Source organism: Coturnix japonica, chromosome 23 (assembly GCF_054131305.1).
Source record: "Coturnix japonica strain WE chromosome 23, WE-NBRP24, whole genome shotgun sequence".
NCBI classification, from domain to species: domain Eukaryota; kingdom Metazoa; phylum Chordata; class Aves; order Galliformes; family Phasianidae; genus Coturnix; species Coturnix japonica.
The window spans coordinates 2,202,268-2,452,182 of record NC_140685.1 but is presented as its reverse complement, the minus strand read 5'-3'; the positions used below and the strand labels follow the sequence as shown (position 1 = coordinate 2,452,182).

Genomic DNA, 249,915 nt, shown 5'->3' with positions numbered 1-249,915 from the left:
TCCCTTCCCTTCCCTTCCCTTCCTTTCCCTTCCCTTCCCCATCAAAGGTTTGATCACGGTTCCACAGGAGCTGCAATGCACAGCAGGGTCAGTGCAAAGCTGGAGCTTCTGGGGTTTCCTGGGCAGGATGCAGCTCTCTGGTAACCAAGAGAAGCCCAAAGCCCTTTCCCAAGAGCTCTATGCTGGGTCAGTTCTTTCCATTGGCTTTGAAATCCCTTCTGGTGGCAGGCAGGTGGCACTTCACTGAGCTCATCAGAGATCTGGACAGAGATGGGATAGTGGAGGGATCACTGAATGCCCTTCAGAGGGCAGAGGAGGAGGAGCAGGATCCCAATGCAGACAGAGCCCAGGGACAACCATGGAAGGATGCATGTATCTCTACTGTGGTCATAGCTGCAGCAGGGGAGCAGAGCTGAGCTGTGTGAAGCGCCCCTGGGGATGCTCAAAGCAATGAGGTTGATGGGATGGGTGACACGTAGGGCTGCTGAATCACACCAGCTAAACACAGATGTGCAGGGCAGGGTATTTCAGTAAGCCACCAGGCTCCCTCGCTGCTCCCAGCTGCTGAGGAGGGCACATTTTTGTGTGCAGCATTTTTCTGAGTGCTGACAAAGCAAGCAACACGATCAGCCAGCAAAGCCATTCCCACTGTATTGCCTCACCCTTGGTTGCAGAGCAATGGTCTGATGCCATCCCAGCATGCCAGACACAGAGCCAGGGGATACAGAGGTGATGTGGAAGCTACGTGCAGCCTGGGATCCCCTCTGGGAAGGGGATGCTGAGGGTCTGATACCCACCAGCAGGCTGTGCTCATCCCACAGGGCTGTGCAATTGTGCTGATCCCCAGCAGCCTCCCCAGGCCATCCCTGCAGCCAGGCTGGCTGGGTTCTGATGGATGTGTTAAGCTGCCATAATCCGGCTGTGATGCAGCGGGTCCCCTCGCCCTCAGCTGCTCATTCCCAGCCCTTCACACCCCCGTGCTGGCAGAAGTGCTGGGTAGCCCTGACCTGGAACCATCTGCCTGGAAAACATAGTGGCAGGAAGGACAGAGCAGCTCAGGAGGCTGTTAGCACATGCATGGGTGGAAGCTTGTGCCCAGCAGTGGGGAAGTGCTTGGAGAGGGGCAGGAGGTGACTCATGTCCCACTGGCCATGCTGATGCCTCCAGCATGGAGATCTTCCCAAGCAGGGATGATGTTGGGATCCCCTTGAGCACTTTGGACACATCTAGCAGCCCAGTGCTCTGATGCACAGCATCACAGCTTCCCTTCTTCCTTGCCACCAGCCCTGCAACATGAGGGCATGAGGCTCATCTGGTGTGAATGGATCATGTTAGCATGTAGAAACCATTTAATAATTCACCTTGATTTGGTCCAGCATCACTGTGATGATGGGTTTATAGTCCCTCTCCTTATTTCTGGCCAGGTTTGCTGCTCTCCACCTTGTCATCTCCACTGAAGCATCCCCTTGACCTCATAAAATGGACACTCCCCATACATCTATGTCTTCATTCACTCATCCTCTACTCCTCTGGTCTATCTTCTCTCCTCCCCTCTCATTAGCTATCTGGTCACGTCTGGATGTCTATGAAGCTTATAGCTAAAAAAGGAAACCACCGAACTCTTCTGTATTCCCTGCATCCTCCCCTGTTAGTTCCTCTTCCCCACTGAGCAGCGAGCTGAAGCTCTTCTTCATCTTCCTCCCTGCAGGTGATCTTCCTTCTGCCTGCACAGCCTCTGCAAGCAGCAGCCTCTGCTCTTCCACCCCCATCCCACTCCCTCATGCCATCCCTTCAGGGTCAGATTTGCTTGTGTGTAGTTCTTCTGAGGGTTCATCCAGCCCTCCTGCCCTCACATTTCAGCTGAAACCCGCCCTTTAACTTTTCCTTTCTCATCCTTTGCCTGAAGCTGAAAACTATGAGTGAAAAGCTCTGACTGAAACGTGGCACCTTTGTGTTTTCTGCCCAGATCAGCCCCATCCATCCATCCTGCCTCCCCCTCCGTGCTGTGCAGAGGACATAGGAAAGCTGAGTGCATCCAGCTGCTCACCACAGAGCCAGAAAAATGAGGAGGTGATGCCATCCCCAGGCTCTGGGAAAAATAGCAGGAGTGTTGGAGCAGCAAGGAGGTGGGCACCAAGGGACATCAGCAGCACATGGTCCCTGGGTGTCTGCCCCTGGGGCAGAGAGGGAAGCTGTGCAAGTCATGGGTAGCTCCATGTAGTCCCATCTGTTGCATCAGGGTATGAGCTGATGTTGCAGAGCTGTCCCAGGCTCTGTGCTTTGTGCTCCATGCTGAGCTCCAGCAGCCTCAGTGCTGGGGTCTCACAGGGCTGTGAGGATGCTGAGCCCTTGCTGGCGGCTGCCTCTACATTTCAGATCTCTGCACTCGACAAATAAATCAAGGGCCACTCTGGAAGCCAACACCAGGCCCTCAGCCAGGGGCTCCCCACAACTCCCAGCTCCTGCCCTCCTCAGCCACGCTCTGCTGGGATGGACGTGCCGGGGAGATGCTAGTACTTGAAATCCTGCCCAAAAACAGAGTGTTTCCCATGCTAGGGAGCCAGAAGAGATGACACAGCCAGTGCTGAATGCTGATCCTCAGCCTGATAGAAAGGGCAAGGTTGGGAGAACCCATCCTGCTCAGCACTCCGGTACCCAGTCCATGCCCAGCACCACATCCCATAGGCACATCCTCGCAGCTCATTGCTGTGAGCAGCACTATGGGCACCAGCACTGGAAGTTCTGTGCTGCCTGGAGAAGCCTCAGGGAGCAAAAAGGAGGAGCTGTCCCACAGAGTTTGGCACATCCTGATTCACAGCAAGGAAATGCAAACTATGCACAGGGTAGAAGAGTTCAGAACAAGCTCAAGTCTCCAGCCAGTCATAAAAGTCTGGCCAGGATGAAGCATGAGGAGCTGTGTGCTGCTCAACGCTGCTCCAGGATGGGCTGAGGCCAAGGGAAGAGCTGGGGCCTGACCCTGCTCTGCAGAGCTCTGTAGGAGCCAGACACAGAGGTGCAGCCAGCATTTCCCTTCCAGCTTTTGCCAGGAGCAGGGCAAGTGAGGAGCCCTGGACTGATGCTGCCTGGAAGATGCATATGATTCCAGTCCATGGAGATGCTGGAAGGGCTATAGGGCACTTAGACCTGGCACACTCTGATCTTAGCAAAGGCTCTCAGGAGGAGCAAGAGGTGATGCAAAGAAGTTAGCAGACCACTGTTTTCAAGCTGAGGAGCAGAGCACCAAGGTTCAGCAACCCAGTGTGCAATACCCCCAGCCCCCTGAATCCTTAAAGCAAGCTACAAAGCTGGTCAGGAAGGAACTTGCCTAGGAACAAAGTGCAGATGAGCATGGTTCATGTCTCACCCTGCCTTTAAATGGAGAAGCAAGACCTGCCTGGTGCTGCAGAGCAGCCTTTGGCCACCCTGGGAGGCTGTGCACACACCAGGGTGGGACTTTTGCAAGCAGAGAGGCTGAAGGAAAGCACGCCAACCCATGCTGCCAGGGCCTGTCCAGGAGGTCAGGGGCAGAAGGCGGCCAGGAATTCAAGAGAAGAATGTGTTTGCTGTTTGCTTTTTTGGTAATATGTTCTAGGCTATGGCTTAAATCTGATTCCAAAGTGCTGAGCCTGTTGTGAGAGCTGGGAGTGACCCATGGATGGAAGCAGTCACCTCCATAGCAAAAGCCTGAAGAGCTGTGAAGCCTCTGTTTAGGAAGAGGATTGTTTAAAGTGCTCATCCCAACCATGAACATGACGTGGCTGATGCACCCTGCTTGGTGGCTTTCTTCCAGCAGATGTCCCTTGGCCATTGCGGGATGGAACAGCATCAGTACAACCCCTACTAACCATACTCATGCTGGAGCAACCACAGGCACATGCATGGCACCTCATGCCCCTCAGTGGTGTCCCATTGGGACAGCTGGATGCAGTAGGTCAGCCCTGAGGTTCCCACACCACCCATCCCCACCTTCCCATCCCATAGAAATGTGTCTGAGGAAGGGGCTCACAGAGCAGCCACTTCCTAAAATGCAGCTCATGGCTGGTCTCCCTGCTTGCCTCGAGCTGCCAAACCTCTTGCAATAAATCAGAGGCTTTTCCCAGCACAGCACTCTCACTGCCAGACCTCAGCTTGAGCCTTTGTCTCTCCCTCCCGACCCCCTCCCTCCTGCTCACTTTGCCTTCGCTCTGGAGTTGACCCCCCCTTTGTGTTAGGAGGGCTCTGGCAGAGCCCTGACCCATCACGACGTGTTTGTTTGCATGGCCTTGGGTGGGAAATGAAGGTGGAGGCCAAATCCGTGCCCACCAGCATGGAGAGCTGGCTCTGAGCTGGCTCCAGCAACAGTGGCTAAATTGTCCAGTTTTGGCTTCCATCCCCTTGAATTTTTCACCTCCTTTGAATTTAAGGCATTTTAGGGTATCCTCTGTGTCCAGCATGGTGTGTCAGGGGAGGGTGCTGAGTGCCTCCTCCTGCTGCAAGGGCAGATGGATGGACAGACAAACAGCAGGGAGGGGTGGGGACCACAGAGGCTGTCCCACATCTTGGGTGGTAGAAGTGAATTAGGGTGCAATCCTGAAGACAAAGGAGCATCTGATCAGGGTTTGCAATTCCAACTGCCCAGCACAACCCCACATCAGTCCTGGAGCCAGTGGTGTCACCATGGATGGAAGGACCCGATGGTGGGGATGTCACCTGGGATAGGAAGGGAAAGAGACAGGCCTGCATCTCTGCCCAGGCCCCTGGTGCCCTGCAGAGACAGAGGAACTGGGATCTGGGGTATAGAATGAAGGGCAAGTTTCTCTGAGCTCAACCATGGCTTGAAACACCCCACACATCTCCTGTGGCACTGCTGAAGGGGTTCCCTGCTCTCAGTACCTGTCCCTGTACCCTCCTGGGGTCCAGGCATGGAGCAACGTGGTAGACATGTCCATCAAGGACACACCAGCCTCTCCTCAGCTGAGTGGTTAAATAGGACTCATGGTGCTGCACAGGGTGAGATGGCATTCCTGCTCCAAGGAGTAGGGAGTGAATTTCCATGATGGCAGGGAGTTCATCATGAAAGTAGAAATCAGGTAGAAATTCTCCCTGGGTTCCATGCTCAGAACTTGCCCCAGCATTGCAGTGCATGAACCACCAGAGGAAATATTTGCTCCTGGCACAGTGAGTTGTGGAAAGTTGTCACGGGTTAGTTAGATTTACCTATGCCCGTGACAGGGGAAGCCATATATATATATGTATATATTAACCATGATGTAATAATGTAGAATAAGGGGTGGAATGTCATGGTTTTGTAATTTTGTAATTTTGCTATCAGTATTCCACATCATAACATCATGTCAAGTATGGATACTTCTGTTGAATGTTCAGTCCACAGAAGAAGACTACATATCCCAGAGAACAACAGGAGTAACAATAAGTCACGGGACCAGGACGCTGTATAATCTCGTTCCCAGGCTGGAGTGCCCTCCTTCTTCTCTCGAACTGCTCGGAGAGTGGGAAGCGTTCCAGCCGTGTCGCCTAGAGTTCACAGTAGGCCTCTCGGTTTTCGGAGACTCTCTCTCTCTGTTTCGTTCGATTTGTTAGCCTTAATTATATTATATTGTGTTATCTTGTATTTCGATATCATATTTAGTAAAATAAGTTTTTCCTCCTTAGATTGTCGCTGTTTTATCCCACTCCCCTTTTCCCCCTCCTTTCCGGGCCCCGGGGGGGGGGGCGTGGGGTGGCTTCCCCTGTCACGGGCATAGGTAAATCTAACTAACCCGTGACAAAAGTGCACAGGTCAGCCCTGCGAGGTCATGCCCAGACACAGCCTGCTGCAGGGCTTCATAAATGGGAGAGGATCCAGAGCCATCCCATCCCATTCCACCCCACCCCACCCCATCCCATCCCATCCCATCCCATCCCATCCCATCCCATCCCATCCCATTCCACCCCACCCCATCCCATCCCATCCCATCCCATCCCATCCCATCCCATCCCATCCCATCCCATCCCATCCTATCCCATCCCATCCCATTCCACCCCATTCCACCCCATCCCATCCCATTCCACCCCATTCCACCCCATCCCATCCCATCCCATCCCACCCCATCCCATCCCATTCCATCCCATTCCACCCCATCCCATCCCATCCCATCCCATCCCATCCCATCCCAACCTATTCCATCTCTTTCCATCCCACCCTATCTCATTGCACTCAATCACATCCCCTCTCCTTCCCTCCCATCCCATTCCATCCCATTCCCAGCCGATCCCATCCCATCCCATCCCCTCTCATCCCCTCCTATCCCAACCGATCCCAAACCATCCCATCCCATCTCATCCCAGAAGGGCTCTGCTTTGCTGCAGCTCTGCAATTTGCACAAAGAGGCCTTGGGAAGAGGCAACGTGAGGGGCTCACGTGATGAGTTGGGTGGAGGAGGTGGTGAAAACCTTTAGCAGAGGGGAAAATCCATCACAGGCTCCAAAACTGCTTCAGACTCCTGGAACGCTGGCAGAATGGGGAAGGAACAGGAGCAAAAGGAAAGCTCTGGGTTTTTTTGCTATTAAACTGCAAAGCAAAGCAGAGCAGTCAGTGTTTCCACTCCACTTGGAGTCCTGATCATTTGGCACTGCAAACTGGGATGAAAATAGGACATTTTTGCTGCAAGGCTTCTCAAATGTTTCTCCTCAGAGAAAATTGATGATATTGCACCGTTTAAAAGCAAACCTCTCCAGTGCCCTTCCTCAGAGGAGATGGCTTCTGTGTGGCCTGTGCTATGGTCCCATCCCTGTGCCCTGCACTCCTGTGGTCCCCATGAGGCTCCATGCATGTCACTGAGGAAGACTGGAGAGCAGCAAGGTCCTCGTTCTGGTTCTGAGACTGGAGAACTGGTTGAATCTGTTCATGTGACTCATTGGGAAGGAAAGGAGCAGCTCCCAGGAACCCCGTTTAGCACAGCCTGTCCTCAGTTTCCCAATAGCACTGAATTGTGCCTGTACAGCCTCCTGGTGTCTGCTGCATCCAGGCTTGCTCAGACAAAGAAAAGAAGTTATCACCCAGCCATGTCCGCAAGTTGTCCTCAGACAGCAGAGGAGCCAAACCTGACCACTGTCTGCTTCCTAACCAGTTCTGAACTAAAAGAGACATCAACAGCAGACTCCAGGGGTCCAGCAGGAAGGAAAAATCAGAGACTCAACAGGGGTGGGCAGTGAGCAGAGCTGCATCCTCCCATCCTGCCCCCACCTGGGCTGTCCCTGCCTCCCTGCAGAGCACCACATCCTGCACAGCCCCATCCCAGCACTGGGCCCAGCTTCGCCCCTGGACCTGCCTGCAGATGGACACCAACCCCACAGGGCTGGGCCCACAGGGACCCACTCACATCCCATATGCTGGAGGTCTGCCACCGCCTCGGGCTGCAGAACTGAAGCCCAGATGCACAGCTTCGTGCTGGGAACCACTTTTAACCAGCAAATGGCTGTTTGCAGATGAAGAGAGACAGGAAACATCTGGATTGTCATGGCTGGCGGGTTCTCCATAAACACAGGATCCATTCATTAAACAGCCCGTTTCCCTTCCCTGCCTGCGGTGGGTGCTGGCAGCCCTTGCTCAGGTGCAATGAGCCCCAGCACGAGCTCCACCCCAGCACTGCACATCTCCCTGGTCACAGCTCAGGTCTGTCAGTGCTGGAGCTTGGGGTGCCTCCAATGCTCCAAAACTCAGCCCCAGGATCTGGCTCTTGGGCTCTCAGAAATCATCTTCCAGAGGGGACAAAGCAAAGCCACAGCACACGTTAAGCACAGTGCTTTGGTACCACCACCTGGCATCCTCTGGGCTGGGTTTCCCCATGGCAGATTCCTCTTCGTGCTCCCTGAGGATGCTCCGGATGCACCCACAGCCTGGGGGAAAAACAGCAGAGGAGTGGCTGCCTGATGTGTGCAATTCACCTTCTTTGGCCACAAATGGAGGATTCCTGACGCCTCTAAATTAACCTTGAAAAATTCACATCACAACCGACTGCAGCAATTAGCTGCTTTTAATGAGCTGCTTCACCCAGGTTGATGCGAGGCGGCCCAGGAGGAAATCAGCATCATCAGCTGCACTTGTCCCACTGATGGGTGGCTGATAGGAACCGGCAGCCCCTCCTGCCTCCCCACCAGGAATTCCTGCATCTCAGCACTGCTCGCAGCTTTCCAACCCCAAGCACTGAGATGAGGGCGTTGCTGGCGTGTCCTTTCTTTGTGAGGGAATGGGGAAGACAGATGTTAGGGAAGGATAAAGCAGAACGGCACTTCTGTCAGCTACAGCTGTGAGAATGGAACAGTCTCCAGGGATTCCTTTGAATGCGGTGTAAAGCAAATCCTAATAAATCTGATAGGGATCTCTTTTAAGTGTAACCTCACCCGCTGCCTGCCCTCCGCTTAACACTAAGCCTCCTCATTTTCTCTTTCGAAAGCTCTAACCCCATCAAATACCTTCCGTACCAAAAATTCACAGCAGATAAATATTTACTCATTGACCGCTGGAAGAACACCAGTGTTTTTCTTGCTCGGTGCATTGAAGCCCGTGCTCAGCGCTTGTACTTAGGACAGTAGGTACAAAAAGATCTGGAACTCACCCCAAAGTCATGCAGCAGATTTCACTGCCTGCCAGGACTGAAGAAATAGAGGGGATGTGTGTGAGTTCAGCTGCAGAAGAAAGCTTTACACTATGGAGATCACTGCAGTCCATGGGCAAAAGGACCGAGTTCTGGAGGGAGCTCCTTTCTAAAGCCAGCGGGCTGTCACTTAATAAACTTGGCTGTCACTTAATGAACTTGGAAGCAATGGCATCAAAACCAGCATGGGGCAAACCTGGCTATAACTGAGCCTTGGCATCTGCTGCAGTGGCAAACGGTGGTGGCAGAAGTGTTTGGAGAGCCGTGCTGGGATGTTGTGGGGTTTTTCTGTGAGTCAGCAATGCTGCAGGAAACAAATCCGTGCAACAAGTCGAGGTTCAGCAAGCCAAGATCCAACACGCTGGTTTTGCAAAAGCTTTCTCATTTCCTGGATGGTGTCATCAGACAGGGACTGAAGCATTCAAGACTCACTCTGAGTGTAGAGGATGTTGCAATGCGTCCCACACTTCTGTCTAAGAATGTGTGTGCTTTGCAGCAGAGCGCTCTGAACAAGTTTGGCACTGTTTGTTCAGACCCACTGAGCACAACCTGGGACCCCACGTCCCATCCCCACATGGACCATCACAACCCTGGACTTGGAAGGGACACTTAAAGGCCACCTGGTCCCACCCCATGCACTGAGCAGGGACACACAGAGCTCCATCACTGCTCAGAGCCCCATCCCCTCTCCTGGCTTCATGGCTGCCTGTTTTTCTCTTGGTGGTACCGTAGGGCTCTCTCCTTTCCCAGGTTTTCTTGCCAGAATAAAACACTTTTGACATTTTAATATCTCTGTTAAGACCAGAAGGAAGTGGTCAGGATATTCCAGCTGATAGGACAGCAAACAGGCGGGCAGAAAGGCAGCAGAACAGCTTCGTATCTTCAGCCTCTTGATAAGAGCCATTACAAATATTCCCAAGGCACTTCTCCATTGCTCAAGTTCTTTTTCTGGATTATATGTCTTATTGCAAGGAAATAACAGCCTTTTGGGGGTTGTTTCTATTTATTTTCTTTCATTTCCATGTTAAAAAACCCAGGATTTTTTCCAGTTTAACTCACCTTCCCCCTCACACGGCCAGAGCCCCTTCCTAATCTTACCAGTTTCTTCCTGCTAACAATGATTAACAGCAAGTGACAGAAACAGCCTTTCCTGTGTGATCTGGGGGAGGAAGTACTTCGAAATTGCTCGCATTGTCAAAACCAGACTAATTGAACCCAAATGGAAGTGAGACGTAACTGCGGTGAGGAAAGTCCTACAGGAATCAGATAAAAGATGAGCTCTGCTTTCAAGGCCAGGTTTGCAGCCCCCACGTGCGCCCCAAAGGATCAGTGATGGTGTTGGTGTGTGACCGCCTGCAGCAGATTTGTGCAGCCCCCTCGTTCCTGGGGTCCCCTCCACATCCAAACCCTCTTGTTTGACCTCCTGCACACTCTGCACACTTTGGTTTAGGTCCACTACCCCTTTGGGATGGGGCATCTGCCCCTCCTCTGGTCAGCACTGAGTGGCTTTGGCCACCAAATCCCATGTTTTGAGGCATCTGCCAGGGCTTCAGCTCTGCCCCACGACCTGGGGACAGGCCATGCACCGAAGCATCCTCCGTGGGCTCCTCATTAGCAAGGCATTGCGTGCTCTCAGCAGGGCCAGCCCAGCAAGAAGTATGAGGAGCATCCTGCTGGGATGGGAGCAGCCCCATTGGGTGGGCGTCTGCTGCCTTGCAACACCTCCACTGGTACAACCAAGAAGACAAAATGTGAATTCCTCCCATAGCACATTTGCACTGAGATGGAGACCTGCTGGCTCCATCCCGCTGGAGTGGCTCCCTCCTAAGCAGATTCCTCTTGCTTCACCCCAGGCTCTCCCACCCATGTTCAGGTTGGAGTAGCCCTCACCCAGGCACCTGAGGACATCTACCAGTATATATACAAAGACACAAGGACCTCATCTGCTTGGTGTGTCCAGTCCAGATCCCACTTTCCAGAGTGGGTTCCTACTCTGCTCATATCACTACAGAGAGTAGAGCTGTGGGGAGTGGGATGGGATGGGATGGGATGGCACAGGAGGAAACCTGTAAGATCAGCAAGGGACTCTGGCTGTGTGAGGGAGAGGAGAGGAGAGGAGAGGAGAGGAGAGGAGAGGAGAGGAGAGGAGAGGAGAGGAGAGGAGAGGAGAGGAGAGGAGAGGAGAGGAGAGGAGAGGAGAGGAGAGGAGAGGAGAGGAGAGGAGAGGAGAGGAGAGGAGAGGAGAGGAGAGGAGAGGAGAGGAGAGGAGAGGAGAGGAGAGGAGAGGAGAGGAGAGGAGAGGAGAGGAGAGGAGAGGAGAGGAGAGGAGAGGAGAGGACCCAAGCTCTTTTACGCACTCTGCATGGCTCTCTGGTTGGGTTATTTATAAGGTCTGAGGTCAGGATCTCTGGATCAGGATGCATTCATTTCTGCTGCATGTGCTAAGGGCTCTACATCTCCAGAGCTCTGAGATAAGCTTCCAAATACAGCCCGCTCCCTGCAGTCACCAAGCCACCCTGCCAGCCCTGCTTGCATCCCACTGCTCCCCAGTTTATACAGGAGAGGCAGGTGTGGGGTGAGGTGAAGCAGAGCACAAACAAGCCCTGATGCTGACTGGTGCTAATAAGAAGCTGATGTTGCACAGCCTGGACAGCAAACATTGCTGGGGATCTGTGGGAAAAATGGGAGCTGCACCACAACTCACGCTCCAGCTGCTGCCTTATCTGCTGGAAACATTATCTCGTGCAAACTGGAGCTGGAGCTATTTTATGTTCAGCTGAGTAAAAATGTGTCAGTTTTACATTTATATATTGAGGCTGCAATCTCATGGGAAGTCAATTTGCTCAACGGCAGAAATTCTGTCATCGTGGACATCAGTCAGTCTGGGAATGGGGATCTCCAGACCAGGCCCTGAAACTGGGGGAACAGCTTACAATAAAAACCATGGGAGAATGCAGGGCTGTGAGCAGATGATGAGTTCCTTCCCAAATCTAAGTGCATTCAGGGGATGCTTTGTCCCCATGCCACTTTGTTTGCCCACAGCAAAGAGGGAACCTCCCCAGGGATGCCCTTGGTTGCACATCTCTGGGCACACCCCTGCAGGACAGCATACAACAGCCATGCAACTTCAATTGCTCTCTCCATCCACCTCTTCCCATTTCACCCATCCCTAAATCCAAAATACTCTCCCAGGGGTACAACCTATCCCACCCTTCCTCAGGGCTCCAAGTCTCAGCCCAGTCAGGTCTGAGAGCTGCCGGGATCAGCTGGTGAATAGCAATGGGATCCCTTCCCTTTGGATGCCTTTGCTGCCTTGCACCACTTTATGCTTTGCAAATAAATGGCATTTCTTGCTTCCAACCCACAGCCTTTAAGCCTGCAAACGTTACTGGAAGTTTTTCTCCTTCCCACCCTGCTCTGACCCACAAAATGAGAATGTATTTACAGCCCTCCCCACCGTTGGGCAGAGCACACGGGCTGGGCTCGGGCACTATCATCTTGCCAGTTCATAACGTAACCAAATCCCTGAGGTTTAATGAATAAATCCGGGCTGTTTTCTCAGGGAGACACTCCCACCATTGAAAGTACCCGAAGTGAGTTGGCGGCAGCCTGATTTACAGCCAAAAACACCACGGCCACGCCAAGTGCCGCTTCTTCCTTCGTGTTGGCTTTTTGTTTGTCTGTTTTATTTGACGAGGGTAAACTATACTGGGGGGTTGGCACACAGGGAGATGCTCCTGCAAATAACGGGGCTCGGGTAGGCTCAGAAGTTCCAGTTTCACACGGTAAAGGGAGAGATGCAGCAGTGAGATCCTGAGCAGCTCCAAGGCTGACGTAAGAGCAGCCCCAGAGCTGGCTTGCTCACCACATACCTAATTTTCCCATATAAGGCCAAGGAGAGCAATAAGTCTCCTGGCAAGCAGATCAATAAAAACAGATGGTGGGCTTACAATTAGAGATTAAGCACATACCAATCCAGAACAAACAGGCCATAAATCATACGTGAAGGAGAGTATTTATAGTTTAGATCACATTCCTTAATTAATTCAAAATGGCCCAGAAAAAGAAAAGAAAAATAATACAAAACTGCTCTTTTCTGCTTTGTTCTCTCCTTGGTTTTGCTAAGCTGCATTCTTGTCTTGGTAGGGGGGAACAGGGCCAGGGCAGCAGTGGGAGGAACACTGTCTGATGGGGCTATTCCCATTTGTGGGGGCTGCCATGGGTCACTGTGATGTGAACAATAGCTTTGCAGATTGGGCTGGCACCAAGATATGTGCTTTCATGCCATAGCTCTGCATTCCCTTGGTTCTGTGGGGGTTGTGGATCAAGAGGTGTGATCCCAACCATGGCGTAGCTGTGATAGTCATCGCCCAGGCACTGGCTGACAAGCGTGCTTAATCAGCATGCAGAGCAGCTTGTTAGCTGCTTGCTATCAGAACCAACCTGTTGACAGGCAGGGCTGGTGTCATAAATCAGGACTTCAGATCAGGAGATTGAGACAGGGCCCTGCTTGTGGGCTGTGCATTCCCAGACCTGTGGGACACAGAGGGCTGGGGGACAGGTGTCATTATGGCCCATTGGAGCTGACACTTTTTGGTCATGCAGCTTGCAGTGCAGGTACGCTCCATCATGGAGCATCACTGCAGCCATGAAGACAAGGAGCAGGATCTTCACCAGTGGTTGATTAATTTACCAGCCATCAGAGAATCACAGAATACCCCAAGCTGGGAGGGTCCCATGTGGATCATGTTTTAACAGAGTCTGAAACTGACCCAGGTCTGCAAAGAGCCAACAGAAACCTTCAGCCCATAGCATCCAGCAGGGGTGGTAGCCAACACAGCTTCTGATATACAGAGGATGCTCTCAGTAGTGCCTTAGTCCTACAGCAGATAGAGACAGCTTATACTGAGGCAAATCCACACTACGGTGGGGAAACCAGGTGTCCAGAGCTGTTGTTTTTCCCTTTAACTCCTGCCATTTCACTCATCCCATAGGCACACAATGTCCATGAGACCTCAGTACATCCACAGCCCCAGCAGTGAGATCCATTCTTTCCCGGGGAGCAGCAGCTCCTATCTGGCTGCTTTCATCTGCTATTAGATCACTCCAGGAATCCTCCTTCAGCAGTTAGGCAGCCTTCTCTTCCCTCCTGGAAAACAAACAGGCAAAAAAAAAGAGCTGTTTTGTCAGTAAATGTGATAAAAATCTCCCCTTCATCTAGATTCAAGGAGAAGCTCATCACAATATTTGCACAATCCTCACGATACTGCACTCGTCAGGGCTTTTGTGGTGTCCTGGTTGTAGCAGGTTGAACATCATCCCAGCCCAGAGGAGAAGATGGGATGGGTGCTGCAGGTCCTGGAGCCCAGAGGCATCTCCTATTGTCCCTGTGGCCAAGTCCCCAGACTGTCAAGCAGCTCCAACCCCTGCCCATCCACATGTGCAGGGCTGGGGACTGTGTTCACTGGCCTATCTTGCTGAGTAATGAAAAGAAAGGAATTCTGATGTCTGCCATTCTGCAGTGTCTCAGGTGAACCCCAGCCATGGACTCCCCAGTCCCATGCTGCCCATCCAGCTGTGGGACAGCTCTTGCACATCCCTCACTCTGCTGAGCCCATCTTGCTCAGGGCATGTGGGTACCAGTAGCCAGCACTGCCTGGGTGCGTGTTGCAATGGTGAATTGCAGCATCCCTTGGGTTGGTGCCTGGGTGTTTCTTCCCCCTCTGTTCACATGGTGAGATTCAGAGTGATGAAAAGAGGCACGTCTCGGCCAGTGCCAGTGGAAGTTGAGGTTCCCCCTGTCCCAGTTTGTGAACATGCTCATGTAGCAGACCCACAGCTGTAGCAAAGTCCAGATGAGCAAAACCTTGGCTCGCCTCTGTTTTGCAGCTCACATCCCTCCATGCCCCCAAAGCATCAGGATCTGGTACCGTCCACCAGCAGATGGATGCTGGTTTGTTTTTCTAGGTAGCACAAATAAATCCATGCTACTTTGCTCCTGCAGATAATGGCTCTATTTCTGGCACAAGCAACAAGCCCTCACATCCTCCCCTATCTATGGAGCCCAGTTTAAAACGTTTCAGCCCTTTATCTTCTCTTTTCTAGCCTGGAAGTGATACCATACATCCTTTACATTTATTTTTGCCTTATGAATCACAAACCTTTAAACAACACCCTGCTGGGTACAAAGAGCCCCTGCTCAACACCAGGGCCACACGGCCATGGCTCCCTGCTGTCCACATCCAGCAGTAGCTCTGGCACGCAGTCCATGTCCTGCTGGAGCCCAGACATGGCTTTTTGATCCCACAGAGAAGGATTAGTTTACTTTGCTCCCACACATCTTTATCAGATGCTTTGGAGGCACACTGGAAGCCTTCAGCCATCTCCTGTTGACAGCCCATTCGCAGATGGAAAGGGTTATTTTGCCGTCTTGCAGGGGCAGTTTGTCAGGGCAGCTTTCATTAATGCTTTCTGTAAATGAAGGTGGGAAATAGTTGTGCCAGTTTCTCCTCCTCGGCTGCTCCAGCAGCACATAGAGCTCTCGGTTCAGCCACAACAGGTATTGGTGTGCAGGGACTGGTGGAGAAAATAAAGGCAGTCTTGCTCTGACTTGCAAAAGACCTTTGGAGGTGTAAACAAGTTCAGGGAGAAATATTGTAACTATTTGTGCCAGACAGACCCTCTGGATGTGATCACGAGACATCCAGCTCCTACACCTGGCAGGGCAGAGAGCAGACGCTATAAAAGCCATTGGAAAGCCCTGCTGAGCCTGAGATGGCTGATGGGGGCGAGTGGCAAGGAATCAGTGGTCCATGTGTGGGCCCCTGGTCTCTGCTCTGCCCTTGTGAGGCCCCGTCTGGAGTAATGTGACCTGACACTTCAGGTCTGTAAAACAAGAGAGCAATTGGCAGAGAGGAGGCTGTTTGTAAAGCTGTCCCCATGATGGTACTGCGTCCCCATAGGGGAAGATGCTGTGGGAGACGTGTTGTTTTCAGTCTCTGCACCACAACTGAGAGCAAGAGCTAGTGTTGTGTCTGCTGGGAGCAACACACCTGGATGTTGTAGCATGGCAGGAGAGGCCCATCTCAAAGGTCAGATTCAGATGCCTCATTAAAGCAGCTCCTGCTTGTGCAGCTTCTGCTGGTAGGGTTTGGCAGCCCAAGAGCTGCTGTGCAAAGTGGGCTCAGAGAGCTCCATGACATTCCTTGGTACTGTGACCATACCTTGGGTATTTTCAGTGTCAGAGGGGTCACTCACTGCCAGGAATGACTCTTTTTCCTCCCCTGCACTTCCAGATGGTTTGTTTTACATCTGCCCAGTGGTTTCTCTCAGCACATTATTGCAGATGAGGGTGATGTTGGAAGCTCCCCTCTTTGCCTGTGCTCAGACTGTCTGTCTGGCATCTTTCTGTAGTTCCCTGCAGTTCATCAGCCAGACTGGGGGCAGGAGCACAGCTTGGCTGGGCCTGCTTATTGCCATTTGCATTGGTGGATGTAAGGTTTCTTGGGTGCAGAGGCACTGGGAATTCATCTGCAGTTCTCATCTGGGCTGCTGTGGTTTTGCTTTCTCCCACCACAGTGCTTGCACTTCCTATCCAGAGCTGGATGTGGACTGATACCTTTGCTGACCAGTCTGCTGTTATTTTGTATGCAGAACGTCTCTGTAAATAGCATTTCTCTTTTGAGCCATCTTTTCCCCTTGGAATTTCATGGAAGTGATCCTGGTTGCTTTCCTTGCTGGCCAAGTTACTTCTGCCATTGCTGTTCTGTTTTGAGATGGCATCTTCCTGAGCAACAGTCCTTAGCTTCTTTTTACTGCTTTCACAGCCTGCCTGGCTGAACCTGCAGTGCTGGGAGCTGAAATGTAGCTGGGAGCTACTGAACGCAGATGTTTGAACGGGTCACATACAGAACCAACAGTGTTCACACTTTGTCTCACCAGTTCAGATGGCTTGGGTTTCAATGCTTTCTGGCTGGCAGAGCCGGTGGTTTTGGGTCCATCTTTGAGCTATTGCTATCCTGACTGCTCCTGGCTTTTCTAGCTGGACTAAGAGGCAACCGTAACTGTAGGTTGGTATCTCCTAGCCCACCTCGGTGAAATCCCTTCACTTTAATTATAGTTATCCTCCGGTCATCCAGACTTCGGTAGCTGCAATGTGAAGTCATCAATGTGTTCCAGTCCATCATTTCATTACAGCTTTCTTTCTATGCTTTCGTGCCATATTTTCATTGATAGGAAGAGAAGAAGGACAGCTGGTGGATAGGCCACGAGGAGCTTGCGGGGGATGGATGCTTCCATCACTGTGCTCTACCATGGGTGCTGTCCTGCATGTATGTAGAGAGGGAATGTTCCAGTGCTTCCTTTTTTGGACACACTCTCCCTTTCTTAAAACAGCAACAACAAAGTAGAGTCTCATCTACAAACTTAATCATAGGCCTCAGACAACATTAAGAACTACCACCGTCTTATCCATTCCACTCTAAATTCCCAATGATCTACAAGTCCTTGAGGCTTCTTAATCCTGACCTGAGATTGCTCTGGGTGTCTGCCTAGCAAAAGAACAGTCAGTTTACATTTCCTTCCACGAAATACCAAGTTCAATACATGCTGTGAATCCCACTGAATCAGCATTGAATCCCTTCTGAGTCACCCTTGGGTGGTTGCCCCAGAGGTGCAGGTGTTCAAGGCCAGTTTGGATGGGGCCCTGGGCAGCCTGGTCCAGTATGAGATACGGAGGTTGGTGGCCCTGCGTGCAGGAGGGGGGTTGATGATCCTTAAGGTCCCTTCCAAACCAGGCCATTCTGCGAGTCTGTGATGCTATGAATTGTTCCTGCACAGCTGTGAGGATGAAACCAAACCTGTCGCTTGGCCCTGGCTCAGAGCTGGGCAGCGGAGCAAACACGTGTTGCTGGTTACCAGGCAGAGATCCACCTCCTGCAGGGACTTCGAGGCCAGAGGCAGAACCTGCTTGGCAGAATGCTGAACATACCTAAAACAGGAGGTAGTGGAGGGAAGGGGCAGGATAAGGGAGAGAGAGGAATTTATGGGCAGTGGTGGGGTAGGATGGCCAGGAAGTTGCAGAGCACAGGGAGATGGAGTGGAGAAAGACAAAAGCAGAGGGTGAAGAAGTTATGAGGTTTGACCCTCTGGTACTTGGCCATCCCCTGCTGAATGCTGCCTGTGCCTGGTGCCTTTCAAAGGAAGAAGTGCACCCAGGGATGCTTCTTCCCTGTGAGAATGGGGCTGCTCACCATTCATCCTGTGCTGCCTGTTTGAGGGAGAGTTCTGGCTCCTGGAAGACATGACTCTGTTCCTTCCCGAAGTATCACAGCCTGACAAGCTTGGACACAGTGCTCCAGATTTCCCCCCGGCAGCATTCAGCAAAAGCTGTGATTTATCACGTTCTGCATGTAGCACTTCCCCAGGCTGAGTGTCAGCCCCAAAACCATGCTGAAAATGTTCCTCCTGCCTGCTTCCTGACCTGAGTGTGACAGCAGGGGGGCACAGCAAGGATTGTATCCATTCAGGAGCCCTAAAGCCCTTTGTGAACATTCGTCATCTCCCCGAGGCACTGGAACACTGCTGCCACTTCAGAGAAGGAGAAAGTGAGTCAAGGATGATAAAGTGACTTCTGTGTGCTCGCATTGGAGTGGACCCTGGGCTGCCTCTATGAATTTGGGGTCCCCACTTCTGAAGCAGGAGATGAGTTCCCAAAGTTCTTGCAGTAACAGAACCCCCAGCAAAGGCACAGAGCAGTAATCCAGCTGTGTCTGCAAACCAGAGAGCTGTCAGATCCTGTAGTTGTTTCAGAGCTCCCACTATGCACCTACGATGCTCAGTGAATTGTGCTAATTACTAACCTGGATCTGGTTATGTTTAGGAGCATGAATTTGTGCTGCAGGGTCCTTTGCAAGTTGACTGTAACAACCTCAATTTATCCTTTATTTCCAGAGTCACAGGACAGTCATAGGATCATTAAGGTTGGAAAAGACCACTCAGATAATCAACTGCAACTGCTGACCATCACCACCGTGCCCACTAAGCCATGTTTGTAAATAGAATCACGGAATCATTAGAGTTGGAAAAATTCTCTAAGATCATCCAGTCCAACCATCAACCCATTGCCACCATGCAATGAAGTAGAGGAGAGCAGAAGTTGGGACTCTGGGCTCAGTTCCTGACTCTGTAGCTGTGTCACAGACCTGAGGCAGAGCTTGGCAGAATGCAGGCCTGATGGTGGAGGGATGAAACTGGGATTTAGGAGATCTGAAGGCAGATTCTTTCCAAGTTGCCATCCCAGTCCCAGGGCTAGCAGTGGTAGCAGATAAATACCTGCAGCATTTCCAGGATTGGAATGGCGTCTCCTTTGCATCCCTGGTGCAGAACTTAGGCCCTGCCAAGGAGCTCACTGATGAGTCCCCAGCACAGATCTCATTTGGTTGAACATCCCATGTCACAGCCATGGAAGCTGCTGGAGCTCTCTCAGTGTTAACAGAAGCAGGAGGGAATGTGTATTTATGGGTGCCTGTACAGCATGTTCCCAGTGACATGCAGTGATCGGGGCCGGTGAGAAAGTCTAAGCTATCTCCAGCTGCACTATTGTAGATCTGTATGTTCTCCCTCAATCCCAGCCCATGCTGGACCTACAGTGTGCAAGCAGATCAGCCAGCAGGCTCATCCCACATGAAAAGCTGCTGCAGGTAAAACTAGAAAATACAGTTGTCTTGCCAGCAACCAGCAAGGCAACAAGCAAACCCGCTGAGCGGGATGGAAACCGGTCAGGTAGCACCGCTCAGCCCAGGGAGGTTGGGCTGGGAGCAAGGAAACGCGAAAGTTCAGAAATCACTCACCAACCTCCTTCCAGATGTGTGTTTGCATGTCCAAAAAGTCAATTTGGAAGGCATTGGAGGAATGCGTGTGACCTCTCACTGCTGGTTCCATCAGAACTGCCTGTGGCTCCTGGGGACATGGAGTGCCTTTGGAGAGCTGATGGACGCAGTGGTTCCTCGGAGGATTGAGGGTGATGTAGGGGGGATCTCAGCTTATAGGGCTGCAGGATGAGGCTGAGAGGAATCAGAGAAGACTGGAAAAGACTAAGAGCACCAGAGCCAACCCCAACCCACCCACACTGTGCCATGAACTCATGTCCCTCAGTGCCACATCTCCATGGTTCTTGAACACCCCCAGGGACAGTGATTCCCCCACTCCCTGGGCAGCCTGTGTCAGTGCAGCACCACTCTTTCCAAGAAGAAATTGTTCCTAATATTCAACCTGAACCTCCTCTGGTGCAACTTAAGGCCATTACCTCTTGTCCTATCACTAGTTCCCTGGGAATCCCCTGCATTCTAGATGAGGACTGGGGCACATGCAGGAGCATTGGCATCACTTGTAGGGCTAGCTCAGGCTCTTCCCTTTCAGTGGGTGATGGCTCAGCTCCAGTTATTTCTTCCTTCAGCTCCTCTGGGGTGACTTCTGCAATAGGAGCTGTGCCTTTGGAGACATTCAGCCTGGATGGATGGTTCAGAGGCATGGAGAACTCAGAAATACTCCCAGAAATGGAGGGGGCCCAGGACATGTTGCATGCAGAAAGAATTCAGAGACTGGAAGAGTATTTAACTTAGTCCTCCCTGGTCATCTGTAGCTGCTATTCTATTGGATTTTACTTGGGGGTTAAGTATCATCTCCTCCAGCAACATGGAACTCTCCTCTTTCCTTCCTGAGGTATCCAGAAAGAGAAAATAATGTGACTATGGGAGTTGACAAAGGGAGGGAGAAGTCAAACTCTTAAACTAGGGGCATGGGGTGGGGGGATCCCTAGATAAGCTGCTCCCATGCTACGTACCACCCTGAGTGACTGCCTGGAGATGTGATGGCAGAGGGATGGGGATAAGTCCCAGTGTCAGGGGTTTCCTCCATGGGGAGTCCTACGAGGCACAGGAGTGTCCTATGGCACAGTGGGACCTCCAGCAGATCAGACATCAATGAGAAGGTGCAAAGATCTGCCTGAACCTCATCAAGAGCCTCTGAAGGAGCCCAGGCATGGATGGAGACAGGAGGTGGGCAAACTAGATATTTGATCTGAACTAACAGGAGGAAAAAGTCCTTCTGTGTCTTCATTTATATCAGCAAAATTGCATCTTGGACCTTCCTTCTCTCAGATAGAGGTGGTGGCAGGGACCTCAGGCAGGGAGTTGCGGCTCTGTCCAAATGGGGTTCCAAGCAGGATCTAAAATGCATTGGATAGGAGCTCTTTCATCCCTGATTTATTTTGCTGGTGCGTGACCACAGCTAATGGGAACCTCCCATGCAAGTCACTCCTCTTCCTTTTAATCATTTAGAGGGGCTCCTCAACAAGCTGCCTCGTGACCTGTAATGTATTGTAGCAAAAAACACATATCTGGACACAATCAGCCCCATGTGGCCATCAGGGCTGGGAGTGGGACCCTCTTCTCCCTGAGCCATGGGCAGGACAGCATGGGAGGACACGAGATGGCACTTACAGTGCTGGGCCAGGGGAAGGATGCACACAGACAAGGGGTGCAGGAGAGTTTCTGTTTCTCCTTGAGGGATAATTTCACATGGAGGTGTTTTATTTTCTATATAAAAATCTGAAACCTGAAACATTTCCTGTGAAAGGAACCAAAGGGAAGAAAAAAATACAGTTTGGGGGCAAAGCTGCTTCCAGTAGGAAAGGTTTGACTCTGCTCCTGCCTGGAGGAAATTGCAGACATCAGAAAGCATCATGATGGGGATCAACGGGGCTGCATCCAGCAGCAGTGTGTGTGTGGGAGGGGGGACATTTCCCATTCAAATCCTTTCCAAGCTACTGAGATATCAGGTTTAATAGAAGCAGAGAGCTGAAATTCTTGAGGTAGCTTTGGCAGTCCAATGAATATATATGTTCCATGCATTGGTATTAAGCCAGAGTTACAGGGCAGCTCGGATAGCAGCAGTCTGGAGTGAATAACGTTACAAGTTCATTGCTATTAACCTAAAACCAAATGTTATAAATCCAGGAAATTTGGAGCTGAGGTTAAGCGTCAGGGAATTCCAGGCATGCCAGGAATGCAGAGATCCGGCACACAGCACCTGTGGTGCACCCAGTGGGGAGGGGGGGGTTACAGCTGAGCAGCCCCAGTGAAAGCACCTCCATGCAGAGACATGGGGAGGAATAACAGCTGCATTTGCATGGGGCTCTGCGTGGCTCTGGGTGGCTGACCTGCCTGCACACGCTCAGCCCGCTACACGTGCAGGCTGTGGTTAGTCTTCAGCATAAATGAGAAGCAGAGCCACAGGGCTAACGTGAGGGGAAAAGGAGTTTTTGTGCCCATGGAGGGGGTGTTTGGAATGGGTGGTGGGGCTGGATATGCAGAGATCCAAACCGAACACGTGGCAGATCCATGCCCTTCCCGACAGCTTCCCACCAGGGTGGGTGTTCCTGCAGCAGGAGCATATCTGGCCACAGCAGCTCTGAAAGAGCAGCAACTGGCCCAGTAAACACCAATACGAACTGGGGGCAGCCTGCTGGGTTACAGCTCTGCCCAGCTCTGCCCTGTGCTTCTGCTGAGCATCATTAAAACACATGAAGACCCCAAAGTGATGCCTGCAGGGCTCAGGCCAGACTGAGGTGCTGGGGCACAGCAGTGTGTGATGGGGGGCTCTGATGGAGGGCACTGCCACTTCCCACTGTCAGTGATGATCTGCATGCAGCCCTGAACTGCACAGCATCCCGACTAATGCCTGCTGACAGCTTGCTGTGTGATGCAGCAGTGTTAACCCCTGCAGTGCTGGCAGCAGGAGGGCAGGGGTTAATTAGATTGGAATGCAGTTTAATCGCAGGTTCCCTGAGCTCCTCACTGCCTGCTCTTACAAAGCGATGGAATATGACAAATATTTATCCCCACTCTGGCTGCAGCCCTTTATCTTCCCACATCACCATCAGGCTTTTCCAGCCTGGCGTTCAGCAGGGAGCGTGTAAGCAGATACTATATAAGGGTAAAAGCTGGTTTGGGCAGCTGTCAGCTTTTGCATTCGCTGCATTCCTGGGAGGAGAGGTTAGGGGAGGAGGAGTGGGGCAGGGGTGCTCCCAGCACCCAGGTGCTGCTCGGGTAGTGGGGAGCACGATGCTCTTGGTGGGCACAATAAGGGCTTGTGGGCCCCCAGCCCCACAATGGGGATGGACCTGGTGCCAGGTGCTCCTCTGCAGCCTTATAGTTGCCTCCTTTGCAAGACTGGGCTGGGGGCTCTGTCCCATAAGGTCACTCTATTCCTTACTGATGTACCCGTGTCCCTGTGTGCAGTGTCTGTGCTTGCTGCTGAGATGTTTCCTTGCCTGCTGCATGGCTGAGATTCGTTGCTTTCTATCAGCCTGGAGCTCTGCAGGCCTTCGTGAGCTGTTCCATCCTCAGGCAGTGTTTGCACCACACAAAGCCACCACTTCTCAGTGGGTGCTATTTAAACACAGCACTGTGAAAGCGCTCTCCCTCTCGACTCATTTCCACGTGGTTTTACCCTAAAAAATCTCTTGACTCAGCCAAGCTGTCCTGGAGGCATCTGTGGAGGCTGAGCAGAGAACGATGCAAAAAAGGGGTAGTTTATTTTTCCCAGGATCAGGTTTAGTTTCTGCTCAGTGATGAGGTGTTGGTGCTGGAATAACCATATATGTATCAGCTTATAGCACAGTGCCTGATCTATGGCACCTGAGGGCTCTGCAGCTCTCCTATGACACATGGATACTCACTGGCAGAACACAGTAGGCTTCATCTTCCAGCAGGAGCAGCCCTTCCTGCAATGCCTTCAGCAAAGTCAAAGGAGACAAAGGTTATATCTGGGGTAATTAATAGCCTGCATGTTTGTTTTGCAAACAGCCTTTTCAGACGGTCAGACCAATCGCACCTATCTTGAACAGGCAAGAAAAGTCCAATTAAATATAAAATCATCCGATCATTTGCAAATCAGCCTTATCTTCTTCCCAGGGCTCTGCAAAGCACCGTCACTGTGGTGCATGGCCTTCATCTGCATGGCTGAGATGGGAGCAAGTTCTAAAGAATGCATGTTAGACCCTGGTTTCTTTGTGGCCTGTGGGCTGCATCCACATCACGGTGGGAAATGGGAATGGTACTTGTATGGGAGCACGATGGTGTCATGGGGATGGGGGGAAAGATCACAGGAATGAAGGGGTGGTCGTGGAGATGGGAAGAATGAGATTATCACAGGGATGGGAGATGGCCATGGGAGTGGGGTGATGATGGGAATGGGGCAATGATCAGAGGAATGGGATGACCGTGGGATGGTCAGAGGACTGAGGATATGGCTGTGGGAATGGGGAGACAGTGATGCTCACAGAAATGAAGCTGTATTGAGATGTCCATGAGAACGGGGTGATGCTGATAGGGACGGAGCATGGCCATGCTGAATGCACTCTGCCTCCTGGGAAGCTGTGCTCTTTGAGCCCCTGCTGCCATCCCATGGAGTGCTTCCACAGGGCTGGTGTTTCAGTCCCTCTGGGAGCCATTTGGTGGTACCCAAGTCCTTCCAGCCCTTCCCTGTGTCTGACTCCCTGTGCTCTATTTTCAGAGCTCACAACCTGGTGATGTGCTGAGGGTTGACTGCTCCCAGGTCTGCTCATCCTTGCCCCCAGGGAACTCGAAGCAGAGATTGATTTTCCCATCCCCTCTATCCAGCCCAGGGCTTGGCACACCAGCCAAACCCTTCCCAGGTCGATGACCGCTGATAGCTGAATATTGGCTTGCTAATTAAACGGGTAGGGTTCAGTCAGTCATTAAATGGGATTGAATTAAATTGAATTAGATCATGGCTGGGGGCTACATTGCAGGGTGAGCCTGGCTGCCAGGGCTGTGCTGGGAGCTCCCTGCACAGCAGACCCAACTGGCACACGTGGGCTGAGATTTGCTGCGATAGGTGACCCTGTGATGGAGGATTGCACCTGGCAGGAGCATCCCTGGATGCACTGCACTCATCAATGGGCTTCAGGGGAGGGGTTCTCAGCTGGCCTCAGCCAGCAGCAGGATGCTGGTGTCTGTGAGCTCCAGCTGTCCTGCTCTGAAGCCAAAGATAAAACAGAAGCAGAGGAGGATTATAAAGACCAGCTGTGTTGTACAGACCAGACCTGTGAGTGTGGTATGATAAAACATTGTGATAATGGAAAGAGACCTCCTTTTCCCCTTTTATCTTACCCCTTGCACACTGGTGAACTGGGTGATGACAGAGATCCTTCATGCCTGGAGGACCCAGAAGTGATGTCTCAGCACAAACAGAAAGGACTAGGCAGCAAAAGAGACATAACTCAAAGAAATGGGATTCCACTGAACACGGGAGATGCGGGTGGCTGGGATGTGCTCCTCTGCACTGTTCCGTGCTGATGGCACTGGGATGTGCCTGAGCTGGGGATACCTGGGGCCACCATCCCAGCTGGGTTGTTCCCAAGCACAGCCCCAGCCCTGTGCATGGCAGAGTCAGTGCCAAGCCTAGAAGCACTGAGGACAAGCACCTCCCAACTAGAATTTGGGTCTCCTGGTGGGTACCTGGACGCTGGCCCAGGGGCCAGAATTATTTATGTGGAGCCCAAAGAAAGGTCAGGGTGCCAGGATGCTCATGTGAGCAGGCAGCAGCATGGCTATAAAAAGCCCCATGATCACTTTCCAACTGGTGATTCAACAACAAATGCAAAAGTAATATTGAAGCTGCCTGCTGTGCCAACTGCTGGCTGTCGGCAGCAATAAAAATGCTGTAAATCAGCTCCAATTAAATTTAGGCTGTATGGAGCTGGGCAGGAGGCTCTGGCTGAAGATGGGAAACTCCCCGGCACAACGAGATCACCGTGGCAAACCCTGCACGCTGTTACTTGCCGCATGCAATGGGTGATGGTTGGTGCTGCAAGACTGTAGTTTGCTTTGGGTTTTATAGAGTTGGGAGAGTTGAAAGAGGTGGTGTCTGAGCACAAGGTGAGATTTGGGAATGGTTTTCTTTCTGGAGCTGGGATGTGCAGTGATGAATTCAGTTCCTAGTGCTGGTGCTGCCCTGCCACTGATTTTGTCCAGGGCTCCCCCTGCAGCTCAAGACAGACTGGCCCAAGTGTCCCTGCAGCTCTCAGCATCTCACCCTCTCACCATAAGCCCTGTACCTGTGTCCCAGCTTTGCTTCTCTGCTCGTGGACACAGCCAAGGTTATTGAGGGCATAGCGAGGCATTGCATATGGGAACTTTTGGATGTGATGCATCTCAAAACTGGGTTTGCCCAGCTATGAATGGGGCATTCATTTCAGATCAGAAAGTGTTGTGGCAGTGTGGGAAAGGGGCAGGAAGGACGGGGAGTGGATAACCAGGGGGCAGATAGGACCTACTGCTGGGGCAGCCAAGGTAGCTGCTGTACAGATACAAACATATCGGCCCTGCTCATGGCAATGGAGATGGCGCATGAGGGAGCACACTGCCAATGAATCCTGCATCTGAAAGAGGGCAATCTTTCACATCAGGTGAGGAAGGTGTGACAAGCTCATCCTGTTTGCATCCAGGCACATAATATGACAGGAGGATCTTGTTGGGGATCTGCCTGCTCCCATCTGGCCAGCAGAGCCCAGCAGCTCCCAGCCCTGCAGCGTGGAGCTTGGGGCCAATCTCAGACATGGTGAGCTGTGCAGGAGGAGAAAGATCTTACAGACACGTTCCTGCTTCCCGGGGAAAGGGAGGCTCAGGGTTCGGGTATTTTAACAGGCTTGTGAACAAGCCCTCCTTTTCCTTCAGGGAAGAGAAACGCATGCCAAGCCTTGTGCAGGGGGTGGAAGGCGAGGTGGTGAAAATCCTGTTCTACCTTCCCAACCTCTGCTCCTTGCCAGCGGGATGGATGCAAGAAAGGGGAAGGAAGAGAGGAAGCAAGGAGTGGGTGAGCACAGGTCCCCATTTGGGTCTTGCTCCCAACATGATTGCAGCAGGTTGACAGGAGCCAGTCTCATCCCACATGCTCCACGTCATCTGTTCTCCTCTGAAGGCACCAGTTGGAGTTCTGCAGAACACCCCGTGTCTTGCACAGGCTGTCATACATGGCCTCATGCTTGTTGGAGGCTCACTGGGACAGAACACCCATCCTCTGCCACTTGGGCCTTGCCTAAGTTGCTGCAGAGGTGGCTATTTTTGCTGATGTGACATCAGGTTCACAGCAGCCCGTCCCACAAACTCTTGTGCAATCCCCTTTGTGAGTAAGAAGCAGACTTTCCATTCCCTATTTAGTTAAGTTTTTCAACTCTCCAGGCCTCAAATATATGGTGGGTGAGACAATGAAGCTCATATTTGGTGCTGACCTGTTTCAGAACGTTTCCTATTGACATGTATGATAATAAAAACAGCATAGCCGGACAGGGCAGCGTGCCTGAAGAAATAAAGTGTAACCTCATCTTACTGTGCTTTGTTACATTGCGGGAAGCTTTGAATCTCAAGCTTTAAGCACAAGGCTTGAATTTCCAAGCTCCTGCCACAAACATGTTTAATATAAAGTCGTTTTACTATAGAATAGCTTTTATTTTATTGCTATAAACATACCTGCCTGGGTTTTGAAGCTGTGTAATAAAGCATTTCTGCCTTTTCCTTCTCTCTGAAGGTATCGAAGTGCGTTAGGCACGATGTGATCTCACCACTGAGATGGCTGAGAGCGAAACCTTGTTACTGCATGGAGACTGAAAGGGATGGAAAGAAACTGCATCAGCCACAGCGAGCCAGGGTTTGAATTAGAAACCAGATTCACAAGGATTTCATTGCCATGTCCCTTGTCAGCACAGATCCTGCATTAAATACTTAATTCTGGCTCGTTATTGTTCGGTACATGGAGTTCCCAAGGACAGTTTGACCCAGAAAGGTGCTGAGCTGTCCTGCTTAGCGGGGCTGGGGGATCCTGAGGGAGCTGTGGGCCCTGGGGGTGTGTCCTAACGCAGACACAAAGCAGGGCAGGGAAAGGCACAGGATGAGGCTGTTCTGCCTGCGGGATGCTGGATGTGACACCAACACACGGCTCTGCTTACCGTGTGTTATACTTACTGTATAGCGATGTGTTGCTGTGGTGTTACATTCCCGGCCCGGTCCCTCCTGAGGGGGGGGCGCGTTCCCGCCCCGCTCTGCGGCACCGCGCGCACCGCCCGCTGCAGCGCCGTGAACGCGCCGCGCCCCCCGCCGGGCCTGCTGCAGCGCGGGGCGAGGCTCGCCGTGACGGGCGTGGCGAGCGTCCAATGAGAAGAGAGTTTAAAACCGAGCGGCCAATGAGAGCAGCGGGGCGGGGCGAAGCGAGGAGGCGGGGTTTGGAGGGTAAGCGTGCGGAGGTTGCTATGGCCGTGGCCGCGGAGAGGCCGCGCGGCGGGCCAATGGGCGAGCGAGCGGCGGAAGACGGACGTGTGAGGGAACCAATGAGCGCGCGGCGTGCGGCGGCGGCGGGGGCGGGACTCGAGGCGGCGGCGAGAGGGGGGCGGAGGGCTCGGTGTGGCGCTAAAGGCGCGCGGCGGGCGGGGGGCGGAGCGGAGCGGGGCTGAGGAGCCGGCGGGCGGCGCGAGCTGCGGGGAGCGGCGCTGCACACACAGGTGGGGCGGGGGGCAGCGGCATCCACCGCTCCGTGGGGCGGCCGAGGGAGGTTGGTTGTGGAGGTGGGGGGGGATGGCGGCCGGGATCGGTGCGGCGGGAGGCGGCGCTGAGGCGCGGGTCCGGCACACAAAGACCCCTTGTGCGGGCCGGCCGCACCGCAACCAGGGGAGGTGGCCATTTTCTGCCGCTCCGCAGCCGGGCCCAGCCGGGGCCGCTGCCCTTTGTCCTTCGGGCCCTGCCGAGGGTCCCGCGGGCCGCCCGGCCCGGCCCCGACCCGCGCCCTTTTGTTCGGTGCCGGAGGGGGGGGGATCCCTCTGGATCCCTCGGTGATCGAGATCCCTTGTTATCCCTCCTCCCGTTGAGCAGCGCCGGATCCGTGCGTGGGAACCGCGTTCATTTGGGTATCCCATGTAAATGCCATTGTTCGCGGCGCGGCCCCGCGCGGGGCGAAGCGCGGGATCCTTTGTGTGGGCGCCGCGGGGCTGGGAGCGGCGCTGCGGGGCGGGGGGCGCGGGCCGAGACCGGCCGCGATTCATTTCGGTCCCCGCAGCGCAGTGAGGCCTTGGGGCGGTGCGGGCTCCCATCGCCTCGTGTCCGTCCTTGGCCGCTCGTTGCTTTTTCCTGGCTGTATCTATTGCACGCAGGGTCCTCTCGGTGTTTTCCTTTCTCCGCGGGGTTCTCCTCGCTGAGGTTCTAATGGAATACTTTAAACGTTGAGTCATCGCCTCTGGGGTTGAATTAGACGGTGTGTAGTCGGCGGTCTGATCCTGCACCGGGGGTTCGGTGCACTCACGTTGAGGTTTGTTCTCCTTGATGTGAGTGGAGGAGCGACCATTGTGCTTAACTGCACGTTGGATGCGTTGCAGAACTGCCAGCAGTGTGTGCATGCCTTGGTGTGATGACGAATGAGGTTTGCAAAGCCTTCCTTGCTTTCACAGCTCTCCTGCTGGGAGAGGTCACCATGTGCTCAGGTAGCGTTGCCCATCAGTAGTGGGACTGCACGATCAGGCAGCGTTACCCTGTGCCAGGTGACAGCCTTGACCTTGCTGCTCTTAGACCCACAGGCTTTGGATGTGGCAGCGTTGTTAACTGAGGGTGCTATGGCCTCCCTCCTAAACTGATGCCATTAGATACAATGAGCCTGCCGAAGCTCCTATCAGCAGCTTTTCATTCACCTTCAAATAATCTGTGAAGCTGCTGGATCAAACGTGACTCCTCAGCTCGCTGCCTTGTGCCTCAAGGTAAACTGGAGAGCTGAGGCATTCCTTATTTTTAATGTGGTAATGTCATTTTGTTCACAGTTGGCAACAGAAGTGAGCTGTGGAAATGTGGAGTCTTAAAGCTTTAGGATGACGATGAGCTTGAAGGCTTGTTGGAGCTTCTCAAGTTCTTGTTTGTAGTTGAAAGTCAACACTTTGTTAAAGTAAACGGCCTGGTGTCACTCATTCAGCTCTTTCTATGTGTAGAATGTTAGTTATTTATGATATTTGCTATAGTACAATGTAGTACAGTAATATCACCTCTCCTATTTTAACTACCAAGGTGCTTATTGTTCTTATGGTTCATGCCATTGCTGCAGTGTCTATAGCTGGTGTTCAACCACACTTGGTTTGTACTCTAGTGGGTCTGGATTGTGTGTGAAAGATCATTGAGTTTGGACAGTGATTTAATGATTCAGAGTGCTGCTGCAGATAGGGGCACCCACTTGTATAGCAGCTTAATGCTATGGAAAGCTTTCATGCTATGCCATCACCCAAGGGAAGATGCAGACATTGCAGGCAGCCCATTTAATTGGTGTCACAGCTCTGTTCATGGATTGTATGTTCAATATGTAACATGCTTCTTGCTTTTCTTTATCCCTTTGCGATGTGCAGGGTAACTGATAGAGGACACCTTCCCTTCCCACAATGGCACAGAGATCTGGGCAGGAAGATCCCGAGAGATACCTCTTTGTGGACAGGGCTGTCATCTACAACCCTGCCACCCAGGCTGATTGGACTGCCAAGAAGTTGGTGTGGATTCCTTCAGAGCGCCACGGTTTTGAGGCAGCCAGCATCAAGGAGGAGAAGGGGGATGAAGTGTTGGTTGAACTGGCAGAGAATGGAAAGAAAGCGCTAGTCAATAAAGATGACATTCAGAAGATGAATCCCCCCAAGTTCTCAAAGGTGGAAGACATGGCAGAATTAACCTGTTTAAATGAAGCCTCTGTGTTGCATAATTTAAAGGATCGCTATTACTCTGGGCTCATCTATGTAAGTACTAATTACTGGATTCATTACAGTTGCTCATTCAGCTAAAGTTTATCTGATTGCCATTCCATTCTTTATGTGAAATGGAGGAAGTGGGTCTTGGCTCTGATTTTTGGTAACGTAAATGCTTTGTGTCCTTTGGATCAGCCCCGTGTCTTTTTCCATGCCGTGTGCAGGTCAGGAACTCTGGTGTCATAAACCAAATAATAAAGATTTCTCCTATGGAAATAATTCTGCAAGCATCTTTCAAAAATAGAATGCTAAATGGCAGCTCCGGGTGCTTAGCTCATGCGGCTCATTAGAGCACTTGCCTCAGACATGCTTAACTGATACAGTGAATGGTATCAAATGGCTTGTTTGAACTGAGAGATTACAAAACCGAACTTTGCTGAATAACTGCTCTTTAATTGCTCGGATGAATAAACATGTATCTTGTTTTAACTCGCCATTTATTAAAAATGCTAATAAGAAGTGAATGAAAAGCTGGGAAGTGCTAGGAATGCAGGATGTCTAATATCAGCTCAGTGGGCCAGGAAAGTATGTGTTCAAGTGCTTACTATCAATAAGATCCAGCTTTCTTCTTCAGCACTCATTGAAAGATCTGGTTTATTGCCATCCTTCCTTTGAGTCAGGAATCATGAAGCCACTGGTGCTGTGTCTTCCTTGAGCAGCATTGAGTGCTGTCTGGCTCTCAGCTCAGAGGAGCCCCTTGTCTTGGTGGGCTCACTGCACAGTGCCTCGTAGCTCTTGGTGATAACTCGGGCTCAACAAACAGCCCTTCTGTCTCAAGTGACTGGAACATGTGCTTAAACACTTGGCTCATTTTAATAAGTGCTTGTTCTGAAGCTTAAATCCATTTTTATGTAGTTCTACTAGTTAGTTGGCTCACTTCTGTCTATCTAAGTGCCAGCAGACCCTTGGTAATGTATTGATTTAATAGGACTCTTCATACCTGTGCTTCTGCATTAACTTCTGTGTGGGTTTTTGCTTTTTGCTATTCCAAGGCCTTCCCCCAAGAGACTTAGAGCTGAGCTCAGCAAAAAAAATGCTTCTGGAATGCTTCCTTTAAGCTTATAAGTAAACTGAATGGATAATTAGTAAGGAGCGGATTGAGAATTAAAAGTAAACAAGCTGATAAGCCAAATATTGTGTGTGTATCAATCATAGTGCTGGTTATGGAAGTCATTACATCCTCTCTACTAATATTTCATTATAATGAGAGCTAAAAGGTGTAGACCTTAGATTGGTGCTTGCTTGGACTTCTAAGGGCTCCATACTTGAAATGAAACCACAGATGTTTCTGGAGGATGGTGCTGAGAGCCTCTCACTCTTCACATAGGCCAATGTGCTACTGTGTTACTTGGGATGAATGACAAACCAAAAGCCTCTCTGTCTTGCTCAGGGGGCAGCTTGTCCTATACTGGAGTTTGTAATATATTATGTGCAGCTCACCTATTTCTACCCCTCTCCTGCTTCCTAAAATGGTGCTTTCTGTTTTCATGTTTGAGCTGTGGAGGTGCAGGCTGTGGAACTTGGTTCCTTGGCACTGAGGGACTGCTGTCACATAGGAGGATTACTGCATCCGTATGTTAGTGCTGACCTCCCCCGCCCCCGTGCTGGAAGTTGGTTGGGATCAAGAAGCTAATGGATTTGTTGGCCTTAACTGAAGGTCTGAGCCACAGCAACATTGCTGGAGGATGCTGCCTTTACCAAGAATAGTGTGTATCTGGAATAATGGCTTATTTAAAGTTAAAACTCTGCTTACTTTGTGGAGGAGGGGGGAAACCGCAGTCAGAGGCTGAATATTGGCAAAGAGAATAGGAGCTTCAGCAGCACCTTGAGCTGATGGGATTTTTAGTGCAGTTCTGGTCTTCCTCAAGGATCCCTATGTTCCCTCAGCCTTGCACCTGCATCACTGCTTCTGACTGCACACCCAGCAGCCATTGCTATTGCCTGGTAACCTGCTGATGTGCATCTGGCATGAAAAACCAGAGTTAAGATGAAGTGATTTATAGGAAACCGACCATGGCAAGAATCAGTTCAAGTCATGTTTGAATTCCCAGTTGCTCTGATAATAACCAAACTGATGTTCATTTTGGTGCTGACCTTGAACAGCTGAGAATAGTGGTGGTGAATCTGATGTGCTTTCTATTAATTCCTAACTGGTAACATACAGAGTTGCCTTTCTAGGAAGAAGGTGAGACTGTCCACTGGTGTGGAGTCATTTCCTTTCAGTCCCTAGAAAGGAAACGAGCTGTTAAATCTGACTGGCAAGTCTAGTAATCTATCAGTTACCTCTTTAGAATGGAACTAGTGGAGGAGCAGGATGTGCTGACTAAATCCAGTAGGTGCCAAGTTGTGTGAGCTGAGCTCTGGTGCTTGTCTCATCGAGAAGAGATCCATGCAGCATCTAGGAGGGATGGTGGGGAGTCCTGGAACTTGTAGCATCTCTGGTATCTGTCCAGAGATAATCTTGACCTCTGAGTTGTGTCATTACTGTGTGGGTGGTGAGTATGAATGGAGAACTGGAGACTGATGGTTTGTGAAAGTGTGTTGTCTGTACTCAGTCCTGCCTTCATTTCTGATCTCTTCATGATGGCACAGAAGACAAAAGGTCGCAGGGTTTGTATGGGATATGCTGGGAAGAGTGGTTGGAGAATGAACTGTGGTAAGCCCAGCCTCCATCTTTAACATCAGCTGTTCTGCTGCTTGTTGTAAGGTTTGTTTTCAGCATGGCCAAAGAATATTACAATATCTTTCCTAAAGGAAGTCTATTATTTTTGCAAGTTATTCTGTATCATGCTGTATTCACACAAATGGGGCAAACCTGTCATTATGGCTTCTTGTACAAGGACTTTTCTCCTTAACCCAAGGACAGTTAAGCATGATCCCACACAATCTACAGGTGATCTGTGCTCATGCTGATTCTATGGTGAAAATCCATATCTTACGCTTTTCTAGGTATACCTGCATTTCTTCTGGTAGGGCTGCATCATGTGGATCTCTAGTACTGTAGACTGCCTGCTCTGCTCTGAAATGGCCAGTCTTAACCCTAGCCTCAATGGGTAATTAGTAGTCCCCTTCCTTGTTGTAGGTCAAGAGCTGGAGGCAGTTGATCATGAGGGAACCCAGGGGAATCCCCAAGGGCTGAGAGGCTTTTGGAATGGTTTGGATCAATAGGACTGGGCTCAGACTGGTTATATGCCAGTTCTTCAGCGTCCTTGTGCCTTTGGTCATGAGCTTTGGGTTTTTAGCTTGAGTGAGGGAACATCTTTGTTTGCAGTAGCATTTTTACATGCGTGTCTTTACAAGACTTCTAGCTACCAGCTCTGGATCATTGTTTCAAAGTCACATCAGGTAGATGTGATTTCAGAGGGCAGGCTGAGGGAAAGTCTTTGAATCAAATGCTAAAATAGAGGCATCCACTGGGAAGAACCACTTGTAAGGGTCTGTCAGCTTTGCCTTCATGAGGTTCTGGGTTCCCTTTGAGCAGCTTCTGACCTCCACACAGCCCAGCATGGTGTTTGAATGTAGGCATTTACTGTTTGCCTGTTGACCTGCTGTGCTGTGAGCTGGGGGGGTTCAGGAGTTGTGCTACTCGTGACTCAGACAGCTGTGGTGTCAGTTTGCTGCTTCAGAGCAGGGGCTGGAGCTGTGACTTTGGCTGTCAGAGCTGGAGCTGTCACCTTCCATTGTAGCCCTGGGACAAAGGGGATGTTTGAAATGGAAGTCTGGCTTGGTTGGGAGGGATGGGGCTGCCATGGGGGGATCACCAAGTAGGCAGAATTCAATCTGGAAGCAAAATGCAGGGGGAAGAGGTTCTGTGCTTGATAATATGGAGGGGAAAATACAGAGCTGCTTTGATGGAGAGCTACAAATAGTTCTCCAGAGGAGTTTCTGGTGTAGGAGGAAACATTTTCTCCATCTTCATCTGTGCTTCATTATCAGCAATGCATTAAAGATCACAATTCATAAAGATTATATATAGATTATACACAGTCACGTCAGCTATGTTTGAAATTAGGTTTCTGTGCAGAGCTTACTATCCAATTTGACTCATGGCTGATGAGAAGAAGAGAACTGTTGCCATATGTATGTGTGGTTTTTACTTCTATTTTTTACCATTTTCTGCTGTCTGTACTTAGAAAGAAGAGAGTTTCTGTAGGTGACTAATCTCACACTGCTGGGAGTCCTTCCATTTCAGAGCAAGGTTTTATTTTTCATGAGCTCTGAATTGAAGTGAATTTCAAGGTATGCTACATCACTTCAAGACCTGTGCAAAGCAGGTCAGGATTGTTCCTGGTCACTTGAAGTGTTTCAGTGCTTTGGTAGCCAGCAGTCTGGATGCAGCTTTTGTAGTATCTCGAATTTCTTAAGTCACTCTGAAGCATTTCAGTAAGTGCAAATGCAGCTGACCTCGGAGATCAGGAGTGTAAATACCTCCATTCTGCTGGGTGGAAGGTAAGTTGATTGCAATATTGCAGCATTGGCAGGAATTGGAAGGATCAAGCTGATGACTGTACTAGTCCTGAGACAGGAGTGGATGAAACTTACCAGCAATTTGAAGCTCTGCTTTTGTCTCAATGCTTCCTTGATGGAAAATAGAAGGGAAAAAGAGAACCTCTTGCCCAACTTACCTACATAGATTTTGTTAAAGCAAATGGACTCTTTCTAAATGAACAAGTGAACTTAAACAGGATGGATCCTGCACAGGTTTGTGTTTCCAGGAGAGAAGAAGGCTCATGTCTGAGTTGTGGGGCTGTATTTGGCTGAGGGAGGGGACGCTGATGTGGCTTACTGATATTCCACAAGCCATGGCAATAACTGCTTCCTGACCTTGTTTGGTCAGAAGGATTGAAGCCACTGTCTGAGAAACTGTTGGTTTTGTGCTTAACCCAGTTCTGCTGTTCCTGTGGAAGAACAGGGGGATGCTGAGGCACATTGAGGATCCAGCTCTGAAGTCTTTTGAACTCAAAATATGGATCATTTCACCACCCACCACTCAGTTTCATTTTAGCAAAGACTTTTCCAACAGGGTTGGAAGCTGTGCAACTCCAAAGGCTTCTGGAACCTTCCTGCTAACTACTGCTCTCTACATACACTTCTTTTTCCTACCAGCGAAGAAGAAAATGTGCTCATTATTATGGTTACAAACACTTTGCTTGATGTTTCTTATAAGTGTTACCTCCATAAATTGATCTGCAGCCCAATTTTTTTCCCCCCTCTGTACTTTCCATTTTATCGGTGCAGAAGAGGGGGGAGAACAATAAATGAGCTGCAGTCCCAGCTCCAGAACCTGCTTTGGGGAGCAGCTCTCAAGCTGTAACCTGTTTCTTCTTATGCCACTGTTCCTGTGAGGCCGGAGCATAACCTAGAGCAGTCAGTGTAATTATATAAGCTGCTGTGTTCTAATTGTTTTAATTTTTGCGCTGGTCCAGATGGGAGAACTTCAGATCACTTTGTTACACACTGCTAACAGCAGACCCTGCAGGAACCTTGGGTCTGTAGCTTTGCTTCAGCATGAACCAGTTGTGTGGGTTCTGCTACTCGATAACATGCACTGATGCTTTGGGTTTGAATTGATGGCTGCTTTGACCTCAGAAGTTGCTTTGAGGTGAACTCTGGTTTATGGAAGGTTCATAAATGTGATCAAGTTGAGTTTTGTGTAGCTTTACACTTTGTAAGAGAAATCCAAGATGTTTCTGGGAGGTGTATTAAAGTATCTTGTCTCTTGGCAAGAAGGGATACAAAGTTTGATAAATATAATGTGATTCCTTTAGTAGTGGTAGCACAGCAGCCTACAGAGGTGCAGTAGTTTGGTTTATGGACTGGTAAAACAGTACCTTCCTTCAGCTGACTGCTCACATCCAAGGGAGCCCTTTGAGCCCTGTGCCTGCAGCAGGCAGCCTGAGGTGAGCTGGGCGCTGCTGTACAGCCCTGCAGAGCCTGCCGAGGGGATATTAATACTATTCTGGCCCTGCTGTGAGCTGGGATCATGTTTTCCCCATCAGGCTCAGCGTGGTTGGGGCAGTCACGCTGTGCTCAGTGACGCTGCTGTCAGTCTGAGTGGGGAGCTCTGGGTGGGGCATAACCTGTGCTGCCAAGTTATATTATCTTTTTTTCCCCTCTTTTTAAACAGTCTGAGGCCTGTCAATGTGACAGTGTAATGCTAGTGAGCTCCCTGTCTGCAGTGCTGGCTGCAGAGCACATCTGTAGGCTGTGCTGTTCTCCAGTTTGGGCGGTGTTTTTGCTTTAATAGCTGTGTTCCCTGTGTCATCCCTGCAGAGATCTTGCCCTTCAGCTGCTGGGCTAGCAGTCAGGGCTGCTGTCCCTATCCAGCCCAGCTTCTGTCGGGCTGAGGCTTATGCTGCTCCATTGTGTCTGTCACCCTTTCCAGTGTCTCTGACCTCTACTTGCTGGATACCAGTAGGACTGAATTATTTGAGCTAGCAGTTTGTGCAGATATCTGTGTTAATTCAGGTTCCAGGCTGCCAACTACTCTGGCTGGGGGTGATGGTGCTGTGCCAGATGCTGGCTGGGCTGCAGCTGTGTCTGGTGGAGGATGTGTTCATCTCCAGGCCACAGCCTATGGCTTCTACCCCTCAGGGGGCTGAAGAGCTACATCCCATTCTGTACAGTGTGAATTTCAGGTTACCTGGCTGCATGGGGAGTAAGGCTGTATGTGAGAAACACACCCAGCACAGAGGCTTGAGTAAGGTTTGGAGAGTGGAAGGCAGCAGGTGCGCAACCTAAGGAGGTAAAACTGGACAGAGGAACTATGATGTGGTGTTGCAGCTTTCCTATGTGGAAATGGGAAATCATTTGCAAACATGTGATTCAGGTCTTGTTTTCTAGGCAAGGCACTACAATTAGCAGTAGGGGATACCCAGATGCTTATTTCAGATTAATTATTTACGTTGTAGTGGACTATGTCTATCACTTTCTGTATTTGAGGAACTGCAGATAAGCATTGAGCTTGGATACTGTAGTGAGGCAAACTGTTGCATTTCTCCCATTAGAGAACTGACCTGCATCTTGTTGATGTGCTCTGAAACCACTCTTTACAGAGGCCTTCTTCTGATGTCGGCACCAACCTAGCTATCATAACAGCATTTTCCTTGGTGGAAGAACTGCAAGGCTGGACTGTTAAGCTAGAGAGCTGTACAAAGGTTTGGACACTTGCCACTGTGAAGGTACATACACAGCGAAGTTTTGATGTGGCTTTGCACTTGGGAGCCTTTCCTGCTCTGAAGCACTGGTACCAATCAGTAGGAGTGATCCTGAAGGTGAAACTCAGTTCTTTTGTGTCTGAAGAGTTCAGATAAGGTGAGAGGTAACTCTTTCCTGTTACCAGTGTGGCACTGGTAAGCTGCACTTGAAGACCACAAACAGTGATGCTCAGTGCCTGACAGATACATGTGTCTGTCTCTTTCTCAGGTTGCTTACTGCTAGGAATATACCATAGCTTTCAAGCAGGCTGAGCTCTGCAGTCTGGGGTAGCATACCAAAATCTGAGTTAAGTATATATTACTGGCTTAAAGCTTGTAAGCATCTGGAAATATTCAAAGGCACAATTAGTGTCCTGAAGGAGAGTTTGTGCACTGTCAGAGCACTGCTTTACTATTTGTCTCTGGAGCTTTGCCTAGAGAGCATGCATTCCAGCAGGCAGTGTTGCTGTTGCTCAATATTGTCTATATCCTATTCCTGTGCGAAGCAGAAATGTATTTCAAGCAGCGAGCTAGTTTATAGCTGATTACACAGTCCTAAGGTGAGTAAGCATCTATACTCCAGCTTTTCAATGTACAGACCTGTACATACATATAGACCCTGTATGCTGAAACTTGAAGTCTGGTTCCTCATCCGGACTGGACAGTTGCTGTAGCTCTGCAGTGCTCAATTGGAACTAATTTGTGTCTTCTGGCAGAGTTTGGGCCCTGTGAAGCAGAGGAGGCTCAGGGTATCACTCTGCCTTGCCTGGATCTGAAAGCTTTGGGCACCTGCAGCAGCTGCTTGGGGATAATTATTGAGCAGGGTGTCTATTTGTAAGGCAGGTGTCAGTATAAATATATATATATATTCTCCTCCACCTGGTCACAAAGAACTTTTTCAGTGCATTTTAAACAATCTATTTATCTTGCCTTCAGTTTGTCTGTTTCCTTTCCTTTGGGGGATCTTGGTGCCATCTTTCCTCAAATAAATAACTCTGTAATGTAGCGGTGTTCTGAAAGAAGTGTGACTTCTGATTCTGCAGGGAAAGTACAGGAGAGTGAGTGGAGTGACAGGTATGCAGGGCATTGAGATGGTGGGGCTTGTGGTACTGCATGTAGGAAGGCTCTCCTATGGTGGTGATTTAGTGGTCAGTGATACAAATTTATTCTCCAGATGAATGAATCTCAGCATTGGTGAAGGTAGTGTACAGTTTGTTGCTTATTGGGGTCCTTCCAGGTTCTCTGATTCTTGTGATGATCACACTGGGAAGTGGTCTGGAAAGGCTTCCAGGTTAGATGTTATCAGTAGAGCTCAGGAACTTGTTAAGTTTCTTCCATAAGACATTAGTGAGGCAGCTGCATCCTTGGTAAGGTGTATCCCAGTGAGGTGAACCCAGGTCTGTGGAGCTGGATAGGTGACAAACTGTGAGCAGGGCCCCAGGTGGAGCTGGGTGAAAGGTTCCAGAATCACCCTGTATGAACAAGCTCCACTGGATTATGCCTAATTGACTGTCTGCGTGAACAGAGGATGAGCTGGGAGCTGACCTGGCTGTAGGAATTCTTTTCTCATGGGCAGATCTCATCTGCAGTCAGCACTAAGCTGGTCTTCACCATCCAAAGTGACCATAGCAGAGAGATCTGGCACAGCTGCTGCTTGCTGATTTGAAGCAGGTGGTTGCAGGATGGGTGGATAGATGTGTGCTTTGCTGCTTTCTATCATTGCTTGAATAGTGGAATGATAAAACAGATTTATGGTGATCTTTGAGTATCTTCATATCTTTGGTACTGCTTGTAGATGAGTGTGGGTGACCTCATTTGGCTCCTTGGTCAGCTGAACCATGCTATTAAAGTAACCGTCCTGCCTTCCCTTTCCATTATGATCTCAGTAGTGGCTATGAATGCATTTGGTCAGGGAACTCATTCTATTACTAAGAGTTCTTTTTGAAAGTTATCCTCCAAGAGGAATTGCCTGCTCATAGGTTCCTGCCAGGGCAGCAGTGCAGGCAGGAGGGGCAGTGGTAGGGCTGGATGGGAGGCCAGAGAGGGGCTGACCTCTTGCCAAAGGCCCTTTGCTTATGCTGAGTTAATAATATGTTGTTCGTTGTGCTTGGGTCAACTGGGCTGATAACATCTGTTTCCTTTCTTGTGAAATACATACATTATTACCAAAGATGTTTGGCTAGGTGAGGCGGTGCAGTTCTTATCATCCAGCACATCAGAACAAAGCAGAGATTCCTTTCCAGTCAGGACATCTGATGTAACACTAAGTTCTTTTCCTTCACTGATAGCTCCTGGCTCAGTTCAGAGGTTGCCTTCTGCCTGTACTTCCAGGATCCTTTGTATGTCCAGAAAGAACAAAGTTCCTCTTCTTTCAAGTAAAAAAGAGTTTTAAATTAAGAAGTGCTGTAAGATTCTTGTGTTGCCTGTTTAACACCACGTAGGCTCCCAGCAGCTGTCAGTGAAGTCTGGGCTAGCTATAGCTGTTCCCTCTCCTAACAGCCTGTAGAGGCAAGAAAGTCTTCCTGACTCAGAAAGATGCTGCTTCTGTCAGAAGACAGCTGGTCTCTCTTGCTAACGTTCCCATGGTGCTAAAGATGCTAATGGTGTTAATGGCTAAAATGTGCTTCCAAAACTTGATATAAAATCTCTCCAGTGATCTTCATTTCATAAGAAAACATCACTTGGGATGGGTTTAGAAAGGCTGGGAGCCATTCTTGTGCCTTGGATGCCTCAGTTCAGGGAGATGCTATGAGCTTTCATTTTGGCAGCGTACAAAGTTGTCTTCCTGTTACCTTGCCTTTGTTAGTGAAGCCCTTGCAGCCTGGCCTTGTTTGCCTGTTCTCCTTGCTGGGCAAAGGGAGGCTTGATTATCTTACATCTCTATGTATTAATATGTATAACTGCTGATATTTATGTATCATACTTGTGCGATAACTTCTGTAGAGCAGAGATTGATATTCCAAATTCATCTTGATAATTCATTCATATGGAAATACGGGTCTGTATGTATCACTTGCGACGTACACTCAATTTTAATTATAATACAAAAAAAAAGAAATAACAAGAGTGAATTCAAAGAGAAGTGTAAAAATTATACATGACTTTCTTGATATGATGGCAGTTCTGGTTATTTCTGTTCAGTATCAGCTGTAAGTGCAGGTAACAGATGCTGTCTGAAGGGCCTGGCTGCCCTGTGCCCAGGATGGGAGAATGGAAGGGGGGAGCATCTCCAGGAGGGATTGCTTTGGGCCATGGCATCATAGGAAAACAGTAGGATGGCAAGAATAGTGATTGGGAATAATAGTTTTTTTCCTTATCCAAGTTATATAACAGAATAATGATATATTAGCCTAAATGACTAGGGTTTGCTACTCGCACCAAGTCTCTGCTCTCCGTTCTTATCAACCGCTGTCAGTCCCAGATAAAGAATGTATGAAGAATGTGATGTCTTCTTTTTGCTTAAGTCTGCTCTTCCACAAGTGGTCCTTCAGTACAATGCATATTTCTGTATCAGGGCAATAACTCTGAAGGTATTTAGTAGTTGATTTATTTTTCCCCCCTGTGTTGTGTGATACATAAAATCCTTATCCTCTATTGAAAGCTCTTGGTCTTTCCTTTAAGAGTTCCTAGAAGATGATGACAGGGTAAATCAATATTCCAGGTCCTCCAAGTATAAAAAGGAAAAGGTGTGTTACTGAAAGAGCAGAACATCAAAAGGTGCCCGTAATTCTTTGACTTTATAAGTAGAAAAGAGACTTAAATATCTGTGGGAAGGAGATCAGATGTTCTGCTTCTATATTTATTTACGTTGATTATCTTTAAGTGACTTTTAATGCAGGTAATTAAAGAGCTTTTTAATAGAACTATAAACCAGCGGTCTGCGCATAGTGTGTACTTAAAGTTCTTTGACAAAAGGGCCTTAATTTTGCTCTATGAGAAATATGATACAGCCTGTGAAAAATGCCTTGCTCCTTATGTTTCTAATTCACTTCTGTGTTTATTAACGGGAACTTTTTTTTTGTTCTTTGCTTTTTTTAAGACCTATTCAGGGCTGTTCTGCGTAGTTATAAACCCTTACAAGAACCTCCCGATTTACTCAGAAAACATTATTGAGATGTACAGAGGGAAGAAGCGCCACGAAATGCCACCACACATTTATGCCATATCCGAGTCTGCGTACAGATGCATGCTGCAAGGTAAGGATGTTAATGTTATTACAGTCATTCAGTGAATCTCGACTCTTCAATGCACCTAAAACTTCCAGAGTTTTGGAAGTTCAGGAGTTCATTTTCCTGCTGTGTTGTAGTTCCTAACACAATCTCTATTTCCTCTTGTACTCAAAACAAAGGATGCTCTCTTACCTAGAGACTTCAGCTTTTAGACCAGAAGTAACTTGGAGCTTGACCCCTCACTGGTGTGTCTGTCTGCCTTACTGTGGTACAGAAGCAAATGGATGCCAATAGGAGGTATGCTGTGCCAGCTGGGGGCACTGGAAGTTGTAATGGAAATACTTACTTCTAAAAGCAAAAGAGATAAGATTGATGTCAAAAGTTGTAAGTGCCCCGGCTTTGAATGAAGTTAGAATGGGAGAGGAACTGAAAGGGGAAAGCTGAGGTGTAATGGCTTGGGTTTTTCTGCCAAACTCGCATGGGTTATGTCTATAGCAAAGTGGAGCAGATTTATGGTGGGCACTTTGAATTTTGGAAAATAAGAATAAAAATAAAAAAAAAACACCAGTCTTGTAAGTATGCTGAAAAAAGTAAAAGCATTAAACTTGTACAACTGCTCTTTTGACACAGCGTTAGGTGGTTCTGTCTGTACTGGGTCATGGCTTACACTGGGGTTACCTCAGTGATCCAGAAACACTGTGCCTAGGAGAGTGTGTGTAGCAAAGAGAGAGGCCTGAATATCTTCCAGTGTCCTGCTGTACGTTTGTATTGAAGAGAAGCTACAGCTCACAGTGCGCCTGCTTGGAAGACTGGCATAGGGTTGAGAGAGGTTTATTTGTAGGAATCTGTAGTGATTTCTGGATAAGACTCCCCAGTTTAAAAGCACAATGTCTTTTGGAATTGCAGATTCTTGAGACAGAGGTCATCTCATACAGTGTAAATCAACATCAGCAGTTCTTGAGCTGCAGATGCTCTCTATGTATCTGCTCACCAGTACCAGTTCTTATGTCTGGAGCTCTTGCTGGGCGTACAGATTTTGTACTGAATTTAGGAGACTAGTTTTAAAGAAAGAAAAGCTTACATATAACAGTATGTTTGGTTACAATCTTGTTTTCCTTTCATACTGATATATCTCTATTCACGTCTTTCAGTGCTTGCTTTTTGATAGCGTGAATTTTTCTCTCTTAAAAGAATGAGGGCGTGGATTAGAATAAAAATAGCTGAGAGCTGAGCAGCAGGATCTGTGTGTTACAGAATGATTTCTTCAAGGTTAGCTAAATCTGTGTTTCTAGTATCCTTCACCTGTATGGAACTGTTCCCTATTTATTTTAGCAAAAGATTGCAATCAGGCAGTGAAATTTCACTTGCTGGTTTGCCTTCACAATTGCTTTGCTGAAGGTAAGAAAGAGCTCAGGAATAGATATTGGTAGGCAAAGATTTTACTTAGCAAATTGTTCTTGCCTAATTGGGTTAGATCAGAAGAGACCTCCAGCAGAAGAGGAAAAGCAGCACTGCTTCTGATTTGGTGGTGTCCTCAGTGAATAGTTTACAGACGTTGGCTGTGCTGTGGGAGAAAGGTGGAGTACAGAGCTCTGGAGGTATTTGCCTGAAGTATGAGACATGACTATTTATATTGGTGATTTGCCTGGCTTCTCGTATTCTTGTAAAGCAGCGATGGGCTGTGATGAGATGTGATGAGAATGCCTGGTGAACACTTGTGTGAATTGGGATGAGTGGAAGGGAGGGGTGGCTCTGCTTCTGCTTTAGCGTTGGGCCTTGGCTTGCAGAGCCTCTGAATGGGACCTGCTAAACAAAGTAGTGCTTGGGGGAGCTCAGTTGGAGCCTACGAGTAACTTTAGCTGTTACAGTTGCGATTTATCTAATAATTCAGAGTATCAACTTGTACTTACCATGATAGTAGGTGACTGTAACTGTGTTCAGCTTATTTTTTTGGTTACCAGTTTGCAGCACAAGACCAAGTACAGAATGTGTCTGTTGTTTGGTGGGGACAGTTAGGTTTTTCTTCATAGCTCAGTTCATACAATTGACAGTTTCCTTAATCTATTTATTCCTTATACTTTCCTCTAGACTTGGCCATAAACTGATGGAACAGGAAGGTTGTACTGGAAGCTTTTAGCAAGTAGAAATATCTTTAACCAAGAGCTAGCTGTCTTCATTGCAGCGCTTCAGGTGAAGTCATCAGTGGTCTCCACTAATGGAGCCTTATTGAAGCACAGTCCTTGACATAGATGCTTCTTCTGAGCAGTTATTAATGTGGTTGTAAGATTGTTTCTGCAGTTCCCATCCCTGTTTGTGTATGTAATTATTCTGGAAGGTGTAGATAGGATGGTAAAGGGAGAGTGAACTTGGGGGTAGGGAGTTGTTAATCCAGCACTACTGCAAGTAATTGTTTTGCTACTGTAGCATCGTTAGTTTCTTTTGGTATAGATGACTACTGAGTCCAGTATTTGACTTCTGGAATTTAATTATTAGGATTCAAAACTGAGATTGAAGCCATTGGAATGCTGTTACGTTGGATAATATGGCCATAACCTTAGAGAATACCCTAACCATTAATTTAGGTCAATGAAAGTGGCTTGGCTGTACTTTCCTGGCCTGCTCAGTGGTATTTTGTGCAGTGTAATCTTGTTTACTTTTCTCATCATCATAGCTACTAATTTTCCAGGTGTTGGTGAGATGTGTTTACACTGATCACCAGGATACTTGGACTTGAGCTGCGTCTGAACGACCTGATTTCATCAAACACAGCTCCCATATGCTGGTAGTGAAGGGCAGCAAGTAAACTGCTACTCAGTAGTTGAGCCCTTTCATGCCTTTAGTTCAGAGCTCAGATGGTGAGAGATCAGCTCCACATTTCTGCTGAGCTGAGGGTTCCTATGTTCTTTGAGCCTTAATATTAAGGAAAATAAAGATTCAGGTTGTGAAAGCAAAGGGGTTTTTTTTTGGTTAACAGAAACAGAGCTGATGCCTGTGCATCTGAATAGGTTGTGTCTGAATAGGTGCTCATCGTTTTAGAGGCTGTTGAAGTGCTCCATTTTGTTAAGCTGGTGATATGCACTGGGCGTTGCACTTCACAGCACTCTTACAAAAAGGCTGTATATGGAGAGTGCTGCAAACTGCCAGCCATCGAGCTGCTGCACTGCTCATCCCCGTGAAGAATTTCCTGTTTGGGAGAGCCATCATCGCAGGTCAGCTCTCATCTTGCCCTCCAGTGGGAAGCAGAATGGGCTGGAATTCGGTTTGGTATTTGTTAATCGAGGAGGACAAAGGGGGAGGGAGGGGAAAGAGCAGGGGAAGCAGAATATGCTCAGAAAGCCCAGTCTCTCATTTCTGAGAGCAAATAGTAATCTGCAGAGTTATGTGATAGCTTACGCTAATTCAATACAAGAAAGAGGGAAGTGGAAAATCACTTTTAGGGCTGTGTTGCAGATGGCCAGTTCAGCTCTGGTGTGCAGCTGTGATGTGCTGAGGATTTGAGGCAAGCTTTGCAAAGAAAAAGCAAACCTCAGTGATTGCTTGATCTCATAAGCATTGACTTTGCTGCAAGCCTTGCAGTAAAGATGGAGTGCAGGCAGTCTGTTAATGCCAGGCGGGACTCAATTCGTTCTGATTATGACAGTCCGGATTTCTCTTCCGGAAAGCACTCATTACCTGCTGTCCTGACCTCAGAAGGTAATAAGGTGCAATTCTGCTTTACATGCTGGGTTTCCCCTCCACCTCCCCTACTAATTAATTTTCAAAGCAGTGTAGTGGTAGGCTAAGTGCTACTTCACAGGTGATTGAGTGGATTTCTCTTGTGCTTTCTCTTCATTTTCTTAATGTTATGTTGGAGCTGTCAGTACACATAACCCAGGGGCTCCTGGGCTTATTGAAGCTGTTTGGCCCTAGACAGAAATCCTATGCATTTATGCATAGGGCTGGGGTTGGCATGCTTCACAAAGGAATCCTAGACAGAGCTTTTCAAAGCTGCTGGACGGTTGACATGGTCATAAGGAATTGGTATCCTAATCCCTGTGACAACATTGACCTTAATTCTGTTTGGTAATACAATTTGTAAGACGTGCTGATGTCCCTCTGCACTGCTCAAACATGCAGGCACCGTGCTACAGAAGTTTGGACTGGGCCAGGATTTTCTTTAGGAAATGATGATAATTCCTCTATGACTATCTTTTTTTTTCCATCCTTTTTTAACAGCAGAGGCTTGACCTGGTTGTGCAGGCAGCAGTGACAGAACTTTTCTCTGGTGCTTTTGCCATATGAGGCTCCCTCCTCTCCTGCTGTACTTCTCATTGAAGCATGGCATTGTCTTCTTATGCCTCTTTATTCGCTGAATCTGAAAATATACATTGCAGGATGTATTAAGGCAAACTTGGTTTGCTTTTGGTTACTGAAGACCTGCTTGCCTGCCAATATTACTCTTGTATAATTATGCTTAGTCTCTCCTTTTTATCCCGTTTCCCTGAGGACGTCTTGGTGAGCACTAAATTAGCGCTGATATTTTCGGACTGCCTTTAATCCTGTTCCAGGGGAGCTTTATCAGCAGCTGTGCAATAGGTGAAGGGAGCGCTGGGTGCTGGTGGAGCTGGCAGTGCCTGCAGATGCAGTGCTGCTCACTGTAAAATAGCATTACTGACCTGTATCTTTAGTTAATTCCCATTGAAATACTTACTTCTGGGAACTGCTTTTCTCTTCTTATTGTATGAAATAATTCAGAATAAAATGTGGCAACTCTTCTTTGTAGGACCTCTACATATTTAGATGGCAGGTTGCTGTGAGAGTGAAAAGCCTGACTAGCATGCCCTGTTATGTGAACAGCACATAAAACCTCTTAAATGTGCAAGTAATATTCTTGATGTTTTTCACTGTGTATCTCTTGAGTTATCAGAAGATACCTCAGTGTTCTTTAGCTCATCGCAAGGTGCAGGATGGCAGGGACTGAGCAGAGCTGGCTGCGTGGCAAAGGATGTGATGTGAAAGAGATGGGAAGGATTTCTGTGTCTCCTTATTGTTGCACCATTTAGTGTTTTCATTTTATCCAGCCAGGTTGGTGTGCAGTGTGAATGCTTCTGTGACAGTGTGGAAGTGGGGATGGCTGGCTTTGAATCACAATAGGAATGTGATGTACAATGATTTTTAATGTCTGGAAGGAGGATTGGAGGATTGTAAAGGAAGAAATGAAGCAGAATAACTGAAATCCATCAAGCTGGAACAGTCTTCTGCCTCATTATTTCTGAATTTGAAGTGAAATGAGAAATGCTTCTGTCAGCTGAACCTATTGTGCAGTACTTCATCTCTCCTCACTCCTTTGTTCCTTGATATCAAATCTGCTTCAGCAACACTGAGGCTGTTCTGATGACTTTGTGCCCTATTAGTACATCTCTGAATGATGTCAATAGCAATAATTGAGTAATGATGCTGGTTGCTGGAATGAGGTTGTATGCTACCACGTGTTTATTTTCTCACCTTTGTTAGTGTTTGAAGTTCTTCAGTACTGCAGCACTTGGACAACAGTTCTTAGCCTTTGTCTTTTTTCTGTGTTGAAATGTGTTTGGATCTCTGCTCTAATTGATGCTCAACCTCAGGGTTACAGACTTAATTAGACATAATAGTATTTAGAGTGAACTACTGTTTTCTTAACTCTCAGTTCCTTAGAAGTGTTACTTGAAGTGGTTGACTGTTAATTTTTTTGGCCTAACTTCAAGAAGGAACTTTTGCACTCTCCCTTCTCCTGAGGCACCGTGTTGCACAGACCAGCCCTGATCCCTTTGGTCAATACTGCAACCAAATGATGATAGCTTTGAGATCTGCAGAGCTGAGCTCACGGCTCTTTGTGACTGTGCTCGCAGGCAGACAGGAATTCAAGAGCAAGTGCATCCAACTTATGAAATCATTCGTGAGATGATTCATTTGTACTTATTGCTCAGCCAGCACCTGCTTCTGGTAAAACTCTATTCCACTTTTTTAGTTTAGATCAAACTTTATTTCAGGGTGGTTGTGGAATAAAACACTGTTTTCTGCTTTACTTATTTGGTTTTATCCTTCAGATGCCACAAATGAAGGCACAACAAAAGCTTGAACCTTGAGAGCACTTTACATCCTAACAGCACTGCTGGTGATACATGCTTTGCACAGGCATTTTTTTGTCAGTCATATCTGCATTCCTCTGGAGTGCTGAACTAACAGTCCAGCCATGCTGGAACTGCCAGCAGTAGCAATTGCAGTAGCTCCTTTTTCATCCACTTTCCTATTTACTGAATGTCCTTTCTGTGTTCTGGCACAGAAACAAGAAGAAAGAGCAACTGTGAGTTCTTAGCTAGCAGAGAGGAGTGCTGAGTGTTCTTCTGTTCTTGGTTTCCAGCAAGCCAAGGCTCTCATCACCAGTATGATTATCAGTGCATCTCAGTGCAAGCTTTCAGTAGCTTCCTAGCTTCCTGACCAGGAGTGATGGTATCACCTAGCATCCATTCACTTGTCTGCCCTTGGTGCTTTGGGCTTTTTTGGAGTGGCGTTGAGGCCATCAGCTGATGTGTACAAGGAAACTCAGAAGAAGAAAAGGAAAGTGAGGCTACAGGAATCAGATTCCTGAGCATGGAGAAGGAATTCTTCTAGGCTGACACTTGGCTTACGGTGATTTATCTTTTTTAGGACAGCAAAAATAGGAGCCTAGTGTGAAGGACTGAGCAAACAGCATAGAAGCCACACATGAGGTGTACTATGAGGTTTAAACTGCTCTGGTAGTGCTGTAGCTCTCGCTGCTATGGCAGGAGGTAGTGGGGATGAAGCAGTTCTGTAGCAATCTAAATTCATTGTCCAGCAGCAGGTTAAAAATCAGAATGGAATCAAACTGGGAAACGCTTTACTGCCCTCAACTTAAAACTGCTGCCCCAAACTTGACATGACATTTGTACCTTTGTGCTGCTCCAGCCTTTCCCTTCATTGAGAGGAGAGGAAATAAGTCAGGAAAACATTTAGAGAACAGCTGAAGTTATCAAAACTGTATTCAGCATGGGAATGGTAATTGAGGTCAAACAGAACGAGTCTAAAAATGAAACAGCACAGGAGGGGGAATGGTGCTCACATCTCCCACCCATCTGTTCCTATGCAAGAACAAAGGGTCATTAATTGGCAATCACAAGTGACATGTGTAGAACAATGAGAGAGCATTTCTTAACGGTGCAGCTGAATGGTAGCAGGACATGTGTGGGGTGCTGGAGTTCTGTGCTTGTTGAAAAACTACTGTTAGAGTGTGATAAACCAGAGCCAGAGTCCTCCTGAGTGACTGAGGATGAAAACCCAACTGCTCAACTTTGTGTTACAGTCAGAAAGCCCAGCAAAATCCTCTGCTGGCGTTCTTGCTCTCTTTCCAAACCTGTGGAGTTCAGGCAGAATGGAATAACTCAGGAAGAGCCCACTTGGTTCGCAGCCAGTTCTCTTAAGTGGTTTGTGCCTGCTTAATTGTTTGGGAGGGAGAGGAGCAAAAGTGAATTAGTGAGCCTCGGTGGCAGATATTACTGTCCAAGGACCTCCTTGAGTTATTGTTTCAGTTGACAATGTAATCTTTGTCTAAACAAAATTGTGCTGCAAAGGAAGCAGAGCAACTTAAGCGGGGTTGCTGGAGATTAGAAACCACTGCTATGCTGAGCGCTCTGCAGTCCAAATAAACCCTTTTCAGCCTGTGGTTGCCAGCTACCGCTAATCTTAGGTTACTGTTAAGCAGTATGCAAATATCACTGAGAAGTAAGAGTAGGGATGGCCCCAGCAGAAGGTTTAGGAGTTGCTCGTTTCTGCTGGGAAAGCTCATTGAGAGCAATGACTTGCAAGGGCAGAGAGCAGCTTGTCTGTGTCATGTGGAGAGCCATGGGAAGAGCAAGTGAGGCCTGGCAGCTCCTGAACCTGGTGCCTGGTGGGGTGGGACGGCAGTGATCACACTGCTGTAGCTGTGAAGCAGAAAAAGGAGCTGCTGGAGGCTGGGGGCTCTGCACCATCCCAGCCTGCAGCCCTTGTGCACGCTGTGGCCCAGCCCTCATCCTGCAAGCTGTCCCTGGGCTGCCCTGCCTTGTCTCGTAATTCCTCTTCATGTATTTAGTACGTGCATTCTATCTTCTGAATTAAACATGCGAGAGATTCTCCTAATGGACATAAGTAAAACTGCTGGAAGACTGACTGTGCAAAATATTTTGAGCTGCTTCAGACTTGGTGAGGACTAGACAAAAAATTCTCTCAGATGTGTGATGGAGAAGCTGCCCACAGTCCCACCAAGTGGGCTGGATGCAATCTGGCAGATATTTGTTTTCTTCTTTTCTGCTGATAAAGCCCCAGCTAACGAGTCTGAAAGGCAGTTTCTATTTGGGAATTTGGGTGATTTCAAGCTAGCGTTGCAAATGCCTGACAACTCAGCTTCTGAAATGGTCTCAGTTCATAGCTTGGTTTGTTTTCCCAGGGCTGGGTGCTGTTAGATTGGCCACTTGCACTGTCTATGCTGGAGCTCTTGTGCAGCAGCCTGAGCTCTGGGATGAGTGACACGTGGTTGTGAACTCTGCTGCAGATGTGCAAGCAGTTTTTGTACCCAGCCAGCAACAGGGTAAGCCCTGCCTGGGGTTTGCCTCAGCTCTGCATTGCTTCATTTAATAATTAACTGAATGCATTAGGCAAGCAGAAGAGTGGCACTTGGGATTTATCTCAAATCTGGCACCTTTTGGAATAAGGTGCAGAACCACAGTTTTTCCTCTTTTGTTGTTTTATAAGCTTTACCAATTGCAGGAAGGTCCCCACAGTGCCTCAGTGAGTCAATGTGCTCACCCCCATAGTGCAGAGATCCTTTTTCAGCCCTTTGTGAAAGACTTGGAGGCATCTTGAGCACATATTGGAGTTCATTAAGGTTCATTAAGAAGTTCATATTGGCTGCATAAATTGAGGTGCCATAAGTTCACCTGCCAGCTTTATAGTGTTGGCAAATTATACGCTTTCTGAAACATTCACTTGCATGTTTAATGGGTTATTGGCAAAATGCTGTATTCCTATAAGCTGGTCTCTGTGAGGCTGCAGAAAGTACACTGATGAATGTGTGACTCAGCTGCATGGAAACTAGCATGACTGAAGGTAGAGGTGAAATGTAGGGTATGCAGTGATACAGCGGGAGTCTCACAGGAGAAGTATTGGGGTATATTTGGTCTGCAGTAAGATAGGTGCTCAGCAAACAAACTTGTGCCTGTCAGTCTTCCTGTGTTGTGCTTGTAGAGATGTTTGTTGCAAGTCACTTCATGGTGTAAAGCGTTTGATAGTTTATGGAGTATCTAGGCAACATTTTAGTGATAAACACAAAATATAAAGGCATGCTTCATCTTTGTAACCAGATCCTTCTCTGTGCTTAGCAGTCCAGTAGGACTTGGTTGTTTAAAGGTTATTCAAGGCTTGATGTCCAAGAATGGTGTATTATCAGACCACCTGTCTCCTTTATGACCCAATCCTATGAATACTCGGCAGCAAAATCCGTGCTGATGGAGGGTCGTTCTGCTTTAGACAGTGACCCATTTTCATAAAGCTCGTCAGGAATCCAGTTCTTAAATCTCTTGGAATCATCTGATATTTGAGCCTGCTACTCTACAGTAGAGGACAAATACCGACAGAGCTTCCAAACCCAACATCCACAACAAACATGGGAGTCAGCCAGGTAACCAAGCTTCAATTTGTATATGGACTGTGGCACCTGAATACAAAGCACTGTCTAAAGCTGAAATCCCTTTGTTTCCCAGTATCATACTCTGGAGAAATAAATAGGAAGGGTGCATTCAGACGGGTCAATGAGTCTGGATTTGGTGCTGAGGAGAGATGGCACTCAATGTGGCTGCAATGGAGAACAGTTCTGATAGCAGGAACTGCACCTGTGGGAGTGTTCTGAATGTGTGTGTATTTGTTATTACGATGGCTCAAAACCTGGCTTTCTAGTTGGGCAGTTCACTGCGGGGTGGCCTCGGATGGCTCTTCCTTTCTTGTGTATTGAGTTGGGATGGGAAAGGCAGATCTGGGCAGTTGCTGTACTTCAGTGTAGTGAAGGCCATTCACTTGCTCACAAGCTGTGCTCTGTAGTTTGGTTTCTGTCCTCCAGTGCTACTGCTTGTGAATATTTCTAGGAAACTTGAAGACAGATTCTTCCTTTTCTGCTTGATTATCTTCTACCACTTTATGAATGACCACAGTGTGAGCAAAGCAGAACTAAGGCATGCTTTTAAGAAAAGCTGCTCTGTTAAAATACAGTAATTCCTTTGTAGGCGGACTTCAGATTTGAGCAGTGGCTTTTCTGAACATCCTGCCTGAACCAATTACCCAACAAATGCGTTTAATGCACATCTGGAACCTTACCCGGAGTTAGCAGGGGTTTGTTAGGTCTGGTGTGTGGGGGGGAGGGAGGATAATCCTTTTATGACTTGGAGAGAGAAGGGAGGGAAGGAATAAAGCATTTCTCTATCCCAACTCTCAAACCTTTTGATTTTCTATATTTATGTAGTAAAAGTAGATCCCAATGTTTATATTGATAGATGTTTTCAAACAGGAAAATACTGCAGATGCTTGGCAGCCAAGCAGCAGCTTTGTTTGAGGAGCTGCCAGTTGTTGCCCTCATGCTCAGAGAGATGAGTGAAGTAAGTTTAGGGGGTCCTGGGGGTAATACAAGCTTTCAGAGCTGTAATTCTTCTTTTCATTGTATTCTGATGTTTCTCCTTTTACTTCAGAGTGTGATCTGTTCAGCACTGGACAGGGTGGTTCCTACCATGGCTGCAGCCTGAATCAGTCGCATGTTAAACACAGTGCGTGGTTCTTGTCTTGGGAGTGTGATTAAGCTTCTGGATGGGGGGGAAGAGACTCAATCATGATACCAGTGCTTCAGTGCCTGATGCCTCCAGACTAACCAGTTTGGTGTCTGCAACTGATGTAGCGACCAGCTGTTCCCAAAGGAAAAGACTGACTATACGTAGCCACATCTGTGTTGTGCTGTCTGCTCTCTTTCCCTTTTATGTATTTATTTTGGTAGGATGACTTGTCTGCTAGCACGAGCCCCTGGTCTGCAGTGCAGATATGCTTGGGTTGGAGGAGCTGATGGCACGAGGCCTCTGGCTGGGAGCAGCACAGCACCAGGCAGTGAGAGTGAGCTGTTGTGGCTGCTTTGGAGAGTACAGAACATGGGCTGCTGCTGGGTTGGGTGATTCTCTGCTTTTCTGTGCACTGATTGCAGCAGTGCTGTAGAACAGTGTGGTCAGGGTGCTGAGCTGCTTGAAAATGAAATTCCGTTGGCTCAGCTGCTTAACTAGCAGGACTTGTCAGTGCATTTTGTCACTGGTCCAAAGTGGAATGGACTGGGGGATGTGGGCAGGGGAAGCAGAGACATTGGCAGCAGCTCAGGTTACTCCAGCAGTAGGGGAACTTCAGCCTAAGGCTAATGTCAGACTGTATTGCCTTTGTGCTTCCTAATTCCCCCATTCAGAAGGACGTGTTATTCTGTACAAAGCTTACTGCACAGCAGATAATTAAATTTAGGTTTTTATTCTTAGGCTATATGTGATTTTGGAACTTGTTTGTCTGATTAAAAAAAGTGTAGTAAGCTTTCAGTGCAACTTGAATGTTACGACCTTCAGTGCTGTTGGGAGACCTTGAGATATATTTAATTCCAAGCTGCATCCCTCTGAAGTGAAGCGATAGATTCCCATGGGACCTCATTGTTTGTTTAATAACAAAGGGTTGGTCCTGTGATGTGGGTCAAACTGAGTTAACAGCTTGGTCTCTTGCTTCATCCCCTCGTGCTGCTTGCTTGTCCTTGTGCCTATATCCGAGTTGAACTGACTTCATGCTAAATGAATGCCTTTGGTTGGTGAGCCCACATGTCCACACCTGGGAGGGCAGGAGCTGAGCTGCTGTAGCAGGAGGGGAGGATCTTCAGAAGAAACCAGAAGTTATCAGATGCTGATAGAAGGAGATGTACATCCCTCTGTTCAAATTATCTGGTAAATGATGCACTCAAAATGCATTGTGCCTTTGTCTTGTATATCCATCATTCCAGACTGATGAAGCAGTGGAAACAACTGCCAGACTATTGATGAGACTGACTTGTTTGTATTCCCTGTCTCAGTTGCTTTAAAGGTTGGAGGTGATGATAGCCAAACTCGTTCTGCTCTTTGCTCCTGGAGTTTTGCCTGTATACCCCACGGGGTTTGTTGCATGAGTTTGCTCTTTGCATACTTCTGCAAGTCTCTGTCTCGTGGTGGTGTGAGATGTTATCTCACGAAGACCTTGCTGGAGAGATGATGGTTTTGGGCCTGTTTTTAAGAATCACAAGACTTAGATGGAAATTTGTTTTCACAACATTTCTAGGTTTCCATGAACAACCACTTCAGCTCTTAAAACAAACAAACAAGAGCAAAGCCTATTAAAAGCACTGCAACGGATGGTAGATCTCATATCCTTTGTCATAATAGTAATCTGTTCTGTGGGTTGGCTGCTGCACTTCATGTTGAAATTGAATCGCAGAAAGCAGCTCAGTCTTGTGAGGACATTTTCACATGTATGATATGAGAGAAGTGATGGTGCTTCCATGGCACGGGTGAGTTCCCAGCAGTGGTGGATGGCAGTTCAGTGCTGTCAAAGCACAGCCAAACTAGTCAGTGCTATAAGGGTGCTGTAGGAGCGGACCAGCTGCTTTGAAATCAAGACCCCAAGTAAACCTCTTTATTTGGGGAGGGGAAAATGAAACCAAACAAACTGTAAATAACTGTTTTTTCTTAGTCTCTTTGCTGTGTCCAGATGGACGCAGGAAAATGAATTTGGAGTAACATACTGCATTACTTGGCAGCTTACTTATAACATCTGTGCCTGTGCAGGTTCCTGGACATAGAAAATGGAAGAGGTTTTGTACACTTGCTGAGGTTTCTGGGTGGGATATCTACAACTGTCTGGACCTTTAGGTATTCTTCAGGGTGAATTGAATAGGAAAACTCATACTGTCTTGCTTGTTGTGAGCACGAGCTCTGTGTTGTAAACCCCAGGTAAGACATGGAAAGGTACAAAGCAGTAACACGTGCTCACTGCTTTCTGCCAAACTGGTTTTGTTCTCCAGGCAAACACTGTGTGTATTCCTGGCTGCTTACGAAGTGATAAACTTGAAGAGCTGTTGTTCAGAGGAATCTTTCTCAACGGACTGCAGTGACAGCATTGAGGAGAAGTTATTTTTGGGAAAACAGAAAGGGAAAAACCTAATTACCTCTTTAGGAAACATTAATAACATGCTAATGTTACAGCAGGGACATGTGACTTGTTCTCCTATTCAGAACTGTTTAAATACAAGTTGCTGTCTGCAGTGGGTAGGACAGACACTGGTATCTCTTGCTCCTTCTGAGCACAAAGGTATGGGAGGTTGATGTGCAAATCCTTGTGTGCTTTAGCGTTTTAATTAAGAAAACAGAAGTCCACCAGTTGCTGCTGGTGCAGTCCCAGGCCTCTGGTATAGCTGTAACACTGCAGCAGCATCTGCCTGCAGGAGTCCTTGAATCTGTGTCCTTCAAGTGTTCTATTCCTATACTAATTAAAATAGCAATACTGTACTGTAGTACTGTCAAATCTGGGAGAAGGGAACAAAACAGGTTAGCACCACAGCCTGCTGTAGCTGTCACCACACGGATCCCAACTGCTTGCTTTGTCCCCACAGCAGCAGCCCTGCAGCTCAGGTTTGTGCTGCTGGGCAATGGGATGCTGAACATGGACCTTTCCTGAATGCAGGCAGCTTCTGGGGGAAGCGTGGTTACCTGCTGGTCCTGAGTGCTGGCTAAGGCTGTAATTACGTGTCAACACCTGCTGTTTCACAACAGCATCCTGAGCTTGGCTCATCTCATAGGTAGGGTGCCTGGTTTCATGCTGGCTGCAAAATTGAGCAGTGCCTTACAGCTTGGTGTTAGAATACTTTCATAACAGGTCCAGAGAAACTATGTAAGATGGTTTACATGTTCACCAGAAATTGTCACAAACATTGAGGTTTGCTGGTTGTATATACAGATACAGATCTGTTTCAGATCAATCAGGCATGTGGGGATGGTGCCTCACAGCAATTGAGGCTGTGTGTGCTCCTTGTGTGGGACTGAAACCTGTGTCCTGGGGGGAACTGTGGTGGTTGTGCTGCTGGTTGTTCCCCTCCTGGAGCCCTTTCACAGCTCATGGTCAAGAATGGGGTCAGTGGGGAGCCCAGCTTGTAGCCTGAAGCTGTATGTCCAAAGAAAATAAGGCTTGACTTTGAGTTGTTGTAAAGTGGTGTGTTGTAAGTGACTGATAGAAGAGGGGAGGTGTGTTCAGGTCTGAGTCCTCAGGAGGCAATTGTGGTTTTTTTTGGAGTAAGTGACGAACATCTGAAGGTACAGAAGCAACAATAACTTTGTTGGAGATCTATGGGAAGAAACGTTGAGCTCACTGAGAAACTTGAGCACAAAGAGGCAGGAGAACATCCTTCAATGCAATGCTTTACTTTCTGCAGGTGTACTTGGATGTTTTGATTACAGAACTTTTTAATGTAGAGTGTGTGATGAAATCTATTCTGTAAAGACCCTGTAATTATGGAATACCTCTTGCAGGGTATAACCTGTCTTCGGGCATTCCTTCCAAAGGTCGTAAGCACAGCAGCGGGTGTCACAGGAGCTGCACCGTATTGTGGAGCTCAGCTGCGTTCAGTGTTTCCGTGGCTGTCCTTCTGACAAGCCTTTAGTGAATGAGCTGAATTATGGAAGCACTTTAGGCTCGCATGTTAATTAAAAAGAATGAAAAGCTAAAGGGGAAAGCTTCTCAAAGCTTCTCCTTGCTTGAGATGCCGGTACTGTTTCCAAGTAGTTATTTCTGGTCATCAACATTGTGTGCTTGAACTGTTTTGTTGCTTGATTTAATAGTTTGTATTTGAAATTCTTGATCCAAAGGTGCACACAGAACAAAAGGAGTCACGTCAGCTTTGTCTGAGAATGTTTTAAGGACATCCGCACTGTGTTTTATGACATTAACATGTTCATTTCATGACATCATAAACTCTGAATGACAAATGTGTTGTTTGCTGAGAGCCGTGTGAGAAGTAAATTATTAAAGGAATCTTATTAAAAATAGCTTGAAGGTTGTCCTTAAGAAATTTAAGCTGAAAAGTTGAATCATCTAAATATTCATTTAAATGAATCTGTTTTCCAAATGATGTTATAACAGCAGCAAAACTAACTATGGCCGTTCTTGTTTTTGCAGACCGTGAGGACCAATCCATTCTCTGCACGTAAGTGATCTCTGCTTTTCATTTGGGCACTTCTGGAAGGTTTGGTGACAAAGGGGAGGGTCTCAGGTCAGCGGTTTTGATTCACAGCTTGGTCCTTCTACCTTGACAGATAGTAAGTACTTGTTAAAGACAGGATGAAGTGGTGTTCTATGGAGGGAGATACTCTCATAATAATGTATTTCTCCTTATTGAGTTTTTACAGGGATGTGTGGCACTGAAGGATTGTAGTTTCAGAAATGTCAGTCAAGATACCTGAATCAGAGAGAATTCCTTGAGTATGTGCATCTGTCTGAAGTGCTGTATTACAGCTACTCAATATAGTGCCTTGGGGAGCATGAGTCAGTGTTGGGCTCGAAACCTGGCTGAGCAGCAGCAGCGCCTTTGACCTGCTTCAAACAAGGGAAATCTGGATGAGCTGATACTAAAATTTCCTTCTTTGTTTCTGTACGGATGCCTGAATTTGCCCCATGTGGGAGCAAGCTTCTGGCTCCAGTTTAAGTATCACAGGGATCTGGGGTGGCAGAGCGATACAAGTGCATGGTCTGGCTTATAGCTCCATTGAGTTGGTCTGTCCTTGGACTGCTGTTAGAAGGGGCGATCCAGTTTTACCTCCTTTCACACAGGCTGTGTTTGTGCTGCCTTTTAAGTTAGCACTGGGAGTTGGTGCTCCATCACAAGGCAGTTTAGGGAGGTAAGCTAGCAGAAAACCACCCTGACCACAGAATGCTGCTTTCCATCTGCTCACTTCTCTGGGCTAGCAGCGTGTGAAGGAGGGACGAACGTGAGCAAGGAAAGCAACAGGGAGATGCTGCAGTTGGTAGAAGTCAGCTAGTTAGACTGGTTTGTGTGTTGTGAAACCACACCATGGCTGTGCTGAAACTGCTTGCAATTAACTGTCTTGGATATAACTTGGATATACTCAATTATGTGAGTGGAGGAGGGAAGATGTGGTGGCAGCGTGCTCCTGCCTTGGCTTTGTGAGCAGTTGGCCATGTGTTGTGCCAGTGTGTAGCAGCTGCTCTGAGGCCATAGTTGGTGAGGGTGCCTGCTTCCTGAAATAGCTCAATGGTGAGATTAACTGCTGGGAAGGTTTTGTTTGACTGCCTGATTAACTGCTAGGTGCAGTTTGTTAACTGACATGAAGGAGTTCAGAGCTTCCACCTACTGCCTGTAAAAGAGTCTTAACTGCAAAATGAGAGGATCCATCTTCAGTCTCTCTGATAAAGCTGTGCTCTTTCAAACCATATATGTTGTAAATGCAAGATGCAAAAATACATTCTATTGCTAAGGTCAAGGCACAGTCAGCAATATAGGCTTGCCTAGTTCTCTTGTCCCTTCCCTTAGTAGGATTTGTTTTTGTGATAACTCCTTTGCATGCGGTGTACAAGACAGCCCTCAAAGCAGGAATAAGATCCTGGAGCACAAAAAGAAAGCTTTGTTCTCTGCCTGTTTGCGGGTGCTCCTTGTGGATGCTTCAACGTATGCTTGCCTCAGGTGAATTGTTTTGAAGTAGCTTTGTGGTTTGGGGCCTGTGCATGAACTTTGCACTCAATATGATCAGCTGTGACCACAGCGGTTAGAATGACAGTGCTGCAGGATTGACTGAATGTCTGATCTGTTCATCTATATGTTGAAAAGCCTTGAAGATCTAGTCTTCAATTTTGTTATTACCTCACCTGTAGGGTTGCCACAAGATTTTGATCCTTCTGAACTGAAAATGTGATTGAATCCTCTTTTATATCTGGTGCAGTGCACTTCCACATAGAATATGTGGGGCTTGTGTTATATTCCATGTCTTAGGTTCTAGGCCGTTGGTGAGCTGCTTAATGAGCAGCACCAGCAGAAGGAAGCTTCCTTCAGGAGGGTGAGGGTTGAGGTGGGAACATACATTACGATACTTAGAACTCAGGAGAGCATAATCACATCTACTTCTGCAGTCTAGAGCTGCTCTGAAAGCAGTCATAATACTGAGATCTTCAGAAATAACCCTTCTGGCTTATACCTCCAAAGTGACCAAATAGAATCCAGTTACGTCTTGCCTTTTGAGAATGGAGGGATGTGATCTACTGGTCACGAGGCTACAAGGATTCTGTGCTCTTGAGCATCGTTCTTCCACCACAGCCCAGGAGACTTTGCTAATGCTGTCCAACTATTAACACTGTCTGGATGCTGACTACAGAATAATATAGTAGGTGTTCCAGACTGCTGTGCAGGTTAACTTGAAATAATTTGGAGAACAACACCAAGACAAATTGGACACGGACATAAAAAGCAGCACATTAAAACCACATACATGCAAGGAAATATATCTTTTGAATAAGTAGTCTACAAGGAGAGCTGCTGACTACAGCACTGCTCCAGAGGTGGTTCTCCTATGGCCTTTAGCACAGAACTGTATTCTTTCATCAGGTTTGCATTTTAAGCTCATTACTTGACAACTGGTCAGGTGGGGTATTAAATGACCTCCAGCAAGACCATGGCAAACTTGTTTGTGTAGTTGACCAACAGGACGTCTAATACATTTTGCTCAAGGGTGGGTTAGTGTCCAGAACTTGTCTCTATTGCATTACTACTTCTACACTGAAAAGACAAACTGGGCATTTTCCTGCCATGCCACTGGTTTTACAGGTCTTCAGCTGAGGCAGGTATAAATACAGTGGAAGGAGTAACCGCACTGGAGGTGGTTTCAGAAACTCCTTTGGCAGTTCATGAAAGGCTTGATGTCTTCACATCCCAGACATGTCATCTCAGGACCTGATTCATCTGATTGACCCCAATCTTTAGTAAAGCTGAAAATCTTCACAATACTTTCTTTCTCCCCCCAGGAGTGACATATGCTAGTGAGAAAGGAAAGACCTTTTGCTCATGTAGATGGGTGGGGAGTTGTAGTGTGCCCATCGTTTTCCACTCTCTCATTGCTTTGACCCCAACTGTCTTTGTGTGCATCATGGAGATTGGTCTCCCCCAAGGCTTATTGCAGATCTGCCTGGTCAGCACCTTCACGTGTTGTCCCTGCCTCTAGGTGACCCAGTTTCCTATATTTTTTTTACCCTGGCTGTAAGGGTCAGCTCTCATTTAACACAGCTGGAGGTGCACTGCACCAAGTCTCACAGACTGCCAGGACCGGCATCCTTATCCTCTTGGCAGTCTGGAGTGCTCTGTTGGGATGTCTTTGCTTGTATGTCCAGATCTTTAGGAAACCCCAATGCGTTTGTGTGGGGAATCTCAGGGAACTGCAGTTATCTTCATGCAGGCAGTGTTGAAGTGAGTAACTCTTCACATCTACAGCTTAATGTAATTTCTAATGCAGTTAAGTCACTTACAGAATCATAGTATTACCCAGGTTGGAAAAGACCTTGAAGATCATCAAGTCCAACCACAGCCTAACCATAGTACCCTAACTCTAACAACCCTCTGCTAAATCATATCCCTGAGCATCACATCCAAAAGGCTCTTAAACACATCCAGGGTATTAACAATGTCTTAATCTTAGGTGATATGTAGATGTTTGAGGACTTGCTCACTGTTCTGGAGATAGCAGGGTTACGTGGAGGCTACCTGACTCAACCTGACCATCCACTGACATTGTATGAGGACTTTGTGGTCTGTCATCCCCAAAAGATGGGCTGTGCATAAACTAGTGGCATTTAATCTCTTCTCAAATTTGGATTCCACACCAGGAGTGGAAAAACACTGCTGCTTTCTCTGGATGCTTGTGTCAGCAGGACATTGTGTCCTTTGCCTAACATGGAGGCTGGGGAGCATTACTCACGTTGCCAACTGGTGTGGCTGTTGTTCAGTTCTCTAATCCAGACTTGCTGATGCAGATGAGTTTTTGGTCTTGGTGTAGAAGTATTAATTTAGAGTATAAAACTCTCTTTCTCATTGTTACTTCTCCCCCCTTTCTTCTTTTCACCCACTTGCCCATTCTCCATCTTTTAAGGAACCAAATGTAGGCAGTGCCAGCAGTTTGATGTTCCTTCTGGCTTAGTGGTACACTGTAGGCTCAGTGTCCATAAGAAGTCAATTACAGAAGAGCAGTACTTTATACTGTGTTTATACTGAAACTAAAACTCATACAGCAAGGTAAGATGTGAAATTGTGATCAGAAGCTGTGCAGGGTTTTCTGCCTTTGAGAAGCTACAGCTGCTGGAGTTTGGGGAAGTTCTATTGTTTTTCTTTGAATATTATTCTGTTAATGTTAAATAGAAGAGCCTGCCAGGCCGCTGGGGGCTGATGACCAAGATGAAGAAACTTCTTCTGTGGTATATTAGGAATACGAGAAATATTCCAACCTCTCCTGGATTTGTTGTCTTTAACTTCAAGGCAGCTTTTGGAAATTCAGACATGAAAATGTGCCCCATTGCACTTTTCTGAATCTAATAGATTCTAAATATGAGAATCTTACCACAAGCCAATGGTATTCTCAAAACTGAGACTAGGCTCGATAAACACTCATTTAGTGGATGCTTGCAGCCATACAAGGATATCTAATCTGAATTGGCTTCAGTAGGAGTGGTGGGGTGTGGAGGGAATAGAGGCTGCTTATTAAAGGACAACAGCAGCAAATACCAAGCATTTTTGTATACAACCTCTGGCCGGATTCCAGCTTGTAACATTCCCCAGACAACTGGTGTTGAGATGATGAGCAGCATCTAAAGGGGAATGGAGGAGCTGTAAAACAGCCTTGTAAACAGCAAGGCCTGTTAATGCCTCTTCTGTGCTAGTCCAAACTATCACTTACACCTCTTCATTACAGAGAATTAGTAGAGTGATTAAGGCATTCTTGTAATTGCAGGTCTCCACTGTAAATATCTGTTTGTTTATAACTGGCAGAAGATCTACTCGGTTGTGTCTGAGAATAAGTCTCTTTTGTTCTTTGCAGCCATTGTTGTGAGCACAAAAGCCTGTTGTTGGGCCTCTTACTTGCACAGTCACTTTTTGCCTGTGCTCCCATGCTTTGGTGCCTTGGGCCTCTTTGCATGAAGGGAAGTGTTGCTGCCTGCAGGACTGTTGAGCCGCAGGGCTTGTGAAATTGCCTGCTGAGGAGAACCACTGCTCCTTCTGCCAAGCATTCAGCCAGGAGCTCCTTCTGCTTCCAGATAACTGCCCATCCCAGGGCTCAGTGCTGAGCAGAACTGACAGACTGAAACCCTTTGGGCAAGAGAAGGTTTCGGTCCAGGTTCCCAGACTGCTGACCTCTTTGGTGCTTTGGAGAGATGACTGGTAATGGGATGCATTAGACACATCTGATCTCCCAAAGTACGTTTAAAACGCTTCATGGATGTGTTTGTTCAGCAGGAACTTAGCATAGGCAGCAAGACAAGGAGAAATCTCTGAATTTCAAGGCTATCTTGGTGTGTTTATATCCTTCTGCTGTGTGTGGTTGGTGGTGCTACATCTCACAGATGCTGCCTCACACCTGGTCTGCAGGTGGAACAGCTGGAGCTTCAGGATGAGATGCTGGCATGGTCCTGTGCTGCACCAATACCAGGTCAGGTGTAGCTGCTTCAAGCCTGCTGGGCAGGGAGATGAGCAGCTGCTTCAGTTTGATTTTCCATTAGAACAGTGCTTTCCCTTGGAGCAGGTCTCTCACAGCAGGTCGTTGTCCTGCTGGTATAACTGCTGCTGTTACAGGCTCTGTGGGAAGAGCTCACTGCTCTCCTGGGTGTCAGATCTCTGCTTCACTCCTGCATGCAGCCCCTTTGCTTTCTGACAAGCAGCTCATCTCTCACTGTGTTCCTTTGCCTGCCTTCACAGTGGCAATCTGTTTAGCCAGAAGAAATGCCTTTAGCCTAAATCTTGCATAGTAGAAGTTGTAGCTTTGGGAGTAGGGAGCTGGGGGGGTTGGGGAAGGAATAGATGGTTGAAAGTCAGTCACTGGTCACTAATTTTTTGCCAACCAAATTGTAGCTGAGATGAATTTGCCTGAAGAGCACTTCCCTTCTTGAAAACGACCCTGCAGGTTTACATCCAGTGACTTTAAAATCATGCAGAAGCTTTAAAGTGGTCAATGCTAACCAGTTTTTACCAATTTTTGCACACATGTTTAAAGCTTATTCGAAGCAAGAGCTTTGCTGTTTGTAGTGCTTTATCTCTAGGTACTGCATTAATTTTACTCTCAGACTTCTTAACCATCTCTATAATGTTTGCATGAAGGGAGAGCACCTTCAGTTAATTAATGGCCTAACATTACTCATCCTGCTGGAGGCCATTGCTAAAGATGGTCTGCTTGAATGATTCCACTTGATGTGCTTCTCAGCCCTGACTATGGAACATGCTGAGAATCAAATTCATCTCATAAAACCTTGTTTTTGCTCGTAATGGAATCAAGACAGAAATAAGAGGCAAAGTGGTGACCCTGCTGGACTCATTAGTGATGCTGCCATTGACTGAAGTAAGGCTAGGATCTCAGCCAAGGGCTTTCATTGTTTAATTTGTGGTAACATATTAATTGAGTTGTATTCAAACAAGGTTTTGAATAAAGTTAATCTTTAGCTTCGTGATATCACTTATCCCATAAATATTGAACATAGCGGTACTAAAAGTTTACCTTTTTTGGGCAGGTTGGTAGAGGTGGAAGGCTTTCATTTATATAATTTGTGTTTGACTTTCAGGGAAGGATCTAAAGTATGTAGATGTCCTGATTTCTATAAATTAAGAGGTCTTCATCCTAAATCTTCTAATTCTTACAGGGTACATGGCAGCAGAGCTATCTAACTTGGTATCCTGCAGGAAATATTTGGCATATTTGTAAGCTCCCAGGAGAGGAGAAGGAGGATGATAACATCCATCAGTATTGCTTTTTAAATAAGAACTTGCATAAAGATGTCTAAAAATTGCCATTAGATTTAAAGGCTTTTTAACAAAAGGAATGTATTGCAAGTTTTTGACCTTCCTATTGCTGTGTGTATGCCAGGAAAGTGATTAGTGTGCTCCTAAAGCTGCGTGCTGCCCTTCTGAAGGCTGACATCTGGCCTGTGCTTACTGTGCTGTTTTCTTTGCACTGGGTGTTTCAGATCTGGTTCATCTTTAGAATGTAATAAATTGCTTTTGTGATTTTAACAGGTTGTTAAGCTCTAAAAGTCCCAACTAACTGTGTGTTTCCAAGCTCTGAAGACAGTAAGAACAAATGGTATTGTTGTAAAGCATAAATGTATGTTTTGCTGTGCTTGTTTCCTTCTATTACCTGCTGGAATAATTTAACTGTATGTTAATACTCACTTTACAAATGCAGTTTTGTCTTTGAGCTACAGTCAGAAATGATATTAACCATCATAATTAAGGAGAAGCTAGAAATAAAGCAAAATGGAGAAGTAAGCATGGCTGTTTGAGGTTTACTTTTTCCTTATCAGTCTTCACAGTTATCTGTTACAGCTGTACAACTTTGTGACGTCTGGCCAGGTACAAATGGAGTTTTCCCTTTTTTCCAGTCCTTTAAATTAACAGAACCCCATGTATTTCCCCTTGCTGCAGTCCCAAGGTGTGCTCAGTTTCTGTGCCATGTATTGATGATCTCTTGGCAGGAAGGGAGCCTGGTTACCCATTAGCTAATTCTCAGAGCAGTCTTTGTAACCAGCTCTTCACATTATATATCCTAAGGTGGTTTCTTTTATATTCCATGCATCTAACACAGCTGGTTTATTCAGTGAGTTCTGATGCACCCCCCTAAGTCTTCTAAATGTAGCCCAGTGCTAGTGATTTCTACATGTTCTTACTGTGTTATTGTCCAATTACACTCATTTCCTCACCATGGAAGCCTGCAGCAGTGTGTTGGCAGGGGGAGGTGGCTGCCCCTGAGCTGCAGCTGCCACCACTGCAATCTGGTGTCCTGGTTGACCCTCAGCTGTGGCAGGCAGTGCTGGATGTCCCCTCACACGGACATTACCATTTCAGCTGCTGTAGTGTCCCATTTTTGTAGCTGTTGGGTGTAACATGAGGTAAGGTGCTACACAGCTGCCTACCTGATCCAGTTTGATGGTAATGAATACCAAGAGAAGGGCAGACTGGCCTCAAAACCAACATGTGCAGCTTGGTGTAGGTAGGGGTTCATGGAGGTTGCAGAAGGATACACTTGGATCCCCCCAGGAAATTAACAGCTTCCATTTAAAAACTTCAACTCAAAAACCTGCAGGCACCTAACGTGTATCCTTGTCATTCTTAGAGCTGGTTGATTTCTGAGTGTTGGGAACCACCATTCAATGGCAGAAGAACTTCAGCTCTTTCAGTGCAATGCCACGTAACAAAATGCTTTATAGTTTGCTATTCCTGAAATGCGAGTCCCTGTCACACTTGAAATGAGATCTCTTTGCAGTGATTGACAGCCAGTTGCATCAGTAAGTCAGACCTGGTAGTCTCTTTAAAATCATAAAAATCCATAGCATCATTTGTGTTTGCTGTGGTGAGGGCTTGGCCAGACCTCTGCCTGTACCATGCAGGCAGTGGAGTTTAGGATACCCCACATGGAAATCTTCCAGTGAATTCTGACATTCTGCTTTCAGTCTGTCTTAAGAATAATGGTACGTGTCAGTGCTCCCATCAATAAAGGTTGCTGTACCCCTCTACACCAATTCATTTCTTAACAAACGGATGTAACCCGTGGCTACAAGAGTGTTTGAAGCTGGCTCAGAGACTGAGAGGAGCTGTGCAGGGTCTGAATGCTTAAAGTGTGCCTTGCTGTATTATGGAACATTTGGAGATGTTGAGAGTTTCCATCAGCTCTGTAATTCTCATAACCAGGTCCGGGAATATGAGATACACTAAATGTTTAATAGTTTAAATGTATATATTTGCAGTCCGGAAAAAAATCTGTCTCTGGGCAAAGAACAGGTCTGTTTCTCATTACTTACGGTACCATAGGAATTCAGGCATCTGGTCAGAAGCTTTTAATCAAACAAATGTTACATATTGTATCAACATCCTAATGCTGAGGAGATCTTTAGGATGAAGGAGGTATTTTAAACAAATACTTTGCAGCTCCTTGCAGCTCCAGGATCTTGGTTTTAGATGGTTGCTGAAGTTCTGTTGTGTATTCTGAGCCTTAAATGGGGTAACTGGGGGGTTGTTGTTATTAAGGAATAAGACAGGCTGTTGATAAATCAGTTTTTGAGGAAAATGCTTTAATTTTTTGCAGAGGCGAATCTGGTGCCGGGAAGACTGAAAACACTAAGAAGGTTATTCAGTACCTTGCTCACGTTGCTTCCTCCCATAAAGGAAGAAAGGACCATAATATTCCTGTAAGTTGGGAAATCTTCTCTCTCTTTATTATTCTACCATTTTCAATTGAAAATAAAAAATGAGCTGTAATGTAATCCATGCAACTTTGATCAACTGTTTGCTCTTTAGTGGCTGAAACGAACAGCTAACAACAGCATTTCCATTTCATGTCAGTTGTTGAACTGTCATGAGATTATAGGCTTTATACAGGAGTTACAGTTAGAAATAGTATCAGAATTTTCTGATGCAGTGAATCTCAATTTTCTAGAGATACTTCATTAGCATGAACAGCTCCTGGTGGACTTGTTTCCCATCAGATACAGTCTGTAGTAGCAGCATATATGACCAGGCTTTACAGTATTATTGAATTTCCAACATCGGGAAAGTCCTCCGAGATCATCCAGTCCAGCCATCCACCCACCACCAATATTTCCCACTAACCCATGTCCCTCAGTTCAACATCTAAGTGGTTCTTCAACACCTCCAGGGATGGTGACTCCACCACCTCCCTGGGCAGCTGTGCCAGCACCTGACTGCTCTTCTGGAGAAGATAACATCCAATGTGAACCTCCCCTGCTGCCATGTGAAGCTATTCCATGTCATCCTATCACTAGTTACACGTGAATGGGCTTAAATATCTATTACTATGAGCACTCGGAGCTCTTTGCAGTGAAGTATTTATTTAACTGTGCTCTAAGGCAAGTGGAGAGCTGTCATCTGTGCTGGTGTGTGCATGCCTTTCTGCAGGAGAACCACAGGCATCTGTGGTGGTTGAAAGCTTTTAGGGTGCATTTTCTGGCTTCACAGCATCTCCTGCTACTTTCCTAGTGCTGGGCACCAAGCAGTAGGATGCTCAGAGCAATCAGGCTTCCCTTGTGTCAGGACTTAGATTTCTGGAGAATCAGATGTTGAGTTGGGATGAATTTATCAGGAAAAGAAAGCTACGGATTTGAAGGGAGAGGGGCAGAAAGAAGACTTGGCAGATAGATTTGGAGAAATCTAGTTGAAAGCAGGGGGAAACTTGAATCTTCCCTCTACTTGAAGGCAGATTACATGGCCCTATGTGTTACTGTTTATTCAAACTGTTGCTGGTTTACTGCACAGAGAAATTCAATGTTAGTCTTTCTCAGAGCATGCCATGCATTCTGAATGGGCTGCAGGTTGTCTCATCTGTCACAGGCCTTAACAGGAAGTCTTTGCAATGGAGCATCAGCAGTATTGGACAGGTGATCATGCATTACTTACTAGGGGTGTGTGGGTTTGCAGAAGGCTATTTTAGGATGTCTTCCATCAGACATGGTTTTCTACGTGGGTTCCGGCTTATGGATATTACTGGCTTTCTACTGCATAACCTTGAGCAGAACCCTCACCCTTTACTATTTCTACATGAGTAAAATTGCCCACATCTTTCTGGTTGTGAGTGAATTATGCAGCCTGGATTTGTAACAGCTACTCTTAAATATGCTGTGATAGCTTAGGGTGCCCCTGTTCAAAAGAGGCTTCTGGAAGCCTCTTGCCCGGCTGCTCTTCTGAATGGGTCACGCTTGTAAGTTAGATGAGGTTGCTCAAGACTCTGCTGAGCTGTTTTGGAAAGCTCAAGGGATGGGGATTTGCACAACCTCTATGGGACCCATTCCAGTGCCTGACCACTTGGAGCTTCATTTCTGATTGTATAAAGGAGATTTGATATTGGCCTCGTTTGTGCTGCGCTTCCACTTTGTGCCAGCTTATTTGCTAAAAGAAGCGCCCCCTTGTCAGCATAACAATTCCTGTGGCCACTCGCTGGATTGGAAACTGCTACAGGCTCAGGCTGTGCTCTTAATGTCAGCCTGGCATTAGCTGAGATGAATACTGGTATGAATTGAGGGGATAGAGGGAAAGGGGTAAGCTGAGGTGCAGCCTGTCAGTGAAGGGAAGGCTGAGTTGCCTTCTTTAATGCAGTGTTGGCAAATTCAGTTTAAACAACAGTTCAACCCGGAGTTTAATTTCCTGCTCCCCATGGGATCGTATGGGTTGGTGATGTTCATGCCCAGAGTTTTGAAGGTGACTGTTTGATTGGCTGCTTTGTGAACCATCATGGGCACGATGGAGTCTGGGAAGGCTTCTTACAAAGCGTAGTTTTGCCCCCCAAAAAAGCCTGGATCCTTCTCCTGGTGAGCTTGGTTGAGCTTCACAAAGGGCCCATGGGCTGCTGTGTTTGTGTGCAGCAAGGGGGGAACCTGGAATGTATTTGTTGACAGCTGAAAACTTACAGCTTCACATTCAACTGGTCTGACCTCTAAGGACTGTGGGAGAGGGGGATGTTAAGAACTCTGCAAGTAAATCTGATTCATGGTTTATTCAGTTGCTGTGCCACATGTGGAGCAGCCTTACAAAGAGTCACGGTGTTTTAACTCAGCTGTCTCAGCCTGGAGGTGACCCATGCTGTTACCTCCTGCTCTGGTCAGTTGCCCTTGGGCCATGTGTAGCACCTCCTTTGCTCTCAGTTATTTTTCAGGATGGTCAGAAGATGTGGAGACAGCATATTTGGAATGAGAAGAAGGAAACAAGGTTGGGTAACTGGTGAGAGTAGGATGGGAAACTCATGAGAGGGGATTTGAACAGATTGAGATAGAAGACATGGACAAAAATGAGAGCTCTGTTTAGCTCTGTGACTCATCACTCACCAACATACTGGGGGTAGGAATAAGAAGAAAGAACAGGATGTGTTAATGCATGTGTTACAGAGCTGCTTTACTGGGGTTGTGTAGTGAGCCCTAATTCCAACTCCTGCATTTTGCTTTGGTTTACAAACACCTTGGGTTTAGTTGCTGCATAGTACAGAAATTAAGTAAATTGCATGCCCAGCTTTCCAGAGGGATGAAAAAAATGTGCTGCTACTAACTTGCATGTACTGGAGGCTGTGTGGGGTTAGGGAATGCTGGCTGTATGTGGGCCTGGACCCTATTTGTGGTCAGATATTTGTAATCAGCAGATAATATAGTACCAGGGCTGAAAATAAGTAGCTGTATTCTATTAATGATATCCATCACTACTGACTCCACTTCTACTCATCTGAACCAGAGCTGGACAGTGCCAGGATGAAAGGAATGCCTGCTTTCTTTCTTCACCCTGTAACCAATACAAGACCTCTGTTTTCACTAAAATCCAGCTCTCATGCTGATACTGCTTTAAGCCTCAGAAACAGCTATGATTACTTAGTTACCTGCATTGGCATTTTGAAGGTGAAATGCAAAGTTGTTTAATTGACTTCAGGAGAGATGTAATTGGTTTTGGAGTACAGGACCATGGGTTGGCTGGCTCAGACAGGGGCTCCATGTGATTGAGGGTTTCCTATTCATGCTATAACTGCCCTAATTGAATGGGAGAAGAGAAATGACTGTGTGATGGTGCTCAGCCCTGTTCCTAGTGAGGCAATGAAGACCTGGAGAGAGCAGTGCAGTAAGCAGAATGCCTCTGAGATGTGCCTGTCCTTTCTCACTGTCTGAGGGCTGCTGGTCTTAGACTGCAACATTGAACCTTATTTTCAGATGCCAGAATTGTTTTCCAAGCAGGTATGATTCAGCTTTCTGAATTCACACTGCTTATCTAAATGAGGTGAACTTCTGGCAGCTGCTTTGATGATCTCTATCCAGATCTGTTCTCTTGCACTAAAGCAATTCCAGAGCTTTGAAATAACAGACAAACAGAGGATACCAAGTGTCTGACTTGGTGTGGAGGTCTGTGTTGTACAGTATTTCTCCCCCTCTGTGCATTGAAGCTTAAGTGTGGAGAACTTGCAGATGGAGCAATGAATATAATAACGAAACTGAAGAGGTGTGTTTCTGCAGGAGCTGTGCAGAGTTGAACTGTGAGGGTTTGTTTTCCATTCATACCCTCTTTCCTGATAGAACTTGTAGGTATTCCAGTTTCTTAAGATTTTGCTTCTTACGATGCTCCCTCCCGAGTGAAAGAAACAAAGCTGCTGTTGGTTGGAGGGTCTGCATTTGTTTAGCATTAGATGTGCAGCCCAGAAACAAAACCTCAGACTTCTTAAGGCTTGCTTTCCTCATAGGTTCTATCACAACCTGCTTCATCCTTTAAGAAATAATGACCATTTCATCCATACAAAACCATTTTGCAAGGACTGTGATCATGGAGAAATAGTTGCTGTGCACTATGGGTTTTTATTTGGCAGAACTGTGGAAAACAGTGCAAAACAAACGATGCTGTTGCCCTTTTCTCTTGCTGCTCAAGGTCCCTCTGTTGTCTTGTATTTGGAATTAGTTCTTTGCATAAGTTCTGTAGCATTTTGTGCATGCGATGGCAAGTGTATAAATCCCTTTCTAATACCAGATAGCTTGTATGAAGTGAGTATATGGTTAAACTAAACCTACTGACATGAATAATGTGGGATGTGACTTGCAGCTGGAATGCTTGCTTGCTAACATGTGCGTTTGTTTGTTTGCAACGAACAGCCCGAATCACCCAAACCCGTGAAACATCAGGCAAGTGTTTTTCTTTATGCTTTTAAAGTTATGTAGGTGACCTTTATCTCTATTCTCTGTTGATTTCCATTTATCTGCACAAGCTTTCCTCCATGTTCTATACAGCTGATAGTAACTATTTAAGGGCCTTTGTTGAGAGCATGGTGAGGAGCTTATAGGCTCCTGAGCATTGCAGAGCACTGCTCCTCACACTGTGGGTGTCCCTGTCCTGGGTAACCTTTTCCATGGTGCTTTGTGCACACTGAGTTCACGTGCCAGAAGGGAGGACAGCAGTTCTTCGTGCTGAATGAAGGATGGGGATCATTGGAGGTGGCAAAATACTTCTGGTTAATGTATGATTTTCCCCGAATGTTTTAATAGCTGCTCAGGTAACCTGGTCAAAACCATAGGTCTCAGGTATTGGGCTTGGTGTATCTGTTTGACTCCAGAGGCTGAGCATCCCCATGGCTCTCTAAGCTAGGTGGTGTAAGTGCAGTGATATCTGCCCAACTGATGTAGCACTGTGAGCCCCAGCTGCTCTCATCATGGGCTGCTTGGAGCTGCAAGCTCATGCTGCCCAGCCCTGTCCTTGGCCAGCAGTCACCCCACTCCAACTCAGCTTGCCCATGCTGTGCAGCATTGCTTCTGAGCATCAAGAGAATAAGATGGAAGCTGAGGGTAAGACTATGGGAAGAAGAGCTTGTTCCCACATATCATGCAAGGTCCATGCTCCAGTCTCTTAACCTGTGATGGTAAGTGATGCCTCTTTGTCACGGGCACAAGCTTTTTAAGTAAGGAGAATGCTTTTCAGGAGCTCGGTGTGATAGAGCTGAGGCCTGGTAACTCAAACTGCCATGAGTTAGGTTAGCTGGTTGCATTCTCCCCCCATTTTCTGAAAGCTGACCATAGTGCATCTTAACTCCCTGTGGGGAAGGGGGAGGGAGGGAGCTTTGGTTTATTGGAGGCAGCAGGAAGCCACACGGACAGCGGTGGTGCCTTTGCCAGTGTGTGGTAACTCCTTAAACCTCTGTAACCCAATCGTGTGTCGGAGCCCCGTGGTCTCATTTTCAGAAGTTACAGACATTCTTTGTATTTAACCTGATCCTTCCTCCATCCAAACCTCAGACAATTCAAAGTTGTGGGTTTTTTTTTCTTTCTACTGAAGAATTTCCTTCTTCTAAAAATAAAGCATTGAGTTTAACCCTCCCTTAGCTTAGAATCAGCATGCAGTCGAATTGAGTTATTTGTTGGCAGACATTTGAAATGTATCGGTGGAAACATGCTAATCCAGAAGTGTTGATATTGCATAAACCATCATCATTAACATCTCTGTTTCGATGTCATTTTGAACTACAGAGTGGACCCCTGTTGTATGTGAGTAGCATGTAGCTCCTGCTCCCCAGTCTTCACGACAACCCAAGCCACTGGGATGCTGGTGTTTCTGAAACTGAGACAACAATCTGTCCTTATCTTAATGTTGTCCTGCATGATGTATTGCATGACTTCACTTTTTCCACTATTTCAATACTGCTTTTTCCAAGTTCTGGTTAGATGCCTATGCTGGAGATACGCCTGTAGACCAAACTTAAACTCTTTCCAAAGCACTGAATGCCTCCTCAGAAATGTTTTTTGACTCTAAAGCAATCTGTCTAAAAATGAAACCCACTAAATCCAGTTTAAAACGTTCTACCACCATTCTTTTCAGCAGCTCTTTTGCACTGTGCAAGGTTTGCACATAGTAATGGCCATGGAATGTCCACGTGTGAAGGACAGCAAGCAGAGCTGGCCAGGCTGCAGTCACTGCTTCTCACCTCTCGGAGGGCACTGCTGAGTGATTCCTTCAAACCCTCTGAGATAACCATAACCATGCACTACAAAACATACTGCATTCCACTGGAGAACTCCAGTAGAGTGGTTTCATGTTGTGTTTCAGGGTTTCCCATGCACAAGGCTGAATTAGTGCTGTGCTGCACAGAAGCACTTAAAGCATGGACAAAGCATTCTGGAGTGCAGAGCTTACAGGCAGCACAGCAGTGCTCTGTAGAAAAGCCCAATTCTGAAGTCAGTGTGCTTTCTTTTCCAGAATAGATAGAATTTGAAATGTAAGCTGCGACATGCTTGCTGCGTTTAATATACGTAGTGTGGTTTGTTTCAAGCTGTGTGCAGCATGGTAAGCAAGCTTTTCCTTTTTATTTGGTGTCTGAACAGGAGCTGCAGTGTGGTTGGGAGAGGGGATGGGAGGAATGGTGTCAGCAAATGCTTTTTCCTCTGTCTGACACCTCTGTGTAGGAATCTCTTAGGACCATGAGCTGCTGATGTCCACACAGCAGCAGTAACCATGATCTTATTTCCTTCAAGCTGCACATTTTATTGATTTAAAAGTACTCCTAAGGGCTGTGATGTTGCCAGCCCCAGCTGTGGTTCATTGGCACTGTGGCCTGAGTGTGGTCAGGGCTGATGTGCGTGCATTTAGTTTTTCCTCAGTTCCTTTGGAGTTCATAGAATAAATAGATCCAAAGGAATGTTGGGACGTAACCCAAGTTCTGAGCAGGTAACATGAGTTCATGTTAGAAAGCAAACAGCCATTTGTTTCCAGAAGGACCTGAAATATAATTGAACATTAAAAATGAAAGTCTCAGGTGTTAATTTGTAAAATTCTCCCTTGGTGTGAGAATCTGCCTTGCAGAGGTCTGAAGGGTCTGAAGTTTCCATTCCAAATTGCTCAGACTCTATTCATCTCTTCTATAAGCAATTGGAAAAAGCAGGTTTACAAACACAAACTTGAGTTATTTGAGATTACATTCCAGAGAGATGCAGCTTCACTTCTAATTGTTGTTGTTGTTTTTTTTTATATACTATCTTTTAAAGCAGGAAAACAGTGTCATACTTTCCTGTGAGCATCCGTGCCTCTGGGGCTCGTGGAAGCAGCACAGACTTCTTTTGTTAGCAGAGCTCCTCGTGGGCAGCAATTGTAAAGGCTGTTGTGCAATTTCCTTAAGATAAGTGCTTCGATTTCCACATCCATTGGCTTGAGCTGAAGGAAGAACATAAAAATATGCATTAAAGATGCCTCATAATTTTGGCTGAATTGGGCAGTTTGGAAATGATCTTTGTATTCAGCGTTACTCAATTCCCATTGTGCCATTGTGACACACTTCTAGGTGCATTCAGGGCAGAGATGTTACAGTGACATGGATGTGTGACTGATGGGAAATGAGTATCTCACTGATTTCAAGTTCAATGTGGAAAATGAATATGCTGCCAGACAATTAAAGAGAGAATCCTCTCAGGCATTTCAAGTCTGTGCCTAGTTCCATCAGCCCTAGGTGTGAGTTTTTCTTTCCCATCTTCAATGTTTTGCCACATCCGTTGAGTCCTATTCAATCACCTCTGTGTGAATGTGTGTGTTTTAAACAAGCGAGCACAGAGCACATTCTGCACTTGGATGGAAGAGACTCTGCAGCAAGGGGGGGCTGATAACCTCCTCCTGAAGATGGTATCACTGCCACCAGCTGGGTAAAGTGACAGTCAGGAAGAAGCAGGGTGTAAGAAGCTTTCATCACGTGCACTGTGTTCATGTCTGTTTGCTGTTCTGTTTGTGTGGTTTTTAGGGGGAGCTGGAGCGTCAGCTTCTTCAGGCAAATCCCATTCTGGAATCCTTTGGGAACGCGAAGACGGTGAAAAACGACAACTCCTCTCGCTTTGTGAGTTATTCCCTTTTCTATCAGAGTGGCTGCTGATGAAGAAATTCCTCCTTAGAAGTTGAGCTGGTATCAAAAGGTTTCTTTACTCCTTCCTCGGTGACCTCAAGTTCTGTTCTGATGCCTTCTGAGTTGTGCCAGAGTCACAGAGGATGCATCTTCATTGGCTTTTGGCAAATCTTGGTTTAATTTTACTCAGTTTATAATGTTCACTATTCTTCAGCTGACAGTAGTGTAACAAATACATCTGTGCCACAGAGCTGAGCTGTGACTTGCACGCACAAAGAACTGCTGAATGGTGATACAGTATGAAGAGATGCAGCACCTCTGGGATTTGGCTGAGCATGTTGCCTTCCTGTTAGTAGCTCAAGCAAAGAAAAGGCACTAAACTTATATTCAGAAGCTGTTCTAAATTTCAGTGCCCTTCTGACTGCTTTACTGAGGGGCAGCATGACTTACATTTGAGAGCAGGGCACTCATAGCAGGTTGAGTTTGGATAGGTCAGTGCCATCTGCTTCACTGGTAGGCAACTTCTTCCCATGCGTTCCTTTGTTTTGAAGCCATTGGTGGAATTTGGGGGTGAAAAAGCTGTCTCCTGTTTTCAGGGAAAAATGGTTTATATTGCAACTTCAAAACAGCGTGGGAGGCATTAAATCTTCTCTCTTGCAAGAACTGAACTAAAATTTACAGAACAAATGAAAGATTTTTGGCTGCCTTGGCCTTTCAGCGGCTGCCTGGATTTATTTGGACAAAATCAGCTCAAGTGATAAGGGCTCAGAGTTGCACGACTGAATCCTTTTGTGTCGGCACTAAAGAAGGGAGAGCAGAGTACTATAGAAACGTAACTTTCTGATAACTTCATAGCCACGTTGCTTGCAGCACTGGCTGATGCTCATATATGTTGTGATAGGATTTATGATATCAACGGGGTTTCTCTGCACAGTGATTCTTTGTTCTGTTGCTTGAATCCATCAAACACTGCACTAACTTAACAAAGATACTTTTTTTTTTGTCATGGAAGACGTTCGCATCTGCTCTGTATTACGTTGAAGTCTGCACTGCCGTCGTGAACATAATTGCTCAGATGGCTCCAGCTCCCTTTTTATAAAGGAACGAGTTTAATGCAGTCCAGATGGTGTCGTCTTTATGTTTAAAAGAGGGGAAAAAAAAGCCACACAAAAATCTTTAGCAACAGGCATTTCAAAATCTGACTTGAAAAATGTGTCCTCCCACCAAGTGGGAACTGCTGTTGTTCAGCACACACGGGCCTGACCGCCTTAAGTCAGGCTGTTCCTGATAATCCAGATAATGCTGAAATGAGGCTCGTGTTGAGGCATTTTCTATTTCCCTTCTCCTCGACAAAATGCAGCGTTCTGATGTATTTCAGGGGATAAATCCCAAAGGTTGCAGTGGATGGAAAGTAGTGTTGCTGGGTTCATATTCCAGCACTGAATGCTGCTTTCCCCCTCATGTGGTTTTCAAGGAGCTGTGTACTTTAGTGCTATAACGACAGCGTAAACAGAATTCGGTTGTTAGAGACAGTAGTGGTGGCCATCCTGCTGATGGGTTTAAGGTTTCATAGCAGGATTTGCCAAAGCTACGGGCATATTAACATCTCACTTCACGGGAGATAAGCTGGAGAAGTGGCCCATCTAGTACGGACTTCAATGGAAGCTGAGGCTGAGAGTGTGTGGGTCTCCTCTGTGCTGTCTGCCTGCATTACCTCCCAGATAGTTTCATTCATGGAACCAGGGACTTGGCAGCAGAAGTTAAATAACCTCTAAGTGTGAAACGGAGTAAAGAAGTTGCTAATTATACCAGAATAAGCCACTGGCTAGACATGATGTAGTGCTTCGTGTTTGCTTTCACACGAGACAGGGTAAATTCAAGCTGTGCCCTTCGAAGAAGGGTTTGTGTCATCCATTATGTGTGTGGAGCTGTCAGCTGCCACTCCTGACACACTCACTGGTGCTGACACACGTTCCATCCAGCCAACAGGCTGAATTTCAGCAAAATGCCATTCCCCCATTGTAACAGGTAAAAACAGCCTTGTGAGCTGGTTACTGCACTAAAAAATGAGGTGCTTTACTTAAAATTTGAGCCAGGAGCCAATGGGGAGCTTTTGTGGCCAAGTGACAGACCAGCCTGGGGTATTGATGCTGCTTCAAACTGGTACGATTTGTTTGAACTTTGATACCTGGTATAATGCACTCCCTCACAACCACCTTCTTCCCAACATCCACTGTGTGGGATGTGTGATCTGTATCACAGAATCATTAAGGGTTGAAGAGATCTAGATCTCTAAGATCATCACATCCAACTGTCAGCCCACCACCATCATTCCATGTAAACCACATCCCTTAGTGCCATATCTACATGATTCTGGAGCACATCCAGGATGGTGACTGCACCACCTCCCCGGGCAGCTGTGCCAATGCCTGGCTGCTCCTTCAGAAACAGATGTTTACTAATATCCAACCTGAATCTCCGCTGGCACAAACTGAAGCCGTTTCTTCTCATCTTATCGCTCTTACCTGAGAGAAGAGGGTTCCTGCTGCACCACAACCTCCTGTCATGGAGATGTAAGGGAGCAATAAGGTCACACAGCCTTTGCCTCACCTGCTCACAGAAGGACATCACATTGCTCAGACAGGACCTGCCCTTCATGAACCCATTATGGCTTGTGTGCAGTGCATGTTTATCCAGTGTGCAAGTCGCATTGTTTTCATATAGTTGTCATAAAATCCCAAAGCCCTTAACAAAAATATCTTCTCTTTACAGGGCAAGTTCATTAGGATTAACTTTGATGTTACTGGTTATATCGTTGGGGCCAACATTGAGACGTGTATCCTACTTAATGTCATAACAGCATTTGAATGCATTGGAATGTAGTGGAAGGTTACCTTATTTTTATGTTCATTCCACTGTGTCCATCTCTTCCTTTGTTTCAAAACAACAGATCAAGTGTCATGTAGTCAGCGTGCTTCCTTATGCTTGGAAACCGGATATCCCAGCACTTAACGCTCTGTAATCTGCTGGTTTTTCTGGCCAGCCTTAAAAGCAGGGTATGTTAAATGAGTTGTTTCAAGTGTTCTCGCTCTATGGATGTTGTGGAGGTGAGGGGCTGAGGGAATGCATTGCTAATTGGAGCTGCTCTCAAGTGTTGTGCCTGGTGCTCACTGCCCTCAGCACTGCAGCGATCTGCCAGGCAGGAGGAGCTCAGCAGCAGGCGGTAGCACTGCAGGTGTCATTGTACCAGGTCACCTTCTGGTGTCCCAGCCTTCTGGATACCAGGCTAAGGCCCAGTAACACAAGACCTACAAGCAATTAATACCGAAGCCTGGTTCAGTTTTAGCTTTAAGGCCCGTTTTTATTTATGGCTGCATGAAAACAAGTGAGAACACTGACACTAAAAGCCTTTCTCAAGATGTTTTCTTAATGTTAAGAATGTGTATGTAAACTTTCTTAGTTTGTTTAGACTATTCTGGGGGAAATAGCAGCAGGATGGTCATAAAATTATGAAATCAAAAGCTTTGGTCAACAATACCTTGTGAGTATTATTCATAAACAGTGATACAACTCAGCTTTTATTCTGTGCCTACAAGTTCACTGCTTCATGAGAAGTGCAATGTGTGTTTGCTACCACTACAAAATATAATTACCCAGCAATGCTGTTAACCTACAGTTAATTATTCAAAATGCAGTTTAATGCTGATTGATTTTCTTTCTCAGTTCAATAGAATCATAGAATTACCCAGGTTGGAAAAGACCTGGAAGATCATCAAGTCCAACTGCAGCCTAACCATAGTACTCTAACTCTAAAAACCCTCTCCTAAATCATGTCCAATACTTAGCACAGCAATGGTGGCGGCTGTTCCTGGTATGAAAATGCAGGTAACTGTTCTGCCTGAAGCTCTATGAGGACAGGAGGACTTTGCTCTTAGGGAACTGTTCTCATGGCAGGATCTTGCCTTTGTGTCAGACATTTCAAGTAGGTATCCCTAATTTGTTTTACAATATGGAGCATCAGAACGTGAAGGGCAGCTTATTAGAAATTACCTGCTGCACAAGTTTGAATTTGAAAGGCATTTAAAGGCAGTGAAGAATATTACATAGCCTGCTTTGAAAGAGTTCTGTTTGTGCAGGATGTTTTTATTTACCAAACAATGTAGAAGATCCTTGACTAGCTGTGATATCAGACTTGTTGGAGAAGTCTCGCGCTGTTCGCCAAGCTAAAGATGAGAGGACGTTTCATATCTTCTACCAGCTGCTGGCTGGAGCAGGAGAGCACCTCAAGTGTAAGTGAAGATTTGATCCTGTTTCTTCTGTGTTCTGAGTTTAGTTTTTCACTGTTAACACAATCATGTTAGAACTGTTGTTTGGTCTTGAAACTGAGTTATGAAAGAAGAGCGAAGGAAAAGGCCAGGTGGCTTTATTTTGAAATAACTTCTGTGTTCTGTCAAGTATGCTGTCAAGCAACGAGCAGATGAACGCTCCATGGCAAGGTCTGCTTTGGGCAGGGTAGTGGCTTCAGTCTCCGGCCAGGAATCACTGGAGTGAAACTGCAGCACTCCACACTGATTAATAACGAATCCTGCTGGCACCGACAGCCAGACCCATTCCAGGCAGCTCCTTCTAACTGGGGAGAACAGCAACCATTTTGCCAAGGCTTTCTTCACCCTTTGCAGTACTTTGTTGGTACCTGGGAATTCCTGCTGGGCTGTGAGAAGTGAAGATGTATGAAAGTACTGACTTCTGAGAATTGATCCGCTCCTTCTCTAATATAGAAGTTTGTAATTACTGTTTTTGATACGGTTATCATCAATACCGAGCTCCACTTCTGCCAATATCTGTTACTTTTCAATAGAGATGCTTGTTTTAGGATATTTTAAGTAGGGATTTGTGAGTATGGTAGACCTGAGTAAGGTAGCATTCTTTTTACAGGCATAATGCTTTAAAAAGCTGGTCTCGGTTGCTACATATAAAAGAATCACAGAGTTTCTGCTTTTAGCACACTCTTACATTGAGAGTTTTTAGAATAACAGATTACTAAGCTGGTGTAATGACTTGCAGTCAGATCTGAAGGGCTTTATTTTGCAAAACATCTAGGGAAAGCAGAGTGCAGGTGGGTGTGAATAGCAGTTATTTAACTTGTTTTTCTCTTTTCCTTCCCCCCCAATACAGCTGATTTGCTGCTTGAAGGATTTAACAATTACAGATTTTTATCCAATGGCTACATCCCCATTCCTGGGCAACAAGACAAGGATAACTTTCAAGAGACAATGGAAGCAATGCATATCATGGGCTTTTCACACGATGAGATCCTGTGTAAGTTCAACCTCTTGGATTTTTAATGCATCCCCCCCCCCCCTTTTTTTTTTGTGTATGTGCTACGTTAGGGTCACCAAATTTAACAGTGTTTGCTTAACATAAGCTTAGAGCTGAGCTAAAGCCATTTGCCTAATAAGTGTAGTACAAGCTTCATTTCCTTTTTGAACTTGTACTTCAACTTTGGAAGGAAAGTGTCTTGAATAAGAGAAGAAAAAGTAGTGAAGCTGAGCCCTCTTCAATAAACTGGTGTGTGTCTTTGTTAATACAGCAATGCTGAAAGTGGTGTCTTCGGTGCTTCAGTTTGGGAATATTTCCTTTAAGAAGGAGAGAAATACTGACCAAGCTTCTATGCCAGAGAATACTGGTAAGTGGATTGCATTTGTTCAGCTCCCATTAACTTGAACTGGGGTTTTCTTCCTATCCTTTGTTTAGTGCATATCATTTGAAAGTACAGAACAGTCTTCTGAGCTTCCTTGCTGAAGTTTGATGCCAAAAGAGGCCGTGGTGGTGATGGTGGTAGCCAAGAGACAATTAGTAAAATTCTCTTCCATTCTTGTAATACAGACAAATTTAGGTATCCATCAGCAGAATTGATGTTGTTTGCATTGCTTTTAAACTTTGGATAAGTATTTCAGTTCTAGTCTTGTTTATTGCTATCTACAAAGACTTAAGCACTAGGAGAAAGTGCGTGCTTGAATTGAGTTGTTTTCTTTGGTTCTTGAGAGCAATTTTCTTGCCAATGATAAGAACCCTTGAGCCAAACATAACTTCCATAGTGAAATGGTGGAACATAAGAATGCTTTGTTTCAGAAAATCTGGTTTCTAAAGTGGCACGGTGGTGTGACTGAACATGAATTTCTCTTTTGGTACCTTCAATGTAACGCAATCAGCATTTTGAGGAATTCTTCCTTGTCTAAGCTGCCGAAATGGTTTTCAGATCTTTAATTTAGTACTTCAGTTTTGGCCTCCTAAAAGCTGCGATGGGAAGTCAACTTCGAGAGTTGCCTCCAATGCAAAGGGCAGGAGGAATAATTCACAAGACCTGCTGCATACACACAGCTCAAATTCTCATCCATCTTGTTTCACGATTGCCCTGATTTGCTGTGCCTGCATTCTGCTTGTAGTGCCCAAAAGTTTTGTCATTTCCCAGCAGTGGCCTTCTGCCCAAAGCAGGCAGGGATGGATTAAAGCTTGGTAATCATTGACTCCACTTTTGGCTGGCAATTAGCATTTGGGGCTGTTCAGGGAGAGAAATAGGTTGGGTGTGGGATTGATTTTTGGGCTGAGGCAACGCAATGGAGTCTTTTATCCATTTAAAAAGGTGGGATATGAAGAAGATGTAGATGTTTCTTACTTCCTGACTGTCTTCACTTTTGCATTATTACTGTCGATTTTGGACATTATATCCAATATCACACTTAATTTCAATATGTTTGTACTGTTGAACAGTTGTAACACAGGATAGAAAATTCTGAATGTAAAAGATGCTGAAAGGCTCAGATCATGGTTGGAGCATCTTGCTGTTGTCCTATGTTTAAAAAGTGCTATGCTGGTCTACTTGGTGCTTTTTACCGCGTCTTTCTGAAGGCACAGAATGAAACTGATCTTGACCAGCTTGTCATCTGTTACAGCAGTCATATCTCACTGATGGTTTTCCTCAGTGTATTCCAGAGAACTGAGTTTAGGTGTGTCTTGTGTAGGCATTTGTGTGGGTGGTGAAGCAACTTGCATTTAGGGGGGGAAAAGAAGTAGAAAATCCTACCCAGTGTCATTGTCAGTGTCATTGGTGTTAAATAGTGCTGATCTACTCATTGTTGGGTTTCCACTGGATGTCAGGCAGTTGACTGCAGTGCTTTGGGTTCAACCCTTCTGATGGTTCCATCCAAGTGAACCATGGATCATTTCCATGCCTCTCCACACTGGAGGCAGGGATGTTGTGCAGGGCAGCATCAAACACTTTGCACAGATCCAGGGTAGGTGGCATCATTTGTTCTTCTCTTACCTATCAGTGCCATAATGCCACTGTGGAACACCAACAGATCCCTCAGGCATGATTTCACTTAATGAAGCAGTGTTGGCTGCCACCAATATGGCTTCTCTTAGGGCATGTCACACGCCTTCACTTACACTTGAGGTGCTCTCCTGCTCCAGCCAGCAGCTGGTAGATGTATGTTGGTATCAAGATCTACTTTTTAACGTGGATTTATAAAAACAGCTCTTTTAAATTATTGTTACTGTCCTTCTGTAGACACACATCAGCTTTTTGAAGCCCTGCAGACATGGGCTTTGCAATAGGGAAGGTCTGTCTGCAAAAGAAATGCATCTCCCCGATAACAACTTGGAACAACTGTTCAGTTTTCAAGTCAGCTCATGAACGCCTTTGTTCAGTAGCTTCACCCATATTCTGGCTGCTTTGGAGGGTTTAAGTGCTTACATCTATTACTTTTCTATCCAGTTGCACAGAAACTCTGCCACCTACTGGGAATGAATGTTATGGAATTCACGCGGGCCATACTGACTCCACGCATCAAGGTCGGCAGAGACTACGTTCAGAAAGCCCAGACCAAAGAACAGGTAAGTTTGGATATTGAAAGTTAAGTGACATAGTACCCTTGTACTGTGGTATTAACTTCTTATTAAAAAAAGTCAACATTAAATACTTCCCTAATTTAAGTTTTAGTTTCCATAGAATGTTCTTATACGGTAGAAGTCTGTAGTAGTGTATGAGAAAATCCTCCTTTTCCCTGGATTTCTGCTGGTTTCATCATTTCACTTCGTTGTTCCTATCAAATGCGTAGAGATCTTTTTATGCAGTAGTTCAAAATGTCATCTCAGTAACTCTGTGCACTGTTCCTGCTGCTTGTTTTCATTCCTCAGTGGTTTTAACTCCATTAGACTTCTTTTGTTACTCAGTTATCCTTGGTAACATCCGCGTCTGTTTTCTTTTGATGACTTTTCCAGAGTCAATAAATCTTCCTGTTTCGATTTTCAGGCAGACTTTGCAGTGGAAGCTTTGGCAAAAGCCACCTATGAACGCCTCTTCCGCTGGCTTGTTCACCGCATTAACAAAGCTTTGGACAGGACCAAACGACAGGGAGCATCCTTTATTGGAATCCTGGATATTGCTGGATTTGAGATCTTTGAGGTACTTTACAACTCCAACCAGACTTTCTTTTCCTCCCTGTGTTGCTGTACATTCAGGATTAACTGTGCAACCTCTGAATGTGTGTGTGTTCCAAGGCTGCAGGAGGAGAGCTTTGTGTTTTGCATCACTGAGTGCTTTGATAACCTGAATGATAGTGCCAAAAAGTCATACTCTGCTCTACACCGTTCTTCTGCATGTGATGGTTCTACAGTTGTTTTTCCTATGACACATTGGTTTCATATATGAGTAATCCTTTTTCTGCTTGTTTCTACAACACTCTTGAGTGTCGCAGGAGTTTTGGGGAATTACCTTACAAAGTCTTTTCCATTTTTTCCTTGCAAACGTGATAAATATTGGCACTGAATTAACTTTGCTTACTGATGCTCTTTTTGCAGCTGAACTCCTTTGAGCAGCTCTGCATTAACTACACCAATGAGAAGCTCCAGCAGTTATTCAATCACACGATGTTTATCCTGGAGCAAGAGGAGTACCAACGGGAGGGGATAGAGTGGAATTTCATTGACTTTGGACTGGATCTGCAGCCTTGCATTGACTTAATCGAAAGACCTGTGAGTTTGGGCAGTAAATATACTCTAAGGCAAGAGAGGTTCAACCTGAGGGTTCGTTGTTTAATGCCTGCAAATTTATGCAGGGATCTTTTAAATAGCAGTCCCAGAAGACAAGTTAATTTGAATGATGTGGTCCAGAGACTGAAATACCATGTATTAGTAGAAGGATTTATCCTGAAAGGGTTTTGCCCTGATGTCAGCATAGAGCACTATGATATTAAGCTGCTATTTTTATACTTTTCTACTAATAAAGACTTCCAGTCCTGTCATTTTCATGCTAAAACGTGGCAGTGCATTATAGAAGCTTTACTGTGGTGAGTTGGTTAGAAGGCTTTTCAGGACTTAAGGCCCTGTAAGTAGAATAGCAGCATTTTAAAGGTGGTGTTACCACAGTATTTTTAGATTCTGGTTGCCCAATATATGGAAGCTGAAGACTTTAAAGCACGAGGAACAGCTGATTTCAGGAGCAGGCAGGAGGGACAAAGATCACCCTTCCTTCCTAGGGGAGTTTTGTCTTTACACATTAGAAATCAGAATTATTTTGAACTTCTTAATTAACACTAAGGTGTTGTGGTTACTTTTCTGTACATCCAGTTGTGCGTGTAGAATACACAAAGTAATTTAGGTTGGATGTTAGGGGGAAGTTCTTCACTAGGAGAGTGGTTAGGTCCTGGAACAGGCTGCCCAGGGAGGTTGTGGATGCCCCGTCCTTGGAGGTGTTCAAGACCAGGTTGGACGGGGCCCTGGGCAACCTGATCTAGTAAAGGTGTATGTTTGGTGGCCCTGCCAGGCAGGAGGGTTGGAACTTCATGATCCTTGAGGTCCCTTCCAACCCGGGTCATTCTATGAGTCTATGATTCTATGATTGCTGCTAACAGTTCTGTGCATCCTGAAGAGAAGAGCTGTGCTCTTCTTTGGTGCTGTTTCGTTTTGTTCCTTTAGTGTTGAAGTAGAAGGGAAGTCTTGTTATGAAATGCAAGACTTTGGACAGTTTTTCCTCCTTGGAAGGTAAAATATCTTCTAGAAATCTGGAGTTTGTTTTCAGTATTGCAGATATTGAAGTGAATATCGTAAAGTGCACTGAAGTAACTCTTAAAGCAGATGTTGGTACAGTCCTCATTTTTTTTTTTTGGCACCTGAAATATTTATGTCATGTTGTAAGTAAATATAAACACCTGTTCAAATGTGTAAGCTCTATGTTCATTAGATGCGTTAGTAATGCAAATATTTATGCCCAGTTTTTCCATTGCATTCCTGTGTACATTAGTCCATCTTCCCTGATTCTGTCAAACATTTCTGCAGCTGCACAGTGCAGGTGTTGGTTCTTCCCTACTTCATTTTGAAGGACAAGCAAACCCTCGAGCAGTGCACGAAGCCGCTGGCTGTGAAAGCTAAGCTGGATGCTGGATCATTTTGGGAGCTGCTTCTGCATATCAGCACAGGGGTTGTTGTGGTGGCTGCCCCAGGGGTGTTGAGTGCCTGGGCAGGGGATAATGATCTGCAGTTTTGCCCACATTAAAGCATGACAGAACTACTGTAGAAATAATGAGTGTGCTGCTGTGTATGTACATGTTGCAGAAATGTTTGGCATGGAGCTCTGGAGGTCATCTATTCCAGGCTCTGCTGGAAGCAAGGCTTCGGTCATGGCTAGATCGTGTCAGCTGTATCTGAGCCCATCTTCATTGGAATTAATTGATGGGACCAGTCACAGTGTCCTCACAGAATTAGATTCCCTCACAATTTAAATTAAGCAGGAATCAAGTAGGCAACTTCTAATTGTGGCATTCAGAGGGGTGTTTAAATACAAAATGTTAGTGAAATGAATACATGTTCAACATTGACGTGCGTCCTTCTGAATTTCAGGCCAATCCTCCCGGTGTGTTGGCGCTATTGGATGAAGAATGCTGGTTTCCTAAAGCTACTGACAAAACGTTTGTGGAAAAATTGGTCCAAGAGCAAGGAACCCACTCCAAGTTCCAAAAGCCGAGACAGCTGAAGGACAAAGCAGATTTCTGCATTATTCACTATGCTGGGAAGGTAAGAGACAGATGTTGAACACTTGGTTAGAAATGTTCACTTGAGGTGTAGGTGCCTAATTTAAGAAATACTTGTGCAGGAAGGTAGACTTGTTTTATTTCCTTGGGCACATTCAAGAGTGCTCTGATGGCCCTATTGTTACCCCACACAGCAGATAGAAGTGATATATATTAATATTAGAGTTAAAATCTCAGCTTCCTTTAATTTTGCTGCCAGTTTGTAAAGGTAAGTTTCCTGAAGGCTAAGAGGAATCTATTCTAAATACCTGTTTGCAAGTTGATAGAAGTGCTTTAAGGCTACGCCAGTGTAACTTGTGTTCCTTCCATTCAGTAGAAGGCTTTGTGTATCCCTCTTTCTATAACTAGACTGATGCCTTCATTTTTGATTCAGTCTTTATGTTTCTGCTGAGGGGTGGAGCTTTTTTGCTCAAATTTAGAAGAAACTAATTATGTGAACTGAAGTATCCTTTAAGTATTAGTAGCTGTTATTATCCATTTGTTGTCACTGCAGCCAACTAGATAATTACAGCAAAAACTGAAAGAAATTGAATGTGTTGTATTGATATCTAAAATATTAGCTTAGAAGCAATCAAATCATCATTCACTGCAGTTAATAGTAAATGAGCTGTGAAATGAAATATGACCTTTAGGTAATCAAAATGAAGTAAAACATCTTTGTGCCTGACTACAAGGAAGTAATTGCTCTGAAGAAGGGTTTTGCTCTGTCACACTGAGTGTTTCTCTGATACCGACACTGCACTGCATCTTCCTTATGGGACAGAAGGCATTTCTCAGTTATCAACCAGCCTATGTATGTCTTTCAAAACTGAAATTGTTTGTTAGGTATCTTTTCCCGCAAGAAATACTGCAATGAAAGGGTTTGTGTAGAACTGCTATAGTCACAGTACAAATACTCATTTTTCAGCACATTCTTAGTTTACTCTTGAAACATTTATCTAAAGGAAATGAAACGGGGACTAAAGGTAATATGTTCTGATTGTATGCGGTTTGGCTGCTCTGCAGGTAGACTACAAGGCAGATGAGTGGTTGATGAAGAACATGGACCCACTGAATGACAACGTGGCTACACTCCTGCACCAGTCATCGGACAAATTTGTTGCAGAGCTCTGGAAGGACGGTAAGAGATGGTGCTCTGAGTGCACAAGTTGTTAGAGACTTCTTATGGATGAGTTATCTGCTTCTTGTGCCTGTGATCTCCTTACCCTCTGTCTGTACAGTGTAAATATCTACAACGTTATTTCTGTTTGGCACCAAAAGTACAGAAGAAGCTGCGTGGCTCATATGGTCCCGTGCACATATCCCATTTCTGAGTAGCTGCTTCTCATGTTCATTATTTGAAGAGATACTTGTTAACCCGTGTCAAATCTTATATTATCACATCCAAAACCCTTAATTTGACTTCCTGCTTTAAAGTTCTGTATATAACCAGCTGTGGTTGTACATGCTATTAATAGCGTCTCATCTTATATGAGCACCAGCACAGTGCAGTGGTGAGTGAAAACAGCATTTCCTACAATGGAAAACAGCATTTCCTACAATAGAATTGATTAGCAGTCCCAGCAGTGCTTAGATATTGCATATTAAAATCAAACACAATATTTTTCCTACTTAACTGCACACGGCTGTTTAGATAGTTTAATGTGCACTTTAGCTTAAAGTGTTTCTTGCTGTTTTCACCAAAATAACCTTAGAAATGGCCAAATAAGTACTGAGCAGGGACTCGTCTAGTTATTATCATCACGGTATATTAATAACAGTATACTTATGTCATAATGTTTATAGTTTCTTATTCCAGGAAGAAATTCAGGCTTGCAATGTAGATGATGCAGTAGGATTATTCTGGGTTTCCATCTCCTCAGGAATACTGGCTTGGCTCAGCTGCAAAGAGATGTTATAATGAATATATAAAGAACTTTTTGGTTGAGAGTCTGTTCCTTTCCTTTCGAGTACATGCATAAAAACAAGCGTTTGGGTCCGAATATATTCAAAACCTGCTGCCACAGATAATTGAAATGTGCATGGAATATGTTGTGGCCTTAATAGCCTTTGTAGCACAATTAAGTCTGCTTGCAATTGATGAACCTGTTCTGTATACTAACCGAAGTGTCTGATGTATCTGCTCTTCTGTCTTTGTTTTTGCTGTTTCTCTGCCTTAGAGATTCAGAATATTCAGAGAGCCTGTTTCTATGACAATATTACTGGTCTTCATGATCCACCAGGTGAATGGATGTAAAACTGTAGGCCTACTAAAGGCAGGGCTGTTGTATCTACAGGAAAGCCATTCTTGCTCGTAGGCTTGCATGAACTTCTTCATTTCATGCTATATTGAGGTATACCTCCACCAGGACGATGTTCTGAGTGCATACCTATTCAGTTGCTGCTGCATACATATAGCATCTATTTTTATGCATTGCAGATGAGAAGGTTTGTTGCTTCCTGGTTCTGTGTTGAGATGCAGAATTGCTGCTTCAATAATTCTGATAGCTCCAAGTATTTGAGACAATGCATAAGCTATATGGCACTATCAAGCTTCTTTCTGCAGTCCAACATTGACAGAGCTCTGTAAAGCTGTAGGGTGTAGACGTGTCTTTGTGGAGGGGAGGTGAAGGATCTCGTAATATAGAGTGCTGCAGTTGGAGCAGTGGTAGGAGATGCGAAGTTTCTTCTAAATTTGATGAAACTGCCCTTAAAGATGCTTCACTTTGTGGAAGTTTTGCACACTTTGGGGTGTTTTTTTTCCCCCCAAGGTGTTGAAATTAAAACCATTGAACTAAAACTTCTTCCTCAAAAAAAAAAAAACAAAAAAACAATTAAAAGTATTTAATCCAACCAATTCCTCATCCTTCCCTTCTTCCTGTTCCCAAGTCTTGAAGTATGTTAAACCTGTGCATTCAAGCTTTCCCATCTTTATTCAGAGCCCACAGTTTTCTATGTACTATGTGCTTTAGGAGGAGAGTGATATTTCCTAAGACATTCCTAGACAGTGTGAGCTGAGAAACCTTACCCTGTAGGTGATCCCAGTTTTGCTGTTTGACAACTGCTTTTAACCTAAACTGAAATGTACCTTTAGTACTGCTTCTATATAAGCAGCCCCAACATAATTGGTCAGAGACCAAACAAGGTGTGCAATTAGTCTCAGTCTATTTGCGAAGCTTTAAAACAGCCCAATGTCTTAGAAGTGCCAAAGGCTGAACAGTGTCCAGTCATCAGTGGTGTCCATTGGGTGCTCGCTTCTGATGTTTATAAGCTGATGTGTTAATCTTCTGTAAGGCTGGTTCCCAGTAATTTCTCTCCTATTTCTGGTTTAGAACTCAATTCTGCTTCAGGGTAAATGTTTGGGATGTGATCTTAAGAGCAAGTAGGTGGCAAATTGATCCTAACTTTAATAAGCTCCTCAGATTCTCTCATTTCCAACTGCCTGTGGAAGGTCTGAGCTTTGCACTACACGAGACTTGCCAGTGGTTATTCAAACTTGTTGCCCTGTATGTTTCAGCTTTTAGTTTTCCTGCTTTTTACAAACCGGATGGGTTCAAGTATGAAATAAGATACCGTAAATACTGATCAATTATAGAAAACTAATCCTGGTAGCAATTCCCTTTGCTTTGGTTTGGATGAATGTGAAGGTAACCCAACAAAGATCTGACTTGTTGCCCAGATACGGCTGCTTCTTTCTGCCTGGCCAGCTTGTGTTTTCTGGAGGACCAACATGTTGTGTGTCTGCTCAGCATTAAGGACCCCAGCTGTTATTAAAGTGCTGAGCCACCCCTTTGTACTTCCAAAGCAAACTGTTGAGCTGATGGTTGACATGGAGTCCAGTTGTTGTTCATATTTTGGCCATAATGTCTTGTCATTTGGAACAAACAAGCAAAACACCCGAGCAAAAGAAACCAAAAGCAGGGAGATCCTCACCCAAAATATTTCAGAATCAAAGACAAAGGAGTCATCTCTACCTTGATGCTTCATGGCAGCTTTGAGGTGCTCTGCTGTGCAGTTCTCTTTTGTTTCAAGTGTTCCTATTGGCAGGGGAAATCTTTTCAGGTATATATAAACATTGAAAGGATTTTTCAGAATTGCTCACAAGCAAAAGTCTGGCAAATAGTTGTTTTTCCCCCCCCTCTTGTCACTGAAATAAAACTACTGCCATCTCCTCTGTAAGGCATTCTCTTCTTTGAGTATTCAGTAATACTCCTATTTAACAAATGTAGTTATCTGACTCTTCCTTTTAATGCCCAGATAACTAATTCCAAGTGCCTTGACCCAGCAATACTTTCTGCTTTGAGAATTCTAATCATTTCCAGTTCCTAAGCAACAGGAATCTCTTCTAAATGCTCAGGATACGTCTTGACTGGTCATGTAGAACTGCAAGCAAAGAGCTGGATGTTGTAGTCGGTTCCTACTAAAGCTACACTACTCTGCTGTATAAGCTTGTGGCTTCTGGTTCCACTGCTTCTGCACAGCGTCCCTGGTACATGCTGACTGCCTTTGCCTACTGGTGGCATCTCCTGTCATTTGTCCCACAAAGCTTTTGCTGCTGCACTATTGCTCTTCTCTCTCCGCATCTCTCAATACCTGACATATATTAAGGTTCGCTTCATTATTTTCTCTTTTCCTTCCCAGTGGATCGTATCGTGGGTCTGGATCAGGTCACTGGAATAACAGAGACTGCTTTTGGCTCTGCCTACAAGACCAAGAAGGGAATGTTTCGTACTGTGGGGCAGCTGTACAAAGAATCTCTCACCAAACTGATGGCAACGCTCCGAAACACCAACCCCAATTTTGTTCGCTGCATCATTCCAAATCATGAGAAGAGGGTTTGTGCTCCAGTCCACTCCTTGAATTCCTTTTCCTTATTAGCATTGGATTTATTCCTGTTGTCCACGTCTTCCCTTTGAAATCAGAAGCCGGTCTTTGAAAAGCTTTCACACTGACCAAATATGCTTTGGGCAACCTGACCAAGTGGGAGATGTCCCATCCCTGCCCAATGGCAAGGAATTAAATGGCCTTTCCAACCCTATTCCCATGGTTGGAACTAAATGGTCTTTCCAACCCTATTCCCATGGTTGGAATTAAATGGCCTTTCCAACCCTATTTCCATGATTCTATGAAGAAACACCTTCTCAATATTCCCAATATGTCCCTTATTTACGTAGTTGGCTGAAAAATTTAAACTGCAGTTCTTCATGAATAGAAATTAAAGTGTAAAAATAACGTTTATTTTGTTTATCCAGGCTGGAAAGTTGGATCCACACCTTGTTCTAGATCAGCTTCGTTGCAATGGTGTTTTGGAAGGAATAAGGATTTGTCGACAAGGATTTCCAAACAGGATCGTGTTCCAGGAGTTCAGACAGAGGTAATATGTACAATCTGCTGAGGTTGTTATTTGTGAGCTGATGTTCATTGCTGAATAATTGAAGGTGGGGGGGAAAAAAAACCAACAAGGACAAAATCCAGAACATTTCTTCTAAAGTGGTTTGAACCTGAGGCAGTTAAATGCTACAGGTTTATTCTAAATAGAGCAGAGAAGGGAGATCAACCTAAACTGCATGTCTGGAGAATCTCCTTTGCCACACACTTGTTGACCATCGCTTTATGGCGTCATAAACCATATTGGTGAATGTAAAGATTTTCCTTGTATTTGCCTTAAAGGTATGAGATCCTCACTCCCAATGCAATTCCAAAAGGTTTCATGGATGGCAAGCAAGCCTGTGAGCGCATGGTAAGAGTTTATGCCTGAATATTTTTAAAGCATTGAAAAGCTGAAACAAAAATCATTCTTCTCTTAATGTAAAAATGATGTACATGCTCTGTCCATTTAGATCAGAGCCTTGGAGCTGGATCCCAACTTATACAGAATTGGACAGAGCAAGATCTTCTTCCGAGCTGGTGTCTTGGCGCACTTAGAAGAAGAGCGAGACCTGAAGATCACAGACATCATCATCTTCTTCCAGGCAGTCTGCAGAGGGTACCTGGCCAGAAAGTACGTGTGCTTTTGAGACTGGATTTTCTTGTGGTCATTGTAAGCCTCATTGTTAGAGAGCTGGGCTTCAGCATTTCCATCTGAGGAGAGATTTTACTTAAGAAAGCACGTTGCTTAAAATATTGTAGTTATGTTCAAGGTGAATAGGTCGCTTTTACTAACCTATTCTAACAGTAGCTCCTTTTCCTAACTTTACCTGTGTAATGCATGTAGCTGTTTACAATATAGCAAGTGACTGCAGAAATCCCCCCTTCTCCTGCTCTATAGGTTCTCATAAGTACTCTGGAAAGCTGTTTTTATTAAGTTAAAGGAGACTTCATTAATTCACGCTGATTTTTTTCTTCTTGAGGAAGAAGTCTGTTAACAGCAGGAACAAACAGGTTTTATTATTATTGTTCTGAAAGTACTGACTGCAGCTCTTTCCTGGCCTTTTTAATATAAGGAATGAATAGTCATAAGTCACATAGTCATCCAAACTCAAAAATAAACCTTTTATGGTCTACAAGTGTTCAAGGGTTGGGTAACCTTTAAAACAAGCAAGCAAAGCCCTTGACAGATGCTTTACTTAGCTGCATTTAACATTAAATGTTCTGCTTTCTCTGTCTTCAGGGCCTTTGCAAAAAAACAGCAGCAACTGAGTGCACTGAAAATCCTGCAGAGGAATTGTGCTGCTTATTTAAAGCTGAGGCACTGGCAGTGGTGGAGAGTCTTCACCAAGGTTTGTTATGTTCTGTCACTTTCTCTGACTGATGTAAACCAGAGAATGCAGATTCTCATATGTTCATTGTCAATCTTTGTAGGTGAAGCCTCTTCTTCAGGTGACTCGCCAGGAAGAGGAACTTCAAGCCAAGGATGAAGAACTAATGAAGGTTAAAGAAAAACAGACCAAAGTGGAAGCAGAACTTGAGGAAATGGAAAGGAAACATCAACAGGTTTGTGTCCCAGTTGGCTTTTAGGGTATAGAATTGGTGTTGAGCTGCCTTCTGGGCGAGGGAGGCATCTGTGATCAAAGCGCTGCTCTCATCAGGCAAGTTACCTGTTCTATTAATGCTTGACTAAAAGCTGAAAGAGGAAGATAAAAGGAGAGCTTTCCTGCAGGAATAGAGAGGCAGCATATAAAGAAAACCTGAGTGGCAGCAGCAGCTTCTTCATCTTAGGTTTGTTTTTAGGGGGAGATGCTTCCATCATGTGCCAGTGCTGCTTAAAGCACAGGGAAACAATTATGGCAGTTGCTGGGCAAAGCTGAAAATGAATTTATGATGACTGATACCATGTTGAAGAACAGCTGAAGGAGTTATGTCACCTGTATTTATCACTGTCATTTATCACTGTTATTTGAGACATGATATTACTGTGGTATGGATATCTTGAATGGGGGAACATTAGTTCATGTTCTTAAGTTTACACAGTGATTGCCAATGTAGTTGAAACACACTGCACAGCTGCTGTGCAAGGGCAGTCCCAGGAAGCAGGAACTTCCCTCCTCTTTGTGCTGCTACTAGAACAGGGCAAGTGATGCAGGTGCTCTGCTGGATCTGTGGGTGGGCGGGGACACAAATAGGTGGATATTGCTGCAGTGCTGCTTCTGGAGTTGGTGCCTTCTGGACTGAGCTAAACCCTTTGCTTAAGCACCAGGGAGTCTTGAGCTGGAGCAGAACTTGACATTTAGGTAACTCTGTAGTTGCCATATGTGTGTGGTCTCCCATGAAAGACTTCAAAATGTGAAGTTGCTACTATTCCACTACTTCTTTCTTAACATTTGCAGCTCCTGGAAGAGAAGAACATTCTTGCAGAGCAGCTACAGGCTGAGACGGAGCTCTTTGCAGAAGCTGAGGAGATGAGGGCTCGTTTGGCTGCCAAAAAACAAGAGTTGGAAGAAATTCTCCATGACTTGGAATCCAGGGTTGAGGAAGAAGAGGAGAGAAATCAAATATTGCAGAATGAGAAAAAGAAAATGCAGGGCCATATCCAGGTAACTTCTTGGTAACTGGAAATGGAAAAGAATGCAAATAGAACAGTTAAAAGGATGGGAATGTTTGATTACCACCTCCACGGGGTAGAGGAATTTAGATCCTTAGCACCACATATGGAACACAGTCAATTTGATTCACTTTTTCCTCTTGTCTTCAGTCTGTTGAGCTGTCTCTGGATTCCAGAAGGATGAGAGTGAGGAAAGAAGGAGAAATGTAAAAACACTGTTGGATTTATTGCATATTCAGATGGATGATTAATGGCAGCAAGTGCTTCCTGAGTGAGCAGAAACCTGCTTCAGATGAAGGCAGTTTGTCTGCTTCCTTCTAGAGGCTGATGGGATGGTAGCAGTTCTAAGGGACATAAATGTAGTGAAAATCCTTTAGCTCCTGTGAAAGAAAGGCAGCTTCATCTCCTTTGAGTTGCTTGTTTTGTCTGAAATCTTTGAAGATGATTCAGATCTTTACTTTTGAACACCTGGGGACCTTCAAACCATTACTGATGGAGGGGCTTCCCAAGAGCTTAACTGTCTTTTATCAGAGAACTTGGTGGAGAGACAAACCCCACCAATGGCTCTTGTTGCCTTTTAGTAAGTATCCATGGATGAACAGAAGCACAACACATCACCGCTTGTCTACTGGTTTCTATTGTGCCAGTCTCAAAGCCATTCCAGCTGTAGTATTGAGCTCTAGATTCATATAGAAATCAGGGACTGGTGTCCCATGGCATCTCTTCCCCACCATGTGTGCGTTTATACCCTGTTTGGATGCTGTATCCTAGGAAATTGCTGACACGCAGCCCAACCTAACTTGGTTATCATTAAGTAATGCTGGGCCCTGTTTTTTGGTAGATTTTTATTTTACATGGATAATTAGGTAGGTGAAAGACTGTGGTGGAGTGAGCGGACGTTTCCTAGCCAGCATCCTTCAGCAAAATCTAAAATGCAGAGAATAAAATACTCCACATGTGCCACGTGACCCGTAATATTAACACATAAGTAAGCTGGAAAATATAAGTGTACAATTGCCTCTTCCCAGGACCTGGAGGAACAGTTGGATGAGGAGGAGGGAGCCAGACAGAAGCTGCAGCTTGAGAAAGTGACAGCTGAAGCGAAGATCAAGAAGATGGAAGAAGAGATCCTACTATTGGAGGACCAAAATTCCAAGTTTTTGAAGGTTGGTAGCACAGCAGAGATTGTGCTCAGAAGTGATGGCAATAGATGGCAATACCAAGTGAGAGCAGCGGCTGCAGATATCTTGAGAGCTCGGTTACCTTTAGAATTTGTGCCTGGAGACTTGTGGGGTTTGAATGGGTTGGAGCTGAGACTTGAAGCTGCTTTAGAAGTGGCCTTTATAAGGGTCACACTTGCCACATGTTCTTAAATGTTCTCAATCAGAGTTTGATGCAGTGTTTGCTGTAGCTTCTGTTGTTCTTCGGGAGCTCTACAGGTGGTACCGTTATTCTGTGAACGATACAGATGTTCGTAGACTTAAATGATAAGCAAAGAAACCAGCCCTCCCAACTGTTAATCTCATGTGTCACATTCCTGGGAAACAAACGTTCATGTTTCCATTCTATTCCATTTTATTCCAATTGATCCTTAATATTGATGGATTAGTCACATGCAGTATCACTTGTATAGCATGTTATGTGAGCCCTCTGTGGGTTTTGGACATTGAGTTGTTTATGCTGTTCAGAGACTCTGTGAGCCACAGGAGTTATTTCCCCTCACTCCCTTCTCTCCTAACTAGGAAAAGAAGCTGATGGAGGATAGAATTGCTGAATGTACTTCTCAGCTGGCTGAAGAAGAAGAGAAGGCCAAAAACTTGGCGAAACTGAAGAACAAACAGGAGATGATGATCACTGATTTAGAAGGTTTGTTCTTTTATATCTGCCTGTCAGAGGTTTTGAGGTCATGCTAGAAAGGAATGGATCGCTTACAGCAATGTATAGATGTCTGGTTTGGCCTTGTAAATGTACCCTTATATGTACATACCTTCATAGCTGTTGTTTGTTATCTAAACATGGGGACAGATGCTGTGCCTCTGCAGGCCTTTATTGCATCTGGCTCCTCCGTGTTGTTCTTCAGCTCATGTTATGGTTTTGAGAATCCATTTCATGTACAGATGCATTCAGGAATTCATGGTGTTGCACGATTCCCTTGGTAACAAGGTAAAGCATCTGTCTCTTAGGAGTTGGCTGCGCTTTTCTATAATAACTTATTATTTCTACAAGAATGTCATTAGCCATTTGTTTATTCAAAAGGAGTTAGAAGCCTAAGCAAGCACAGATTGTTTTCCTCAGTGTTTTATGTATCTGAAATGGTTCCATTTTTCTGCTTTTTCTGGACCATTGGACTGTTTTGTCACAGATTGAAGCTGCCCCATGTAACCTTCTTTAATGTGAAAAGTAAAGGGAATGTATTGAAAACCTTCACAATTGTCCGTAGCTGTTCCACAACATGAATGGAGTCGCAATGGCAGAATGTAAAGCAAAATTGCTGTGCCCTAATTTGGAAATAGCTTTTCCCCAGCTGTATAACAGCCTGTCTTGCCACATCTGAGGCGCTGATGGAAGAATACCAGAGCTACGTGTTCTCTGTGTAGGCAGGTGTTGAGCTAATAGGGATAGAAGGAGATTAATGTGCCTTTTCTTTAACAAAAATCATCTCTGGAGACCATGAGTAAAACTGGAAAATAACTCCAGAGTCGTTGTTTGCTTGGATCAGGATTAGTGGTTCTGAAGGTATTTGACAGCTGGGTTTGGTTATGGTGCCATTCTGAGATGGATGGCAAAGAAAGTGGAAATTAAAGCTTAAATGTAAGGTATGCGATTTCTTGGCTAGCAAAGCATTATAGAATATTTACTCTTGGCAGTGGTTCAAGAAGCCTTTAAAGCTTTCCCTGCCCTGGGTCTTGGCACTGTTGGGCACTAAAACTTAGACCAAAAAGCAATTAATTTTGCTGTGAGATTTCTTGTGTCTCCTCACTGTCCTGTGGCAGCGTCCTGACTGAAGCTCCTCAGAAATACGATGTGAAAACAGAAGGAAAAATGCCTTTTTTTTGTTGTTGTTTTGTTTTGTAAGAAACTTTTTAGAGGGAGAAAAACATCCTTATGGCCTGAACTGCCTTGGGTGGCTGAGAGATCGTTCTTGAGCATTTCTTTCCATAAGGAAGATGAGGGACTAAACCAGTAGCAAGCTTAGAAAGTATGGGAAAGGAATCTATATAGAGAGAACCCACAACATATTGACTGAGTCTAATAATTATGTTTATGCTTTTGTAAGTGGAATTATGCTAATTCAGTGCTAAAGCACCACTGGTTTGGAAAGCTTCCTGTGGTTCCAGCGTGTTACATACCTGGCCATGAAGCTGCCTGCTGAGCTGTGCTGCGGGGCAGTGACTGCTCTGACAACAGGCAGATGGATGAGGTGCATTGATACAGCACTGATAAGTGGATGCTTTACATAAAGAAATGCCTCAGGGCAGGAGTATCTCAACTCAGAGAGCTTCAAGTTTGCAAAGCCTTGTTGAATATCAGTGGGATGATGTGTTAGTAGCACAGATGCTTCCAAAAAGCTGTTTGTCCAGACTTTAAGCCTGTACTTTCCAGTAGATCTTTTGGAGCTCTGCCTACCCCTTCAGAAGCTGTGCATGCTGTTGGTTCTTCCAGTCCTTTGCTGGAAGAAATTCAAGAAGATTCTTGAATCCTTGTGTGTGTGATATCAGTCCTAGCAGTTCAAGCTGCTCTTCTGCCAGACCCCGTTTCTTACTTTCTATAAAGGCTGAGTTGTTTCTGTTCCCTTATTTCAAACTTTTTGCTACATCCAAGGTAGGCTGACTTTCCTTTTTCTGCATCATCAAGTTCAGCTTCTTTATTTTATCTCTCCCAGTCAGCTTTCAGGTACAAACGGGATGAGAAATTGACTTAATGTTAATTAAACTTCCACCCCTCCTATACCACCCTTGCCCCCAAACCTTTGGAGGATTATTAGATTAAACCCAAAAACTTAACGAATCTTTATCACTTCCATAGAGCGCTTAAAAAAGGAGGAGAAGACACGTCAAGAATTAGAAAAAGCTAAAAGAAAACTGGATGGTGAAACAACTGATCTACAGGACCAAATAGCTGAGCTGCAGGCCCAGATTGAAGAGCTGAAGATCCAGCTGGCCAAAAAGGAGGAAGAGCTGCAGGCTGCTCTTGCAAGGTCAGCTCATGGTGGGGTTTATGAGTATAGAGGGGTGGTAGAAAGCTGACCAGGGCTTGTGTAGTAGCCATGCACAATATAATATAGATGAAATGCATGTTTATTTTTTGAGTACTTATCTACTGTGTTGCAGAAAGGACTCAGCAGACGTTGTGTTTTTGGAGTGGTGTTGAATGAGATCTGCAAAACTGGAATGTTGGGATATTAACTTGATGCATCCTTACAGTGCATCTTATGGCACTGATTGTCCAGACATTAAGAAAACTACTGCACAGTTTATCTTAAGTTGTACAATGTGTATTTTTTCTATGCCAGACTTAAGAACAAAGCAATGTTGACTGTTGTGCCTTTGTTTAACAGAGGTGATGAAGAAGTGGTTCAGAAGAACAATGCACTTAAAGTGATAAGAGAGTTGCAGGCCCAAATTGCTGAGCTGCAGGAGGATCTGGAGTCTGAGAAGGCGTCACGCAACAAGGCAGAAAAGCAGAAAAGAGATTTAAGTGAGGAGCTGGAGGCTTTAAAAACTGAACTGGAAGATACTTTGGATACCACTGCAGCTCAGCAAGAGCTGAGGTATGGCCGCGTACCTGTGTAATAAAGCACTGATAAAATTAGCCTTTAATTTGCTAATGATTGAAATGGTGTTTTTGGTTTTTAATGTACAACTGGTGCTTGTTCTAAGGACTAAACGTGAGCAGGAGGTGGCTGAGCTGAAGAAAGCAATTGAAGAGGAAACCAAGAACCATGAAGCTCAGATCCAGGAAATCAGGCAGAGACATGCTACTGCCCTGGAAGAGCTCTCTGAGCAACTTGAACAGGCCAAAAGGGTGAGCAAGAAATGAATTACAGCAATGCATTATTCTGCTTCTGGGTTTTACATCAGTAACGTAACTGTCCTGGGACCTTCTGCTCACAGCTGCAGAGCTAAATGGTCTTTATCTGTACATACATTACCAAATGTTTTGCATGTGAATATATTGTAACTCCTGGATATGGCGTCTGCGTGGAAAGCCTTGATGAGTCTTGGAAGAATGACACCTAGAGATAAAATCACATGGGAGTTCTGCAGTCCATGTGCTTATTTGGTGAAAAGCAGTTCACAGTGTGAGTGATCTGCAGAGTGCTTCCAAATATGGACACTGTAGCATCAGCACTCAGAAATAACGAGCTCTGAGTGCAGGTGATGTGAAGTTCTTCAGCCGCTCCAGCTCTCTACTTGTTCTGGGAGCTCCAGTGCTGGGTGGAGCATCTCTGGCCCATCTGTACAGCTGTATTGTCTTCTGTGGTAACCACCACCAGAGCAGGCAGGAGGAGGCACTGCTTTATTACCACCCATAGGTAGCACTATTTCTACTAGTGGGTGCTTTGTTCAAGAGCAGAATTATTCCAACGCTGCCAAAATGAACATTTAGCTTTAAGCGATGGCAGCCTTTGGTCATTCACAAATAGATCTGTGGACAGTTCATAAGCTGTAGCTCTATTTTTATATAAGGAATAACTCACAGAATTCCTGAATTGAAAATACCCAGTGAGAAATGCAGCAGTTAATGTTGGAAAATGAGTTTTTTTCACTTGGAAATCTTATATACTCTGCTTCTTGTTTGTTAAATGCCAGCAATGCAGCATGACAAATGGAGAAATACCCTGCAATGTTAAACAAGGGTCCTCTGAGAAAATGATGTCAGTTGGTGAAAATGGAACTAATAGAACTAAATAGTAAGAGTGGAACAGGAAAAGAATTGGCCATAAGAGATGGTTCAAAAGGGTTTTTTTTGACCAATGTCAGTGCAGTGATGGAAAAGTGCTTTGTTGTGCACTTCCAGGCTGCTCTGCCTACTAAAATCAGGGCAACTTCAACTGCTATCTTTCCTTTTATTCCTGTGAGGTGAGCCATGCTGATCTGTTCATGGGCACATTCCTTCCTACTTACAGTGTGACTCAAACAGTCATTTTACAGCACTGCTGTCCCAGATCTTACTGAAGTCACAGAAGGGTTTTGTGGTGCTCACTGATACCTGTAATGTCTACAAGTGGATTAACTTGCATTAACTCGTATTTGTCCATTGTGCACATAATGTTACCTGGCAGCATTTGAAGCACTCCGAGTAACTTGGTTTATCTCTGAATTTGTAAAGTGGATTTGCTGGACTGATTTATGGTTTTTAGCAGATCTCCTTATTGATTTATATAACAAAGTGTTGAATTTCTTTTGTTCTCTTTTTCTAGTTCAAAGCAAATCTTGAAAAAAACAAGCAAGGCCTCGAGTCTGACAACAAAGAACTGGCCTGTGAAGTGAAGGTGTTGCAGCAGGTCAAGGCAGAGTCTGAGCATAAGAGGAAGAAGCTTGATGCTCAGGTACAAGAACTGACTGCTAAGGTCACAGAAGGCGAAAGACTGAGAGTGGAGCTGGCGGAGAAAGCGAACAAGCTGCAGGTAAGGCTTTATGGAAGTCCTAAGGCAGGAAAGGGAAAACTTGAGATGTCTGCAGAAATAACTGGGTGAAGCATCCTTCAAAGATGCAGCTGAGTCTGCAGGAGTTGGGCTTGTGGTAGAGGTGGGAAGTGACCTCAGTCATGTTGCTGGTGTGGATTTCAGGAGCCTTAAAATGGTGACATATCTCTAAAAGAAATAGCCCCAAAAGCTCAGGCTTACATTCTGACTGTCCAGCTGTGTAATAATTAATAGTGCCTTCTAAGTGCATTGTTTCCCATCCCAGAGACCAGATCCCATAGGAGGCTCTGTCAGCTGCTGGCCTTCAGGTTTGATGTTGGATAGAGGATTGAGCAGGTTGGGCTGTTCTCATTTGGAGGTGTGAGCAAAATGTCAATGATTTCCTTTTGCGCTCCAAGGTTGGGATTATGACAGGGATTCCCATTATTTGGGAAATAGAGAAAATGAGCAAAAAAGGAGCTGGGGCTGACTTTGGGAGAGCAGCAATGAGTTCTGAGGTAAATCAACATAATGCCCTTCAGAGTGGGGATGACCCAGTTCATTTCAGAGGAAGATTTCATGCATCCTCTTACACTATCTCCTAAGTAACAGTCTAAAGTAGCTGGAGATGGTCACCTTTGAGGAGGTGCTTTAAAGTCAGCTGATAATCCTTGAATTCGTGATCCCATACAGTCCTATAATGAAGAATAACGTTTGACTATGAATGCAGAACATTGGCCTGCGGATATTGGAATGACATTAAATAGCATACCTACCATGTTATGCCACTGAAGTTCCATATTGGCATCCAGCTTCAAGTTTATAGCCAATTTTCAATTTATTTGGCTTGGGATACCCATATACTGGGAGCTGCTGTTATCACTGCCTACCTGGAATTTGAGGCTGGTTCTGAAGCTCCAGCTCCCATTGGGATGTAGGATTTGCCACGATTCAGCTGCACGCTGTTACCTTGAGGCTGCTTGCTTTGCAGAATGAGTTGGACAATGTCTCGAGTCTCCTGGAGGAAGCAGAGAAGAAAGGCATCAAGTTTGCCAAGGATGCAGCTAGTTTGGAATCCCAGCTTCAGGATACACAGGTGCGTGTGTAGCAAGGCTTGAGCTTCATTCCTTTACAAACTGCAAAATGCAGAGCAGAAAATACGTTTTCATTCATGGCTTTGAAAGTCCGTTGGGTAGAACCTGTGCTTCTTCTTTGTGTCTAATGAAATACGATGTATATCTGACTGCTCAGCTACGTGTAGGATTTCACTGCTGCCTTTTTTTCCTTCCTTGGCCATTTAAAATGGGTACTCTGTGCTCATTCTAAAGGAGAAAAGTTAAATTCTAACGATAATTTCTCAGCTCATCCCTTCTAAACACAGGGAAAGATATTATCTATGAACTTCTAGCATACTGAGGCTTATATCCCCTTATCAGAAATATGCTTTCTAGAGGTTTGCCCCAAATGAATGTTTAATACCTTCTTGGAAAGCTGAATTTGAGCTGTTTTTATAAGCATGTTATTAATAATTAAGCCTGAAACTCTTCATAGAGTAATGGAGGATGGTGGTCAAACTGAGCTTTGAATGTTCCTGTTTGTGTGACAGGAGCTACTTCAGGAAGAAACTCGCCAGAAACTCAACCTGAGCAGCAGAATCAGGCAGCTGGAAGAGGAGAAGAACAACCTGCAGGAGCAGCAGGAAGAGGAGGAGGAGGCCAGGAAGAACCTGGAGAAACAGATGCTTGCTTTGCAGGCACAGGTGGGTTGTTGCAAATGGCAGAACTTCTGTAAGGTCTGTAGATCTTGGGATGTCATCTGAAGTTGCCAAGCCAGGCTGTCACATCTGTGGAGCTGTGGATGCTGTACCCATAGAAGTGTTCAGGATGGGCACAGCAGCCTGCTCTGGGTGGAAGGTGCCCTCCTTGTGGCAGAGAATTGGAACTGGATGGTCTCCAGGGTCCCTTGCAACTCCAGGCAGCCTGTGATCTAACTTGCAGACTGGATGTCTGAATAGAGCTTGCTGTGTTCTTCCTCCACTGTGATAATGATGGGTGCAACCAACTGTAATGGGCAGAGCATTGCTCTGTTTAGGGAGCTGCTAGCTCACCATTTTGGTGTTACATTAACTAGTGATAGTATCTGTTTGTGGTTCTGTAGTCTGGGCTTGATGCGTTTGTTTTCTTCTCATGATGTGCTAAACACTATTATTTTCTTTTGATACATTTAGTTAGCTGAGGCTAAGAAGAAGGTAGATGATGACCTGGGAACAATTGAAGGCTTGGAAGAAAATAAGAAGAAATTACTGAAGGACATGGAATCCTTAAGCCAGCGCCTGGAAGAGAAGGCAATGGCTTATGATAAACTAGAAAAGACAAAGAACCGCCTGCAGCAAGAGCTGGATGACCTGATGGTGGATCTGGATCATCAGCGCCAGATTGTTTCTAACCTGGAGAAAAAGCAGAAGAAATTTGACCAGGTATTCTCCTTGCCTGTCATCTTGCTATGATTTGTAAATGATGTTTCCTTAAGTAGTTACTGCATAAATGAATATTGTAAGTAGAGGAATCCAGTTATCGATAACCCTGATGTGAGCATCGTGACTCTTGTTATGAGCTGTGTATCACCTTTGAGTTCTGTTAGATCAAGAAATAAGCTCCTTATACATACAGAAGGAAATGATATTGGAACAGAAACTTGACTTAAAAAGCTTTGGTTAAGCTTGGGGGATTACAGTAAGAAAGGACAGGAGGACCAAAAGATCAACATGTAAAACATTAGTATTGACTGATAGCTTTCTCTCCTCATCTCATCCCTCAACAGCTGTGGCTGTTTCCTTACCAGCACTCTGACCAAGTCCTGAAAGGCCAAAGAGAACTTCTGAAGGCTGACCAAACTTAAACTGTTGACCACTTGAATGACTGTAACACACAGGGCTGTAAGGAGCTGATTATAGAACAAGGAGATTAATTTATGTTTGCCTTATTTTGTTGTTCAGATGCTGGCAGAAGAGAAGAACATTTCTGCTCGATATGCAGAGGAGAGAGATCGTGCAGAAGCAGAGGCGAGGGAGAAGGAAACGAAGGCGCTGTCTCTGGCTCGGGCTCTGGAAGAAGCCCTGGAAGCAAAGGAAGAATTCGAGAGGCAGAACAAGCAATTACGTGCAGATATGGAGGACTTAATGAGTTCTAAAGATGATGTAGGCAAAAATGTAAGTGCTTCTCTACCTTTTATTACACTACATGGGGGTTAGCACAGTAAATTCCCTCAAGAAGTGTGTATGGGTCTGATAAATGTTTGTGGTTCAGGTCCACGAGCTGGAGAAATCCAAGAGAACTTTAGAGCAACAGGTTGAAGAGATGAGAACTCAACTTGAGGAACTGGAAGATGAACTTCAGGCCACAGAAGATGCTAAGCTTCGTTTGGAGGTGAACATGCAAGCTATGAAAGCCCAGTTTGACAGAGATCTGCAAGCCAGAGATGAGCAGAATGAAGAGAAGAAGAGGATGCTGGTCAAACAAGTATGTCTGGTTTACTGCACTTCATTGCACTGCATTGAGGGAAAGGTGTGAGGCTCCATTGCTAAAGTTTTGTGTCTCCCTTAGTAACTTACTACTAGAACATAAAATCATTTGCTCAAAGACCCCACCCTATAAAAATCCCAATCCAATCTTAGTGAATAACTGAGAATCTCTAATATATGGAACTTGTAGAAACAAACAGTAGCCTTGGAAGGCTTCTGGAGTTAATTGTCATTAGCTTGCATAGGATGGGAGCCCTTGATGTTAACATGAGGAGCGAAGCTTGATTTTTTTTTAATCTATAAAAAGAGCAATAATAGTCACTAAGGAGCTGAGCAGATGAGATGGAAATGCTTCTAACAGTGAGTTATTTCTGTTTTCTTCTTTGTCAGTTCAGAGATCTCTGCTTCCAATTTGTGGATTTCTTTTCTGCAGTGCCTTCCCCTGTAACTTGCGTTCTGTAGTCTCTTCCAGTCAAGTAACATCCATTCAATTGTGCAGAGGCCTTTTGGATTCTCAGACCATTAGTTGGGACTTTGTGTTTGTTCCATTGCTGGGACAGATCTGCTCAATGCCTTCATCTCACAGGTGCGAGAGCTGGAGGCAGAGCTGGAGGATGAGCGCAAGCAGAGGGGTCTTGCTGTAGCAGCCAAGAAGAAAATGGAGATGGATCTGAAGGACCTGGAAGGTCAGATAGAAGCTGCAAACAAGGCTCGAGACGAAGCCATCAAACAGCTGCGTAAGCTCCAGGTAAGCCCAGCAGATGAACTGCTGTCCTCTGGTGACTGCCAAGTCTGTTCTTGTTAAACACATTTGTAGTTTGAAGGCAAGAGGAATGTTGTAGTCAACTGTGCTGGCATGTCATAGATTCTCTGGCCTGAATGTAGCATCTCTTCCCATCCTTCTTTTGGTAAGGAGTTAAGGCTGTCCCCCATGTATTTCTATTCAGTAATGGTGGTCTTCTTTATTTCAGCACTTCCTGAAGGATTTACTGAATGTTGCCTCACAGAGCACATTAATTTCATGTCTTTTGAGTTTACTGATTTGGGCTCAGCTGTTCCTGATTGCCGCTTCCTCAAGACCATCTCAGGGTGTTTTCAGCCAAAAATGCTTCAGAGAAAAAGGAGGAGTAACTTCCAGTTGCTTTTAAGAAGCTCCAAGTTTCTCCTTCTTCTTCTTCAGCAGGAGGGTCCAGTCCTTGTGCTGAGGATTTATTTCCCATTCCCAGAAAAAACATTCAACATTTGGTAGAGTTGAGTTTTGTCAAAGATTTCTCAGTGGCCCAAAGCTGCACAAGTGTGAGATCGTGGCAAGACTACGGAAGGCACATGGCAAATTAAATGGCCTTTCTCCCCTGTCCTCTCTGTGTCTCTGCAATTCAGCTGAACAGAGACAGCTCTGGGGCAGAGTCCAGGCTCCAAAAGCTTCGTCTTTTCCACAAGTTCCACAGCAAATGTAATTGAGCGGCTCTTTTATTAGAGTTCTTTTCTCGACAAGAAATATACCAAACAAATAAAGTGAAGCCCTATAATAGGATATTTCTGATGATGAATACATGATGGAGACGAGCAAATGAAGTTAAGCTATAAAAATAATGGAAGATGCATTGAAATGGAATGAAGTCACTCTGGGGGAGGGAGGCTTTTCTTCTAAAGGGTCAGAATGCCTCAGAGCTCCTAATAGATCTTGTGGCTGCCCTGATGCAACTGTGGGGCTTTTCCAACTGCAGGCTCAAATGAAGGACTACCAGAGGGAGCTGGAAGAAGCCCGTGCATCCAGAGATGAGATCTTTGCACAGTCCAAAGAGAGTGAAAAGAAACTCAAAGGTCTCGAGGCAGAAATACTTCAGCTCCAGGAGGTGAGAGCGAACTTCACACTTATTTTACTTGGTAGAGTAAGGAGTAGGATGGGCAGTGGGAGTGAAAATCTGTCCTACTGTGTTGAATAGAAATGGGAGCCGGGTGAGCTTTCTCTTCCCACCCCATCACTGTGCTTCCATCTGCAGCTCTCTGGTGAGCTTGGGCTTCAGTGGAATCATTCCAGCAGAATCCTTTACTTCTCTGCCTGAGCTGCGTGACAGCTGAAACAGATTTGAGGCCTCACTGAACTTGCAGGGAGGTTCAGGAGTCTCTGAGAGGAACAATGTTGGGATTTTTTCTTACTGCTTAGAGCTTCAGTGTTGCTGTTCTTCATGTTCATCTTCTCTTTAGAGGCTGTGGATGCCCCATCCCTGCAGGCATTCAAGGCCAGGCTGGATGTGGCTCTGGGCAGCCTGGGCTGCTGGTTGGTGACCCTGCACATAGCAGGGGGTTGGAACTGGATGAGCATCGCAGGCCTTTGCAACCCAGGCCATTCCATGGTTCTGTGATTTCAGGGATCTTTGAAGCATCTCCCAGAAGTTACTCTAAGGACAAACTGTTTGCAGGGCTATTGAGATTCATTGCACGTCTTTTCTCAAACCTTGGCAGGAATTTGCTGCATCCGAACGAGCCCGTCGACACGCTGAGCAAGAAAGGGACGAACTGGCTGATGAGATCGCAAACAGCGCTTCAGGAAAGTGAGTCATCAAATGTATTCAGTGTGCAGCTGAAGGACGTCAGGCAGCAGCAGCAGCTGCAGTTCTTGATAGCCTGCTTGCAAGTTCTGTATTGATTTGTCTTTATGAATACAAAGCAGCTGGCTGTGTATCACACCTGAACATGTCTTGACCCCAGTGCTTCTCTCTTAGGTCAGCGCTGCTGGATGAGAAGCGCCGGCTGGAGGCTCGCATTGCACAGCTGGAGGAGGAGCTGGAAGAAGAGCAGAGCAACATGGAGCTTCTCAACGAGAGGTTCCGGAAGACCACGCTGCAGGTGAGTTGTTGGCAGTGTTGCTATCAGGATGGGCTCGTTTGCGTTGAGTGGAGGCTCTGAATAGCACCAAATGATCCGTTCTCCTCCTCTGAAAGGTTGACACTCTGAATTCTGAGCTGGCCGGGGAGCGGAGCGCTGCACAGAAGAGTGAAAATGCACGGCAGCAGCTGGAGAGGCAGAACAAAGAGCTGAAAGCCAAACTGCAGGAGCTGGAGGGGTCTGTGAAGTCCAAGTTCAAGGCAACGATTTCTACTCTAGAAGCCAAGATTGCTCAGCTAGAAGAACAGCTTGAGCAGGAAGCAAAGTAAGGACAGATCTGTGTGCTCTGTCAGTAGAGTGAGACATCCATTCCTTAAGTTACTGTGGGGCTGAGGTGTGGGGTCACAGCTACAGCACAGCTGGTTTTATTATCTAGAAAACTGTTTGAGGGACTGACTTGAATCAGATGTGTTGGGGCTGAAAGTTTCAGTGTCTGTTCCTTAACTGAAACTGGATTTATTTCTTGCAGTTAACAAGTGATTGTGTGGGCTGGTAGTCCCAGAAACCACAGCTGCTTTAGCAGAAGCTTTTGAAGGCCAAACATCTTGAGACTCTGGTCTCTTTGGGTTAGGCCTTAAAGGGAAGGGAGTGCTACAGGGATGCTGAAGGGTCTGGAGCTTCTCCCTTGTGAGGAGGAGCTGAAAGCTGTGACTGCAGAGCCTGGAGGAGGCTTGGGGATGTCATCTGTATATGCACATCCATCTGAGAGGTGCAGAGGATGAAGCCTGGTGCTTGTCAGTAGTGCCCGGGGACAGGACAAGAGGTTGTGGGCAGGAGCTGGAATGCAGGAGATTCCACTTTTTGACTGGTTGTGACTGAGCACTGGCACAGGTTGTTGAGAGATTGTGGGGTCTCTTCCTTGGAGGTATTCAAAAGCTGCTGGTTATGGAAAAGCAGCTCTGTGTGGCCCTGTTGGCCTCCAGGGGTCCCTCCTCACCTCAGCCATTCTTTGGAGTAGCAAATAACCCTAACACTGCTTTGTTGAATCTTGCTGTGTAGAAGCACATCCCTGTCCCTCCTTTTAGCCTTCAGACGGTATCTGTGCTGCTCTAGTGCTTGTACTTAATGCTTCTAAAGCTGCATCCCAGCTGACCTCCAGTGTATTAAAACTGAAGTCAGTGCTGCTGGTGGTGGCGGCCACGTTAGGCTCAGGACTGAGCTGCACAATGAGGCAGGAACCCTTGTGAGAGCAGATGTGGTGCTCACAGCCTTCATGTGGCTTCTGGTTGCTTCCAGGGAAAGAGCAGCTGCCAACAAACTGGTGCGGCGCACAGAGAAGAAACTGAAGGAAGTCTTCATGCAGGTGGAGGATGAGCGCCGCCACGCAGACCAGTACAAGGAGCAGGTGGGTGGAATGGCTTTGCTTGTGCTTGGGAAAGGTGGGTAAAACCCTGCTTTGAGTAGGAAGGTTGTTAAGGAGCTTTTTAATGAAGGTGTGAGGGAATCCCCACCTTGATAACTGAACTGGTGGAGCGGTTTCTTGCCTGCTCCCTTTGTTATTTCTGTTATGGTGATGTGTTAATCACTCCGGTCTATGAGACCTGGGAATCCAGATGGGAGTCTGCACTGAGGCTCCATCTCCAGCAGGGATGGTTGGAGGGCTGGAGAACCTCTCTGCCTTCCCACGTTGTAGGGCTGCAGCTGCTGAGTTTGATCCCGACAACCTGATTTTATTTTAGATGGAAAAAGCAAATGCCAGGATGAAGCAGCTGAAGCGCCAGCTGGAGGAGGCTGAGGAGGAAGCCACACGTGCAAATGCTTCCCGACGTAAACTGCAACGTGAGCTGGATGATGCCACGGAGGCTAACGAGGGCCTGAGCCGGGAGGTCAGCACCCTGAAAAACAGGTTAAGGTACGTGGTGCAGGAGGTGGCGGGGCTTTATCTGTGTCCGTAATGCTGCGTCCCTGGGGACCGCTCAAATGGAAGCAGAGCTGTTGGGGCAGCGTGAGGACGATGCTGAGGCTGTTGATGCTGAGGCTGTTGACGCTGAGGCTGTTGTCCATTTGCTGCCTGCAGGAGGGGCGGCCCCATCACCTTTTCCTCCAGCCGATCCGGGAGGCGCCAGCTGCACATCGAAGGGGCCTCCCTGGAGCTCTCGGATGACGACGCGGAGAGCAAAGGCAGCGATGTGAACGAAGCGCAGCCCAGCCCTGCAGAGTAGAGCCCCACACACCGTTTGCATGCAGAGACCTTTACACAACAGTCGGCAGAGCGAGGAGGACTTTCCTGACCACCAGACTGCCTTGTGGCCCTAAATCTGCCTTACTAAACGTCGGCATGCTACAAGGTTACTTACCATAGGTCAACTATGTCTTAAGGCTCTCCAGCCTCACCATACTGTACCCTGCTTCAGATATAGGTACAACCCCTATTATATTTTGTTTTTTTTTTTTTACATATAGTAACAAAATGGGATCGTCTCTGTTTCAGTGCATCTATTTTCCAGACACTCACTGTAAAGCCATTTTATAAAGCATCATGTGAAGGATGAAACTTGGTTAACAAACCCCCCTCACACAAAACTTCATTCCCAGAGGGTAGGTGGTTGGGACAGCCCCGTTGTCATGGCTCAGCATGCTTTGTACAGACAAACATCCTTCCATTTCTTCTGTGCTCTGGCAGCCCCTGGCTGTGCTGAGCCCGTTGGATCATTGAAGACCAAACTGTACCCTCATCTTTCTTTTCTCCTAACTGTTGTGATCGACACACAATCTGTGAGTGAACTGCAAAGAGCCTCGGGAAGCGTTAGGGGGAAACGTAGGGATGAGTGAGTAGTGTCCATCCTTTAACCCTCAGAACCATTTTGGAGTGTTCTCAGCACCCGCTCCATCCATTAATGTCATGCAGTACAGGCCAGCAGCGTCATCGTTCCTCTGTGTACAGTACTTTGCAGCTGTAGCATCCTGCTCTTCCCACGCCCGACAGGTCTGTATATACATAGTAAGGTTAGAACGATGTGAACACCAGTGGAAAACAAGCGTCCAGCACAGGCACAGTAACTTATTGACGTCAGGCTGAGCGCTCTTCAGGACGGTGGCCGTGCTCGCAGCGCTGCGCAGGGGGATGCTGCCTGCCTGCAGTTAACATGCCAGTGGATGTGAATCCTTTTCTCGTCGTCGTTGTTGTTGGTTTTGATTTGAGCAGTATTACAGCGGTAGTTAGCCTTCCTTTTGTTTAAATAGCTGAAAAACTGACATTACAGAAAGTGCCTTAGACACTACAGTACTAAGACAATGTTACATAATATAATTTGCCTATATAACGATGATTTAATGTATTAATTTTGACTGTGCTTCATATCATGTACCTCTCTAGTCCAAGTGGTATTATGGCTATTAGTGACAATGAATCAGTGTTAATAGGAACCTTCCTCTGCCACGCGCTCCAACAAAAAGATACGGATTTCCTTCTTTTGGTTCAAAGCTTTAACATCCGTCGCAAAGGTTTTGTTGTGTGTTTGGGTATTTTTAATCAAACTGGCTGTTGACCACCAGGCATCTGACTGCAAAGATCTTGTTTTCTTGTATACCCATATTTCTAGACAATGATTTTTGTAAGACAATAAATTTATTCATTATAGCTGTGGCCGCCTGCTCTGTTTACTTACAGGAAGAGCTACTTCTTGAGGCTGGCATAGACCTTAATAAATGAGAAATGGCTGGAAGCTGACTGCTCCCTTCTTAGTGTTTTGGTTTTCTCTTTTGCTCTTTTCTACCTCCATGCAGTGTGAAGCATTGGGTGAGGGCTGAGCCTTAGAACTTCACTGGTAGCGCTGCTCCACATTACGGAGGGGTCTCGAACCTCTGCCTGCTTCCCATCCTATATTTATCAGCATCTGGACTCTCCTGGGAGCAGGGAAAGCTGGTGGTCTTGTGTCCAGCAGTGCTGGCAGCAGGGAAGGTGGGAGCTCAGTGCTGCAGCTGAGGGTGGTGGAGGTGGGAGCTGTGCTCAGGGGTCGGGGGCAGCTGACTGCAATGCAGGTAATCCTGTCCACATACAGCCCATCTCCCAGGAAGGAGCTGCCGTGGGTTGGTGGGTGCCTCTGCTTTGGCATCAGCTGACAATGACGTATTTCCATGGGGTGCCGCGCTGCAGGGCAGCAGCAGGATGGCTGTGCTGTGATCCTGGGTCATGAGTGAGATGGGGCCACAAGCACCTGGGGAGGGCTGAGCGGCAGCACAGGGCTCTGCTGCTGGGGGAACGTGGGGTACCAACAGCCCAGACAGCATCTCCTGCAGCTGGAGACCTTCACCAGGACACAGAGCAGATTCCTGCCCCAACACCATGTGCATAGTCAAGATAAGGGGCAGGAGCTGCAGAGCAGCGCATCCCTCCACACCCTGCTGAGCCAAACACACACAGGCAGCGCTGCCTCTCCTGCACAATGCACCTGTGCCACATGAAAAGAACTTTATTTCTGGAATATTACTCTCAGGTTTTGTTGGGGTTTTTTGTTTTGTCTTTAAACCACATTATGTCGTGTGACCGTGGTGGGGTGGTACACTGTCCTATTGAAACATGCCATATAGACTTTGAATAAATAAAGCTACAAAGCCCAAGTTAAGTTATGTACAAAGATCTTAGGCAAAGAGAATATGTTTACAAACCTATGTACAATAAAACAAATGTAAACAGTCAAATGCAGCAGAGGATGCACAGGAAAGGAGGACCATAAGGGCCCTAAGAGCAAAGGGGGAACATCCCCACCTCTGTTCTGCTGGGACCGATGGTTTCTCTCAGCGCTTGTAAATAAACCAATGTACAGCTGCAGAGCCAATGGAACACGATGGACCAAACTGGGAAGGAAGGGCTTTTTTTTTTCCCTCAGAGCCCCATGGGGTGTGTTGGTTCACATCAAAACCCACCAACTCTGAGGCACAGAGAACTCACATAAATGCATCGCTTGAAAGACCCACAAGGTACATCACAGTCGCCCAAAACTGTCACAGAAGCCTGCAGGTGACACTGAAATCCGGTCCTATATTACAGAGCTGAACATGGGGCCAATGGATACGGGGTCCTGGGATGGGGCAGTTCATCTGCACTGCAGCCTATGGGCTGAGCAGCTTCCTAAAGAGCTGATGTCTGGTTTAGAGCTGGGGGGGCAGAAGTGTCACTAAGAAGGAGGGCAGAGTGCTGGGACAGGGGGGTGGTTCAGGCACATGGGAAGCAGATGCTGCAGGCCCTGTGCCAAGGGAGGAGGCTCCAGCCAAGCTCAGCCCAGGGCTGCTGAGGGCACTGGTGCTCACTGATGTGTGCTGGGCCTACAGGAACCTTCCCCAACTTGCTGCCATCCTGTCCCTGGCTCCCCCTTGTCCCCCCCACCAAGCAGCAGCTCTACACCCATCTGCTGGGCTGGGGAAGGGCCTTATGGACACAGCCAGCTGCTCACCTGTCTAGCAGTGATCTCTGTGCTGCATTAACTCACACCCCAGCAACCACTCCTGCTCCCAGCCTCACCCTGTGTGTCTCGAGAGGTTAAAGCCCCATGGGGAGGACAGCAGCTGGTTGGCTTAAACATCAGGATGTGAGAAGAGGCAGGCAGAGCTGTAGCCTTCAAGAAAAGCCACAAATGTTTTTGTCACGCCAAACCTAACTGAGAGAAGAGATGCAGTGACAGGTCAAGCAGCACCTGGCTGAGGTTCTGCATCCCCTGGAACAGAGCACTATGTGTCAGCTTGTGCAGCACACATGGTATGGGGCCACAGAGCACACCCACTACAGTTTATACTCTAGTAACAGGACATGAAAGGCTGCAAGCACGGGCTCTCCTCTAGCAGCACGGGCACTGCTGCACCCCATGGTGCAGGTCCTGTTCCCACGGGGCAGGGAGGGGGAGGAAACCAAAGCACTTCTCTTGCTGGGCCGAGAAAAGCGTCCGTAAGTCCAAGCACAAGCTGGCGCTGACTCATACGCTCAGGGGGAGCATGCCCGGTGCTGAGGAAGGTCTGGAGGCTCCCAGTCCTGCAGTCCCTTGGTCAAAGCCGTTTACTGCCCTGAGAAGCAACAAGAGACAGACAGGTCAGTGCCAGGCCACCCTGGGGGCTGAGCCCAACCCCTCCAACCCAAGACCTCCCTGCTGCACACACACCCCCAAAGCACACAGTGATAGGGACAGGGCCGTGCTGACTGCAGTGGCTGCACAGAGGACAAGGGGCTACGGCCTTGGGAGAGGCACAGCCAAAGGCAGCACAGCTGCTACCCAGGCCTGCTCCCCATGTCTTTACCATCTGCTCCCAGCCTACAGACCCCAGGCAGCCCTCAGGATACAGCCAGGCAAAGCTGGCTCCCTTCAAGTCCAACTGCTCATCCCAGGTAGAGACACATGGTGATCCCAGCACAGTGAATGGGAGGCATCTGTCTGTTCACCTGCACACACTCACACTGCTGCAGTGCAACCACGCAATGGAGGAATGGGCTCAGTGAGAACAGGCAGCATATGTTAAAGCACAGCAGAGCTGGGGGCGCAGAGGGGCTCCGGGGCCCTCCAGCCCTGCCCCAAACCTCCCTACTGAGCCCCTGAACCCACAGCCTTGACCAAGCTGCAAAGCTGCTCTCAGCCATGAGGACACACAGCCCGGGGAGCAGCACGTGTGTGTGACAGCTTTCCGCAGCCTCTGCCCTGTCTGGGCTTTGACAGATCTTCTGCAATTAAGCTCAGCACACTGCGCCTAAGCTCACCATCTGCTGCTTGCCATCAGCCCAGCCTTGATAAGGAGATGCAGTTACCTCTCAACAGGGCAGCACACCCACCCAACTGCTGCCCCACTGCTCCTTGTGCTCGGCAATTACAGCACTGTTCCAGAGGAGCAGGTGAAGAACCTGAATGCTTGCTGGCAAGGTTGCCTTCCCATGGTAACACAGGACTCACTGCTGCAAGGCCCTCCCCACCCCCCAGCAAAGCCTGTCACACCCCACATGGGGCTGCGTGGATGAAACCTTTGCCACCTCCTTTCCTGTTAAGGCTGAAATTTCAACTGACTGAGATACGATCTCCGATGCGTTTCAGAGGCAGGTGCCTCCATGACTGCGTGCAGCAAGAGGCTGCTGGAAGAGTCTTAGAGCAGATGTACTCTGCTATTTTCACACGAATGAAGGGGCAGGAAGCCAAGCCGGTCCCAACATGACGCTGCAAATGAGTTATCAGGTAGGAAGCAGCTCTGCCAAGTAGCACAGGGGAGGAAGAAAAAAATAAATGGGATTAAAATGCGGTGGTTTGTTTCCTTTGGAAGAGAAAAGAGACATTTCAAGGCAGGGACGGCAGAGTTTCAGCTTTAAGGGATGTAACTCCTTTCAGCTCCTGCGCCGATGCCCATTCAGCAGCATGGATGCCCTTCTCTGCATCCCAGAGGAATATAATCAAAGCCAGAGGCCACGAAGCACTCAGGCCCTCTGCACAGATGCCACACAGATGTGGCAGGGCCCAGATTAAGCCACCAGAGTCACAAACAATTTTATGAAGCCCAAGACAAAAAAGGAAAAGGAGCCATCACTGAGCGGGGCACAGCAGGACAAGGAACACTCACACTGCTTGCCTGGATTCATCCTTGGTGCAGAAACGAAGACAAAGCAGCAGCCCTGATTTGCAGAAAGCAACTGCTATGGTGTGTCCATCAGGGCCAGCGGCTCAGACTGATCCCAAGCCAACAGTCCCTGCTGGAAACATCCCCTGCAGCAGCTCCTGCTGGGTGTTTCTGACTGCTGTCCTGACCACGGCAGAAACTCTGTGCCCATTTCCAGCTGCTCTCTGCCCCGTGATTGCTCCAGACGGATCTTTACTCATTAATCTGTATTTTGTCCTTAGCACAAAGTCTCTGAGGCTCCCTCAACTCTAAGCATCAAACAGAACCTCAACAGAAGACTGTCCTGGAGCTGAATAACCCAGCCTGGCACACACAGCAGGGAACAGCCATCCCTGCTCCCTCCAGAGACAGGCCAACATCCAGCACAGCGCTGAAGGAGAAACACAGCCAAAGGGCAAACTCACTTTGGGATTAGCTGAGGTACAGCAGCAATGCTTCACCCCATATCTCTGATACATCCAATTCCATCAGAAACATGCATATATTTGAAGAGTTATTAAACTAAGAAAGCAAGCAGCTCAGTCTTACACCTGGAACTGGTCACAGCACCAGAGAAACTCATCTAAAGCAAAAAGAGAGAGAGAGATTATAGCCTCAGGCTTCAATCATTACCTATTAGTTTGTAATGCTGTGAGAACTACCTCATGCAGTTAGCATACCCACCAACTCTGCATCTCCAAGCACCACAGTTAAAATGCATGCAGCTTATCATTGCAAATGAATTCATTTACCCATGACCAAGGTGGGGAATATCACCTTTTCACGCCTAGTGGAGAAAAAGTGAAACAGTTTATGCACACAGTAAAGACATTCTTGAGCATAGCCCTGAGCTCAGACAAAGGACGAAGTGTTTGACTGAACCTCACCTGGCTGCTGCTCCCTAAGATCTGCACAAGGATGCTGTGCAGTGCAGACGGGGATCCTAGGTGCAATGACTGCCACAATGCCTACACACATGGTGGGAATATACCAGCAATGTGCAAGCAGAGGCATTTCTCACATTTAACTGCAATGACTGATGTTCAAGAAAGCAGGAAGAGAAGCAAGGGAGATGTGAGCAAGGAGGTTGTGCCCCAAGGAACAAACACCTCATCTTGGCTTGCTGTGGATCAGCTGTCACAGTGCCTCTATGGCACCCAGCAAAGTCAGAGCCATTTTATTCCCCAAGTGGATCAAAGTCCCTAACAGCTAATAGCAATTATTACTGCAAAAAAAACACATTTCCATCAGAGAACATCCCTCAGGTGCTGTTCTGCCAGGCCTTGGGGTGCACAGAGAATCACTGCATTCCTATAGAAACCAGTCTATAGGAAAACGATCTTGTACCAGACTTGGTAAAGCATAACATAAAACCAAAACCCAACACAGTATTTAGTTACTTCCTGACTCTTCCAAGTCAGGTAGCATGCTGACTTGCTACCTGTCAGCAAAGCTCATGTGCAAGCCCAGCTGTTCTCCAAACCTCCCCTCAACTGACACTGAGCTACCTGCTCCTACCCTGGCTCCTGCACCTTTCTCAGCTACCTGCCCAGCTCTGCTCAGCAAGCACAGAGCAGGTGTTTGTTGAGAGACAGAGGCCCAAACACTTTTAGCAACAAAAAGGCAGAGAAAGGAAAGCAAATGGAACTGTAATGACATGGCTGGATTACCTCTGGCACAATCCCACCACCCAACAACTGGCTGTTCATAAGGCAGCGGCTGCAGATTGGACCGGGTCTATGAGCTGTGGCTGTTTCAGGCTCCAGCGACAGTTTGGGGCAGGGAAGAGAGTACAGGGGCTGGAGAGAAAGGAGAAGAGGGGAGAAGAAAGGGCACAGCTCGGCTCAGCCCTATGCCCAACTGCTACGATGCACACAGCTCACTGATGGGAGGGCTCTGCTCAGCTCTCATGTGCAGACGAAGCAGGTTTACATGGCAGACGTGAAGATGTGTGTGCAGCACAACACTGCACCCAGCCCTGGGCCATGAGGAAGGCAGAGCAGGGCAGCTGTGAGGGGTGAGCTGCTGATCCCACTGCTGAGGAAGTTCTCTATCAAGGGGACACGTTTCTAAGCCTTTTTCAGCTACGGCCTGCCCTGAACTGCAGGCAGCCAGCCCAGATAACAAGAGTGATGACAGTCTAGGTAATTAGAAGCGACTCCCATCCCACACAGCAATCAGCTTATTACCATACCACAATTCACTTTAGCCATGCTGCCTCCTAAGAACAGTTCTAATCCCTCCCCCAGCACTGCTCTGACAGCCTGCACATGAAATGAAGCCCACATTGCCACCATCACTGCTGTGGTGATGCACAGACCCTGGTCAGCCTCCCAGTATGCAGCCAACCTCCAAGTCTGTCCCATTCACACGTGATGCTGACCTTGCTAATTATGTGAATGCTCCCTTTCCAAAAGCAAGAAATAACAGGAGCTCTGAAAGTTCTTGCCAGTTTTTAAGATGCAACATGCCCTGCTACCCACATAGCAACATGATTCAGCTCACACAAGGAGGATTCCAGAAACCCAGCCTGTCTGCTCTCTATGTGGCACTGTTTAAGTTGTTTAAAGCTCTAAATAAATTCTGTTTTGAGGATATGCTGAATATCAGCATTAAAGCTGCTCTGGCTTGAAGTCTGATAGTGAAGACTACCACCAGCAGAGAGCACGGAAGGTGTTTTCACAGTGACACTGAGCACAGGTTTCCCTATTGCTGGGTAACACTGGAGGAAAGCTTGGCTGTGCACCCTGCTCCTCAGGGCTGCTCATACAACCACAGGGCTCTGAGCTATGAAGGACTGTGGGAAAATCCTCCTGCTGAACCACTTCCCCATGTCAGCGAGAAATCTCCAACTACAAGCAAGTCACACGAGAGACACAGGGTGGTCCTTCCTGTAAAAGCAGCTTCAGACATTATGGCTGACACACAGCAGGACAGTACAGGACAGCTGCCCCTTCTATCACCAAGGATTACACAGTTAATAACATTTTCACTGATAGCAGGGAGGAGTGGAGCAAAGAGGGCACTGCTCTCCAAGGGAGCACGTGCTGCCCCATACTTACAGCTCTTACTAAGGGAACCTCCAGCACTGCAGATCAGGCACTCCCCACACACAAATGCACCAACATCTATGGCAACCCCACCACTGTCTGCATGAGAACCTTCTGAAGGGCATGAATCACTGCACCAGAAGGTTTATGCAGCCACCAAGAGCTGAGGCAGCAGAGGGGCAGCACAGGCAATGACATCCCACCAGCTGAGAGGTCAAACACTTGTTTTCCTCTTTGCTTTACAGAAGCCTGCAGTGGAATGCTGCTTCTCTGTCCCCTTGAGAACCTGGCTCCACAGATTATTTGTCTTACTGGACACAAAGCTGTGGTGGGCTAAAAACAAGCCAAGGAAAACTTCTGCTTCACACAGCATCCTAAAACACCAAACACCCCCCCCACCACCACCCTCAGTGTACAAACACATACCTACTTACCCTTTGTCAAAGAAAGAAGTATGCCCTGGATGAGGGTACTTGGTGCCATTGCTGTTCATCATGCTGCTGTTAGCATTCCCTGAAATGTAGGATTTCCGTGATGCCTGGTCCTTTGCAAAATTCCTGCAAGCAGCTAATTTGGATTCTAAGGCCTGTGAAAGGGAAAGAGGTGGAAGGAGGGAGAAGAGGGATTTTATTTTCTTTTAGAGAAAATATTTTGCTGCTCCAGTTCAAGCTTCAGCATGACCAGAGATCACTATGATCAGAACCCCACATTGCGATCATCTTTGGCAAAAACTGAGCTAAATGGGAACAAAGCTGTTGTTTTCTCAAATGAGAACCACGTAATGAGATGCTAATGCTCAGTAACTTCTGCTGATCCACCCTGCTAAGCTTTAGAAGAGGTGCTACAGACACAGCATAAGAGGGAAACAAAGGCAGCTAAGTCTGTCTCCAAGGTTTCTACTTCATTTCTACTACATCCAGCAAGCCCGACCAGTTCTTTTTCTCCTATACAAGGTAGGAGACTTGCCTCATCCACTGACTCCTAGCAGGGTGGACACCAAAACCCCAATTCTCTCCTGTGGTTTGAGCTGTGCCATGTAGCTCGCTGTCTCACATGCCAGCCAGAAAGCTGAAGGGAACATCGTGGAGAGAAAGGGAGCCCAAAGCACAAGACAAGGCATCCTACAGGTAAGGCAACCCAGAGAAATCCTGCACATCCTATAATTATTACTAAATAAATGCATGAGCTGGAATTTTGCATTACTGGCTGCGTGTGTTTAAGAATAGGCTGGGAAAGAAGCATGCTTATTTGGCATTTCCTGTCCTCACAGAGCAATCACATGGGATGTCATTAAGCTCCCTAAATCCCCTACAGACTCTTACTCACAATGATCCCATTTTAAACATGCCACTCTGTAACCCTGCGCCGTCCTGCTGCCCTTTCAACCCAGCCTTGATGAGCTCACCAGCTCCAAATACAAGCAATGATCTGATTTTTAATGTCAAATTTGGCTAAAACAACCATATTCACGTCAGCTATTTCTGTTCTCAGTGCTAACCACACAGGATAGAGGAAAGCCAGCCCTGGAGGCTAGACACCAAGGCTGCCCATGCTTCCAAACACTACCCAAGGAGGCAAGTAAACAAGCTTCTCATAACTCATGTCTTCATTCAGCTGGAAAGCTTGCCATGCTAAGCAACACTGCAACAGATGTCGAAACCACTTCTTCCCTGCTCACGGTTGTAATCCCTTTAGAGGCTCACACATTTCACTTCCCAATCAACTACAGATGGGAACACTTGGCTTTCCCCTGATTTCTTTTTTCACTTTCTTACCAAAGGGTTGTTTTACTTTATGTAAACAACTCATTTAAGTTCTCAGTAATCTCTGCAGACCTCCTCAGAGACTCCAGCGGTCTGATATCAGCTCACCTTCCATGACATAACACGACTGTGCAGTGAGTACTAAGGCTGAGGCTCAGCTCTGAGTCCCGCCTTCATGTGAAATATGAACAAGCATCTGCTAACGTGCACCAAAAAAAGTCTTTACGCCAAATAAGGATTTTATCTCTAAAAGTTGGCATCAGAACCGTAGCAACCTGCTCCATCAATCAAGATTATTAAAAAACAAGCGTTATCACATCCCAAACACCAAATGTGGACTCTCTTAAATAAGAGAGACACCTTACAAACTAATTCAGCACAAGCCAAGGCCTTTTCATCCCATATGTGGATGAACACACCACTGTGTGCTCAGAACTGGGGATAGTTCAGTACAGAGCACTCACCCCCACTTTCCGTAAGAGATCTCCCACGATGTTGAGTGCAGATATTCTAGCTGAAGGAGTAAGAGGGCTTGTACCAAATCCATTTGGTATAGCTGCAAACAAACACACTTTGTTATACATGTCACTCCTCCACTGTTAAATGTATATTTTTAATCACTTTTACATGGAGATAAATCTAAAATCTTACTGCAGACTCTTTGCACCAACAGTGACACAGGCTGCACAATCACTGGCCACAGAGAGAAGAAAAAGCTTAATTCCTGCCCACTACCCTCCTCCCCATTAGGTACCCAGGCAGAGTTCATGCACTCTCCATCTGCATAGCTACTGCCTGCAATCTATCTAATCCAACCAGAGCTTTCTCTGGAATCTACTTTAATTTAAAATAAATAAATAAATGTTTTAATCCTTGTGATTGACCTGAGCCTTCCAGATGGGAAGAGGACTAGGCTAATATCCCACAGCTTCCTGAGAGAACAGCACCCCCGAAAGCACATGGTAACAAAGACAGCCCAGACTGTCAGCACTGCTACCCACTATTTACCCACCAGTGAAATATTAGTCACAGCATTTCTCTGCAATCCCAAATAAATTCTACTGCAGTCATCTACTGCGGAGTGCAATCCTCGCCCCTACAAAGCAGTAGCTAAGCTTCACTCTTTCCCTTCCATAGTATTAACTAATTATACTCATTAAACAGGTCTGACACTGCTCCAGTATTCCAGCACATGCTATGTAGGGATCCACATGTACCCTGTATTTACTTCAAGTCAGATTCAGACCAGGCCCTTGTTAGTAATTTTTTGACAAGCAGAAAGTACTCCCAACCAGCCAGGCACGGTTTGCAGGAGTTGTACCTTTTGGGGAAGGAAAACTATTTTCAGATCCTTTTCCAACAGGTGTAGCTGGCAAGGAGAGAGAAGCCTGGACAGCTGAATCCATCTTTTCACAGTCTAGAGTTGGAGAACTCGGCGCAGACTTGCGGGTGACTTCCTGCTGCCTTTCCCGTACTGCCAGCTCCTGCCGCAGGTCTGAGTGTGCAAGATAAAACACACATTGGATTAGTGACAGACTTCTCCAGCATTCTGTTCATTTATATAGAAGAGAATACTTGGCAATAATCAGTGATTCACTGTTGCTGGCTCCCTGCAGCAGCAAAAGACTATCTCAAATACCATCAGTGCTAGATGGAAAGAGAGCCACATTCTGCTGGCCCAGAGAGCTGTGTACACCCAGAAAGTGAGGCAGGTGACCTGGCCTCAGCATTCCTCCCTACTTGTAGTTTGAGTTCCATGGAAAGTGTGTTGCAGAAAAATGCAGCCAGTCACGAATGCCTACTAACTGCATTCAGCTGGGAGGTTAAGGAAACACGTTAATGACCTGATCTTGTGATCTTGGGATCCCACACTGCCCTTCCAGTTTAATAATCTGCAGGATTGCACACTAGCCAAATATTGTGAAGGGATGCTGTTTCTTGATTCATCAAGATGAGAACAAGCAGACTAAAGAGCTCCATAGCCCAAATGACAGCGAGAGAGAAGGGAAATCAGGAAACCAGTGTTTTATTTCCACTGTCTCTCTGGACTGCCTTGTATTACTACCTTGCTACCTCCCACTTCCATACAGATTTGCTATAAGGAACATACAGCACAATTCAGTCATGGATCTGTAAAGTCTCTAGAGTGCCCAGAGGCAAGTAATAATACATTACGTGGTTGGCTTTTTTTTGTTTTCTTTTGTTTCCTTTTCAGGCACAGCCTAAGAAGGTCCTTTTTAGGTCCTTGCCTTCACTGAGGAACTGTTTCCAAAGAAACAGTTTGGAAAGAATTCTGAAAAACACTGATTTCTAACCTGCTGTGACAGCACACTAACAAGCACACTGCCCCACCAGAGAAATCACACTCCCTAACCACTATAATAAAGTTTCCCCCATGTACTCAACATGAAACCTCTCAGGGAATTCCCAACTCTTACAGCACTGAGGATTATCTGAAGCATCTCTGATGCCACGGGTCTAACCACAGCCTTTATGGGCATATCTTAAAGAAGTCAGGCAAATTCCAACAGGATTAGAAGGTAACAGCAGGTAGTATTTTTAAAGATGGTTATTTACCATTTAGCATGCGTTTCCCTGTTATTTCCTGTACTTTCCCTGTGCCTTGTGGCACAAAGCCATGGAGAGGGAACTTTTGGAACACAGCTTTCAGCTCTACTAAACCTGCAGAAAGCACTACTTTCCTACTCACCTTGGTTAAAAATCCTGACAGAGTCTGACACTAACTTTACCCAACATGAGGAATTTTTCCCTCTTAGATTCAGACATACAAAGAACACAGAACATACTATTTATTAGCAGGTAAATTCCAACGCTTCTATTACACATCCAGTTTCAATCTCATTGAGTGAGGCTTTTTATAAACATGAGCTCTGGTTGCTTCATGTCTCTGTTAGTAAGCCAATAACATACAAAGACAGAACTAATCAAGCAAGCCATACCTCTGGCTTCATCCTTTAATCTCTGTACAGAAACTAGCAATGATTCCTTGTCATCCAGTTCACTTTCCAAGAATGCATTTCTCTCAATAGCCTGGTTCAGCCTTTGTTCAAAGTCTTCCAACGAAACTATTGTTGCCCTAGAAATAAAATCCAGAATATTAGGTTCTTCAGCTCAGCTGACTTAAAAGCGTATTCAAATACATAACAGAGGAAAAATGTTAGCGGGATCTACATTCAAGTTAGTCACTTGAAAGCGATGGAAATGCTTCTTAGAAAGGACCAGAACTCCAAAGAAGGGAGTGAGATGAAAAGAACATGATAGCATCTAGCTCTCCAAGACATACCAAATAGCTGGGACAAAGCCTGTCTGGCACACTCAGCTCCATTTTCCCCAAGTCATTCTCCAAAGTCATGTATTTCATGTACCAGCTCTGGAGAAACAGGCAGCAGCCCACAGAAAGAAGGGTACTGGGATATTTGTTCCATGATTTCAGTGAGACAACTTATGTGTGTCAAAAGTTAGTCATGAGGTTAAGAGTGCTCTGGAAACAAGGCCTCAGCTCTTAGATGTTATTGCCAAATAGCCAGAGGCTCATTCCTGGTCCCACTGAATCAGTGGCAAAATTCCCATTCAGCAGAACGGAAGCATGATCTACTCCAAAAATGGGCGTTTCTTGCAGCAGCCTGTTCATTTTCTGCACTTACACAGACCACATTTGCTCCCCACGGTCATTAAGCTGTTATGCAAGGAAAGAGGAGACTCCTTTGGCGTGTTTAATTTAAAAGGGACTAAGTAAAGCACTAGCTTCCTACTTCAAAGGGGCTTTGAGCTACAGGGATCACAAATGTAAGAGTCACTGGGCTGGCAGTATCAAAACTAGAGCACTGGCCTCCCTTGCATGGCTCATTTCTCACAAGAACATGAAGCATTTCAGGTACCCCCCACAAGCTTTTCTTCTGCAATGCAACACTACCAGCTGATGGAGGTGAACTCCAAGGGTAAGTTGCACTTTACAAAGAATCAAGTGACTTAGGTTCTTTTTAAGATTATTTTTTGCATGCATATTTTTGTCCCCCCCCACTAAAGGAATAATAAAAACATGAATCTGAATAACACAGACAAGCTCTAGTGAATATTTAAGGAAACAAGAGTTTTGCAGCCTTCACCTCTTTGCACGTTCCAAGTCATCGTTGGCCTGCTCCAGCTCCCTGACATACTTATGAAGCTGATCTTTAATGGCCCGTGTCTGGCTCAGGTCATCCTCTAACAATGACACCTGCTTGTAGCTTTGTGCATACTGGTGCTCCAGTTTCTCCTGAAAGAAAGAAATGTCCAAAGATAAGTATCAGTAGCATCCACTCAGTGGTCAAATGGGACAAAGCAACATACTAGCTGCAGTCCACTGATCTGGGATTGCATGGCACGAACTGTAAAGGCAGAGGGAATGTACTCTGAACATCAGAAAGGAACAAAGGATACAATTACACACACTGTCCTGTGCACTGACTACTCATAATGACACAGCTGGCTGTTCAGAGATGCGCCCCCTGCACTCACAGCTGCTCTAAAGCCTAAACCATCTAGAAAACCAGAGAGAAATCAAACTGCACAGCCTCCCCTTCATGCCTCTCTCCCCTTACAATAGCCACACTGTCACAAGAACTCACCTGACACCTCCATTACCAAAAATCAGAGCCACTGAGATCTGTTACCAAAAACCTCCAGGTCCACAAACTTTCCTTTGAAAGACTGTAAGATTAATTCCAAAACATGCTTTCACCTGCTCTAATGGTACAGATAGAGGCTTATGGAAAAACTGCTGACCTTAAAAAAATAAGTACCAGCTATTGGGACTGTGTATGTGAACAGTAGTCCCAAAAACATCACTGTTGTTGGGTAAGATCCCAACTCTTGCTTTCATAAAATAATCCAAGATCACCAGAACAGGCACTTTTCAGGATCCCAAAAGAGGCAAGAACTTCTTAATGGAGAGATATTACCTAAAATTGACCTTCTGCACACACAGATCCTTATGAAAACCCTGTCTCCATAGATACAGCTATTAGGAGAAAAAAAAAAAAAAGCCAAAAAACTGCAAAGAAAGAGGACAACATGGTGGTCTGATAAAACATACTTGTGTTGTCCTCCCCGTTGCTATGCTGATGCTGCCTGTGTACATAACAAAGCCATCACTTGGCGAAGCCTGCAGAATTCAAACAGAGCAGCACAAACTCAATGACAAGTGTTTAATGATGTGAACAAGAAAAAGTCCTTGAGAAATGTCTCTGGTATGCTGCTGGCCTTATTTGGAGTACATGCCATGCTCAAGACTAGATCTTAAGCAGATGATTCCCTTTACTTCGTTTAGGTATCCAAGAACAAGAACAGACAGCCTAAAATGAAAGCCGACACATATCTGAAGGAAGAATCAATATCATTACAGATTAGACCTACCTTTAATGTTTCCACTTCATATTTCAGCCTTTGGTTATCTGCTTGTAAATCTCTATTCCTCTGCTCAGCCTGCACCAGCTGTGCTTCCAACTCAGCTTCTAGTTCTCTGCTTCCCTCCTGAAATTCAGCCAGCTCTTCACGAGCTTCCTGGAAGCTGTAAGGAGATTTCATCAGTTCAAAATGCAGCTTCTCTCAAGCACAAAGTTCACCGCTCTATGGAAATAATTAGGTGAAAAAGCACCAAGAGTTTTAAAGTACTTAACCAGGGACCTCTACAGGGAAAGTAAAAACTGGGGGAAACAGAGAAACTGCATTGTTTACCTACAAATGGAAATTCAGCCCTTTATATCAAATAACTCTATTCAATACACATGCAAATACAACCTATATCAAGGCTATTTCCAGGATTCCTGCAAGTCTGACACTTGGTACCCCACTAGCCTTCACTCTAGCAGCCTTGAGGGAGTCACTAAGTAAAGCTTTTAACCTGCTTTAGGCAAAAACCAGCACAGAACAATAGTCACTGCGTCTCAGCACTACCTGGAAATATAAGTTTGCTGGAAAGCATTAAGGTTTGGATCTCAGGGTTACTAAGTGCTTTGGTAGGAAGCCAGCATTTACCCCCCTTATGCCACTGCAAGGTATTAAATTACTAGAAGCAGCAACTCCACATATTTCACTAATTACACTCTCATCTTTACCATACGTAATAGCTCAAAACTTTGCAACCAGCAGAGAAAACTGATGATATTTAGGAAGCTACATATTCATTGGCCTCAGAGAGACCTGACAGACTTTTCTCATACAGCTCAGGGATCTCAAATGCCCACTCTCTGTTCCCTACACACAGAAAACAGACCCAAACAAAACAACAGCTTGCACACTGGGCTCCTTGGACTTGAGAGAGGTTTAGCTGGCTTTGCTTCTATTGCACACTAACATAGAGTGCAAGTAAAGCTCTCCAAAGGCAATGAGCAGGAAACCACCAGTACTGACTCCCCTCCCCACAACAAACCACAAGCAGCACACAAGACAACAAGTTCTCTTGCCACTTTTTGTAACCAAAAAGCCTTCTGCTCCCCTTAAAAGATGGCAGAGGCAAACACAGGCAGAACTATGAGCTATAATGAATGTGCTTCAACATATTGCAGCCAGCTACCAAATAAGAAACTTCTCAGACCGAGTGCAAGAAGCCTGAGGGAACAGTAATGATACCAGGCAAACCCACAGGCAGTCTTCCTACTGCAAAACATCAAGCTAGTACTTAAGACAGCATTTTAATTATACAAACATACACATGATCATAAAAGAGCTCTTCTCCTGCTCTAACGTGCTCAGTCTTGAGTTCATGGCATAGTAACACTGAGAATGAAATACTCAGCCTGCACAAGGCTGGATCTAAAAGCTGCACCTAAAGCTGGAAATGCTGAGATTCATTTTAATACATCTAATGCTCATTTTGATTAAAGTCTAGCAGAGAAATAGATTAGGCTACATTCTCATTCATCAAGAACCAAATCCACTCTGAAAATATCCAACAGTACCTTTGTTTGTACTTCAAAGAAAGCTCTTTCCAATAGGCAGTTTCCTCTTTTGGACTTGAGAAGGTTGGAATTTCCTCACTGTCCATGTTCAATATGACCTGTAGGATGCAGACATAAGAAAACGCTTAGTATGATGAGGCAGGCAGAGTAACCCCCCACTGCTGCTGTACTTCAAAGCTGTGGCCTGTCAGGAGCAAACAGACTTGAGACTGGCCTGCAGAATGTTAATGATCCCTAACAGCCACCTCTGAGCAAAGACCAGCTGCAACATGTAACATTGTGGTCTCTAACCTCTGGAAACGCTCATGCAGCAGCCCGAAAAAGAGACCACAAATTTGGGCTGTATCATTCACTGACCATAGAAACAGCAGTTAAAGCCACTGTCTCATTTAGGACCACCAGGGGTAATGATTTACAGCTATCAAAGTTTCCACTTGGATTTGTAAAAGGTTTTTCCTACAGTGCATAGTACAAACACTGTTCACTATGACTGCACACGAGAGCACCCCACACACCAGACCTCAGATGTTACTGAAGATGACGATGAGGATGAAGCAGTGCTGGTGGTGGACCTGCACTCAGGATACACTCAGCCAGGCCCAGCTCCCAGCCCCAGGCAGCTCCATTCCATTTCCAAGCTCCCTCTTACTCACAGGTAGCCATTTTTTTTCTTCCTCTCCAGAAAACACCATTTAAAATAGATCATAAATCTCCAGAAAAGAATAAGCTGAAACTCACCTCTGTTGCAGAGGCTTTAAACAATGTTTGTACCAAGCTTGTCACAGCAGATTAATCACTGCAGATGACCTAGAAGCCTTGACTTTCACATACTGACAGTCATCAATAGCCAATGCTGTCCCTCCAGGCCTGAAAGTGTCACGCTGTCATGCCCTGCATCTCAGTGACCCACATTTGAGACACCCAGAAGTGGGACAATACGATGACAGTGCTCCCATCAGAGGGCACAGCAGCCCATCCATTCTGGCTCACGCCTAAAGCACAGCCAAACTGGCACACTGCTCTGCAGCTGCCACAACCCAGGGCATGAAACCAACCTTACCTGCAGGGTGCTCAGTACATCCAAAAACCCTCAGCTCTCTCTCTGTCTTTACTTAACTTACAGCTGTGCTGCAGTAGCACTCTGCGATGAACCAGGTCTTCATGCTGCCTGAGCCAACTGACCATGACTCCTTTTCTACACGGCCCTGAGCTGAGAATAAAACAATAGGAGGCACCACCATTCCCCCCAGCACCACAGTCCTGCTGTATCTCTTCAGATGAAAATCTCTTGGGGTGTATGTGCTTCAGTTATTGCACCTGTTACCAAGGCAGTTTAATGACAACAGGAACAAATCAGCTGTGTTTACAGTGGATGCAGAGCCCATGAATCACCTCCCGAGCTGCCAGTGTCTCACAGGCTGATGCATGAAGGCAGGCAGACATCTGCTGAGGCTCAGGCACACGTCAAGCAGCTCCTGAACTGCTATGCAGATCTATGGGTTGAGGAAGAGGTGAGCAGTTGATTACTGCTGCGTGCTGTCCATACAGCAGTCCCACAATAATCACATTGAAACCGCCTCAGCAGAAGTCACAAGGCTCTTGGCTCTCAGCTGACACTCTCAAGTCAGCCAGAATCACTTTTTCACCTCATTAAATGAAGCATCGCATTGAACAGGGTCAGCTCCACAGCTGTGTCTAAAGGTAAACAACCAGGGAACCACCCATCAGCTGAATTCAGAGAAAAGTCAGTACGAGGAAGTACCTTACATCATTTCCTAGAAGCAGCCACGATAACGTGTGTCTGGGTCCAAGACTCCTTCCTGTCTGCTTGCACAAGACACACCCTTGGAACCAACACCCTGCAAGCAGCAGCCAGCAGTGCTGGGACCCCCATGTTCATCAGAGCCCCACTCTTCCTCCAAAGCCACCCCCCAGAGGGACAGAGTAGACCTGCCATAGGCAGTGCCCCAGCCTTGTCCATCTCATCATACAGCAACAGCTCACAGCTCCCCACGCTCCGTGTTTTCCATCACACCTAATGCTGCCACCACTGAGTTTTGATCCACCAACCTCACTACAGAAACACCTCCATCTGATGCTCATGCCAACATGCCAGCTAAGCACTCCTGCAGACAAGCTTTTACTGTCTGTCTTCTCTCCCATGCCTGGGGACAAGAGAAAGATGAGAGTACACTCACACCATCCACAGCTGGTCAGAGCCATAATACTGCTTTGCGGGTTAGGAGACACAGACAGCTCCCAACCTGCACCTTTCCCTTCTGCCATCCGTTGCCTGTTCCCCCCACTAATGGTGGGACAAAAAGCAGCTCCACAGCACTAAGAGAATCTAACACAACCCTGACCATGCGTGGGACAGTGGATGCCCACGGCATGCCAAGAGCTGGATACAAAGCGCCGTGCTGTAGCGCACTGTTGGCTGCACTGGCTGCAGGCATTGTGCAGAGCTGAGCCCAGCACAAGCCCTTCCCATTCAGAAGCTCCTCTGCATACGTGGCATTTGCAGAATCGGGCCTTTGACAAACAACACTGGGGCTTTCAGGAGCAGACAAGACAATGCAGCAGCGTCTTCCAGGGAAAATGAGAGCAGGCTCATGTGGATGCCCACTCAGAATTCATTACAACACAGCTTAGCATTCACTCAGCACCCTGGGAAAACTCAGTTACACGGGCAGAACTCCAGATCCGAGCAGCTCTACAACAAGAGCTATGTTCAAAATGCGATGGCTCCTTTCAGGCGCCCATTACACAGTCAGTGGGACAGAGCGACTCTGCACCTAAATTGGAACAGTATTTCCACACTATGATTGCTCCTAAAAACTGGAGCTTGTAGGTTACAAACTTCACTAAGTCGTGTTTTGGTGTTCTTATTTACTTATTTATCTGATTGTGATCTGGCTTCCTGTTCCCAAAAGCATTCTTGCAAGTGGGTCACTCAGTACTTTCCAGATCTTAAGAGACTCAAAGCCTGAATCCAACACACAGCAGAACCAGCTAAACTAACAGGTCAGCAGCATTGCCCTCGAGTGCATCAGTGAATCTTGCAGCCAACTGATATTTTCATGGAGCCACCTCTCAGCTGAGCCATTAAAACACAAGCAGGAATTATAACAGAGAACCTTAGAACAAGCTCCCCTGGCTCCCCATGTGACTGGTGATAGCTTGGATCAAATGTCCCACCAGAACACTAAGCCTGAAACACAACACGATGCTCAAATGTGACAGGCCACAGTGCTGGCACCACCACAGCCACAGTTCTTTTTGCTGACCGACAGAGGTAATACAAATGTCAGCTGACCTTTGGAATGAACCAAATAACTGCCTGCAATGGGACTTGATAAGAGACCCTGTCAGAGTCACATCTGGCCTTCAGTTCTCAATATAACGACTCGTGCTGGTTGTCAGAGTCCCCAAAGTGGGGAAGTGCCATGTCATAGCTGCAGTGCTCCCCGTGCCATAGGGAATGATGCTGCCATCACCCACAGTGTGACACAGAGCAGGACGCAGTGCCAGCACAAGGCTGGCCAAACCCACATTATCTGCCTCTGCAGACACAAGCCTGAAGAAAACCTGTTCCTACCATTCCTCACCTCCCCAGCCCACAAGACCCAACAGGAAAACCTCAACCCCATTAAAATCTGGATTTTATTATTATTATTTTCAATCAAAGAGTGATGTGTCGTCTTTCATTTATTAGCAAAGGGAAAGCAAACATTCAAAAGCAAACAAACAAACAGAAGCCACGGATTAGATTTCTCCAATCAACTTGTGCTTGTTTTTCCTCATCCTGAAATAGGAGCCAGAGGCATTTTCGTGCTGGCTTTGGAAGGCTGCCTGCTTCCATCACTGCTTCAGAAAGTGAACCTCTGTCTCTTCCTGCAATACTATTTTTGAACTGACTGTTCTCTGGTGAACCACAACAAATGCCTCCTTTGCCTCTTACAACAGCAGCACATGAGCTTTGAGGGAAAAAATAGTCTCAGAGCACAGCGTCAGCACTATGTGCCATAATAATAAATCCTGCTTTTCCCATATGGACAGCACAGCAGACAGGAGGGAACCAAACCCCACCTGCAGGAACTCTGTGCCAGGTTCAGCCTTTAAAACAGCAAGAGAGCAAACAGCTCAGCTTTATCTCAATAGCCTCCTGTGGAATCTGCCTTACTAACCTCATACAACAGGTATGGCTTGTACCACGTGGCTTAGACTTCCACACCTAGCAAATACAGGGGGCAAAAACCTACCAACCGCACACAAAGCCCAGTCAGCAAAGGCATCAGAATTCAGCACTAAAATCATTTCTTCCTTTCACAAACAACACGATTTTAAGACATCAAGACTTCTATTTGTTCCTAGGCAACGCCACCAAGGCATCCTCAAACCTGAAGGGGCTGGTACAAGGACCAGCAGCTGCAGGGATGGAGGGGAGGCCCATTGGTACATGCCAGGATCCAGGGCCACCTGCATAGGCCCCATGTGCTGTGCCCACCCTGGCTGTCTGCCTCAACTCTTTGCTGTCTTCCTCTTAAAGCCTTGAAACACTGCAGCATGACCTGCCCAGAAGCAATGACTTCATCTGAGAGCTTATGACAAGCATAGCAAAGAGCCTGTGACAAAACACTGCACGCAAGTCCCAGGAGCTTCCACATTTTCTTAGCAATTAATACCATCCCAATGAAGAAATGCCTTGAGAAGGCAGTGGCCAGAGGGCTGTGATGCTTCTGGATGCTGCACAATGACAAGAGAAAAGCACTTAATGCAGGTTTCTCCTCAGATCCATAAAATGCCTTTAAATCTCCTCAAATTGAGCAGTACCAGGGAGGGGAAAACCTTGTGTTAAAACACCCAGCACCCATGAGTCACAGGGCAGCCAAGCAGAGGGACTTAGGTCCCTTCAGCAGGCAGGTCACAAGATGAAAGTTAACAGTAATAGACCAAAGGAGTAAGAAATACTTTGTATTTCCACATGCTCACAGGAAGGAGGGGGTTTAACGCAAAAGGGGAGGAGGATACGGAGTGCACCTTCCTCTCAATACATTCTTTCCCCTCTCAACAGTGTGCAGAACAACCTGGGCTCTGCCTTGCATCACAACCACAGCCCAGCCAGGCTGAGGTGTGTGAGCAGGACAGAGTTGCTCTTCCAATATTAATAACGTAAAGAACAAACCCAAACAGACAACCACACCACTTAACCCACACCTCTCAGTTAGCTGCCACTAGCAGCCAGCACGTCTGTGCACTTGCTGCTTTGCTGACGCATCAAGTTTATATTTAAACAAATAAACATAACAGCTTCCTAGTCTTTCTTACTACTACAGGTATTGATATGTAAGCAAGAACTGACCTTGGTAAGGCCACCTACCAGCCACGAGGTCCTGGAATTTTTACGCAATATAGAATTGGCTTAAATATCCAAGTTGCATTTCCACTGTTTCACTCTGTTAATCACTTCCTTGGGCACGAAACACCAGGAGAACAAAACAAATCCCTGTCTGTGCTCCTCACCGAGTCAAGGAAGGAGCAGAGCAGCCCTGAGTCACTGAGCACGAGTGGAGAACAATGGGGCTGCGTGGGTGAGGAGAGACAGCCTCGTCAGCAGGAGATGTTAATAGGAAGTCACTCAGCTGCAAGTCCAGCTCCAGGAGCGTGCTCTGCTTGTATCAGTGTGCTGTGCCTTGTATCAGTGTGCTCTGCCTTGTATCAGAGCTCTGCCTTGTATCAGTGTGCTCATCCTTCACGTCTGCTGCAATTGGGGTCAAACTCATCAAACTGGGAGCGAGAGGCCGGGCCTGTTGGGATGGGTCCCATCGGCACAGAGCCCTGCAGGCCCTGCTGGGCACAGGGGGAGAGGGGCAGAACCTGCAGTGAACTGCTGGGAAACACCAGGTATGGATGTAGCCGTGGCACTGGCAGCAGCCAACACCACCTCAGCCAGAGCAGCAAATCAAGCTGTGGCTGTGAGATGGAAGCAAGGTGACAGCACGTTCCTTGCAATCAGCGTGATTAAGGGCGGGCGTTAATTGGCACCGCCTGAAGCCACAGTGCACGGGACACGTACGTGCTATCACAGCAGGCCATGACAGCACAGCGGGCCGTGCCAGCCCTCAGCACCACAAACAACCCCTGGGCTGCGAAGAAAGACACGGAGGAACACGGGCTGTGTCTGTGGCCGGCAGGGAAAGCGAAGAACCACACCGGGATGGACCGGGACACCCGAGACACCGCGGGGCAGCTGTGAGCCCCGGGCCGGGGCCCTCCCCACACACACAGCGCCCGTCCCAGCCCCACACACACCGTGGGGCGACCCCCCCTATAGCCGCCAGCCCCGCTCCCCCCCCTATATCCCCGCAGCCCGACCCTCCCCACCCCGCCTTGTGTTCGCCCCCGGCCCCGCCGTTACCTCAGGGCTGAGGTGGGTTGGAGCAGCGCCTCGCTCAGGGCGGTGGCCGCGCGAGCAGGGCCAGGCCGGGCCGCCACTGACAGACAGGCGTGCCAGCCAATGGAAGAACGAAAGGCTGCGCAGCCGGCCAATAGGATGCGCCGCAGGGCGGGACCTGCCCCGTTGTCACTTCGCAGCCAATCGTCGCAGGGACGCGGGGCCGCAGCCCCTCAGCGCCCATTGCGCGTTACCCACCGCGAATCGCCCCAAGCCCCAACGCACCGGCCGCTGGGCGCCGTGATATCCCCCATCCCCGAGCCCCGCCGGGCCGCCACTCGGTGGCGCAAGTGGTAGCAATGCCGCGTTGCAACACCGGAGACCCGGGTTCGAATCCCCCCTGTGGCACAAGTGGTAGCAGTGCCGCTCTGCTACTCGAATCCCGGGGGTTGGACTCGATGATCTCTACGGTCCCTTCCAACCCGCACCAGACTGTGATACTATGAGACTCACCGGAGCGCATCCCCAGCGCCGCCTGCATCGCCCGCCGGCGGAACTGCCTCATCCGGGCACCGCGGAGGGCGGGGCGGGGCCGTGACGGCACGGCGGGTGGGGCCGAGAGAGGCCGCGCCCCAATGGCTGCCTGTATGGCTTCAGCGCCCACCTCCATTGCCGCCCCGTTTGATTCCCTGCCCCCTGCAATGAACTGTCATTAGCGATGGAGGCTTGAGCGAGGGCTGTGCTGGGTCCTGGGGCACATTGGGTGCCCACCGTTCAGGTCTGGATCTGCTCTCATTCCTATCGCTCTCTGCAGCAGGTTGGATGTACACCATGGGGCTCTTGCATAGGGTGGGTGCCCACCACCCAGCTCTGGAGCAGGTAGGGTACCCAACCTTATGTTCTGGAGGGGGTTGGGTACCCAACCTTATGTTCTGGAGCAGGTAGGGTACCCAACCTTATGTTCTGGAGCAGGTAGGGTACCCAACCTTATGTTCTGGAGCAGGTAGGGTACCCAACCTTATGTTCTGGAGCAGGTAGGGTACCCAACCTTATGTTCTGGAGCAGGTAGGGTACCCAACTTTATGTTCTGGAGCAGGTAGGGTACCCAACCTTATATTCTGGAGGGGGTTGGGTGCCCACTATTCTGCTCTGGAGCAGAGCTGAGCACCCATCATTGCAATCCAGGTGCACTGAGCGGCTCAGGAGCTTGTGGAGGAGGCTGGGTGCCCATCATGGTGCTCTGGAGCAAACCCTATGCCTATAAAGCCATGTAGAAATACCACCCTGCCCATTCACACTCCTCCACCCTCTCGGTGCAGCAATCCCGATGCATCAACCCCCCTTTACAACACTCTTCCCGATGGGGCTGTGCTTCCACCAACAAAGCACAGCGGCGGGGCTGTGTTTCCCAAGACGTCTGACGTGCCCGCCTGGTTAACACCGATTTTTAAGTCAATGTTTGCTTTGAGGTGGCTCCCGGCTGCACCCCATTGTACGCTGGAGCCGTTCCCAGGCGCTCGCCCAGGGGCCAGGCATTGCGGCCGCACAAAGGAGCAGTCATTTAGCATTAGCGGCCGCACAAAGCGGCTGTGGCTGCCGTCAGATTTGTGTTTCGCCAGCAAAAAGCCCCTCGGCTGAAAGGCTGCGGAGAGAAAAGAGAGACGTGACGTGGTGCAGCAAAGGGGGGCTCTCACGGAGGGGAGGGGAGAGGAGGCAGCCGGGGCTGTCCCACGGTCCGGGGATGTCCTGTAGGAGTGGCCCTATGGGGAGGTCATTGTGGCACGGGATGAGTGGTGTGACGTGGGGTGGGGGGTGTGCTCACGGGGGCTATGTCACTACTCAGGGGGACCCATAGGTGGGGGCAGTCCGCAGTGCTGGGATGGGGGGGGGGGGTTGAGGGCCCCCTGGTGTTGTCTGTGGGCTGGGAAGGGTTTGATGCAGGGTGAGTGCCCATCATTTATCCTAAGAGCAGGCTGAGACCTGTGAGACCTGCTTGTGGCTGTGGAGCTGAGAACCATCAGTTCATTGCACCCAGACTGTGCTCCCCCCCATCCAAATGCTCCCCTAACAGCAGTCATGTTTCATTTTTGCAACTCAGTGGGGTGAACTGTGGTTGTTTGAAGCCATCACCAAACGAATTTGGGCACCAGGCTGGCAAGGGGTGTCTCTCATGGGGATGGGGTGGAGCAGCAGAGCTGGGGCTGTGGGATGGCACTGGTGAAGATGCATGGACTGGGAGGGATGGTTTTAGGAAGGCACTGGGTGTAGGTCTGGGCAGGGTGTGAGGGGATATACAGGGAAGGATGGGGCTGGGAGAGGTACAGGGAGAGATGGTGTTGAGAGGGATAAGGGGAAGGACAAAGCTGGATGGGGTGGGACTGGGAAGGATGTACAAAAGAATGGAGCTGGGGGGCTGCAGGACTGTGGGTGTGTGAAGGACGTGTCATGAGGATGGTATTGGAGGTGTATGGAGACACTGAGGTGTAGGAGGACTTTAGAAGATGGGGTCCCCAGGTGGTAGAGCTGGGAGTTGCACAGCCCTGAGCGGATTTGGGGCCAGGCAAAGGGCTGAAGCTAACAGGGATTTTCTTGCAGCACAAAGGCAACAAAGCCTCTGTTGCGCTCAGTGACTGAGCCATGTAATCAGTCCTCCCTTTATCCAACACCTCCCTGCCTCAGGCTGGTTGTATACATCCACACAGAGTCTTCTTTTCAATAAAAGTTGCTATTTTTACTAATTTGCTGCCTTCAGTGCCTGGGCAGTATTTACCAAACTGTTGTGTTTGTCAGAATTTGCCAGCAATTCCTGAATAAAGCTGCAGCCCTGTTTGCCTTCTGAAAGCACAGCCTCCCTAAACACTGGCTTTCTTGATTATTGCAGCACTGTATGGTCATAAAAACATTAAATCATCCAAGATAATGAACTCCATCGTAAGTTAGAATTCAGTTTTCCTTTTATCGAGCCTTTTCTTCCTGTGTTGCTCCAAGATGTGTGTTGCAGATTGACCTGGAGACTGTTCTGATTCCTGTTGAGCTGCCCCTCAGCTGGGGCTTGGAGGAAAATCTCAACCTGCCACACAGTTAGGCAGCCAAAACCTCATGGAGTTACTCCTTTAGGTACAGGACCACAAGCCCTGCCAGCTCTTCCTGCTCACGTTGCAGTGTCCCCAGCACCTTGTCTCATCTCTGAGCCCTCCAAGGACACCTGCACCTCCCTCTGCTGGCAGCCAGCATGCACTGAACGAGGGTACTAACCCTGTCTGCTTCCCAAACTCCTCTAATGGTCCCACTTAAGCCCAGACCACAGAAGCAAGGGGAAAATCCATCTGTGCTGGCCGCTGTGATTTGATAGGCTCAACGTGTTGCTCCCCATCCCAGCCTCATTCCCAGGAAGGATCTGCTCATCCTTGCACTTGCAGGACCCCAAAACTCTGTCTTAGAGGCAGCTGCCAGCCCCACCTCAATAGAAGCCTTCTTCTCCCTCAGCATCTGCCTGCTCAATCCAAAGCCTCATTGTTTCTCCATTATGCACATGATGCTGCAGATTAACCCCTTGGCAGCATCCTCTCCCCTGAACCATCTCGGGATGGGATGTGTTTGTGTGCAGTACCAATGATGAAACTCATCCTATTTGCTGCTGGATTTGGGGCATAGCTTGTGTCCATGAAAGCCATGGGTTGCTCCAGCCCTGCTTGAGGCACTACTCCTGTGGTGGAGGCAATCTCTGGGCAAATGAGCCTTGAAGGAGCCCTTGGATACCACACAGGTAAAAACCATAGGGCTGTGTGGCTCTGTATGAGCTGGGTGGGACAGAAGCCCAATATTTGGTGACAGAATAAGGTCTTGAGAGACAGCACCAGGCACAGAGGCACTCCTGAGCAGGAGGCAGAGGCAGCATGGAGTTGTGTGCCCAGATACTGCAGGTCCCTTAACAAAGCAGGCAGCATCTGCTCAGGACATCCTCACCCTGGTGGGAAAAGAGGAACTGGTGAGGGTTTGGGAGATGTTCCAGCTGCTCCAGGAGCTCTCACATCGAAATACCAGACCCTTGACATACGCAGGAGGCTCACATCCCTCAATCCCCTCGCATGGGGGGTGGGCAGCTTCCCCGTGGGAACAGCACCTTACAGACCCTGGCAGCTCTGGGAAGGGAGGCTCAGCGGTCGTTCAATGCACCCAGGGCTCTTCGTTTCTTTTGGGCAGCCAAAAACCATCCGAGAGCACCATCTCCTGGGCAAGGCAAAAAGCACGGAGTCGACACAAGATACGGAGTCACCCAGAAGGAAAATACACCTATTTCCCATTCTGAAGTCATACAAAACAAACATGGGAGGAGACGGGCAAACCTGGGCCCACTCAGGCTCCCTCAGGGATTTCATGCCCTCCAGTTTGTGCATCTTTTCCAGAAATGGGACTTTATTTAAAGAACAAATAAGCTTGGAGCATCCCTGGGAAAGTCACTGAGCTCCACTGAACATCTCAAACGGGGGACATCATCCAAAGGATGAAGTCAAACAGGTTCACTTTTCCCCTCTTACCTTTACCTCCTTCTCACCAATGCCAGCTACTCACAGTTTCCAAGCTGGGAAGAGATGGAAAGGAAATGGGATGAGCAGAAGTGACTGCAAAGCCTCAGATCTGCAGGTGAGGAGATGAATATAAGCCACAAACCCTCTGAGTAAAACCTCCAACACTGTCTGCCAAGCATATATAAGGACACCATGACCCCTCCTTCTGCCTTTGGCAATGCACCCTTTGAGGGCTTCTCCATCTTAAAGGTTCTCCTGGCTGATGACTGAACTCCATATGTGAATCTGTATCTATCACAAGTGCAGGGGGGGGGGACCCAGGGCTGTGCCCTCCCCTAAGTCAGCAATGCCTCTCATTGCTGGAGCCACCGACCCTGAGCAGAGCAGGTCTCAGCTATGGACATGGGAGAGGAGCTTCCATTTCCACCTCTTCACTTGGCAAAGGACCTGGCTCTGCCCCTGAACCTGGTCTCACCTTTCAGGCACTGACAGACTCAACTCTGCCACCCAGGAGTGATGCAGCCATGTGTGGAACTGGGGCAAAGGCACCAGGAAAATCAGTGCATGGGAAAAGGCGAAACTAATGACACCAGAATCCCTTTGATTTTAGCATGGGCAGAGCCGCAGAGGGAGGCAGACTTGTTTTCTCAGTGCCTATGTATAGAGCAGTGAGCTCATAGTTTCCAACAATGGAGAGCATCCAAACTATGGGAAACAGGAATTTCCACCCCGCCCGGTGCCAGCTGAGAGCTGAAGGTGGGGAGATGCTTGGTGCCCCAGACCTGCCCATGCTGGCCCAGGTCAAATCTACAGCACTGAGGAACTGGCAGCTTCAAGGAAGGTCATAAATGGGAATGTGCACCCAAAGGTGATGGTGGGACCTCAGCCCTGGGTCAGTCCAGAGGGTTCTCAATGCCATAAAAAACAGGATAGTGAGAGGAGTGGTTGTGGAGCAGAGGAGCAGCTCTGGATCTCTTACGGTGGGATTTCATGGCATTGCAGGTACAAAGGGTACCAACCCCACACAAGGTGCTCTCTGCATTTTGGCAGCTGCCCCACAGCAGGGGATGGCCTGGTAAGTTTGCACCCACCCTTTTTCATCCAGAAACCAAACCTGTGATGTAACCGCTGCACCCACGGGTGGTGATACCACTGCCCACGCCTGCCAGGGCTCGAAACCACCACAGCTGCCCATGCACTGACTGTGGGGACACATCTGTTGAGCGCTGGGTGCCACAGGTGCCTTAACACTCTTTGCCCTCTCTTCTTGCACCATAGATCCTGGAGATCCCAGGCACCTTCTTGAGGCCGGAGGAGCACAGGACTGGGAATGGTTCTACAGAGCATCTCTGCACCCATGTGAGATCCCCACCTAATCCCAGGTTTCTCCTAAACTATGATGGAGCCTGCAGGCTTCCCAGGGCATAGGAATTCTCTGGAGCCTCTTTGATCATGCTGAGGACACTTGCTGGGCTGAGGCTGCTGAAAAGATTCAAGATGGTGGCAGGAACCATCCACTTGCAAACTGCTTTTGAAAGGCTCTGGAGGTCAAGAGAGGAATGGTAGCATCCTGAGACAAGGGGTAAGGCCACGGGGAGCCTTCTTTGTGCAGGATTCCAACCCACAAGTGGTCAAGTGGAGGGGCTCCATCTGCCCACAAGCTGCAGCAGATGGTGCTGGAACCCTGCAGGCAGGAAGGAGGTGACTGACCAGAGCTCTGCTTTGCTGTGAGCTGTCTGGGTTGCCCACAGCCATGCTGCTCTTTGGACTGACCATCTAGCACTGTGGGGCTGGGTGACACACAGGGGAGCGAGCAAGGAGATGAGACCAATGTGGGGATGGGGAGCAGCAATGTGTGGTTGTGCACAGAGCTGAGCCTGTCCCTGATATGGGGCCATGCTGTGTATGGGGGCCAGCAGCCTGAGGTTTGACCCTGGGATCCCATTACAGGGAGGCCAACAGGCAGCACTGTGCCACCTATCCCTGCCCTCTGACGCCTGATGCTGGCTCCACACCCACTCCCTGGCAGGGTTCAGGCTTTAAAACTCGAACGGGTTCCTCTGCATTCACAGCCCGGGTGCTGCCCTGTCCTCGCTCCTGCCTTTACGCAACCAGCTCGCATGAAACGCGCAGCCACCTCCTTGCTGTTATATAGGCACCCCGCTCTCCAGCCCGGCTGGTGCTCAGCGCTGGGGACAGCAGTGGAGCGGATGGAGAGGACCCTGCCCTGGGGCCCTGCAGAAGGTAGGGGGACTCTGGGGCACAGGGTGAGGGATTATTGTGGCTCTGCAGGGAGCAGCAAATCGCTAAAATAGAGCAGGAATCGGGTCCCTCTTCTTGTAAGGGATGGCTCCTCGTGTTGGCATGGCCATCCCAGTGCAGGGAATGGCTCCTGGGCTGCCATACACATGTGTCCAGCAGCAAGGAGGGAATGCAAAACCCCTAGAAACAGCTGTGAGGGCATTCGGGGTGCACTGATGGTATGCAAAATGGGGAGCAGATTAGATCTGAAAACACAGCATGGTCTGGAGAACCTGCCTTCTTCATGGAATTCCAACTGCTGAGCCACTCTTGGAACTGAGTGTCCCTCCTCCCTTCCTTCTCCTTCTCCTTCTCCTTCTCCTTCTCCTTCTCCTTCTCCTTCTCCTTCTCCTTCTCCTTCTCCTTCTCCTTCTCCTTCTCCTTCTCCTTCTCCTTCTCCTTCTCCTTCTCCTTCTCCTTCTCCTTCTCCTTCTCCTTCTCCTCTTCCTTCTCCTCTTCCTTCTCCTTCTCTTCTCCTCCTCCCTCTCTTTCTCTTTCTCCATTCTTCCTTCTCTGAATGCTCCTTGCCCTGAGAAATACTTCAGACCGAGCCCATACAAGGCTCTGTGTCCCATTGTCCCTGCACCCCACTGTGCACCAGGGCAGAGCAGGGGACACGCCAGGCAGCAGGGCAATGCTGTGACTAGCAGGCACACAATGCGCTCCAGCAGTGACCCGGCTATTGGGCTGGGACATCCCATGGTAACTATTGCACCTGAGACCCCTATAACACCCCATATCCCTGCTCACAGCTGGGAAGTGCCCGCGGTCTGCAGCTCAGGGATGGCTGAGACCTCACCAAGCAAGGAAGGAGCCCCTGCTGAGTGCCCCGTCTGCTACGAGAAGTTCCACCCCCTGGAACACACACATCGCCAGCTCAGCTGCGGGCACGCCTTCTGCCACGACTGCCTGGTGAAGTGCCTGCTCTCTGCCAAGCTGGACGGCCACATCCAGAGCAGCATCATCTGCCCTGTGTGCCGCTACGTCACCTTCCTCAGCAAGAAGAAGGCGCTGTGGCCGTCCAACCCACGGACACTGGAAATGCCCCTGTCACCGTCCTCCTTATCCCAGCTGACCAAACTGGAGAGCAGCAACACCCTGGTGGTACCCAGTCACTTTGTGATGCCGGTGCAGAGCTTGGAGAGGTGCAGCCCCACGGGTGCACAGGGAGAGTTGGCACGTGGAGCCCATATCTTCATCATCAGCAGGCATGGGATGCCACTGGTGGACACGGACTACTCCTCCCTGCGGAGAGAAAGCCAGGCAGAGACGCAGAGCACCATGTCCTCCAGCTCGGCCCTGGGGCTGCAGTTCTGCCAGTCGCCCATTGCTCTGGCAGTGCTGCTCATCCTCACTGTGGCCCTGTTGGCAGCTGTGTTGCCCTGGCTGCTGCTGGTCAAGAGGGACTCACAGTGAGGACAGGAGAGACTGTGATGGTGGAGGAATGGTGCTGATGCTGGGGCTGGCACCTTCCCAGAGAAAGCCTGGATGCAGCTCCAGGGGAAGTTTTCCCATCTGCCCATGAATCTGGGATGTTCCTGAAGATCTCTGGGTGCTCACATGCTAGAGGTGTTGCCTCATTTGGTTGAAATGTGGCTGCTTGAGTCCTGTTAGAGGGATCCTTCTGTGTTTTAGTGGTGTGGTGGAGCCAGAAGGACCCAGCTCACAGCCCTGCCCTCCCTCAGCCCTGCTCTCAGGTCCCCCAGAGGTGTCCATGCTCCTGCTTATCACCATGTCCCTCCTGCCCTGGGCACCCAGGGACAGGCAGTGGGCAGGGAGTGAAGGCATAGATCTGGGCTGCATCAGGGGTGGCTCTGGGGATTCCATCCTGTCCCCACATCAGGGGGAGGTGTGGACGTCTGAGAGGTGTACGTGAGATTGGGGTTCCCCCATGCCCACTCCAAAAGAAGTCACAGTCACAGTGACTGTGGTGCTCAGGAATGCACTTTGGTGCTTTCACAGGTCCCTGACACGCGGAGTAGGAGCAGGATGTCCCTTGCTGTCATTGTCAGGATTGTGGCACGTAGCTCCTACAGTGAGAATCCTTCTTGCTGGGCATCAGGGGGCTGCAGTGCTTTGGGATCACCCAGGACATTTCAAGAGGACAAATAAAAACTGCCCAGTGTTAGAAATGCTGCTCAGCAGGAAATTCCCATGGCAGCCCTATGGCCCATCTCTGAGCAAATGCAGGGCATCGCTCATCCACCCCTGGGCCTGTTTCAATAGCTGTGTACCAGGTGTAATGACACTGACCCCTGCATTGGGAGACTGCTCAGGGAAAAGTACCTGAGACACTGCACTGGAATGGAAATCTTATTTCATAAGAAATAATTACCTGCCAATAATGCGTCCCTGCCTCCTCATTTAATAATTGCCCTCATTATTATTACTCTGGATGTTGGGGAGGTACTGGAGGGTGCCAGGGAGCCAGCCCCTGGCATATAGGGCTGCTGAGGGGCAGGCAGGGCTGGGAGAGCCCACTTTTGACTGCTGGAGTCCAGGAGCCACTTGGCAAAGGACTTCAGCAGCAGCTCTGGGTTGAGAGGGGACATCTTGGGGGTGGCAGCAGGGAAGAGGAGACCAAGTCTAGGGGTGCCATCAGCAGGGAGAGGCAGTGCCATGGACATTGGGTGGGGTCTGGGGGCATCACTCTGGGTTTGCCACAGGGTGGCACTGCTTGGCCGGAGCTGGACTGGCACGGGAACAGAACCAGGCTTGGGAGGTGGCACCCTGCGTTCCCAAGAGGGAGAGTTACAGAGCCACCCCCCGGGAAATCTGGCTGTAAGCAGCTGCCAACAAGGCAGAGCCTGCACCCAATGCTGCACCCACGCCCTCCTGCTGCTCAGGGCTGATGTCCCCATCCCCACATCCTCACCAGAGCCACCCACATCCGCTGGGGTCTGTGTGTATCTGGGATAGATATTCCCAGTCCTGATGGAGAAGTTGCCAGCATCCTATTTTCTTGCTATTAATGTCATTAAGGAACCAGTCCTTCCTGTGCCACCCTCTGCTGCTGATTCCTGTGGAGGAGGTTTGCAGCTCCAGCAAAGCCAAGCCTGCAGGTGCTGTGCAGCTTCCCCCTGCAGAATCAGGGCCAGGGGCATCACAGGGTGCTGAGGCCACTTGCAGCTCAGTGCTGAGTACCTCAGTGATTTGGTTCATCCTGCAGCTCACAGACATGCATTGCATGGTTGCATTCTCTGCTGATTTCCCACATCATCTGTGGTGAGGACACACATGCAGCCCTGTTTGGTCCTTCTAATGTGGCCACAATCTCTGGACACCATCTCACAGAGTTAGTGTGTCAGCTGCAGGTTCCTATGCTTGCAATCTATGCTGGAAGCTGCTGGGACTCCTGTAGATGCCCTTGGTGCCCTGGCTCCATCACAAACCCTTCACCTGTTTCCATTGCAGGGGAAGGTCAGGATGTTCCATCCCTTATCTCCTGGTGACACTGGAGGTCTGTCTCCCTGCCACAGGGATGAGCCCAGAGCATGGGCTTTTTTTCACAAGCAACTACAAGCTGCCCAAGGCAGGAGCCCATTAGGGCAATTACTTCCTTACTTACTTGGGTCCAGCAGGCTGCATGACCCTGATCCAGCACCCAGCCCTTGTGCTGCAGGCACTTGCAGGCATTGGCACTGCCCAGGCAGGCAGCTCAGAGGCCTGTGCTGAGTGCCAGCTGCTGAGATAAGAGCCGGGATGTCTCTGCCAGCTCAGTGATTTTATAAAGGCCTGGAGAAAGCTCCAACCACCTGCTACAGGCCTGAGGAGCCTGCTGAGGGAGGACTCAGGTACAGTGGCTGTCTGCCCATGCAGGTGCTTCTGAAGGATGCTCCTCTCTGAAGAAAGTGGGGGTATAGATCCTATCTAACAGTGTGCCCTCTGTCCTCCAGTAAGAGAACCTTTCTGCACTTCTCTAACTGCTATAGGACCACCAGCACAGGCACTATGAGATTTAGTATTGTCTTTGTAGGGGGAGCCAAAACCACCCCAGGTTTGATCCTTTTCTCCCACATATGAGTATTTAATGGGCAGAGAATAGTTGGGTGGTGAGTGAGTGGGGATGGATGGGCATTAAATGGATGGATGGAGCTTCAGCATGAGAACAGGGCACTAGATGGAGGTATGAGGATGAAGGGCTGTGGGGGATGAATGGGCACATGGACAGGTGTTTGTATTTTCCATGTTGGATGAACAAGAGAGAAGAAACTGGGCTTGGGAATGATATATAGGACCCTGTAAGATCACCTAAGCCTTGCCGTGACACTGTGGTCCTCGTGAACCCCATCTGTATTTAGATGGCACCTTGAGCTGTGCACACAGCAGGGCTGTGTTTCCAGTCCTTTCCAGCTGTGTGAGATGTCCACATGGAAAGGAGTGGCTGAAAGTCCCAGGAATCCCTGTGCAGCACTGTAAAGGGACAACCAGAACAGCCAGCAGGCTGGCAGCCACTCCTGATGCATTTAAGATGTTCTCCTGCACAGTGTCCAAACACTGACTTTGCTACTCCTGACTCATCTTCGACTGATGACTCCATCTATCACCCATGGCACGATGACTTTGCAGGTGGAGATATTGTGCAGGCAATCAGCACAGCACGATGCTGACTGGTCTATAGGGGTGCTGTTGGTCCCAGTGCCTCTCCATGTCAAATTCTTCCCTTTCTCTGTTTAGAATTGCTGGCTGGGCAACCCCCATCAGTGTGTGATTTCCCATGCTGGAGAACACAGCTGCCCTTCCTACATCAGCATTACCTTTGCCTGGTGGCAGCAGGTCTATGAACTCTGGGTAATGGCTGCATAATGCATCATTAGCGGGAGAAGGTGGCACTTTTATGGCTTGGAGATGGGAGAGGTGGGAATTGTGCATGGCCCAGGAGTGCTTACTGGCCAGACATGCCAGCAGGCTCCATTAGGATCCAGCCTCTGAGAGCCCCAGCTCCATCAGCTGAAATCTAAGCATGAATAATTAAGAAGAAGGCTCCATTGAGCTCCCTCCCCTCCCTGCACCCAGCCCGTGAAGGATGGGGTGGAACTGGCCTGGGCTGTCCAATTGGTGTGGGGTGTATGCGTGGTGACAGTGACCCAGCTGGATGCCCCCATGCCTGAGTCTCTTCAGCCAAGATCTTTCTGGCTCCATCTCTGGCACATGGCAGTCGCTTGTTCACATTGTCCACCTGTGGTGGCATATGGGGCACAGCCCCAGGCAGAAATCCCCTTCTGGAGCCTTGCACAAGAAGTGGGGTTTTCCAAAGCTGGAATGTGTCTGGGGTTGGCAGTGCATGAAGGGCTCAGCTGGTGTCCTGCTGACACCTGAATGCCCACTGTGGGACCAGATGCCCCCTCCCTGGTCTGGTTGCTTCTCTCATGAAGGTCACACACAGCTTCAGGAACTCCATAACTGCTTCTTTCCAGCAACTGCTGATGGACACCTGAATGAGAATTTCCTAGGAAGACCTTTTCAGCAGGCTTTGTGTTAAGTGATGTGCAATTCTGCAACAGTATATAGAGCTGGGAAAGCCACTTTCCTTGTCCTGGGAGTGACTTCTCTGCTGCTTTGTGCTGCCCATGCTCACTGTGCATGGGCACATCTTGGCACAAGTATGCAGGAGCCCTTGAGGGTCCTCTGGGCAGCTGGGCTGATTCCCACTCAGGGGTGTGTGAGTTTATGCATGAGGGGTTTGTTCAGGAAGCCACAAGCCATAGGAAGCACAGGGATCTCAGCATCACACATGGACTGCTGTCATTTGGAGATGCTCTTTATCTTCTTGTCCAACCCCTGGGCAAGATCCGCTGGCTGCTGGTCACAGACACTTCTCACTCCTATTGCTAATGATTGAGAGGCTTTGCAGTGAGCACAATTAGCTTCTGGCTGGCAGTTCTGGATCCATTTGAAACCCAGCCAGGGCTCAGGCAGGCACTAATGGAGCTCCAGTCTTTAGTGGGGGCTGGGAAGTGAAGCGGGACTGGGGGAGGGGATCTAGGGTGGGGGTGGGCAGGGGGGGGCAAGAGTATGGATGTCTTCTACCAACAGAACACTGCAAAACCACTGGAGTGAGGCTGCCATGAGGGCACCAGTGAAGTCTTAGGATTTGGGGAAGTGATCTCATACCCATGGCTGGTGTGGTGCAGAAGCCCGAATCATTTCAAGATCATATCCTTCCCTCAGCTCCCTGCAGTCCTGTTCTGCTCTATGACCACTCTCAATGTGACTTCTATCCCACTGGATTTTTCCACAGCACCCATTACCTCATCTTTTTTGTTGCACAGCTCCAGAAAGAGCTGGTCTCCATTTTCTGTCCATTAGCAAGTCCTTTTGTATCCCCAAAATTATAGGTTATTTCTTGCTGCCCTCTGCTTCCCAGAGAAAGCCAGGTCAGACATTAAAGATATGAGCTTCTCCAGTGGCTCTGCAGTTCAGCATCCCCATGACACCCCATTCATCCACCCTGCCCATCCACTGCGGGGCATCTGTAGCAGGTAGGGTTGGTGAGGCTTAAACCCCAGTTGAAGCCCTGCTTAGAGTGCTGCCAGTGCTGGGAGCACATGGAGGCACTGCTGTGGTTCTGGCAGGGCCAGCTGCAGGACTTTGCTAGTCTTTAAGCAAGGCTGGCTCTGCCCATGGGTGAAGTTCAAATTGAATCACATTCCTGGCTATGAGCTGGCTTCTTGTTTGATCAGCCAGGGACAGATGTCTGGATTCAGCCATTCTCCCATACGTAAAAGCCACACATGGACAGAGTTAGCACAGCCATAAATCCCCCCTCACCCCACCATCAACCTTCAGTAAACACATGACTTTGAAAGGGAAAGCAGCAACTTTAACAAAGGATAAAGAACCAACACAATGAAATAAAACCAGAAAGGTGACACCAAAACAGTTCCTCCAAAACAGTGCAATGCACAACAGGCTCTCATGGGCCTTGCAGAGCTTTGCAACCCCAGGGCACAGCTCAATGGGTCTGATGCCATCCCTTGGTGCAAGGATTCCTTGTTCCGTGTCTCTGAGACAGGAGCTCTGGGATGGGAAATCAAAATGGAACTGGAATGAAGCTGGGTAAAGTTTTAAATTACGGGAAACTGATGCCTGCAATGGAAAGTGTGGAACAACCTATCTGGTAGGTGTTAGATGTGGTTCTACCCCACAGATGTCTTTATGGTACACTGAATACTGTTGGGAATGAGGAGGGAGACATAGATCTCTTCATCCCCTCTCACCTGAGATTTGTACTTGGAGTTAGCAGGGAGGCTTGTTTCTGCACTGAGCCTCCGGTCTGACAGCTGAAACACTGCATCTTTTCATATCTGTCCTCAGCTTCAGTAGTTCTTTGAACTTAAACCTCCTGAGTACATCAGTAAGTGCCAATAGAAAGTGCATGAGAACTTGTTGAGATCAGGTAAAATGTACCTAAGACCTCCATCCAGCCACCAGCTGGCTTCTGTTAGGAAATCCCCAGTCCCTCCCCATTTTGTTGTGTCACTCTCCCATTGAGTGCATCGAAGTACAGGTGAGGTCCCCAGGCTCCATGTCCCGCTGGTGCCACAGGCCACTTCACACCCTCAGTGGGGCTGGGAGAATTGGTCCGTGCTGCTGCCTGGGTCCTGCAAACACTCACCAGGACACTTTGCAGCAGTTCAGCTGCTGCCAGGAAGCTCCTGCTGGGCTCACTGAGATCATGGCAGTGGGTAGAAGGATGCTCAGAGAGGAAACAAAGGCACCATTCAAAGGGTGCCTGCAGTACTCGTGCCCATGTTGACAGTGATGTGCTCAGCAGGTCAATACAGTGCAACTCGTTCTGTGTCTTTTTGGTGGCAGGTTTGCAATGGAAGACCTTTTGTTGAGGAGTGGCAGGATGGAGTCCTTGTTTGGTGCTGTTCTTCTCCATCTGCTTGCTCCCTACATTCACAGTCTGCTCCTCTTTAGTCCCTTATAAACAGACAATGGAAAGAGATGTGAGTACCTTAACAAATCCTGCTGACTCAAAATCTCCTCAGTAAGGACTTATAAAATCAAAACTCTGGGACTTAAGGGGCCATTGATCCTAAGATCAGATACAGAAGCACCAGCAGAGGTAACAAAGAGGATGTGCCCATGCTCACAAGCACAGCCACTCCACCTTCAGCTGGGCACTGCAAGGCTCAGGATCAGCCCAGGCAGAGGAACAAGTAGAGCTGCTAATATTTGGTCACAGGAGGACTTCATGCAGATCCACACCACCAAAACCATGACGTGGTTGGGGCTGATGTATCCCTCCAGTGCCAGCAAGGTGCAGGGAAGGGAATGGAAGGCTGTGATACAGGGGGCCAAGGCTACTGAGAGTGTGCATGAGCCATGGAGGATGATACCTGGGATGCACTTCTGCAGCATTTGGGAGTTAAAGCATCAGGCAAAGAGGGCTCCAGTGTGTCCTTTGTGTCAAGGAGCAGCCCACATCAGGAGAAGGGACAGGCGGTGACAGGGACCTTGCACCCATTCCCCTCTGGGTGTTGTCCTCCAGCCTTGCCCAGGCGGCACCCAACAAGGGACAGACATTGAGTGGTGACAAAGCCCTCGGCCAGGCTTTGTGGGCTGGATTGAGCAGGCTAAGCACTAGCAATTAAAAATCCCAGAGCAAATAAAGGAGGGTGTTGTTAGCTGCTGCCCTTCCTCCTGTGTTGCTGCAGTATCCAACTAATGCTTTTTACAGGCTCTTATCTGGAGGCGCATCAAGGAAATTCTTGAAGGAGGTAGGCTGAAGGGCAGAGGGGTGGAAAAGCACCCAGAAACCTGATGGTGGTGGGGGTGAAAGGGCTGAAAGCGAGGCACCCCATCAGGTACACTGTGACACAGGCTGTGTCTGGCAGTCACCTCCCTCAGGAGAAGAAATGCCAAAAAGTTAGTGAATAAAGGAAATATTTTCCTTGCTAATTCTGAAAGGCTTTATCAAAAAGTCACACAAGGAAGTGTGCCCTGAATGGCTGATGGTTGGAGATCCCATCGCTGGCAAACCTCCTGTGCTACGTGCCTAGGTGAGGTGAGAGGGCAGAGCTGAGGAGAGCTGAGCCCAGTCCCAGTACTGGTAACTCTGGCACGTGCCCATAGGGACATCACTCTCATCTCTGCCTCTCCTTATCTCCTGTGTTGTTATAAAGCCATTAGGTCCTTGGGGCAAGGGTTGTCTGTGGGGCATCCTGCTGTCATCATCACTCTTTGATTGCATGACACACAGCCCTGAGCTGCCACTAATTAACTGGAACAAATGGGCTCCAGCAGCCACAACAGCAAGCTGATGGGGAGGAACACCCCTTTTGGGACAAAAGAAATCCCAGAACCACAATATGGTTTGGTTGGAAAGGACCTTACAGCCCACGCAGCCCCATCCCTTGCCATGGGCTGGTTGCCCCTCACCAGATCAGGTTGCCCAGGGCTCACCCATGGCCTTGAGCACCTCCAAGGCACCACCTAATCTCTGTGCCTGCTGGGCTATGCCAAGCCAGCAGGCACAGCCTGGACCAGCCTGAGATTAAAGGAACGTAATCTCAAAGCTGGTGTTCCAACATGGCACTTTGGACCCAGTTTCTGTGTGCTCAGCGTTTATCACTGGGCTGTGCGTTGTTCCTGGTGACACAGCCTTTATTTGGCTCTTTATAGCTCCATGTTGACTTGCTGGAAATACACCCCTCCACTTGAAAAGCCTCCCCAGCCTGAGCAGCCCTGGAACAGTGACACATGCAAAGAACTGAGCACAGTTTGGTTGACATCAGGTTTTGCTCCTCGCATCCCTGTTTGCTGCAGCCACAATGTTCACACCAGAGGTCTTGGTGCTAAGAGACAGCCCAGCTCTGAGTTGTTCCTACTGGCACTCTGTTTACCCAGGGTACAGTTATCATTACCTGTCTCTCTACCACCAGGTGCTGTTGTATGGCAGCAGGGGCTGTCCACAGTTCTCAGAATCGTCTGATGGGAAGATCAGAGCAGGTTCAAACCCCACTTTCTACTTCCACCCAAATCCCATCCCTGGCCTCACTTACCCACGCTCATCTCATCCAACCCACACCCTTGCCCATCATTAATCCACCCCACAGCATTTGTAAATCTGATGTTCCTCCTGCAGCATGGCTACCTCCAGCAGCTCCAGCTCCCCAGCACCAACAAAGCATCCCTGTGCGTGACGCCCATGGTACCTTTCCCTGGTGTCCATGTAGGCAGGTGATGCTCGGAGAACCGCAGTCTTTGTGGATGCTCTTCACCAATGAAATGATGCTTTGCAGCTTCCCAGCTGGTGAGATTGCTCCTCCAAGCGTAAGTTCCCATTTCAGCGCCGAAGGTCAATTAAAACCCAGCTCCCTATAGGGGACCTCGATGTTGAACGTGTACCAGAAGGTCCAGAAGAGCAGACTGAAGGCAAGCAGCAGCGCTCCCAAGTAAACAAAGAAGTCCCAGTAGCTGAGAGGAGCAAACAGCCCCAGGAGGAGCAGGATCAGCCCCACCACATCACACAGCAGGGCCAGCAGCAGCACCGCGCCACAGCGCCCAGCCAACCCATGCAGGGCCATGCTGCAGCCCCAGCCCCAGCATCCCTCCCCGCCGCCGTGGCAGGAGGAAGTACAAATGTCACAACACACCTTGCAGAACAATCGGGAGGCAGCATGACACTGCTTTAACCATTTCATGGCCTCACCATCGCTGTCTCAGCTTCTTCCACAGCAGGACACGGGGCTTCCCTCTTTTTATTAGGAAACTGAGACACGGGGCTTTTTCTGGAGTGTCAAAGTGCACCTCCCTTGCAACCCCTCCCAAAAGCAGGTCTTGCTGGAAAGCCAGAAATCACACAGCCCGTGCCATCGCCCATCCCCAGAGTGGGAACTGTCAGGTCAGTGGTGAATCACTGCAGTAGGTGAAACTTCCCAGAGATTGCCTGCAAGCAGCTTGGTGGGATGCCGGGCTGATGCTTTCTGCTCCCCAGTTGCTGTGTGATGCTGGGGACATCCTTTCTCTCCAGTCAGCACAGGATGGCAAATAGAGCTGAGGGAGCCCTTGGCCAGGGATGGCCTTGGGGCAAGTGCAAGGCTGGCACTAGGAACAGGATGATGGCTGGATCTGGGCACCATGTTTGTTGCACAGGTGCTAAAAGCCACTGGGCCCCTGCCTGCCACCCCTATGAGCATCACAGAACACGTCCCCATCAGCCTCTCCCCCCTTATCCAGGCTGCTTGTGTTTGGGTCTATCTGTTCATTTATTTTAATTCCAGGGTCTTTTTCTTCCATTCCCTGGATTTCAGAGAGCTTTTCCATATTCCATTAAGTAGCCTTCACCATCTTCAGGAAACCCCTCTTAATGCACCAAGACTTCTCTGCCCCCTTCTAACCCAACTTTCTCCAGTCTCTTATGCCCATAGACATCAGCCATGTGGGATGTTGTGCATTGCAACCTCCAAAGCAAACAGCTCAGCTGAAGGTGGGACTGATGTAAGGAGCAGGAGTCAGCCCTGGCCTGCCCAGCCCCACACTATAAGAGGCCACCTTGATCCCATCAGGCAAGACAGAGTTTTCTTTTGGGCTGCGTTTCTTGCTTAGGACATGGAAATGAAAGCAAAAAACCAAGCTGGCAATGGCAGCTCCCTGTTTCCCCCCCAGGTTTGATGTTATATGGTGCTTTGGGGGGATTCCAGAAGCCCAGCTGGGATTTGCCCTATGGGGAATGTTCTCATCTGGGTGCAGCTCCGTGGTGCTGAGCCATAGCAAGCAGTGCAGAGAGCAGTGATCTGCCAGAGATAGCACTCAAGGAAATGCAACACAGGAAATAAAATCACTCCCCCAGGCTGGGAAGGGACCCAGAGGTTTCCAGAAGTTCATTCACCTCCAATTTTCAGCTCAGAAAACTGCAGACAGATGCATTTCATTCCCCAAGGCATTGAAAAAACAAATAAATGGGATCAAGCGGAGAGCACTGCCTACATCTTCTGCCTTTTTGTAACCCAGTTCTGCTGCAGCTGAAAGGATGATGTTAGCAGAGCATGATCCCAGAGGTGGCCCTGGACAGGTTTGCAGAAGTATGCAGCAAGAGTGAACCAGTTCACCAAAGGGAACAATGAATGCATGTCCCTCAGTTACACACGAGCTGGGCACAGCTGGAATGCGAGCAGATGAATGGAAGAGCTCTGACAAAATCTCGTGCTAGCAGGTGTCAGTCAATATTTATTTAAGTGCAGTGTTGGGAGGCAAATCCTTAAAACAGGGCATGCAGAGGCTGCTTTCCCCAGGGCAAAGCCCTGTGGTGGGTTCAGCAGGTGGGAGCTGGCTCAGACCTGAACCTGCACTGAGAGCAGCTGCAGGGATGGTTTCCAGACCCAAGCTGTCATATCTCACCTGTTTCCCACTTTTACAGCCTTGGGGGGCTGACCGTGGTTTTTCTATCTGCACTCAGCAGGTGCTTTCTGGGCTCTCTTCAGCTTTGCAAACATTTGTCCTTCCCACACCTGTGCTCAGCTTTATAGCAAAGAAAATGAAAGCACTTCCTAATAAAATAATTCCTTGCACTCAGAAGGCGGGCACTGGCTGGGCTGCAGCCAAACCTGGACAAAGACTTTGCCCAGCATCAATGACACTGGTTAATTCTGCACAGGGGTCATCCAGAGACACTGGGAAACATTTCCCCTCCAAAGTGTTCTGCAGACATAGTGAAGTTCATTATGAGTCTCCTTCTCTTTTCATAGAGCATGGAAGCAGATCACATTGGATCTAGCTTTAATGAGAGTTGGGCAGGACTGCTGTTGTTGCCCGACCCAGTATTTTCTTTACAGCATGTGTTTGCTTTCTTTGTTCTGATCCAAAGATCCCAGGAGGATTCAAATGGGCTTCAGGGGCAGCAAAACTGTGCTTTCTGCATGCATGGAAATGGCCTGAAGGCACCACCACCCCATGTGCAGACCTAGGGTCCCTCAGCCGTGTGCTGTCCCAGCAGTGACAGGAGGAGGTGCACTGGGAACAGCCGTCTAACTCGGTGCTTTATGTCCCCTTGTTTTTATTATCCTTTTAGGGTTCTGCTGTCCTAGCCCTGCTTTGAACCCAAAGGCATCTCCCATCTCTGCAGACCTCCCATGGCAGCAGGACACAGAGGTTCTCTGGCACAGCACAGGGACAAGATTTCCCTCCTTGGAGGCCCTGTGATGTTGGCTGGGCTGCGTCAGGGCATGGACTTGGTGTCAGCTTCCAGTGAAGCCTTTGTGAACAGCATTTCCCAGAGCTGGGACCAATTTGCACTGCACATGTAAATGCAGATCCCACCCAGCTCTGGGTCTCTCATACAGTGGAGTGATCTCACTCTGCTGCTGGGCTTCTGTCTGCACCTTCAGCTTCAGCCGGCAAATCCAGCTCTGCCTTCAATTACTTTTTCTCCCTTTACCTGTCAGACCCCTGCAGCTCAAACAACCAGACCCAAGCTCTGCTGACCCCTGGGCTATTGCCCTAATCCCCATCTGTGCAGTCTCCATGCCCCACTGACCCCTTCCTATGCCACCTGTGCACCCTTTCACATCTGAGGGGTCCCTGGGCAGACCCCAGCACAGAGCCCCAGCCCAACCCATGGCTTCAGCACTCCTGGTCTGTTGCCTGTCACACACCAGGTACAGCCAGCTCCCCTCGCGCAGCAGTCATGAAGCACCACAGCAGCAAGGTGAAACCCTTGGGATATTTCTGCTTTAATTAAATCAAATATTCTTGTTATAAATAACCAGCATGGAATCCTGTTACATTTCTGATCTCAGTGACTTCTCATTGACACTTCACCAGCTGTCTCTTTGGTTGCAAGGTGTGCAGAACAGGACCCCACTCTGTGTCCCCATCCCTCATACTGTGCTGTCTTCCATGCCAGCCCTGCTGCTCACCTGCTTTTCTGGCTGCAGCTCATCCTTGGGCAGGAGCTTGGGGTGAGACTGTGCCCACTGCAGCCGAATCAATAGAGAACCATCCTTGTGCCAAGCCAGCTCCGAAAATAACAGCAGAACACTGCTCAGAGGGATGAATGGCTGAGGAGCAGGAGGAGATTTACTGGGTCTGCTGCCAGACCGCTCACCTCCAACACCCCATTCACCAGCTGGCACCAGCTGGACACGTGTGCACCGCAAGAAAACATCACTCAGGGCACAGCCAAGCTGGGTCAGCAGGACGTGTTCCTCGAGCATGTGCATCTTGTGCCAGCTGTGGGCCAGAAGCTGCCTCTGCTGCTCCCCATCATAGAACACCACCAATCTTAACCCCATCCTGGGGGGAGTGTCCCAGTCATCATGAGACTTTGGGCTGTGGGTGCTTTGGGTTATATCTGCAGATCAACCTCTGCTTTCAGTGGGACTCCTGGTGTTATCCAGAGCTCCCAGCATGTCTGTGGTGGCAGCTCCTGAGGGATGTGGCACTCAAACCAAAAGGAAGTTGTTCTGTGCTGATGCTCACTGTCCTAACACAGAGCAGGGTGTTGCAGAGCTGCTGTATCCTTTTGCCAGCCTGTCTTCACTCCCAGGAGTGTCCCACTGCTTTAAGGGGGTGATCCATGGAAGGGGGTGGGAATAATGCATGGAGGTGCAGGTGCGATCTCCTCTCCTGTGCCCCTCTTCTTCCTCTGATCAGCATCAAGCCATGTATTGCCTGCTCTGGTTCTGGGTTCACCTGCACGGGGCTCCAGGCACTGAGCCACAGTTCACTGGGCTGAGGTCTTCCCAGGTGGGATGCTGTGGGAGACAAACTGGGTCTGAAAAGTCAGAGTCCCATTCAGAGTCAGGGGCAGAACATGATGTGCCCAATTATATTAACCCAGGCTTTGTTGTCCAGACAGAGAATGGTTCTTTAGACTGGAGATACCTCCTTGGGCCAGATTTGAAGCCCAGTGCTCACGGCAGCTTTACCCACACCATACTGGGTTGTCTCCTCTTCACTGCTGTGCCCTACAAAAGCTGCTGTCAGAGGCTGCCAGGAGCTCTGCTTTCCCCTTCATGTGCTGGTTTGGCCATTGCACAGCATGTGTTGAGTTGGCTGTTGCCTGTTGAGGTGATGCAGGGCACTGGGCTCACCACCAGGTCCTGATCTCTTTTTTTCTGGGGTTCCCTGGGCAAAATACAAAGTTCACTTTCATGCTGGGGGTCAGTACAGCATGTTCCATCTTATAGGGAAGGGACTGGGATAAATTCCTCTAGGAGAGTACACAAGAACGCTTCTTTTTATGGTTAACATGGGGAGTGGGGTTGGGGCCTTCCTGGAAGGTGCTCAGCGGTTAAAGAAGAAGGACTTGAGGCTCTGCAGGAAGTGTGACTTCTGTCTCTGCTTCTGCTTCTTGCGGATGATGGGGACCCAGACGAGGCCACAGACCAGGAGCATCAGTCCCATGGACAGGAAAGCGGGGCCGCACATTTTGTACACCTCACTGTTCTTGATTTCGAAGCACGACAGGCTGGTGATGACTGTCCCGAAGAGGAAGACGGCTGCTCCGACGGACATGACAATGATGGGCTTGTGGTAGATGTCCCACTTGCTCCTGGAGGCATTGGTCCAGACAGACTCGCTGCGGGAGCTGATGCACAGCGTGCTGGCTGTGTTGCTGGTCAGCAGATCCTTGGATGGGGGGGACTTCTCACTCTCACTAGGGCTCGGGATGGGAGTTGCCATGGGAGCGGGATCTGAGGGGGAGACCTAGGGTGGACAAAAGAGAAAAAGCAGAGGACTGGTGCTGGAGGATGGACTGAGTGCTGTCCATCTAGTCACCAATGAGTGCATGCCCTTGGCCAAGCCAAAGACTTGGAAAAGTGCAGGGAGAGAAGAGCATCGCACCTATATGAGCAACACATTTCAGAATAGGTGACTGGGTCCTGCAGGGAGAAGGGCTGAGGGTGATGTGGGAGTCCCATTGTCCACCCCTGCCCCAGGGCAGGTCACTTCCTTAGAGCTTCTTTGCCCAGAGGCAGTGAGGCACTGCTGCCCACAGATGTGGGTGCCCCATCTCTGGAGATGCCCAAGACTATGGGTGGCCCCTGGGCAGCCTGAGCTGGGGGAGGATGGGGAGAGACAGCCCATGGCAGGGGTGGGTCTGGGGGGGCTGTAGGAGGAATTAATGCTCAATGCTGTGCTGTGCTTTGCGGCGTTGGGGTCAGACCTGTGGCTTTCTCAGGGGCCCTGCCCCTGCATTAGATTTTCACCTACTTGAGGAGGAAATGCATTTTCCCAGAAACAGCATGACTTTAGCACGGGGAAATCATTATGATAAATGGAAAATGCAGTGCATTATGTTAACCACTATTTCATCCGAGCAGGGGGAAAGCAGGATGTGGAGCTGGCAGGGAGCGCCCATAGGGTTCAGTGTGCTGCAGGGCTGGGCCTGCTGAGCTCAGCTCTGAGCACCGTGCAGGCTGTGAGCCTGATGCTGATCCAGAGCAGCTCATCCAAAACCCTGCTCAGGCCCTCGGGCACAGCAGGTTCAGAGCTTGCTTCCAGGAAGATGTGCACCATGGTACTATCACACTGGGTTTGCAGGTTTGCATCCTGCTTTGCCTATAGCAAGGTGCAGAGGAGATGAGTCCAGAACCTGGTGCCTCCAGCCCATTTCCTGCTGCTGCTGCTCGATGCATCTCATCTGCAGCTCTCCCCTACTCTGTCAAATCAAGGAGAGATGGGGCAGAGCAGTGGACTCATCCTGCCATCCTGATTTGCTATGGCCTTTGGGGAATCTCTTCTCAAGATTTCAGCCTCCACAGTCATGGCATTTCTTGTCTTTCTCTTATTCCAGCATCCACTGTGGAGAGTTTTGATGTTCAAGCCACTGTATAATTTTAATTCAGCTTTGTGGTTGGAAGTTTACCCTCAGCCCTGTCATGCTGCCCAGGTCCCTGTCTGCAGCCCCAGCACTGTGCCCAGCTCCCTGCTCATGCTTGCCCCATTGGGATACAATGAGCTTTGCAGAGCACCTTCTTCTCCACTTTGCAGAGATATAATGCTGGTCTCCTGCAGAAACCTTGCTCTTCTTTCCATGCTTGAATTTGCACTAATCTGGATTTGTTTTTCCCTTTTATTTTCTCTTACAACCATTCCTCTCACCACAATTTTCAGATGCTGATCATTTTTATAGCACTTTGCACGAGTCCCTTCTGTTTGCTCAAGAAAGGTTTCACTCTCTACACGTGGCCAGGACTTTGGCTGCAAGCTCTGCATGTATCTGCAGCTCTTGGGAGAGCTAATGTGATTTCAGCTCCTGCTCTGCCCATACTCCATCCCTAATTCATCGCAGATGTGCTCACATTGGAAGATGCTCGTACTGAGCAGCCCAGCAGGATAATGCTATCAGGTTTCCCCCACATTCTGAATAATAATTGTTGTAAGGAGAGCATCAGCAGATGACCATTTGCTGCCTTGCACATGCCTCCACAGTGCATCTCAGATAACATGGCTGGCTGCTGCAGGCACTGCTCATACCAGGGTCTTTCTCTATCCCTGACAGAAGGAGGAACCTTGACTGATGCTGTTTCTCCCCTTTTGCTCTCCCAGTGCTTTGCATGGTGATGTTTGAGGATCCCATTTGCTGAGGACCCCAATAAATCCTGTTACAAGTGATCTAATTTTCCTGCCCATCTCTGTGTTCACACAGGGGCAGCTCTCTGCTCTGTCTGCAGCCACAGAGGCCAAAAATCCTTCTGACACCTCAGAGTCTGAGAGCAGCACATGAGCAGCACAGGACATGGGGTGCCACAGCCAACCTGCAGATATGGACTGAGCCCCTTGGAAGGCCCTGCTCCTACCCAAGGACGTGCTAAGGCTGGATCTATTCCCACAGGTCCCCAGCTTGCCCACCTCCTTTTCCCACGGGGAAGCAGCTCTGATTCTTCAGGTCTCTCTTACACATTCTTATCTCAACACCTGACTTCTGCCTCTGTTCCCTCCAGGAATATTTTTGGGGCTCCTGATAGCTGGGGGTGCCTCTTGTCTGATTCTTGGCTGTGCCCTCTATACAGGACCCCCCAGGGGACAACTGTGGGACCAGGTTTGCTGGGACAAGGGACCAGATGCTTCGGAGAGTCCATATGGGATGGTGGGGTGACTGGGGAAGGAGGTTGTATGGACAGACACATGCATGCTCTTAGCAGAAGCTTGTCGAGATGCCATGCCTCAGCCAAATTTAATTCAGCATCTATCAATCAGGTTCAGATGTAATTAGAGTGAGGCACACGTCAGTGAGCCAACATCCCCAGGGCTCTCCCAGAATGAGGAGTGCAAGAGCTGTGAGACCCCCCCATGGCCAGGGGGGCTGAGGAGCACCCAGTAGAAGGGGTGGGTGGGGGTCGCACAGGGGACATGGGGGGACCGAGCGCCAACTCACCATGCTGAGCTCTGCTCCTGTGTGGCTGCACTGAGCATCCCCCGACGCACAGAAGAAGCAGCAGGGAGCTCAGGGTGCCCTGCTTCCCATTGCCATGGATGAGTGCAGAGAGGGACAGATCCGGTTGGGCTCAGCAGGTTCTACTCTGGGAGAAGATGGAGGTGTGTCAGCACAAAGCGTCCTACAGCCCCATCCTCCCTCCTGCCCTCTCCGTACCCTACCATGGCCGGTGCTGGCCCTGTGAACAGACTGGCTCTGCTCTGAGAACAGGGCTGGGGAAACAAGGCTTAGTGGCAGGGGATCACACACTGCCTCCAAGCCCCACCACATCCGGGATGTAAGCCAAGCCGGAGCCAGTGTCCATTTGTTAGTGTAGTGGAGCTGGGTTGGGCCCAACCTCCTGCATCCCTTGGGAGCAGCTTCTCAGCATCCCCTGGAGTTCAGCTGGCCCCACCGATGTGCTCAGGGCTCTGATGAGCAAAGAGCGCTCCTGAACCCCTTTTGGGGCTCAGTAAAAGAATGACCCCCACCCTTGTTGTGCTGCATCCACCACCCCAGAACCAAACCCATGGAAGTCCATTCTACTTACATGGGGAGGGCAGATGATGGCTGCCCACCACCAGCAGTGGCAAAGATGGAACGGCTTCAGCAGGGCACCCTGCCCTCCTCACCCAGGCTCACCTTCAGCCCTGCAGCCCTCCGGATGTTGTCTACTGGGCTCTGTTGAGTCTAATGAACGGTGGAGCGTATCCCAGCTCTGATGAGCTCACCAGCCCATCAGGATATTGGTTAACTCTTTGTTTCCCTGCCTTGGGCTCTGACTTATAAGCAATGTGATTGCATGGTTTGCTAAGAGGCCGCAGCTTGGAGGCAGTCCATTGGCAGGAGGAGCAGGGTGGGTCGGTTGCTGGAGCAGGGCTGGAGATGCTGCCCCAGGCTTTGAGCATCAGTCCCTGTAGCCGCTCTGGGTTGTGGTTGCTGTGCTTCCAATCAGGGGATGGTAGCCAGTGTCTGCAAAACACTTGGAGGCTCCTTGTGAGACATTTGATGGATGTAAGACATTAGCAGTTAGCAATTAATTAACATCCTGAGCCCATTACTAGGAGAGGGAGGGTAGATGAATCCACAGACGTACTTTAAAATCTTCTTACATCATCATGAATCCACCTTCTGCAGGGAAGGGATCCAGCCTGGTACAGGCATTGTTGATGGCCAGGAGTGGCTGCAGCATTGCTGGGGCTGTGGCCATCCCTCTGGGCTCTCTGTTGGTTTGGTGCTGTATTGGTACCCAGAGCTGCACCAGGGACACAGGCAGGGAGCAGAGTGGGGTGGAATGGGTCAAGAAGATGTAAAGGGGGATCGACAGATCTTGTGTGGGCTGTGGGATGGGTGCAGAGCATCTCAGGGCAGTGCATGGGGCTGGAAGGAGAGTAGGAGGGCTCAGAGGGGCTGTGGGTGGTTGCAGCTCTGTGGGGCATAGGGAGCTCAGGCAGGAAGATCAGGGAGTGTCTGTCAAAGTGAGCTCCCTCAGTTTGGATCTACGTAGACCTTTGGCCAGACATGGGTTGGGTTTGGACCTCATCAACAAGGGGCTCACAGGTAGGGGCAGAGGTGAGATTAATTCAGCATCCCTATCTGTGATCTGTCAGGACTATCCACATCTCTTGATGGGAGGTGTGTGTGTTAGCTGAGCACAAGGGCCAAGCCGTAGGGAATGAAATGGCTCCATTGCCCTTTAATCTGAGAGCCAGCAGCCAGAGGTGGGAAGGTTTCATGTCAGCACCTCTGCCAAGATGAATTCACCACTCTGCTTCTGCACCAGCTCTAGACTGACCAGAAATGGTTCTTCCCACTGGGAGCATCCATCCTTGTGCTTCAGCTCTCTCCCATCATGTACCCCCATTTCATTTCAGCCCCTCCACATTCACCCCATGCTCTTTGCAGGACCCCTGGCACCCACATCCTGCCCAGGAACAGACCTGTGGTGGTGGAGCAGGCGGGAGCACAGTGCCAAGCTCTCATCTCACAGATGCCATCCCATAGCCCCGTTCTCGGAGCTGGTTGTCCTGGCCGCTGCTCCCAGCTCTCTCCGTGGGTGCCTGCTGCCACCTCGTGGGGCCATGCGGCCGTCCAGTTGGAGGAGAAAACGATAATAATAAATAGACATATACATGTGCATGGATATAAACATATATCTATCTAAAACAAGCCATGCTCAGCACACCACACAATGACCAGCACCCAGTCCCTGAGCAGCAGCAGCAGCTCCCTCCTCCCCAACCCCTCTCGTATTATTCATTATGGTATGCTGTGCTATGCAATATCCCTTTGGTCAGTTCAGGTCAGCTGTCCTGGTTCTGGCCCTTCCCAGCCCCTCGTGCATCCCCAGCTCCTGGCTGGCAGGGCAGCACAAGGAGCTGGAGATTCCTTGGCTTAGTGTAAGCACTGCTCAGCAGCAGTTCAAGCAGTGGTGTGTTATCAACATTACTCTTCTCCTAAATTTAAAACACAGCACCATAGCAGCTAAAATTAACTCTATCCCAGACAAAAACAGGACATGGGGTAATGTGATTCTCTGTGCGTAGCCCTTGGGTGCATTGCGTTCTCTGTTTGACTTCTCCTTGGCGAAAGGGAAATGAAGATTTCATTCAACTCTGAGTCCCTTTGGGTGATGAGATATGGCCACCAAACCACACGGTGACAGCAAATAAAAGCATGAGGCACAACTCAACTCCTGTCCAGGACAGGTGCCATTGCCTCCCAGCTTTTGTATCCCAGCTGAACAAGTGCATGGGTCAGGGCTGACATACTGAGCTTATTGTTCCTGGCTGGGATGGAGGCAACATGTGCAGCCACAAGTGATATGTTCAGATAGTCCCAAGCAGCTTAGGCAACTTCAGAGGTGTTTGTGATCACCTGCATTGCTCAGCAGCACAATGGTGGATGGTAGGATAGGACAGGATAGGATAGGACGGGATGGGATGATGGGATGGGATGGGATGGGATGGGATGGGATAGGATAGGATAGGATAGGATAGGATAGGATAGGATAGGATAGGATAGGATAGGATATAAGACTGATAAGGAGATATCTAGCACTGCAGTAGTTAAGGTCACACAGCAGAACCTCCTGTGTCTCAGTGGACATGATGGCACAATGCCCCCTGCATAACCTGACTGGGCAGCTCCTCTTTGCTGCACAGGGGCTATTCCAGCCTTTTCCACCTCATGGTTTGATTTTCATCTTCTAACTGCTGTGTGCTGGTGACCAGGTCATTCCTCTTGTTCTGCTACCGGTGATGCTGTAATAGAGAGCTCTGCATCAGCTTCTTGTGCCCTGAGAGGCTACATCCATCATAGCCACAGTGTGCCCTGAGGATGGAGGGTCTCCCACAGCCCTCCTCTGACCCTTCCCATGCCAGTGTGAACTCTCTGAAAGGCAGATATGTCCTGGGCTATTGAGGCCTCCATGTCACTAACTCATTGTCTAAAAAGTGGGCAAGGACATTCATTTCAGCAGTGAACAAGATAGGTGCTTTGTCTGCCCCTCCCTCCAGACAGGTCCCTTTCCACCACTTCCTAAAGGAAGGCTGCATGGTCTTGCCATGCCCATGCCACGAACCTGCTCAGTGCTCTGTGCCTAGAGGAGCTCCCTTACATCTCCTCCAATTTCCTGTCCTACATCCATGAGCCTTTCTCACTCGATATTCACCTGTGCCCAGAGCAAATATGGAGGTGGTGTTTGAGGTCTATGGTGAAAGTCCTTTCCAATTTTGGTGGAGTCAAGGGAAGAAAATAGGGAATAAAACAGATCCCTTCATCTTCAATAGCATCAAGCTGAGATGGAGATGACAGGAGACCAAACCTCCTGTCCTGACCTCAGGAATGTGAATGGCATAGGAATGAATATCCATCCTCAACACCTTCTTGCCCCAAATCAGTGTCTATCTCTAAGTAATGCTCCTGGGCTCCAGCAAGCCCACCCAGGGGTCTGCAAGACTCATAGAGACAGGTAGAAGGGATGTGTGATCTGGGGTATACATGTTGCAGCTCAGTTTCCCAACACTGCAACAAATAATGTGAGAAATTTCTTTATTTGGGTTAAATCAATAAAGCCAAGGCTCTTTCTCCATGGGAAAGAGCAGACATCTGCACAGGAGGTGCCTGGATAGGGAAGGGAAGGGAAGGGAAGGGAAGGGAAGGGAAGGGAAGGGAAGGGAAGGGAAGGGAAGGGAAGGGAAGGGAAGGGAAGGGAAGGGAAGGGAAGGGAAGGGAAGGGAAGGGAAGGGAAGGGAAGGGAAGGGAAGGGAAGGGAAGGGAAGGGGAGGGGAGAGGAGGGGAAGGGAGGGGAGGGGAGGGCAGGGGAGGGGAGGGGAGGGGAGGGGAGGGAAGGGAAGGGAAGGGAAGGGAAGGGAAGGGAAGGGAAGGGAAGGGAAGGGAAGGGAAGGGAAGGGAAGGGAAGGGAAGGGAAGGGAAGGGAAGGGAAGGGAAGGGAAGGGAAGGGAAGGGAAGGGAAGGGAAGGGAAGCTGTTCTCTCTACCCATACCTCTACCCTTGATGGGAGGTCACTTTCCCATGTTCAGCAAATGGTTGAAGGGCTGCTACAGGGTTTGGCCAGGCTAAGAAAGCATCACATGTCTAGGGACCAAGAAAAAACTTTGCAGGACCCTTCAGCAGTAGATGGTGCTGTTACCCTACCAGGATGCTGTGACTGCATCCTTGTGCAGAAGAAACTGAATACCAGACTGGCATCTGAGGAGTGCTGTGTTCAGTATAGGACTGGCAGGAGAATCTGCCCTCCCCAAGAGCCTTTTTCAGACCCTCTTCCCCACTCCCCAGTAGTATCACTGCCACAACCTGTGATGCTGCAGACAGGCATCACTTCTACAGGGCTTTGCTTCGCAGGCTGAAGCTCATCCTATGCAAGCATCCCTATCTCACGTGTCCGAGGACACAGCATCCCTGTCACAGGTGCTTGCCTCATGGCAAATGGAGTTAGCATGACCCAAGAGGGGGTGACCAGTCAGCTCTGAGCATGCCAACATCCAGCTGCACATTACCTCCCTCCCCTGGGATACAGCTGAGACCCAACCTCTGGCAGTGGCACATATAGCATGTGCAAAGTGAGCACTCAGCAAGGCGAGGGTATAGTTTTCCTTGCCACAGAGTCAATTTTACATCTGGTTTCATGATAATAAAGGCAGCATTGCACTTGTCCTACAGGGACCAGGAGAGCCAGCTCTGTGTCCTCTGTGAGATGTTTCTCCTCCTCACCAGTGGCACCAGCAGAAGGGCTGGGGAAGCTCGTGGTGAGCTGTCAGCAGCTTCAGCTTTTATTTACCAGGTGTCAGTGCTGAAAGACCCAGAAATGAACAAGTGCTGTGCATGGGGACAAGGAGAGCTGGGAAATGGGTGCTTCATTCGGTGTTGTTTGCCACTGAAATCTCCTGTAAAAGAGCAAGGTGAGTCTGAGTACTTCATTGCTGCTTCCTCTGCTGCCAGCGTCCTGCTGGAGTTCCATCTCATACCCCCAGGCTCTGCATTAATAAGGATCAGCTTTCCTGCCAATCCAGAGTGGAAAATACTGGGGTTGAATGGATTTGGATGCAAAACAATGACCGTGCAGCACACTGAGACCTCCAGCTTACTGCAGCCACAACCCTCTATGACAGCACAGCGGAAATGCTTAGAGATGCTCAGGTTTTCACCTCTAAACTTGCTGCAGGGACTTGGTCAGGGTGGAGAGGTGTGCACACCATGAATGTTCTTGGCTTTGCTCAGGGGAGCTCTCAGCACCCCTCATCTCACACCAGCTGCCCAGGCTCCTGCCCCAGTCCCAGCCCACCAAGGACTGTTCCTCCCTATGGTGTGAGTGTCACCCCATGCTGCTGGATGCTGCATTTTCCATGTTCAGCATCTCAGATTTTCACTTACCAGCTGACACGGAAATGTTCTTTATGTTTGAATTACTATGGGGGATAGATAACAACTCCATAATTATGTTTGCACCTTTGAAATCTTATATTTTCTCTTGCAGCTTGAATATTTATGCAATCACAGAGCTTAGTGTGTCCCAGTTCTCTGTGTTATTTATTTATTTATGCTCAACAAGGCCTGCAGTTGTTAAATCACAATGTTTTCAATAAAACAAAAAAGAAAAGGAAAAATAAAACCCCATACTCCAAACCCAGAAATGTTTTTCCTTCTCTCAGCTCCCAGCTCTTACCTCGAATCCTTCCTTGCAAGAAGCCCTGGGGAGCAGTTACAATCCTATTAATACAGTGTCTTACAAATGAGTACCATTTGTTTCTCTAAAGGAGAAAAAGGCTTGGCCTCCCACCTCCCCCAGATGACCTCTGTGCAGTAGCAGATTCCAGCAGCACCACTTACAAACGTGGAGATGGATCTCAGATGTTGGGCTGCAGAAGAGCTGGATGTGATAATCATTGCCCTGATCCACATCACCAGGGTGATAGCATGAATATGGCAGGATGATGGACTGATGGGAAGAGAGACAGCACTCCAGTACTCGATAGGAGGATGTGAGTTTTCCTTGGTGCTATGGGATGTGGATCCCACTAGAACAGGGGTAGGTATGTGCTCTGGGAGCCCTTGTAGGTGTTGGTGGATGCTTGGTGTGAGTGATCAAGGAGAGTCAGTGCTGGAGGATCATTAACACATGGGCTATAAGGCAGGGGTGGAGAGGGATGGGCTCACTTGGGCTTTCTGCTGCTTTTCCAGCAGATGCAGCTCCATCCAGGGCTTTCTCCATGACATGGGATTGGTCACAGCTGCCTTTTGGCAATAAAGAAACTTCATCCACAGCGCTGTGTTATTTCTGCAGCTTCCTAGATAGGTTTGTCCTTTAGGAATCCCACCCACTCAGCCCCTGAGGGAGCAGCTTGACTTTGTCTCACCTTCTGGCCTGGACTTTTCTCACCCTGCTCTCCCGTGAGCATTGCCCATGCAGCAACCAGAGAGGAAAACCAAGGGCATTACAGTTTGGAATGGTTTCTGTATGGAAGTACTCGGTATTAAAACAAACTCATGAGACAATTACCCAGTTCAATTAAGTAGGGATGTTAACATGTATTTACCCATGGTTTGCTCCTAGCTGCTAAGTGGGCTGCAGGAGGACGCGGCTTCTTTAAAGTGTGTCACGTATTTATCTTTTTAATCACTTTTTTTTTTTCTTAAGCATACATGGTTTATTGCTTTATTGATGGAACCGAACGCTGAATAATCGATATGGCATTAAGAATTCACCGGGAATGACAGAACTGCAATTAAGTGGAGTGTGCGGAGGGAGCGTTAACCCATCTCATTAATTAATGAGGTCACTTTTCCGAGTGTTTCACAGGAGCCTTTGGGAAGAAGGTGGCAATTTATTGTAGTCCCTGGAGATGTTTTTCTCTTTCTTCCTTCAGAGTGAGCTCAGGCTCAGCACTGATGACCTTCACATGTCCTCCTACAGCTTCTTTGTACCATGCAGGAGTGGATGGGCAGGAGGAGGGACCACAGCCTGCCGGGATCTTTGGGGGCTGTTCCTCACACACTGCTGGGAACAACGCACTGCATCCTTTCATGAGGATTTTGCAGATGGAAACTGAGGCAAATGCTCATCTGAAGGCATCTTGAGCCAGCGGAGTGCTACGTTTATAAATGAAAACCTCTCCAGTCTCTGTGTGCACATTGCAATGTGTGCATTGTTCAGGTAGGAAGAAAACTGCTGATAGCTTACAGGAAGGTTTCCAGAGTATGAACATCTCAGATACTCGCTGTTTGTTTGTCCAGATATCCCTATCTCAGCATAATTATTCATCCTTCCTTTATACACAAAGCTTTAGTCTCCTTTTCCTAGCAAGGAGCTGAAAAAGTGCTCTTTTAGGCTTTCCCACCGAATGGCTTGTGATGAAAGAGTTGGGAATAACCTCAAAGTTCAGAAGTCTCTGTAAGAATTATTGAGCAATACTTACAGCAGACGACTTTGCTGAGGTATTTGTGGCACAGAAATAGGACGGTTACAGGAAGACAAAGCAGCAGCATCTGATGAGTCATGGGGACAAAGCAGTTTCAGCTGGGCCAGGCTGAAATGGATGAAGTGTCTGGGTCAAGCTGGCACTCATCTGCCTCATGGTGGGGCTGGAGGACAGGGCTCAAGTAGAGCTGAATGCAGTCCCTACAGAGACTGCATCTTTGGTAAAAATATAAGGAAAAGAATTACATTTCATTGAATAACAGAATCTTAGAATCACCAGGGCTGGAAAAGATGGCCAAGATCATCTAGTACAACCACCCACCTACCACCAGTGTGTTTCATGCAGTCCTAACCCTGAGTTTTCTTGCATGCCCTGGGGTGCTCTGAATGCATCAGGATGGGGTCCCGGGAGGCCTGAAATCCTCCTGAACTCAGACACTGTGGGGACACATCACCCAGGGTCAACAGCAGCCAAAAGCAGATCATTTTGTGAGTATAATATCAAGAGCAAGCAGAAAAAGATGGCCCCCGTCCTCCAGGAAACCTCAGCTCATCACACATGATCTGGATAGGATCCTTTTGTGCACAAGGCAGACCAGTCTGTACTCAGAGACCTACTTTATGCCAAGTTTTTGTACAGAACAAAAGCATCTCCACGAGTGGTGTGCCCTTCTTAACTCGTTACCTCATTTAGCTTCAGCAAACACGGGGCATGGCAAGTCCTGGCCAGGCTGTGCATGCAGCTCTACTGTCTAAATGCCCTGCAGTCCCTGCACGAGGTTTGAGGAGCTTTACTGGAGGAGCCAGACCTGCTCACTGCCAGCTATAGGAGACCCAGCCCAGGTCCTACCCTGGACATCCCTGCAGGCATTTGGGACCATGTAGATGATGGGACTACGGCTTGTAGGATGTGCTGACATCTGAACAACTATAACTGATGTTCCTCTGATGTATTCCTTGCCCCGGGTACTGAGACTGATGTAACCAGGCCAAGGTTTTCTGTTTTGGCAGACTGACATAATTAAAACAACAGAGCTGCTGTGGGCTGACACGTTTTTAAATGGGAGGGGCCTGTGAGAATCTAGAAGGAAAATATGTATGCAAACATTTTACTTCTTAACATTCTTCCTGAAAGGCTTCCAAATCCCTGAAATTTATTGATGGCCATCAGGGGATTAACAACGCGATGGAGATTTTTGCATATATATTGTGCAGACACACACTTCTTGCATTTGAGTGACAAGCTGGGTGATAAATAGCGTGTATTAAATCCACAGTGGTCGTGAAGAATCAATCCATCTCCTGTGGGAAATTAGCTGTGTCAAAGAAGTCAGCACGGAGGGAAAGGCGAGCAGCGGATGTGCTGGGGATGGACAGGGGGTCCTGCAGCATCCATCCATGGAGAAGCTGGGCCATGGCCAGGAGAGGAGCTGCCAGGACCAAAGTGAGAGCTGGTTCTGCAGAGCTTTGTGATGAAAGCTGCAGAGATACATAAATATGAGGATGTTCTGAAAGTAATGCCTCCTATTTCCTTCTGTTGGCCCACAGAATCGGAGGCGGATGTTGGTGGGATGGCAGTAGAGGCTGAACATTCCCACCAATATCCTGTTCCATTTTGATGCCATGTGGCAGATGGCAGCAGAAGGGTGACAAAATGGCAGCAGTGACAAAATGTTGTCTGACATTGAAGTGCATATGAAACAAAGGGGTGGAACTGTATTCCTCCATGTGGAAAAAATGGCACCCACTGACATTCATTGATGCTTGCTGAATGTTTATGGAAACCATACAGTGGATGTGAGCACAGTAAGGCGGTGGATGCTGCATGTCAGCAGTGGCAATGATGACAGGGAGTCACATCCACTGGGTCAAATTGTTATGTGCATGACATGCAGCTCTTGTTCATCACTGGCAAAACCACAAAGCTAATGGTGGTGATTATGCCGAAAAATAGCATTTTGTAGCTAAGAAAATTCACTTTTAAGCAGTGTTATCGAGCCCTTTGTTACAGTTTCTGTTGACAGAAATAGGAGCCATTACTTTTGGAGCAAGCTACATACTTGATCACTGGTGGGACTGCTAGTTCTATCCTGTCTATTGCAAAGCTGGGCAGCCTAGGGGGATAATCTCACCTCACCTGAGTGGTGGGAGCCATTTGCTGGATGAGGCATCAAATGTAGGAGTCTCCATTTGGTTTGTGTAATCAGATGTGGCTCAGTACATTTGTTGGACCCAGATGGGAAATTCCTTTGACTGTAAATGATTCTGATCTATCAGGTCTTTTCTCAGCAATATCTGTCCTCTCATAAAAAAATACACTATGACAATTGTATAAACTGTCTTCCAAGTCTTGCTTCTGCCATGTAAGTCACTGTTTCATCAGTTCAGATTTACACTTCTCCTTGCTTGTTCCCCATATTAGCATGCAGCAATGAGAACCACATGGAAACCAAAATTAGGTCAGTGGGACAAATTAATTCTCCTTGTCCTTTGTGCTAAGACTTCATGTGACAAGTGGCTAATCATCTTTGATTCCTCTGGCACTCTGGTAATAACATTAGCCACGATCAACTCATTTAGCTCATCTGAGGATTTAATATCTAATTCAACAGCACATGAGAAAAGCACCCATGTTCAGGGAGCAGTAACCCCTTTTTATACACTTGCACACTTGACTCTGGTCATCAGGTTTTTGCTTCAGGGTCTCTGCAGAAGAGTAATGGCAACTCCTGCTTTCCAGTAACAGGCACAGCAAAGAACCTTTCTTGCTGCCAACCTCTTCCCCCTTGCTTATCATATGTGGGGCAGATTGAGGCTGGGTGTCTGCCCATCACTACCATCTACCCAATCTCTCCAAGGCTTCAAAGCCTTGAACTTTTTGACTTGCTCCACGACTGACACCTCCCTCAGGCATCCCCCAGCACTGTGAGGAGTGGCAATGAGAGGATGACGTGGCAGCATAAAGTCACTGCAGTGATAGGGATTTCCTTGAGAACGGTGTTAATAGAGATATCTTTCATAATTAAGGCATCAATTAAACCATTGAAAATTAGGTAAAAATATCAAATAGCACATTAACTGGAAAATTTCCAACCAGCGTAATTCTTTGGCCTTGTGATGGGCGGGTTAATTATCCCTCATTAAATGGAGCTGAAGTCAATCTCAGTATCTTGTCGTTATTTCAGCTTTGCAAAGGGGAGGAAACTTTATTGTTTTCTAAATTTCTTCTGTACTTCAGACGGGCAGGTCAGGCTCCCACACACTGAACCACATAGAATTACTTGTTCAGGTCAGAAAAGACCTCAAAGATCATCAAGTCCAACCACAACTGAACCATACAACCCTAACAACTCGCTAAATCATGTCCCTGAGTACTGCATCCAATAACACCCTCTTTCCCCACCACCCAGCACTGCACTGCCTTAGGAGCTCTGCATCCCTTCCACATGGGACAGGAAAAGGCACAAGGTCCCATCATACACATGGGAAGACCAGGTCTAGATAAATGGAGTGAGCAGCTGAACTCTCGTATGCCCATGAATTGCATCACTGGGGTTTGCATCTGTATCTCTCCAGTAGCCCCTTGCTTCTGCCCTTTAGAGTAGTCATTGGAGCTCATAGTCTTGCATAGGCATAGTCTGGGTGCTTTCAGTCACCAAATCAATCCTTCTTTGCAGGGAGAACCTCAAGTGAGCTAAGGATTGAATATTACCAAAGAAAACTGCAGCACCCTTAGGCTGGATCTGTAGGCTGACCTCACAACTCCACCCTGACTGTATCTCTGCCAGTGAAACAGGGAGCCCATGTTAATCAGCACTCAGCGTTCAGTAATTACATTATTTATTGCAATCTGAAAACAGAATAATATTGATAATCACAAAAAGAAATTAGCCTGGCCAGAATGAGGCTGTTAATTTTGCTGCATCAGGATGGACAGGATCACTTTATGGAGCGTTTTCCTTGGAATGGTTCTGCCTCGTCTTAAACTCACCTATTAAAAGCTGGCTATTGCCCCTGCTAAACTGATATCCAAAGGTCAACAGCAAACAGGCCTCTATGAGGAGTGCAGTAATGTAAGCCCTGAGGTCAGTGCATGAATAAACACACCTTTCCCTTATAATAAATCTCTTTTACCCATGTGCTCTAAATGCAGCCACCTTTGCTTGGCTCCAATCTGCACTTTACATGCCAGTGTTTTCACTGCTGGAGGAATCGATATACCCAGACAACATCTGAAATCAGCAGGATCCAGAAGTGACCAGAGATTAATTGATGTGGAAGGTGAACTGCTAGTGGCTTATCTGCAAACTAAAGTCATATGGAAGAGCCCCACGTTGTCCTGTCTGGGGATGTTCCAGCTCCCATCCCATTCACCTTTTCCATTTTCCTTCTTGTTCCCCAAAACAAATGTGCATAGATCTCAAACTCTCCCTGATTATCCCGAGGTTGCAGTGCCTTTCCTTTGAGTCTGTCTGAGTTACTGAGTTAGAAAACAAGGCATCTGTATCTGGAGGGAGGAAGGCTGGGGAACATAAACCTTTCCATGCTCTTTCAGGCAGAGATACAGTGCCCCAAAGCTGTGTCTTCCACCTGAGGCAGTCTCCAAGCTGTAATGAAATCCTCTGCCTCTGAGCAGAAGGTGCTCCAAACAAGCAAACAAATCTTAGATAACTTGAAGGTGGCATTTCCAATGCTGGAAAGAATCATGACACATCACAGTCCAGCTTTTTTTTGGTGTGTGTATGTGAAAAGCAGAGCATACAGCTGCAGGTTTTTCATAGCAGACTGAATTGGTTTATTTGAGCGATTAAATCTCATTATTATCATGGTTGCTATTTATTTATTTATTTTGCAGCTGGGGACAGGGTTTGCTTCCCTATACACATGCCAGGGATGACCAGGATGTCTGGTCTCCTGCCTTGACCCACAGGACAGGAGTGCTATCCCCATGAATACATGGCTTTGTTGTGCCAGCTTGGCATGCTTGGATCTCTTCTCAGCTTCTTCTCAACATCATGGATCACCATGGCTCATCCAGAACCTCCTGTTGTAAAATCCAACAACCCTGATGCTGGAGAGCTATCAAAGCCCATACGGGCATCACATGCAAAAGACCCTCCAAGTTCCCTTCTGTTTTATCCTCCTTTGTTCTGCCACTTCATAGCATGTGATGAAATCATTATTTAACTATGAAGATCTGTATAACTTGCTATCAACCTTCAAAACATGAAAATTTAACTTTAAAATCAAAAGAAATCACATCGTATATGAACTGTAGAGGACCCTTAATTGCGGAGAGTGAACTGCAGCCAGTCCTCATCTGTAAACTGAGTCTTGCCCTTATAGGATCAAGTTCTTCTCCCATTCTAGATACCTAGATCCTATACAGGACAAAGAGGCAGATAGCCATACTGGGGAGATTCTGGTTCATACTATAGGTTTTGTGATGAATGTGACAGGGCTGGAAAATAACCTAATTAGTCTTAATCTGCAACATTATTCTGCATACCAGACTTTTAACCAGGCCGCAGCCCATGCTTTATGCATGGGTGGATAGTTGTTGTGATATGGAAGCCTCATGTGGGGCTGGAAATACAGTTGGGATTCTCTACTACAGCACCTCATACTTCACAGGTGATGCCTGCAGGGATATTTTCACACTCACAAGGACACAGATCATCTCTTTTGGGGAGAACAGTAGACCAGTACAGTCCAGAGTCATGAGTTCCATGGTGGGAAGCTCTGTAGCAAAGCCCTGCGTTTCTGCAGGGGTTATGAGGCACAGCAAGCTTTTCTTGCCTTCCCAGCTATGCAAGCAGAGAGCAGAGCTCCTTCAGTTAAACAAAACCAAATTCATTTTAGCCCAACTGCCATTTGGGGGCAGTTAATGAATCATTCTTCAAACCAAATGAATTTTATGTTCCCACATGGTAAACAGGAGCACACATTATCCTTGCAGTGATGAGTCCTAGACAGACCACAACGAAATTGATTTTTCTTGAATCGAGCTTTGCTTGCAGTCAGGAAAGTTATGGTACATAGATCTTGTGACTGGCAAAGTGGGAGCTGACATTAGGCTCCTCTATTTGCAATACCTCACTGGTATCACAAAGCCAAGCGAGAAGCAGGTTGGAGGAATTTGGCAGAGTTTTTGACAAGATGGATGGACCTCTGGGAGAGCACAGCAGGGTCACTGGATAAGGATCAATGTTATGAATGTCGCCGGCTCTCTAAGAAAACAGTTTTCTTTCCTCTACCCAGATGTGAGGATTTGTGACTCAGGATGTATCCTTACCCCAGCACCCTCAGCCTTTACCTCTAATCCAGCTGTTCCAGTTCTTCAGATCCATTTCAGGAAGAATATTGCAGCATGTGCAGTTTGCTTTGGTAAGTCACAGTGGGACGTGGGCATTTTACACCCTGTGCTGATGTGAAAGGTCATCCCTGAAATGCATTACCCACCATCAGTGTCTTGGTTTCACTTGCCTACCAGACTGAGCTCACTGTGGAGGTTGTGTGATGACAGGGTAGATGTCATCCTGATGGCTGTAGCCCAATTATTTCTAAAATGCAGATCTGCTGCCCTAGATTGATCTGTGCTGCTTGCATAGTGAGGGACTGCTATTAGAACACAGTGGGATGGAAGCAGTGGAAAAAATGCTGGGTTATGATTGGATTTCTCTCTCCATCCTGAGCAGCAGGACTATATGAGATGCATCAGAGGCCATTTCTGAGAAGCTTTTCCTGGTTTTCAGTTTCCCACCATGTTGTTAGCATGGTGTAATTGCTTGTAAAGCGGACTCCTCATTCAGAAGCCTTTTTTGGTCAGCAACATGTTGCTCATAGGGCTGAGCTGTTGAGAGCAGTCATGTTCTCCTGAAAACTCAGCAAGACAACCTAAGAAATAACCCAGAGCCTATAGAGAAGAAAGGGGTGATGGCTTTAATAAAACTCAGGTCGCCTGTTTCAGATGGAACGGAAAGGCCCCCTAGGGATTAATTGTATGCAAACCACAAAAGAATGGCCATTAATTTTCTCCCGGCTCGTAACATACAATTTTCCACTAATATAAAAGCTTTAATAGGACTACCCATAACCTTTATGCATTCGGTATTAGTCCTGGAAATTACAATTATCTTGTGCTTGCTGCAGAATATGTAATCCCATCAATAGGAAAAATGTCATCTTATGAAAAAGTCCACAGCCAAAAGCAATCATTACTTTACCGTGCAGCTTGTGGTTAATTCAGAGCTGTGATCACACTGGGTGCAGGTTAGGGCTCGGAGAATGGACTTTTATTGCTCTCTCAATGCATTATTGATGCACGGAGGCTGGACGCAGCCATATGCATGGCCCCATGTTGTGTAGGTTGTGGCTCTCACCTCCAGGCTGTGATGTCAGAACAGGCATTTGGACAGCATGGATGCTGCATTGCCCGCATCACTGAGAGCTGTTTCTATCACCTCCTGCCCAGCTCAGCCATCATGCTGCCCTGTCACTCCATCTCACTAGGTGGAGATCTTTGCTCGCCCACTGCACTCCGCTCCTGTTTTTCAGTTTGCTGTCGAGATCCACTGAGAAACTGAGCTGATGAATTTTCAGATGCTCTTTCAGATCTTTAATTTTCCTCTGGGATACACAGCTCCCTTATCCGGGGACATACGGGCTGACAGGAAATAGGTCCTTTTGTGGTTCCACTTTTAGAACATTCTGTATCAGATTGTCATCATTTATTGGCTGCAGAGAATGAAAACACTTGAAAGAAGGTTTGCCTGACACTCTAATGAAAAGGAAACAAGAGCAAAAACGATGAGCACAAACAGCTCTCTGCTACCAGTGCTGTGCAGCAAAGAGAACTCAACCCCAGCACCTCTGCCATTCAGGTGCTTCAGAAAAAGCTCACCTATGGAGAACAAAGCCTCAGTATGGGTCATGTTAATATGAACTGTTTCAGAGTTTTATCATATAATCTTGAATGGAAATTTTGCTGCTAAAGAAACAGCTTGTTTAAGCCAGCCCTCAGCAAGCAAAGTGGTAGAGGATGGGAAGCTCACATTGGCAGGACCAGCAGGATTAAGTATCACTCTGTTCCAAATTTCTAGCCAGGGATAGCAAAGAAAAACAAGATCCCATGGGTGGAAGGTCAGTGTTTCTGAACAATAACTCTTCACTGCAGCCAGGAACTAATTAGGAGGCCTGCTGAACCACAAGTGTTGTCAAAAGATGAATATTAAATAGCCAAAACTTGGATGCATAGAGATGGATGCCTTAAGTTTGATAATAAAACTTATAGTGGAACAAAACGATAAGCGATAGAAAGATAGAAAGGATCAGGCAGACACACAGGGCTGATTTCTGGACTCGTGATTACTTGGTCAGAAATGTTTTAGAAACATGTAAGTGCAGGTACAAGCCTGTTCAACTGAGTGCTGCCCACTGGAGAGTGGGTACATTTCAAAGAAAACAACATTTGGGTTGTTCTTTGGTAGAAAATCTCTGCAGGCTCCAGAAAGTTTGTCATTTCCCTTTTATTTCCCCCTTTTCTTTAACCTTTTCCCTTTTACCTTCTATTTCTTTCTTTTGTTCACATTTTTCCTTCCTCTCTTCCTTCCTTTCTTACACATTCTCTCCTGGAACCAGCTCTGATGCTTGCATTGAAATACCCAGATGAGGCAAACATATCTACGCTCTTTGCAATCACTTCTGTCAGAAAGACAGATGTATGTGTGCAAATGAGGACAGAGAAATTACTTCGACTCTTTGCCATAGATTTGCTAAGAAACTGAGACCCAGAGGCTGGAAATACAGGGTGGGCTATGAGTGAAAGGGTGTTTTTCAGAGCACTGAAAGGAAAACAGGGAAATGTAGCCACTCATGATGGGGTTAAAACCAGCATGCTCATTTTCCTTGTGCTGGTTTTGAGGCATGTAGCTAAAGGTGGGGAAGAGATCAGGCTCTCCAGAAATAACATCTCCATCTACAATGAGTGCCTGGAGTGCCATGTGGAGTCTGGGATGGGACTATGCTCCTGGGGCTCATTCCTCCCAGGTATCTTAATCAATGGAAACCTCTATGTGGCCAGATTTACTCCCTGCAGGTGCACATCTTTTGCCAGTGACTGCAGGGGGAGCCTTGACATCAAGATTATGCTGGATGACTAAAGTTCAGAGTGCCAATATGGATAAAAGAAATGACCGCTTTTGCTGTAAATGTGTGAATCAAGCTGAAGATGGGGGACGTTTAAATGCTGTCCAGGAGTACAGTACAGTCACTAACCTGAGCTGGTACATGGATGCTTGTAGGAGAGATTCTACTGAGACAGGTTGGTCAGGGTTATTAGTTTGCCCTGAAAACAAATGTATGGCTGCCTCAGAATACCTCTGGTTAAGTTCAATGCAAGTTGTCAAAGCCAAGGAACAAAATCTGAGCAATAGGCCACCTTATATTCAGCTTCAAGCATCTGACAGCCAGAGCTGCTCATGTAGGAGGAATATCTGATGAGAGAAAAAAAGGAGAGAGCAGTGACCCATTTCTGGGGTTACTAATTTCTAAGCACTGTCTGTCATCTTGGTACCAGGTGTCTTGTGCTGATCCTTGACAACAGTGTTTCTTTTGTGCCTCCAGCACTCCGCCTCTCTGCTTCTGGCTGGACCAATGAGACCATACCCTAACTGATACAAACCTGGACAGAAGCTCCAAATAGGAGCAAAACCCAGATTGAGCTTAAGATCCCAGCTTGTTTTCACCAAGAGAGGTGATTAAGGGAACACAGGTGTGGTGTACAGAGATAGGCTGTGAGAACAGAACCTGTTCTGGCTTGGGAAAGGAAGGGTAGAGGGAGTGAGATTTTAATGCTGCCTTTAGCTGCAGTGGGGAGATGTAGAGAAAACAGACTCAGGCACTTGGAGTTAGATGGAGATCAGCTAAGAGGAAATAGCTGCAAAGACAGAAGACATTGATTGAATATTCAGAATAATATTGTAGTTCTGGGAGTGATCAAACAATGGGACAAGGACCTGGTAAAGCTGTAGGATCTTCATTCCTAAAGATATGCAAAACTCCACCATGCAAAGTCATGAGCAACCTGCTGGAATTGAGAAATCTGCTCAATCTATGTAATCTTCTGTTTTGATGATTCAGTCACGTTGAGAAGGAACAAGAGAAGGGATGTATGTCTGGATGCGAGAGCTGTTTGTCAGTCAGGCTGGGGTATCCCATTCATTAGACACTCCACAAGGGTGCCATGCAAAGCAGTTACATGTAGTGAAACGTGCAGGAAAGAAGCTGCACCTGACACACCAAGGTGAGCCTTTGAATGACTTACTGTCACAGACTTGCTGATGCAAGACAGGGTGACAATTCAGGGCAATATGTTTTAACTGAGAATGTTATTGGATGAAAATAAGTGGTTACCGTGATACATTCGCAGCACAAAATGCCTGTGTGAATAACCCACTGTCATCCTTTCACTGCAGCTGAGCACCGAGTGCTCCAGTCATGCATCTGGTGCATCCACATAGGACATGTTCCCAATTTACTTACTTTCCTGTTCTTGCATGTCATGATGGCGTGACAAAGAATGAGAGCACCATCCTCCCCCAAGGGCAAAGAGTGCATTCAGAAGGTAGAAAGCAGCCCTGGGATGGAGCACTGTTTGTCCAGTCCACCCCACCAGCTGGACTTGTCTTAGTCAAGGACCCGTGGCGCAGGAGCAGTGGGTAGGGGTTTACCTAATAGTGAGGCCCACTTTTAAATTGCTCACTCCTGCCAACAATCCCTGTCATTGAGGAGTAACCTGATGTCTTCAGATGCTGAATTTCCTGCCAGGATTAATTTTCTAGTTGGCAAAGAGGGCCAATGACAGACGCTTTTGCCAGGAACAATGGAGAGCAATACCTGGGGTAGTCAATCTATTATTCAAGTCAGCACTAATGTCACAGGTGGTGAAGAAAGCAATTAGGCCTCAAACATTCAAGAGTGGAGAATGAGATCTTACCAACAAAACTGGGAACAGACAGAGATGTCTTCCATGGCCACAATGACTTCATCTTTCTTCCCAGCTGTATAAACTCAGCCCAAGTTAGTGCAAGCTCCCTTGTGTGATAGGGATTTGGAAACTCTGTGGATGTAGAAATTCACAGTTATGCACAAGACCAGGTCTAAAAGGACTTGTATTCCATGCACAATCCCACTGCTTCCTAATGCTTCATAAGGAAGCTATTGCTGTTGTCACAGTCCCATGCAGCTGAAGGTCTCTGAACACATGTAGCTCCACTGAGGTTCTTCCCTGATGGAAAGGAGTGGATCAGGGCAGGATATTGTGCAGGAGTGGAGAGATCAAACCTCAGAGAGCAGCACTGGGATGCAGACACTGCAGGCAGTGCTCCTTCACAAAAACCCCATGTAGTTCTTGCCTCCTGTTGTAAGCATATGCAGACCAGCTCTGTGCCATGTACCTGAGCACATCCTTGGGATGATGCAGGGGATGCTGCAGTGGGCTGCATCTCTACTCCCAGACATCAGCCCTGTGGGGACAAGCTTGATGCCTAATGGAGGAGAGACTTTCCATCCTGATGGTGGAAAGAGCAAGCCAGGGCCCCATTGGAGCTCAGCTTTGCTGGGATCTATGTAGAAATGTTCAGGGTATAAAGCAACATCCAAGTAGGCAATGATTAAGAGTAGCTCTCTTGCTCTGTGTTCCTCGTACAAAGCTTGGTATAAATCCAAATCCAGGACTTGATGAAGCTTGCAACTCAGATGCTGAATTCACAGGGATCGTTCTGCCTTTCTTTCTACTGTCCAGATAGATATCAGCTCCTGGCCAAGGACAAAACATGCAGCTTGTTTGAGTAACGTCAGAGCATTAATTTCAGGTGGAAAACAATCTAAATATGAGTTAACAGTATGTCTTGCACCTACAATGGCTAGTTGTCTACAGGGCTGTGTTAGCAAGAGGGTAGCAAGCAGATTGAGGGACCAATAATTCACGTGTATGACTACATCTGAAGTGCTTAGTCTGATTTGGGGGCTGGAACTCATGATGGTGTCAGGAAGGAAACGCTGAAGGAGATTTTACTGCTGTTGCCAATCCTGTGGTGGAGGCTATAGAAAAGATGGAGCCTGACTGTTGGTGGAGGTCCATTGTAAAAATATGAGAGGAAACACTATCAGCAAAGAGGAGTCATTAAATATAAGGAAAAGCAAACTTTGTAAAGTTTCCAGGACATGCAGACCTGAAGTGAGGCACAGGAAGGATGTTATCTCCATCCTTCTACACCTGAAACTTGGCGTGATGGAGCCTTGAGCAACCTGTTCTGATTTCAGAGGTATCCCTTGTCTGAGCAAGGCTTGGACTGAATGCATCTATCAGTCTATCGTGACATGAATTATTCTATTAATCCATGATTTTCAGGCTGTCTGGGAGAAATTGATCCCAGCAGGGGTGAATTTGCTCAGCAACTAATCGGAGAGAAACTGCTTTCTTGGTGTACTATTCTAGCTTTACACACTTAATCTGCATCTTTGCTGCAGGAGATGGGAAAAATAACTGATTCATTCATAGAGGAAATTCAATTAGGCAGCAGACCCAGCTTCATGAATATTTAAAGGTCTGGAGATGTGCTGTGAAGGGCATTGGTTGGCCAGCTGTGCAGAAAATCCCTGGTAAGTCTTTACTACAACTTTACAAGGCAAGGAGCAACTCGGCACAAGAATTAGACTTGATTTCCCCTAGGAAAGGAGGCAGAGCCTGTGACCTGCTCTGGGGCTGGATTGGGAAGAAGAAGGGATCCCAGGCTGGGCCATAACCTGAGCATCACAGTGGGTGTTAGAGCAGGACTTCCAGCAGGAAAATCTCTTTGATGTGGCCCGTGTGTTGTATAGGTTCAGTGGTCAGGAGAGCCCAGATTTGAAGACAGAGGGGAGGCTGAGCTCCCAAGAGGTTCCCATCAACAGTTTTATTCAGTAACTTCATCCAATATTATCAAGCTGCTGGGGTGCCTTGACTCATTGATAAGAATGACTTTACAGGTCAGGATGGTCTGTTGAATAGCAGAAAGCAGCCAGTGAAGTATCACTTTATGCATCTGGGGTTTAGGCACTTGAGATACAGACACAAGAGGGCTGTACCATAGTATTCAAATGATCTTTTCAGTGTCTTTTTTATTTCCCCTTCCCCATGCTTTGCCTATAGCAGTTTTCAGACCTTTCTCACTTGGAACTTCTAAGGATGCCTGTTCACCAGTCACTGTTGGCGATGATTGTTGTATGAGCTCTTTGTTGCTGATGATATTGAGTTGGTTTTATTCACGACCATCCTGAGGGAACTACCTGTGCCCATAGCTATGCCCACACTGATCCATATCCATATAAGATGATCATATCATCTGCATGCTTTCTCTGAAAGGCTCCTGCAGATCAGAGGACAGGACCAGCATGCGGTGATTCTTCCACAGAGCATCTTCCCAACCTCCTGGATCAGAGTTCAAGGTTTGTTCAACTGTCTGGACTTGTCCTAGGGGAGCTGCATTTCTTGCTTTGCTCACTATGAGGAAGGTCTCATCATTTTGGAACAGCATAATCCTCATCCCAGCTTTCAGTATGAGATTTGGAGCTTTGCATGACAAAGTTCAAATTAGCTGTCATGTTCCTTCCCAGGACTGCCACGGTGCATGAAGCCCTGCCTGTATTTCTCATACAGATCCACCCACAGAGCTATCAGTCAAGGTTTAGCTTTTGAGGTGAATCCCTTGGGAAGGAAGGTGTGGAATAATACCATTATTGCATATCTGATTTTGAAGTTAAAATCAAGTGCTCCAGTGCACTGGAGAATATCACTATGCTGGATTTCAAAGAACTGTCTACAGGGTTAATCCTTCTCCAGCTGAAATCTAGGATGAACAGACAAATGCTGCCCATAGCTGGAGCAGGGAATGTCCAGGAAATGGACCTTGAAGAAATGAAATAAGTAAATGCAGCACTTTTTCCTGGTGTGCAGCTGCTGTGGCAGTGAAAGACAGAGAAATATGAAGGACAGGCCACTGTAACATATGAGCTCTGTCAACAAAAGGAATGTCATGTCAGCCTTGGATGAACACACTCAAATCAACAATGGACATTGGATTGACTCAGCTGGTGTCAGGATGTCCTATTAAGAGATGGATTACTTCAGAGGGAAAATTTCTCAATCCATTTATATGAAGGATTCACTTCTAAATTCAAAAGGAAATTCAGAGCGGAATTGCTTTAAAATTTATAACCAAGCATCTGTATCTCTTTTGTTTCTCTGGTGAAGCAAGAGGCAGGAAGGTGAAATATTCCCAGAACATGGCCGGACCTCACACCATTGCTCAGACCCTCCACACTCAGCAACCTTCCTACATTTGGGAGCCATAACTCTCATCTCTTCTATCCCTGGCACTCGCTGTGGTCGAGTCAATAGAATCCAGGGCTAGATCATCATTCTGTTATGAGCTTTGCCTCCTGACAACAATGCCAGGGTCATAGGCTTTATAAACTGCTGGTATCTTTTATCTAGGATAACTTTCCTGTCCTAAAAGATGCCCTTGGAGCAGAAAAAGATGATTTCTATTATCAGACTGGGGAATGGGGATCAGGAATTGCCACCTGCCTGAGACCCTCTGGGATTTCATATGTGCTCTTTCTTCTTCTCCAAGCCTGCAGGTCATCAAATTCGCTTTTCCAACCTTCCATGGGTATAAACAATCATTGATACACTAAAGGGAACCGTCTGAGCTCATACAGTGTTCAGTCACCTAAAGGAATGGTACCTTTGAGAGCTGGATGTGGAGAAGCCCTGAAGATGCCAGCAATCACATTGTTGTATGTGTGCACAGTGATCAAAGCACTGGCAACATGCAGAGTTGCTGAAGCCTCATTCCTGCCTTACCCTACTACTATCTGCAACAGGATTCTCTGCCTGTGGTACTTTAATAAGCTTAGAGCTTAGAGAATACCCAATAGCCACCAAATGGAGTGATGGCAGTCAGTAAGGTTTTCATCCTAAAAGGGTGAGACCTTGATTCATGTCCTTCTCAGAGTCTAGCTTTGAGGTCTGAGGCAGTTGCATTCTCCTTTCAACCCTTTTCATGGGGATAATTAGTGGTTATTGGGTCAGGGGGAGGGTCCTCAATGTGCTGAGTGCAGCTTGAGAGTAATTGGGAAGGAGAGGCAAAGCATACCTGGGCTTTTGACCTTGTCCAGTGAATACAGAATGCTTGAGTGGAACTGCTCCAGGAGACCAGCCAGCACTCTTGTTCCACCGAGCTTCTCTTCCAGCAGTAAATCCTATACCATTCATTTCCAGTCCCTTATTTACCAGCTCTTAAGTCAGCACAGCCTGGTGTGAGTTTAGCAGGCCCTTGCCTTCTAAGCTGGATATATCCAGAGTTTCACATGGCAAATACCAGGCTGGACTGTCATGGCCTTGGGGAATTTATAGTGCAAATCCAGTTCCAGCAAATGCTGGGCACTGTCCCCCGCCATTTCTACCTCTTTGGTTTGATGTATTAGTCTAAATCCTGATTTGCTTGACCTCACAAGCCAAATTTCTAGTTGCCTTCAAGATGATCTTTTCATTCAGCTCAGCCTTGCCTTGTAGGCTGTTCTATGGAGGCAGCAGAGGGGTGGCAGGGCTATGCTAACCCACACATACATGGGATGAGGCTTCTCTCACACATTTCTTATCCAAAGGGGCTGATGGTGGAGTGCAGGAAGCAAGTGCAGACAGCAGATACATAAGTAAGAAAACAATAATAAAGCCAGGAGCTCTGACGGCAATTAATGTATGTTAGAAGGTATGATCTGAAGACAACTGCCAAGCTGATGCATCTGGGAAAGTCGGTGGCTGGCACAACAAAGGAATAATAAAGCACACATTTTGAAGTGTATCATGAAATAAACCTGTTCTGAATTTGAGAAGAAGTGGGGTGAATAGTACATGAGGATGATGAACTGTTTTCCAGTACCTTGACAACAAAAGATGATGTAAAACAGTATTTATCATCGGTGAAAATATTTGTATCAGCCAGCTCAGAAAACAGTGCTCGAGTCTTGAAAGAGGTGACTCCCTTGTCCAAGAGTATGAACTACCAACAGGCCTGGAAATGATGGGGACACCATTAAAGGTCAGAAGAATGCTAAATGCCAGAATTGCAGCAGAGTAAATGATTGTGCGCTTGAGAGACTGACCCCCATAGAAACAGTATAAAAGCTGAGATGAAATTCTGCCAAGAAAGAAAAGGAATATATTTAATACCAGTCAACAACCTTAGGTAAAGTAGGTCTCCTTTAACTAACCTGATTTCTTCTTCTTTAAGACAGGATCCACAAGGATGCAGAGCTCTGGTTCTCATCCCAGCTTGGCCACCTGATTTGTTAAAGCACTGAACAAATAATTTCAGTTTGCTGTGCTTAAGTTTTTCTGGCTGTACACCAGGAATATGCCTGAATAAGAAAGGGAAAGATTCATGTCCCTGTATTACTGGCCTAGGATATGGTATGCTCCACAGCATGGAAAATGAAAGTAGGGTCATCCACTTTCATTCCTGCTGGATGACAGTGCGTCCCAGCCCACCCCACAGGCAGCAGGAATGTACAATCCTATTCCTTAAACTGGGACTACTGGGAATTAGTGGCACACGTGGTTGCTCTACCAGGAATTGTTTAGTTTGTCCTGGAAAATCAGGACCCTGACCTTGTCCTGAGAAACAAAAAACAGCAGTGATAGACCTGTGGTTCCCCAAGTCTCCCTTCAAACAGAGTTCAGATCATCCTTGGCCATCTTCCTTAGCTGCTGGTCTTCAGAAAGGACTCTAATGCTAACATCTTGGATTTACATGAAGAGTATACCGTGTACCATTTCTTTTCCTGTTCCTTTTGCTGAAGGCACTGAAGATGTCGCTTACAGGTGTGCCCTGCTTTAGGACTCCATTAGACAGGGATGTGCAGTGACTTGTCAAGAAGCAAATGGCTTTTCTTCATGCCCTTTGACACAGTTGCTCTCAGAAGGTTGTAGAAGTGACCTTATATCATGGATTATTTTCTTTTCCAATTGTTCAGGGCACACCATACCTCTGTATTGACCATCAGTGTTTATGTGATCTGCCAGATTCATTACAAACGTACGATATTTTAGTAGGTTATCAGTCCCAGTTCCAAGAGTGCTGTCCCATAATCCAGTTATGCCAAACTGGATTCTACCAACCCATCAAAGGTCTTCTTTCCAACCCAGCCATTAGACCATATTACCCTGGGCTTGATGCACAAGGCTTCAGTCCAACCTTTGTCAGAACATGTATTGTCACAACATCCCAGGGCTGTCTGCTGCCTGTCACTGCCAAGCACAGCATCAGCTGTCCCACAGCTATTACATGTACACACAGAGTGATATATTTAGCAATCTTACTCCCTATTAACACCATTTCTCACGGCTTGGAACAACAATACAGAACCATTCTGTCATTTATTTTGCTATAACCAACAACTTGGTCTAACCACAAGAGCTCAAGACCTTTGGAGCCTGTTTACCTGCATAATATCACAATTTACAGTTAGATACGCCACCCTTTTCTAGATGGTTTGTAGCAACATCAAAGCATGTTTTGCATTTCCTCTGTAGTATTTGTCTCCTCCCCAAGATTTCAACTTCTCCTTTATCATGATAATATTTTCCTTCAGCTCTGCTTTCACTTCATCTCCCTGTTTTCTTTCCTATTTTGAGAGGTTGCGTCCCTAGCAGTGCAATTTCTGTCTCAGAGACCTAGGGCAACATTCATCCAACAGATTTAGATGTCTTCAATGCAAATATTTACTTCTGAGCTAGTCCAGATTCCCTTTATAGTTGACAGAAGCTCTAGGTATTTTAATGTACCTTCATCTCATCCTCTGGTAGGTGTCTGTGTGAGGGCAGATGAATCATGCTCCAGAAGTGTCTCTTCTCTCCTGTGGCTGTCAGGGAAGGTGAGGGAGACGAGCTAAGATGTTTTCTACAACAAGGTGACGTGAGTCCTATTCTGTGTTCAAGCAACATTTGCAGCCCTGAAACAAGTATTCTGCTTCCCAAAACAATTACAAAATCACCATCATTTACCTCTAAGGCAGCTCATAGACTCACACAACGATTTTCTTCTTGTCTTGCTGAATTTTAGCCCAACCGGGCTTCCTCATCACTGGTTTTTGCACTTTCAGTTGCAGCAGAAAGCCTTACGTCATTGGCAACAGTTGAAATAAAGCATAAAGGTTTAAATCTGTTCAGCGTGATGATCTGATCTCTGGATTGATGAAAGATTTATGCATACAATTTTGTACTTTCATCCTCTGTGCTTTTTCTGCTTTATTGTTTTCGTTCCTCCAGCCTTTTGTAGAACAGTTGCATTATTTTTCTGCAGGTCCAAAAGCTGGCACAGTGTGCACTGCTTCTCTTGTTCATACATACAGTCCTGCCTTCAGCTTCTCACACGCTCCTCTAATTGTTTGTTAATATCCTGCCTTTGGGTTATGCTTTTTCAATTCTCCTCTGCACACTCCTCATGTTTTGCTAACTCAGTCCCCTGCAGCTTCATCACCTTTCCCTCCCAAATTCCATCCTACAATCTGACACTGTTTTCCAACCTACAAACTCCATTTTGCTGAATCTCAGTGAGAATCCATTTGTCTGCAGTTGAATCCCATGCCCACCCCCAGGTGTCCCAAAATCAGAACACCAGCAAATAGGGACTCACTGTAGAGTTTCCTCTTTACAATCTTTCTACTTACTCATACTAGACGTGTTCTTCTAGTTCTTTGGTTTTTATTTTTCCAATATCCATCAATCTCCACAAAAAGACAAACTCTTATTTGATTACCTTCCAGTTACCTGATGAGCTCTAGGAGAGCATTAGCTGTAATTAGGCCCTTAGCTTCTCCGCTGTGCTCTTCTCTCACCATCCTTCCCTTTACTCCTCTTCAGGAAGAGCTTTTCTACTTTCATCTCCTTCCCTGCTGGGTTGTTACTTAGGGTAGTATGGTTGGGTTGCAGTTGGACTTGATGATATTTACGGTCTTTTCCAACCTGAGCAATTCTATGATTCTATGATTCTCATGTCACATTGAAGTCTGAGGTGCTTAGAAAATAAAGTAAAACAAGAGCATGAGGAATTTGTAAGGGAAGGAGAAACTCCTTGTGAATTGAGGATGCTCTGTCAGGACAAATGCTTCATTGACATCAGGAGGTGGTGGAGCCACCAACCCTGGAGGTGTTCAAGGAACGCTCAGATGTTGTGTTGAGGGACACAGTTTAATGAGAACTGTTGGTGATGGGTGGACAGTTGGGCTGGATGATCTTGAAGGTCTTTTCCAGCCTTGGTGTCCCTATGATTTTATGGTGGCACGCTTTGATGTGGAACGCTGTGTCTATACATCCTAGTGGGGCAGCAGCCTCTACAAAGAAAAGAAAATCATTTGCAATGAGAAGGATTGAGAGTAGTTGTCTTCAAGAATTAAATCAGCAGCACAGAACCTTTTATTTCCCCTTTAAATCCTGCCAGAACACGTTAATAAATATTCCCATTCTGCACAGTCTTACGCTTCTTACTGCTACCAAGAATGAAACATTTTCTTTATATATGTTTATTTAAGCAGCTGTATAGCTTAATGTCCATTTATCAGGATGCTGAATTTGTAGATTTTATCTACACTGAATAATGCATCTCTAATCAATCTTTTGCGTTAAGCTCGCTTGAATAGAAACTGAAATTCAGTTCACTTATTTTAAGTTAGTAATGCAAGATTGTCTTTGCATTAAGGGGATATATGCAAAATCCTGACGGAACTCGGTCTGTGCTTGAAATGGATTTATCAAACAGTTGCTGTTGTTTGTGGAGAAACAGTTTTGCCTGACTGTGTTCCCCAGAACTTGAGAACTACAAGTGATGCTCTGACTCCTACCTTATTTCAGAGGGAAACTCTCTTGGTATCACATCATCAGCTTTGCCTGCTCTGGGCATTGTCACTCTCAGACTTGTCACTCTCAGCCTTCCCTCGGAGCTCCTTTCTGCACTCACTGTAAAGGAGCTCCTGCTGACTCCTCAGGTCTCTGGCTGCAAGGATTTCTTGTGAATTCTGTGTATATTTTCAATTTATCAAGTTACAGTTCAATTACACCATAGGGATATTTGTCATCGTATTGTTTTCTTTTTAATTACTTTTAAATGGTCGTTTGTTTTAATTTAGTGCAGTTTTTCATCCAACATGCAATGTAAAGGGAGCTGGGCTCATTCACCCAAATTTAGCATGTGAAAAGGTAAGGAAAATGCATAACGCTGTTGTCCAGGTGTTCCCTGTTGTCAGGGGTGGAAGGCAGACTCCTTTAGGAGTGGTGTGTGCCATCATCCAGTAGGTTTATAGGGTAAGGAAGAAGGCAAAGGTCTCCCAGTGCAGGTGAATGTGTCCTGCTGATGCTCTGGGGCCACAGCAACCTGGCACAAAGAACGTGCTGAAATGGAAAGGACTCAGCTACTCGGGTCTGTAGATTTCGTCTTAGGAGGATTTATTGCTTGGTAGCACCTTGCACCCTTCACTTTTTGCATTCTCTGAGATTTTTCAAAGGGAATGTTTTGAAGGAGGTACCACGTAATTCTGTTGGATAATTTTGGTGCTAATTAGATGTTAATGTCTTTCCCTCAGTGTGACAACCTATGTTATTTATGAAATGAGAAACCTCTTCAAAGAGGTTAATTTGGGAATATTTTGCAATGGAGATGAATGTTTGTATAATAAAATCAGTGTATCTGTGTCCTGAGAGATACTTAATATATCGAGTTTACCAAGGTCACTTAATGCTGCGATTGCTTTCTAAAATAAAGAGCAGCCTAAGTGTAAGCATTAGTTACATTAATTGGGGAATTACTTAGTTATCTGACAGCACTTCAGCAATTTTCTTAACAAACTCAGAAAGACCAGAGCAACCTCTGCAACAATAATTAAGATGAGACAATGCCTCCTCTAACAAGAATTTACAACTTAGACTTTCTGTAAGAATTAATTATGCTCTCAGCCCTGCTGCACTGCTCAGTAGGTGGCCAAAGCAAGGACAGGGACACACAGATGGGACCTAATGCAATGGTTGGAGATGGCAGCCATCAGTTTGCAAGGTGGGGATGAGCTTTCTGGCATGGCATCTCCAATCCAGCTAGATGTATCCACAGCTGACCTAAGGCTGATGGCTGTGCTGCTTGAAGGGGGATGCTGGACTGGACAACCTCCAGCAGTCCCTGCACACCAACACTTCCATGTTCCTACAGTCCTTCTGTAAGCACTGAAATTAACTATTTAACATTGGAACATCCTTTCCATGCTGGAAAGCTTCACCAAAATCCTCAACACTTCTTGTAAACCAGTGGCAGTAGAGCCCAAAAATATGGGGCAAATCTTCACACTTTGAGAGAGAGAGAGGAAAAGATGTCTGCTTCTTTTCAGCACCCAGCTGCACCAAGGCACAGGAGGATGAAGGTCGCTTGACCCCACAGTGATGGAGGCACTGCCTTCCTTGGGAGATGAGACCAGCCAGCAAAAGAAACAGGATCCAGAAGGCCCTGTCTTTCCAGCAGTGCCCTTTAGCTTGTCTTTTGTTCACCAGGTTTCACATCACAATGAATTTATTGCTAATCAATTGCAGTCCAGCAACTTCATGGCAATTGCTTTATGAAATCACTACAAATACACGCCATGTCAGACCTTGGCATGGAAGCCTTGGTGGCTGTGAACTTTGGCTTAGCACCTTCCATCTTTATGTGTTTGCAAAGCCCTGCAGAGCTCCTAAGGCAGGGAGGAGCCTGTATCCAAGGCAAGGGACAGCAGTGTCCCCTCCCAGGAGACGCTGGGTGAAGAGCATAATGGGATAGGCACTCTAATGAGAATGTTCTCTAATAAGGAGGCAGTTTGTGGTGTCTGATAAGAACTCCTTTACAGCAGAACATAATCTACTGTAACACTTTATTATGCCTAATGCAATGGGAGTGTAAACAGGGCTGACGAGAATTAAAATCAATTGCATTCTCTTCTCAATAGCAATATCAGTTTGTCGGTAATTACTAGTTTGTTGTCTTCATTGTGAATCCAAACAATTCCAAGGTTGTTAATGCTCTGAGAGAGAAAATGAAATTACATATTCAATTTATTCTATGCAGAAACAAATTACCAAGAAGAAAAGAGGGGATTTATTTGCATTCTTACGGTGGAGTTGGTGACATCCTCTGTGAAGGAGCTGCCTCCCCGCTGTGTCCCCAAGGAATCCATGGTCCCTGCACAGCTGCACTGGGCTCATGGCTGGATCAGGGCACCATCCAGGAGCTGTGCTGGTGTCAGGCCTTTGGCAGCTGCCTGAGCTGTGCCCCACACTCTTTTTCCCTTCTTTACAGGGAGAGGACATATGGGGGGCCCTCAAAGACAGTGTGAGCAAATTAGACTTTGCTGAAGTCATGGCATAGAATCCAGAGAGACAGAGCTGGCACTTCGACCTAGCTGTGCTTTGTGATGCCCTGAGCAACCCAAACCCATTTGCTACCCCATTGGTGCCGTGCCTTCAGAAGAGCTGCCTGAGTTTCCATGGGCATAAATTTATGGGGCTACAAGAATAAGGGGCAGTGCTTCTGCAAAGAAAAAGTCTGTGAATTAGTTTGAGCTCTTTACTGCAGGAAATAGTATCTTTATCCAGTTAATTGTCACAGTGCTTACATTTATCTTCCTGCGAGTCTGACTTAAATATTAACAATGTTTTGCATTTCTAGTGCCTTTCATCTGGTGATCTTAAATGGACCTCTGGAAGAAAAAGTGGTTGAGGGGGGAAATTTTTGAATGTCTTAGAGATGCTAAAATGAACAAATCATTAAAAGGATCTGCTTCCACTCAAAGACACACAGGCTGCATTTCACCCTCTTGGTACCAAGGTCCAGCCTCAGTGAGCTTGTCCTACGGTCTGATGAGCAATGCAGAACAGGACATCTCAGCTGAGGAGGGAACAGCTCTTTAATGGCACCTCTTATAATTAAATATGGATGTTATTTGAGCTGGGATGTAATTGAGTAAGACACACAGAGAAAAAGTGTCTCTTCCAGAGAGAAGGTCATCTGTTTGGTGGCCAAGAGAAGAAAGTTGGTCTGTAATGAGACTCAGGATAGCCTTGAACTTGCCAGCATACAGAACAGTGATGGAGAGGGATATGGGGCACATCTTCTGGGAGGGAAAAAAGGTATTAATATGCCATACAGCTGGTGGAAGGAGCTGGACATTAGCATGCATGGGGCAGAGGGACAGGGAGAATTGTTCTTAGGGGCAGTGCCAGGGAAGGAACCCATCCACCATCTACAGAGGGGATGGGAAGAATGTGAGCCCAAGCTTTTGGGACATCTGGGTGGTCGTGGTTGCTTTCTGGCTTCTCTCAGGATGCAATGACTTGAGGTGGCTGATGCTCCATGGACATGAACAGAGTTCTGCCAGGTGCTTGCACTGATTCAGATATGGGACCAGAGACATTCCAGCAAGCAGCGCAGCCCTGAAATTCAAGCGGTTGCTAAAGCAGAGCAGCTGCAATGCATTGAGTTTGTTCCAGGCCTGGGGAAAATGACAAAAAGAGAACATTTGCCAGAAAAGAATGCAGAACTAAGTGGGGAAAATGCATTTTAATGAAATGCAAATATGTTTCCCAGCATCTAGGAGGGAATGAAAAGCATAAATAAATAAATGAAAACTGGGAGCAAGCATTTGGCACTAGGCTTGAAACTGTACTTAAAGGAACCCTCCCAGCCTGTGCTGCCTGGCACGTCCCTGCCTCTCCTCCTGCCCTGCACCCCACAGGGCACCGGGGAAAGGAGAGACCACTGCTGCTGTCTCTGCAGGCTGCCAGCACTGCATCTCTGAGGAATCTTCCAGATATGCTTAGACAGCTCTACTGCTTAACTTCACAATCTGGTTCAGGTAGATCGTGCAGACACAGGAATAGCTGAAGTGCCTTGCTCCTCTCTGAGTTTACCCAGACATAGATCCTACCAATGCTACCTGCTGCAGACCTGGTGCGAGCCGTTCTCTGTCTTCATCACATGTCATCAGCAGGGCTTTGTGCCATTCCCAGCCTCCACACCATTCCCAGAACTGCTTGGCAGGCACATCAGATGAACCCATTCATCCCATTCACTCCTTTATGCATCTTTAAACTCTTGCTCTCTCTGGACAGGAGGCTTGCTGTCCCCACTGCTGCTGTTCTCACCAGTGCTGTCCCCATTCCTGTCCCCTTCTCCTCCTCCCTATTCCACTTGCCCAGGGCCAGGCTGCCTGGGCTGGGGGCATGGTGTAGGCCAGTGGAAGGAATAACCGTCCCCTGCAGCCCAGCATTGCTCCTGTGCAAACGTTTTGCCTCTTCCTCCCTGATTCAGTGCTGCTGCAAACCCTGCAAAGAGCCTACTTGGAACTCTAGGCCCAAATAACTTTGCAAGTGTTATTTTCTGGAGCAACATTATTCTCATTTAAGACTACCTTGTGTGCTTAAAAATCTCTCATAATGATTTCCCCATCAGCTGTTTCTTTTCAAGACCTTTCTCTCCTTCCTAGAAGAGCGTGACATGCTATGGAAATTATGTAAAGCTCCTGCTCTCCGTGGCTATGAATAGTGGTTTCTATTCTGTGTTGGTTTATATTTGGGTTTTATAATCACACTCATATTTTAAGTTTAACCAAGGCAAAATTTCTCTAACAAGGGCAGCAAACAAAGAAAAGGAGTTTAAGCTGAGCAAACGAGCGCAGGAGTGTATCCTTCACTTTCGTAATGCTTTCCTGCTACAAATTATTCCCCACGCGTTCCATTTAGGCAACGTATACAAATGATTTGTAGGAGTTATTCACCCTCAAAACATAATAACACAGCAGGGCTGTGTCGCTCGTAGCTCCTTTCAGAGCAGCCACGCGTTTTTGTGTGGAACTCTTTCCCATTTGTTCTTTATTAAAAAGAAAATTAGCATGAAACCCAGCTCTCCGCTTAATAGTCTCCAAAGCTGCCTAGCAAATACTTTTGTTAAACCAATACAAATCTCTGCTGTAATTCCGCTCTCCTAAATGGAAGAGGTGCACAGAGTAAATTTAAACGCTGACCGTGACTGGGGAGAAAAGGAGGTAGCTGAGCTTGGAGCCCGTGTGTTATTAGTGTGACACGAGGCACGGCTCTATGAGCTGATGGAGTGGGTGGAAACCAAGGGCTGAGACTGGAAACCGGCATCTTCTAGAGTGTGGCCTTTTCGTTTGGCTTATGGGCATTTTCTCTGTTGGCAGCAGACCTTTTGCAGTGCTTGGGATGGGATTTGGCAGGTGTGTTGCAAAAATAATCACCCTCCAGCAAATCAGAAAAATATATTGCTGAAGACCATCCTCAGATGCTGGTAAGTCTGTGCTTCAAGTCATTGGATTGTGTGTCACCAGAAAAGAGCTTTTTCTACCCAAAGCTGTGTTTGTTTTTTTTTTTAATCATCCAAAGCTTGTAGAGCTGGGAGGATGTGTCTGCTTCAAAAACTAAGATGAACTTTGTCTTCTTCTTAGCCAAAGTTTGAAGCCAAATATCATTTAGGTGTGTTTTCTTTCTGATGATTTTGGTCAGAAGGAGACAAGCTGTCTTTGTGACGAGTGAAATTTTCACCTGGACCTTGGGATAACTCAGTCATTTTAACAATACTTTCACAAGACTACATCTCTCAGGCCTTAATTCTGCATATTAATGCTGACAGCAGACAAAGCTCTTCAGAGCAGCTCCATGTTTTTACTTGGATTTCCTGCTGTTGCATGGTCAGACAAATCACTTTATAAGTCAGTGCCCAGACAGGTTGTCTGTCTCCCTGTTGTCTTGACACAAAATTGACAGTGGATCTTAGAAAACCAGTTTTGGAAGATATGATGTAGCTATTCCTCATTCCTCCTCCCTGATGTAAGCACAACCCTTGCTCTGAGATGAGACCTTGGAGGTCAAGTGCTGTCCCAGACTTGTCTGCCCCTGACATCCCTCAGACTTGAGGTGCTGACCTAGCATCTGCTGAGTGTCAAAGCATGCAGGTGTTAATAGATATAAAGGACAAAACCCAAATGGATGTAGTGTGGGAATGTGGGAGCCCATGGAGGAACACCAAGGGCCAAGATGAATGAGCTTCCTATTCCTTCCACCAGTACACAAGGATCTGAGCAACCCCACCTGCTGCTAGCCCTGCAGTTATCCCTGTGCCCTGGTACCGGCTGTGTTGGGGTCCTATATGTGGAAAAACAATGGAGCAAAGGATCCCTGTTCCTCAAGAGCCACAGAACACATTTTGTCAGAAGGTGTGTCATAACTCAGCAGAGAAAACAAACCAGCAGTTGCTGTAATGATGTCTTAATTGCAAGAGTGTCACCAATCCCCATCAAAGGTTCCTAATCAGAGGAGAATGCTGAATACATGTTTTTAGATGCCTCATTATGTGGCTTGCATAGAGTTCAGTGCACTTTAATGAACAGGTTTATTAGAAGGAAGAAGTCAGCATATGCTGAAGTCCCAGGTCTGCCTATGGCAAAGAGCAAGAGATGGGGACAGCTGGACCCTGGGTAGCCCCAAAATGTGCAACATCTGTAATCTAAATCTGCATGTGGTGACCTCAGCCCAGCTAATGCAGATGTGGCAGGAGCATGGAGGGAGACAGATGTGGGGACAGCAGATGATGGGTTGCTTTCTTCTTTCAGGGATGAGGATGACACCAAAGTTTTGACATAAGTCTGGATGGATCTTTCTGGTCCAGGCCAGATGGTTTAAAAATCCTTCCCTGGCATCTGACAAGAAATAATTCCACCACCATGTAATCTCCTGATAGGTGGACAAGGAGTAGGGGAATGCCAGCGTGGCCCAGAGTGACAGTACAGTGACAGCCACAGCCCTGCTGAGTCAGTTTCTCCTAGGAACACGATCAGCATCACCATTTAAAGGAGCAGAGAGTGAGCTAATGCACCTCTGTCGTCAGTGCAAAGAAAGCTGAGAGGGCAAGACAACAAATATTCTCCTTGCACCCTGGAGGAAAAGATCAACCCGTAATGGCAACAAATACTCCAGGTATTATGACTTTAAAAGCCACGGAGCTCCACTCCCTGGACTGCAGAGCAGAGCAGCTTTGTCCTTCAGCAAGAGATGGGGTTGTCTGCTCCCTGGAGGAACATGTTTATGCAGCTGCTATCACACTAATTGCAGAGCAGCCCAGCCATGTGGCCTCCTGGTGGGTTTTCAGTCTCCTTGCTGAGTCGCTGCAGGTTTTGTTTCCCTTCAGAATCCTCTGTCAGCCTTGTTATTTTGTGCCCTGTGTGTGTCACTCCTTGTAAGCTGATAGTGTTTCATGCTGAGATAGAGACTGATAAATAATCACATGTAGATGGCTGATTTGGAGCCTCTCTTTGTTCCCCGTCCCCCCTTTTTTTCCCCTTCTCCTATTTTAATGTCCCATCTTGCACTGTTCCAGCTTTCCTTCCCACAGCCCAATTCTCTCTTTGGAAATACCTGCAGAGGTGAAAAGGAAAGGGAGTGAGGATGATTTACAGGTGACACACCACTCAAAGGACAGAGAAAATGACAGAGCAGATGCTGCTCTATAATAAACTGTGTCCTGGAGTTGGGAAGTCCTCATATTGAAGGACTTCTCAGGTGCCACTTATGACATAAACATGTTCTAACCCATTTCTGCTTTGCCCTACCTGCCATGGTAGATGCACATTTGCTTCTGCTCCTAAGCGAAATCAAGAGGAGCCATCATCCAAAACAGAGATGGAGTCAGGCAATGAGTAGAAAATAAAGGAAAGCAAAGACAGCAGGGGCCTCCTATCTGCAGTTCTTGCTGTTTTCATCTCTATTCTCTGCACAGGACTAAAGAGACAGGTTGTACCCTCTATGCATTCCATCTACTTTCTCTTTATGTGAGGTTATGTGTACATATCTTCCTTTGTGCCACATTTCTCTCTGGGTATGATGGTAAAACCTCACAGACCATGAAAAACAATCGAGATCACTTTATTAGATGCATACTGTGCATTCAGATCAGAGTTGTGTGCAGTGTACCTGTATGACATACAGGGTAGGGAAGCTTAGTGGGGACCCATCAACCAGTCTCATGTAAGGAGAATACTTCTCATGGATTTAATAGATATTTTAACATTATCTGTTATTTTCATGCCTTTCTATGATCCCTATAAAGCTTTTCCATACAAAATGCATGGATGCAAGAAACTCTTATTCCTCTGGCTGCATTGCAAAGCTGAGATCTTATCAAGCTCAGCATCTATCTGTACCATGGGGAATCTCCCTGTTTTCTACCCATGCTTCAGATTCAGCTTTCCATCAACTTCAGTATTTAAATCTCCTAATCCTTTCCATACTGATGGGTCTCAAGTCATGCACAAACTCAGGTGATGCCCCCATGATTTAGTTGCCTCTTTAGATTCTTATTATTGTTCTCATTAACTGTCTCTGTGTTTTATTGGCTCATTCAACACCAACTCAGTAAGGAATAAAAGCCTTCAAGCAGGGTGCTGCTTGAACCTTTTGGATCTCACACCTTTGCCTGCTTTGTTTTGATCCCACTGCATGAAAGGATCAAAAGGGAACAAGCTTAATCATGGAAGATGACAGCAACAACACTGAAAGTGCTGGGAATGTTACCTCAGAGGCTCAACCTCACTTGGGAAGCTGTAAACATCCCTTTCAACTCCTAAAATAATGCAGGTGTCTGCCACCTCGCTGTCCTCTTTGATCTTCACCAGCAGTCGCAGCTCTGAGGGGCTGTGGTGGCTGTGCCCTGGCAGAGCAGCAGAGGAGAGCACGAGGAAGGCTGGGAGCCAGTGTGGGCTGCCCTGACCCCTGAACTGCAGGGCAGGGTCCTGAGCCACAGCTCCAAGGCTGAGCATCATCGCTGCACCCTCCAGACACCTGTCAGGGTGGTCAGTGATTTCAGCCCGTCCCCTTCCAGTTGGGATACATGGGGCTAGAGGAATCCCAGACCCCAGCTGCTTGCAGGCAGCAGTACAAATAAATATATGAGCTCGGAGCAGTCCAAGGAAAACCTTCAACAAACCTCAAGCCTTGCTCCCTGAAGCAAAACAGGCAGTGAATGAATTTTTACAAGCTCATAAACTACCGCAGCAGCAGTGGAAGGTGCTGCCTGTAGCAAGAATGGATATTAGCCATCGGCTGTTCAGCTACAGGTGGAATTCTCTTTCAGCTGTACCATGACAATGAAAGCCATCATTGATCAAAGGGAAAACTACCTCTGGGCATACAAAAGCTTGAGTGCCTCAGCCCTTTTACCCATCCTTGCAGATCCCAGCTGCAGTGTATGAAGAGTGAGCAGGCAGCACTGCACACTCCTCTGGAGACAAACCTCTATTTTTTGCTAAAAGGGAATGATTCTCATCCCCACCAAGCAGGATTCATCCATGTCTGCCTCCAGGTGAGACATTTGCGAGCTCATTAGCAAAGCCCTGAGGTTTAGCTAATAAGTGCTGCTTGCTTTTCCAGCATGGGAAATCAGGCTGCCTCGCTAGGCAGATACCTTTATTAAATCAAGCTGTGACCTTCGGGACTCCTCAACAGACACCGGCTTCCACTCTCAGCGCACAGCAGAAGTGGGCGTCTGCTAATTGCTGTCCCCCTGGGTCCTCACTCTGAGGGTTATCATTTTTTCTTCCACTTAGGAGAAGTCAGAGGAGGGCTGAGCTGCAGAATCCATGCCCTGAGTGCCAAACAAGAAAATGCCTTTGCTTGCAGGTATTTCTGACAAAGCTAACAGCTTGCAATAGTGTCAGTGATTGGAGTCATGCTCAGCAGGGGGGTCAGGGCATGCTCCAGCTCATGAGAGTCCTTGTCTTGGAAGAAACCCTCCATGGAACCTGGGGCATGACTTTTCTTTCAGTATGATATCAGTGGCTGAAGAAGAGCTCAACTGGTGCTTGAGTGTCGCACGCAGATGGGTCAAGTTGGTTTCTATGGGCTGGAACGCAGAGAACAAGAGAGCACTGGGAGCAGATGCCCAGAGAGCAGGGCAGGAAATGAGGTGTTTTGTGAGTCCCAGGGAGCAGAGCACTGAGGAGGGAAACACAGACATGATTAAGAGATGCTTCACCCCTCCAACTCCATCCAGCATCTGGATTAATCTTCTAGCTGGCTTGATTGAACATGGTAACCCTTCACACCACAACCTGCTGCCAGCTTTGTCTTTCAGAGAGTTGCTGCTGATGTATCATGGCTGCTGGGTGAGAGATTGTGCCACTTCCAATTGCTTCAGCCATTCACCAATAAATGACATTAGGCACGGCACACGTGGCTGCCTTCCTTTAGTCATCCTCCTGTTTAGCAATAAAAGCCTGGCTTAGGCTGCAGAGACTCAGCTTTGCTCCTCACCTCGCTGCTGAGCTTATCAGGTCTCTTCTCTCTCCAATTGCAATTACGTTTCCTCTCTGCTTTTATCTTTCTGGAACTTCTACTTTTGAGGTTGAAACTTTTTGTTTAGAGGAAAAGAATCAAACAAGAATTGATCATGAAACAAGAACTGGATCCACAGGAAGTGTGGTGCATAGTGCATGCCGTGGTCAGTGTGCAGCAATGCACACCAGGGACACCTCAGTCACATCAGTGAGACTTTCCTAATGCTGAGTTTTTAATGCATAACTTAAACCATCACTTTCTTACCACTCCTCCTCTAGTCCTCAGCAAATCACCATCAGAATTTTAAAGGGCATCTGATTTGGTCCATAAGTGAGCTTTAGGAAGGAGCCTGCAATGTGCATTCCCCACCAAGCTGATGAGTTTATTTCCAGTTCATCCCAAACCTCTATGAGTCTTCTGGTGGAAAATATCAGCTCTAAAGAAGATACAACTATTCATCTGTAGGTTGCAAAATGCATTGAAGATAACCGCATTCAGCAACCTGCTGCAGTCATTGTGCCTGTTCTGGCACTGTGCTGACTTACCAGCTGTCTTTCCATTTTTAAATGCACATTGTACAGGCTTATTTGTCCACAGCAAACAATGCTTCCTGGAGATTAAAACTTCTGATAGCTCAGACCAGCTACAAAACCCCATGGTGTTTGCTGGTAAGCCTCAACAGCCATTCCTTGCAGGAGCAGACTTGTTTCTGGTCCATTCAGTGGCTCACCAACCCCATCCCAGCTCTTCCCTGCTGGCAGCTGGCTGGCATTGCTGGCGCTTTATGAAACAGTCTTTCTAGGAGTTGCTGTCTGTAACAGTGGCTGCACCAGCTGCTTCCCCATTCTCCTCCTGATTTACCAGGAGCTGTGTTTGGCAGCGTCTGTCACTGCAGATATCCACTGCTGTAGTTAATGCTAAGTCTCTACAATTAGCTAGCGCTCCATAAATGCCCCTCACAATGTGTTCATGGCCACTGGAAAAGGCTTGTTTCTGTTTTTTTGGCAGATCCTCCTTTCCCATTAAGTAACCAACATGCAGGTGGCACCATGTGGCAGGAGAGTGTTTAATAAAGGGCAAGGTCTGCAGTTCTGTGCATACTGTGACTCATTTCAAGTCTATTTACAATCTCATATTCAAATGGGTACGAGGGAAAGCTGCTTTACAGCGCCTTCCCCAGGAGCAATCTTTATCAACTTATGCTTTTTTTCATTGCTTCTCTTCTAGCATATTCCAGAACACAGAACACTTTATGTGGCATTCACTTCAAGTCAGCAGCCCATCTTTTGCTCACAGCCTCTTTTGTTTTTACTGTTTCTGGCACTTAGCACATTTTTTATTGCCAGATGTGCACTGAAGTTCCTCTCTGTTCGGTGCTCAAGAGCAGAGTGCACAGGACAGGCTGCTGTTGGACTGCTCTGCTCTCTCTGTTCCTGTTTCTTAAGCATATTTTCTCATATTTCCTCAGAGTTCATCTCCCAGTTTGTATGCATATCTAGGATTGCCCTGACACAAGTGCAGCACTCTACGCTTGACCTTATTAAAACCTCATTAGTTTCTTCTGGGCCCACCTTTCAAGCCTGTCCCTCTGAATGACATCCCTGCCTTCTACTGTATTGGCTACACCAATTATCTTGGTGTTATCAGCAAACTTGCTGAGAGTACACTCAGTCCCACAGCCTATGTCATTGATTAAGTTGTTGAAGACCTCAACACAGATTTCTAAGGGCACCAGTTGTCACCAGCCTCCACCTGGGTATAGAGACATTGACCACAGCCCTCTGGTTACAACCATCCAGCCAGTTATTTATTCACTGATCAGATCACTCTTCAAACCCTTATGTCTCCAGTTTAGAGATAAGCATATGGTGCAGGATCATTTCAAAGTCCTTGTACAAATGTAGGTAGACAACATCAGTGGCCTTTCCTTGGTCCACTAGTGCGGTCACTCCACCATAGAAAGCCACTGGATTGGTCAGGAGTGATTTGCTCTTGGTGAAGCCATGCCAGCTGTCTTAAATCACCTCCTCATTTCATGTATGCCTTAGCATCTCTTCCAGGAGGATGCACTCCATGATATTCCCAGGCACAAGGGTGAGGCTGGCATTTCCTTTCTCCCCTTCTTGAAAATGGGAGTGATTTTTCCCTTTTTCCAGTCAACAGAGACTTCACTTAACAGCCATAACTTTTGAGATATGATGGAAAGCAGCTCATCAACCACATCAGACAGCTCTGTCAGAACTCTGGGTTGCCTATCATCCAGCCCCATAGACTCCTATACATTCCCACACCTCATTGAATGCAACAACTGCTGTGAGTGGGCACTTATCCTCCATGACACTGCTACCCCCCAGGGCTTTCACAAGGACTGGAGATCCCCTAGGGGTTAATCTGTCCCCACAGTGTCCTTCCAAGAGTGACAGTGTGCATGGATGATCCTCCCTGTGGCCTTTGATGCCCTCATAAATAGCTTTTCTCCTCGAAGAGCAGTGAGTGTTTGATCATGGAGCTCCAGAAGACAGCACATCTCTGCATTGCTCTGGGGACAGCTATAAGTCTGTGTAGTTGCTTCTGTCCATTCCTCCCTGCTGCCCTCTGGACACAGTGGGACCCAGCAAGCTGCAAGACCTTTTCCCTGCCTTCCTCACCTTTGGCACTCAGGACTGGATGATTTATCCTCTATTCAAGCCAGATGCCATCACCATCCAACATAATAACAAACACAATCTTTCATCTGCAATCCTGCTGTCACCCAAAGTTGCTCCTTCAGAGAAGCCCCATTTGCTGTAAAACACCCATCCAGCACCTTGTGAATGGGCTGCAGCAAGAAAGGAGAGCTGTAATTCAAAGCTGAGAGCACCTGCTTGACAGTAGCAGATCATGCTCCTTTTGGGATGGGTTCTCTTATATTTTATTTTTGAATTAAAACAATGCTCAGCCTTGATAAATTGTGGTTTAGGCTTATAAGAAAATAGACTGAGGAATAAGTAGCTTGCTCCAGCGTGAAATTGAATAAATCTGAGTTGAATCACAGAGTGTTACTTACAGAATAACAGTAAATGATGTGTGTGGTTTATTGTTAAACAAGAGCAGAGCTCTGGAAATGAGGTTAAAAGGAAAGCTGTCAAGGGTGCATTTTGCAGCTGTTTCCCAGGCAAAAAGAAAGAAAAGGAAACTCTGTTAAAGAGGAATTAGGATGGGAGCATTTATCAGTTCGTGTCTGGAAGCAAGTCCTAGCAAGGCAGAACCAGCAATAGCAAGAAGGTGAGGGAAGCAATGGACATGGTCAGGTTGAAGAATAAAAATAGACCAGCAGAACAAGAGAAACAGAAGTAATTCCAGCCTCTTCCAGTGTATGCCAGGTTTCTGATAGATGGGATGTGTCCACCCTTCCTGTTGCTGCAGGTACCCATGGGAAGCATATTTTCTGAAGCACTGAACACTAAACAGCTCCAAAAAGACTGGCAGGGAACACAAAAATGTGTGGATGCTGAGTGGGGCCACTTGGAATATGACACAGGGACAGCTGGCACCACGTACCTTTGATTGCAGTCCCTGTGATGAAACTGGGCTGCTGAACCTGCTCCTCACCCAGTCAGTTCTGTGCTGGGTGAGCACTGAGAAGAAGGTCTGCAGATCTCTCCAGCAAGTGACCTGCTGGGTCTTGGCATGCCTGGACAATTAATTGGCTCAGAGGATTTTGAGTAGAATAGCAATAAGGATTCGAGCAGACTTCAAAAACTTATCGTTTTACAACATTATCTTATATTACTTCCCCAAAGTGAATAGCAGCTGAATGTCAACCCTGTCTTCCAGAGCTGGTGGACAGCCCTTCTTTATCTGATGATGGAGAGGCAACTCGCAGACCTAAAGAGAGGAATCTGATAGAACAGGAGGATGAAACATAGGGGCAGGAAGGGACCTGTGGAAATCGCCCCAAACAAAAACCTGGATTCTATTCAGTGTTTTATCACATTCGATGATTCTAAACAATTTGCAGAGGAAAGACTGATACGGAGATAGTGTGTGTGCAACCTTTATTTTCCCAAATCTATCAGCTACACAAAGGACAGTCACTGAAGGATGGAGGGCAATGTAGGCCCAGCCTGGTGCCCAAGTACACACAGCCCTGTGCTGCCAGGTCACTGACCAAAGAACTGTGACAGCAGTGGGAGATGGCTGTGACCTCACCGACCCCCCCTGCAGAAGCTGGGGCGCAGCAGAGCCCGGCATCACTCGTGCCTGGACTCTGGTTGAGCGCAGTAGCGAGACTTGGAGCCGCCTACGAGCATTTGTTTGGGCCGTGCTGTGAGGCTGCCGGCAGCAGTTCCTGGTGCTCAGCCCACAGCATCGCCAACGTTCCCCCGGCCCTGCCTGGCTCAGGCAGCCGGGGCCCCGCGGGGTGCGCTCGCAGCAGCGGAGGTGAGCGGTGTGGGGACACGGGGCTTTGTGCTGAGGGACCGGGGCATCGCTGCTGCTGCTGCTGCTGCCGCCCCGGGGACAATGAATGACCGCAGCCTCTTCTCTTTTGCAGTTGCTGACAGCTCCTGCCCGCTGCAGCGCCAGCCAAGGGAGCAGCTTTCCCACCTCGGCTCTCCCCAGCCCACCGCACAGCCCGGGTACATGGAGCTGCCCTCGGAATGGAACTGCCCCATCTGCGGGCAGAGCCGGGATGAGGCAGCCTACGCGATGCCCTGCCTGCACCAGCTGTGCTTGGGCTGTGCACTGCGGTGGGCAAAGCAGCAGCCCACCTGTGCTGTGTGCAAGGAGAGCATCGAGACCATCCGGTTCTCGGTGCGATCAGAGGAGGATTACCTCGAGTGCCCCATCCCGCAGCCTGCACAGCACTCCGAGGACGAGCAGGAGGACGAGCAGGAGGATGAGCAGGGCTCTGCACAGCCGCAGCTCGTGGCTGCCGAGCACGGCTTCCCAGCCGAGGTCTGGGCGGACTTCTTCCGAGGAGATCCGGGAGACCTCGGCCCACTGCTCCAGTGGATCCAGCAGGAGCTGCAGAGGATCACCGAGGATGAGTGGTGGGAGGTGGCTGCAGCACGGACTGCCGTCATGCGCTTCCTGTGTGCATATGGGCTGGACGAGGTTGCCCTGATCCTGATGATGGAGACCCATCTTCGAGACCACACGGAGCAGTTTGTGGCAGGGCTCATCAACACCGTGACAGCCCTGTATGGTCCAGAGCTCCGCCGGCAGCAGCACAGCCAGGCTGCCCGTGAAGCAGGAGGGCAGGACGGCCCCGCAGACACCCCCAGCCCTGCCACCTCCCAGCAGGAGCCTCCTGCCTCCGGCCCGAGCCTCTCCGCCAGCCCTGCAGGCCCCGGCGCTGAGCAGCTCCCCGGCGTCCCTCATGGGGGGCCCGAGCCCCAGCCTGCCGCCCCCATGTCCCCTCAGGAGCCACAGGAGGGGCCGGGGCAGGCGGCGGCAGCGGGCCCCTCCGCCCAGGGCACGGACCGCTCGCCTGGGGGGCCCCAACGCCCCCCGAAGAGGAGGGCCAGCAGCTGCCCCCCGGATTCATCCCCATCTCCCAAGAGGCGACGCTAGGCCGGCACCCACTGCGGGGCTGAGCACGGCTCTGGGCTTGGGAGACCAACAACCTCCATCTGCGTTTACATATTATTAATAAATTACAAAAAACTATAAAAGGTCTCTGCGTTATTAACGATGAAATTGGGTTTGCTGCCCCTCCACACCTCGGTTTCTCCAGCATCTCCTGATGCTGAGGGAAGACACAAAATCAGAAAATCACAGAATGACGCAGGTTGGAAAGGACCTAAAGGATCCCGAAGCTCCAAACCCTGTGCCTGGCAGGGCCGCCACACTTCCACATGCACTAGATCATGTTGCCCAGGGCCCCATCCCACCTGGAATTGAACACCTCCAGAGACGGGGCATCCACAACCTCCCTGGGCAGCCTGTTCCAGGACCTCACCACTCTCTAAGTAAAGAACTTCCCCCTAACATCCAACCTAAATCTTCCCTCTTTCATCTTACATCTCTTTCCCCTTGTCTTGCTATTATCAGCCCTTTCAAAGAGTTTATTCCCCTCCTGATTATAGGTTCCCTTCAGGTACTGAAAGGCTGCAATGATGTCATCCCGCAGCCTTCTTTTCTCCAGGCTTAACAATCCCAGCTCCCCCAGCCTGTCCTCATAGGGCAGGTGCTCCAGCCCCCTGATGATCTTCATGGCCCTCTCTGGACCATTTCCAACAGTTCTCTGTCTTTCTTGTACTGAGGGCTCCATATCTGGCTATGGTACTCTTGATGCAGCATCACAAGAGCATTGTAGAGAGGGACAATCACCTCCATATGGCTGCTGGCCACCCCTCTCCTGATGGATCCCAGGATACCATTTGCTTTCCGTGCTGCAAGGGAACACTGCTGACTCATATTAAGTTTCTCATCCATCAGGACATCCCAGGTCCTTCTCTGCCGAGCTGCTCTCAAGGACCACTCCTCCCAGCCTGTACAGGTGCCTGGGGTTCTTCCAGCCCAAGTGCAAAACCTTGCACTTTGATGTGCTGAACCTCATTAGGTTCACCCGGGCCCAACTTTCAAGCCAGTCAAGGTCCCCCTGAATGGCAACCTTTCATTCCTCCGTGTCAACCACAACAGTCAGCTTGGTGTCATCAGCAAACTTGCTCAGGGTGCACTCGATTCCATTGTCAATGTCATTAATAAAGATGTTAAAGAGCACCAGTCCCAAGACACACCCTTGTGGGACGCCGCTCATTACCGGCCTCCACCTGGACATAGAGCCATTGACCACCACCCTCTGTATGCGGCCTTTCAACCAATTTCTTATCCATCGAGTTGTCCTCCCATCAAATCCACTTCCCTCCAATTTGGAGATGAGGATGTGGTGGAGGACCATGTCAAAGGCCTTACTCAAGTCCAGGTAAATGACATCGGTCGCCTTCCCTTCGTCAACCAGTCAACCAATGCCGTCACTCCATCATAGAAGGCACCAAGACTGGTTAAACATGACCTTCCCCTGGTGAACCATGCTGGCTGTCTTGGTTCACTCGCTCATTCCTCATGTGATCAAGCATGTCGTCCAGGAGGATCTGTTCCATCATCTTCCCAGGAACAGTGGTGAGACTCACCAGCCTGTAGTTGCCTGGCTCCTACCTGCTCCCCTTATTGTATATGGGAGTGACGTGACCCTTCCTCCAGGCACCTGTGACCTCACCTGACAGCCACGACTTCTCAAATATGATGGAGAGCGGCTCGGCAACCACCCCAGCTAGCTCCTTCAGAACCCTGGGATGCATGCTATCTGGCCCATAGACCTGTACTCATTCAGTCTAATGAAGCACTCTTGGACTTGCTCTGCCCTTACAGTGGGGAGGGATTTACCTCCCTGGTCCCCACATAGAGGTATGGGTATGCAGGGCTCAGAGACATAAGAAAGACTAGAATCCTGGCTGCCAGTGAAGACCGAGGCAATGAACTCATTCAGCACCTCAGCTTCCTCTTCATCCATTGAAGCCAGTCCTCCTTTTAAATTTACCAAAGAAGATACACCTGTTTTGGCCTGTCTCTCCTGGCCAATGTACCTGTAGAATGTTTTCTTAATGTTTTTCACTCCCCTCCCCAGGTTCAGTTCTGCCTGTGCCTTGGTTTTCCTGATCCCACATCTGCAAGTCTGGACGGCATCCCTGTATTCTTCCCAGGTGACATGGCCTTGTTTCCAGAGCTTGTCAGCCCCTTTCTTGGGCCTAAATTCACTCAACAGGTCCTTGCTGAGCAATGGTGGCTCCCTACCTCGTCTGCCCACTTTCACACAGAACCATAACTTTCACAATCAGAACCCAGGAGAGCATTCTCCCATTTGCAAGTCACACTGAGGTGGGTGAATGGGATTAATTGATCAACAGAGGGCTGCAGCACCTCCACTACAAAGACAGCCTGAGGAAGCTGGGCTTGCTCAGCCGGAGAGGACAAGGCTGAGGGGTGACCTCGTTGCGGCCTATCAGTACCTGAAGACAGACCACGGGCAGGAGGGGAGTCAACTCTTCACAAGGGTAGATGGTGTCAGGACAAGGAACACCATTTTAAGTTGAAGAGGGCTGGATTTAGGTTGGATATCAAGGGGAAGTTCTTCACAGAGAGAGTGGTGAGGTGCTGGAACAGCTGCCCAGAAATGCTGTGGATGCCCCGTCCTTGGAGAAGGCCAGCTTGCACTGGGAACTGGGCAGCCTGGTCCAGTATTACACGTTGAGGTTGATGGCCCTGCCTGCAGCAGGGCGGTTGGAGATTGGTGAGCATTGGGGTCCCTTCCAACCCAAGCCTTCCTATCCTTCTATGGTGCTAAACAAACAGCAGGGGAAAGATTGATATGGAGATAGTGTGTGTGCAACCTTTATTTTCCCAAATCTATCAGCTGCACAAAGGACTGTCACTGAAGGATGGAGGGCAACATAGGCCCAGCCTGGTGCCCAAATACACGCAGCCCTGTGCTGCCAGGTCACCGACCAAGGAACTGTGACAGCAGCGGGAGATGGCTGTGACCTCACCGACCCCCCCTGCAGAAGCTGGGGCGCAGCAGAGCCCGGCATCACTCGTGCCTGGACTCCGGTTGAGCGCAGTAGCGAGACTTGGAGCCGCCTACGAGCATTTGTTTGGGCCGTGCTGTGAGGCTGCCGGCAGCAGTTCCTGGTGCTCAGCCCACAGCATCGCCAACGTTCCCCCGGCCCTGCCTGGCTCAGGCAGCCGGGGCCCCGCGGGGTGCGCTCGCAGCAGCGGAGGTGAGCGGTGTGGGGACACGGGGCTTTGTGCTGAGGGGCCGGGGCATCGCTGCTGCTGCTGCCGCCCCAGGGACGGTGAGTGACCGTAGCCTCTTCTCTTTTGCAGTTGCTGGCAGCTCCTGCCCGCTGCAGCGCCAGCCAAGGGAGCAGCTTTCCCACCTCGGCTCTCCCCAGCCCACCGCACAGCCCGGGGCCATGGAGCTGCCCTCGGACTGGACCTGCCCCATCTGCGGGCAGAGCCGGGATGAGGCAGCCTACGCAATGCCCTGCCTGCACCAGCTGTGCTTCGGCTGTGCACTGCGGTGGGCAAAGCAGCAGCCCACCTGTGCTGTGTGCAAGGAGAGCATCGAGACCATCCGGTTCTCGGTGCGATCAGAGGAGGATTACCTCGAGTGCCCCATCCCGCAGCCTGCACAGCACTCCGAGGACGAGCAGGAGGACGAGCAGGAGGATGAGCAGGGCTCTGCACAGCCGCAGCTCGTGGCTGCCGAGCACGGCTTCCCAGCCGAGGTCTGGGCGGACTTCTTCCGAGGAGATCCGGGAGACCTCGGCCCACTGCTCCAGTGGATCCAGCAGGAGCTGCAGAGGATCACCGAGGATGAGTGGTGGGAGGTGGCTGCAGCACGGACTGCCGTCATGCGCTTCCTGTGTGCATATGGGCTGGATGAGGTTGCCCTGATCCTGATGATGGAGACCCATCTTCGAGACCACACGGAGCAGTTTGTGGCAGGGCTCATCAACACCGTGACAGCCCTGTATGGCCCAGAGCTCCGCCGGCAGCAGCACAGCCAGGCTGCCCGTGAAGCAGGAGGGCAGGACGGCCCCGCAGACACCCCCAGCCCTGCCACCTCCCAGCAGGAGCCTCCTGCCTCCGGCCCGAGCCTCTCCGCCAGCCCTGCAGGCCCCGGCGCTGAGCAGCTCCCCGGCGTCCCTCATGGGGGGCCCGAGCCCCAGCCTGCCGCCCCCATGTCCCCTCAGGAGCCACAGGAGGGGCCGGGGCAGGCGGCGGCAGCGGGCCCCTCCGCCCAGGGCACGGACCGCTCGCCTGGGGGGCCCCAACGCCCCCCGAAGAGGAGGGCCAGCAGCTGCCCCCCGGATTCATCCCCATCTCCCAAGAGGCGACGCTAGGCCGGCACCCACTGCGGGGCTGAGCACGGCTCTGGGCTTGGGAGACCAACAACCTCCATCTGCGTTTACATATTATTAATAAATTACAAAAAACTATAAAAGGTCTCTGCGTTATTAACGATGAAATTGGGTTTGCTGCCCCTCCACACCTCGGTTTCTCCAGCATCTCCTGATGCTGAGGGAAGACACAAAATCAGAAAATCACAGAATGACGCAGGTTGGAAAGGACCTAAAGGATCCCGAAGCTCCAAACCCTGTGCCTGGCAGGGCCGCCACACTTCCACATGCACTAGATCATGTTGCCCAGGGCCCCATCCCACCTGGAATTGAACACCTCCAGAGACGGGGCATCCACAACCTCCCTGGGCAGCCTGTTCCAGGACCTCACCACTCTCTAAGTAAAGAACTTCCCCCTAACATCCAACCTAAATCTTCCCTCTTTCATCTTACATCTCTTTCCCCTTGTCTTGCTATTATCAGCCCTTTCAAAGAGTTTATTCCCCTCCTGATTATAGGTTCCCTTCAGGTACTGAAAGGCTGCAATGATGTCATCCCGCAGCCTTCTTTTCTCCAGGCTTAACAATCCCAGCTCCCCCAGCCTGTCCTCATAGGGCAGGTGCTCCAGCCCCCTGATGATCTTCATGGCCCTCTCTGGACCATTTCCAACAGTTCTCTGTCTTTCTTGTACTGAGGGCTCCATATCTGGCTATGGTACTCTTGATGCAGCATCACAAGAGCATTGTAGAGAGGGACAATCACCTCCATATGGCTGCTGGCCACCCCTCTCCTGATGGATCCCAGGATACCATTTGCTTTCCGTGCTGCAAGGGAACACTGCTGACTCATATTAAGTTTCTCATCCATCAGGACATCCCAGGTCCTTCTCTGCCGAGCTGCTCTCAAGGACCACTCCTCCCAGCCTGTACAGGTGCCTGGGGTTCTTCCAGCCCAAGTGCAAAACCTTGCACTTTGATGTGCTGAACCTCATTAGGTTCACCCGGGCCCAACTTTCAAGCCAGTCAAGGTCCCCCTGAATGGCAACCTTTCATTCCTCCGTGTCAACCACAACAGTCAGCTTGGTGTCATCAGCAAACTTGCTCAGGGTGCACTCGATTCCATTGTCAATGTCATTAATAAAGATGTTAAAGAGCACCAGTCCCAAGACACACCCTTGTGGGACGCCGCTCATTACCGGCCTCCACCTGGACATAGAGCCATTGACCACCACCCTCTGTATGCGGCCTTTCAACCAATTTCTTATCCATCGAGTTGTCCTCCCATCAAATCCACTTCCCTCCAATTTGGAGATGAGGATGTGGTGGAGGACCATGTCAAAGGCCTTACTCAAGTCCAGGTAAATGACATCGGTCGCCTTCCCTTCGTCAACCAGTCAACCAATGCCGTCACTCCATCATAGAAGGCACCAAGACTGGTTAAACATGACCTTCCCCTGGTGAACCATGCTGGCTGTCTTGGTTCACTCGCTCATTCCTCATGTGATCAAGCATGTCGTCCAGGAGGATCTGTTCCATCATCTTCCCAGGAACAGTGGTGAGACTCACCAGCCTGTAGTTGCCTGGCTCCTACCTGCTCCCCTTATTGTATATGGGAGTGACGTGACCCTTCCTCCAGGCACCTGTGACCTCACCTGACAGCCACGACTTCTCAAATATGATGGAGAGCGGCTCGGCAACCACCCCAGCCAGCTCCTTCAGAACCCTGGGATGCATGCTATCTGGCCCATAGACCTGTACTCATTCAGTCTAATGAAGCACTCTTGGACTTGCTCTGCCCTTACAGTGGGGAGGGATTTACCTCCCTGGTCCCCACATAGAGGTATGGGTATGCAGGGCTCAGAGACATAAGAAAGACTAGAATCCTGGCTGCCAGTGAAGACCGAGGCAATGAACTCATTCAGCACCTCAGCTTCCTCTTCATCCATTGAAGCCAGTCCTCCTTTTAAATTTACCAAAGAAGATACACCTGTTTTGGCCTGTCTCTCCTGGCCAATGTACCTGTAGAATGTTTTCTTAATGTTTTTCACTCCCCTCCCCAGGTTCAGTTCTGCCTGTGCCTTGGTTTTCCTGATCCCACATCTGCAAGTCTGGACGGCATCCCTGTATTCTTCCCAGGTGACATGGCCTTGTTTCCAGAGCTTGTCAGCCCCTTTCTTGGGCCTAAATTCACTCAACAGGTCCTTGCTGAGCAATGGTGGCTCCCTACCTCGTCTGCCCACTTTCACACAGAACCATAACTTTCACAATCAGAACCCAGGAGAGCATTCTCCCATTTGCAAGTCACACTGAGGTGGGTGAATGGGATTAATAGATCAACAGAGGGCTGCAGCACCTCCACTACAAAGACAGCCTGAGGGAGCTGGGCTTGCTCAGCCGGAGAAGACAAGGCTGAGGGGTGACCTCGTTGCGGCCTATCAGTACCTGAAGACAGACCACGGGCAGGAGGGGAGTCAACTCTTCACAAGGGTAGATGGTGTCAGGAAAAGGGACACCATTTTAAGTTGAAGAGGGCTGGATTTAGGTTGGATATCAAGGGGAAGTTCTTCACAGAGAGAGTGGTGAGGTGCTGGAACAGCTGCCCAGAAATGCTGTGGATGCCCCGTCCTTGGAGAAGGCCAGCTTGCACTGGGAACTGGGCAGCCTGGTCCAGTATTACACGTTGAGGTTGATGGCCCTGCCTGCAGCAGGGCGGTTGGAGATTGGTGAGCATTGGGGTCCCTTCCAACCCAAGCCTTCCTATCCTTCTATGGTGCTAAACAAACAGCAGGGGAAAGATTGATATGGAGATAGTGTGTGTGCAACCTTTATTTTCCCAAATCTATCAGCTGCACAAAGGACTGTCACGGAAGGATGGAGGGCAACATAGGCCCAGCCTGGTGCCCAAATACACGCAGCCCTGTGCTGCCAGGTCACCGACCAAGGAACTGTGACAGCAGCGGGAGATGGCTGTGACCTCACCGACCCCCCCTGCAGAAGCTGGGGCGCAGCAGAGCCCGGCATCACTCGTGCCTGGACTCCGGTTGAGCGCAGTAGCGAGACTTGGAGCCGCCTACGAGCATTTGTTTGGGCCGTGCTGTGAGGCTGCCGGCAGCAGTTCCTGGTGCTCAGCCCACAGCATCGCCAACGTTCCCCCGGCCCTGCCTGGCTCAGGCAGCCGGGGCCCCGCGGGGTGCGCTCGCAGCAGCGGAGGTGAGCGGTGTGGGGACACGGGGCTTTGTGCTGAGGGGCCGGGGCATCGCTGCTGCTGCCCCAAGGAATGGTGAGTGACCGCAGCCTCCTCTCTTTTGCAGTTGCTGACAGCTCCTGCCTGCTGCAGCGCCAGCCAAGGGAGCAGCTTTCCCACCTCGGCTCTCCCCAGCCCACCGCACAGCCCGGGGCCATGGAGCTGCCCTCGGACTGGACCTGCCCCATCTGCGGGCAGAGCCAGGACGAGGCAGCCTACACGATGCCCTGCCTGCACCAGCTGTGCTTGGGGTGTGCGCTGCGGTGGGCAAAGCAGCAGCCCACCTGTGCTGTGTGCAAGGAGAGCATCGAGACCATCCGGTTCTCGGTGCGATCAGAGGAGGATTACCTCGAGTGCCCCATCCCGCAACCTGCACATCACTCCGAGGACGAGCAGGAGGACGAGCAGGGCTCTGCACAGCCACAGCTCGTGGCTTCTGAGCACAGCTTCCCAGCCGAGGTCTGGGCGGACTTCTTCCGAGGAGATCCGGGAGACCTCGGCCCACTGCTCCAGTGGATCCAGCAGGAGCTGCAGAGGATCACTGAGGATGAGTGGTGGGAGGTGGCTGCAGCACGGACTGCCGTCATGAACTTCCTGTGCGCATATGGGCTGGACGAGGTTGCCCTGATCCTGACTATGGAGACCCATCTTCGAGACCACACAGAGCAGTTTGTGGCAGGGCTCATCAACACCGTGACAGCCCTGTACGGCCCAGAGCTCCGCCGGCAGCAGCACAGCCATTCTGCCCGTGAAGCAGGAGGGCAGGACGGCCCCGCAGACACCCCCAGCCCTGCCACCTCCCAGCAGGAGCCTCCTGCCTCCAGCCCGGGCCGCTCCGCCAGCCCTGCAGGCTTCGGCGCTGAGCAGCTCCCCGGCGTCCCTCATGGGGGGCCCGAGCCCCAGCCTGCCGCCCCCATGTCCCCTCAGGAGCCGCAGGAGGGGCCGGGGCAGGCAGCGGCAGCGGGCCCCTCCGCCCAGGGCACGGACCGCTCGCCTGGGGGGCCCCAACGCCCCCCGAAGAGGAGGGCCAGCAGCTGCCCCCCGGATTCGTCCCCATCCCCCAAGAGGCGGCGCTAGGCCGGCACCCACTGTGGGGCTGAGCACGGCTCTGGGGTTGGGGGACCAACAACAACCTCCATCTGCGTTTACGTATTATTAATAAATTGCAAAAAACTATAAAATGTCTCTGCGTTATTCACGATGAAATTGGGTTCGCTGCCCCTCCACACCTCGGTTTCTCCAGCATCTCCTGATACTAGGAGAAGACACAGAACTATAACTTTCACTACTAGTACCAAGGAGAGGATGCTCACATTTGCAGGTCACATTCAGGTGGGTGAATGGGCTTAATGGGAACCCTTTGGACATTTACTGATGCCAGACTCTTAATGCCAACCAGCATCTCTTACTTCCAGAACAACTGAAAAGGAAGAATCTCCAGGCACACCACCACAAACGCGTAGGGGCAGGAAGGGCCCTGTGGAAATATCCCCATCCAGACCCTTGCCAAAGCCAGCTTGTGACATACACTACACAGGAAAGCGTGAGCAAGCAGCCTGCTGTGCGGTGTGCAGGGGCTGTAGAAAGGAACCCAGGTGTAGGCATAGCCCCAAGTTGGTGCTGCTTGTACACCAGAACACTTCAAAAAGTATCCAGGTATCAGGAGGTATAAAGTTGTGGAAGGAAGACATGCCATTCTGAGGGCCCTCCACAGACTTGAAAGGTGGCCTGGGAGAATCTAATGAGATTCAACACAGTAAAGTGCCAGGGTTGGCACTAGGGCTGTAGGAATCCCAGGTAAACATACAGAGGTGAAGGAGCAGGCCTTGAGAGCAGCCCTGCAGAGAAGGGTCTGGGGGTCCTGGTGGATGAAGAACTTAACATGAGCCAGCTCTGTGCCTTTCAGCACAGAAAGCAAACATTATCGTGGGCTCCATCAGGAGAGGGGTTTCCAGCAGGCACAGGGAGGTGATTGTCCTTCCCTGCTCTGTCCTTGTGAGGCCCCGTCTGGAGTACTGTGACCAGGCCTGGGACCCCCAGTACTAGAAAGACAGGGAGCTGTTGGAGAGGATCCAGAGCAGGCAACAGAGATCATAAGATGGCTGCAGCACCTCCCCAGCAAAGACAGGCTGAGGGAGCTGGGCTTGCTCAGCCAGAGAAGACGAGGCTGATGGGTGACCTCGTTGCGGCCTATCAGTACCTGAAGACAGACCACAGGCAGGAGGGGAGTCAACTCTTCACAAGGGTAGATGGTGTCAGGACAAGGGACACCATTTTAAGTTGAAGAGGGCTGGATTTAGGTTGGATATCAAGGGGAAGTTCTTCACAGAGAGAGTGGTGAGGTGCTGGAACAGCTGCCCAGAAATGCTGTGAATGCCCCGTGCTTGGAGAAGGCCAGCTTGCACTGGGAACTGGGCAGCCTGGTCCAGTATTACACGTTGAGGTTGATGGCCCTGCCTGCAGCAGGGCGGTTGGAGATTGGTGAGCATTGGGGTTCCTCCAACCCAAGCCATCCTATCCTTCTATGATACTAAACAAACAGCAGAGGAATGATTGATATGGAGATAGTGTGTGTGCAACCTTTATTTTCCCAAATTTATCAGCTGCACAAAGGATAGTAACTGAAGGATGGAGGGCAACGCAGGCCCAGCCTGGTGCCCAAATACACACAGCCCTTTGCTGCCAGGTCAATAACCAAGGAACTGTGACAGCAGCGGGAGATGGCTGTGACCTCACCGACCCCCCCTGCAGAAGCTGGGGCGCAGCAGAGCCCGGCATCACTCGTGCCTTGACTCCGGTTGAGCGCAGTAGCCAGACTTGGAGCCGCCTACGAGCATTTGTTTGGGCCGTGCTGTGAGGCTGCCGGCAGCAGTTCCTGGTGCTCAGCCCACAGCATCGCCAACGTTCCCCCGGCCCTGCCTGGCTCAGGCAGCCGGGGCCCCGCGGGGTGCGCTCGCAGCAGCGGAGGTGAGCGGTGTGGGGACACGGGGCTTTGTGCTGAGGGACCGGGGCATCGCTGCTGCGGCTGCTTCCACCCCGGGAATGGTGAGTGACCGCAGCCTCTTTTTTTTTGCAGTTGCTGACAGCTCCTGCCCGCTGCAGCGCCAGCCAAGGGAGCAGCTTTCCCACCTCGGCTCTCCCCAGCCCACCGCACAGCCCGGGGCCATGGAGCTGCCCTCGGACTGGACCTGCCCCATCTGCGGGCAGAGCCAGGACCAGGCGGCCTACGCGATGCCCTGCCTGCACCAGCTGTGCTTGGGCTGTGCGCTGCGGTGGGCAAAGCAGCAGCCCACCTGTGCTGTGTGCAAGGAGAGCATCGAGACTATCCGGTTCTCGGTGCGCTCAGAGGAGGATTACCTCGAGTGCCCCATCCCGCAGCCTGCACATCACTCCGAGGACGAGCAGGAGGACGAACAGGGCTCTGCACAGCCGCAGCTCGTGGCTGCCGAGCACGGCTTCCCAGCCGAGGTCTGGGCGGACTTCTTCCGAGGAGATCCGGGAGACCTCGGCCCACTGCTCCAGTGGATCCAGCAGGAGCTGCAGAGGATCACCGAGGATGAGTGGTGGGAGGTGGCTGCAGCACGGACTGCCGTCATGAACTTCCTGTGCGCATATGGGCTGGACGAGGTTGCCCTGATCCTGATGATGGAGTCACATCTTCAAGAACACACGGAGCAGTTTGTGGCAGGGCTCATCAACACCGTGACAGCCCTGTACGGCCCAGAGCTCTGCCGGCAGCAGCACAGCCAGGCTGTTCGTGAAGCAGGAGGGCAAGACGGCCCCGCAGACACCCCCAGCCCTGCCACCTCCCAGCAGGAGCCTCCTGCCTCCGTCCCGGGCCGCTCCGCCGGCCCTGCAGGCCCCGGCGCTGAGCAGCTCCCCGGCGTCCCTCATGGGGGGCCCGAGCCCCAGCCCGCCGCCCCCGTGTCAACGCAGGACCCGCAGGAGGGGCCGGGGCAGGCGGCGGCAGCGGGCCCCTCCGCCCAGGGCACGCACCGCTCGCCTGGGGGGCCCCAACGCCCCCCGAAGAGGAGGAGCTGCCCCCCGGATTCGTCCCCATCCCCCAAGAGGCAGCGCTAGGCCGGCACCCACTGCGGGGATGAGCACGGCTCTGGGGTTGGGAGACCAACAACAACCTCCATCTTCGTTTACGGATTATTAATAAATTGCAAAAAACTTTAAAAGGTCTTCTCATTATTCACGATGAAATTGGGTTTGATGCCCCTCCACTCGTCGGTTTCTCCAGCATCTCCTAATGCTGGGAGAACACACAGAACCATAACTTTCACTATTGGTACCAAGGAGAGGATGCTGCTATTTGCAGGTCACACTGAGGTTGACTTTTCATCGACTTCGGCGATCCGAAGGGCTCCTACCGGGTACTGTGCCCGTTTAAATCTCCTGCCGTTGCCTGGCAACACCCACGAGCAGCGTCAGAGGCTGCGTCAGCTCTGTGGGTTGCCTATCAACGGCGGGAGATTTAAACGGGCACAGTACCCGGTAGGAGCCCTTCGGATCGCCGAAGTCTTCTGACTCGGAGCCGTCCCGGACCGATCAGCAGCGACTGTCCGCGTGGTTCAAGGCGGATCTCGGGCGGTTCCTTCACGCAGGAACCCCCGGGTACAGGAGCAGCCCGGCAGCTCTGGCGGGCGTGGCTACGTGACCGACGTGACTGACGTGGAGTGGGCGTTGCCTGGCAACGGCGGGACATTGAAAGGGCACAGGGAGGACAGCGACTCCACCAGAGACGGGCAGCAGGGTCCGGGTCCGTGCACCTCGGGACTAACTGTTTCTGTTCTGCTAAGGCTTCTGCTTTGACATGGTTGATCCCCGGTGGAAGGTGCTGCCAGAAATTCTGAGGAGGCCCAGACAAGGGTCCCATGCTCTCAAAAAGGGAGGCAGCAACCAAGAAGACGGCAGAGACCCAGACTAAGGTCCTGCACATGCCCTATAGGAAGGCTGCTACCAAAAAGTCTGAGGAGACTCAGACTGAGCCCCCAACCCGAGATGCTGGTGTGCAGGTCTCTGGCTGTACTGAGTGCCACAGCCTGGCCCTTGCAGTGCTGGGTGAGGGAGGCAGTGATTGTGTTCGCTGTGACCAGGTGAACTACTTGCTCAGCCTTGTAGTTGAGCTGAAGGAGGAGGTGGAGAGGCTGAGAAGCATTAGGGATTCTGAGAGGGAGATTGACTGCTGGCACCAAGCCCTATCAGCTCCTAGATCTTGGCAGCTGGATGAGGCTCTACATGGAGAATGCCACCCCCTGCTGCCCTGCAAACAGGTAACAGAGGGGAACCTACATGCAGATGGCGTTCCTACTACAGTGAACCCACTGTCCTCTCACCCTTCTGGGAACAATGGCAAAGAATTGGAGGATGTAGGTCAGTGGCATAAGGCCCCTGCTCGTCGAAGCAGGCGTCCCCCCCCCCCCCCCCCCAGTGAGTCCCTGCCCCCCCAGCTGCCTCTGCAGAACAGGTACAGTACTCTGCAGGGACAACTGGATAATGGTGGTGATGATAGATCTCCCCAGTCGGTGCTTCCCAAGACTAACCAGTCTTCACCTAAAATTAATACATTATCAAATAGGAAAACACGACGGGTCATTGTCATTGGTGACTCTGCTGAAGGGAGCAGAAGGGCCAATATGTAGACCAGACCTTCTGCATAGGGAGGTCTGCTGCCTCCCGGGTGCCCGAGTAAAGGATGTAAAGGAGAAACTTCCGCCCCTGGTCCTGCCCACTGATTGCTATCCTCTGTTGTTGTTTCAGGTTGGTAGGGATAGTTTACACAAAACTTCCCTAAGGACTCTGAAAAAGGATTTCAGAGCCCTGGGAAGACAGGTAAAGGGTTCGGATCACAATTTATGTTCTCCTCAATCCCTTCAGATATAGGGAATAACAAGGGACTTAATATAATGGGCCAGTGGATTAATACCTGGCTCCGAGCTTGGTGTGCTCGGCAGGGGTTTGGGTTCTTTGACTTAGGCTCTGTGTACAGGAGACTAGACCGGCTAGAGACCGATAGGAGTGGCTTCTCCCACCATTCAAAAAGGATCTTAGGCTGAGAGTTGGGCAGATTCATTCAGAGGGCTTTAAACTAGGTATGAAGGGGGATAGGTGTGTACCTGGAGTTGCTAACACAAAGTCGACATGTAGTGACCCAGTGCTTGCAGGAGAAGAGCGTCCTTGTAAAAACCCATGGTCTTGTGCCCTCGTGATGGAGGAGGATGACTCTATGAAGGGGGAAAGGGGTAAAGCCAGGTCTTATAGGGATAAGCCTGAGGAAGTGGTATTGGGATTAGAAGCGAGGCGAGAGACTCCGCTGAGGAGCGCCTATACCAATGCACGCAGCATGGGCAACAAACAAGAAGAGTTGGAAGCCACTGTGGGGCAGGCAGACTATGACCTAAATGTCATAACCGAAATGTGGTGGGATTGCTCCCATGACTGGAGTGCTGCAATGGATGGCTACAAACTCTTCAGGAAGGATAGGCAAGGAAGGAGGGGTGGCAGCATGGCTCTCTATGTCAGGGAATGCTTTCATGCTGCAGAGCTTGCGACTGGGGACGATGTGGTTGAATTCCTGTGGGTAAAGATCAGGGGAAGGGCTGATAAGGCAGACATCCTGGTGGGCGTCTGTTATAGACCGCCAGGATGAAGAGGCGGGTGAGCTGTTCTATAAGCAGCTGGCAGGAGCTGCGCGGTCACTAGCCCTTGTCCTCATGGGTGACTTTAACTTCCCTGACATATGCTGGGAGTATGACATGGCTGAGAAGAAGCAGTCTAGGAGGTTCCTGGAATGCATAGAGGATAACTTCCTAATGCAGCTGGTGAGAGAGCCCACGAGAGGAGCTACACCGCTAGACCTGCTGTTCACAAACAGGGAAGGTCTGGTGGGGGATTTGGAGGTTGGAGGCTGTCTTGGTCAGAGTGACCCTGAAATGGTAGAGTTCTCGATTCTAGGTGGAGCCTAAAGGGAAAATAGCAAAACTGCCACCTTAGACTTCCGGAGGGCGGACTTTGATTTGTTCAGAAGACTAGTAGGGGCAGTCCCCTGGAGTTCAGTCTTAGCAAACAAAAGGGTCCAAGATGGCTGGTTACTCTTCAAGAAGGAAGTCTTGAAGGCGCAGGAGCAAGCGGTCCCCCTGAGCCACAAAATGAGCCGGCGGGGAAAAAGACCGGCATGGATGAATAGGGAACTGTTCTTAAGGTTGCAGGAGAAGAAGAGAATCTACCGCCTGTGGAAGGAGGGAAGAGCAACTCAGAATGACTACAAAGAGGCTGTTAAGATGTGTAGAGGGAAAATCAGAGAGGCAAAAGCCCAGCTTGAATCTAAGCTGGCTGCTGGGGTGAAAACAAACAAGAAACTCATTTACAAATACATCAGCTGTAAGAGGAGGACAAAGGGGAATCTCCATTCTTTACTGGATGAGGCTGGGAACGTGATCACAGAGGATAAGGAAAAGGCAGAGGTTCTGAATGCCTTCTTTACGTCTGTCTTTAAAAGTCATCTCGGTTATTCCCAGGGCTCCCCACGCTCTGACCTGGTAGTCTCAGCTGGGGAGCAGACTGAACCCCCTGTGATTCTTGAAGAAGCGGTCAGGGAATTACTACTCCAACTGGACTGTCACAAGTCCATGGGTCTGAATGAGATTCACCCAAGAGTGCTGAAGGAACTGGCGGAGGTGATTGCTGAGCCGCTTTCCATTATCTTTAAGCGCTCCCTGTTAACGGGTAAGGTCCCAGAAGACTGGAGGCTTGCCAATGTGACTCCCATTTACAAGAAAGGTTGTAAGGAGGATCCGGGGAACTCAAGGCCTGTTAGCCTGACCTCAGTGCCAGGGAAGGTAATGGAATGGATCATCTTGAGGGAGATGACGCAGCAGGTGTGGGATGACCAGGAGATCAGACCTAGCCAGCATGGGTTCGTGAAGGGCAGGTCCTGCTTGACCAATCTGATCTCCTTCTACGATCCTGTGACCCATCTGATGGATGAAGGAAAGAAAGGCTGTTGATGTGGTCCACTTAGACTTCAGTAAAGCCTTTGACACTGTCTCCCATGCTATTCTCCTGCAAAAGCTGGCGGCCTGTGGCTTGGATGGATACACTCTCGGCTGGGTAAGGAGCTGGCTGGAGAGCCGGGCCCAGAGAGTGGTGGTAAATGGAGTTAAATCCAGTTGGAGGCCAGTCATGAGTGGTGTTCCCCAGGGGTCAGTGCTAGGACCTGTACTCTTCAACATCGTTATCGATGACTTGGATGAGGGCATTGAGTGCACCCTCAGTAAGTTTGAGGATGACACCAAATTGGCAGGGAGTGTGGATCTGCCTGAGGATAGTGAGGCCCTGCAGAGGGATCTGGATAGGCTGGAGAGCTGGGCCGAAGCCAACAGGATGGAGTTCAACAAGACCAAATGCCGGGTCCTGTACTACGGCCACAACAACCCTGGGCAGCGCTACAGGCTTGGGGCAGAGTGGCTGGAGGATTGTGTGGAGGAAATGGACCTGGGGGTACTGATTGATGCTCAGCTGAACATGAGCTGACAGTGTGCCCGGGTGGCCAAGAAGGCCAACGGCATCCTGGCTTGTATCAAAAACAGTGTTACTAGCAGCAACGGGGAGGTAATTGTCCCCCTGTAATCGGCATTGGTGCGGCCGCACCTCGAGTACTGTGTTCACTTTTGGGCCCCTTGCTGCAAAAAAGACACTGAGGCACTGGAATGTATTCAGAGGAGGGCTACAAAGCTGGTGAGGGGTCTGGAGCACAGGCCTTATGAGGAGAGGCTGAGGGAGCAGGGAATGTTCAGCCTGGAGAAGAGGAGGCTCAGGGGAGACCTTATAGCTCTCTATAACTTCCTGAGGGGAGGTTGTAGTGAGCTGGGGGTTGGCCTCTTCTCTCTTTTAATCGGTGATAGAACTAGAGGGAATGGTTTTAAGCTGCGTCAGGGGAGATTCAGGCTGAATATTAGGAAGTATTACTTCTAAGAAAGTGTAGTCATGCATTGGAATGCACTGCCCAGGGAGGTGGTGGAGTCACTGACCATGTGAGCGTTCAAGAAACGTTTGGATGTTGTGTTGATGTTGATGTTGTGTTTGGATGTTGTGTTGAGGTGGGTGAATGGGATTAATAGGAACCCTTTGGACATTTAATGATGCCAGACTCTAAATGCCAACCAGCATCTCTTACTTCCACAACTACTGAAAAGGAAGAATCTGCATGCACACAACCAGAGAAGCGAAGGGGCAGGAGGGGCCCTGTGGAAATCCCCCCATCCAAATGGCTGCCAAAGCCAGCTTGTGACATACACTACACAGGAAAGCGTGAGCAAGCAGCCTGCTGTGCGGTGTGCAGGGGCTGTAGAAAGGAACCGGGTCGTAGGCACTGCCCCCAGTTGGTGCTGTTGTGAACCAGAACACATCAAAAAGTATTCAGGTATTAGAAGGAATAAACTTGTGGAAGGGAGGATGCCATTGGCCTGGGAGAATCTAATGAGATTCAACACAGTAAAGTGCCAGGGTTGGCACTAGGGCTGGAGGAATCCCAGGTAAACATACAGAGGAGAAAGGAGCAGACCTTGAGAGCAGCCCTGCAGAGAAGGGCCTGTGGGACCTGGTGGATGAAGAACTTAACATAGGCCAGCTGTGTGCCTTTCAGCAAATAAAACAAACATTATCGTGGGCTCCATCAGGAGAGGAATGGCCAGCAGGCACAGGGAGGTGATTGTCCCTCTCTGCTCTGTCTTTGTGAGGCCCTGTCTGGAGTACTGTGACCAGGCCTGGGACCCCCAGTACTAGAAAGACAGGTAGCTGTTGGAGAAGATCCAGAGCAGGCCACAGAAATCATCTGAGGGCTGCAGCAAATCCCCTGCAAAGACAGGCTGAGGGAGCTGGGCTTGCTCAGCCCGGAGAAGGCAAGGCTGAGGGGTGACCTCGTTGCGGCCTATCAGTACCTGAAGACAGACCACGGGCAGGAGGGGAGTCAACTCTTCACAAGGGTAGATGGTGTCAGGAAAAGGGGATACAGTTTTAAGTTGAAAAGGGCTGGATTTAGGTTGGATATCAGGGGGAAGTTCTTCACAGAGAGAGTGGTGAGGTGCTAGAGCAGCTGCCCAGAATTGCTGTGGATGCCCCGTGCTTGGAGAAGGCCAGCTTGCACTGGGAACTGGGCAGCCTGGTCCAGTATTACACGTTGAGGTTGATGGCCCTGCCTGCAGCAGGGCGGTTGGAGACTGGTGAGCATTGGGGTCCCTTCCAACCCAAGCCTTCCTATCCTTCTATGATGCTAAACAAACAGCAGAGGAAAGACTGATATGGAGATAGTGTGTGTGCAACCTTTATTTTCCGAAATCTATCAGTTGCAGAAAGGATAGTAACTGAAGGATGGAGGGCAACGCAGGCCCAGCCTGGTGCCCAAATACACGCAGCCCTGTGCTGCCAGGTCACCGACCAAGGAACTGTGACAGCAGCGGGAAATGGCTGTGACTTCACCGACCCCCCCTGCAGAAGCTGGGGCGCAGCAGAGCCCGGCATCACTCGTGCCTGGACTCCGGTTGAGCACAGTAGCGAGACTTGGAGCCGCCTACGAGACTTTGTTTGGGCCGTGCTGTGGGGCTGCCGGCAGCAGTTCCTGGTGCTCAGCCCACAGCATCGCCAACGTTCCCCCGGCCCTGCCTGGCTCAGGCAGCCGGGGCCTTGCGGGGTGCGCTCGCAGCAGCGGAGGTGAGCGGTGTGGGGACACGGGGCTTTGTGCTGAGGGACCGGGGCATCGCTGCTGCGGCTGCTTCCACCCCGGGAATGGTGAGTGACCGCAGCCTCTTTTTTTTTGCAGTTGCTGACAGCTCCTGCTCGCTGCAGCGCCAGCCAAGGGAGCAGCTTTCCCACCTCGGCTCTCCCCAGCCCACCGCACAGCCCGGGGCCATGGAGCTGCCCTCGGACTGGACCTGCCCCATCTGCGGGCAGAGCCGGGACGAGGCGGCCTACGCGATGCCCTGCCTGCACCAGCTGTGCTTGGGCTGTGCGCTGCGGTGGGCAAAGCAGCAGCCCACCTGTGCTGTGTGCAAGGAGAGCATCGAGACCATCCGGTTCTCGGTGCGCTCAGAGGAGGATTACCTCGAGTGCCCCATCCCGCAGCCTGCACATCACTCCGAGGACGAGCAGGAGGACGAGCAGGGCTCTGCACAGCCGCAGCTCGTGGCTGCCGAGCGCGGCTTCCCAGCCGAGGTCTGGGCGGACTTCTTCCGAGGAGATCCGGGAGACCTCGGCCCACTGCTCCAGTGGATCCAGCAGGAGCTGCAGAGGATCACCGAGGATGAGTGGTGGGAGGTGGCTGCAGCACGGACTGCCGTCATGAACTTCCTGTGTGCGTATGGGTTGGACGATGTTGCCCTCATCTTGACGATGGAGACCCATCTTCAAGAACACACGGAGCAGTTTGTGGCAGGGCTCATCGACACCGTGACTGCCCTGTACGGCCCAGAGCTCCGCCGGCAGCAGCACAGCCAGGCTGCCCGTGAAGCAGGAGGGCAGGATGGCCCCGCAGACACCCCCAGCCCTGCCACCTCCCAGCAGGAGCCTCCTGCATCCGTCCCGGGCCGTTCCGCCAGCCCTGCAGGCCCCGGCGCTGAGCAGCTCCCCGGCGTCCCGCATGGGGGGCCCGAGCCCCAGCCCGCCGCCCCCGTCTCAACGCAGGAGCCACAGGAGGAGCCAGGGCAGGCGGCGGCAGCGGGCCCCTCCGCCCAGGGCACGGACCGCTCGCCTGGGGGGCCCCAACGCCCCCCGAAGAGGAGGGCCAGCAGCTGCCCCCCGGATTCGTCCCCATCCCCCAAGAGGCGGCGCTAGGCCGGCACCTATTGCGGGGCTGAGCACGGCTCTGGGGTTGGGAGACCAACAACAACCTCCATTTGCGTTTACGAATTATTAATAAATTGCAAAAAACTATAAAAGGTCTCTGTGTTATTCACGATGAAATTGGGTTTGTTGCCCCTCCACACGTCGGTATCTCCATCTTCTCCTGATGTTTGGAGAACACACAGAATCACAAAATGACGCAGGTTGGAAGGGACCACAGGGATCCTGAAGCTCCAAACCCCGTGCCTGGCAGGGCCTCCACACTTCCACATGCACTAGATCAGGGTGCCCAGGGCCCCGTCCCACCTGGAATTGAACACCTCCAGAGACGGGGCATCCACAACCTCCCTGGGCAGCCTGTTCCAGGACCTCACCACTCTCTAGTAAAAAACTTCCCTTTAACATCCAACTTAAATCTTCCCTCTTTCATCTTACATCCATTTCCCCTTGTCCTGCTATTATCGGCCCTTTCAAAGAGTTTACTCCCCTCCTGATTATAGGTTCCCTTTAGGTACTGAAAGGCTGCAATGATGTCACCCCGCAGCCTTCTTTTCTCCAGGCTTAACAATCCCAGCTCCCCCAGCCTGTCCTCATAGGGCAGGTGCTCCAGCCCCCTGATGATCTTCATGGCCCTCCTCTGAACCCTTTCCAACAGTTCTCTGTCTTTCTTTTACTGAGGGCTGCAGACCTGGACACAATACTCCAGATGCGGCATCACAAGAGCATGGTAGAGAGGGACAATCACCTCCATATCCCTGCTGGCCACCCCTCTCCTGATGGAGCCCAGGATACCGTTTAATTTCCGAGCTGCAAGAGCACACTGCTGACTCATACTAAGTTTCTCATCCATCAGGACATCCCAGGTCCTTCTCTGCCGAGCTGCTCTCAAGGACCACTCCTCCCAGCCTGTACAGGTGCCTGGGGTTCTTCCAGCCCAAGTGCAAAACCTTGCACTTTGATGTGCTGAACATCATTAGGTTCACCCGGGCCCAACATTCAAGCCAGTCAAGGTCCCCCTGAATAGCATCCCTTCCTTCCTCTGTGTCAACCGCACCACTCAGCTTGGTGCCGTCAGCAATCTTGCTCAGGGTGCACTCGATTCCATTGTCAATGTCATTGATAAAGATGTTAAAGAGCACTGGTCCCAAGACACACCGTTGTGGGACGCCGCTCATTACCGGCCTCCACCTGGACATAGAGCCATTGACCACCACCCTCTGTATGCGGTCTTTCAACCAATTTCTTATCCATCGAGTTGTCCTCCCATCAAATCCGGTTCCCTCCAATCTGGAGATGAGGGTGTGATGGAGGACCATGTCAAAGGCCTTACTCAAGTCCAGGTAAATGACATCGGTCGCCTTCCCTTCGTCAACCAGTCAACCAATGCCGTCACTCCATCATAGAAGGCCCCAGGACTGGTTAAACATGACCTTTCCCTGGTGAAGCTGTGCTGGCTGTCTCGGATCACTCGCTCATTCCTCATGTGATCAAGCATGTCGTCCAGGAGGATCTGTTCCATCATCTTCCCAGGAACAGTGGTGAGACTCACCAGCCTGTAGTTGCCTGGCTCCTACCTGCTCCCCTTATTGTTTATGGGAGTGACGTGACCCTTCCTCCAGTCACCTGGATCCTCACCTGACAGCCACGACTTCTCAAATATGATGAAGAGCGGCTCGGCAACCACCCCAGCCAGCTCCTTCAGAACCCTGGGATGCATGCTATCTGGCCCATAGACCTGTACTCATTCAGTCTAATGAAGCACCCTTGGATTTGCTCTGCCCCTACAGTGGGGAGGGATTTACCTCCCTGTTCCCCACATAGAGGTATGGGGATGCAGGACTCAGAGACATAAGAAAGACTAGAATCGTGGCCGCTAGTGAAGACCGAGGCAATGAACTCATTCAGTACCTCAGCTTCCTCTTCATCCGTTGAAGCCAGTCCTCCTTTTAAATTCACCAAAGAAGATACACCTGTTTTGGCCTGTCTCTCCTGTCCAATGTACCTGTAGAATGTTTTCTTAATGTTTTTTCACGTCCCTCGCCAGGTTCAGTTCTGCCTGTGCCTTGGTTTTCCTGATCCCACATCTGCAAGTCTGGACGGCATCCCTGTATTCTTCCCAGGTGACATGGCCTTGTTTCCAGAGCTTGTCAGCCCCTTTCTTGGCCCTCAGTTCACTCAGCTGGTCCTTGCTGAGCAATGGTGGCTCCCTACCTCGTCTGCCCACTTTCACACAGAACCATAACTTTCACAATCAGAACCCAGGAGAGCATTCTCCCATTTGCAAATCAAACTGAGGTGGGTGAATTGGATTAATAGATCAACAGAGGGCTGCAGCACCTCCACTACAAAGACAGCCTGAGGGAGCTGGGCTTGCTCAGCCCGGAGAAGACAAGGCTGAGGGGTGACCTCGTTGCGGCCTATCAGTACCTGAAGACAGACCACGGGCAGGAGGGGAGTCAACTCTTCACAAGGGTAGATGGTGTCAGGACAAGGGACACCATTTTAAGTTGAAGAGGGCTGGATTTAGGTTGGATATCAGGGGGAAGTTCTTCACAGAGAGAGTGGTGAGATGCTGGAACAGCTGCCCAGAAATGCTGTGGATGCCCCGTCCTTGGAGAAGGCCAGCTTGCACTGGGAACTGGGCAGCCTGGTCCAGTATTACACATTGAGGTTGATGGCCCTGCCTGCAGCAGGGCGGTTGGAGACTGGTGAGCATTGGGGTCCCTTCCAACCCAAGCCTTCCTATCCTTCTATGATGCTAAACAAACAGCAGAGAAAAGATTGATACGGAGATAGTGTGTGTGCAACCTTTATTTTCCCAAATCTATCAGTTGCAGAAAGGATAGTAACTGAAGGATGGAGGGCAACGCAGGCCCAGCCTGGTGCCCAAATACACGCAGCCCTGTGCTGCCAGGTCACCGACCAAGGAACTGTGACAGCAGCGGGAGATGGCTGTGACCTCACCGACCCCCCCTGCAGAAGCTGGGGCGCAGCAGAGCCCGGCATCACTCGTGCCTGGACTCCGGTTGAGCGCAGTAGCGAGACTTGGAGCCGCCTACGAGACTTTGTTTGGGCCGTGCTGTGGGGCTGCCGGCAGCAGTTCCTGGTGCTCAGCCCACAGCATCGCCAACGTTCCCCCGGCCCTGCCTGGCTCAGGCAGCCGGGGCCTTGCGGGGTGCGCTCGCAGCAGCGGAGGTGAGCTGTGTGGGGACACGGGGCTTTGTGCTGAGGGACCGGGGCATCGCTGCTGCGGCTGCTTCCACCCCGGGAATGGTGAGTGACCGCAGCCTCTTTTTTTTTGCAGTTGCTGACAGCTCCTGCCTGCTGCAGCGCCAGCCAAGGGAGCAGCTTTCCCACCTCGGCTCTCCCCAGCCCACCGCACAGCCCGGGGCCATGGAGCTGCCCTCGGACTGGACCTGCCCCATCTGCGGGCAGAGCCGGGACGATGCGGCCTACGCGATGCCCTGCCTGCACCAGCTGTGCTTGGGCTGTGCGCTGCGGTGGGCAAAGCAGCAGCCCACCTGTGCTGTGTGCAAGGAGAGCATCGAGACCATCCGGTTCTCGGTGCGCTCGGAAGACGATTACCTCGAGTGCCCCATCCCGCAGCCTGCACATCACTCCGAGGACGAGCAGGAGGACGAGCAGGGCTCTGCACAGCCGCAGCTCGTGGCTGCTGAGCAGAGCTTCCCAGCCGAGGTCTGGGCAGACTTCTTCCGAGGACATCCGGGAGACCTCGGCCCACTGCTCCAGTGGATCCAGCAGGAGCTGCAGAGGATCACCGAGGATGAGTGGTGGGAGGTGGCTGCAGCACGGACTGCCGTCATGCGCTTCCTGTGTGCCTATGGGCTGGACGAGGTTGCCCTCATCTTGACTATGGAGACCCATCTTCGAGACCACACGGAGCAGTTTGTGGCAGGGCTCATCAACACCGTGACAGCCCTGTATGGCCCAGAGCTCCGCCGGCAGCAGCACAGCCAGGCTGCCCGTGAAGCAGGAGGGCAGGACGGCCCCGCAGACACCCCCAGCCCTGCCACCTCCCAGCAGGAGCCTCCTGCATCCGTCCCGGGCCGTTCCGCCAGCCCTGCAGGCCCCGGCGCTGAGCAGCTCCCCGGCGTCCCGCATGGGGGGCCCGAGCCCCAGCCCGCCGCCCCCGTGTCAACGCAGGAGCCACAGGAGGAGCCAGGGCAGGCGACGGCAGCGGGCCCCTCCGCCCAGGGCACGGACCGCTCGCCTGGGGGGCCCCAACGCCCCCCGAAGAGGAGGGCCAGCAGCTGCCCCCCGGATTCGTCCCCATCCCCCAAGAGGCGGCGCTAGGCCGGCACCTATTGCGGGGCTGAGCACGGCTCTGGGGTTGGGAGACCAACAACAACCTCCATTTGCGTTTACGAATTATTAATAAATTGCAAAAAACTATAAAAGGTCTCTGTGTTATTCACGATGAAATTGGGTTTGTTGCCCCTCCACACGTCGGTATCTCCATCTTCTCCTGATGTTTGGAGAACACACAGAATCACAAAATGACGCAGGTTGGAAGGGACCACAGGGATCCTGAAGCTCCAAGCCCCGTGCCTGGCAGGGCCTCCACACTTCCACATGCACTAGATCAGGGTGCCCAGGGCCCCGTCCCACCTGGAATTGAACACCTCCAGAGACGGGGCATCCACAACCTCCCTGGGCAGCCTGTTCCAGGACCTCACCACTCTCTAGTAAAAAACTTCCCTTTAACATCCAACTTAAATTTTCCCTCTTTCATCTTACATCCATTTCCCCTTGTCCTGCTATTATCGGCCCTTTCAAAGAGTTTACTCCCCTCCTGATTATAGGTTCCCTTTAGGTACTGAAAGGCTGCAATGATGTCACCCCGCAGCCTTCTTTTCTCCAGGCTTAACAATCCCAGCTCCCCCAGCCTGTCCTCATAGGGCAGGTGCTCCAGCCCCCTGATGATCTTCATGGCCCTCCTCTGAACCCTTTCCAACAGTTCTCTGTCTTTCTTTTACTGAGGGCTGCAGACCTGGACACAATACTCCAGATGCGGCATCACAAGAGCATGGTAGAGAGGGACAATCACCTCCATATCCCTGCTGGCCACCCCTCTCCTGATGGAGCCCAGGATACCGTTTAATTTCCGAGCTGCAAGAGCACACTGCTGACTCATACTAAGTTTCTCATCCATCAGGACATCCCAGGTCCTTCTCTGCCGAGCTGCTCTCAAGGACCACTCCTCCCAACCTGTACAGGTGTTTGGGGTTCTTCCAGCCCAAGTGCAAAACCTTGCACTTTGATGTGCTGAACCTCATTAGGTTCACCCGGGCCCAACATTCAAGCCAGTCAAGGTCCCCCTGAATAGCATCCCTTCCTTCCTCTGTGTCAACTGCACCACTCAGCTTGGTGCCGTCAGCAATCTTGCTCAGGGTGCACTCGATTCCATTGTCAATGTCATTGATAAAGATGTTAAAGAGCACCAGTCCCAAGACACACCGTTGTGGGACGCCGCTCATCACTGGCCTCCACCTGGACATAGAGCCATTGTCCACCACCCTCTGTATGCGGTCTTTCAACCAATTTCTTATCCATCGAGTTGTCCTCCCATCAAATCCGGTTCCCTCCAATCTGGAGATGAGGGTGTGGTGGAGGACCATGTCAAAGGCCTTACTCAAGTCCAGGTAAATGACATCGGTCGCCTTCTCTTCGTCAACCAGTCAACCAATGCCGTCACTCCATCATAGAAGGCCCCAGGACTGGTTAAACATGACCTTTCCCTGGTGAAGCTGTGCTGGCTGTCTCGGATCACTCGCTCATTCCTCATGTGATCAAGCATGTCGTCCAGGAGGATCTGTTCCATCATCTTCCCAGGAACAGTGGTGAGACTCACCAGCCTGTAGTTGCCTGGCTCCTACCTGCTCCCCTTATTGTTTATGGGAGTGACGTGACCCTTCCTCCAGTCACCTGGATCCTCACCTGACAGCCACGACTTCTCAAATATGATGAAGAGCGGCTCGGCAACCACCCCAGCCAGCTCCTTCAGAACCCTGGGATGCATGCTATCTGGCCCATAGACCTGTACTCATTCAGTCTAATGAAGCACCCTTGGATTTGCTCTGCCCCTACAGTGGGGAGGGATTTACCTCCCTGTTCCCCACATAGAGGTATGGGGATGCAGGACTCAGAGACATAAGAAAGACTAGAATCGTGGCCGCCAGTGAAGACCGAGGCAATGAACTCATTCAGTACCTCAGCTTCCTCTTCATCCGTTGAAGCCAGTCCTCCTTTTAAATTCACCAAAGAAGATACACCTGTTTTGGCCTGTCTCTCCTGTCCAATGTACCTGTAGAATGTTTTCTTAATGTTTTTTCACGTCCCTCGCCAGGTTCAGTTCTGCCTGTGCCTTGGTTTTCCTGATCCCACATCTGCAAGTCTGGACGGCATCCCTGTATTCTTCCCAGGTGACATGGCCTTGTTTCCAGAGCTTGTCAGCCCCTTTCTTGGCCCTCAGTTCACTCAGCTGGTCCTTGCCGAGCCGTGGCGGCTTCCTGCCTCATCTGCCCACTTTCACACAGAACCATAACTTTCACAATCAGAACCCAGGAGAGCATTCTCCCATTTGCAAATCAAACTGAGGTGGGTGAATTGGATTAATAGATCAACAGAGGGCTGCAGCACCTCCACTACAAAGACAGCCTGAGGGAGCTGGGCTTGCTCAGCCCGGAGAAGACAAGGCTGAGGGGTGACCTCGTTGCGGCCTATCAGTACCTGAAGACAGACCACGGGCAGGAGGGGAGTCAACTCTTCACAAGGGTAGATGGTGTCAGGACAAGGGACACCATTTTAAGTTGAAGAGGGCTGGATTTAGGTTGGATATCAGGGGGAAGTTCTTCACAGAGAGAGTGGTGAGGTGCTGGAACAGCTGCCCAGAAATGCTGTGGATGCCCCGTCCTTGGAGAAGGCCAGCTTGCACTGGGAACTGGGCAGCCTGGTCCAGTATTACACATTGAGGTTGATGGCCCTGCCTGCAGCAGGGCGGTTGGAGACTGGTGAGGATTGGGGTCCCTTCCAACCCAAGCCTTCCTATCCTTCTATGATGCTAAACAAACAGCAGAGAAAAGATTGATACGGAGATAGTGTGTGTGCAACCTTTATTTTCCCAAATCTATCAGTTGCAGAAAGGATAGTAACTGAAGGATGGAGGGCAACACAGGCCCAGCCTGGTGCCCAAATACACGCAGCCCTGTGCTGCCAGGTCACCGACCAAGGAACTGTGACAGCAGCGGGAGATGGCTGTGACCTCACCGACCCCCCCTGCAGAAGCTGGGGCGCAGCAGAGCCCGGCATCACTCGTGCCTGGACTCCGGTTGAGCGCAGTAGCGAGACTTGGAGCCGCCTACGAGACTTTGTTTGGGCCGTGCTGTGGGGCTGCCGGCAGCAGTTCCTGGTGCTCAGCCCACAGCATCGCCAACATTCCCCCGGCCCTGCCTGGCTCAGGCAGCCGGGGCCTTGCGGGGTGCGCTCGCAGCAGCGGAGGTGAGCTGTGTGGGGACACGGGGCTTTGTGCTGAGGGACCGGGGCATCGCTGCTGCGGCTGCTTCCACCCCGGGAATGGTGAGTGACCGCAGCCTCTTTTTTTTTGCAGTTGCTGACAGCTCCTGCCTGCTGCAGCGCCAGCCAAGGGAGCAGCTTTCCCACCTCGGCTCTCCCCAGCCCACCGCACAGCCCGGGGCCATGGAGCTGCCCTCGGACTGGACCTGCCCCATCTGCGGGCAGAGCCGGGACGATGCGGCCTACGCGATGCCCTGCCTGCACCAGCTGTGCTTGGGCTGTGCGCTGCGGTGGGCAAAGCAGCAGCCCACCTGTGCTGTGTGCAAGGAGAGCATCGAGACCATCCGGTTCTCGGTGCGCTCGGAAGACGATTACCTCGAGTGCCCCATCCCGCAGCCTACACATTACTCCGAGGACGAGCAGGAGGATGAGCAGGGCTCTGCACAGCCGCAGCTCGTGGCTGCTGAGCAGAGCTTCCCAGCCGAGGTCTGGGCGGACTTCTTCCGAGGAGATCCGGGAGACCTCGGCCCACTGCTCCAGTGGATCCAGCAGGAGCTGCAGAGGATCACCGAGGATGAGTGGTGGGAGGTGGCTGCAGCACGGACTGCCGTCATGAACTTCCTGTGTGCCTATGGGCTGGACGAGGTTGCCCTCATCTTGACTATGGAGACCCATCTTCAAGAACACACGGAGCAGTTTGTGGCAGGGCTCATCGACACCGTGACAGCCCTGTACGGCCCAGAGCTCCGCCGGCAGCAGCACAGCCAGGCTGCCCGTGAAGCAGGAGGGCAGGACGGCCCCGCAGACACCCGCAGCCCTGCCACCTCCCAGCAGGAGCCTCCTGCATCCGTCCCGGGCCGCTCCGCCAGCCCTGCAGGCCCCGGCGCTGAGCAGCTCCCCGGCGTCCCTCATGGGGGGCCCGAGCCCCAGCCCGCCGCCCCCGTGTCAACGCAGGAGCCACAGGAGGAGCCAGGGCAGGCGGCGGCAGCGGGCCCCTCCGCCCAGGGCACGGACCGCTCGCCTGGGGGGCCCCAACGCCCCCCGAAGAGGAGGAGCTGCCCCCCGGATTCGTCCCCATCCCCCAAGAGGCGGCGCTAGGCCGGCACCCACTGCGGGGATGAGCACGGCTCTGGGGTTGGGAGACCAACAACAACCTCCATTTGCGTTTACGAATTATTAATAAATTGCAAAAAACTATAAAAGGTCTCTGTGTTACTCACAATGAAATTGGGTTTGTTGCCCCTCCACACGTCGGTATCTCCATCTTCTCCTGATGCTTGGAGAACACACAGAATCACAAAATGACGCAGGTTGGAAGGGACCACAGGGATCCCGAAGCTCCAAACCCCGTGCCTGGCAGGGCCTCCACACTTCCACATGCACTAGATCAGGGTGCCCAGGGCCCCGTCCCACCTGGAATTGAACACCTCCAGAGACGGGGCATCCACAACCTCCCTGGGCAGCCTGTTCCAGGACCTCACCACTCTCTAGTAAAAAACTTCCCTTTAACATCCAACTTAAATCTTCCCTCTTTCATCTTACATCCATTTCCCCTTGTCCTGCTATTATCGGCCCTTTCAAAGAGTTTACTCCCCTCCTGATTATAGGTTCCCTTCAGGTACTGAAAGGCTGCAATGATGTCACCCCGCAGCCTTCTTTTCTCCAGGCTTAACAATCCCAGCTCCCCCAGCCTGTCCTCATAGGGCAGGTGCTCCAGCCCCCTGATGATCTTCATGGCCCTCCTATGAACCCTTTCCAACAGTTCTCTGTCTTTCTTTTACTGAGGGCTGCAGACCTGGACACAATACTCCAGATGCGGCATCACAAGAGCATGGTAGAGAGGGACAATCACCTCCATATCCCTGCTGGCCACCCCTCTCCTGATGGAGCCCAGGATACCGTTTAATTTCCGAGCTGCAAGAGCACACTGCTGACTCATACTAAGTTTCTCATCCATCAGGACATCCCAGGTCCTTCTCTGCCGAGCTGCTCTCAAGGACCACTCCTCCCAGCCTGTACAGGTGTTTGGGGTTCTTCCAGCCCAAGTGCAAAACCTTGCACTTTGATGTGCTGAACATCATTAGGTTCACCCGGGCCCAACATTCAAGCCAGTCAAGGTCCCCCTGAATAGCATCCCTTCCTTCCTCTGTGTCAACTGCACCACTCAGCTTGGTGCCGTCAGCAATCTTGCTCAGGGTGCACTCGATTCCATTGTCAATGTCATTGATAAAGATGTTAAAGAGCACCGGTCCCAAGACACACCGTTGTGGGACGCCGCTCATTACCGGCCTCCACCTGGACATAGAGCCATTGACCACCACCCTCTGTATGCGGTCTTTCAACCAATTTCTTATCCATCGAGTTGTCCTCCCATCAAATCCGGTTCCCTCCAATCTGGAGATGAGGGTGTGATGGAGGACCATGTCAAAGGCCTTACTCAAGTCCAGGTAAATGACATCGGTCGCCTTCCCTTCGTCAACCAGTCAACCAATGCCGTCACTCCATCATAGAAGGCCCCAGGACTGGTTAAACATGATTTCCCTGGTGAAGCTGTGCTGGCTGTCTCGGATCACTCGCTCATTCCTCATGTGATCAAGCATGTCGTCCAGGAGGATCTGTTCCATCATCTTCCCAGGAACAGTGGTGAGACTCACCAGCCTGTAGTTGCCTGACTCCTACCTGCTCCCATTATTGTTTATGGGAGTGACGTGACCCTTCCTCCAGTCACCTGGATCCTCACCTGACAGCCACGACTTCTCAAATATGATGGAGAGCGGCTCGGCAACCACCCCAGCCAGCTCCTTCAGAACCCTGGGATGCATGCTATCTGGCCCATAGACCTGTACTCATTCAGTCTAATGAAGCACCCTTGGATTTGCTCTGCCCCTACAGTGGGGAGGGATTTACCTCCCTGTTCCCCACATAGAGGTATGGGGATGCAGGACTCAGAGACATAAGAAAGACTAGAATCGTGGCCGCCAGTGAAGACCGAGGCAATGAACTCATTCAGTACCTCAGCTTCCTCTTCATCCGTTGAAGCCAGTCCTCCTTTTAAATTCACCAAAGAAGATACACCTGTTTTGGCCTGTCTCTCCTGTCCAATGTACCTGTAGAATGTTTTCTTAATGTTTTTTCACGTCCCTCGCCAGGTTCAGTTCTGCCTGTGCCTTGGTTTTCCTGATCCCACATCTGCAAGTCTGGACGGCATCCCTGTATTCTTCCCAGGTGACATGGCCTTGTTTCCAGAGCTTGTCAGCCCCTTTCTTGGCCCTCAGTTCACTCAGCTGGTCCTTGCCGAGCCGTGGCGGCTTCCTGCCTCATCTGCCCACTTTCACACAGAACCATAACTTTCACAATCAGAACCCAGGAGAGCATTCTCCCATTTGCAAATCAAACTGAGGTGGGTGAATTGGATTAATAGATCAACAGAGGGCTGCAGCACCTCCACTACAAAGACAGCCTGAGGGAGCTGGGCTTGCTCAGCCCGGAGAAGACAAGGCTGAGGGGTGACCTCGTTGCGGCCTATCAGTACCTGAAGACAGACCACGGGCAGGAGGGGAGTCAACTCTTCACAAGGGTAGATGGTGTCAGGACAAGGGACACCATTTTAAGTTGAAGAGGGCTGGATTTAGGTTGGATATCAGGGGGAAGTTCTTCACAGAGAGAGTGGTGAGGTGCTGGAACAGCTGCCCAGAAATGCTGTGGATGCCCCGTCCTTGGAGAAGGCCAGCTTGCACTGGGAACTGGGCAGCCTGGTCCAGTATTACACATTGAGGTTGATGGCCCTGCCTGCAGCAGGGCGGTTGGAGACTGGTGAGCATTGGGGTCCCTTCCAACCCAAGCCTTCCTATCCTTCTATGATGCTAAACAAACAGCAGAGAAAAGATTGATATGGTGATAGTGTGTGTGCAACCTTTATTTTCCCAAATCTATCAGTTGCAGAAAGGATAGTAACTGAAGGATGGAGGGCAACACAGGCCCAGCCTGGTGCCCAAATACACGCAGCCCTGTGCTGCCAGGTCACCGACCAAGGAACTGTGACAGCAGCGGGAGATGGCTGTGACCTCACCGACCCCCCCTGCAGAAGCTGGGGCGCAGCAGAGCCCGGCATCACTCGTGCCTGGACTCCGGTTGAGCACAGTAGCGAGACTTGGAGCCGCCTACGAGACTTTGTTTGGGCCGTGCTGTGGGGCTGCCGGCAGCAGTTCCTGGTGCTCAGCCCACAGCATCGCCAACATTCCCCCGGCCCTGCCTGGCTCAGGCAGCCGGGGCCTTGCGGGGTGCGCTCGCAGCAGCGGAGGTGAGCTGTGTGGGGACACGGGGCTTTGTGCTGAGGGACCGGGGCATCGCTGCTGCGGCTGCTTCCACCCCGGGAATGGTGAGTGACCGCAGCCTCTTTTTTTTTGCAGTTGCTGACAGCTCCTGCCTGCTGCAGCGCCAGCCAAGGGAGCAGCTTTCCCACCTCGGATCTCCCCAGCCCACCGCACAGCCCGGGGCCATGGAGCTGCCCTCGGACTGGACCTGCCCCATCTGCGGGCAGAGCCGGGACGATGCGGCCTACGCGATGCCCTGCCTGCACCAGCTGTGCTTGGGCTGTGCGCTGCGGTGGGCAAAGCAGCAGCCCACCTGTGCTGTGTGCAAGGAGAGCATCGAGACCATCCGGTTCTCGGTGCGCTCGGAAGACGATTACCTCGAGTGCCCCATCCCGCAGCCTGCACATTACTCCGAGGACGAGCAGGAGGATGAGCAGGGCTCTGCACAGCCGCAGCTCGTGGCTGCTGAGCAGAGCTTCCCAGCCGAGGTCTGGGCGGACTTCTTCCGAGGAGATCCGGGAGACCTCGGCCCACTGCTCCAGTGGATCCAGCAGGAGCTGCAGAGGATCACCGAGGATGAGTGGTGGGAGGTGGCTGCAGCACGGACTGCCGTCATGAACTTCCTGTGTGCCTATGGGCTGGACGAGGTTGCCCTCATCTTGACTATGGAGACCCATCTTCAAGAACACACGGAGCAGTTTGTGGCAGGGCTCATCGACACCGTGACAGCCCTGTACGGCCCAGAGCTCCGCCGGCAGCAGCACAGCCAGGCTGCCCGTGAAGCAGGAGGGCAGGACGGCCCCGCAGACACCCGCAGCCCTGCCACCTCCCAGCAGGAGCCTCCTGCATCCGTCCCGGGCCGCTCCGCCAGCCCTGCAGGCCCCGGCGCTGAGCAGCTCCCCGGCGTCCCTCATGGGGGGCCCGAGCCCCAGCCCGCCGCCCCCGTGTCAACGCAGGAGCCACAGGAGGAGCCAGGGCAGGCGGCGGCAGCGGGCCCCTCCGCCCAGGGCACGGACCGCTCGCCTGGGGGGCCCCAACGCCCACCGAAGAGGAGGGCCAGCAGCTGCCCCCCGGATTCGTCCCCATCCCCCAAGAGGCGGCGCTAGGCCGGCACCCACTGCGGGGATGAGCACGGCTCTGGGGTTGGGAGACCAACAACAACCTCCATCTGCGTTTACGAATTATTAATAAATTGCAAAAAACTATAAAAGGTCTCTGTGTTATTCACAATGAAATTGGGTTTGTTGCCCCTCCACACGTCGGTATCTCCATCTTCTCCTGATGCTTGGAGAACACACAGAATCACAAAATGACGCAGGTTGGAAGGGACCACAGGGATCCCGAAGCTCCAAACCCCGTGCCTGGCAGGGCCTCCACACTTCCACATGCACTAGATCAGGGTGCCCAGGGCCCCGTCCCACCTGGAATTGAACACCTCCAGAGACGGGGCATCCACAACCTCCCTGGGCAGCCTGTTCCAGGACCTCACCACTCTCTAGTAAAAAACTTCCCTTTAACATCCAACTTAAATCTTCCCTCTTTCATCTTACATCCATTTCCCCTTGTCCTGCTATTATCGGCCCTTTCAAAGAGTTTACTCCCCTCCTGATTATAGGTTCCCTTCAGGTACTGAAAGGCTGCAATGATGTCACCCCGCAGCCTTCTTTTCTCCAGGCTTAACAATCCCAGCTCCCCCAGCCTGTCCTCATAGGGCAGGTGCTCCAGCCCCCTGATGATCTTCATGGCCCTCCTATGAACCCTTTCCAACAGTTCTCTGTCTTTCTTTTACTGAGGGCTGCAGACCTGGACACAATACTCCAGATGCGGCATCACAAGAGCATGGTAGAGAGGGACAATCACCTCCATATCCCTGCTGGCCACCCCTCTCCTGATGGAGCCCAGGATACCGTTTAATTTCCGAGCTGCAAGAGCACACTGCTGACTCATACTAAGTTTCTCATCCATCAGGACATCCCAGGTCCTTCTCTGCCGAGCTGCTCTCAAGGACCACTCCTCCCAGCCTGTACAGGTGTTTGGGGTTCTTCCAGCCCAAGTGCAAAACCTTGCACTTTGATGTGCTGAACATCATTAGGTTCACCCGGGCCCAACATTCAAGCCAGTCAAGGTCCCCCTGAATAGCATCCCTTCCTTCCTCTGTGTCAACTGCACCACTCAGCTTGGTGCCGTCAGCAATCTTGCTCAGGGTGCACTCGATTCCATTGTCAATGTCATTGATAAAGATGTTAAAGAGCACCGGTCCCAAGACACACCGTTGTGGGACGCCGCTCATTACCGGCCTCCACCTGGACATAGAGCCATTGACCACCACCCTCTGTATGCGGTCTTTCAACCAATTTCTTATCCATCGAGTTGTCCTCCCATCAAATCCGGTTCCCTCCAATCTGGAGATGAGGGTGTGATGGAGGACCATGTCAAAGGCCTTACTCAAGTCCAGGTAAATGACATCGGTCGCCTTCCCTTCGTCAACCAGTCAACCAATGCCGTCACTCCATCATAGAAGGCCCCAGGACTGGTTAAACATGACCTTTCCCTGGTGAAGCTGTGCTGGCTGTCTCGGATCACTCGCTCATTCCTCATGTGATCAAGCATGTCGTCCAGGAGGATCTGTTCCATCATCTTCCCAGGAACAGTGGTGAGACTCACCAGCCTGTAGTTGCCTGACTCCTACCTGCTCCCCTTATTGTTTATGGGAGTGACGTGACCCTTCCTCCAGTCACCTGGATCCTCACCTGACAGCCACGACTTCTCAAATATGATGGAGAGCGGCTCGGCAACCACCCCAGCCAGCTCCTTCAGAACCCTGGGATGCATGCTATCTGGCCCATAGACCTGTACTCATTCAGTCTAATGAAGCACCCTTGGATTTGCTCTGCCCCTACAGTGGGGAGGGATTTACCTCCCTGTTCCCCACATAGAGGTATGGGGATGCAGGACTCAGAGACATAAGAAAGACTAGAATCGTGGCCGCCAGTGAAGACCGAGGCAATGAACTCATTCAGTACCTCAGCTTCCTCTTCATCCGTTGAAGCCAGTCCTCCTTTTAAATTCACCAAAGAAGATACACCTGTTTTGGCCTGTCTCTCCTGTCCAATGTACCTGTAGAATGTTTTCTTAATGTTTTTTCACGTCCCTCGCCAGGTTCAGTTCTGCCTGTGCCTTGGTTTTCCTGATCCCACATCTGCAAGTCTGGACGGCATCCCTGTATTCTTCCCAGGTGACATGGCCTTGTTTCCAGAGCTTGTCAGCCCCTTTCTTGGCCCTCAGTTCACTCAGCTGGTCCTTGCCGAGCCGTGGCGGCTTCCTGCCTCGTCTGCCCACTTTCACACAGAACCATAACTTTCACAATCAGAACCCAGGAGAGCATTCTCCCATTTGCAAATCAAACTGAGGTGGGTGAATTGGATTAATAGATCAACAGAGGGCTGCAGCACCTCCACTACAAAGACAGCCTGAGGGAGCTGGGCTTGCTCAGCCCGGAGAAGACAAGGCTGAGGGGTGACCTCGTTGCGGCCTATCAGTACCTGAAGACAGACCACGGGCAGGAGGGGAGTCAACTCTTCACAAGGGTAGATGGTGTCAGGACAAGGGACACCATTTTAAGTTGAAGAGGGCTGGATTTAGGTTGGATATCAGGGGGAAGTTCTTCACAGAGAGAGTGGTGAGGTGCTGGAACAGCTGCCCAGAAATGCTGTGGATGCCCCGTCCTTGGAGAAGGCCAGCTTGCACTGGGAACTGGGCAGCCTGGTCCAGTATTACACATTGAGGTTGATGGCCCTGCCTGCAGCAGGGCGGTTGGAGACTGGTGAGCATTGGGGTCCCTTCCAACCCAAGCCTTCCTATCCTTCTATGATGCTAAACAAACAGCAGAGAAAAGATTGATATGGTGATAGTGTGTGTGCAACCTTTATTTTCCCAAATCTATCAGTTGCAGAAAGGATAGTAACTGAAGGATGGAGGGCAACACAGGCCCAGCCTGGTGCCCAAATACACGCAGCCCTGTGCTGCCAGGTCACCGACCAAGGAACTGTGACAGCAGCGGGAGATGGCTGTGACCTCACCGACCCCCCCTGCAGAAGCTGGGGCGCAGCAGAGCCCGGCATCACTCGTGCCTGGACTCCGGTTGAGCGCAGTAGCGAGACTTGGAGCCGCCTACGAGACTTTGTTTGGGCCGTGCTGTGGGGCTGCCGGCAGCAGTTCCTGGTGCTCAGCCCACAGCATCGCCAATGTTCCCCCGGCCCTGCCTGGCTCAGGCAGCCGGGGCCTTGCGGGGTGCGCTCGCAGCAGCAGAGGTGAGCTGTGTGGGGACACGGGGCTTTGTGCTGAGGGACCGGGGCATCGCTGCTGCGGCTGCTTCCACCCCGGGAATGGTGAGTGACCGCAGCCTCTTTTTTTTTGCAGTTGCTGACAGCTCCTGCCCGCTGCAGCGCCAGCCAAGGGAGCAGCTTTCCCACCTCGGATCTCCCCAGCCCACCGCACAGCCCGGGGCCATGGAGCTGCCCTCGGACTGGACCTGCCCCATCTGCGGGCAGAGCCGGGACGATGCGGCCTACGCGATGCCCTGCCTGCACCAGCTGTGCTTGGGCTGTGCGCTGCGGTGGGCAAAGCAGCAGCCCACCTGAGCTGTGTGCAAGGAGAGCATCGAGACCATCCGGTTCTCGGTGCGCTCGGAAGACGATTACCTCGAGTGCCCCATCCCGCAGCCTGCACATTACTCCGAGGACGAGCAGGAGGACGAGCAGGGCTCTGCACAGCCGCAGCTCGTGGCTGCTGAGCAGAGCTTCCCAGCCGAGGTCTGGGCGGACTTCTTCCAAGGAGATCCGGGAGACCTCGGCCCACTGCTCCAGTGGATCCAGCAGGAGCTGCAGAGGATCACCGAGGATGAGTGGTGGGAGGTGGCTGCAGCACGGACTGCCGTCATGAACTTCCTGTGTGCCTATGGGCTGGACGAGGTTGCCCTCATCTTGACTATGGAGACCCATCTTCAAGAACACACGGAGCAGTTTGTGGCAGGGCTCATCGACACCGTGACAGCCCTGTACGGCCCAGAGCTCCGCCGGCAGCAGCACAGCCAGGCTGCCCGTGAAGCAGGAGGGCAGGACGGCCCCGCAGACACCCGCAGCCCTGCCACCTCCCAGCAGGAGCCTCCTGCATCCGTCCCGGGCCGCTCCGCCAGCCCTGCAGGCCCCGGCGCTGAGCAGCTCCCCGGCGTCCCTCATGGGGGGCCCGAGCCCCAGCCCGCCGCCCCCGTGTCAACGCAGGAGCCACAGGAGGAGCCAGGGCAGGCGGCGGCAGCGGGCCCCTCCGCCCAGGGCACGGACCGCTCGCCTGGGGGGCCCCAACGCCCCCCGAAGAGGAGGGCCAGCAGCTGCCCCCCGGATTCGTCCCCATCCCCCAAGAGGCGGCGCTAGGCCGGCACCCACTGCGGGGATGAGCACGGCTCTGGGGTTGGGAGACCAACAACAACCTCCATCTGCGTTTACGAATTATTAATAAATTGCAAAAAACTATAAAAGGTCTCTGTGTTATTCACAATGAAATTGGGTTTGTTGCCCCTCCACACGTCGGTATCTCCATCTTCTCCTGATGCTTGGAGAACACACAGAATCACAAAATGACGCAGGTTGGAAGGGACCACAGGGATCCCGAAGCTCCAAACCCCGTGCCTGGCAGGGCCTCCACACTTCCACATGCACTAGATCAGGGTGCCCAGGGCCCCGTCCCACCTGGAATTGAACACCTCCAGAGACGGGGCATCCACAACCTCCCTGGGCAGCCTGTTCCAGGACCTCACCACTCTCTAGTAAAAAACTTCCCTTTAACATCCAACTTAAATCTTCCCTCTTTCATCTTACATCCATTTCCCCTTGTCCTGCTATTATCGGCCCTTTCAAAGAGTTTACTCCCCTCCTGATTATAGGTTCCCTTCAGGTACTGAAAGGCTGCAATGATGTCACCCCGCAGCCTTCTTTTCTCCAGGCTTAACAATCCCAGCTCCCCCAGCCTGTCCTCATAGGGCAGGTGCTCCAGCCCCCTGATGATCTTCATGGCCCTCCTATGAACCCTTTCCAACAGTTCTCTGTCTTTCTTTTACTGAGGGCTGCAGACCTGGACACAATACTCCAGATGCGGCATCACAAGAGCATGGTAGAGAGGGACAATCACCTCCATATCCCTGCTGGCCACCCCTCTCCTGATGGAGCCCAGGATACCGTTTAATTTCCGAGCTGCAAGAGCACACTGCTGACTCATACTAAGTTTCTCATCCATCAGGACATCCCAGGTCCTTCTCTGCCGAGCTGCTCTCAAGGACCACTCCTCCCAGCCTGTACAGGTGTCTGGGGTTCTTCCAGCCCAAGTGCAAAACCTTGCACTTTGATGTGCTGAACCTCATTAGGTTCACCCGGGCCCAACATTCAAGCCAGTCAAGGTCCCCCTGAATAGCATCCCTTCCTTCCTCTGTGTCAACTGCACCACTCAGCTTGGTGCCGTCAGCAATCTTGCTCAGGGTGCACTCGATTCCATTGTCAATGTCATTGATAAAGATGTTAAAGAGCACCGGTCCCAAGACACACCGTTGTGGGACGCCGCTCATCACTGGCCTCCACCTGGACATAGAGCCATTGTCCACCACCCTCTGTATGCGGTCTTTCAACCAATTTCTTATCCATCGAGTTGTCCTCCCATCAAATCCGGTTCCCTCCAATCTGGAGATGAGGGTGTGGTGGAGGACCATGTCAAAGGCCTTACTCAAGTCCAGGTAAATGACATCGGTCGCCTTCTCTTCGTCAACCAGTCAACCAATGCCGTCACTCCATCATAGAAGGCCCCAGGACTGGTTAAACATGACCTTTCCCTGGTGAAGCTGTGCTGGCTGTCTCGGATCACTCGCTCATTCCTCATGTGATCAAGCATGTCGTCCAGGAGGATCTGTTCCATCATCTTCCCAGGAACAGTGGTGAGACTCACCAGCCTGTAGTTGCCTGACTCCTACCTGCTCCCCTTATTGTTTATGGGAGTGACGTGACCCTTCCTCCAGTCACCTGGATCCTCACCTGACAGCCACGACTTCTCAAATATGATGAAGAGCGGCTCGGCAACCACCCCAGCCAGCTCCTTCAGAACCCTGGGATGCATGCTATCTGGCCCATAGACCTGTACTCATTCAGTCTAATGAAGCACCCTTGGATTTGCTCTGCCCCTACAGTGGGGAGGGATTTACCTCCCTGTTCCCCACATAGAGGTATGGGGATGCAGGACTCAGAGACATGAGAAAGACTAGAATCGTGGCCGCCAGTGAAGACCGAGGCAATGAACGCATTCAGTACCTCAGCTTCCTCCTTCATCCGTTGAAGCCAGTCCTCCTTTTAAATTCACCAAAGAAGATACACCTGTTTTGGCCTGTCTCTCCTGGCCAATGTACCTGTAGAATGTTTTCTTAATGTTTTTTCACGTCCCTCGCCAGGTTCAGTTCTGCCTGTGCCTTGGTTTTCCTGATCCCCCATCTACAAGTCTGGACGGCATCCCTGTATTCTTCCCAGGTGACATGGCCTTGTTTCCAGAGCTTGTCAGCCCCTTTCTTGGCCCTCAGTTCACTCAGCTTGTCCTTGCCGAGCCGTGGCGGCTTCCTGCCTCGTCTGCCCACTTTCACACAGAACCATAACTTTCACAATCAGAACCCAGGAGAGCATTCTCCCATTTGCAAATCAAACTGAGGTGGGTGAATTGGATTAATAGATCAACAGAGGGCTGCAGCACCTCCACTACAAAGACAGCCTGAGGGAGCTGGGCTTGCTCAGCCCGGAGAAGACAAGGCTGAGGGGTGACCTCGTTGCGGCCTATCAGTACCTGAAGACAGACCACGGGCAGGAGGGGAGTCAACTCTTCACAAGGGTAGATGGTGTCAGGACAAGGGACACCATTTTAAGTTGAAGAGGGCTGGATTTAGGTTGGATATCAGGGGGAAGTTCTTCACAGAGAGAGTGGTGAGGTGCTGGAACAGCTGCCCAGAAATGTTGTGGATGCCCCGTCCTTGGAGAAGGCCAGCTTGCACTGGGAACTGGGCAGCCTGGTCCAGTATTACACATTGAAGTTGATGGCCCTGCCTGCAGCAGGGCGGTTGGAGACTGGTGAGCATTGGGGTCCCTTCCAACCCAAGCCTTCCTATCCTTCTATGATGCTAAACAAACAGCAGAGAAAAGATTGATATGGTGATAGTGTGTGTGCAACCTTTATTTTCCCAAATCTATCAGTTGCAGAAAGGATAGTAACTGAAGAATGGAGGGCAACGCAGGCCCAGCCTGGTGCCCAAATACACGCAGCCCTGTGCTGCCAGGTCACCGACCAAGGAACTGTGACAGCAGCGGGAGATGGCTGTGACCTCACCGACCCCCCCTGCAGAAGCTGGGGCGCAGCAGAGCCCGGCATCACTCGTGCCTGGACTCCGGTTGAGCGCAGTAGCGAGACTTGGAGCCGCCTACGATCCTTTGTTTGGGCCGTGCTGTGGGGCTGCCGGCAGCAGTTCCTGGTGCTCAGCCCACAGCATCGCCAACGTTTCCCCGGCCCTGCCTGGCTCAGGCAGCCGGGGCCCCGCGGGGTGCGCTCGCAGCAGCAGAGGTGAGTGGTGTGGGGACACGGGGCTTTGTGCTGAGGGACCGTGGCATCGCTGCTGCGGCTGCTTCCAGCCCGGGAATGGTGAGTGACCGCAGCCTCTTTTTTTTTGCAGTTGCTGACAGCTCCTGCCCGCTGCAGCACCAGCCAAGGGAGCAGCTTTCCCACCTCGGCTCTCCCCAGCCCACTGCACAGCCCGGGGGCATGGAGCTGCCCTCGGACTGGACCTGCCCCATCTGCGGGCAGAGCCGGGACGATGCGGCCTACGCGATGCCCTGCCTGCACCAGCTGTGCTTGGGCTGTGCGCTGCGGTGGGCAAAGCAGCAGCCCACCTGTGCTGTGTGCAAGGAGAGCATCGAGACCATCCGGTTCTCGGTGCGCTCAGAGGAGGATTACCTCGAGTGCCCCATCCCGCAGCCTGCACATCACTCCGAGGACGAGCAGGAGGACGAGCAGGGCTCTGCACAGCCGCAGCTCGTGGCTGCTGAGCAGAGCTTCCCAGCCGAGGTCTGGGCGGACTTCTTCCGAGGAGATCCGGGAGACCTCGGCCCACTGCTCCAGTGGATCCAGCAGGAGCTGCAGAGGATCACCGAGGATGAGTGGTGGGAGGTGGCTGCAGCACGGACTGCCGTCATGAACTTCCTGTGTGCCTATGGGCTGGACGAGGTTGCCCTCATCTTGACTATGGAGACCCATCTTCAAGAACACACGGAGCAGTTTGTGGCAGGGCTCATCGACACCGTGACAGCCCTGTACGGCCCAGAGCTCCGCCGGCAGCAGCACAGCCAGGCTGCCCGTGAAGCAGGAGGGCAGGACGGCCCCGCAGACACCCGCAGCCCTGCCACCTCCCAGCAGGAGCCTCCTGCATCCGTCCCGGGCCGCTCCGCCAGCCCTGCAGGCCCCGGCGCTGAGCAGCTCCCCGGCGTCCCTCATGGGGGGCCCGAGCCCCAGCCCGCCGCCCCCGTGTCAACGCAGGAGCCACAGGAGGAGCTAGGGCAGGCGGCGGCAGCGGGCCCCTCCGCCCAGGGCACGGACCGCTCGCCTGGGGGGCCCCAACGCCCCCCGAAGAGGAGGGCCAGCAGCTGCCCCCCGGATTCGTCCCCATCCCCCAAGAGGCGGCGCTAGGCCGGCACCCACTGCGGGGATGAGCACGGCTCTGGGGTTGGGAGACCAACAACAACCTCCATCTGCGTTTACGAATTATTAATAAATTGCAAAAAACTATAAAAGGTCTCTGTGTTATTCACAATGAAATTGGGTTTGTTGCCCCTCCACACGTCGGTATCTCCATCTTCTCCTGATGCTTGGAGAACACACAGAATCACAAAATGACGCAGGTTGGAAGGGACCACAGGGATCCCGAAGCTCCAAACCCCGTGCCTGGCAGGGCCTCCACACTTCCACATGCACTAGATCAGGGTGCCCAGGGCCCCGTCCCACCTGGAATTGAACACCTCCAGAGACGGGGCATCCACAACCTCCCTGGGCAGCCTGTTCCAGGACCTCACCACTCTCTAGTAAAAAACTTCCCTTTAACATCCAACTTAAATCTTCCCTCTTTCATCTTACATCCATTTCCCCTTGTCCTGCTATTATCGGCCCTTTCAAAGAGTTTACTCCCCTCCTGATTATAGGTTCCCTTCAGGTACTGAAAGGCTGCAATGATGTCACCCCGCAGCCTTCTTTTCTCCAGGCTTAACAATCCCAGCTCCCCCAGCCTGTCCTCATAGGGCAGGTGCTCCAGCCCCCTGATGATCTTCATGGCCCTCCTATGAACCCTTTCCAACAGTTCTCTGTCTTTCTTTTACTGAGGGCTGCAGACCTGGACACAATACTCCAGATGCGGCATCACAAGAGCATGGTAGAGAGGGACAATCACCTCCATATCCCTGCTGGCCACCCCTCTCCTGATGGAGCCCAGGATACCGTTTAATTTCCGAGCTGCAAGAGCACACTGCTGACTCATACTAAGTTTCTCATCCATCAGGACATGCCAGGTCCTTCTCTGCCGAGCTGCTCTCAAGGACCACTCCTCCCAGCCTGTACAGGTGTCTGGGGTTCTTCCAGCCCAAGTGCAAAACCTTGAACTTTGATGTGCTGAACATCATTAGGTTCACCCGGGCCCAACATTCAAGCCAGTCAAGGTCCCCCTGAATAGCATCCCTTCCTTCCTCTGTGTCAACCGCACCACTCAGCTTGGTGCCGTCAGCAATCTTGCTCAGGGTGCACTCGATTCCATTGTCAATGTCATTGATAAAGATGTTAAAGAGCACCGGTCCCAAGACACACCGTTGTGGGACGCCGCTCATTACCGGCCTCCACCTGGACATAGAGCCACTGTCCACCACCCTCTGTATGCGGTCTTTCAACCAATTTCTTATCCATCGAGTTGTCCTCCCATCAAATCCGGTTCCCTCCAATCTGGTGATGAGGGTGTGGTGGAGGACCATGTCAAAGGCCTTACTCAAGTCCAGGTAAATGACATCGGTCGCCTTCCCTTCGTCAACCAGTCAACCAATGCCGTCACTCCATCATAGAAGGCCCCAGGACTGGTTAAACATGACCTTTCCCTGGTGAAGCTGTGCTGGCTGTCTCGGATCACTCGCTCATTCCTCATGTGATCAAGCATGTCGTCCAGGAGGATCTGTTCCATCATCTTCCCAGGAACAGTGGTGAGACTCACCAGCCTGTAGTTGCCTGGCTCCTACCTGCTCCCCTTATTGTTTATGGGAGTGACGTGACCCTTCCTCCAGTCACCTGGATCCTCACCTGACAGCCACGACTTCTCAAATATGATGAAGAGCGGCTCGGCAACCACCCCAGCCAGCTCCTTCAGAACCCTGGGATGCATGCTATCTGGCCCATAGACCTGTACTCATTCAGTCTAATGAAGCACCCTTGGATTTGCTCTGCCCCTACAGTGGGGAGGGATTTGCCTCCCTGTTCCCCACATAGAGGTATGGGGATGCAGGACTCAGAGACATGAGAAAGACTAGAATCATGGCCGCCAGTGAAGACCGAGGCAATGAACTCATTCAGTACCTCAGCTTCCTCTTCATCCGTTGAAGCCAGTCCTCCTTTTAAATTCACCAAAGAAGATACACCTGTTTTGGCCTGTCTCTCCTGTCCAATGTACCTGTAGAATGTTTTCTTAATGTTTTTTCACGTCCCTCGCCAGGTTCAGTTCTGCCTGTGCCTTGGTTTTCCTGATCCCACATCTGCAAGTCTGGACGGCATCCCTGTATTCTTCCCAGGTGACATGGCCTTGTTTCCAGAGCTTGTCAGCCCCTTTCTTGGCCCTCAGTTCACTCAGCTGGTCCTTGCCGAGCCGTGGCGGCTTCCTGCCTCGTCTGCCCACTTTCACACAGAACCATAACTTTCACAATCAGAACCCAGGAGAGCATTCTCCCATTTGCAAATCAAACTGAGGTGGGTGAATTGGATTAATAGATCAACAGAGGGCTGCAGCACCTCCACTACAAAGACAGCCTGAGGGAGCTGGGCTTGCTCAGCCCGGAGAAGACAAGGCTGAGGGGTGACCTCGTTGCGGCCTATCAGTACCTGAAGACAGACCACGGGCAGGAGGGGAGTCAACTCTTCACAAGGGTAGATGGTGTCAGGACAAGGGACACCATTTTAAGTTGAAGAGGGCTGGATTTAGGTTGGATATCAGGGGGAAGTTCTTCACAGAGAGAGTGGTGAGGTGCTGGAACAGCTGCCCAGAAATGCTGTGGATGCCCCGTCCTTGGAGAAGGCCAGCTTGCACTGGGAACTGGGCAGCCTGGTCCAGTATTACACATTGAAGTTGATGGCCCTGCCTGCAGCAGGGCGGTTGGAGACTGGTGAGCATTGGGGTCCCTTCCAACCCAAGCCTTCCTATCCTTCTATGATGCTAAACAAACAGCAGAGAAAAGATTGATACGGAGATAGTGTGTGTGCAACCTTTATTTTCCCAAATCTATCAGTTGCAGAAAGGATAGTAACTGAAGGATGGAGGGCAACGCAGGCCCAGCCTGGTGCCCAAATACACGCAGCCCTGTGCTGCCAGGTCACCGACCAAGGAACTGTGACAGCAGCGGGAGATGGCTGTGACCTCACCGACCCCCCCTGCAGAAGCTGGGGCGCAGCAGAGCCCGGCATCACTCGTGCCTGGACTCTGGTTGAGCGCAGTAGCGAGACTTGGAGCCGCCTACGAGACTTTGTTTGGGCCGTGCTGTGGGGCTGCCGGCAGCAGATCCTGGTGCTCAGCCCACAGCATCGCCAACGTTCCCCCGGCCCTGCCTGGCTCAGGCAGCCGGGGCCTTGCGGGGTGCGCTCGCAGCAGCGGAGGTGAGCTGTGTGGGGACACGGGGCTTTGTGCTGAGGGACCGGGGCATCGCTGCTGCGGCTGCTTCCACCCCGGGAATGGTGAGTGACCGCAGCCTCTTTTTTTTTGCAGTTGCTGACAGCTCCTGCCTGCTGCAGCGCCAGCCAAGGGAGCAGCTTTCCCACCTCGGCTCTCCCCAGCCCACCGCACAGCCCGGGGCCATGGAGCTGCCCTCGGACTGGACCTGCCCCATCTGCGGGCAGAGCCGGGACGATGCGGCCTACGCGATGCCCTGCCTGCACCAGCTGTGCTTGGGCTGTGCGCTGCGGTGGGCAAAGCAGCAGCCCACCTGTGCTGTGTGCAAGGAGAGCATCGAGACCATCCGGTTCTCGGTGCGCTCGGAAGACGATTACCTCGAGTGCCCCATCCCGCAGCCTGCACATTACTCCGAGGACGAGCAGGAGGATGAGCAGGGCTCTGCACAGCCGCAGCTCGTGGCTGCTGAGCAGAGCTTCCCAGCCGAGGTCTGGGCGGACTTCTTCCAAGGAGATCCGGGAGACCTCGGCCCACTGCTCCAGTGGATCCAGCAGGAGCTGCAGAGGATCACCGAGGATGAGTGGTGGGAGGTGGCTGCAGCACGGACTGCCGTCATGAACTTCCTGTGTGCCTATGGGCTGGACGAGGTTGCCCTCATCTTGACTATGGAGACCCATCTTCAAGAACACACGGAGCAGTTTGTGGCAGGGCTCATCGACACCGTGACTGCCCTGTACGGCCCAGAGCTCCGCCGGCAGCAGCACAGCCAGGCTGCCCGTGAAGCAGGAGGGCAGGACGGCCCCGCAGACACCCGCAGCCCTGCCACCTCCCAGCAGGAGCCTCCTGCATCCGTCCCGGGCCGCTCCGCCAGCCCTGCAGGCCCCGGCGCTGAGCAGCTCCCCGGCGTCCCTCATGGGGGGCCCGAGCCCCAGCCCGCCGCCCCCGTGTCAACGCAGGAGCCACAGGAGGAGCCAGGGCAGGCGGCGGCAGCGGGCCCCTCCGCCCAGGGCACGGACCGCTCGCCTGGGGGGCCCCAACGCCCCCCGAAGAGGAGGGCCAGCAGCTGCCCCCCGGATTCGTCCCCATCCCCCAAGAGGCGGCGCTAGGCCGGTACCCACTGAGGGGCTGAGCACGGCTCTGGGGTTGGGAGACCAACAACAACCTCCATCTTCATTTACGGATAATTAATAAATTGCAAAAAACTATAAAAGGTCTCTGTGTTATTCACAATGAAATTGGGTTTGTTGCCCCTCCACACGTCAGTTTCTCCAACATGTCCTGATGTTGTGGGAAGGCACAGTACCACAAGTTCTACACGTCTAATCTTTTTAGTCGATCGGTTCCACCACTTGGTGGATGAAGCTGGTAGTGACGGCAGCCAAATCCCCGCCCACTGTGCACAAAAGCTCTTTTCATTGCTGCCAGGCTCCCCAGCACTGCGCAGGGCTATTGTTGGAGCAGCCGTTGGAGCGGCTGTTGTTGCAGGCCTGAGGATCCCGCCCCCTCATAGCCCCACTCTTCTACTGGCTGATCCCAATTTTTCTCCATTCATGTCCGAAATGCAAGGATTGTCTATAACAAATCTTATCAAAGCCATCTAATTTCCCTCTGTAAGAGAGTGACTGATATTGTGGACAACACAAGAAGCAGTGGGTGTCTGAGGTGAAGGACTGAAAAGGAGCTTAAGTGATATTATGGCTGAGAAAACAATGGAAACAAACAAACAACCCCCTCCCACCTCTTCCCCCCCCCCTCTCCCCCCCCCCAAGCATGGAATTTAATAGTAAGGATAATGCAAAACACTCTTTTCAGATGTGATCTAATTGGGAATAGCAGTGGGGACCACACCTCATGTGACACATTACTGTCACACTGCTGCAGAGGGTGAGGGCCATCTTGCCATCCCAGGCCATTGCTCATCTCCTGCTTAGTGGGATCCTGCAGGTCTCTGGGGTTGTCAAGTCCCTCAGCCAAACATACTAACAAATCAGGGTAAGTTCAGCTCGTGGTCTGCATTAAGACGTGAAGAAAGACATTACTCCTCAGTATGTGTTATGTCTTCCAGCTTCTTCCCTTCTTGTTTCCAAGGAGGATGACACAGGAATAGCCTTTGGCAATTTTTGGTGTCTTTTGCACTCTGCAAATACTGACTGCCCTCAAACCCCATTCACTACTGTGCTGTCTCCTCTATAGCAGAGAATGGGGGCAAATCCAGTCCCACTGGAGGTGCTGCCAGAGCGGGGCAGCCTCATAGTGAATGACCTGATCCTGTTGTCCCAAGGTGCCCAGGATCTGGAAGGTGGATGGGTTAACTCTAACAGCTGCTTTTGAAGGTCTGATTGCCCATAATCTGCTAGGGAAGTCTTAGAGAGTTCATCCCTTCCCAGCTGCAGCTCTTAGAGGAGAGAGCAATAATGCTCATAGTATTTTTCACTCCTTCCATGCCAGTCAAGGCTGGACATCTGCTGTGCAGAGTCACCTGTGAGCTATTTGCAATTATTTCACCATGTTGGGCACTGACCTGTGAAACCTGCCATGCAGTGAAAGCTTGGCCACAAACACTGCTTTCCCCTCCATCCCCACTTGTGCTTCATGTGTCATTCACGCTGTGTGTACCTGCTGAGGTGCTACCAGTGGGTCTATTTAACTTTTACGTGGATCATGCTTTCCTGTCCTGCAATGAGTATATGTTCCTTCAGATCAGCTTTACTGTTGTAAGTGGCTTCCCAGGTAATTGTGCTGTTTTAGCCTTTGGTTATAGTTGTTTCCACTTTCTCTGCTCACATCACCGCCTTTAGGTAAAAACTGTGCTGCAGGCAATTGGTGTGAGTGTGGAAATTGCTGGCTTTACAGCTTGGCTGCTCTGCAAATATAGCTGGTAGCTTTCTGCAGGGGAAGATAATTTCATTACCATATCCCCTCATAACTATGACCAAACCTTGTGCTGAATCTTGCCTGAAAATTGCTCTCCCGAGTTTTAGTAAAATGCAACAAAAATATATCCTAGGCATATCCAAGGTCATCTCTGTATTTATGCTGCCTTCATGATTTCATGTTGAAGCTGGATGAGGTCAAGAGGGAAAAAGATGTTATCTTGCTTCTCTTCATTTGAATCAGTAGAGTCTGTGTTTTCCCATGGCAGCATCATCTGAAACATCCCTTCAAGCAACTTGAGCTTTGCTTCCCAGTCTTTGCCCATTAAGATCTGTCGGTACTCCAGATGCCTGTAAGAACTGAGATTTCACTACATCAGCAAGACCAGGGCATAGGTGTGGTGGTTACACCTGCTCCAAAGGGCTCCTGGTTGCACTACAGCTTCCGTAACTCCAGTCTGTATAACTCCAGCCTGTTCTGTTCTCAGCAAAGTAAAGCCTTCAGACAACATGATATTCGGCATTGCTCAGGACGCTCTATTCATTGCTGCTGAGCTAATTCAAGCAGGGGTTTTTTTTTGGAGTTAATTGTTTGCTGTTTGCAAACTGGTCAATGAGTGTTTAATTAGTTTCCTTTTTTTAGATGCTATCATTTAAATTTAAGAGATAGTCATTGAAAAGCTGCCTGCAGCTAAGGACTCAGTAATTCATTCACCATTGGTATTTCTTCTCATGATTTATTTTTGACTGCATACATCATTTGTCTTTGTTTGGAGTTGAAGCTCAGAAGAAGTTTTTCATCCAATTGATCTCTGCATTCTTCTGTCCATCCAAAGCATCTGTAGCAAGTGATGAAGTGTCCACGTTTGTCTTGACTCACTACTGCTTTCCAGTGTGGTGCAAGAAGAACCAAAATATTCTCATGGACTCTCTAACAATTCAAGTAACCTCCACTGAGCAACCAGCCTTTGAGAGCTGCAGCTAGGTATGTTAAATGCCCATGTGTTCAAGCATTTGGCAACAGCTAAATCTATGGGCTTTCTAACAGTGACAAGTTCAGGTAAGGGGGTTACTGCTGTCACTGATAATTTCAACATGTTTCTATTGATTTTTTTCTACTTCCCAAACAAATCCTATTCCTGATCAAGACAGAACATCTTCAGGGAGATCTACTTGTGCTCAGGGACATCCCTTTTGATGTCATGATAAGATACGATCACATTCACCTTTTAAGCTTCCAGAAACTGTGAAAGCATGAAACAAGCACTTGGTAGTGACTGAAATGCCCTGACACTCTCTGCTCTC

General features: G+C 49.1%; 9 protein-coding genes, 2 long non-coding RNA genes and 4 pseudogenes across 32 annotated transcripts; 3 read left to right on the top strand and 12 right to left on the bottom strand.

Moving 5' to 3' along the window:
- Window positions 1-22,065: 22,065 nt before the first annotated feature.
- LOC146757313 (uncharacterized) lies at window positions 22,066-27,818 on the bottom strand. Its single transcript, XR_014936928.1, has 2 exons — window positions 27,683-27,818; window positions 22,066-27,324 (listed from the first exon to the last, which is right to left on the bottom strand). It is a non-coding gene; the product is annotated as an uncharacterized LOC146757313 (long non-coding RNA).
- Window positions 27,819-28,152: 334 nt separating this feature from the next.
- Window positions 28,153-110,289, top strand: MYH10 (myosin heavy chain 10). 8 transcript variants are annotated; one of them, XM_015879765.2, is made up of 43 exons: window positions 28,153-28,215; window positions 30,091-30,468; window positions 41,713-41,869; window positions 57,113-57,140; window positions 66,274-66,376; window positions 70,814-70,843; window positions 74,434-74,526; window positions 77,305-77,368; window positions 78,723-78,821; window positions 79,708-79,851; window positions 80,123-80,218; window positions 82,310-82,428; window positions 82,847-82,999; window positions 83,395-83,568; window positions 85,432-85,605; window positions 86,628-86,742; window positions 87,782-87,844; window positions 90,243-90,436; window positions 90,854-90,975; window positions 91,272-91,341; window positions 91,442-91,602; window positions 92,212-92,320; window positions 92,403-92,534; window positions 93,368-93,574; window positions 94,611-94,748; window positions 95,325-95,448; window positions 97,609-97,780; window positions 98,141-98,353; window positions 98,463-98,607; window positions 100,007-100,213; window positions 101,202-101,306; window positions 101,817-101,969; window positions 102,438-102,686; window positions 103,206-103,418; window positions 103,516-103,728; window positions 104,317-104,478; window positions 105,458-105,586; window positions 106,197-106,285; window positions 106,457-106,580; window positions 106,676-106,884; window positions 107,856-107,964; window positions 108,299-108,471; window positions 108,637-110,289. In XM_015879765.2, exons 2-43 carry the CDS (start codon window positions 30,124-30,126, stop codon window positions 108,779-108,781), a joined length of 6,024 nt encoding a protein of 2,007 aa, XP_015735251.1. In that variant the 5' UTR covers window positions 28,153-28,215; window positions 30,091-30,123; the 3' UTR covers window positions 108,782-110,289. The 8 variants fall into 8 exon arrangements, with proteins under 8 accessions (XP_015735251.1, XP_085379376.1, XP_015735252.1 ...); XM_085523250.1 differs by having other exon boundaries at window positions 28,153-28,265; XM_015879766.2 differs by lacking the exon at window positions 70,814-70,843.
- On the bottom strand, window positions 87,354-94,975 carry LOC146757312 (uncharacterized). Its single transcript, XR_014936927.1, has 2 exons — window positions 94,846-94,975; window positions 87,354-87,503 (listed from the first exon to the last, which is right to left on the bottom strand). It is a non-coding gene; the product is annotated as an uncharacterized LOC146757312 (long non-coding RNA).
- A 724-nt stretch (window positions 110,290-111,013) lies between the features above and the next one.
- Window positions 111,014-132,911, bottom strand: NDEL1 (nudE neurodevelopment protein 1 like 1). Of its 15 annotated transcripts, none has more exons than XR_014936926.1 (11): window positions 132,862-132,911; window positions 125,955-126,052; window positions 124,411-124,564; window positions 123,123-123,271; window positions 121,956-122,092; window positions 120,317-120,490; window positions 119,460-119,551; window positions 117,667-117,818; window positions 115,853-115,981; window positions 114,935-114,969; window positions 111,014-112,616 (listed from the first exon to the last, which is right to left on the bottom strand). XR_014936926.1 is itself a non-coding variant. In XM_085523257.1 (11 exons), the coding sequence occupies exons 3-10, from the start codon at window positions 126,038-126,040 to the stop codon at window positions 115,888-115,890; spliced, it is 1,038 nt and encodes a 345-aa protein (XP_085379383.1). In that variant the 5' UTR covers window positions 126,041-126,052; window positions 127,015-127,447; window positions 132,862-132,911; the 3' UTR covers window positions 111,014-112,616; window positions 115,853-115,887. The 15 variants fall into 15 exon arrangements, 14 of the variants coding, with proteins under 14 accessions (XP_085379383.1, XP_085379380.1, XP_015735257.2 ...); XM_085523257.1 differs by lacking the exon at window positions 114,935-114,969 and adding an exon at window positions 127,015-127,447; XM_085523254.1 differs by lacking the exon at window positions 114,935-114,969 and adding an exon at window positions 127,347-127,447.
- A 5,708-nt stretch (window positions 132,912-138,619) lies between these two features.
- RNF222 (ring finger protein 222) lies at window positions 138,620-143,540 on the top strand. The gene is made up of 2 exons (XM_015879508.3): window positions 138,620-139,121; window positions 139,931-143,540. The coding sequence occupies exon 2, from the start codon at window positions 139,962-139,964 to the stop codon at window positions 140,592-140,594; it is 633 nt and encodes a 210-aa protein (XP_015734994.1). The 5' UTR covers window positions 138,620-139,121; window positions 139,931-139,961; the 3' UTR covers window positions 140,595-143,540.
- A 2,439-nt stretch (window positions 143,541-145,979) lies between these two features.
- LOC107322293 (uncharacterized) lies at window positions 145,980-149,481 on the bottom strand. The gene is made up of 3 exons (XM_085523249.1): window positions 149,345-149,481; window positions 149,054-149,117; window positions 145,980-147,107 (listed from the first exon to the last, which is right to left on the bottom strand). Exon 3 carries the CDS (start codon window positions 147,064-147,066, stop codon window positions 146,623-146,625), a length of 444 nt encoding a protein of 147 aa, XP_085379375.1. The 5' UTR covers window positions 147,067-147,107; window positions 149,054-149,117; window positions 149,345-149,481; the 3' UTR covers window positions 145,980-146,622.
- Window positions 149,482-152,844: 3,363 nt separating this feature from the next.
- On the bottom strand, window positions 152,845-157,657 carry PIRT (phosphoinositide interacting regulator of transient receptor potential channels). Its single transcript, XM_015879535.3, has 2 exons — window positions 157,513-157,657; window positions 152,845-154,838 (listed from the first exon to the last, which is right to left on the bottom strand). The coding sequence occupies exons 1-2, from the start codon at window positions 157,513-157,515 to the stop codon at window positions 154,416-154,418; spliced, it is 426 nt and encodes a 141-aa protein (XP_015735021.3). The 5' UTR covers window positions 157,516-157,657; the 3' UTR covers window positions 152,845-154,415.
- A 63,742-nt stretch (window positions 157,658-221,399) lies between these two features.
- On the bottom strand, window positions 221,400-222,237 carry LOC146757311 (uncharacterized). The gene is given in 1 exon segment (XM_085523245.1): window positions 221,400-222,237. A coding segment is annotated over 1 exon segment (726 nt). The 3' UTR covers window positions 221,400-221,511.
- Window positions 222,238-223,272: 1,035 nt separating this feature from the next.
- LOC146757310 (uncharacterized) lies at window positions 223,273-224,740 on the bottom strand. The gene has a single exon (XM_085523240.1). The coding sequence runs from the start codon at window positions 224,642-224,644 to the stop codon at window positions 223,664-223,666; it is 981 nt and encodes a 326-aa protein (XP_085379366.1). The 5' UTR covers window positions 224,645-224,740; the 3' UTR covers window positions 223,273-223,663.
- Window positions 224,741-225,788: 1,048 nt separating this feature from the next.
- LOC146757309 (uncharacterized) lies at window positions 225,789-227,395 on the bottom strand. Its single transcript, XM_085523242.1, is given in 1 exon segment — window positions 225,789-227,395. A coding segment is annotated over 1 exon segment (726 nt). The 5' UTR covers window positions 226,561-227,395; the 3' UTR covers window positions 225,789-225,834.
- A 1,068-nt stretch (window positions 227,396-228,463) lies between these two features.
- LOC146757308 (uncharacterized) lies at window positions 228,464-229,552 on the top strand. The gene has a single exon (XM_085523244.1). The coding sequence runs from the start codon at window positions 228,515-228,517 to the stop codon at window positions 229,550-229,552; it is 1,038 nt and encodes a 345-aa protein (XP_085379370.1). The 5' UTR covers window positions 228,464-228,514.
- A 599-nt stretch (window positions 229,553-230,151) lies between these two features.
- Window positions 230,152-230,877, bottom strand: LOC146757307 (uncharacterized; annotated as a pseudogene).
- Window positions 230,878-234,472: 3,595 nt separating this feature from the next.
- Window positions 234,473-235,198, bottom strand: LOC146757306 (uncharacterized; annotated as a pseudogene).
- A 3,597-nt stretch (window positions 235,199-238,795) lies between these two features.
- Window positions 238,796-239,733, bottom strand: LOC146757305 (uncharacterized; annotated as a pseudogene).
- A 3,386-nt stretch (window positions 239,734-243,119) lies between these two features.
- On the bottom strand, window positions 243,120-243,845 carry LOC146757304 (uncharacterized; annotated as a pseudogene).
- Between the last annotated feature and the right edge of the window lie 6,070 nt (window positions 243,846-249,915).

Excerpts from the sequence above, each read along its gene's own strand:
- MYH10 (XM_015879765.2), top strand. The coding sequence starts at position 30,124 with ATGGCACAGAGATCTGGGCAGGAAGATCCCGAGAGATACCTCTTTGTG. Across the intron at positions 86,743-87,781 it reads TGCAGAGCTCTGGAAGGACG|AGATTCAGAATATTCAGAGA; the intron begins GTAAGAGATGGT and ends TCTCTGCCTTAG. Across the intron at positions 103,419-103,515 it reads AAGATGATGTAGGCAAAAAT|GTCCACGAGCTGGAGAAATC; the intron begins GTAAGTGCTTCT and ends TTTGTGGTTCAG.
- NDEL1 (XM_085523254.1), bottom strand. The coding sequence starts at position 127,397 with ATGTCTGCCTGCCTTCATGCATCAGCCTGTGAGACACTGGCAGCTCGG. Across the intron at positions 124,565-125,954 it reads TCTTTGAAGTACAAACAAAG|CTTCCAGGAAGCTCGTGAAG; the intron begins GTACTGTTGGAT and ends ATCTCCTTACAG. Across the intron at positions 123,272-124,410 it reads ATGAAGTGGAAACATTAAAG|GAGAAACTGGAGCACCAGTA; the intron begins GTAGGTCTAATC and ends TCTTTCTTTCAG.
- RNF222 (XM_015879508.3), top strand. The coding sequence starts at position 139,962 with ATGGCTGAGACCTCACCAAGCAAGGAAGGAGCCCCTGCTGAGTGCCCC.
- LOC107322293 (XM_085523249.1), bottom strand. The coding sequence starts at position 147,066 with ATGGAGAAGAACAGCACCAAACAAGGACTCCATCCTGCCACTCCTCAA.
- LOC146757310 (XM_085523240.1), bottom strand. The coding sequence starts at position 224,644 with ATGTCCTCGGAAGAAGTCTGCCCAGACCTCGGCTGGGAAGCTCTGCTC.
- LOC146757308 (XM_085523244.1), top strand. The coding sequence starts at position 228,515 with ATGGTGAGTGACCGCAGCCTCTTTTTTTTTGCAGTTGCTGACAGCTCC.